This window comes from Lampetra planeri, chromosome 3 (genome assembly GCF_965212315.1).
Source record: "Lampetra planeri chromosome 3, kcLamPlan1.2.h2, whole genome shotgun sequence".
Taxonomy (NCBI): Eukaryota; Metazoa; Chordata; class Hyperoartia; order Petromyzontiformes; family Petromyzontidae; genus Lampetra; species Lampetra planeri.
The window spans coordinates 27971833-28245995 of NC_136109.1; the positions used below are offsets into that span (position 1 = coordinate 27971833).

At 51.6% G+C, this 274163-nt stretch overlaps 4 protein-coding genes, 1 long non-coding RNA gene, 1 other non-coding gene and 1 pseudogene across 8 annotated transcripts; 4 read left to right on the top strand and 3 right to left on the bottom strand.

The window, feature by feature from the left end:
• Positions 1–3987: 3987 nt before the first annotated feature.
• Positions 3988–103660, top strand: LOC144734827 (transmembrane protein 266-like). Its single transcript, XM_078617224.1, has 6 exons — positions 3988–4163; positions 9845–10024; positions 32423–32496; positions 38914–38970; positions 91775–91913; positions 103602–103660. Exons 2-6 carry the CDS (start codon positions 9907–9909, stop codon positions 103658–103660), a joined length of 447 nt encoding a protein of 148 aa, XP_078473350.1. The 5' UTR covers positions 3988–4163; positions 9845–9906.
• On the bottom strand, positions 67603–67709 carry LOC144717380 (U6 spliceosomal RNA). Its single transcript, XR_013585100.1, has one exon. It is a non-coding gene; the product is annotated as a U6 spliceosomal RNA (small nuclear RNA).
• Positions 103661–115240: 11580 nt separating the features above from the next.
• Positions 115241–125787, bottom strand: LOC144717369 (uncharacterized). The gene is made up of 3 exons (XR_013585089.1): positions 125663–125787; positions 124210–124378; positions 115241–116539 (listed from the first exon to the last, which is right to left on the bottom strand). It is a non-coding gene; the product is annotated as an uncharacterized LOC144717369 (long non-coding RNA).
• Positions 125788–127844: 2057 nt separating this feature from the next.
• Positions 127845–185332, top strand: LOC144734833 (uncharacterized). The gene is made up of 5 exons (XM_078617237.1): positions 127845–127914; positions 128084–128199; positions 178299–178491; positions 180128–180193; positions 183763–185332. The coding sequence occupies exons 1-5, from the start codon at positions 127845–127847 to the stop codon at positions 185154–185156; spliced, it is 1839 nt and encodes a 612-aa protein (XP_078473363.1). The 3' UTR covers positions 185157–185332.
• A 6653-nt stretch (positions 185333–191985) lies between these two features.
• Positions 191986–212522, bottom strand: LOC144717198 (DNA (cytosine-5)-methyltransferase 3B-like). Of its 3 annotated transcripts, XM_078592559.1 has the most exons (15): positions 212466–212522; positions 208501–208536; positions 206429–206795; positions 206148–206305; positions 204314–204446; positions 203410–203520; positions 202148–202227; positions 201510–201619; positions 200453–200636; positions 198149–198233; positions 197404–197546; positions 196143–196209; positions 195477–195640; positions 193758–193834; positions 191986–192567 (listed from the first exon to the last, which is right to left on the bottom strand). In XM_078592559.1, exons 3-15 carry the CDS (start codon positions 206562–206564, stop codon positions 192429–192431), a joined length of 1587 nt encoding a protein of 528 aa, XP_078448685.1. In that variant the 5' UTR covers positions 206565–206795; positions 208501–208536; positions 212466–212522; the 3' UTR covers positions 191986–192428. The 3 variants fall into 3 exon arrangements, with proteins under 3 accessions (XP_078448685.1, XP_078448686.1, XP_078448683.1); XM_078592560.1 differs by lacking the exon at positions 206429–206795 and having other exon boundaries at positions 212379–212496; XM_078592557.1 differs by lacking the exons at positions 208501–208536; positions 212466–212522 and having other exon boundaries at positions 206423–206683.
• Positions 212523–250687: 38165 nt separating this feature from the next.
• LOC144734838 (insulin gene enhancer protein ISL-2-like) lies at positions 250688–260239 on the top strand. The gene is made up of 6 exons (XM_078617250.1): positions 250688–250777; positions 251085–251407; positions 252037–252560; positions 253520–253758; positions 254293–254514; positions 256274–260239. Exons 1-6 carry the CDS (start codon positions 250688–250690, stop codon positions 256394–256396), a joined length of 1521 nt encoding a protein of 506 aa, XP_078473376.1. The 3' UTR covers positions 256397–260239.
• Positions 260240–261207: 968 nt separating this feature from the next.
• Positions 261208–265762, top strand: LOC144734847 (uncharacterized; annotated as a pseudogene).
• Positions 265763–274163: the final 8401 nt, after the last annotated feature.

A 274163-nucleotide genomic window follows, 5' to 3' on the forward strand; every position in this document is an offset into this window, starting at 1 on the left:
ATTTCCTTTCTCGCGGAACATCTGAAACAATCCGTCATCCCCGCAATCAACATCCCCGCGCGGAGAGTGACTCTTCACATTCCATTCCGCGTGCAGGGGCCGTGCTGTAAGGGGGGGGAGCAGAGGCTCGTGGGGGGGGGGGGGGCAGGAACGGGAGGGGGGCTGGCACGTGGGGGGGGGGGTAGTCGCGTCCCCAATGAATAAAAAACAACGCGCGGTGTCGATCTGCAGCGAAAATAAATACATAATAGTAATTAAAAAAAGAACCCTCCACGCACAGGACGAGGTGCAGATGAGTGTGTTTTGCAAAGCACGCCATCTGCTCCCTCCAAAGCCAATTACGAGTTATTACGTGGTGATGGTGGAGCAGTGACGCAGTGATTAGCGCAATGCGCGATGGACTGTACTCGGTTTTATTCGGGGCCACAGCTAACGTGAGTGACGAGTGGTTAACCATCTAAGCCAGATGTGTGCCTCCCCTCTACGAAGTCTGGTGAAGTATGGTTAAACAGCAACCCATGACTTGCACGGCGCGGGGGAAGTCTTCATCCAAGCAGCGCATGGACTAAAGGCTGTACTCAGTTCAATCAATCAACTCAGAGAAGACAGGGCAGCAGCAGCAGCAGCATCAGCAGCAGAGGAACCAGGAGAGACGGACATTGAGTGACCAAACACCAAATCAAATGCCCCTAATTGCCCCCGTTCCCCCCGTCCAGCAGTGGATAGATCAATCCACGAATAATTACATCGCGTTGACTGGCGGGTGATCGGAATGTGCCATGATTTTTAGGGGCCCGGACTTTTCTCATTTTCAGTGCCATTTCAAACTCCCCAGATACGCGTGCAGCGTGCGGACGGATACAGCAGACGGTGTAATAACGATCGCGCCACGGGACTCATTTGGTGACAGGGGCCCTAAAGGTTGTCAGGGGACTTCGTTGGTTGCTACCCTGGCTGACCTGGTTGTCCCGAGGGCTCGTTGTTGCGGTCGTTGTTGTTGTTGTTGGTGGTGGTGGTGCTGGGCTCCAGTTGCCGTGGTGTGTCCGCCGTGTGACTCTTTCTCTCTACTCTCTAGCGCGTCTCCCTGGCCTGACGCACACCCGAATGTAATTTTTTTACATTTCATTTACGATTGCTTTAAACTACTTTATGAATTTAAATTTGTATTCTTGTTTGTATTTATTGGCCGTACCTCCGAAAGCGTAAACTTGAGACTCAAGAATATTTTACAGAGCGGACACCTGAAAATGTGGACGTTTGGCCAATTCCATTAACGAGTGGCAGGAAACACGGAATGCCTGGAGAAAGACACGCACACTCGGGGACAACGCTCAGTGCTCTGCACAGATGGATCCAATAATCCATAGATAGACAGGGATTTCCTGGCCACGTCACGCGCTCGGGGACAACACTCAATGCTCTGCACAGACGGATCCAATAATCCATAGCTACACAGGCATTTTCTGGCCACGTCAAATCCCAAGCTTACACAACCTGGCATTCTCAAGCAGCCTCCAATCCAAGTACCATAAAGCACTCGCCCAGGCTCCATCCTGCTTTGCTTCTTAAAATCTGGCAATATCGGCCACATCCATGTCGATCCGGCCACAGAGACATGGATCTCAAAAAACTTGGCGGCCAAGTCAAGGGTGGCAAATGAGCAGGAGGGATGGAGGGGAGGGGTGGAGGGATGGAGGGGAGGGGTGGAGGGATGGAGGGGAGGGGTGGAGGGATGGAGGGGAGGGGTGGAGGGGAGGGGAGGGGCGGAGGGGAGGGGTGGAGGGATGGAGGGGAGGGGTGGAGGGATGGAGGGGAGGGGTGGAGGGATGGAGGGGAGGGGTGGAGGGATGGAGGGGAGGGGTGGAGGGGTGAAGGGGAGGGGTGGAGGGGAGGCTCAAACCCCATGCTTTGATTTCCGATGTTGTGGCATGAAGTCAGCCGCTCATGACAATCTCGCGTTCTCCTGGACTAAAGCGAGCGGCGCTTGAAAAGTTAAATTCACTCTGCCTACATGGGCATTGGAGGCGATATTCGTCGGAAGGTGCCCGATGTGGCTATTTATGACGGCGGCATTTGGCAAAGGCGTCGGAGCCAGACGAAACGGCGGACGCAGCTTAGTGGCCAGACGACGAACCTGGCGTCACGTTCAGTGCGCTCCACGTTGCCCACTGCATCTGCAGACGCTGCCCGATGCGCGGCGAGAGAGTCGCCCCCCCCCCGCGACCACTTTCCGAGGCTCGGAGCGAATCGTCTAACCCCGAGTGCGCCGGATATCGCCTCTCGGAAGCTGAGCAGGATTTTTGTTGAGCCTGGTGAGTCCTTTGGATAGTTGTACAAGTTTGGAGCTGTTCTTGCGTTACACGGCAGTGTGGTTCAGGAGCTAAGTGCCAATGTCGAGGTCTGCTAGCCACAACGAGAGGGCTTCAGGAGAGAATTCGTGTCGTTTTGCTGTACCTCCTCACCCGTTGAAGGAGCAGAGACTACAGTGTTTTGCTGTTATGGTCCGTAGTTTTGATTGTATGGCCACAATCGCACTGTGCCTTGTCTTTAATGCATCTCTATGGGTCTCTCTATGTGTCTCTGAGTCTCCGTGCTGTCTCTATGGGATTACTACGTGGTCTATAGTTTGAGTTGCATGGCCGCAATTGTGGGCTGGGGCTCCGAGGTGACCAGTAGATGGCAGCATGGCACGTGGGGTTGATATACTGATGATTCAGAACCAGATTATTTATACTGGAGGAATCCGATGAACTACAAAGCATTTTTCGACGGACAATTCATTGGATTGAATCTGTGTATTAAATGTATCCGTGTGCAGCTCCGAGTACTGCGCTCTTCCTTGTGTGCGTGGATTTATCCGGGGCCCCAGCTGTCCTGCCACGTGCTCAATCGCTCATGAATATAACTAACCAGACGTGCAAATGCAAGACCCTTCTTGAAAAAAAAAACAGTCTTGTGACTCAGTGAAGCTTTCCGTGGACACCTTAAAGGGTATTATTATTAGATATTCTGTTCTCCTGGGATAAAAACGGATGTCAAAGCAGCGTGTGTCTCATGCCTGTATTCCATGTGAATTTCCATTTAAACGAGTGCCATGTGGCTCCTCTGTCTTTTATTTTTTAATTGTGCCACCTAGGAACGCTCTAAAGGAAGGTTAAACACTGCCGTGTAATGGTTTTAAAAGCAAAATGTCTTAATGAGGGCTATTTTGTAAAAAAATTATACACTGAGTGTTCAAAATTGAGTTGGGTTCTGTGAATAAAAATTCCGAAATTAAATTACGTAAAATAAATGTATTAAATGGGTGATGGAGGTCATATAAACTGGGTCCACAAACCTCTGCACAGCAGCTCCAGTCATCCACTGTTAGCGATCATACCTCATCTGTTGCTGATGTCCCCGTGTAATTCCTCGACTTTAGAGCCCACCATTCCAGCAGTCTCTCTTTTTCTCGTATCCATGTACGTACGTTGAACTTCTTTTGCACCGTACGCTAATCGGAGGTGCGGGGGAAGGACAACAATCTAAATACAAAAAGCTGTTGGAAAGAAATGAGTTTTCATTCTCAGATGTCATCTGCCTCTGTTACCTTCCACCAACATTGGCATCACGTTTTCCTGGATTCCTGTTTGGCAGCATTCTTCTGACATGACCACACCACAGAGAGAAGCTCTGTATTTACGTTGAACTTTTTTCGCACCGTACGTAACCCACCGTGATAACCGGAGGTGCGGGAGAAGGACATTAAACTAAACACAACTAACGCTCTGCGATGCATTATTCAGCGACGGATTATTCAATCTGTCCGTTGCGTGGCTTTGAATGTCGTCTCCTCGATATGCGTGAGTTGTGTTCAGGCACACTGACTCTCTCCCAGGTGCCACCGCCGAACTACAGACACCACCTTGACAGTGACGTCGCTGTGCGGTGCGTGCGTGCGTGTGTCCACCCTCCCGTCCTTCCGTCCGTCCGTGTGCGCAGGCAAGCGAGTGAGCGAGGGGGCGAGCTCGGCTCACGTGGATGTGCGCGCCCACGAGCGCCGTCGCCGTGTCCATCACCGCCGATTCCGCGTAGCCCCCGGGACCAGCTCAAACTGAGCTAAGATTCAGGGTGGAGGGCACTTGGCACCTCATCTCTCCGCTCGCCGGAATGACCAGCCCATTGTGAGTGCCGCGCCGAGTCTACGAGCGCGAATCGCGAGAGTCCGAGAATCGCGAATCGGGCATTGGCGCCCCTTTGTGGGCCCTGTGATTTGGACCGAGGCATTTTCGGCTCGTGCGGACAAAGCGCCCGCAGCGAATGAGTTAATTTTATGGGTTTGAAGCTTGGAGAGGGGGGGGGGGGTGTTAGTGGCGGCTCGGGGAGGAAATGTTTAATCACTCGGTCAATTGCAGTGGCTATTTCTGGAGCCGTCGACGCTGTGAAATACAAGCCCAATGCATTTTCTACAAACGGGCAGGGAGGGGGGGGGGGCACTTGGACCGCAACATTTACGGCAAAACTCGGCGTGGCCGCGTGATGTAGCCGTAGATGGCAGGCGCGTGCCCCCTCCCCGTGCCATCGGTAAGGAGTTGCGACAGTCGCTCCCGTTACGACGCTATCCGGTCGAGAGTGCTGCAATGCGTTGCAATCTTTTTTGAAATATATTTACACGCTTTTGGAATTTTAGTTTTTTTAATGTCCTTGCCATGGTGAGTGCCGCGGGAGCAGTGCTCGTGTGCCAGGCCATCGGCCTCGTCTCCCCCCGCTGTTTAACGCCGCCGCTCAGCCCCCCCCCCATCTCCCGTTCGGGTAACAAATCCGGAGCGAGCCATCTGCGGCGTGCCTTTTCAGCCGAGCTGATCGGGCACCACCGCCGCCATAGAGACCCGCGCGCGCGCCTGCACGCACGCGCGCGTCCGCGCTCCAATTCCACCTGATTCAATTTCGGCCACGAGAAACACTATTTCTCCTTTGCTTGATACAATCCCACAGTCTGGCCAGATTATTTTCAACCGGACAGTCTATCTCTCTGGCCCCGGCCTTTCACATCACCCCACCCTGAGTCAGCGCTGCCGAGGGCTCCCGGCCACCAAGATTGCCGCTTATTGTCACCGCCTCTTTAAATATCGAAATATCAACGGCCTTTCTGCACGAACGTCTAGAAATTCCCGCAATCTTGTCGTGGGCTCCTTTCCCCAATCCCCCGCCCCCCCCCCTCCACAAAAGCTCACACTCGCCTCTTAATTTATAAATACCGCGCATAGCTCATTTATAATGTGTGTGTGTTTTTCTCATAAGGGTTACTTGCTGTGACGACACAGATTGGTTGTAAAACGTAATATATTCCGGACGTCCTCTTGTATCGGTCCTTGGTGGGATGTTATGGGTCTTTTCACAGCCAGAGTGGCCATAATGCAATTAGTTTAATGCAGGAAGCCGCATTTTCTTCGTCGTGCACTGAGCACGGTAATGGAGTCAAATTGTGGTGATTTACAGTCGTAAAGCGGCGGCGCTTCAGAAGGGTAATTTTTGCAAATATCTGACCGCACAAATGGCGCCGGTTTGCGGTAAACAATCGGAACGAAAGGGGCAGTGCGCAATGTGCTGCCACGTGCTGATGCTGAATGAGGAACGGCGCGCAAAGTCAGGCTCGTCAAATCATCATCATCATCATCGTCGTCGGCGTGTGCTCGAGGTGCGTCTCGTCGCTGACACGCTTCAAGTTTGCACGTGTATGTTACTGTCGGCGTTATTTATACGTGCGTAGTGAATGATTGCGGTAATGGTAATGTGTGCATGCACGGCGCTTTGTCAATCCGCTGCTGGATGAGCGTTTCCCACATGCCGTGTGGGGTCGCGGGTTGTGATTTGACCACACTTCACCGCGGCGGTCGGTGCGAGCTGGTGAAGGCGAGGAGCGGAGACGACGCGGGAACGTAGTAGTAGAGTACAACAATGCATCATCTTTGTTGCACTGCGCTCTGCCGTACACCGCTGTGCTCCACCTTCCTCTCCGATGCGTACCATTCCTTGTCTGCCGTTCCTCGCTGACTCAGACAAAAATAATAATTCCGTTTAACACGTAGGCTTTCGCGACCATTATCATGTGTCGTTAAACCCGCCACCACCCGACACAGCCAATTAGTAAGCTTTGTCACGTACACGTCAGGTTACTAATTGGCTGTGGCAGGTGGTGCCGGGTTTAACGACACATTCATATATTTACGTGATCTGACCCAAAAAAACTCTGTATTGTGAATAATAATCCCATTGATTTTAGCGCTTTTCATCAAGGATCTCAAAGCGCTGTACGGGACACGGAAGCAGTAGCATCAGACACTCAGCATAACACATAATTACATTATAATCCATTCCCTGAATTAACTAAAAGTTTAATAAGCGGAAGCGTATAAATTGGTTTTAAGACGCATTTCTTTTTATTAGTGTCCACAGGCTCGGATAGATCCCTGATATCTTGTGGAAGAGCGTTCCGTGGGCCAGGGGGCTACACGGGGACAAATCATTTGCTGCTGCTGCTGCTGCGTTGGCAGTGGCGTGCAGCAACACACAGTCTGAACGCAACTCGTCAGATAACACCGCCTGGCCTTAAAATGGGAAAAAATATATACATATAATCGGTGACTTGTCCGGGAAATGGCGCTTCTTCATCGCACATCGCTCACTAGCTGCGAAGAAGAAGGGCCATGAAACATGGGCATTGCCCGAAACGTCGTCGTTGTAACTTTCCAACCCCGTGCCCTTTGCTCTTTGAAAAAGAGCATCGTGGCTCATCGGATTTCTCCAGGATGAATAACGTTTCTGATTCTGTCACCGACTATATAAATATATTTCTTTCTTTTACGACGAATGTGTTGAGTTTGCGTACATATATATATTATGTATATGTTACGTATGTGTGCACGTGTATCTACGCACACTGCACGGGGATTTAATCAATGTCCCCGCGCACAAACCCCCAAGCGTTTTGGGTTTTTTTTTATCCTCGGGGAGAGGGGCCCAGCGCAACCTTAATCACGTAATGGGGCGGCAGTCTAGCTCGGAAAAAATTGGAGGTGCCGCGCGCGCGTCCAGGGGTCAATTGCGAGGCCATATGGCCCGGGTAATGGGGCCTTGCAGTGGTGCGGCTGTGCGGGGTGATCGGCACACACACAAAACGGTGACGGGCAGCCGCGCGAAACTGTTGGTGGGGCGACAGCGGGAGGGGGCTGAGCGGAGAGGAATTTCAAATGTTCGGTTGTTTTGGTTGTCGTCGTCGTTGTTGTTGCTGTCGTTGTTGTTGTGGTTGTCGTCGTTGTTGTGGTTGTTGTTATTGTTGTTGTGGTTGTTATTATCGTTGTTATTGTTGTTGTTGTTGTCGTCGTTGTTGTTGCTGTCGTTGTTGTTGCTGTGGTGGTTGTTGTCGTCGTTGCTATCGTTGTTGTCCTGTTTGCTCGTGGCTACAGCGGTTGATGTTGGGCGGTAGGGGCCCGGTGTGCATGCCGGCGAGGGCGAAATGGCACGATGGGATGCGCCGGTTCAAATTAAAACGGCGCGCTGGCACGCGTGGTGGGTGCGTGGGTGGGTGCGTGAGTGCGTGAGTGCGTGCGTGGGTGGGTGCGTGGGTGGGTGCGTGGGTACGTGGGTGGGTGTGTGGGTGAGCGCGTGGGTGGGTGCGTGGGTGGGTGCGTGCGTGGGTGGGTGGGTGCGTGGGTGGGTGCGTGGGTTCGTGGGTGGGTGCGTGGGTGGGTGCATGGGTATGTGGGTGGGCGGTTCGGTGCGTGGGTGGGTGGGTGCGTGGGTGGGTGGGTTCGTGGATGGGTGCGTGGGTGGGTGCGTGGGTACGTGGTTGGGTGGTTAAATGCGTGGGTGGGTGCGTGGGTTCGTGGGTGGGCGGTTCGGTGCGTGGGTGGGTGCGTTGGGTACGTGGGTGGGTGGTTGGGTGCGTGGGTGGGTGCGTGGGTGGGTGCGTGAGTGCATGCGCTAAAAGGTGGTAGACAAAATCTCAACAAGTTGAGGTGTGACGCCGGAAAATCGGTTGTGTCGATGAGTGTCACAGCGATTAACGTACAGTCCGTTGAAAACGCAGTTTTGTAAATATGTATGAGAAGCATGCGAAATGCGGCGGAAAATAATTTCGTAGTTGATGATGTATTTCAAATGCACGGGCATACCGTAACGTGGTGCATCATGTATATTAAAGCCGCTAATTTCGTTATGCAGTGTATAATGTACATCAAACGCACCACAACTCCGTGACGTAGTGTACAACGCACGTGAACACGCGCCCTAACTCGGTGACAAAGTGTATCACGCAGACGAGGCGCGGTGGCTCTCGGGCCGCCCCCACGTGGGCCCCCCACGTGCGCGTGTCACGAAGCCCGGGGAACAAAGACAAACGGGCTGCGTTTGGATTTGGCTTTGCTGGGTTAACACGATTGGCTCATTCCGGGGGGGGGGGGGGGCGGTGGTGACGTTGAGGGGGGGGGGGGGTTACCTGTTCTTTAATCTCTCTCTCCGGGAGCCTTTGTCTCGGTCGCCAGACCACGGCCCCCTATTCCCGCATTCCCTAGGCGGGAGGCGTTATTGATTCCACAACCCCCCCCCTCTTGCCTAAAAACCGGAGGTGAGGAGCGGAGCGAGCCGGGGAAGCGGTGTGCGGCGCTGGTGGATCAGCGTTTCGGTAGTGGACAAAGCGCCGTGGGTGTTAAGCTGGAAATGTTGAGGATGAGATATCTATACGCGGCGGCGGTGGCGAGTGCACACGACAGCTGCTGAGGCATGGGCCGGGGGGTCACCAAGAGATCCATTTAACTCGCCACGTGTGACTTCTCCCGGATAGCTTTGTTCACTGGGCTGTTCAGTGAAAGGCTTAGGGAGTGCGGCGCTCCGCCATTAAGGAACGGGGCGCAATATTCCCCCCTCCGTTGATGGTCGTGTGTTAATTTATGTACGTGTTATTAGTTGGTTTGGGGGGGGTAGAGGGGGTGGGTGGTGGGGGGAAAGAAATATCCATTCTGTTAATTTTTTGGGATGCTGTCGGGTTTTTGAGTACACGAAATTAATTTCACGCACCATGCTCGTGCGCCGTTGCGGTTATTATTATTACTAATTATTATCATCATACAGTACTAATTACGCACTGTCTCGTTCGCATTGATTAATACGTTCAGTTAACGGGAGGGTAAATTAAATCAATGTTTGACTGCGGCGAGAAAAATTCAGGTATTAAATGCAAAAAAAATAACGCGCCTAATTGAATCAGCGGCGAGAGCGACGCGCATCTTCTTGGAAATTGCTGCAAAAACGTAACGAGAGCACGGGGGGCGATCGGGGGTGCCAACGACGTCTCTCCGCGGTTCCCACGCCACCGTCCCGTTGTCGTCGTTCAGTGTGCACAGCTGATGCAGCGAGTGTACAAGCGGTGCAACTGCACCTGGGGCCCTGTCGCTGGCTATGAAGGGTGGTGGGGGGGGGGGGAGTGAGATTGGGGGGGGGGCAGGAATTGGACTGGCCTCCCCAATTGAATTTCTTGCACCGGGGCCCACGCCAACTTGGCCGCGTCACCCCTTGCACACGTGTGTGCGCTGAATTTATTTTCCACTGTACATAGCGAACCGTGCTAATCGGAAGTGCGTGAGAAGAGAAACAAACTAACGCACCAAAAGCAGTGCTAAAAAAATGCGTTTTCAATCTAAGATAATTTAAAAGTGCCATTGTTCCAGTGGCTTCCTTTATCGAAAGGAAGAAGCTTCCAGACGGCCGCAGAAGCGCATCCGAAAGCGCGCGCGGCAGTGATCGTCTTTACCCTTGACCATTCCCTCGTCCGGACAATCCTGCCTCCTCTGTTGCCCTTTGACCCCAGGTTGCCCAGCGGGCTGACCAACGCAGTCATGGAGCTGGACACCATCTCCCGGCTGGTGGAGGATGACGGCGAGAGGAAGGGCAACGATGCTCGCGTCGCCACGGAGATTCCTCTGCTGGACCTGGCTCCCGCGAGTCCCGGCCGCCCCCCCAGCGAGGATGGGGAGGTGTTTGATGACAGGTGCCCTCCCGCACTCCTGCCACAACCCCCACGTCAACCAATCAATCAACCAGCTAGCCACTCAAACATGACTTTGATTAATCACCAACCTACCAACTGACCACCTGCCCAACAACCACCTAACCACCCACCAACTGATCAATCCTCCACTGCATCAACAAGTCAATCAGTCAACCATACAGCTAGGCAACCATCAACTCACACACCCACCAACAAGCACACAACCAACGACCCACCAATGCACCCACCCACTCACCATTCATCCACACAATGCTTACTAACCAAACCCACCGACCCACATGCCCACCCACCAACCACCCGCGAACCAACCACGCAACCACACAACCTGCAATCGACAACCACCAAACAACCACCCACCAGCGTGTCTGGTTCGCCATTTTTTGACGAGTGCACGTGGTGGCCTCCGGCAGGGCAGAGGTGGGGGTTTGGGGCGCCTCCTCGCCGCGCAATGACGGGCCGTGTTCGTCAGTAGCCCGTGAGTCCGAGAGTTCGTCAGTAGCCCGTGAGTCCCAGTGAGGAGGAGCGAGCTGTCAGGGGCCCAGCGAAACCTTTTCACGTGAGGAGGGGGCGATGAGATGTTCCCCTCCTCGTTATTTTATTATTACCGTCGCCATCATATCTTGTTTTTATTTAAAAGTGTTCCGAGCCATTTTGTTGGCTTATATATATATTTTTGTTTTTGTTAAGCGATGGCTGCAATTTTCTAGGATGCGTTGTTCTTGGGCGGGGGGGGGGGGATTTAGCAGAGTTCAAAGGTCACCCGTCGAACGCCTATCGTTGGTTCTTGCCGCCGACCCCATAACCACCCCATCGGAGGAATTCGCGAACCGTGGACGTTCGAAGAAGCGTGCGTGCTGAGAGGCGAGCGGTTGAGGAGCGGTGGTTGCGGTGTCGTTGCGTGGATTGCCGCCCCCCCCCCCCCGGGCTGTCCAATGTCTCGCCAGCGTGGCTCTGACACATGGCGCCGAGTTCAGCTCGGTCAGAGTCCTTGGTGAGGAGCAACAATTTAATGGCTGGGTAGAACACAGCCATGGAAACAATGAAATTGAGATCGAAAATACGATAAATAAAACACGAGGTAAATATGGGAAGAAGGAGTTGCTTTTGGGGAAAAAAACCGAATTTGGTCATGAAACGCAGCTTATCGATTTGCCTGCAACATAAAGTTTTCAATCGGTGCACATTAACTGCTCTGACAGATAGATCACAGACACAAACGCCGGATTGCAAGTCGAGCGTGCTCACCGTCAAACATCACGGCGGTGTTGTCAAATTTACATATCTACGTAAAAACAGAAATTTTTCTCCGCTGCTTCGAGAGGAGAGATGTGCCAAATTTAGTCAGCCCCTCGGGCCGTGACTCACCGCTTGTTTCCCCAGCTTCTCGAACGTTAACTGAGTCATGCACGGCTTTTCTGACGGCTTCTTCGGCAAGCCACGGGCTGCTGACGGCGGCGTCTCTTCCGTCCATTTGCACCATCGCGCCGCGCAATTAAAATCCAAAGGCTCCTCGTAGCCCTGTGGACCAGGCCCGAGGCAGCTGCGCTAAGGCATCATTTGCAAGCATGCTGCTGCGCTAACACGTGTGCGCACGCACGCTCGGATCCGTTTTTTGTAGCCACTTGTATTTAGCACCCCGTGCAATGGTCGTTAACGACCACGCAATATTAATGGCACAGTGACGATGGCTGGGGGAGGTATTTATCAAGCAGTGGATTGATCATGGCTGCTGATGATTATGGGCCGCCGCAGTGGCTAGGAGATGTTAACTCCCTCGCCTGGAATGCTGGAGGTCGTGGTTTCAATCCTAACCCTGACGCCTGTATACAGTATATGGAGTTTGCGTGTCTCTCTCCCTGTTTTCACGTGGATTTTTCTCTGGATCCTCGGGTTTTTTCCCTCCGCATTTAGAATCAACATGCGTTTAGAGTATTTCACTGCTATACATTTCCACGTGATAAGCCACTTCGTTAAGCTATCATTAGTGACCAGGTCGCTTCTGAAAAAGAGCTATATAGCTCAGTGGGGTTTACCTTGTAAAATATAAATAGTTTTTATATATTTTTTAGAAATAATTAGTAGTTTTATTACGACTACATGCTATGAATGGTAGAGTCAGGACATACATTTGTCAATGAAAGCCTTCATGAGTCTCATAACTCTTTTCCAGGAGGGTCCTGGATTGGGAACGTTTGGCTCATCCCATTAATTAGCGATTGGAAATTTTGGAAGAGAGCGAACGTATCCACGCATGTGATAAAGTAACGCTCCAAGTTCCGCACAGATGGATTTAATAATCCATTTCTGTAGCGTCGTTGTCTTGCCACCTTGTCGTCCAAGCCGATGAGACCTGCTATTCCCATGTAGCCTTCCTTTCCAGCACTAGCAAAGCCCAAACTCCCTGCTTGGCTTCTGAGGTCTCGTGAGATCGGGCAACATTGAAGGTGACGCAGTCATAGGCGGACACGCGGAGCGCCTGGAGAAAACCCACACGTCCGAGGGAAGAGCTGTCAAACATCTCGCAGATTCGACTGCGAGGATTAATGCGTAACGGATTAACACCTTCGATGGCGCAAAAAGCAAAAGAGCTCAAATCAAACGTCCACACATTTTTACGGACGAAAAATACAACTTACACAGCATGGCAGAGGTGGCATTAACCAATTTATTTCCAAAAGGACACGATTTAATGGCGGACGCAAAGTATGGATCCTTTCAAGGTCAGAGGACCTCATGGGGAAATTTGACCAAAGCTGATTGACCCGGCGTGTGAGCAGTCATGCGGGCGCCAGAACCCGGCGCGCATTGTTTCATCCACCATTTATGTGCATTGCACGCTTTGTGAAACGCCGCTAATGAATACGGATGTTGCTAATGGAGCTCATTGTGTGTGCTGAAGATATTCATTAATCGGCATTATTCATTGAATTCCACAATTATGGGCCCATTTTGGTAACGAGATTTGACAATTGACACGTAAATATTCCTCAGGGCGGAGCAGAAACAGATGTTCATTATGAAGGGGGTGTTAAAGAAAAAAAAAACATCGGGATTTTCCCTCTGCCTCATCCCAAGCCCCTCCACGCCATTTGGGTTGGCTCGGTTGAGCAGGGGGCGCCTCGCTAATTAACTCGTCGCAGCTGGAGCCGAGCCGGCTGGGGCAACGCTTGCTGCGTCGCTCACCGCCGGAGACTCGTTGGCCACGGCCGCACGCTGCCCCACACGCTGCCCCGCACGCTGCCCTGCATGCTGCCCAGCACGTTGCCCCGTACGCTGCCCTGCACGCTGCCCTGCACGTTGCCCCGCACGCTGCCCTGCACGCTGGGCCCGACCTCGTCACAGATGCGCGACGCTGGTCGCGGACCAACCGCAAGACGCGCCGACGCTCATCACAGATTTACAGCGCACATCATCGCAGTGGCAACGATGCCCGTGGCTGGGGCGTAACGCCATCGCTACGCACGCGAAACACTTGTCATGCTCGTGATGGATCTGAGCAATGCTCCATCGCGTGCAGTGGCGGAGCTTTGTTTGGAATGGGCCCTCGTGCAAGCGATGGGACCGGGCCATCCTGGGGCCACTTCCTCCCACCGCCTCCTCGTTACCCGGCGTCCCTAGGCCGTGGGGAGAGGGGGGAGGGGGAAGTTTACGGACGGTGCAGTCGCACTGCCTGCACACTCGAGAGCCACGCCACCTGACCGCATGCTCCAAGTATTTTGTCACAAGGCTGGGGGCGCTCGGTCGTGATCGCCATCACTGCCCGGCGCTGTCCATTCAGCACCGCCACCACGATTGCGCAATCCCGCGTGCGACGGATTCAGACGCCTTGTCAGTGTCCAGCACCCTCGTGAGTCGGTGCTGGAAATTCCACATTCCTAAGGTGTCGACCAGTCTTTTTGCAGGATGGCCAATGTTGGCCTTCCTGCTCAAAGTAGTGTGGCTTCTGTCTAACTGGTGCTCACTTTACTGACCCCAGATAGACCTCGATGATGGGATTAGCCAACCAAGACTCGGTTTTGAACTCAGAATGTCACAGTTGAGAGGCCCACTACTCCGCCAATGAAGCTGCATCCCAGACTGTGAATATTTAGAATTAAACAAATTGTTGAAAACGTAACCTTCAGACCCTTCCCTATTCACGTATTGAGGACGGCAAGCACCATGCTGCGTTGGGCATGTGTTGTTTAGGCTACCCTTCACCGCACTGGTCAGTGTGAGTTGGTGAAAGGAGGGCTTGGACCTGTCCAGATAGCACTCGCCACAGATGTTAGCCATGTCTGGGAATCAAACGTAGGCCAGCAGGTTCATGACGCAGCACGCGAGCCTCTGCAGAAACAACCCCGAGGATGACCGGAATTCACGTGATGGTTTATGCTCCTTGACGAGATCAGCGAGGTATCGCGGTTCATTTGTGGCGAGCACTTTGTGTGCAATGAGTGCGACCTCACCACGTATTCGTTCGGCAACCGGAAGCCAATGCAGCTCAATGCGGTTTGATGAAGGAGGGGGCCGTGGCCAGGACTTATTTAGCCATCACTTGCCACCGCTGTCAGCCATGCCTGCGAATCAAGCTCGGGTCAACAGGTTCATAGCGCGTTGCCCTAACCACTGCCCCACCGCTCCCCCCTTGTGAATATTTAATGGCAGAAAACATCACGTGACGTTAATGCGCCTATGAAACATTAATGCGTGCATACATACAGACATGGGTTTATGTTTATAAATACATGCGTGTGCACGCGTACGTCACAGCGCTCACTGCATCGAGCAAAGCCCTCTCTGAAGTTCCATGCAGCGATGCGCCATGTACGTAGCAAGCTCAATGGATTAAAAAAAAATAAAAAATTCATAACCCCCCTCTCTGTGGCACTGAGGAACCTAAATGGATTATACGTCATCGCGGACGCGCGCTAACACGTTTTTAATTGGCTCTCCTTTACGAAGTAAATAAATAAATATAACGGTGCACGCGGACAGACAGAGGAGGAGACGCAAGCGAGGTTGACAATCACAGCCTCGGAGGCGCCTTTGAACCACAATTTGCCGAATGCAATCGTTCGGTCTCGGCGAGGGAGGCGGGCGTCCCCGGCAGAATATAGAGAAGCCCCCCCCCAGCCTCCCCCCCAGCCCCCGCCCCTCCCCACCCCACCCTCCCCCCAGCACCACCACCACCACCTCCCCACCATTCCCTGACTGGCGGGGGATTTAGGAGTGCAGTCACGTCGCCGCCACCTTCAGAGAATCCATTGACTCCATGTGCCGAAATGAATATTAAGATGAACAAAATGTTACGGGGCAATTTGGTTCAGAGCGACTCCGTTATTAAAGCTGCCATTGCACGTTAGGCTCCTGGGCAGGCGTCGGCAATCCGCACAGAGGGTCCGCGCGTCGTTACTCGAGGAGGGAGATGGTGGCGGGGGTGGCGGACGGATGGGTGGTGTTCTCGTGAGAGGCTTACGTTGGGTGGGTGGTTGAGTGGGTGGCGAGGTATGGAGATCTGGTTGCGATGGCGGTGATGGCAGAATCCCCGTAGCATCGCACAAGGGGGCATTGCAAAAGCCCGGCCAATGTTAAACGTGGCTGGCTGCTCAACGGAGTTGAGCGATGTCGTCTCTCACGCATTCTCACTCCCGATGCATACCAAGAAAGGCTGTGACGCCCATTGCCTAATTGGACTCATTTGTGTATCAACAATTTGACTTGACTGTTAGAATTTAGCAGGGAGGAGGGGGGCTTAGCTCACTCCAACCCCCCCACCCCCCCATGCTATGGGGCTGGGAGGTGGCGGCGTCGGTGGGTGGCAAGGGTTGCGGGCGGGGGTGTGGGCGGAGAATTGAACAGACGCAATTGGCATTCTGAAGCCATCCTTCCTCGCTGCACTCCGCTGCCACTCAACGCCACCGCACCCGCTCCCCCATCTCCCCGCCCCCACCCATCCTCCCCCTCCCACCACCCCCCAACCACAACCCCCTTGTTTGCCACGCGTTCTTCCTGCTGGTCTAATTCCTCAAACAACAAGACAACACGGTAAATATTGATCCCTCCGTTTTGGCTTCATTTAGTCGCTGATGGAGGCAACATACACTAGTTTATCCTTTCGCTTTTTCTTCAAGGTTGTATACATAATAGGAATCGAGCCGATGCCTTATTGCCACAGTCATTATGCCACATTTTGCCGCGTTTGGCAAAATCCCGAACACTGTGGCCGCTAGCCTCGGAGCCATCGAGCGCGTCACTGGATGGACCGCATCCATCCAGTGACGCGCTGAGCTGCATTCGGTTCCGGTTGCCGAACGAATACATGATGAGGTCGTGCTCATTACACACAAAGTGATTGCCACAAATGAACCACGATACCTTGCTGATCTCGTCAAGGAGCATAAACCATCCCACGAACTCGGGTCATCCTCGCAGCAGCAGCTTTTGGCTGGCCATTGAATATAGATGGTCACTGTCTCTTCCGATATTAGCAAGCCGCTGGAACCATACACTTTTAAATCTAGATTGAAAACTAATTTATTTTAGAACTGCTTTTTGTGTTTAGTTTGTTGTCCTTCTCCGATTAGCGTGGTTGCCAGTATAATAACCCCACGTGTCCTGCCTGTTGGGCCACCGTGCACACCACCCACACTGGCATGGAACGGCGCCAGTTGGAGCTCGCCGAAGAATATGGAACAAAACTCCGAAGAGTGTGCAAAGGTAACACAGAGAGATACGTTCATCGGCGACGTCGAGTATCGCCTCCGAGTCTCCACCTAGTGGGAGGGGGGGGATAGAGATAAAGACAACACGTGGGAATTTACGCTGAGAAGCGTGAAGACGAACACGCGGACTACAGAGGATGCGCGCGAGTTGGGCGACGACATCGTCTCGGCCGTCGTGAACGCTGCGCCGGGCTCAGGCCAGGCGAGTTGCCGGGAAGGGGGTGGACGGCTGGCGGTCGGAAAATAACGACGGACCGACATGGGTCGGAGGGGGGGGGGGGGGGTTCGCTAAGGAGATGGAACGGCGAAATCGGCTCGCGTGCAGGATTCTAGATGAGGTTTTTGCGCATCGTGAGAGATGAAGTCGGCTTAGTGAGGCTTTCATCCATCCATCTCTGGATAGATCATGGCTCATGCTGCTGCCGCTGATGGCAGTGCTCGGAAACAATCGGACAAAAAAGTGTCGGCGGACAAGGTAGTTTCATCCCCCACTGTTGGGTGTGAAATACATCCCGCATATACGTCGACCGCACACGCGCACACATGGGCACGCGCACCAAAGACGCACACTAACACACGTGCACGCGCGCGCGCACAGACGTGGTTACTCAATTCTTTTCGCGCTCTAAGCGAGGGATTAATTGCAAGGCAAAAATTGTGCTTACACTCGGAAACCCAGGAGCGTTCTTAAAAAGGGGGGGGGGGTGGTGGGGGGTCCCCACTAATGGGGGAGCCCCCTAAGGCACCAGACGCGTGCGTGCGCGTCGTAATTTCTTGCCGATTCAGCAAATCTGACGGAGAATCGTCGTTCGGTTAATCCCCTCCTGTGCGTCACTCGGGGAGCCCCCCACTTAGAAACGCCCCCCCAGCCCACCCCGGGTGACCATGTTTTTTTTGTTGCTGAGATGGGAAGAGGCTTGGCCCCGCTTACACCACGGAGATGCAGATCCCTCCACCCGCACCACGGAGATGCAGATCCCTCCACCCGCACGACGGAGATGCAGATCCCTCCACCCACACCACGGAGATGCAGATCCCTCCACCCGCACCACGGAGATGCAGATCCCTCCACCCGCACCACGGAGATGCAGATCCCTCCACCCGCACCGCGGAGATGCAGATCCCTCCACCCGCACCACGGAGATGCAGATCCCTCCACCCGCACCACGGAGATGCAGATCCCTCCACCCGCACGACGGAGATGCAGATCCCTCCACCCACACCACGGAGATGCAGATCCCTCCACCCGCACCACGGAGATGCAGATCCCTCCACCCGCACCACGGAGATGCAGATCCCTCCACCCGCACGACGGAGATGCAGATCCCTCCACCCACACCACGGAGATGCAGATCCCTCCACCCGCACCACGGAGATGCAGATCCCTCCACCCGCACCACGGAGATGCAGATCCCTCCACCCGCACCGCGGAGATGCAGATCCCTCCACCCGCACCACGGAGATGCAGATCCCTCCACCCGCACCACGGAGATGCAGATCCCTCCACCTGCACCACGGAGATGCAGATCCCTCCACCCGCACGACGGAGATGCAGATCCCTCCACCCGCACCACGGAGATGCAGATCCCTCCACCCGCACCGCGGAGATGCAGATCCCTCCACCCGCACGACGGAGATGCAGATCCCTCCACCCGCACCACGGAGATGCAGATCCCTCTACCCGCACCACGGAGATGCAGATCCCTCCACCCGCACGACAGAGATGCAGATCCCTCTACCCGCACCACGGAGATGAAGATCCCTCCACCCGCACGACGGAGATGCAGATCCCTCTACCCGCACCACGGAGATGCAGATCCTTCCACCCGCACGACGGAGATGCAGATCCCTCCACCCGCACCACGGAGATGCAGATCCCTCCACCCGCACCGCGGAGATGCAGATCCCTCCACCCGCACCGCGGAGATGCAGATCCCTCCACCCGCACCACGGAGATGCAGATCCCTCCACCCGCACCACGGAGATGCAGATCCCTCCACCCGCACCACGGAGATGCAGATCCCTCTACCCGCACCACGGAGATGCAGATCCCTCCACCCGCACGACGGAGATGCAGATCCCTCCACCCGCACCACGGAGATGCAGATCCTTCCACCCGCACGACGGAAATGCAGATCCCTCCACCCGCACCACGGAGATGCAGATCCCTCCACCCGCACGACGGAGATGCAGATCCCTCCACCCGCACCACGGAGATGCAGATCCCTCCACCCGCACGACGGAGATGCAGATCCCTCCACCCGCACCGCGGAGATGCAGATCCCTTCACCCGCACCGCGGAGATGCAGATCCCTTCACCCGCACCGCGGAGATGCAGATCCCTCCACCCGCACCACGGAGATGCAGATCCCTCCACCCGCACCGCGGAGATGCAGATCCCTCCACCCGCACCACGGAGATGCAGATCCCTCCACCCGCACCACGGAGATGCAGACCCCTCCACCCGCACCACGGAGATGCAGATCCCTCCACCCGCACCACGGAGATGCAGATCCCTCCACCCGCACCACGGAGATGCAGATCCCTCCACCCGCACGACGGAGATGCAGATCCCTCCACCCGCACCACGGAGATGCAGATCCCTCCACCCGCACGACGGAGATGCAGATCCCTCCACCCGCACCACGGAGATGCAGATCCCTCCACCCGCACCGCGGAGATGCAGATCCCTCCACCCGCACGACGGAGATGCAGATCCCTCCACCCGCACGACGGAGATGCAGATCCCTCCACCCGCACCGCGGAGATGCAGATCCCTCCACCCGCACCGCGGAGATGCAGATCCCTCCACCCGCACGACGGAGATGCAGATCCCTCCACCCGCACCGCGGAGATGCAGATCCCTCCACCCGCACGATGGAGATGCAGATCCCTCTACCCGCACCGCGGAGATGCAGATCCTTCCACCCGCACCACGGAGATGCAGATCCCTCTACCCGCACCGCGGAGATGCAGATCCCTCCACCCGCACCGCAGAGATGCAGATCCCTCCACCCGCACCGCGGAGATGCAGATCCCTCCACCCGCACCACGGAGATGCAGATCCCTCCACCCGCACCACGGAGATGCAGATCCCTCTACCCGCACCGCGGAGATGCAGATCCCTCTACCCGCATCGCGGAGATGCAGATCCCTCCACCCGCACTGCGGAGATGCAGATCCCTCTACCCGCACCACGGAGATGCAGATCCCTCCACCCGCACCACGGAGATGCAGATCCCTCCACTCGCACCGCGGAGATGCAGATCCCTCCACCCGCACGACGGAGATGCAGATCCCTCCACCCGCACCACGGAGATGCAGATCCCTCCACCCGCACCACGGAGATGCAGATCCCTCCACCCGCACCACGGAGATGCAGATCCCTCCACCCGCACCACGGAGATGCAGATCCCTCTACCCGCACCGCGGAGATGCAGATCCCTCTACCCGCACCGCGGAGATGCAGATCCCTCCACCCGCACCACGGAGATGCAGATCCCTCCACCCGCACCGCGGAGATGCAGATCCCTCCACCCGCACCGCGGAGATGCAGATCCCTCCACCCGCACCACGGAGATGCAGATCCCTCCACCCGCACCACGGAGATGCAGATCCCTCCACTCGCACCGCGGAGATGCAGATCCCTCTACCCGCACCGCGGAGATGCAGATCCCTCCACCCGCACCACGGAGATGCAGATCCCTCTACCCGCACCGCGGAGATGCAGATCCCTCCACCCGCACCGCGGAGATGCAGATCCCTCTACCCGCACCACGGAGATGCAGATCCCTCCACCCGCACCACGGAGATGCAGATCCCTCCACCCGCACCACGGAGATGCAGATCCCTCCGCCCGCACCACGGAGATGCAGATCCCTCCACCCGCACCACGGAGATGCAGATCCCTCCACCCGCACCACGGAGATGCAGATCCCTCCGCCCGCACCACGGAGATGCAGATCCCTCCACCCGCACCACGGAGATGCAGATCCCTCCGCCCGCACCACGGAGATGCAGATCCCTCCACCCGCACCACGGAGATGCAGATCCCTCTACCCGCACCACGGAGATGCAGATCCCTCCGCCCGCACCACGAAGATGCAGATCCCTCCACCCGCACCGCGGAGATGCAGATCCCTCCACCCGCACCGCGGAGATGCAGATCCCTCCACCCGCACCACGGAGATGCAGATCCCTCCACCCGCACCGCGGAGATGCAGATCCCTCCACCCGCACCACGGAGATGCAGATCCCTCCACCCGCACCACGGAGATGCAGATCCCTCCACCAGCACCATGGTCGCCAAGACGTCGCTCCAATCGTGCTCGCGTCGCTCGAACCATCGCAAATTACAGCGTCTTTCAAGGAGGAGGGGGGTTAGTGCCAGGCTGTGGGGGGCCCACTTATGTCCGCGTAGACGTTTTAAACATTGATGAAAAAAAATGAGGCGATCGTTAGGAATCGAATAGTGAGCAAAGCCGAAAGTAAAAATGAGAGACTTCTTTTCATTTTCAATAACAAAAACAAACAACAACCGGTAGAGAGACACGAAGAACAAGGGTTCCCGGAGTTCCAGGTGACGGGTGCAACAAGATGCAGCAGTCGAGTGGTCCACAGCTATGAATGACGCGACACGGAGAAGCGTGAAGATGGAGAGAGAGAGAGAAGGGACGGAATGGGAGGAGGTAGACACGGAGACACCTGTCAGGAATTATATTGCAAGCGACGCAACGCAATCGTATTGCTGCAGTTGCCATCAACATCACTGACAATCTTCAAGTTGTCATGAACATCACTGACAATATTTTAGTTGTCATCAACATCACTGACAATCTTCAAGTTGTCATCAACATCAATGACAATCTTCAAGTTGTCATAAACATCAATGACAATCTTCTAACTGTCATCAACATCAATGACAATCTTCAAGTTGTTATCAACATCACTGACAATCTTCAAGTTGTCATCAACATCAATGCCAATCTTCAAGTTGTCATCAACATCAGTGACAATCTTCAAGTTGTCATCAACATCAATGACAGTCTTCTAACTGTCATCAACATCAATGACAATCTTCTAACTGTCATAAACATCAATGACAATCTTCTAACTGTCATCAACATCAATGACAATCTTCAAGTTGTCATCAACATCAATGACAATCTTCAAGTTGTCATCAACATAAATGACAATCTTCAAGTTGTCATCAACATCAATGACAATCTTCAAGTTGTCATCAACATCAATGACAATCTTCTAACTGTCATCAACATCACTGACAATCTTCTAACTGTCATCAACATCAATGACAATCTTCTAACTGTCATCAACATCAATGACAATCTTCAAGTTGTCATCAACATCAATGACAATCTTCTAACTGTCATCAACATCAATGACAATCTTCAAGTTGTCATCAACATCAATGACAATCTTCTAACTGTCATCAACATCAATGACAGTCTTCAAGTTGTCATCAACATCAATGACAATCTTCTAACTGTCATCAACATCACTGACAATCTTCTAGTTGTCATCAACATCAATGACAATCTTCTAGTTGTCATCAACATCACTGACAATCTTCAAGTTGTCATCAACATCAATGACAATCTTGTAACTGTCATCAACATCAATGACAATCTTCTAGTTGTCATCAGCATCACTGACAATCTTCTAACTGTCATCAACATCAATGACAATCTTGTAACTGTCATCAACATCAATGACAATCTTCAAGTTGTCATCAACATCAATGACAATCTTCTAACGGTCATCAACATCAATGACAATCTTCTAACTGTCATCAACATCAATGACAATCTTCAAGTTGTCATCAACATCACTGACAATCTTCTAACTGTCATCAACATCAATGACAATCTTCAAGTTGTCATCAACATCAATGACAATTTTCTAACGGTCATCAACATCAATGACAATCTTCAAGTTGTCATCAACATCAATGACAATCTTCTAACGGTCATCAACATCAATGACAATCTTCAAGTTGTCATCAACATCACTGACAATCTTCTAACTGTCATCAACATTAATGACAATCTTCTAACTGTCATCAACATCAATGACAATCTTCAAGTTGTCATCAACATCATTGACAATCTTCTAACTGTCATCAACATCAATGACAATCTTCAAGTTGTCATCAACATCAATGACAATCTTCTATCTGTCATCAACATCATTGACAATCTTCTAGTTGTCATCGACATCAATGACAATTTTCTAGTTGTCATCAACATCAATGACAATCTTCTAACTGTCATCAACATGAATAACAATCTTCTAACTGTCATAAACATCAATGACAATCTTCAAGTTGTCATCAACATCAATGACAATCTTCTAACTGTCATCAACATCAATGACAATCTTCAAGTTGTCATCAACATCATTGACAATCTTCAAGTTGTCATCAACATCAATGACAATCTTTAAGTTGTCATCAACATCAATGACAATCTTATAACTGTCATCAACATCAATGACAATCTTCAAGTTGTCATCAACATCAATGACAATCTTCTATCTGTCATCAACATCATTGACAATCTTCTAGTTGTCATCGACATCAATGACAATTTTCTAGTTGTCATCAACATCAATGACAATCTTCTAACTGTCATCAACATCAATGACAATCTTCTAACTGTCATAAACATCAATGACAATCTTCAAGTTGTCATCAACATCAATGACAATCTTCGGGCAGTCATCTTCTCGTTGTCATCGTGCGGCAGTCAGTGAAGTGCTGATCACCGATGTCGTGCGTTCAATACTTTTCTTATTTGCATTTTTGTTTCATAAACAACAGCAACATTAGCATGTAGTACCGTGTCGTGGTTTATTTTTGTATCGCCTCAGCATCCTGTTTATTGGCGGCACGCGCCAGAGAGGTCTCAAATGAATAGTCCTCCGTACTCAATTTTAGTTTTTTTATTCCTGACCTTTTTGGCAAACAATGTCCTTTTTAATGTTCTAAAAAATTGGCATAGATCCCATCCGTGGCCGTTCGGCAGTGAAGTGATTTGTCGGAGGCCGCTGGAACGACAGCGTCGCCGCTGTCGGTGTGCGCGGCGAGGTTGGTGGGTGGTTAGTGGAGGGGCACGGGGGAGGGGGCAGTAGATATTTGCAAGATTGGATGATTTGCAGTGTCGCGCTCTGCTCCACTTGCTCGGCGCTGCCCTCAGGTTCGGTTTAATTCTCCGCATCCTCGTTTCCCGCCACGGCTGTCGACGATCGCTCCGATTAACCCCCCCGCTCGCCCGCACGCCCGCACGCATGCCCGCCCGCTGCTCACTCCCGATCGACGAGCGCCCTTCTTAACAAACGCAAACACGCCTTAAAAAAGGGGAGAATTACAGCCGAGAGGAGCCCGCCGAGCCCTCTCGGCCGCGCGATCATTTCCCTCAGGGTTCAAAGTTCACCGCCCTCTATTTCATAGCTGCAGGGATAGAGAGCGGCCTGATCTGCTTTGGGGAGGGCTCGAGCACACCGCCACCACTACCACCGCTGCGCTCTCGTAATTAAGTGTCATCCCTCCGTCGGCCAGTGCCGCTGACGATGCCGGCGTCGTGCGGCGGTGGGGACGCGGTGCGTTTGGCCGAGAGACGGCGACGACGCGGCCGCCATGTCGCTCGCTTCGTCGTTAAACTTCAGCCGCAACCGCCCCCCCCCCCCAGCCAATTTTTTTGTCGCGCACCTTTGGCAGAGGCACCTCCCCCCCCCCTCCGCTCCCTCCCCCCCTCGCCCCTCCGGCCACCCGGCCACGACCAACGCCACTGATGGATCAGCGATGTGCCCACGCCAAGTGAAGATTGATCGTGTTTTCACGACTAACGGCCCGCAAGCCAGGCCCACGCGTGCTCTTTCGGCGTATTTGTATTTACGTCATTCTGATTAAATCTTCCGCCGTCCGAGCACCGCTGCAAACCATTTTCCCTCTGATACGATAAACATTTTTATACGTGGCATATTTTCAGGGCGATTGCCTAATAAGCTTTGCTGTCAAGATCGCAACATAACTAAACCATAAATCACTTTGCATTCACAGGGCCGCCATCACACAATTTCTATTCTTGTAAGGGGGCTTAATTTTTTTTTTATTCACGGCAAACACGAGGGGGATTAAAATAAACACGAACCGAGCGGTTTAAATAAGGCGTACGCGAGTGAAGGGAAGTGCCCATTACCGCCGCGATGAATGCAATCATTTCTCCCCCCCCCCGCCCCCCCAGTCTCGGCAATCGTAACAACACGGATTGTTGGCAAAATTAATCGAGCACCCGATTAGATTGACCATCGCGTCGGCGGGTGTGTTGGGGGCAGATCAAAGGGTGGACGCTTTGACCCGCGGCTCGCGGGATCAGAGCTACTCCGCTGGTTGGTCGGCTGGTAGGGCCCACGCGTGGGTGATTCGCACACCCTTAACGTTGACACCAAATACAAAGATCCCCCGTATAACCTGAACAGACAGTTGGGGCAAGTGCTGTTAGCGAGCATCTATGAATGCCGGCACGGCATTGTGGTTGGCCAACGCCACGCCCGGCCGCCTTTGTCTCCCGCGTGGCTATGTTTACACATCACACCAGGTACTCATTTGAAGCTGAGTCGACCTAGGGGAGGCCCAGGACCGGTTCAGATAATCGTCACTGGTGTTGGCTGTGAACCCGGTCCGCTGGATTTGTAGCTAAATGCTACATTACCGTTCCCCACTTACACCTTCCACACACACACAAACAAACAAAAAACTGAAAAAAGCACAAGGAAAACATATATTTTTTATTTTATAGACGGGATCATGACCACGTATTTGGCTTTGTGATACTTTGATTCCTCGTTGGCAATATATCTTTTTTTTCTGCATATGCTGTAAATTGGCCTTTTGTGCTCATGGCCAGCCTCCAACATTCCCTGGTGGCATCATTTGGCAGAGTTATAATTGCTGACTGTGGCTTAAATGCTGTTGGGGCTTCTTTTTTTTGTCCTCTTCTATTTTAATGCAAGAGTAAAATGCATTAAAATACAATTACAACTCGGATTTATGTAGCGCCTGAACGCACGAGCTTCCTGTGGACGGGCATTACACGGAAATGAATCTATTCATTGTTCCTTAATAAATTTCTCCCTCTTGCATTGCGATTCAATGAGATTCGCCACTTTTTCACAATCCCCAGCCGCCCGAGGGGGGGGGGGGTGGTCACAAGGTAACACCTTGAAGAGTGCCGTCGTACTCCCGACGAGTTCTGGCAATCAAAGCAAATGAATGAACCACGGAGTGGCTCTCGTCGTCACTGCTGGCCTGAGCCAGTGGTGGAAATTACACATTTCTGCGACGAGCACCGTATTGTCCTGTTCTGTGCGGCAACCGCTTTTGACAGGTCATCATTTTATCGACCCCCAGCGAGATGAGCCGCTGTTATTATTAGCACGACAAAGACGTTATAGGCAGGCATCGCGGAGGACACACATGGATCAGGGAACCTAGGGGAAGACCTCGGCACAAAGGTGCGATGCACTTTAAGCGACGAGCCTACGGGTCAAGCGTCAACTGGGCGGCGGTTTCTGAATCTCGCCGAAGGAAGCAAGTCACGTCGAGGAGTTGGCGGCGGTGGCAGCGTTGTTCGTATAACCTCGCGACCTTGGCCGTGACATTGAATGTTGCTCTCTTGACAGCGGTGAGGGCTGATGCAGGTTTGTCGGGAGGAGGAATCAGTCAGTCTTTGTGCTTTGTGTCACGACCAAGGTCAAACAGGTCACCGCAGTCAATGCCATCGATGACGCCACACCTGTCCATCCATCACCTCCAAGGTCTGCTCGTACACTTGCCCCATCACCGCCGCCGCCACCGCCACGTGGCCGTGAGTTGCTGTGCCGGGTATTTCTGAGTGATGCCTAGGGGAGGGGGAGGAGGGGGGGGGGGAGTTCGGCGGCGGTGGTGTCCTGGGATTTTATCTGCTGGATCGCGGAGATTCATGCTTCCTCTCCGCGCACTCACATTGACCACTGAATCAACCGCTGCACCCGGGGCCTGTCCCCCACACGCTGCTGCTGTAGGGGGGGGGGGGCATGGTGAGGGGCGCGGGTGGAGGGAGATATTTCTTATTTCTGGTTTTGTAACTTCCTGGTGACTTTGTGCAGCTGCTGAAGAATTGCACTCGCGTTGACAACTTTGATGTCAGCATTGATTTGACTCCCTGTTTCTTTCCCCTCTGTGTTTTTCTTTAAATTTTTCTTCCTTTTCTCTCCATTCCTCTCTCTCTCTCTGTATTAACCCTTCCATAAAACATTCATGGTGTTTTCGCATTTGCTCTGAAATGGTTTGCTCGATGCCCGCGAATGAAAACATCGCATCCTCTTGTGTTTTGAAACAATCGCGCATGCTCGCCCGTGGTGTCAATTGTCATAAATATCCGGACTCTTTTCGGAGAGCTTCTGATATGTGTATTTCACCCACCTACCATATGATACAATGTTTCTTTGTGACCAATAATACTCATTAAAAATCATCATAATTTTAATGATTGCTATTATTCTGATGTTCCCATTGTACTACCTTGTTCACCCTATTGTTATTGTTCCAATATTACAATTGTTCTACCTTGTGCATCCCATTGTTATGTTATTGTTCCAATATTCCCATTGTTCTACCTTGTGCATCCCATTGTTATTGTTCTGATATTCCCATTGCACTACGTTGTGCACCCCATTCTGCTCGTGACACCGATCACTCGACGCATTCCATCCTTCGATGGTCTTCATTAATTTTTTTTAAAACAACTTCGCATTTCCTTCAACCGTGGGGGGGGGGTCTCCCATCTCCTCTTGGTCTCCCGCGGCATCCGTGGCCACCCGATCGATCGCATGACCCATGACATTTGCCACGACCCCCGCTACATGACCACCCCACCCCAACCAACCTCCATCCCCCAACCCCTTACATGACCACCACCACCACCACCACCACCACCAACCGTCCAAACGTGACCCCCGTGACCCCCGTGACCCCTTCCACTCGAAGCCCCACGTGGCCCCGGCCCTGCTGTGGCCGACGAGGAGCCCAGCTCTGGCACATGATGCTCCTCAGCTACCGCCTCAACTGCTTCCTCGTGGCAGCGGTGGTTCTGGTAATTCTGCTGCTCACCTTCGAGCTCCTGATCGACGTTCGAATCCTGCAGTGTGAGTAACTCCCCCCCCCCTTCTCCTACTGCCACTACCGCGACTGCCGCAACCACTTCCGCAACCTCCAGCGCACGTGCCACGGTGGATGTGGCCAACCGCTCACTTGGCAATGTTTGCAGAGTTACGATCCGGCGTAACGGGCGAGAGCGACGATCCAGAGTGACCGTGTAAAGTTAGGATCCAGGGTAACGGGCTAGAGGGGAGATCCAGAGTGACCGTGTAGAGTTAGTATCCAGAGTAACGGGCTAGAGAGGAGATCCAGAGTGACCGTGCAGAATTACGATCCAGAGTAACGGGCTAGAGCAGAGATTCGGAGTGACCATGTAGAGTTAGGATCCAGAGTAATTGGCGAGAGCGGTGATCCAGAGTGACCGTGCAGAATTACGATCCAGAGTCATGGACAGGCGTTCTTCCGCTGTGCCGCTCTGCAGAGATCGCTACGAGCGGACCGGGGTGGGTCGGGGGGTAAAGAGGAGATGGTTCCTGGCACGCGATTCCTTGAGGAACCCCTAGACCCCGGATCCCGAATCATCAGCATTGTTAGCCGGAACCTCTCTCTGCCAATAGCCGCACCCCTGATATCTGCATCCCTCTCATCACTGCAATGGCGTCTTTTCTTCGAAACGCCCAATAGATAGTAGTAGCTGACCAGATTAATGTCACACCACCCTGCTCCCCCCCCCCCGGAGGCACACAGTGTAGGAGGGCCGTTCATTTCGATATTCCTGCCCGTTTGAATTCGTCTCCGACATAAAATTCAGTGAGCTTTTGCCTTTGCGATGTGCGTCGTCAAATGGTTTTCCATTTCGAGATTACATTCAGTTTGATCTCTCGCTCTCCGATGTGTGTGTGTGTGTCCCTACGTGCGTGGTGTGTGTGTGTGGCTGTGTATTTTTATGATGCAATGTTTTGTTGTTGTTATTATATACATTGTACGTGGCGCAGACCGGTCTCTTGACTTTCATCTTGGCTTTTCATCTTTTTCCCTCTGCGCCTCGACAGAAAGCGAAGGGGGGGGGGGGGGTGCGAGTGTTTGATTAGTCGCAGGCGAGGAACGGAGACCATTGTGAACGAACCGGCAGTGTGGAGAGAACCCTCCTGACTGACATACTAAGCAGCGGCACGCCGACGCAAACCACCTCCGTTAAAGGCTGCAGACTGACAGCGCGCATACGACGGAGTATTGGTGACCCAACGCGTAATGCAGTAGCAGCAGCAGCAGGAGTAGCTGCACGAGTGGCATCAGAAGAAGTAGCAGCAACAGCAACAGACAGCAGCAACAGTAGCCAACAGTAGCAGCAATAACAGGGACGTTAGCGGCAGCAGCGGCTGCAGTATCAGCGGCAGCAGTATTAGCTGCAGTGGCAGAAGTAGCATCAGAAACAGTCGCAGCAGCAGTAGTAGCAGCAGCAAAGTAACGGCAACTGCAGATTAAGCTGAACCCACAGCAGCATCAGCAGTAGCATCAGCAGCAGCATCAGCAGCAGCAGCTCGTCCCCACGCTGTTGATGTTCACCAGGGGCAGTGGTCTATATCCAGCTCCCCAGATTTTTTTTGTTTCGCCTTCTCCCCCCTCCCCTAACCCCCGCAAGCCACGACAACAAAATAAAAATAGACGTTTTTTTTTGTACAAAAATGCACAGCGCTAAATTACTTTTCCAGTGACAGGTATAAAAATGGCCTGGCCCAAAACACATCTCATGGCTTCATAGGGAAGGGGCCATAAAACATATCCATTCGTTCGGAAGTTCAATAGGAATGCTTCTCCAGCTCAGCCACACCAGTAAAAAATATATCTTCTAATCTTTGCCACCATCACTCGGTGACACGTAATCATTGCTTTTGTGATTTAAAAAATCCAAGCGCCTTTTTTCATCTTCGTTAAATTGCTGATTAAATCGATGGTTGTCTCCAAAGAATGATAGTGACAGTGTAAACATAATAATAATACGTTTAATAATTATTCATTTTTTTTTATTTACAGCCCTTTGTTAATCCACTGCTGGACGAGAGGTTTCCCCATGCCGTGTCAGTCAAGGGGATTGTTTGAGCAGGCCTGGAATCAGCTCAAGATGTTACTCAGCCTTGGCCGAGAATTGAACCCAGGCGGGCGGGTTCACAGCGCAGTGCGCGAGCCACCTTGCCAGGGACATGAATGATTGACTTCTTAAGCTACGAACTATGCTATTTTATGGCCTGGGCCAAAACAGATCTCATGGCTACTATACATTTCCACGTGACGAGCCACTTCGTTGAGCTAACATTTGTGACAGCTAGGTAGCTTCCAAAAAGAGCTATATTGCTCCAGTGGGCCTTACCTTGTAAAGTAAAAATAGATTTCGTTTTAATGTAACATTTAGCAAAAGGACGACAGCTATGGAGAGGCGTGGAGTGGCATCAACGGAATTGGCCATGATGAGCCCTCGACCTTAAATAAGTTGAATAATTGACCAGAGACGTAAGATCTTCTCTCACAGCTTCTGGTTGTGGTGGCAAAGAGTCGTTATTGGTACAACAGCAGCAGCAGCAAAAGGATACTCACGTTTACTGTTTGCACCAATTGGGGTCCATTTATATGGAGCGGTCTTGCCAATAACGTGTGGCAATCCATTGTCATTTGTTTAACAAGCTTGACTCTGCTGATGAGACCCAGAAGGTTGAAACCAGTTCAGAATTCGCTTGCTTAAACACATGCTTCTTGATAGTATTGATAATGTTGGTCTGGAAAGCCAATAGGCTGTTTGACTAAACGGATTCTTAGATTGACACGCGGAGATGCAGAATGCTGTTTGTGCAATGGAGCTGCAAAGGTCACTTCGTCAACTCGGCCACATGTTGACGAGCCAAGAAGCCACATGGATTTCCTCCTCAAATGCGCATTTAGGCATCGGTGCTCCATTCCCCCGTTCAAAGCTCTGGCTGAGCCTGTGCTGGAAATTCCTCATTCCGATGACAGGGGCGAATATAATTATCGATCAATCACTGTTGACTTCCCTGACAAAGCGGTACCCATTTTATCAACACCACAGGCATGATGGGACGGGTCAACCCTCCGATCGCGAGCCGCTCACTCCGCCGCTGACTGACCTGGCGGGATTTTTCTTTTGACGAGCGAAATTTCAATGGTTTTTCTTTTACTTTCGGTGCACATTCTTCGTAATGGATTTGGTCATTGCCACGTAAGCACCCGTGTGCACGTCACGTCCATCAAAGCTGCGTGTGCTCTTCTTCAATGCGGTAATGTACTCTCGCGCATTCTGCGCAAGAAGAGGCTAATTTGTGTCTCCATTCGTTAGCCTCATTACAACGCTTCTGTTGCATTTTTATGGATATTTTTTTCTGGCTTAAAGACACGTCTGGGTCATAATCATGTATTGCTGTGTATTATTTTTGTTGTTGTTGTATGTTAGCCTCTTTATAACAATAATAATGCGTTGTACAGATTCGCTCCTTACATAAGCTGCTGCTCGTGGCTCTGAATAATGCACGCATCACTCTGAAAGATATTTTAATGCACATTATTAAACTATTAAAGGAATGTGACCGCGGCATTGAGGCTACGATAAGTGCATTGTATATACAGTATATATATAACATTCTGTCTGCATATCGGGCTCAAATCGGGTCACCTGCCCACGCTTAAACAAGATTCTCAGGTGTAGCGAGTCTCCAGTATCAGCTCAGTCACCAATGGGCAAGCAAAAATAAAAATCCCCACATCTTAAAAGGTAACAAAAAATTACGTCGTCAGCATATCTATCATTTTGCGATGGCAATGTTTCTACGCGTACACATGCAATGTACATGCGAAGAAATTACTTGTCCACGTGGTTTTACGGTGAAGCCAGACAGCGCGACAACTTTATTATTTTCTAAGGCTGGCTGAATCGTCCGAGCGGTTTGTGATCAGGATGATGGGGATACAATGGACTTGTTTATGTGCATGAATTAATCATTCATTAGAAATCTGGCTCCAATCACAGACGGAAGAACAATACACTTTGATGACAAGTACTCAGGGTATAATAAACAAGTGCCTACGTAGCGTTTTTTGGAAGAGATACATTTATTGAAGTGACCATCACATTTTGGTTCGTGATGTCAACTTCTGTGGGGCAGAGGGGGAGCCCTCCTCGTCCTCCTCCTTCCACGACTTCGACAAACGATCTCACTCTGCTCACCCGGGAGAATTCCCAAAGAACGTTTGCCACAGCTCACGACCAAAAGTCTGACCGCACAAAACCCTTGCGTGTGTTGAACTTCTTTCGCACCGTACGTCGAGCACAACCGCGACAATCGTGGGGTGCGGGGGAAAGACGACAAAATAAACAAACAAAGCGGATCTAAATAAGAATTTTGAAAAAGTCGGGTTGTACCACGTGTCGTTCGGCATCTGTTCTCTTCCAAGACCTCCTGCGCCCCCACCCCCCATCTCACCTTACTCCTCTCTCCTCTTCCCTCCCCGCAGTCAGGAATGCCGTCGACACCGCGGCAGTGATGCACTGGATCAGCTTTCTCATCCTCACCGTCTTCTTCGTGGAGGTAAACGCGCAAAATGACGAATGCCACCGTCCCTTCCTCCATCCCCCCCTCCACTGCCCCCCCCCTCACCCCACCACCACCGTCCCCTCGTCGACAACGGCGACCCCCCGCACGAGCGAACCTCCGGCTCCCCCTCTATCTTCCGCGCCGCCGATAACCATCGGGAGACGGACATGGGAACAGGTGTCTGATGGGGGGGGGGGGGGGGGAGAGCCCGATTCGGCGTCGCGTTGGACCGCGCGGCACAGACTGATATCCCCTGCGCTAGGTATCTCGCTCCGGGCGAGATAGCGTCGCTGCGCGTCTGCCACCTCAGCCGACAGTCACCGTCCCCCAACCCCACCGCTCTCTCTCTCTCTCTCTGTCTCTTTATTTTTGCGACAACGTTGCACTTTATCTCGCGCAGAGCAGCCGCGCCGTTTGACGGAGTGGGGCAAGTTTTTTTTTTTGGGGGGGGGGGGGGTTCTTTCCCTGCAGTTTTGCTCAGCCAGCAGTGATCTCGTTAGACCTCGGACGCATCGCGACGCCTTTCGTCGGTAGATCACTTTCAAGCCTTTTACACGAGCTATTGAATATCCCTTCGAAGGAGTCATTATAAATATATGTTTTTTTTTAATTAAGGGCTGTGTGAGTTTTAAAGCGGCACGTGTTAAAAACGACTTGGCCCTGCCCGTGAAGCTGGTGATAATGATGGAGCTGCTGAAGGTTTGTGTAAGAGGGGGGAGGGGGGGGGAGGGATTTTTGTTCGTCTTTAATGGTAATTAAAATGAAGGGCTTGCTTGGGTGCTGCACTCCTCGGCATGGTAAGCGCGGTTGGGAAACCTCCCATTGCAGAGTTGCAAGAGAGGTGCCATCCACGACAGGGCGCGCTCCAAAAGATCTCGCCCCGGGCTCTCGGTGTTGTTCGCAACGTAGCGCGGGATAATGAACGCAGACCTTTGTCGATCCCGTGGCGGAATTGCGGCCCTCCCCAGAGCCATGTTGATCATAGGATGGTGTTTGACCGTACTTCGTCACTCTGCGGAGTGCAGTGCTGGCGAAGACCCATGCGGATGGCGCTCGCCTCTTAATGTTAGCCGTGGCAGGGGAATCCAACTCTGGCTACTGGGTCCGTAGAGCGGCGTGCTAACCGCCGTGCCATCGCCTCCCCAGCTGCCGTCCGTCTGCCTGCAGCTCTGGTTGCGCGTGCGACGATCCGTGTCATCGTTCACGTCGCTAAAGAGCGCCGCTGATGTCAATGTGCGTAATTACCATCACATTTTTAACGATGCGAAGAACGTTTATGAATCTGTGCGCATTTCACCTGCCATAGTGAATTGATGAACGCGGACTCTCTGACTTAAGGGTCATGGAATGAGAGCCGACATTGCGCGCAAGGAAGCGTGGAGAGGTGCAATCTGTAAATGACAGTGAGACGGGACGAGGAGAGGCACGAATCAGAGGACCCTGACAAGTTGGAGACATCATATGGACTGGTAACAAAGAGTCGGAGGGCTTGGGTCATGACCTATTGCTGGCGAGGACGACGACCCGTGCGCTAATCTGGCGGTGACGGCACGGCAGTCAAAAATGAGGGGAACACATCCTAGAGAACGGCGGGCCCCCGTGGAGATGGAGCGATGAGATCAGATTGTGTGAGACAGCGAGGTGGGTTGAGGCAGCGTAGGACCGGGGGATGGTTAAGGCGCTGGGAGGCTTTCACCCCGGAGTGGGTGGGACGTGGGGGAAAGTTGGACGTGCGAAACTAATCGCTTGGTCGGTGTACATCAAGAGACGCAAGGGTTGAAGGAAAACGTCAAACAGTAAAGTTATGCGAATACATGACTAGCTAATTAACTAAAACAAATACTTTTTTTTTTATAGAAGCATCCTGACCACAAATAATAGCTCAACTAAGTGGTTTATCACGTGAACATTTATAGCAGCCAAACACTCTAAACGCGCATTGATTCTAAATGTTGAGAGAGCCGTGAGAAAAATCCACGCGACCACGGGGATAGAGACACGCGAACTCCAAATGTACAGCAGGCGTCAGGATCTGGGTGAAACTCACAACCTCCTGCATACCAGGCGAGGTAGCTAACATCTCGCCATCGTGGCGCCTCTGGGTATCACTGCCTGCCACTTCCTGCTCCCTTGTGGCTGCACGTTGATGACATCACACCACGTATTAAAGGCCCAGGACTGGAGGACATCTTCACAATTCTGGCAACTGCCTGATGATGCTGGTTGTATAAGCGAAATGTCGCACTGCATTGTTAAATGTTGTGAGCTCACTCTCGAACGTAACAGCGCTTGTGCTGCTGATGCAGTAATACATTGGCCATGTTTATTCATCACGTGGCAGCTTTATTAGTTAGCCGTGTCGGGTGGAGAAGGGTTTACAACGCAGTTTACTCACCCAATCTGACCCCCCAAAAAGTATATTATGAATCATAAATGATCTTCATGTATGTATGTATTTTGAACTTCTTTCGCACCGCACATAGCCAAACGTGCTCATCGGAGGTGCAGGTTATTTATAGTTAGAAGTTGAGATCCCATTGCGACGAAGTGTCTCTTTTTCAAGGTAGACCTGTGTAAAAGAAAATAGTAAGGCTCGCATTTTAATAGTAAATCATTCTAACGTACGTGTTTCACCCGGCGCAGTGGTTAGCGCACTGTGCGATGAACCCAGCAAGTTTTATGTTCGGCCGATCCTGGGCGCACACCTTTACCAACCCACAATGCCCAGCGTGGCGAGGCATGGTAGAACAATAATCATAATAATAATAATTAACATTTTGTAAGGCGCATTTCTTCCGTAGATCCCAATGCGCCAAATTATTTTTTATTATCTAGAAAAGTTGCAGCGAGCATCAAGGCGTTTTTACCACAGGGGTTCTGCACTAAAATGTTCAACCGATGCATCATCGAGTGTATTGGGTGTGGGAGGAGACCCAGATAAAAATACCCTCGCGTATGAAGAGATACCACTCACAAAATCCATACAAATAGGTCGGCACCTCATGTCCCATTCTGCCAGCTGCCAGTGACTTCGTAGCCCAGCAGGAGGGGATGATCATCACGCACGTGACGATCTCAGCATGATCCACCAACCCTGCCTCAAAAGCCCACTCCTTGAAAAAAGATAATGCACGTGACACTACGTGCGATTAATGTGCTGCATTTTAATTTCCATGCCGACTTCGGTACAGCTTAGGATTCGAGAACGCACATCGCAGCAAATTAAACAGCGTTCGTCATCGTCCTCCTGAGTCGTGATCTATCCACTACGGGACGAAGCCGCGAGCCGTCACCGTCTCTCACGTTTATCCGCGAAGAGACGACGCACCTCGCTCCTCCCGCAGCCCCCAAGTCGATCTCATCGCCGTTGGGCGCGTTTCACCCCCTTCGGCCGCCACACCTCGGCCACCGTCGATCTACGGGAAACCGATCAAGCATTCCGCGGGATCGCCGATAGAGCATCTCTAAGAAAAGCTGTCTCGGGTGTGGACCAATCAACTTCAAGGACAGTGCATATCATTATCATCATCATCAGAGTTGTTTCTTTTTGTTTGCATTTTGACTGTTTGTGTTGTGGTCATTGCAAACATGATGCCTTGTATAAAGGTGTCAGTTTTTGTACCAGTTGAAAGGGTAAAAACCTATTACTATAGAGCATCTCGTGTTTTGCTCTGGGATCGCGAGCGTCCCTCGGTCGATCCCGCCCGCTGTAGCGCCCTGGGGTTTTTTGCGCACCGTCCCCTCCAAAATGTTGGCGTGCCGCGGCTTCGGCTTTGCAAGGAAAGACACGCGGTGCCTCCAAGTGCGACGCGGCTTGAATGACAAATGATTTTTTTTTGCTCCTCCCACTCCTCCTCCCCTTCCTCCTCCTCCACCGCTTGAAATGTTACGGCTGGGATCTCGTGGGTGGGGGTAGACGGCAGGGGAGGTCACAAGCCGTGACTCCTGGCAACTGCGCTGGCAGTGTTTTAGCATTGCTCCTTCGCTCGCTCCGATTCTCATGGTTGGGCTGCCTGCCTACCAGTAAAATAGCCCTCCCCGTGGCAAGCGAGATTGCAATCGTGGGGGCTCACGTCTCTCAAAGGCCGCCGCCGCCGCCGCTCACGGGGGGCCTTCGAACGTCCGCCGCTGTGTCGTTAATAATCGAGCGGTGCAAATAAAACAGGGGTCATCATAATAATAATCACGACGACAAGCGGATTTTTATTTATTTATTTAAGACTATCGTGCTGATTAGACGTATTATAGCAGGGGATTTTTTAAAAATGCATTCGTAAAAATTACGTGAGTTTATGATAGTTATAATGCGTTGATTGATGAATGCATAGGAAAAGAAGAATATTATTAAAGCATATATTTTTTTAAATAAATACATCCAGCCTAGTAGTGCAATAGTGGAGTAATTGACCCACAATCTCAGTTGGGGGTCGACTCAGCCCATCATCCCTCCGGGGTTGATACAATAAGTACCAATGTGTGGGGATGCCAGCAGTAGCTGTCTTATGGATAGACTTGCCTCCGACCATAGGAATGTGGAATTTTCACCACAGGCTCAGGAGATGAGTGCTGTTCCATGCGCATTTGAGCAGGCAACTACTTTGCATTGTTTATGAACGCTTTACAAGGGCCGTTATGTCTCTCTCTGTCTCCCTGCAACATGGCGACATGATCACTCGAATAAACACTGCTACAACATTAATTAATTTTCCATTTAAAGCTTTCGTGACTGCAGGGATTCATATTCTTGGTTCTTTCGGTAAAGTCACGTAGAAGGGAAGTAATAAAATAATAAAAATAAAACATAATAAAATAATTCTCACGACGTTTCGGCCACAACGCAAGCAGCCGTCCTCAGGTGTCTCCCCGACAGACCTGGTCTCCACCTGAGGACGGCTGCTTGCGTTGCGGCCGAAACGTCGTGAGAATTATTTTATTATCTTTTATTTTTCTTATTTTATTACTTCCCTTCTACGTGACTTTACCGAAAGAAACAAGAAGAACATTAATTAAACTTTAGCGTAAAGTTGCGTTGCCGAAGACAAAACGAGCGCCAAAAAGTAGTATCCTCTGCAAATGATTTCAGGATACAAACGCACGTGGGAAAGTGCTGCATAAGCCACGGGCGCGCGCGTTTTTTTTTTATTAATCTTGTTGTTGTTGTCGTAACTACACTGACATCCATGTGCAAATCACGGCGGTTCCATCCGCAAGCAGAAGCGCGTTGCTAATGTAAGTACGACGAACCCACCCGCTCCAAGCGGCAGACACCGACGTGAACGCGCCACGGCCTGCGGGCCGGTGAGATTAAAGCGAAGCGAGACACCTCCGCACCGGAGGTGCATCCTGCACGCGCAGGTGCGATTGTGCGCATGCGCACGCGCGCGCGTTAAAATCGGTCGTCCGCTAATGAAGGCTTTGTTTTTGAAGCTGTTGCCGTGGTGCAATAATTATAACAATGAATAAATGAATGCGAATAAATTGAAATCGAGGGGGATAACTAAACTATTCACCCTACCCACCACCTTCCACAGCGTCTTTTAAAAAATGTCAGCATAGGGAATCGGTTTTACGAATTCGATGTTATTGTTTTTAACACACGTGGTGATGTAGCAGCAACTTACGGCTGCAAATGTCAAAATACACATGTTGTATGCAATGTACATACGAATCGCATTCCGTCGATTTTTACACAAGCGACCCTAATCGATGTTAATCGATGGACCCATACATCATAACACCTCGAATAATATTTCCACGATGCCAATTCAGTCTATGACTCCTCAGGGGTTATTGTATGAGTACCAATTTGTATGTAGCAAACAGCGGTTATCATGTAGAAATACCGGCTCCTGTCATGGCAATGTGGAATTGCCACCCACAGGCTCACGGCTGCCACTGGAGATGACCACTGTCCCATTACTCAATTGAGCTGGAAGATTCGTTGCCGCTTGATTCTGAATGCCGATGGTCGTGTCAGCTCGTGATGATGACACAGGTGATGATACATGTGTACGATGTTGACGTATCTTGTACGTGTGTTGCTGAACTTTCGCGCCGTACGTAGCCAACCGTGCAGATCGGACGTGCGGGCTGATGAAGACTCGATGTTTGTCGCGATCATGCCAATGACTAAAATGCATCTGAATGCACCCACACAGGCTTCATTTCTCATTGAACATTGTATGGAGCCCTCCCCCCCAAACACCCCTGGACTGCACATCCGGGCAATTATTTTCCAGGACTTAGCCCCGGACATTAACCACTGCCTTTTCACCCCCCCCCCCCCAATCACCACCCCCACCCCCACAACACCCACCCCCACCACCCCACCCCTCCCAAACTCTCGTCCACTGCTCGCGTTGCGGACCCTCTCGCTAACTCCCATCCCTCCTCCCGTCTCTGCCTTTGCAGAGTATCTGCAGAATCATCGTCATCGGCCTGGGGGACTACATCGAGAACAAGCTGGAGGTAACGCGCCCCCAGCCCCCTCGCCGCTTCCCCGACCCCTCCGTGTTGTCTCCGCCGTCACCGCCGTCACGCCCGTGCGTTCATGAGCAGCACCGCGGTTGTGAACGCCGATCAGCCGGTCGCGTGCGCAGCCGCTGTCCATTGCGTCGTCGCAGTCGTAACTTTGACGTCGTTATTGGCTCCGACTTATGGATGCGTTCCTGCCGAGAGGGTTTTGGGGGGGGGGGGGTGTTTGTTCCGTTCCGGTTTTTTTTTTCGACGCGCGGAAAAATGGAATCTCGCGATAATTAGGCGCGTGCTTCGTATTTTTTGTCTTCCTGTAACAGCTTTGCGTGCCGTGTTTTTGCCCGAGACTCGCGCCGCGATATTTTATTTTACGGCCTCGTCCGAATTTACGACATCATTACTTCCTTGCTCAGCGGCCGATCGCGAATAATGATTTGGACAGATGCATTTTTCTGTTTGTTTCCCCTTTGCCGCTGTGCTGTATTTTGTGAGCGCTTACAATGAAACGGGCACTCGAATTTCAATTAAATTTTTTATTTCATAGTCTGCATTTCTCGAACTAGAGATGGCCATCATGCAGCAGCGGATTGAACATAGCTGTTGCCGCTGCTAATTATGATGATACATTTTCAAACGTCGAGCGAGTTTGCCCCGCTGAATAAGGCGACGCTCTCCTGTAAGATGACATTTTAAAGTTGTTGATTTTTTTTTCAAATTAAAGGCAAAGGCGCAGCGCTGCAAACTGCTCGCTCGCGTCACTGCTGACAGATAGAGGCGCCTCCACCAGAGGGAGCCCTGGAAACCTTCTCTAGAGTTTATTTTGGGGTGTGGGGGGAGGACCCGGACATCTTGGACGAGGTGGGAGCAACCCACACCCATGCGCCCACCACGCACCGAGCGCCCGACCAATCGACGCACAACGCCTCGGGGCTTTCGTAATGTTGCCCCCTGGTGGTGTTTCAGCTGCCGCGCCGGGGGAGATCGAACCCTCCCCCGCCCACTCCCCTCCCCGCGGCGACGCGACGAACGCCACGGTGCGTGAATGTCGAAAAGCAAAGAAAAGGGGAGCGCGTGACGCGAACGCGTCTCTCTCCTCGTGCGGGTGAGCGGCGCGCTTGGATTTTGCGCGACAGAAACTCGATCGGACAGAAAATAGGCGGTGGCGAATTGTTGAGGCTTGGTGGGGGCGGGGGGAGTGGAGGGGGGTGGGTGGGGGCGGGGGGAGTGGAGGGTGGAGGGGGGTGGGTTGAGGGGTGGAGGGGATGGGGTGGAGGGGAGTGGGTTGGGGGTGGAGGGAGGTTGGTTGGGGGGGTAGGTTGGGGGATGCAGGGAGGTGGGTGGGGGGGTGGAGGGGGGTGGGTTGGGGGGGTAGTTTGGGGGGTGGAGGGGTGGAGGGGTGGAGGGGGGTGGGTTGGGGGGGTAGTTTGGGGGGTGGAGGGAGGTGGGTGGGGGGGTGGAGGGGAGTGGGTTGGGGGGGTGGGTGGGGGGGGTAGGTTTGGGGATGGTGGGGGGTGGAGGGAGGTGGGTGGGGGGGTGAAGGGGGGTGGGTTGGGGGATGTGGAGGGGAGTGGGTTGGGGGGGTGGGTGGGGGGGTAGAGGGGGATGGAGGGGGGGGCCCTCTGGTGCCCCCTCACGCGCCGGGCCGCCTGCGTGAGCGGAATACTCCGCTCGTCGCCATGGAAACCGCGTACTTTTTTTTCTTCTTCTTCCTCCTCCTCCACCTCTCCTTCCCATCCTTCCTTCCTTCCTTCACCCCCCCCCTCTTCGCCCTCCCCGCTCCCCCGCGGCCCCTTCCGCCCAACAATCGCCGCGTCGAGGAGCCGCAAGCAATCAGGCGGGGAAATGACGCAAATAAATTGGCATTTCTCACCGCACGTTGGGATTCTTTCATTCGCGGAGCGACGCTCCTGCCCCGCATCCCCTCGCCGCCGCGCGTCTCCAAGAACCGGACGATGTGAAGCGCCGCCCGACGAGACGAAAACGAGGGGGGCTGGGGGGATGGGGTGGGGGCTGGCCGTGGTGGTGGGGGGGGGTGTGGACGTCTTTTCTTTCTTTTCGTTCGCCCGGTGTGTCCGCGCCGCGTTATAGCAGGCGGACATCTCCCCCCACCTCTCCCCACCTCCCCCCACCTCCTCGTGGCAGTCGCTGCCCTCCGCCGCCTCTGCCGTGTGCAAGGCAGTCGCTCTGCGTGGCGGTGGAAGCGCCGCCAATGCGTCGCAATGTATCACCATCATCATCACCATCATCATCACCATCACCATCATCACCATCATCATCACCATCATCATCACCATCATCATCATCACCATCATCATCATCACCATCATCACCATCATCATCACCATCATCATCACCATCATCACCATCATCACCATCACTATCATCACCATCATCATTACCATCATCATCACCATCATCATCACCATCATCATCACCATCATCATCACCATCATCATCACCATCATCACCATCATCATCATCATTATCATCATCACCATCATCATCACCATCATCATCACCATCATTATCATCATCACCACCATCACCATCATCACCATCATCGGATCACCATCATCATCATTACCATCATCACCACCACCATCATCACCACCATCATCACCATCATCATCACCATCATCATTACCATCATCATCACCATCATCATCACCATCATCATCATCACCATCATCATCACCATCATCACCACCATCACCATCATCACCATCATCACCATAATCGGATCACCATCATCATCATCATCATTACCATCATCACCACCACTATCATCACCACCATCATCACCATCATCATCACCACCATCATCACTATCATCACCATCATCACCACCACCACCACCATCATTACAATCATCATCACCACCATCATCACCATCATGATCACCACCATCATTACCATCATCACCACAACCACCATTATCACCACCACCATCATCACCGTCATCATCATCATCTTCGTCGTCGTCCGTTCGCTTTCCCAAAACTGTCGCCGAGGCGTGCCGCGAGGTCCAACCACGGCCTGTGTCGTAATCCGTTGCCGTGATTGATTCATCGATCCGAGAGTTCCTTTACCAATGACCTGACCTAGGCGAGGGCCCCTCTCTCGTCGTTGCACGGATTGTGGGAGATTGGCAGCAGCCTTTCGTAGGGTGGGGGGGGTCTTTATCCAGCAGTGGATGGACCATGGCTGATGATAATGATGATGAGGGCCTACTGATACTGAACATTGAAGAACATTGAAACGGCAAGTCTCTTTTTTTTTAAAGAGAGATCTGGGTAACTTATGATGGGGGGGGGGGGGGGGTGAGGAAGGGGGATTAGGGGGGTGGGGTGCGCGTAAAACAAAATCAGCGGTGCAAGATTTGACAAAGGAATAAATTTGTGCAACTCAAAAGCGGTGACATGAATCACGAAAAAGAAAAAAGAAATCAGATTTAGTGCGCGGAGGAGCGGAGAAAAATGCGGTGACGGCGTTGAGTTTTACTGCGGCAGCAGAGACGAGGTGCATCAGCAGCAGCAGCTGCAGCAGCAGCAGAAGCAGCAGAGACGAGCATCAGCAAGCTGCAGCAGCAGAGACGAGCATCAGCAAGCTGTAGCAGCAGCTGCAGCAGCAGCTGCAGCAGCAGCAGCTGCAGCAGCAGCAGAGAAGATGTGCAGCAGCAGCAGCTGCAGCAGCAGCAGAGACGAGCAGCAGCAAGCAGCTCCCTCCCGTCGCGGGCTGCGGGTCGGGCTCGTAAACTTAAACGTTACACGGATCAGAGACAACACAATGAGCAATTTAATCATAATTATATAAAAAAAGAACACATAACCTATTGCAATAACTTACAGGAAAGTAAGAACGAGATGATTGATATTTGTCCATGGAGGAGGCAAGGTGGTGGAATGAGCTGTGATCGTGGATATCCGATTTACATTCCCGGTCACGGCTCACACAGGTGGTGAACGATCGTTCCTGGCCCCTTCATCAACATGCACTGAGCAGCGCAGTGAAGTATCGTCAAAGAATGCCCTTGATCAACACGATGCTGAGAGGCCGACATTCAGCGGTGAATCTACAAGGGGCTGAGCGTGATTTTAATACGGCCAGGAAAGCCATACAGAGTGTTGAGACTAAATTTCAGGATGGATTTGGCAATTTCTGCATTCATATGTTTAACCAATTCTCATTAATGAGTGTTACGTAGAGATGTATTTTGAACTTCGTTCGCACCGTATGTAGCCAATTGTGCTAATCGGAGGTGCCAGAGCACCTGGGGAAAGTCCACTTAAAACTTTGCACTGAATGAATGATGAATGATAATGATTGAATGATGAAACCATACATTTGCTGTACAGCCATCTCCTGGACACCTCTCAGCTTGAGCACAAATCTGCAGGATCCACCAATCCTTGCCTCCGTAGCACCGGACCGCCGGCGGTCACCCGGACGTTCATCTGGGTGACCGATTTTGGTTCTTAAACTCGTAGCCCAAGGAGGCGCGGCACAAACCGTGAGATTCGGAGCGAGCGGAGGAGCAATAAAAAAACAAAACCACAGTTGACTCGGTGGAAATAGTTGCATTCATCCGAGTTGTCACAAGATAGGGCCTGCCTAATTAAACATATATTTAGCAAATTTCTCTCTCACAAAAATGGAACAGCCACACTTGAGAAAATAACAAACACATTTTAAAATGGAGTCAGATACGGTGACATGGCGACACGCTTTCGATAAAACTATTACCGGCGATAGCAGAAGATGTTATCACCGCATCACCGATTTGCATGGTCGGCTACGTAAATCGGGAAAGAAGCTCAACATACGCACATGGTGGTCTGAAAATTGCACGAGAGTACTCAAGGCGTCAACATAAATGGACAAAATATTCACCGTCTCATATTTGCTGATGCCATAGAAATTGAATAAGTCATGTCTAGCAAATTTCGCTCAACAATTGGAGATAACCGTGGGAGAGACGCAACAGGAATCACAGGGAAGGTGGACCTGGAGGGGGAAAAAAAGACGAGAAATAAAGAGCGAGTCTGAAAAATGTAACTTGGTAATACAAACTGATAAACCGGTGTGAACATTTACACAGAGTGCACATAAACTTTAATTTTGTTTAACCGGTTGAGAACCCAAGAGACCAGCATAGTCTCGCTCGCAAGAGTGACCGTCTGACCTGCGGTGACACGCATCGGAGCCATGGACGTTGGCTAGAGTAAACTGGAACAAATGCTGGAAGAGTACGGAAATAAGCGTGGGGTGTTTCACGTCTGGAATTGCACTAAGTTATAAAATAGGAACACAGTAGACCAGGGAACAAAAGCCAGTCTCATAGACATCACATTGACTGTAAAGAAATGTAAGCGGGTCTGTTGCCCTTCACCGGCACCTCCAATTAGCACGGTTGGCTACGTACGGTGTGAAAGAAGTTCAACATGCGTAGCATACATAGGCGTCACTGCAAGGGACGATGGTACCCGGTGGCAGCCAAAGGAGGGATTTGCTTCCAAGGGAACATCCACCGCGGAGCTGGAGATCAGCCGATGTGCAGGAACTGGACGGATTGGTACATCGCAGGAGAATCAGAGATGCCGGCGACGGCTTAAGGAGGCCTTCACCTAGCAAGTGATGTCATCGTGCCGATGAAGACGATTGACGATGATGATTTTCTTGGAGACACCAGTCGACGCAGAAGGCGGCAATACAGCAGCAACCTTGCGGAGCCATGTGGGCCCCGGTGATGTTCGCATGATGAGTGAATTGCCTTGAGGAATAGACTAATTTCATTAAGAAATGTCAGCACATTTTTTTTCCTCTGCTCACAGTTTTTCCCAAGTTGACGGCAAACCTGTTTACGTAAAGCTGCACGCCGATCGTCAGTGTGTGTTTTTTTAAAAATCTTCCTTCATTTTTTTTTCGCATCGAGAGATTCATTCGATGCCCCGGAGTTAGTACGAGTGACGGCGGCTCAGGCGAGCACGCACGCGATGACACACGTGCGTTTCGGGGACGACCGCGAACGCCGCCTCTCGGCTCAGAACCGATGGGCCTCGCGTCTCGCTGTCGGGGCCGCCGCAGAAAAAAAAACCCGGCCGGGTTTTCGCTCCGCGATCGCCCGCCCCTTCGGAGAGCCGTGGCGCTAATAGACTTTAACGAAACAATAATGACGGCCGAGCTACCGGCCGGCACCTGTGGGACGCGAGAGCGAGCCGTCCCGTTCTCTGGGACGAGCGTTTTAATCCGTTTTTTTGGGGGGGGGCGGGGGGGGGCGCTCGCTGATTAAACCCAGCGCGGACCGTTCGCTACGCAGCCAGTGTTTCCCCATGCCCCTACCCCCGTGTCCCGAGCAGGAGATGAAATATGACCTTCGCTCGGCTATTTGTTATTGTGCATTTCAAAAATGAAGACAAGGGTAAATAATTTGCCGGTTTTGTGCTGTCTCCTCCTCACCACTCTGTGATTTATGATTCTGGGGATTTGCATTCCCACAGCTAGTTACGGCGCTGTGGCACCGTGCCAAAGCCTACCTCTTGCTTTGCCCGGTTACTTATTTATCACCTCCGACATGGCCCAGCTTAAAGGGCCGTCTGCCCCGTTCGCCTGCATTTTCTGCACGGCCAATGTCTGCCGTGCGTGCACGCTCACGTTTTTTTCCGCTACGGAAAGCCGCCAATTCCATGGTCACCCGTTTCTAGGCCGCGTCTGATGTTCTCTAATTTGACGGTTTGTTTTCGCTCGGTTCGCTTGGCGCGTCGCCGTGGCGAGATATTTACTCCCTCGCCTTGTATGCAGGAGGTCGTGGGTTCGATCCCGACCCTGACGCCTGTATATTTGGAGTTTGCATGTTCCCCCCGTGGTCGCATAGATTTTCTTCTTGGTCCTCCGGTTTTTACCTCCACATTTAGAAACATGCGTTTTTGGCTGAAATTGCCACGTGATAAGCCACTTCGTTGAGCTACCATTTGAGGCCAGGTCACTTCTGAAAAAGAGCTACATAGCTCGGTGGGCCTTACCTGGGAAAATACAATTTTTTAGCTTTTGACTGACGAGGTGGGCAGCAGATGGCATTGCAGTGAATGCCATCGTTGTGCTGTACTTGAAAGATACAATGTCTGGGCTCCCCACCTTCATCAATGCGTACTCACTAGCATGGCGAAGTCTTGCCATAACAATAGAGAAGCCCCATGATCTGCACAGCGCATGGAGGCCCTCATCCAGCAGTGCGTTGACAAACATAAAATAAGTACAATTGTCATTATTGCTATACTGTAGCGCACTTATTTCAGTAGACTGCCTGCAGGCTATTGAATTACAGAAAATCTTAGCACATCATCCGACTGAGGTTGATAAAATGAGCACCGCTTTTTGTGAAGTTAGCAGTGGCTGTCGTACGCAGTGTAGTCCTCGTCAAAGAAATGTGGAATTTACACCACGAGCACAGGCCCTCCAATGGAGATGATGCCAGGCCCTTGCTTGTTACTCTCGATCTAGATCATTCATCAAAAAAGTGATTGCTCTTTTCTGCACAATTCACAAATTGTCACAAAGTACCAAATACAAATTTCAATTTAGGTCAGAAATGCAGAACAGTCAGTGCGTGTGATTGCCATACTAAATATTTGCATTCCTTGACAAATACTTCCCGGCAGAGTCTGGTCCTGGGGTTTCCTTCCGCCTGTGTCTTAACTAGACTCGCCGCGCGATATGACGATGCCACGATATACGGTTAATCGTGTCATCCGTTTTGCAACTCACCATTACATGACACGGTTATCAATGCTCATTCAATTTTTCCGAAATATTTTATTATTTGACGGAATATTCATTAAAATAACAAACTTTGGCGTTTGAAACAACGTTAGAAACAATTAGAATGTTACCGATAAAAATGCTTTGCACATCATTTTTTCCCCAAAATAATACTGTGGCACGGTAATTATATGATATCACCATCGTGCCCGTCTTAATCAAGACCTCCGATTAGCACGGTTGGCTACGTACGGTGTGAAAGAAGTTGAACATACAAACAAGACATGGGGATTATCCCAGTGTGCCCCATCTCCTCGCCGATACTATCCAAGTTGTGGAACTTCGCCCCGTCTCACCGTGGGATCTCGCCTAATCTCACCGTGGGATCTCAACCCATCTCACCGTGAGATCTCTACCTATCTCACCATGGGATCTCACCCCGTCCCACCGTGAGATCTCGCCCCGTCCCATGGTGAGATCTCACCCCATCTCACCGTGGGATCTCACCCCATCTCACCGTGGGATCTCACCTCATCTCACCGTGGGATCTCACCCCATCTCACCGTGGGATCTCACTCCGTCTCACCGTGGGATCTCACTCCATCTCACCGTGGGATCTCACTCCATCTCACCGTGGGATCTCACTCCATCTCACCGTGGGATCTCACTCCGTCTCCACCGTGGGTTCTCACCTCATCTCACCGTGGGATCTCGCCCAGTCCCATCGTGAGATCTCACCCCGTTTCACCGTGGGATCTCACTCCGTCTCACTGCGCTCCACTCGCAGAAGCAGAGCATCCATGCTGCTTGTGGTGGCGCATTGTCACTCTGCCCTCGTCGTCATTTGCTCTCGCGGTGGTAACGAACAATGCGTAAGGGACCCCTCATAAAATATTCAAACGACGGTGTTATCATAATAACAATCGGAATCTTTATTTATCCTGGAGGAATCTGGTGAGCTATGAAGCTTTTTTCACAGCTGTTCAGTAGGGGCAGGTCAGAAAGTTACAACAACTAAAAATACAAACAACAATCGGAGTGAAAAGTATAAGAAAGGAAAGCAAATCACGAAAAAAAGAATAGATAAAATAGACAAGTTCAAATTGCATAAGGCAGTAAAACAACGGCAAGAGCAGTCCCAGACGAGAGCAAGACAACACACAGTCCCTCAATAAAATGGCACATTAAAATTGAACTATCGATACACGGGTATGTATGAAAGTTCACAAACCACATGTGCAAACCCAAGTTGTATCCACACTCGCAAGGTTCCAGGGCGAGCGTGAAATCGCTCGGCGCTAAATAGGGTTACGGTCACCGCCGCACGATGTCATTCGGAGCCCACTCAACTCGGGCAGGCCTCTTCCCAATGCCCCATCTCACGGTGCTGCCAGTGCCGTAACTTTTTGCCGGCGTTGTCCCCTTGCCGGAGATAATTCGGATAGCGTGGTTGCCGGGGACCCAGCCCCAGTGGGTGGCACGGCTTTTTTTTTTGCCCCGGCGATTTCCCCGGGTGGATGTTCCTCCGGGGTCCGTTGCCGTTCCTTCGCTCCGTGCCTCATTAGGCTTCGGCAGGACTGTCCAGATGTAATTAAGGTGGCGGTGGTGGCAACTGTGGTGGCGGTGGTGGCGGTGGTCGTGGTGGTGGCGGTGGTGGCAGGTTTTCTCGGGAAGTATCGCGAGTTCAACTGCACTGAACGAGCAGGGCCTCTAATGAGATGATCCACGTGACCGGACGCATCCCCAAGATGGCACCGCTTAAGTCAGTCAAACTCCTTGTGTCAGCTCTTGCTAAGCCTCGAAGTGCTTCAATAATTGTAAAGGAAGGTCAACGTTCGCTTGATTGTTGGAATTTTTTGTTTGTTTAAATCACGCTCATATCTTGTTGCGCGTTCACCTTCCAATATCGCGATGGCAGAAAGAAAATTCCATCCCGTCGACGAAAATGCGCGCTGATCTACGCCTTTTTAGATTTTTGACAGCGTGAGGCTTTTTCTTTTTGAGATGCCACGTTTGTTGAGGCTGTGGGAGAGAGAGAAGGGGAAGGGGGGGCACGAGCAGCCGAGGTCACACAGGCCTCGGCGCGCGAGCAGCGCTTGTCGCCAGCCAGCGCCGATGAGCCTAAAAATAATCTTCCACCGTCGTTAACAAATGGCACTTTGTTACCGAAGAGTGTAAAATAACGTCATGTATTGGACAGTTGGTTTTCTTCATAGCGGAGGAGAAAGGCTGACGATTTGGATTCAGTCAGGGGACGATTTCAATAATGCGATGCCCTGCAGACGATGCAAACAATACAATTACCATTCGCATAACGTCCGAGTGTAAATTATTATAATAATTACGTCTCTGGATCGTGAGAGGTGGCGCCTTGGGGAGTTGGGCATTCATTCAGCAGCGGATCGACCATGGACGATCGTGACGATGAATTAGAAATAATGCCGGGGTTTTGTTACTCTTGTCGCTGAGACGAAAGAAAGCCATCGATGTTTTGGCGATCGGCGTTTCTTCAGAAGATCGCCCTTTTGAGAAGAATTCTGAAATGTGAAGGGCGTCTTCCAAGAATAGCCGGTCGCCCTAAAGAAAGCCAATTGACAGCAGCAGCAGCGACAGCAGCGAGATCTATATTTTCCTCTCAATGGCAGGGGGGGGAAAAAGGGATTTTATTTTTAATCGACCTATGATGAATTGTTTGAGCTCACTGAAGCGGCTACGCCGCATAATGATGATGATGATAACAATACTAGCCGTGCGTTTGTGCACTTGGACAATGAAGAGGGCGTTTTACATCTCCAACCGGAGCCGATGAAACGTGGACGCGCGTCGTCACCCAGCGCAGCGTGCGGACGTTTGAGCGTGGAGAGTAAAACCAAAGGGTGAAGGCGCAGCCCTGCAATTGCTTGCACCCGCCACCGCTGGCGGAAGGGGCCTCCACTAGAGGGAGCTCGAGAGAATACTCTCCTTGAAGAGCGCACCTCCGATTGGCATGGTTGGGCTACGTACGGCGCGAAAGAAGTTCAACCTACGTACGTACCGGGCCTTCTCTTTACACGCTGAGGAGGCACATTCCTTGAAGACGTTTATGCTGCCAGGTGAACAGAGGTGGCGGGGTGGGATTTAAGATACTGAAACAAAAGTCGGGCTAAAAGTGAAGTGACGCTTGCAATGGGTTTGCCCATTATTTGAACCTTCCAATGGCCCTGATAATGCTGCTACTTGCTGCTTCGCATAAGTCACATGACCTACAACATTTGACGAAACAACATGGAAGCGTCTGTTTCGACGGGCGCACTCCGAGCCACCCTTAATGTTGAAATTCCACTCTGGGTGAAATTTCAACATTACCAGGGTCAAAGGCCATCCCTCCACCACAGTGGTTCTAATGTTATCCACCTCACAGCAACTCGAAATTTTGCTGGAGCCTGATCTCACGACCTGGCACGCGATGGGGTTCAAGCACTCACTCTGATAGAGCTGGTCCACCACTCGGCCGGGCAGTACGCAGAGAAACGCCACCAGCGGGTCGCGTAACCTTCGCCAGCAAAGGCTCCGCGACCTGCACCACTGCGTAGGGTTCTCGCGGTCACGCTGCACAACTCTCCCGATCTGTTTCCGTTTCGTACCGCGTGTTGTCTGTCAGATGCGATGTCCGACGTTCCGGTCCACGTGCTTTGGCGGCGTTTTTTTCCCTTTCTTTCTATTCATCTTCTTCGGTTCTTTTCTCCACTTCTTAATATCAGCCTGAAGGCGCGGGCCGCAAACGCGGCGGGGAGCGCGGAACGGCAGCCTCTGAGTGTCCACTCTCGTTTATTCCTGCGACGTCCACGATTTTACGGCTCGCGGAATTGAAGCGTCTCTTTAATCATTCGTCTCTTTAATTCCGCACACGGACGCTTGCTTAGACCGGGGATTTTTTTTTTAGGCCGGCCAATAGCAGGTGAACATCACCACCTCCCCATCAAATCCTCCCTCCCTTCCCAAGCCATTTCACTCTTCTCTCTCTCTAACACCAGCCCCTCCACCCCCCCCCCCCCCCCACAAAGAGTGACTCCCGCCCGCCCCACGCGCACCGCTGGGGAGCGGCGGATGTTGCGAGGGGTGGCGGCGGCTATAGCTGTGCCGTTTATAAATTGCTGCCGGGTTTCTCGGCTGTGCGCGGGCTCAGCCCCGTTTGTGCTTGGGCATCAATGCGGCCCTAATGCCGCCGAGGTGACTGGCACGAGAAGAGGAGAGCGAGCGAGCGTGCGTGCGTGTGTGGCGTGACACTAAGGCTTACTGACAGCGGTGGGAAGCATCCGTTTTGAGGCTCGCCGAGCGCTCGCTCTAAAAAGGCAGCCAAGCCTGACACATCGCGCATTTACGACTCACCAGCCCGTGTTCACGCACGCGCGCGTGCATTTGTGCGCTTATTAATATATATATTTATTTTGTCCCCAGCCAGCGGTTTTATTTATTTACTTGCATTCTTCGCCATTTTGTTTTCAACAATTGCTGGGGCCATTTATAGGCAATCCACTTTAGTATTCACAGGGAGGGGAGGGGAGGGAGCGTGGTGGATGGGGGGCGGGGCGGGGGGTGAGAGAGAGCACGAGCGGGAACAAGTGGGAGAGCGTGGAGGAGCGCGCGCGCGCGCGTGCGTGCGTGTGCATGCGCGCGCCTCGTTTGCACTTTTGCGCGCGTGCCGCCGCCGCGGCCGCTCGTCGCCGCTGTCACGCGCGATGCCGTCGCGCAGCCCTCTTCCTCTCCGGCTCCCCGCGCACGGCGCCACGCGTGGGCCGCATGCTTTATTGCAACAATTGGACCTCGTGAACCAATTATCCGCGCTGCGCCTGGCGCGGCCCCTCCCTCGCTCCCTCCCTGTTTGTTTTCCCAGCGTCCATCCCCTCCCACCGCCACCTCCTCTCTCTCCACACGAAACTGCACCCCCCCCCCCCACATCAAACACGCCAAAGTGATGCTTAAATAAACCGTGCATATGAAGGGAGGGCCGTTGATGGTTATTTGCGTCCTTGCAGCGGCGCTCGCCGGGCGCCGTTGAGAAAGCTTTCGGTGTGAACCTGCACGCGGGCGCACGGGGAAATGGGCTTGAAGAGGGCGGCAGTGGTTGCCAGTGGCGGTTGTGGTGATGTAGAACGAGGGGCGATATTGGCAGCTTTGGAGTGGGCGGTGGGGCGGGCACGGTGGGTGGGTGGGGCCCTAGCACCATGGAGAGCGGCGTCCGCTTGCCGCGAATGTTAACGACACCGAACAAATGTAGAATATTAAAGCGAGAGGGCCTTGAGTTTTTAAAATCCTTTCATTATTGCCTCTGCCGCTCTGGTTTTGCACGCTTCCTTCAAGCACCGCGGTGGCAGATTTGTTCCAGTGTTGAGCAAATAGCAAAGGCGCTCTTCACGGGGAGTGGCGGTAATGACGGAGCCTCACCGGGCCCTGGAACCCTGCACTCAAAGCCCCGGTCGTTGTGCACAAAAGTGTTATTATGTTTTTGGGTTAAAGTGGAAACAAATCAAGTGAAACCTCGCAGCCTAAAGTAATTCTGTTTGTGTTTTGGTAACGATTGAAACACGTCAACCATAGCCTGAGTTTTGCATTTTGTGGGAATTGCATTTTTTCTTCCATTTTTTTACCTCCTCTTCCTCGGCTTCGCCCTTTAATCCACGGAGAGTGAGAAACGAAATACGGAACGGTGAATTTTTGATTTCTTAGGTTCGTGTGAGCAATGCCAAACGGCATTACTGCGCGAGCAAAATGTATCGCTTTGCTGCCAAGATAGACACATATCTGTTCGTCATTTAAACGTGAGCGACAATTTTTCCGGACATAATTTCCTGTAAACGATATTGTAAAATAAATCAATAATATGTTAATTGATGTGCTATTGTCACATTTTAACAAATGATTTAGTGAAGCTGCTGCATTGGCAGTGGTGCACAAGCACAATGACCAAAACAACTCAACGCATTCGTCAATAGCACTACCTTGTGACTCATGTGCAATGAAAAGGGCCGTTGCCCGAAACGTTGGCAATCATATATTCTTTTTACATTTAAGGCCACAGTGTCGAATGTAGTTGTGAGCAGAAAAGTTGTTTAAAAAACATTTTTTTGTCTTGCTTTAGCTAATTATTTTAACAATACAAATGAACGCAAGGGAGTTTGTTTAATCGCTTAGAGAAAAATAACATCGTATCCATCAGCCTACGATCCTAGAAGCCTTCTTGCAGGTGAATTAGTGTTAACAGTTAAGGTGATTGAACAATGCAACCATTGTACCCGGTTCAACTTCATTCAGTCTCATCAGCAAAGTGTGGCCAGTTACACTAGTGCTATTAGGCGTCTTAATGATGTATAGGCTGGAGCCTACAACTAACATTGCACTGAAGCTCAACAGGCTTTGAGCCTGCTTAGGAATTGGATGGAACACTCTCTGGTGTGGTCGGCTTGGGCTGTGAGGTGGCTAGTAGGTGGCAGTACAACACTGGATTCTTGAATCTATTTCTGCAGAACTTTACGTATCACGCTACTCGTATGCATCGGGTTTCTCTGGATATTCCGGATTCCTCCACACTCGAAGCCAAACACTCAGTAATGTAATGAGCCATACATCTGAATGTGAGTGGGACAACCTTCAAACCAGGGTCCTGAGACTTGAGCAAAAATCTTCGCTGCATAAATGTTATGATCCATGCATGAACAGCAAGATCAGTGGAGAGCAAGGTGGTGCTAGCGGTCACGTGACAGCGGAGAGAGACACGTGGCTTCTGGGAGCCGCGATCGCGTTCCCGTCCACACGTTGAGCACATGGTGGGCTCTTCCATACGATCCTCCACTTTTGGGCGATTGGGTTTGTTTTGTTAAATGCGATCGGATCAGGGCAGTCAGTTGCGGGTGCGGCGGTCGTGCAAAGGGAATGTTTGTTGCCTGCATCCGAACCTCCGATTAGCACGGTTGGGTACGTGCCGTGCGAAAGAAGTTCAACGTACAATGCGTACGTGCATCTTCCCGCGCACAAACCCAACCGGGGGGCAAATGCACGGGGACAATTTGTTTTCTAATACTCCCCGTTATGGGCCGCGTTTAATTTACTTACGTGTTATTTTGTTTTTGCTTACTTACTTAATCGTCGCACACCTTGCACTGTACGTTTTGTCTTGAACCTTTGATGACACGCGTATATATATTGACCAAACTCGGCTGCCAGCATGCCGATGGGCGTTTGCCGTGGCCCAAAGTCTGTAAAGTGATACCCCGCTTAATGACTGGCTGCCGGGTTCGTTAGAGAATGCATCGCAAGCAAAGTGGCTACTGCCAACCGAAGTCGTTACATCGACGCAAGGACCCGAGCGGGCGCGGGGGCCGCTTGCGTCCGACTCTCGCCCCCCCACCCTCTCCCCCACACACGCACACACACGCCGCTTTCCGTTGCGGGAAGAGGTCACGCGATACGGTGAGCGCGGTTGGCTCGAGTTACGATCCCCCTCCGTCCGGTCTCGCCGGCCAGGTCGATAAGACACGGGCGCGGTGTGTCTCGTTGGGGAGATTTACGTCGGGACAGAGGGCGCGTGTGAGAGGTGTGGACGCAGAGGTGTGGGGGCAGGGATTTTTGGGACCGGGTTTTTGTGGGTTTCACTTTAGACGACCACATTGGGAATCATCAAAAGCTGAAACAAACCTGCACTGTTCACTGGTATTGACCGTAAATACCGATGCTGAAACGTTACCTGGAAAACTACTCTCCGTTGAGATTATACGTAGCAAACATCGCCCCCTGACTATGACAGGCTTGGCAGGAGCCTCTTGAAAAAGAGTCTTGAGGCTCAGTGAGGCTTCCCTGAGTAAACAGGTTAAATGAGAATCAAAATAATGCTAATACTAATCAAATGTACCTCACACTGTATCTGTACATATTACCAAATGAATGAATTACTGACCAGCGCGATGAATTCTGATTACACTGATCAACACACTTTTTCTGGCATAAGGTATTCCAACGGTTTTAAAGTAATATTTGGGTGCTGATTCCAAATCTGGCATCAGTTTTTGTCTATCATATCAGGTTTTTGAGATATCAAATATTGCATTTTCAATAAAAACTGCAGAAGAAAAATATTAAATAAATGTGGATATCTACATAAAATGATATTATAAACACACTATCCTAAAAATACAGCACCATATTTTAACACTAAAGCAGTCACTGACTCGCAACAACTTGCAATCATAAGTGACAGAGTTAATTTCGGGTAAAATCAATGAAAATGGGGTATGCCGATAGCATAAAAATTAGATGTGATAGAGCAAATCTGAGATCAGATTTGGAATCAGCACCCTGAAATTAGTCTAAAACAGCTGCAAAAGTCCAGGCCAGAAAAAAAATGTGTTATAGACCCCCATGAATGACGTGGCTTGGCTTGGGGGAGGCCTTCATCCAGCGGTGCATTGACAGGGCTGTAAATCTCTTTAATATTTATTCAACTTTCATTGGGTGCTACGTAGCCGGACAGTGCTGGCTACGCTGCTGCACGTGTCAGCCTCGAACCCATCACTGTGGAGGCAGCAGCCAGGGTTGGTGGATCAGCGCACAGATGTGAGACTCCCATCCCTTGGGCGTCGAGGTGCCCGCCTTACCCTGACTCACCAGGAGAAGGCAGCACAGCAAGTGGACTAATCGCCACCTCTCTCCATCTGTACGGCGATAGCGTGTTTCCCCCTTTGCACGTGCGTGGGTTTTCTCCAGGTGGTCCGGTTTCCTCCCACTTTTAGAATAATAATAACCAACAATAAAACGTCTTTCAAATAAAACAAAACTCAACGTAGCAGCAGCAGGACCATCTTGAGAATGGGTCATTCGACTCAGTGTGGCTCTCCTGGATAAAGAAGCAATGTATTAACATTATTATAATTATAATTTTATAACGTGTCGTTAATTTCAAAGGCTGCATCTGACCCTGCAACACCGTCCAGGAGAAGCTGCACGCGGGAGGCAGCATGGAAGCGGACTCGTTGGCCCGTACGAGTGAATTGAATGCACTCCGGTAATGGCATTGTCTCGGTGTAGTTAAGAACATGTTATTTGATGTCAAATAAATATACATAATTTAACGTTTCTTGAAATTGTGTCCCCGTAGTAGTTAAAAGAGTGGTTTCTTTAAAAATTCATACTTTGATCAATATGGTTAAATTTTTAATACCGTTACTGCTTGCATAGGGCCTCGGCTCTTAGGTATTGTGCACTTACGATTGTAATTTGTTATCTTTGTTTGAAAGTGGGGAAAAAAAGGATCACATCGCGGGCCCCATTTGATATATCAGCAAAGCGAATATAATTATTTTTTCACGAAGCCTTCATGTTTTAACGCTCAAAGGCAAAAGCACGTGCGCTTGAACCTACACGCACACATTGTGTTTAATTTACCACGTGGCGCTGCAAAAGTAGAAAAACCCGAGTTAGATTTCTACCCGTGGCCAATATCATTGGCGAATATATGGGTACCTGGTGCAGTGTTTAAACATCACCACTGGCGAGAAAAGGCGGCCGGTTCTGGTGTTCGCCACGACACCACCACCACCAGGTGTGCTGCGTTGGCCTTTGTCGGTGCTCGCTAACAGCACTTGCCCCTACAGTCTGTCAAGGCTGTACGGGGAAACGTTGTCTCTGCTAAGTTCACGAATCGGATGATCCAGACAGATGGTTCAGCTGTAATAGCGAGCAGCAGCCAATCAGAAGGTCGCGAGTTCAAATCCTGGTCGGTGCTTGACTCAGCCCATCATGCTCTCGGGTGAGGGTCGATAAAATAGTACCACTTTGGGGAAAAGTCAACGCCGGTTGTTCTAAGGAGAGACTCACCCCTGGCCGCAGCAATAGGGTATTCCCGCCACTGGCTCAGGTCTCTATACGGGAGAGGGGCGTCAACTCAATACTCATTTGAGCGGGAAATCACTCTGACTGTGAACGTCTGTTGGCCATAGGCCAGGTCGCTGTGTCCGTTGCCCTCGTGGTAGTGCGGCGGTCACGGCTCGCTGCGCGCTCCCCCCGTGCGGCGTGGAGATTTTCCCCTCCACCGGAAAGCCGTGTTGGCTTCGGCAGGCAGCCGTACCAAGAGGCCCGTCAAAATTTGTTTTAAAAAATTGGAAAGGGCACAGCTGTCGTCGGGGAGACGCGGGGGGGGGGGGTGGGGTGGGGTGGGGGGGCTGCCCCCCATCGCCGGTTGCCCCCTCGCCATCACAAACGGCTCCCCCCCCCCCCCCCGAGGAGAGAAGCCCTGCGGCCGTCACGACGGCTTCTTATTAAATGTGGCCGGGGAGAGTCGTAAAGAAGCGTCAAATATACGGCGCGAGCCTCTTGCGCTGCTGCAAACCGGCCACGGTCGGGGGGGGGGCGGGGTGCGGGGGGGGGGGCTTTGGGGGGGGGGGGTGGTGTGGTTGGGGGTTGGACGCGATGCTTCTCAATGGATCGACAGGCACCGCGCATCGTGAGAGGTGGACGTGGCGCTCCTCTGCTGTGCGCCGTACATATTCCTCCGGGTGCGCTAAGGAATGCTAATGTGGTGCCGTTGAAGGATGGCACGGCCTGCTCACAGGGCCGTGCGGCGCGAGCCCTCTAAAATTGGAAATGCGATGAAATTGGCGTTGGCTTTTTTTTGGGGGGGGGGGGGGAGTAATTGTGATGAAGCGTTGAGGATAAGGCCCTCTGGGTTCACGTGGGTGGCTGTGTGGGGTTCATGTGGGTGGCTGTGTGTGGGGTACATGTGGGTTGCTGTGTGTGGGGTTCACGTGAGTGGCTGTGTGTGGTGTTCATGTGGGTGGCTGTGTGTGTGGGGTTCATGTGGGTGTCTGTGTGTGTGGGGTACATGTGGGTGGCTGTGTGTGGGGTACATGTGGGTGGCTGTGTGTGGGGTTCACGTGGGTGGCTGTGTGTGTGGGGTACATGTGAGTGGCTGTGTGTGGTATTCATGTGGGTGGCTATGTGTGTGGGGTACATGTGAGTGGCTGTGTGTGGGGTACATGTGGGTGGCTGTGTGTGGTATTCATGTGGGTGGCTATGTGTGTGGGGTACATGTGAGTGGCTGTGTGTGGGGTTCACGTGAGTGGCTATGTGTGGGGTTCACGTGAGTGGCTGTGTGTGGTGTTCATGTGGGTGGCTGTGTGTGCGGGGTTCATGTGGGTGGCTGTGTGTCGAGTTCATGTGGGTGGCTGTGTGTGGGGTTCATGTGGGTGGCTGTGTGTGGGGTTCATGTGGGTGGCTGTGTGTGTGGGGTTCATGTGAGTGGCTGTGTGTGGGGTTCATGTGGGTGGCTGTGTGTGGGGTTCATGTGGGTGGCTGTGTGTGGGGTTCATGTGGGTGGCTGTGTGTGGGGTTCATGTGGGTGGCTGTGTGTGTGGTTCATGTGGGTGGCTGTGTGTGTGGGGTTCATGTGGGTGGCTGTGTGTGTGGTTCATGTGGGTGGCTGTGTGTGTAGTTCATTTGGGTGGCTGTGTGTGGGGTTCATGTGGGTGGCTGTGTGTGGGGTTCATGTGGGTGGCTGTGTGTGTGGTTCATGTGGGTGGCTGTGTGTGTGGTTCATGTGGGTGGCTGTGTGTGTGGGGTTCACGTGGGTGGCTGTGTGTGGGGTTCATGTGGGTGGCTGTGTGTGGGGTTCATGTGAGTGGCTGTGTGTGTGGTTCATGTGGGTGGCTGTGTGTGTGGGGTTCATGTGGGTGGCTGTGTGTGGGGTTCATGTGGGTGGCTGTGTGTGTGGGGTTCACGTGGGTGGCTGTGTGTGGGGTTCATGTGGGTGGCTGTGTGTGTGGTGTTCATGTGGGTGGCTGTGTGTGGTGTTCATGTGGGTGGCTGTGTGTGGGGTTCATATGGGTGGCTGTGTGTGGGGACTGTGGGTTCATGTGGGTGGCTGTGTGTGTGGCCTGTGGGTTCACGTGGGTGGCTGTGTGTGTGGGGTTCACGTGGGTGGCTGTGTGTGTGTGGGGTGTGTGTGGCCTGTGGGTTCATGTGGGTGGCTGTGTGTGTGTGAGGTTCATGTGGGTGGCTGTGTGTGTGGGGTTCATGTGGGTGGCTGTCTGTGTGTGGGGTTCATGTGGGTGGCTGTGTGTGTGGGCTGCGAGATTACGTGGGAAGCTGTGTGTGTGGGCTGTAGGTTCCAGTGGGTGGCTATATGTGAAACGGCTGCAGCTGCAAGTATTAGGCACCTATTATGGACTGCTCTGTCAGCGTTATTGGAACAGGAGAAGCAGCTGGAGCAAGAGGGTGGAGTCCCCGGCCAGTTGAACACCTTAATCATCCGTCATCACTGCGAATCGCTCTCCGCTGTGTGATCCGCGTCATCGAGCAGTCGGAGGGTTGCCACCTCTGAGGTGCAACAAAACGGGACGTATCACGGGAAGAAGAATATCTCACAATACCAGAAGAGGGGAGAACTGCACGTGAATGCCATTGCCTCGGGTCGTGCTTTATTCTGATGCGTAAATGAAAAAGGACTTATAATGTCCTGGAAAACAATAGCAAGATATTCAAAGGATGGCTATCCGAAAGAAAAAAAACCGGACAGGTGGCAACTCTCCGGATAGTTCTCCTGGACCCCTTTGTCTGCTTGTCGCAGCTGGCTGAGAGTGAGGCTGTTTCACCTTCGGTGGCTGCTGCTGTGTCGCTGTGTAGCGTCCACAGAGCCGTGTCAGTAGGTGAGATCATCACTTCATTCCTTTACCATTGCCATGAACACGGCGCTCGGGCAAAGTTGGGTTTGCCGGATAGATGGGCGTAGAGTTGTGTGTGCCGAGGAAAAAATTGCGTCTGTTGAGGGAATGCTTGCTCACTCAATTACTCACGCACCCATCTCACTTACTCACGAACCCAGCCATCATCTTACTTGCTCGCTCCTTCACCCACCAACCCACCCTCCAACTCATGCACCCACCTATTCCTTGAGTACTCACTCGCTCACTTATTTGCTCACCTACTTACTCGCTCACATATCACGTCACCCACACACCACTCATGTGTTTGTTTACTCACTCGCTCACTTAACAAGACGTCTATTCTCTAATTCATTTCCTACTCTCTCACCACGCACTCTCAGTAACTCACGCGTGAGTTCATTCCCTTTGAGTACTCGCTCACTCCACTCACCTGCCACCAATTCACCCACCCACCCACCCACCCGTTCATCCACCCGCCCACCCACTCACTCACACACTCGACCACTCACTTATTTGCTCACTCACGGACGCACCGCCCAACTCGCTCGCTCGCTCACCGCGCCACCGCGGACCAATGTCACGCGCGTGGCTGCATTACGGGGCTCGCAGCTGACTCAGAGGTTTCGTCTCGCGAGTGGTCGCCTCTCTATTAATTAGAGCACCTGCTCCGAATGGGGGGCCTCCAGCCTTGACCCCCGCTTGGCGAATGCATCTGGGGGCCTTCACATTTCCCCTTGGCTGTGAAATAATATCGGCCCGACGGTAAATGGAAGTCCCAGTTAATTGAGGACATTTCGCTGAGTCATACCTTGCCGCATTGAAACGGAGAAGCTGGAAACGGGAAGGTGCGGGGTTGGTGAAACTGCGGGGGCGTCTGCCCACGCACGCACACACACAGTCTGATTCATGTTCTGGCTTGGGGGTTGCCACCCGTCCTGGATTTACCAGGATTGTCCGTCCTCGTGTTTGAGGCAGCTGCTGCTCTGGTAAATCTGTAACTCTTCCCGGCACGTGAAAGTCCCGGTTTTCGTCAGTTTCCACAGTCATCACAAGAACACTACAACAGTACGAACGGCAATGTATTCCGGGTACTGTGAGAAATTCTTATTGCCTCGATACGTCCTGTTATTACTTTGCATTATACCTCAGAGGATGTTAAACCCTTATTGTGGTAGATGTTCCTCCCCGTCTTGATGGCTCGTCAAACCGCGGCGACGTCTTCACATCACGAGCGACGGGGGGCGAGTCGGCAACTCCGTCATGTAAACATTCGAATCTGGGCTCCCCCCCCCCCGCCCCTCCACCCCACTCCCCCCCCCCGCCTCCCCTCCCCCCACACTCCCCCCCCCCCGCCTCCCCTCCCCCCACACTCCCCCCCGCCTCCCCTCCCCCCACACTCCCCCCCCGCCTCCCCTCCCCCCACACTCCCCCCCCCCCGCCTCCCCTCCCCCCACACTCCCCCCCCGCCTCCCCTCCCCCCACACTCCCCCCCGCCTCCCCTCCCCCCACACTCCCCCCCGCCTCCCCTCCCCCCACACTCCCCCCCCCCGCCTCCCCTCCCCCCACACTCCCCCCCGCCTCCCCTCCCCCCACACTCCCCCCCCGCCTCCCCTCCCCCCACACTCCCCCCCGCCTCCCCTCCCCCGCCCCTCCCCCCCTTGGCGCAGAAGCAGAGATGCTCGCTGTCCGTATTTGGTGCTCCCTCTCATTACTCCGCGCATCGCGATCTTGGTGGCGCTCTTGAGTGGCGCGCGCGTGCGGGCAGTGCGCGCGCGTGGGCACGCTGGGGGGGGGGGGGATCTCGGGCTTGCGATCATTTCATCGTCGCCCACCCGCAGCGTTCAGCGGGTTTTACCAAAAGTAATTCTTCAGAAGATCAAATGGGCATCTGTTAACCATTTAGCGCGAGCGAGTGTGCACCCGAGCGCCTTGAGCGGCGGACCGCGACGCTCTCGCACTGGCCGTAGTAATTAAATTAAAAACACACACACACACAATACAACGCTATTATTCAATTAAACTTGGGGACTGCAACGCATTGGCGCGGATCCGCTGAAGGACGCGCCGATTCCTCCCCCTCGGCCTATCCGCGCTTGCCACAATTCATCCGGAGCTCGCGGCTTAAACCACGATGGGGTTGGGGGGGGGGTGAGGCTTGCCCTCGCCGCTGTCGGGACATGTTGTCATGCACATTTAAATCTGCCTTTAATTAAGACAAAGCGGGCCGTAATTAATTGGGCGTGCGTGTGTGTGTGTCGCGGTGGAAGCCGGTCGGCGGATGGCTGGCTCGCAAGTGGGGTTGACGGCTGGCACAGAGACGGAGCTATGAGTTGCATGGTGCAACCAACGTACGAATTGACGTGCCTGCAGATGGAGTTCCTCCTGTATTGTTGCAGTACAGCAAGTCGGCTTGACGGCTGGCACAGAGATGGAGCTTTGAGTTGCCTATAAATAGAGTTCCTACATTATGCAGTACAGCTCGTAGGTTTTGGGTTTTGGGTTTGTCTTTTCAGCATTTGCATAATATGTCCTCGCTGCTGAGTGTTCTCCTGCCTCTTGGATTTCCTCCCACACAGAGCAGAAATACTCAACACTATTGTCTTAATATTTTAAGCCAGACTTCATAAACAGAACATTTTATCGATACCCGCGAACGCAGCTGACGCATTTTTACAAAGGGTTTTTTTTTATTTCCAAGAATATGTGAATGTTTTTAAGTAAAAAAAATGAAAATAATTCTTCGCCCTTGTTAATTCGGGTCAAATTCGTTAAAATGGCTCACAAGGGTTGGGTATAATGATGATTTTGATCATGATCCAATGCGACTATTGTAAGTAATTTCAGTATATTTCAGGGATATACTTTCCACCTGCTCTGTCCTGGCTGGCGACCCAGAAAATGATTTCTCTCCCGGCACACCACATCGTCCACAACGCCTCTCGCTATGTCAGTGCCTACTGCCAAGTCACCTTGCCACCCGCTCTAGTCTGCCAGAGACCCGGAAAATACTCGGAGATAAATTAAGCCCCCCCTATTATTATTATTATTTACCTTGCTTTGGCTTTCATTTGCTGCCTTATTTTATTGTACCTTCTGGGAGCTCCCCCATCACTGAGCACTGAGCTCCGTTATTAGGCGAGAGGCAGCCGCCGCGGAGTTTCGACTTCGACACGCTCCCGCGACCCAGATGCTTCCGCGAAGACGGTGTTTTATGGGTCCCCCCAGGCAGCGCTTAATTCCTCACTCAATGTGTTCCGGGCCACCGGTGAGCGACTGGTGCAAGCGGCACGTGACGAGGAGTGGCCACAGCCGTTGCGAGAGGTAAACCAACTAACTTACTATTTTAAATTTTACCAGGTAAGGCCCACTGAGCTGTACAGCGATTTTTTTTTGTCAGAAGCGACCTGGCCATCACAAATGATGGCCCAACGAAGTGGCTTATCGTCACGTGGAAAGTTGCCGCGGCCAAGTACTCTAAAAGCACGTTGATGATAAATGTAAAAAAGACGGAGGACGTGCAAACTCCAAATATACAGCAGGCGTCAGGGCCGGGCTTGAACCCGCGACCTCCTGTATACGAGACGAAGCAGTTAACATCTTGCCACCGTAAACATCTCGCCAACACATGATGGATGTGGTGTGCCCGAGTGTGGTTTACGGCCAGAACAGTCCGGGCTAAAGTTAAGGTCCCCCAACCCAACAACCCCTGACATAATCATGAACGCGTCCAGACCCCAGGCAACTAAAGCCAACCATAGACTTGGACAAGCCACCGCATCGTATATTGAGGAGGCCTTCATCCAGCAGTAGATGGATCATGGCTGATGATGGTCACCCCTGTCAACCCACGTGGGTTCAGAGTGGAGTGGTGCTGTCGCTTCGCCCCGTATTGTAAATACAGGGGCATGGAAGCAACATCATTGTATTAACATTACAGCACGTTTTTTTTCTTCCCAAAGATAAAATAAAGCAATACAATATGAAACAAATTAAAGCAAGCAACAAGAGAAAGATACAACGGATCCAACCTTGGACCCAATGCAGTAAAGCACGTGCCATTATTTTCCCAGGAAGGCCGACTCAGCACTCGTTGGCCAAGTTAATTAGGAGGAACTCTTTCTTTAATCCCCGCCTGTGGATCACTCTTTGCACCTTGGCAGCAGCATTAGGTGGCTGCCCTGTGCATCTGGGTCAACCCTCTGCCTGGCATAGCCGGCACGAGCACCAGCTGTTGCTGCTGTGCGCCGTGGGGAGTGGTGGTGCAGTGGTTTGCACACAGACCCCGAAGCAGCTTAGTACCCCGAAGAAGAAGAAGACACTCAAGGGGCTCAAATATCGTAGAATCTTTACGGGTGGACCAAATATCCGCTGTAATTCAAATTCCCAATCAACATTAAAACGTGAATATCGCATCTCTCCCTCCCGATCTTGTAACTCTCTTCTCCCGCCTCGACGCATATTTTGTCGACATCTCTCTCAGCAGTGCTGCAGCACTGCCTCTTGTCCACGTCGCTTCTGTCGGCCCACGAGGAGTTTATGAATCGGAAGAGGGGTTCATGCGCCACCACTGGTGTTCGCGAACTGCCCCCTCCCCTTGTACCCGGCTGCTCGGGGTCAACCCCCCGGTCATGACTAACGTCAGTGGCGAGCGGAATCAGAAAACAGGGTCCCGGGCCTCTCTTAGGTCGACTCAGCCGTAATCGAGTGCATGGTGCAGTGAGTGAAAAAGCAGTGACGTTGGGGAGACAAAGGTTTGCCAGGCACGCTGATGGTCACATCCTCCCTTCTTGTGCGCCATTCTGCCCTTAATGTGCGCTCGCTAACAGCACCGACATCCATAGTCTCTTGAGGCCGCATGCCATGTGTTTGTCAGATCACTTTTAGTTATTGCAGACCGGTCTATTACTTTTTATAATTACTTCCATTCGCGAAAATAATAATTCTAAACGATTCCAATAATCAAACAAAATAATTAGGGGCGAGGGGGGGTTAGTGTCCGTGACTTGGGCAAATGTGAGAACAGCAGCAGCAGCAGGAGCAGCCAGTGTACAGCGATTATAGAATCGGAATCAGAATATTGTATTTATCCTGGAGGAATCCGATGAGCTGTAAAGCTCTTATTCACTATTCACAGATATCCGGACAGTCGGGGCACGGGGGTCAGATCGTTACTACCGCAACAACGACACGGTACAAAAAAACACGACCGTGGTGCAACGTACATGAAAAGGTAAACAAATCAACCAAACACAAACAAACGCAACAAAACCATCCCCATCCTCACAGCGACGAGACCACGTTTCATGGCAGGAGCACACCGTGGGGGGGGGGGGGGGCGCGCGTCCACGCCGCGCCCCCCGTGAACCTCCTCGCAATCAGCGACCGGACGCCGATTTGCGAAGTCGCCCATCGCGAATCCCCGCGTGCCCCCCCCTTGCCCCCACCCCTCCTCTCCCCCACCCCCCCCCACCACACCCTCCCCCCCCCCACCGCCGCGTTTGCGGTTGCTGCGCTGGTGCCAGCCCGAGGAGGAGGAGGGGACGGTGGGGGGGTGGGGGGGGCAAAATGAGAGCACCAACAAGAACAACGACGACACCTCAAGCGTTCCCAGGGTCACGGCGGATACCGGGGATTGTCCGTGACCTTTGAGGTGGTGGCAGGGGGGAAGGGGGGGCACGGGGGGGGGCAGCCGAGGGCAGATTGAAGTCGGCCGGCGCTGGGAGCCGAGAAACCGGCGCCGCGCTGCCACGACCACCACGACCACCGCGACGGAAGTTCCCGTCGGGCTCCCTGCTGCCACGTTTGTTCGTGCGACTCGTTACATATTCATTGTTTGAAAGCGACGGAGGCTGTAACCTCCCTCCCCCACCACCCATCACCACCCTTCGCCTCGCCTCGCCTCGCTCGATTCGCGGTGATTAATTTCGTTTTTCTGATTGCGCAGATCGAGAGCTCGCAGCAGCAGCAGGTTTAATCCCTGCGAGGGTTGACCCCGGCGAGTCCGTCCTGTCGCATATCCAATCGCCTCCGCCGGGATTTTTTTTCCCTCCCCCTTCTTCTTCTTCTTCCCGTGACCTTTAACACCCGGTGTGTGCTTCCAATCAATTGGAAAAGCAGCTCTGATAGGTTTACACTAATCTATGCCACGTGCGCGGGGTGGATATAAGAAGGAAAAATAAGACGGGCGCGCTGTTAAATAAAAGATGCCACGGTGGGCCGCGGTGATTTCGCCACGGTCGGGGGTTGTTCTTTTTTTTTCTCCCCTCCTTCCCGTGTGGAGACTCGCGTTGTGCGCGCTCTGCCGAGCGTAGCGGGAGCGATGGTCGTTGTCACGATTGTGGCTACGATGATCGTAATTTATATGAACCAAACATGGTTTTCGTTTTATTAGGCTTTGGATAACAATTGAGATTGTTCAACAAGCTGTATCCAATTTTCTCTCGCATGTAACTTTTGTGTAGTTTAGAACAACGTTTTTTTTCTTTTTCTAAATGCCTTCATTTAAAGAATAGATACAACTCCTGGTGATTTTGGTAAAAGAGTGGAGGAACATTTATAACTTTAACTCTCCAGGAATCCATCCATTGATTCACCATTCTCTACCGCACCCCGATTGTCACACTCGACTACGCTCCACGCACTCTCCTACCTCTCCCATTTCATCTCTCTCAACTCTCCTCCACACACTCTCCTACCTCTCATCTCACTACACTCCCCTCCACGCACTCTCCTACCTCTCCCCTCTCATCTAACCCCACTCACCTTCACGCACTCTCCTACCTCTCCCCTCTCATCACACTCTACTCCCCTCCATGCACTCTCCTACCTCTCCCATTTCATCTCTCTAAACTCTCCTCCACACACTCTCCTACCTCTCATCTCACTACACTCCCCTCCACGCACTCTCCTGCCTCTCCCCTCTTATCTCACTCCCCTCCCCTCCACGCACTCTCCTACCTCTCCCCTCTCATCTCACTCTACCCCCCTCCACGCACTCTCCTGCCTCTCCCCTCTTATCTCACTCCCCTCCCCTCCACGCTCTCTCCTGCCTCTCCCCTCTTATCTCACTCCCCTCCCCTCCACGCACTCTCCTGCCTCTCCCCTCTCATCTAACCCCACTCACCTCCACGCACTCTCCTACCTCTCCCCTCTCATCTCACTCTACTCCCCTCCACGCACTCTCCTACCTCTCCCATTTCATCTCTCTAAACTCTCCTCCACACACTCTCCTACCTCTCATCTCACTACACTCCCCTCCACGCACTCTCCTGCCTCTCCCCTCTTATCTCACTCCCCTCCCCTCCACGCTCTCTCCTGCCTCTCCCCTCTCATCTCACTCTACTCCCCTCCACGCACTCTCCTACCTCTCCCCTCTTATCTAACTCTACCCCCCTCCACGCACTCTCCTGCCTCTCCCCTCTCATCTCACTCCACTCCCCTCCACGCACTCTCCTACCTCTCCCCTCTCATCTCACTCAACTCCCCACCACGCACTCTCCTACCTCTCCCCTCTCATCACACTCTACTCCCCTCCACGCACTCTCCTGCCTCTCCCCTCTCATCTCACTCAACTCCACACCACGCACTCTCGTACCTCTCCCCTCTCATCACACTCTACTCCCCTCCACGCACTCTCCTACCTCTCCCCTCTCATCTCACTCAACTCCCCACCACGCACTCTCCTACCTCTCCCCTCTCATCACACTCTACTCCCCTCCACGCACTCTCCTGCCTCTCCCCTCTCATCTGACCCCACTCCCCTCCACGCACTCTCCGACCTCTCCCCTTTCATCTCACTCTACTCCCCACCACGCACTCTCCTACCTCTCCCCTCTCATCACACTCTACTCCCCTCCACGCACTCTCCTGCCTCTCCCCTCTCATCTGACCCCACTCCCCTCCACGCACTCTCCGACCTCTCCCCTTTCATCTCACTCTACTCCCCACCACGCACTCTCCTACCTCTCCCCTCTCATCACACTCTACTCCCCTCCACGCACTCTCCTGCCTCTCCCCTCTCATCTGACTCCACTCACCTCCACGCACTCTCCTGCCTCTCCCCTCTTATCTCTCTCAACTGCCCTCCACACTCTCTCCTGTCTCTCATCTCACTCCACTCCCCTCCACGCACTCTCCTGCCTCTCCCCTCTAATCTCACTCCACTCCCCTCCACGCACTCTTCTACCTCTCCCCTCTCATCTCGAATTTGCGTGTCGTCCTTGCGCAGGGGCCATGCTAATCTTCTCTGTATCGTTCCAATTTTAGTATATGTACTGCCGGAGCAAGTACTCTACTCCCCTCCACGCACTCTCCCACCTCTCCCCTCTCATGTCACTCAACTTCCCTCCACACACTAGGCGCGTCAGCAACCGATGCTTTCTGTCAAATCTTCTAATAAACCTTCGCTGCGTGGGAAGTCGCTCATGCCCCACTCTGCTGCCCCCACAGTCCTGAACTCCCTTACCCCAGCGATCCGTGCTGTCGATGCCCTGACCAAATACAAGTCCCTCTTCTCTGCCCATGATTGCCTCTCTCTCTCTCTATCAATAACGATGCCCACTGCGTCTGAGCAGCACCTTGAGACGTGGTCACCCGCGGACTGCTACGTAAATCCACATTGCATCGCACGTCGCATTGACGATGCTGACGACAGTGATGGTGATGATCATGATGATGTGAACGTGGAAGAGGAAGCCCATCGCAGGAGGCCCTGGGCCGCCGCCCTGTGGGGTGGCGTTTTCTTTGTGACCTCCCTGGTGAGGATGCGACCTTTGTGCGGGGGGGGGGGGGGGTCCATCCAGGGTGGGGTGAAGGGGCACTAATAATCTGCCGGCACTCATCTGTCACGCAGCCACTGGGGTTGGTTGGGGGGGGGGGCAAGCCGACAACGACCTTCGCCTGGCGAACGCAGACAACAGACAAAGATCACCCATGTAGCCTCTTAACAGGCTGTCGAGGCAAGTGCTGTTAGCGATTAGCGCCAATGAAGGTCGGCAAAGGCAGACGAGGGGGGAGGTGGCCGACTCCACTCTCCGCCTCCCCGGTGACGATGTTTTACACATCGCACCACGTGCCGATTTCAGGATGAGTCGACATAGAGGAGGCTCGGGTCCGCTTCTAATATCCGTAATCGATGTTGGCCGTGAGCGGGAATTTAACTCGGGTCAGCGGATTTGTAGCGCAGTGTGCTAATCACTGCAACACCGCTCCCCCCACACACAGACATGCACACTCACGCGACACGTGTTTGCCTTTTGCCTAACATAACAATAATCTAACAACAAAGTTACATTTTTAAAATGTTAATACGTTGCCTTATGCACGTCAACCCATGAAAGCATGCCATCACCTCGCGTGCAGGCGCAAGAATGCGAGATGGACTGTTGTATCATTGCGAGTCCGTGAGAGATTCAGTTTCATTTTCATGTATTAGGTATAACCCCGTGAGCCATGCGGCTCTTGCCTCGGGTGCAACCGCAACAAAACAAAAACATGAACAAGAAACATCTTCAAGTGACGACACGCAACAGCAACAACATCCTGGATGACGACAGCGTGGGAAGCTATCACCCAGCAGTGGATAGACCACGGCAGTGGATGATCGTAATGATTAGAGAAGCTTCGGCATTGTTCAAATAATGATTCGAGTGTCTAAATAAACCGCGCCGCGTTTAAGTGGTGGGGTTAACGGCCACCTAATTCCATCGTGAAATGCATGAGAGTTTGTCTCCTTATGGGAAGGGGGTGAAAGGATGTGCAATGCATGGGGGGGGGGGGGTCATATTTTGTAATCCTTCGCTCGCGAGCTAGAGGCATTCAGTCGGTTAGCTGCGGAATTGTTTTCGCGGAGGCCATTGACTTGGTTGAACTTTTGGAAATTAGTTTAGCGGCAAGGAAGGCTGGGAGGGAATTGCTTTATGTCCGTCCGCTTTAAAACCGTCTTAACGGCCGGACTTCTTCCTAAATTGAGTTTAAGCCGAAGAAGCTGTCGGACAGAGAAGTGCATTTCATGATGTGATTTAGGACCATCTAATCACGTTAGCGAGTACGGCTCTGGCCTCGAGATGCCCGCTTCGTTACGGCGGAATGTCCCAGTGACATTTGTTTAGGAGCCGCCCAGCTGTGGACCCATTCTTCTATCCAGGCGCGCGCTGCTCGGCCTGAATGGCCAGCGGTAGCCGGAGGGAACTCAGCGATGAGACGTCAGGTTTGGTTGTTCGGGGGCTACTGTTATGCCAACAGGGCAGTGAGGACGGGAGAATCTCCTGGTCACCCGCGAGACCTGGCAAGCTTTGAATCATCTGCGTTGGTTGCAAATGGCATGTGTAAAATACAACTGCAGGCAGATGAGTTGTAAACAATTGATATATTTTTTTCTAACGTGAATGCTGTGAGTATAAGCGTGTGGCTCACCAAACATGAAAGCTTGGCTTACTCGCAAGACGACTGCGCGTTGGAAGTCCCGGACAAGGTCCAAACAAGGCCCACTCCCCTCGCCCCCCCCCCCCCGTTCCCCGATATTACCATCATCATCATCTAACTCATCGTTATCATGGTCGTAATGATGATGCTTCAATTTGTTTGAGTTTTTAGTGGGTGGTAACCCGAGAGAGTCCACCACACTTAAGAGAGACTGGCGTGGTGAAGTGTAGTCAAGTAAACCCCCCATGACTGACTCGGCATGGGCAAGCCAGCATCCATAGTTGAACAAGGGGCTCTACATTCATTGTGTAGTTAAAAAAAGCAACGCCTGCTTCGCATACTTGTCTTTCCGCATGAAAAAAAAAGTTTTCTTTTATAAATCCTATCAGCCACACGGCCTTCTGGGAGTTCATAATTTCAGCAGAATTGGCTCAACACAAGTACACTTTGGACTGACTTCGACAATCACCGTCTCGTCAGCGGAGTCAGGCTTGCTTGAACGGACCGATGCTGACAATCTGCCAAAATGTGTGTGGGCGAGGACCTCCCTTAGGTACGGGTTCCGAGTTCTCTCTCTTAGGGACGGGTTCTGAGTCCGATGCAAAACCCCAAAGCGGCAACAACACCAAAACAAGTCCCCCTTTGCATTTGGAGCTGTCCATGGTACGCGTGTTGAACTTCTTTCACATCGTACGTAGCCAATCATGCTAGTCGGAGTGTGCGTCGTGGGGGGGGGGGGGGGGGGGCATGATAACAGACTAGACATAATAACCAGTTGTAAAGATGTGAGCTCGTTCCCTACATCGGGAAACAAGGCGCCCCCCCCCCCCCCCCCGTGACTGCCCAATAGGCCGCAGCGACGCCTCTCCGATTTACACCTTGGACGTATTTTTGGAACTCGCCTGCACGCAATTGCGCACTGGCGGCTATGCCCCCCACCCCCCCCCCCCCCCTGGCTACTCTGGAAGAGTTCCACGCCTTACGCACAGCTACGATGTTAAAGATGATTGCACATTTGGGCTCTCGATTACAAGAGACGCCGCAAATATTTCGAGTTCCACGCTCCCCCCCCCACCTCCTTCCTCCTGCTCCCGGAAAAAATCCGGCCGCTTCAAATGTTTTTGGCCATTCCGTGGAGTTTCGCATCTCCCGCGTTTGCGTTTTGCAGCGGGAAGTTGCCGAGACGGCGTGCGTCCGCCTAACGCCGCGCATCGCGCCGTTCGTCACTCGGTTCCGTTTGTCGCCCGCGGTGTTGTTTGCGAAGCGTTGCCTGTGTTGAGGTGCGCACCTGCGGCCGTCTGGAACGCTCTTCCTTCTGGTGTTATTAAGCTACTGGAGCAATGCACTTTAAGAGCACTTTAAATAATCTAGATTGACAACTCATCTATTTAGAACTGCTTTTTGTGTTTAGATTTTTGTCCTTCCACCCCCCCACCCCGCCCACGTCAATTCTGTTGTGCGTTGCTAAGTACATTTGTGTTCATGTGTACGTGTGTTTGCTCGTTAACAGCAGTTTCCCCACCTGTTAAGGCTATACGGGGGGTCTTTGCCTTTGTGTGTGTGTGTGCAATTGCTTAGAACCAGGCTAATTGACTACCAGAGGCTCAAAACTCTAATGTTGGAATTTGTGCTTTCGAGTTTAAACTCGGAGAAGGATGCCATGACCTTTCAAAGCTCTGCTCCAAAATGAGAAAAGATCGGATACTTATTCAGAGCACTCATGGTCCTGTGACTCCATGTTGGATTATAATAATGACAACAACACCCTCAATTTGCCCAGCAAAGCCACAGCGCGTCTCAAGACTCTTTTTCAGTGGGGGGTCCTGCATTGGAATATTATGCCAATTAAATTCACGAGCCTCTGGCTTTGTGCGAGAGAAAACTTGAGTACGTGGAAACTCCCCCCTCCCCCCCCTCCCCCCCCCACCCCCGGTTGACACCCAGCACTGTCATATCCTGGCCACCTCACAGCGCCACACCAACAACAACGGGGTGGTCACTCATCCAAATACTTAACCGGGTTCGCACAAATCCTACACTTAGCTTCAGCGATCTGACGAGACCGAGGTAGACGGCGCCCGGGGTGTTCGGGTCACAGCTCTCAACCCCCTGCACGTGTCGCGGGGCCGAGGTGTTCTGCCGCACTCGCCCGGAGAGAGACCGGCAGAGAGACCGGGAGAGAGTCTGGGAGAGAGACTGGGAGAGAGACTTGGGAGAGAGACTGGGAGACAGACTTGGGAGAGAGACTGGGAGACAGACTTGGGAGAGAGACTTGGGAGAGAGACTTGGGAGAGAGACTGGGAGACAGACTTGGGAGAGAGACTGGGAGAGAGACTGGGAGAGAGACTTGGGAGAGAGACTGGGAGACAGACTTGGGAGAGAGACTGGGAGACAGACTTGGGAGAGAGACTTGGGAGAGAGACTTGGGAGAGAGACTGGGAGAGAGACTGGGAGAGAGACTTGGGAGAGAGACTGGGAGACAGACTTGGGAGAGAGACTGGGAGACAGACTTGGGAGAGAGACTGGGAGAGAGACTGGGAGAGAGACTGGGAGAGAGACTGGGAGACAGACTTGGGAGAGAGACTGGGAGAGAGACTGGGAGAGAGACTTGGGAGAGAGACTGGGAGACAGACTTGGGAGAGAGACTGGGAGAGAGACTGGGAGAGAGACTTGGGAGAGAGACTGGGAGAGAGACTGGGAGAGAGACTGGGAGAGAGACTGGGAGACAGACTTGGGAGAGAGACTTGGGAGAGAGACTGGGAGAGAGACTTGGGAGAGAGACTGGGAGAGAGACTGGGAGAGAGACTGGGAGAGAGACTGGGAGACAGACTTGGGAGAGAGACTGGGAGAGAGACTGGGAGAGAGACTTGGGAGAGAGACTGGGAGACAGACTTGGGAGAGAGACTTGGGAGAGAGACTGGGAGACAGACTTGGGAGAGAGACTGGGAGAGAGACTGGGAGAGAGACTGGGAGAGAGACTGGGAGAGAGACTGGGAGACAGACTTGGGAGAGAGACTGGGAGAGAGACTGGGAGAGAGACTGGGAGAGAGACTGGGAGAGAGACTGGGAGAGAGACTGGGAGAGAGACTGGGGGAGAGACTGGGAGAGAGACTTGGGAGAGAGTCTTGGGAGAGAGACTTGGGAGAGAGACTTGGGAGAGAGACTTGGGAGAGAGTCTTGGGAGAGAGACTTGGGAGAGAGACTGGGAGAGAGACTGGGAGAGAGACTTGGGAGAGAGACTTGGGAGAGAGACTGGGAGAGAGACTGGGAGAGAGACTTGGGAGAGAGTCTTGGGAGAGAGACTTGGGAGAGAGACTTGGGAGAGAGACTTGGGAGAGAGTCTTGGGAGAGAGACTTGGGAGAGAGACTGAGAGAGAGACTGGGAGAGAGACTTGGGAGAGAGACTTGGGAGAGAGACTGGGAGAGAGACTGGGAGAGAGACTGGGAGAGAGACTGGGAGAGAGACTGGGAGAGAGACTGGGAGAGAGACTGGGGGAGAGACTGGGAGAGAGACTTGGGAGAGAGTCTTGGGAGAGAGACTTGGGAGAGAGACTTGGGAGAGAGACTTGGGAGAGAGTCTTGGGAGAGAGACTTGGGAGAGAGACTGGGAGAGAGACTGGGAGAGAGACTTGGGAGAGAGACTTGGGAGAGAGACTGGGAGAGAGACTGGGAGAGAGACTTGGGAGAGAGTCTTGGGAGAGAGACTTGGGAGAGAGACTTGGGAGAGAGACTTGGGAGAGAGTCTTGGGAGAGAGACTTGGGAGAGAGACTGAGAGAGAGACTGGGAGAGAGACTTGGGAGAGAGACTTGGGAGAGAGACTGGGAGAGAGACTGGGAGAGAGACTTGGGAGAGAGACTTGGGAGAGAGACTGGGAGAGAGACTGGGAGAGAGTCTTGGGAGACAGACTTGGGAGAGAGACTGGGAGAGAGACTTGGGAGAGAGACTTGGGAGAGAGACTGGGGGACAGACTTGGGAGAGAGACTTGGGAGAGAGACTTGGGAGAGAGACTTGGGAGAGAGTCTTGGGAGAGAGACTTGGGAGAGAGACTTGGGAGAGAGACTTGGGAGAGAGACTTGGGAGAGAGACTTGGGAGAGAGACTTGGGAGAGAGACTGGGGCAGAGTCTGGGAGAGAGACTGGAATAGAGACTTGGGAGAGAGACTTGGGAGAGAGACTTGGGAGAGACACTTGGGAGAGAGACTTGGGAGAGAGACTTGGGAGAGAGACTGGGGGAGAGACTGGGAGAGAGACTGGAATAGAGACTTGGGAGAGAGACTTGGGAGAGAGACTTGGCAGAGAGACCGGGAGAAAGACTGGGAGAGAGACTGGAATAGAGACTTGGGAGGGAGACTTGGGAGACAGACTTGGGAGGGAGACTGGGAGAGAAACTTGGGAGAGAGACTGGGAGAGAGACTTGGGAGAGAGACTTGGGAGAGAGACTTGGGAGAGAGACTTGGGAGAGAGACTGGGAGAGAGACTTGGGAGAGAGACTTGGGAGAGAGACTTGGGAGAGAGACCGGGAGAGAGTCTGGGAGAGAGACTTGGGAGAGAGACTTGGGAGAGAGACTTGGGAGAGAGACTGGTAGAGAGATTTGGGAGAGAGACTTGGGAGAGAGACTTGGGAGAGAGACTGGTAGAGAGATTTGGGAGAGAGACTTGGGAGAGAGACTTGGGAGAGAGACTTGGGAGAGAGACTTGGGAGAGAGTCTTGGGAGAGAGACTTGGGAGAGAGACTTGGGAGAGAGTCTTGGGAGAGAGACTTGGGAGAGAGACTTGGGAGAGAAACTTGGGAGAGAGACTTGGGAGAGAGACTGGTAGAGAGACTTGGGAGAGAGACTTGGGAGAGAGACTTGGGAGAGAGACTTGGGAGAGAGACTGGGGCAGAGTCTGGGAGAGAGACTGGAATAGAGACTTGGGAGAGAGACTTGGGAGAGAGACTTGGGAGAGAGACTTGGGAGAGACACTTGGGAGAGAGACTTGGGAGAGAGACTTGGGAGAGAGACTGGGGGAGAGACTGGGAGAGAGACTGGAATAGAGACTTGGGAGAGAGACTTGGGAGAGAGACTTGGCAGAGAGACCGGGAGAAAGACTGGGAGAGAGACTGGAATAGAGACTTGGGAGGGAGACTTGGGAGACAGACTTGGGAGGGAGACTGGGAGAGAAACTTGGGAGAGAGACTGGGAGAGAGACTTGGGAGAGAGACTTGGGAGAGAGACTTGGGAGAGAGACTTGGGAGAGAGACTGGGAGAGAGACTTGGGAGAGAGACTTGGGAGAGAGACTTGGGAGAGAGACCGGGAGAGAGTCTGGGAGAGAGACTTGGGAGAGAGACTTGGGAGAGAGACTTGGGAGAGAGACTTGGGAGAGAGACTTGGGAGAGAGACTGGTAGAGAGATTTGGGAGAGAGACTTGGGAGAGAGACTTGGGAGAGAGACTGGTAGAGAGATTTGGGAGAGAGACTTGGGAGAGAGACTTGGGAGAGAGACTTGGGAGAGAGACTTGGGAGAGAGTCTTGGGAGAGAGACTTGGGAGAGAGACTTGGGAGAGAGTCTTGGGAGAGAGACTTGGGAGAGAGACTTGGGAGAGAGACTTGGGAGAGAGACTTGGGAGAGAGACTGGTAGAGAGATTTGGGAGAGAGACTTGGGAGAGAGACTTGGAGAGAGTCTGAGAGAGAGACTTGGGAGAGAGACCGGGAGAGAGCGGTCCTTGAGCTGCGATGCACCACGGTCAACGAAACGCCTCGGGCCGCCCCCTGTCCACCGTACGTGCGGTGGCTGTTCCCCTTGTTGCCGCCGGAGTATTATCGCGGCAAGTGGGTCTTTTTTCTTCAATTTTAGAAACGTTAATTAGAATATTCGTTATTTATGGCGTGGAGCGGCGTTAAACCGTGGCACGAGCAGGTAATCGTGACGGTAATGCGCTCCGTTATGATTTAGTGGTGAAAAAACGTGAGGTCTTTACGGGTTTCCACGTGTTAAACAAAAACATTTCCACGGAAATCAATAATCTGTTCAATGATATGGTGATGTTTATAACCGCGCCATTATTTTTAAATTGAACGCGCAGACGAAGGGGGTGGTGGTTGGTGGTGGTTGGTGGTGCGGGGGGGGGTGTGTAAAAGATGCGCGATTAATCATCGTTCGGCGGAAAATAGCCGAGGTATTGCGACGACGGATCGGCCGCGCTGCTCGTCGTTGTCACGGGAGAGCGAGCGGCGTTTGGCGGGCACGGCGTGCCGCTCGCGAGCTTTCCCCGCGAAGCGCTCCCGGTCTGACGCGAGCTGAGAGCTATTCCACGAGAATTGGATCGTTTTCGTGCGAGACACACGGAGAGAAAAATTCGAAAAGAGAGAAAAAAAACCCGGAGCTTACGCTCGACCGTGTCGGAGAGAATGTGGACCCTGTGGCTCCGGTGGCAGAGGGAGCGGCTCGCCACCGATAGGTTACGCGCATGAGTTCAGCTCCTCTTGTGGGGTTCACTCGACCCATCGCTCTTCCGGGTGGGGGGCGCAGTGGTGAGGGCACTACATTATAAACCCGATGATCTGTGGCGTAATATACAAACTGGTCTTACCCTTCCCCGCCCCACCTCCCCCCGCCTACACTTTCACTCACCCACACTGATCACTGCGGTGAAGTATGGTCAAACAATCTCCATGACCGACGCAGCTTAGGGAGGAGTTCTTCATCCAAAGGGGTCAAACAGCATGATGGTCAAGGAGCATCATCACGCGAACCCTGGTCATCCTCGCAGTCGCTTTTGGTTGGCCATCAAACAAAGACGGTCAGCTGCGGCCGTCTGGAACGCTCTTCCTTCCGACATTCGGAAGCCACTGGAGCTATGCACTTGTAAATCGAGATTGACAAACTCATTTCTTCGGAACATATTTTTGTGTTTAGCTCGTTGTCCTCCCTCCCGCACCTCCGACTAGCGCGGTCGGCTACGTACGGCGCTATTAGAAGTGCATCATGCGTACGCGCCTCAGCATGACGCGTACGTCGAAAAAAAAAGTTCCGCCAACGAAATCGACTTTCCTTAATGGGCGACTCGCGAGCGCAATCCGCGGGCGCGAGCCCCGGGCCCGGAGGCGCAGCCGTTCGCTTCCCCCCCCCCCTGCACCGTCGCTGGGGAGGAGAGAGCCTCTTGAAAGCCCCGGCTTCCTCAACCTTTTGTCGACTTGAGGACTCCCTCGCAGGTGCTATCAAAATGTCGCGGACCTTTGACACCGCCACAAAATGAAAAATTTAACATTTCAAGGTGGGGGGAGGGGTGGGTCCTGCTTCATTCATGTGGCCCCCAAGCCCCCGTTTAACTCCCCCCCCCCCCGCGGCCCCCCGCCGCCCCCTCCCCAGGAAGGAATCCCCCACGCCCCCTCTTTGCCTCGGTGGTCATGCTGGCTAAGCCGCCCGCTTGTCACACGAAGGCAAATTTGGCAGTGCAATTTCTCGAGCGGCAGCGAGTTGCTGTATTTCTCCTCGGGAAAGTCCGTCCCTTTGATGCCCGAGGCCCGACATCGCAAACGGAAGCGAATGGGTAATTACCGCACAGAGTTTGGCTGAAGAAAGGGAGATGAGGAGAGAGGGAGGGAGCGAGGGGATGGGGTGGGAGTGGAGCCACGGGGGGGGGGGGGGGTTTGGGGGCGTGGGGAGGAGGGGGTGCTGCAGAATGATCGCTTTGGGGTGAGGGATGCTTTTTGTGTGTCCGTGCATCTTATAACCGACAAAGTATAGATCCGATGCTTCAGCCAAATTGGCATGCTTGTGCGCGGCCCCACCCTGGCTGGCTGGCTGGGCCGGGCCGGGCTCGTATCCAGGCGGACGCCGTGCAGGCCTCTTCGGACGGCGTTCCCTGCCGCTCTGCGTCCGCTCACCGCCTCGATGACCGAGGCTCTGGGATGCGGCGCTCGCACGGACACGCTTAGGGTAGTTGTCTCACTCGGCTCGCCGTGGTGGGTCCGTGCGCTAACCGCGGCCTCGGCTGTGAACAATAAGAATGCCTTGGATAAAATCAAAACAAAGCCGACTAAATTTCGATTTAAAGCTTCTTTCGTGACTGCAGGGATTCATCTTCTTGGTTCTTTCGGTAAATTCACGTAGAATGGAAATAATAAAATAATAAAAATTAAACATAATAAAATAATTCTCACGACGTTTCGGCCACAACGCAAGCAGCAGTCCTCAGGTGGACTCTGTCTTCTCGACAGACCTGTTCTCCACCTGAGGACGGCTGCTTGCGTTGTGGCCGAAACGTCGTGAGAATTATTTTATAATGTTTTATTTTTATTATTTTATTATTTCCATTCTACGTGACTTTACTGAAAGAACCAAGAAGACAAAGCCGACTACTCACACGGTATATTTAAGCTGACTACTCACACTACTCACACGGTCAACAGCATCGCGCGTATTCTGTGTGTTTTGTAGTAATAATAATAATGATTATTATAATAATAATAATGATTATTATAATAATAATAATGATTATTATTATTATTTGTAGTTATCGCCGTCAAGTCCGGCGACTTTATTCAAAGCTCGGCTGATATCCGACCGAGACTGAAAAGGTGTCTCTGTCAAGGGAGACCCGGACCACAGAGAAAAATGCATGGGGTACATAAATCACGCTCATCGTTGTTGATCTCACATCAAGTCGCGCTTGATCCACGTCTCTAAAACAAGCGTGCGCGTGTATTGATACACGTGAAAGCATCGACAGCGAAATGATGTCATTTGCATCGATGGGGATAGGTGACTGCCGCTGGTAGCAGCAGAGCAAGTTGCCTTTTTTGTTGTTGTTAACAACCGAACATTTTTAAACCATTTACGTGAGATCCTCCGCGAGGTGGTGAGTCAGCAACACATTCGTCAACGTGAGGAACTGGACGGCTGCATTGATTCCCAATCCATTCATCCCCCGGTGCTCGCCTCCCACGCCACGGGCCCGGACACGACGAGGGCATTTCCTCCTCGGCAAAAATTGCGGCGGATGAATTTTTTTTTTTAAACTGAGGCCCTCAATATTCCCGGCTCCAGCCCAGTGGTTTTAGAATTGGAAATGGTAAGTGGTGGTAAAATTGAATCCAGCTGCCCGTACGCCAAGAGCGGTCTAAGTTCCACCCACCCCCTACTCCTCACCCACCGCCCCCCTCTATGTCTCTTTCTCCCAGACTATTTCCGTGAGAATCGCCTTTCTGCATTTTCTTTTGTCCCCCCTCCGCGTAGGACGGCCGTTGTCGATTGTATTTTATTTTTTTAGTCTCTTTCGCGCGGCGAAGTTGTGTAGGCCCGTTGAACTTCGCGAGCACGTGGTTATCCCCGGTGTGCCGACGTTCAGCGGCATCATGTGGGCCGGCTAGAGCCTGTGAGGCGAGCCACCTGGGCTAAATCAGTGGCCCCCTGCCAACGAGTTCGGCTTAGCCCTAGCGGGCGAGTGTGGCCTCCGTCGGGCGGTGCGATGATCGGTCGACGATTTAACTATTTAACGTTAACTATTTTTTTTTTACCACGTAAGCCCAATAGATATTACTCTTTGGTTCTTTCGGTAAAGTCACGTAGATGAAAAATAAAATAATAAAATGTAAATAACTAAATCATTTTATTATTTTTATTTTTATTATTTTTATTTTTCATCTACGTGACTTTACCGAAAGAACCAAAGAGTATGGATCCTTGCAGCCACGAAAACTTCAAATCTAGAACTACTAGATATTTTCAGAAGCGACCTGGCTATCACAAATGATAGCTGAAGGAAGTGACTGATCATGATGTGGAACTTTATTGCAGCTAAATACTCTACGCGCATGATTCTAAATGTGGAGGGAAAAAGCGGAGGACTCGGAGAAAAATCCACGTGACCACGGGGAAAGAGAGACACGCAAACTCCAAATATACATGCATCAGGGTCCGGATCGTACCCATGACCTCCTGTATGCGAGGCGAGGTAGTTAACATCTCGCCACCACGATGATTGGTCACGATACCGCTCTCTGCTTGACTCAGCTGTGGTGACAGTAAGATGGCCCGACTGGCTGCCAGGAGTTTTGGTGTTCGGCGTAACGGAAAGAGAGGGGCGCATGCATGAACTTGAACGATAAAGCCCCAGGTGTACACGTTCAACAAACTTGACTCAAATCAATGTACGTCTATTAGGATATAAAAAAAACAACGAAGTTTGTTGCAGACTGACTTGGTCAGCATTGTTCATTTTTTTGCATAAAAGAGAAACGTTGATTTTTGGGCGTATGTGTGATTATCTGAAGCGAAAGAGTTGTGTGGCTCGTCACGATGCGTGGTTGCTGCTCAGCGTCAGAGCAACAGAACATCTCCCCGCTCTGGCTCTGAGGGCGTCTGTGCGCCTACAGACTATGCACACATTACTCCAGTTTCTTCCCAGATGGCAAAACAACTCCTAAATGGCAGTGGCCAACATCCCAATGTAGCAGGGCCCTCCCGAAAAACAGCCTTGAGGACTGGAACTGAAACCCGTCAGTTTTTTTTTCTTCTTCCAAAAAGTATTTTTGTCATATTTTTTGTTCACCTATTTCATCCTGATCGTGCCGTCGGCGTTTGCTTCTCAGCGAGACAAAGAACCCTCTCGGATCTCTCACACGGCAGCGCGAGCCTTCATGTTGGAGAACAGCCCACAGAAGTGGACTTCACGGAGCTACCTCTGAGATCCCTTCAAGTGGCCTGTCAGGTTTTTGACCCCCCCCCCAGGCCCCCGTCTAAGGCCGGGTGCTTACATTAATTCTCCTTGAATGCTCGCGAAGCGAACATTAACGGTAAACAAAAAGTAATTGAGCAAAACATTTCGCGTTGATTTCGTATATATATTTTTTAGCCGGAGCACGTGCTCCCTTAATCCATGCCCCATTATTCAGGAGGCTTTCGGGCAATTTCTGAGTGCGCGGGACAAAGCGCTAGGGGCTGCAGAAACCTGCGTAGGCAACAAGGTTTCACGATACAACAAAAAACCTCCGCCGCTCAGCAGGACTTTCATGCACGCGTGGCGGTGCTCTGGGCTATTGCACCTCGTTGAATGTGCCCCTCCCCCTCGCTTAAAATACAGCCGGCGGGAGCCGCTCAATAAAAACATAAAAAGTTGAAAGCGTTACGTTATTAGCGAGAGCTTGGGCTACTTGTTGTACAACTAGCCTCGAGATACGTCCACCCTTTAGATTTAATGAGTGTTTTTTTTTTACTTGTGGATACTCGTCTTAAAGTATTGAAATCAATGTCGGATAATACGGCTTAGCGGGGAGCATTGTTTTATTTTAAAACGAATTATTTCCATGCAAGATGCATGGCATTCTGGCACGTAAGCGTTACATTGGCATATTGAATATCATTCGAGTATATCTATGTAGTGTCGACGCAATATGAGACGCACCACCAATGTGGATTTATTTTCTCCTTAAGATCTAAAAGCACACATGCGTTGACCAGCTGTTGAATATTAATCGCAAAAGTATAGTCCAGCAAATACGTCGATTCGACGATTAATATACATTCTCAAGCTCATGATACGTATGTAGTAAGTATTTAGTTACCCATCCGTGCCCATACATTTCCACAATTACACCTCTACACGTACATGGAGTCGTATGTGTGTGAGACCTTGTTTTTTTTTTAAGAACGTAATCATGGATTCACATGACCTCTCAAGCTACTATTGGCCACTAGATTAACGATAACGTAAAAACGACACTTCTCGGATCAAACGATGACCCTGAAACGTGACGATTCGTCGACTCGTCGGGTGATTGGGGGAGAGCTGTCAATCGCTGTACCTCTAGGAGATGGGGTATCAATACAGCAGGTGAGATGGGGTATCGATACAGCGGGTGAGATGGGGTATCGATACTGCAGGTGCGATGGGGTAACAATACAGCAGGTAAGATGGGGTATCGATACTGCAGGTGAGATGGGGTATCGATACTGCAGGTGAGATGGGGTATCAATATAGCAGGTGAGATGGGGTATCGATACAGCAGGTGAGATGGGGTATCGATACTTCAGGTGAGATGGGGTATCGATACTGCAGGTGAGATGGGGTATCGATACTGCAGGTGAGATGGGGGAAGGAATTTGCAACCGCAGTAACTGTTGTCCACTGTGAAGAGTCTTGGGTTTCGATGTAAAGGGAAGGAAGCAACGTGCTATCCACTCAGCGGTGGGAGGAAGCTCCAGACGATGGGAACATCAGAGGAGAAGGAGCAACCCCCTCCGCCATCACCCCCTCCCCACTGCACCGCTGAGCCAGGGTCACGTGGTTGCGCGTCGAGAGGAGACGCCGCTCGCCGGAGCGGTGAGCGTGAGGATGGAGAGAGGCGCGGGGGGGGGGGTGGGGAGACGAGTACTCGCGGGATGCACATAGCCGTGATAATTACGGTATCTGCGTATCAATAGATAATTACGGTATATGCGTATCAATAGATAATTACGGTATATGCGTATCAATAGATAATTACGGTATATGCGTATCAATAGATAATTACGGTATATGCGTATCAATAGAACGTAGGTTGCGCCTAAGTGGCCGTCTTGCCCCACTGCTATCTGCTGCCGGTGGCGGCCGCGCGTGCGAGCGGATGGAGGAGGGAGCGAGCGAGCGAGACGCTCCGTCGCCCTCATCTACCGCCGGGGGATAATTCGCGCCGCCCTCTCCGTGCCGTGGGTCTCCGACTCAAGGCTGCCTGGCAGCGCCACAATGAGGGCCCTGTCTCCCCTGAAAGCCCAGCCAAAACCCCACCGCGACGCCCTTTATTTACGCTTTATATATTGCTTTTTTAATATCGCAATTCCCTGCCCTCTAATTGAAATGTAAATCAATTTGCAATTAAAGAATTCCTTTTAGAAGTTTCCACGCGCTTTTTTGCGGGACATGTGCCGAGACGCAGACGTTTGCTGTCCGAGAGCTTCTTGGACTGCCGATGAAAGCTGTTGGCTGCCGGGCCTCGCCCAGAGCCTCCTTCATCACTTTTGGGCATGGGGTCATCAAGTCCGAAATAGAGCAAACAAAACTAGAAACTAAAACGAGTTTTTATTTTACCACGCAATGCCCGCTGAGCTATACAGCTCTTTCTTCAGAAGTGACCTGGCCACACATGATAGCTTAACGAAGTGGCTTATGATCACGTGGGAATTTATAGCGGCCAAATACTCAAAAAACGTGATGTTGATTCTAAATGTGGAGGGGAAAACCGGAGGACCCGGAGAAAAACGGGGGAGGACGTGCAAACTCCAAGCGTCAGCTCGGGATCGAACCCACGACCTCCTGTATGCCAGGCGAGGTAGTTAACATCTCAAGAAGATAAAAAAAAATTCGAATTCGGTAAAAAAAAAACACCCGCTATATTTCAAGGAGCCGCAATGCACGCGAATACGAGACGGTGGTCCCTTGATCAACAACGTCACGAAGCGAGTCCTTCGAGAGCCAGCATGCCTCTACGGAGACGGAGGTTGCCGACTCCTGCTCTGGGGGGCGGGGGGGACGATGTTGACCTGGGGACAACGCAGCACCTGCCGAAGGCCTTCTCCCGCTGTGTACCATTCTCGCCAGACTCTTTGAAGCGGCGTTTAATAACATCGCGCTCGATTCTCATGGCACGCGCACGGGATTGTGCATCCAGCGATCAACTCGCTTGGGATTGTTTTACGCTCTGCTAATTGTACGCCAGTGCGAGTGAGCGAGGGGCGGTTGTTGCATTGCGACCTGAACCCGGCGAGCTGAGTTTGATTCCTGGCCAGGGCTAACATCGATGACGAGTGACCATCCGAACCGCCGCATTTCTTTTTTACAACCGACACAGAACGGCACGGTGAAGCATGATGACAAGGATGCCTTCATTCAGAAATTGACAAAGCGCTGTAATAAATGATTATAATTGTCATAAACGTGATGAATAGAAATAAATGCATTGTTACGTGCCTATTCAGTTGCTTTGTTAGAATGGGGAGGATTGTCCGTTGTTTGTTTGATTTGGTCGTACTCTTAGGTTTTTTGGGTAAAGTCACGTAGGTAAAAAATTTAATTAAAATTAATAGAAATAATAATAAAATAATAATAAATCACGACGTTTCGGAGGCAACACAAGTCTCCGTCATCAGGTGGGACCGTCACAGCTAAATTTACTGCATCAAGTGACGGTCCCACCTGATGACGGAGACTTGTGTTGCCTCCGAAACGTCATGATTAATTATTTTATTTATATTATTATTATTTCTATTAATTTTAATTTAATTTTTTACCTACGTGACTTTACCGAAAAAACCTAAGAGTATGAATCCTTGCCGTCACGAAAGCTTCAAATCTAGAATTGATTTGGTCGGGTTCATGGTTGGTTAGTCAGACCAAGAGGGTTGATGGATTGATAATCGTCCAGTCCTTGACATTGCCGGATTGGATCGGTTTTCTCCTTCAGTGTAAATGCGTGGACGATTCTGTGACTCTGTTGGGCTGGCCGGCTGGGCTAGCCAGTTGGGCGAGTTGGTTGGGCTAGTCAGTCAGTTTGGCTGATTGGCTTGGTAGGTCCGTTTGGTTCGGTCGGATCGTTCGAGTCGGTCTACCAATTGGGCTCACCGGGCATTGGGTCGTGCAGAGCAGCGCACATCGTTAGGACGGTCAGTGAGTTCACTGCTCCGTGTTCCCACGATGCAACTGGCCTCAACTGCTCCGTGTTCCCACGATGCAACTGGCTTCACACAGGCCCAGCTGTGCCTGGCACAGGCCCAGCTGGGCCTGGCTACCCGCACGGCGGCATTCGCATTCGCCGTCCGGGCACCAAACATTTTTGGTCTTCGCCACCAGCTCGCGCCGCCTGCTCGCGAGACCATCGCCGATTCCACGCTCCCGCCCCCCGTCCCCCGCTCCCTCCCCTCCGCCGTCCCCTGTGAACTTCCCCGTTGAGCGATGCTCTGTCTCCCATTGCACATTCCCTCCACGGGCAACGGCGAGAGGAGCCGTCCGCGCCGGAGCGGATCGGACGCGTCGCGCGCAAACCGAAACAGCTCGTCGCAAAATCGCGCAACTCGCAGGTCGCGCGCGGCTGCCTTGCGCGCGCACGCGAACGAGGAGTCGTTTGTCTTGGCACAGGGTGGTTCGCCGCTCGCTGCAGATTTCCGAATTTGAAGCTGGCCACATTTCACGCCGTGATGCCGCGAGAGGGCGCGAGTGTGAATATAAAATGGGTTGGTTAAAAGAAGGGGGGACCGGTGAATATTTGGAGGATAACAAAAAAAAGGATGAAACAAAATTGTGAGCGCTTTTGCGCGGTAATGTCCGTGATGCGCATCCGAAACAAGACGTGAGCGTGAGGCCGGGGTCTGATGGAACGATTGGTTTACGCGACACGGTTTGAGATTTTGACATTTCATTAAACGGTGCCTCGTGGTGGCAGCAGAAGGGCAGAAGGATGCAAGCACTCGTGTCCTTCTCCTCCGTCTCCTCCTTCCTTCTCCATCTCCTTCATCTCCTTCTTTTCCTTCCCCATCTCCTTCCCCATCTCCTCCTCCTCCTCCTCCCATCTGATTCACGAGAGACGCGTGCTTTCAGCTAACACCCAGAATCATTTACTGTCTCCTCTCATAAATAAATATAAATCCACCCGCCACCTCCCACCCACCACCACCACCACCCCGCACCCCACTGCCTCCTGGACAATTGTGAAAACGAGCTTTATAGCTCATCGGATTCCCCCAGTATAACAAAATGTTCAGATTTTGATTCTGCCTCTGTCCACCGAGCAGTGTGATTGGGTGCGTCACCGTGAGCCAATCGGCAGGTAGCATGTGGTGGGGTCAAACCTGGGTTCACCCACCGCTACCGAGGAATAATAGGCCAAGCACGAGGGTTTCCTCGTGCCCTACAGGTCTCAGGGGGGTTATTTTGCAATGCTTCACCATGCTCGTCACTGCGGGTTGGTGAAGGTGGCGGCGAAGCATAGAAGTACGGTACGATATCAATTGCGCGCTGCGCTGCCCTCTGCCGAGCCACCACGTAGCACCGCCCCACGGCCAACTACGACGACACGGCGCGTCGTGGTCAATGCCCTCCATCCGATCGCTATGCGGGCTCAAACCTGCTTCGCTTTCCGAGATCTGACGAGACCGGGCCGCGTTCCGGGCGGCCTGGCCACCGTCCTACTGCACACGTTGCCAAGGTGTGCGGGAAAGTAATCTTCGCCCCTGGGGCGCGAAAAACAAACAGCGCAGCAGACGTGCGAACAAATGGTGAAAACAGCGGCATGTGGAGGAAAAGGCGGTGCTCGTTTGGGGCGGGCGAGCTTCTGCGAGGCCAAGGGACAGCGTGGAAGAGAGAAATTGGGAGAGACAGAGGAGAGGTGGGATGAAGGAGAGAGGTGTGCGTGGTGGTGGGGGGGGTGAGAGAGAGGGGCCGTCCCTTGAACATTGACCCGTCAGGTTCATCTGTCTTCGTGTGGCTGATCGATGCCAAGACGCGGCATTCCTCAATCCATCACGCCTTGTGCGCGCCTCCAAGTGCCACTGCGCGCTGCAAACTCTGCCTTTTCAATCGCCCGTGACAAGTAAAGAAAGACCGACGGCCGTGTGTTGTGTGTGCGGTGGTGGTGGTGGTGGGGGGGTGTAGGGGGGACGGAGAGAGCGGGTGTGGTGGTGGTGGGGGGTGGTGACACGAAGAGGCGCAATCGATTGCAAATACACTTTGGCTCACATCAAATGGAAATTAAAGATATTGAGAGTCCGTGGCGACTGCTGTTCGGTTTTCATCAGACAGGAGTCATCGCTATCGCGGGTCCTCGGTCAAATTTGGTTCACGTCTTCGCCGAATCCAAGGTGAATGAATGGCGAACGTTGCGAGAGGCGGGGGGGAGGAGCCTGTGAAGTTGCCCTGTGGAGTATGAGCAGGCAGCTCCGTGCTGTTGGCAGAATGAAAAGGTTGGCATGGCAGCCTGCCGTTTCTCAAAAGTCTGCCGCTACCCATTTCAATTTCCTCGCCGCTGAAATATACATTTTCTCACCGGTTGTGCGGAAACCTGAAACTGTGGTTTTTTTCTTCTTGGTTCTTTCGGTAAAGTCACGTAGAAGGGAAATAATAAAATAATAAAAATTAAACATAATTCAATATAATTCTCACGACGTTTCGGCCACAACGCAAGCAACCGTCCTCAGGTGAAGAACAGGTCATAACGCAAGCAGCCGTTCTCAGGTGACCTGTTCTTCACCTGAGGACGGCTGCTTGCGTTGTGGCCGAAACGTTGTGAGAATTGTATTTTATTATGTTTTATTTTATTATTTCCCTTCTACGTGACTTTACGGAAAGAACCAAGAAGATGAATCTCTGCAGTCACGAAAGCTTTAAATCGAAACTGTGTTTTTTGTTGTTGTTGTTGTAACAACAATAATAATAATAATCATCATTAGCCACGGTTAATCCACTGCTGAATGAAACGCCAAACCAACGCCGTGTCTACATCTCGTGATCCCGTGACGGGCTAATCCGTCTCGCACCTGCACGCGAGATGATTTCACCGCTCCATCTCCTAGGCCGCCGGGACCTCTGGTATGCATTCCACTATAACCGAAATGTAGGGAGATTATTTATCGGGGCTCTCCCCGTGGGCGTATGTTTACGTGCAAATGGTAAACGGCGGTTATTGTTGAAATATGTTTAATACGCACCCTCTAAGGTCAAGCGCCAGTCTCCGTGTGCAACGATATTTTGTACCGTGTGAAAAAAGAATATAACAAGTTTGCTTTTTTGCCATAAAAAAATACGCAAAATAAATTAATATTTGCGGCACAGGTACGATTGCGACGGCGAATGTCCCCGCATGTTAATCGGCGCGTGGAATATTCCCATTGCGACATTTCAATCCTGTAGCCATGCCCTTACAATCTGCATAATTGAATTTTTTCCCCCCCGCTCTTTCCCCGGTTCAGTTGAGCATCGACCATAAAATTCCATTCCGTAGGTATTTCTACGTTCACGCACGGGTGGCGTGACCGCGCATTCATTAATTTATTCGCTCGCTCATTCGCTCATTCGCCCGCCCGCCCGTTCATTTGAGCCGTTGTAACATTTGAAATGAGAATGGGGCCGACTTGTGGGTGCGCGCGGGGGGGCGGGGGGGGGGGTATTGGCGAGGCTTCATAAATTCAGCCCCGGTTCTGTCCGGGTCGACAGCCCGGAAAATATTCCCACACTCAGCACACCACGTCCAGTGTACCACTCACCAATTTGGCTCTGATACACGTGCCTCCTGCAGCCTGCCAGCGAGATGGAAACATCTCCACACCCGGTACGGCACACCCAGTATACCCAGGTCAATGGTCCCTGCACACCAGCCCGCCAGCAAATATTTGGGGCGAGAGGTGAGGCCCTGGTGGCACCACTGTGCCCCGGCCCTACGTTGGCTCGTCTCAGGGAGCTACCGTCAACGTTTCTACTGAACACAGATAATCGCACCCGGCTTCCCAGCGCAGTTGCACAGGCCTGCACACTCGATCGTCACGTCGTTAATTTCAACTGGATCTGTCCGGGTCAGTGACCCGGTTGCTCTCTACACCCCTGGGGGACCACCACTTCCAGTGGAGCTCTCGCCGCTATGGCCGTGACAACTAAAGTCGTCACGTGCCATCCAGTTTTGACGCGTCCGGGTAAAATTTGTTTTATTGCGCACAGTTGGTGTGGAGAGAGAGAGAGCCATCGGTTTTACGTTGCCGTCCCCCTTGCAGTCGACGGGCTACTCCGGAAAATGTCTCCCGCGAGCAGCTGGGCCACCCAGATGCGGCGGCTGAGAGGGACGGTCGCTGCGTGCCACGTGGGGCCGTGGCGGTGACGCGCAGGTCGAGGGAGCACGCCGGGGACAGCGCCGATTCGGGGGGGGGGGGGGGGGGACGTCGATTGCACCGCGGGCCTCGCCGTCTCTCCAAATGCGCTCCGAATCCGGCCACGCCGAGTACGATTCCCGCTCACGGGCCACCGACACCGATGAGAATTATCTGAACCGGTCCCGGGCCTCCCCTAGGTCGACTCAGCCTCACAATGAGTACCTGCCGCTAATGTGTAAATATCGCCGCTGGGGAAACAAAAGCGGCCGGGCGTAGTGTTGGCCACCCCCTTCCCCCTCGTGTGCCGTGCCTGCCTTCATGGGTGCTACTAGCTAACAGCACTTGCCCCAACAGTCTGTTAAGGCTACACGGGGGATCTTTGTCTTTGGGGTTCGGCATGTGGATTGTGCAGTACAGTACTTTGCCAGAGTGGGGGAGGGGGCATCAAAGTGTCCAGCTACACGTGCCTGGGTCTGGAGGCTTTGTCCCACCCCCCCTGTCCTCCCCCAGACATGGCGAGTGCGGTTTGCACGCACGCAGAAGAAGGAGCCGTGTGACCCTTGCTTGCTGGGTTGTGCGAGAGAGACTTTAGCTCACGCGAGCACGCGCCGGGGGGGGGGGATAAATAAATAATACCGCGCTCTCTGCCAATTTCATATCCAGCGGGGGCACTTTCACCGATAAGACATCACCAGTGTGAGGGCCGCCACACGCTTCTTGTTTTTGTGCCGATTTCTCTTTGCTCCATTGCTGTGCTTTGCTTTTATGCGATTTGTTTTTGCCACTGCGGGTGGCGCAGGTCAACTCTTGCTGGTCTCTTTGAGTTCCTGCTGGTGCCACGGAATAAACTGCAACTCATGTTCGTACTCTCTTGGGGCGAGGCTCAACATGTTGCCAAGGACAGGACAAAGTGGAAGGAACTCATTTGCGGCCTTATGTCCCATAGGGGATGAAGAAGATTAACTGACTAACTAACTGATTGATATTCTTGGTTCTTTCGGTAAAGTCACGTAGAACCAAGAATATGAATCCCTGCAGTCACGAAAGCTTTAAATCTACATTTAACTGATTGATGTTCGTGATAAGACCGAGTTCCCAAGGGGTAGCGAGTTGATGGATTAAGCCTCACCAATGATGGACGAATGCATGCACACCAAATGTCAAGTTGAAATAGTTTCTTCACTTGATTACCGAATGTGTGTGGGGTTTTGTTTGTTTGTTTGATCGCTGTGCAGCCATAGTGGGGCAGTGAGAAGCCGCGCCATCTGGTGAGGGTAACGAGGCAATTAACGGGGACTTGAGAAATAGTTCTGAGTTGTCATCTGCCAGAAGTTGTTGTCTAATCTGTTGTTGTTGTTGTTGCTGCACTGTTTTGCACAAGTGTACTGAATGGAAGTGGTATTGGTTTCTTGACATGGGGCCAACATTATTGGGAGAAAGGGACAGATGATTAAACAAAGAAGAAGAAGGAATGCCAGAAAAGTAAACACGTTATTTGTCAAACTCCACACTCGAAAGAAATCCCACAACCCTCTGCAGCGAAATCTTCACTGAACCAACGCAATTAAAATGTCGGCTTCAAATAGCGACTGCAGGTGACCGCATCTCGAAGGCTCTGCCGCAGCAACAGGAATTCAGTCGCAGGCGGAGGGAGAAAGGAAAGTGTTTGGCCCTGTGCTTTAACCGGCCTACAGGGGCAAGGAGGTCGACAGCTAGGATGACTGTGGTAGGGGGAAGGAGTTTAAGACTGTGGGGGGCACGGGTTATGACGGTACCAAGATGTTAACTACCTCGCCTGATATGCAGGACGTCATGTGTTCGATCCCGACCCTGACGCCAGCTGTATATTTGGAGCGTGTCGCTCTCTCACTGTGGTCGCGTGGATTTTTCTCCAGGTCCTCCGGTATTTCCTTCCGCATTTAACATCAACGTGCGCTTATAGTATTTAGCTGCTATAAATTTCCACATGATGATAAGCCACTTCGTTGAGCAATCATTTGTAATCGCCAAAGAGCTATATAGCTATAGAACTCAGTGGGGCCTTACCTGATAAAATAAAAATAAAAACTCGTTTATAGTTTGTATAGTTTTTTTTTTATGAGCGGCACGGGTTTATGAGAAGGAGTTGCAGTTTCAGACCACGGGGCCGTTGGTGGCATCGTTTATTGTCATCGTAGCTGAGGCTTTTGGACTGAGTCCTCCTCGTGTGGCCAGACCACTCCTGTCACGCTGGCTCGCAGCACGAACGGCATCACGATCAGTGGCCGACCCGTGCGTGGAATTGGTGGGGGGGGGGGGAAGAGCGGATGCGGGGGGCTGGAGGGTGAGTGGAGGGCGGGGGGGGGAGGTAGTGGAGCGTGCGGGTGACGGAAAGCAGGCGACTGTTCAACTGACACAGCCGGCGGACAGGCAGGCATTGGCAGACGTAGCGTGGACCGAAGCACGTTTGCCTGATGTCAAAATCAAAATTGAAGAGTGAATGGTTTACAAAAAAAGATAAATTATTCGGACTCCTTCCTATATTAGTCTACGAACACGTGCAGCGCTTTGTCAATCCGCCGCTGGGTGAGGGCTGCGCACCGCACTGTGCGGGTAGCGCGAGCTCCCTGACCACACTTCACCGCACTGCACGGGTTACGTGACCATACTTCACCGCGCTGGTCGGTGCAGGCCGTTGAGAGCGGAGAGCAAAATCAAAGCCAACGGTTGAGGACGTTGTATGGACAGCAGTGGAAACTTGTCCCATCAAATAAATAGCCAGCCAACAGCACACTCTCAAAAATGAGACGTCCAATTTCAAGGGATGACCCGGTAAACATGCAGTATTGGGCCGACGTTCGCATTGTGGTTGGAACTGTTAGGCCCAACGGTGGACGGACGTTGGCCCAACGTTCAATATGGACCGAAAGAACCAAAGAGAATGGATTCCTGCAGTCACGAAAACTTCAGGTCTAGATTGGGTACCTAGGCTTCAAATTCAAACAGCAATAATTAAAATCAACACCCGAAATAAAACATTGTCTGTATTGCGAGCGTGGCAGCAAACGAGTTGCAATGGTCGCTCTCCACGTTGCTCTGCGCTGCATCACAGCTCCTGTGGTTGTTTGTCGCTTTGCCGCTCTAGGTGTTCGACGGAGCCGTCATCATCCTGTCCTTCGCCCCCATGGTGGCCTCCACGGTGGCGAACGGTCCACACAGCCCCTGGGACGGCCTCAGCCTCATCATATCGCTGCGAGTGTGGAGGTTCAAGCAGATCATTGACGGTGAGAGACGCGCCACGCGGGGCCCACGTTCCGTGCATCCGCGAGGCCACTGGTGTCCACTCACTGCTGGATGAAGGCCATCGTCGTGCCGTGAGGGGCTGGGGGAGGGGTCATTGGGGGGGGGGACTTGGGGGTTATTTAACCACCAAACTTGCCAGTGTGGGTTGGAGTTTGCAGCACTTCCCTTGGCAATACAATCAACACTGCCCAGCACCTCCAATCAGCATGGTTGGCTTCGTAAGGTGCGCAAGAAGTGAGGTGAAGTGTAGAGGGCACCACCAGGGCCAGTTTAGACGTCGCTCGCCACCGATGCTAGCCGAGGCCGGAAATGACCTCGGGTTACTGGGTTTATAGCGCAGTGTGCTATCCACTGTGTGACCGCGAACCCGAACTCGCGGACAATCGCTACATCATTAAATCCTTGTTTTATAACTGAACGTCGTGAAAAACAGATCTGCTCTCCACTGGATTTTGCTCGGAGGCTTACCGAATCTAATCCATGCTACTGGATTATGTTTCAGTCCACGATGAACTCCAGGGCTTGGGAGTGGCAACTGCTCATCAGCAACGTTTATTTTTGTATTTCATCATCAGCTATTATGTATCCACTGCTGGATAAAGGCCTCCCCATATTATCGCCGTCCTAGACAATCCCTTGATGAGATGATTTTATCACCTCTGTCTCCACAGTGATTAGCCTTCTTTGGCTGCCATTCTGTCACTTGTCTTGTTCATCAGTCATCATTCCTTCTCATGATGCGTACTGCCCAAGTGCACTTCACTTTATAGCCAGGGAAGTATTCATGGAAAGACTCGCCTCTACCCTAAGGAGGACGTAAGGACAATCACACATTGACTTCCCACAAAGTGTCACCCGTTAAACCGACCCTGGAATGTTTAATTGGTTGAGTCGAAACCCCAACCGGGGATTCGAACCTGTCAACTTCCAATTGCGAGCTGTGTGCCGTAAACCTTAGCTTCTGAATTCTAACGAGATCCACCACCACCACCACCATTGCCGGTTCGAGTGGTCATCAGCTGGTAAAGTTGTTTGTACGCGACGTGCAGCACTGACGAGCTACATTACACAGAATATAAGAATATGTTTTCACCCTTTCTGGCAATAAAACAGTTGTGTGAAGATGTTAAAACACCAAACTGAAACCTTTCGCAAGGAATCATGTCTGCATCAACCACAACTACTTGTGATGAACATGCAAACAAAAAACATCCTCTGATATTATATGCATTGTCTTTGAAACTGATCAGTCCACACCAGAGACAGCTTTCTTTTATTGCCAGAAAGGGTAACACCTATTCTTATATTTTGATGCTGCAAAGGGAGGTCACATGATACATGACACAGAGGTATTCTGACCGACCTCGCGCTAAAGCTAGAGCACGTGGCGCTGGCGGGAGCGCCGACCTGGGGCCGGCTCGGCGAGCTCCGTCTCCCTTGTCCCCTTTGACCCCTGGCTGGGTGGCGAGGCCGCGTGGAGGTCGCGAGGCGGCCACTCCCGGCACGATTCTCCACCGTCACGTGAAGCGGGTGCCCGCCGCGTTTTGTTCGAATCGCGACGATCGCAACGGATCGGCCGCCGCCCCGTTTTGCGAGTGCTCGAGCGACGCGTGGTGTGACGCATGGGGTTGGCGTGGCGTGCTGGCAGAGCGAGTGCACTCCGTTGGGAGGGTCTGCAGAAAGAAGGCCGCTGGTGGACCAGAAAATGTGACACACAGCCCAGGGCCTCGGTGCCTTGCTCCTGTATAGTGGAACAAATTGAGTTGCTTGTTTGTAAGGCGTTTTCCCAATCTGTGTCTTCATGCATGTGTTCATCTGTTTGTTTGTGTGTGTGTGCGCATACACGTGATTTAAAAGTGCATTGCTCCAGTGGAGCGGTAGTGTAGAGGTTAGCGCTACGCTGCGCTACGCTGCGCTACGAACCCGGCGACCCGAGTTCCATTCTCCCTCAGGACCAACACCGGTGACGATTGTCTGAACCGGTCCTGGGCTTCCCCTGGGTCGACTCAGCCTCAAATGAGTACCTGGTGCAGTGTGTAAACATCACCACTGGGGAGACAATGGCCTCTGGGCGTGGTGCTGGCCACCCACCCCCTTGTGTGCCGTTCATAGGTGCTCGCTAACAGCACTTGCCCCAACAGTTTGCGAAGGCTATACGGGTGTTGGGAATAGTGTCAGAGTGGTTGGTTCACTCTGCTTTGACACCAGGTGACCTAAGTCTGATGCCAGGTCACGGCTCACGTCAATGGTGGCGTGACATCCAAATTGGGCCCGGGCCTTCCCTACGTCGACTTAGCCTGACAATAGAAACCTGCTGTCGGGGTCCATACACATTGGCACTGGGGAGAGATAAGGGCAGCCCTGCGTGGCGCTCGCCACACCATTCCCCGTGTGCGATGTTGGCCTTAATAGGTGCTCGCTAACAGCACCTGCTCAAACAGCCCATATGACAGAATAGGGTGATTCTTTGTATTTGTATATATATACACACACACAGGGTGCTTCATAAAAATGTTAATACTTCCGCGAATTTTTTAAGCTATTAACATAAATGTGTTGTCATGTTACAGTGTGTTATCCATTCTGTTTCAATTAAAAACGATAGTCCCATATAAGTGTTAAAAAAACATTTTAAGCACCCTGTATTGACACGTGTGGCTTTTAATAGTTGCTTGATAGCATCACTAGGCCCGACAGATTATCGGCGGAACCTGGGATGTTTGTCTTGCAGCACTAAGCCCTTCGTTTGAATCTGAGAGCGGCCACCAACTGAGCACCGCACGCGCGCGGGGCCTTGGTGCCGTGTTCGGGGCGGGGCACGGTGATCTGTATACATCGGAGCCGAGACAATTCGTCGATTGCTGTGGCTGTTGGTTTGAAGCGCACCGGGGAAGAATTCGTCGAGTTTTGCTGCTGTCGTCAGAATCACTCGGTTGGGATTACGCACGGCAATCATTGCCCCAGCCCCCACTCTCCTGATTGATTTTTTGTCCTTCCCCTTGCACCACCGATGAGCACGTTTGGCTACATACGGTGTGAAAGAAGGTTTAATGTACTGTGCGAACATGCGAAATCGAGTCAGTAAGGCTTTCTTGAACAATCGAGCATCGTAATAAATTTAATAGGTTAAATGTGAAAATGGCATATACTACTTATGGCGGTATAGATTAATCGATTATCGTTGATACTTAAACTCACTGCGCGTGCGTAGAGTCGCAGAAACAGTATTTATTTTTCGATGATGCGTTTCCAACGGCTTCACGTTACCCCCGCTGCCACTAGAGGTGCTACCGTCGGTTTGACCTTCAATACGAAGAAATTGACCCCGGGGTCTTGAGTCCAATGGCAATGCTGCACTGCACCGCAGCACTTCGTCGATTGGCGGCAGCGGTACTCGTAGCGACCGGAGCGGCCGTTAATGCGCGCGGAAAACGGTCTGCCCAACGATCTCTAACCTCAGCGAGGGTTGCCTTCGATTTGGCCCACGGAGTTCTGACCTTTGCCTCGCCAATTGAAATTCACAGCGGGGAGCAGCGTCGCGGCGGTCAGAGTGTGCGCTGCGTTGCCGACCGGCCGATCCGAGATTGATTTCTGACCCACGGTCAGCAAAGCGTGGGCGCCGAGTGGAGGCTGCAACCGAGCCGTCGTCGACAAGCCCCGTCATTCATCCTGGCAATGACCAGCGTGGCGAAGTATGGTCAAATAACCGCCTCGACCCACGACAGCGTGAGGATGCCCCAGTATGACACACGCATGGGGGCAGGGGGGGGGGCGGTGTTACAAACCCTGACACGGCGTATGTTAAATATCGCGCAAGCGGACAGTATGCAGGTTTGCACTGTTAGCAAGCAATCTATTTAGTATCGATTCCATCTGAGCTTTAGTCAATTATGCAATTAGTCGTTAGTGGCAGCTTTAATATTTATAAATGTCTCGTTCGGACGTCATCTGTGCGCGCAAGTGCATGCGTGCGCACGCACGCGTGCACTTGCGCGTGCACCCTTTTGTCTATAAGGTGACGGAATGAATATTTTCTTCCCCGCCCCTCCCCTCGCCACCCCCCAGAGGTCATAAAAGTTGGCCGTTTTGGCGTTCGTATCGCGACGCACTGTGGCGACCATTAGGCCCCCGTTCCGCACGCGCGTTGCCTCGTAAAACGTGCAGTAAGTTGCCTTTTTCCTTTTCTTGCGCTAATTGGATCGAGTGACGTGGGATATCGCGTGCGAATGGGCAGCGGTCGTGCACGCCCGAGAAGCGGGGCCATGCCTAACGAGGTATTGATGAATAATTCTTCCTTTTTTTGGGGTGTTTCCACCACCCTCCCATGAAAGTCATTATCCCCCTCCTTAGCGTGGCCGGTGCACTCGCCGGTGACATTCTAGATGGCCCTCGGGGAGAGCCCCCCCCGCTCACTGGTGCCAGCGTTGCGCTTGCAGCGCCTGTATCTGTGGGCAACCTCGCGCGCTATGAGGAGGTCGCTATGAGGAGGGGGCTATGAGGAAGTCGCTATGAGGAGGGGGCTATGAGGAGGGCGATATGAGGAGGTCGCTATGAGGAGGGCGCTATGAGGAGGGCGCTATGAGGAGGGCGCTATGAGGAGGGCGCTATGAGGAGGTCGCTGTGAGGAGGATTCTATGAGGAGGGCGCTATGAGGAGGGGGCTATGAGGAGGGCGCAATGAGGAGGGTGCTATGAGGAGGCTGCTATGAGGAGGGCGCTATGAGGAGGTCGCTATGAGGAGGGCGCTATGAGGAGGACGCTGTGAAGAGGATTCTATGAGGAGGGCGCTATGAGGAGGGGGCTATGAGGAGGTCGCTATGAGGAGGGCGCTATGAGGAGGGCGCTATGAGGAGGGGGCTATGAGGAGGGCGCAATGAGGAGGGTGCTATGAGGAGGGTGCTATGAGGAGGGCGCTATGAGGGGGTCGCTATGAGGAGGGCGCGATGAGGAGGTCGCTATGAGGAGGGCGCTATGAGGAGGGAGCTATGAGGAGGGAGCTATGAGGAGGGGGCTATGAGGAGGGGGCTATGAGGAGGGCGCGATGAGGAGGACGCTATGAGGAGGGCGCTATGAGGAGGGCGCTATGAGGAGGGCGCTATGAGGAGGGCGCTATGAGGAGGGGGCTATGAGGAGGGCGCGATGAGGAGGACGCTATGAGGAGGGCGCTATGAGGAGGGCGCTATGAGGAGGGGGCTATGAGAAGGTCGCTATGAGGAGGGCGCTATGAGGAGGGCGCTATGAGAGGGGGCGCTATGAGGAGGGCGCTATGAGGAGGGGGCTATGAGAAGGTCGCTATGAGGAGGGGGCTATGAGGAGGTCGCTATGAGGAGGTCGCTATGAGGAGGGCGCTATGAGGAGGGCGCTATGAGAGGGGTCGCTATGAGGAGGGCGCTATGAGGGGGTCGCTATGAGGAGGGCGCTATGAGGAGGGGGCTATGAGGAGGCTGCTATGAGGAGGGCGCGATGAGGAGGTCGCTATGAGGAGGGCGCTATGAGGAGGGAGCTTTGAGGAGGGGGCTATGAGGAGGGGGCTATGAGGAGGGCGCGATGAGGAGGGCGCTATGAGGAGGACGCTATGAGGAGGACGCTATGAGGAGAGCGCTATGAGGAGGTCGCTATGAGGAGGTCGCTATGAGGAGGGCGCTATGAGGAGGGGGCTATGAGGAGGGCGCGATGAGGAGGGCGCTATGAGGAGGTCGCTATGAGGAGGTCGCTATGAGGAGGTCGCTATGAGGAGGTCGCTATGAGGAGGTCGCTATGAGGAGGTCGTTATGAGGAGGTCCCTATGAGGAAGTCGCTATGAGGAGGGCGCTATGAGGAGGGCGCGATGAGGAGGACGCTATGAGGAGAGCGCTATGAGGAGGGCGCTATGAGGAGGCTGCTATGAGGAGGGCGCTATGAGGAGGTCGCTATGAGGAGGGCGCGATGAGGAGGACGCTATGAGGAGGGCGCTATGAGGAGGGCGCTATGAGGAGGGCGCTTTGAGGAGGGCGCTATGAGGTGGGCGCGATGAGGAGGGCGCTATGAGGAGGGCGCTATCAGGAGGGCGCTATGAGGAGGGCGCGATGAGGAGGTCTCTATGAGGAGGGCGCTATGAGGAGGGCGCTATGAGGAGGGCACTATGAGGAGGGCGCGATGAGGAGGCTGCTATGAGGAGGGCGCTATGAGGAGGGCGCGATGAGGAGGCTGCTATGAGGAGGGCGCTATGAGGAGGGGGCTATGAGGAGGAGGCTATGAGGAGGGCGCTATGAGGAGGGTGCTATGAGGAGGGCGCTATGAGGAGGGGGCTATGAGGAGGGCGCTATGAGGAAGGCGCTATGAGGAGGGCGCTATGAGGAGGGCGCTATAAGGAGGGCGCTATGAGGAGGGCGCTATGAGGAGGGTGCTATGAGGAGGACGCTATGAGGAGGCTGCTATGAGGAGGTCTCTATGAGGAGGGTGCTATGAGGAGGTCGCTATGAGGAGGACGCTATGAGGAGGTCGCTATGAGGAGGTCGCTATGAGGAGGGCGCTATGAGGAGGTCGCTATGAGGAGGCTGCTATGAGGAGGGCGCTATGAGGAGGAGGTCGCTATGAGGAGGGGGCTATGAGGAGTGGGCTATGAGGAGTGGGCTATGAGGAGGGGGCTATGAGGAGGGGGCTATGAGGAGGTCGCTATGAGGAGGGGGCTATGAGGAGGGGGCTATGAGGAGGGCGCTATGAGGAGGGCGCTATGAGGAGGGTGCTATGAGGAGGACGCTATGAGGAGGGGGCTATGAGGAGGATGCTATGAGGAGGGGGCTATGAGGAGGACGCTATGAGGAGGGGGCTATGAGGAGGTCGCTATGAGGAGGTCGCTATGAGGAGGGCGCTATGAGGAGGTCGCTATGAGGAGGCTGCTATGAGGAGGGCGCTATGAGGAGGAGGTCGCTATGAGGAGGGGGCTATGAGGAGTGGGCTATGAGGAGTGGGCTATGAGGAGGGGGCTATGAGGAGGGGGCTATGAGGAGGTCGCTATGAGGAGGGGGCTATGAGGAGGGGGCTATGAGGAGGACGCTATGAGGAGGGGGCTATGAGGAGGTCGCTATGAGGAGGTCGCTATGAGGAGGGCGCTATGAGGAGGGCGCTATGAGAGGGGTCGCTATGAGGAGGGCGCTATGAGGGGGTCGCTATGAGGAGGGCGCTATGAGGAGGGGGCTATGAGGAGGCTGCTATGAGGAGGGCGCGATGAGGAGGTCGCTATGAGGAGGGCGCTATGAGGAGGGAGCTTTGAGGAGGGGGCTATGAGGAGGGGGCTATGAGGAGGGCGCAATGAGAAGGGCGCTATGAGGAGGACGCTATGAGGAGGACGCTATGAGGAGAGCGCTATGAGGAGGTCGCTATGAGGAGGTCGCTATGAGGAGGGCGCTATGAGGAGGGGGCTATGAGGAGGGCGCGATGAGGAGGGCCCTATGAGGAGGTCGCTATGAGGAGGTCGCTATGAGAAGGTCGCTATGAGGAGGTCGCTATGAGGAGGTCGCTATGAGGAGGTCGTTATGAGGAGGTCCCTATGAGGAAGTCGCTATGAGGAGGACGCTATGAGGAGGTCGCTATGAGGAGGGCGCTATGAGGAGGCTGCTATGAGGAGGGCGCTATGAGGAGGCTGCTATGAGGAGGGCGCGATGAGGAGGACGCTATGAGGAGGTCGCTATGAGGAGGGCGCTATGAGGAGGGCGCTATGAGGAGGTCGCTATGAGGAGGGCGCTATGAGGAGGGCGCGATGAGGAGGACGCTATGAGGAGAGCGCTATGAGGAGGGCGCTATGAGGAGGCTGCTATGAGGAGGGCGCTATGAGGAGGTCGCTATGAGGAGGGCGCGATGAGGAGGACGCTATGAGGAGGGCGCTATGAGGAGGGCGCTATGAGGAGGGCGCTTTGAGGAGGGCGCTATGAGGTGGGCGCGATGAGGAGGGCGCTATGAGGAGGGCGCTATCAGGAGGGCGCTATGAGGAGGGCGCGATGAGGAGGTCTCTATGAGGAGGGCGCTATGAGGAGGGCGCTATGAGGAGGGCGCTATGAGGAGGGCGCGATGAGGAGACTGCTATGAGGAGGGCGCTATGAGGAGGGGGCTATGAGGAGGAGGCTATGAGGAGGGCGCTATGAGGAGGGTGCTATGAGGAGGGCGCTATGAGGAGGGCGCTATGAGGAGGGCGCTATGAGGAGGTCTCTATGAGGAGGGCGCTATGAGGAGGGCGCTATGAGGAGGGCGCTATGAGGAGGGCGCGATGAGGAGGCTGCTATGAGGAGGGCGCTATGAGGAGGGGGCTATGAGGAGGAGGCTATGAGGAGGGCGCTATGAGGAGGGTGCTATGAGGAGGGCGCTATGAGGAGGGGGCTATGAGGAGGGCGCTATGAGGAAGGCGCTATGAGGAGGGCGCTATGAGGAGGGCGCTATAAGGAGGGCGCTATGAGGAGGGCGCTATGAGGAGGGTGCTATGAGGAGGACGCTATGAGGAGGCTGCTATGAGGAGGTCTCTATGAGGAGGGTGCTATGAGGAGGTCGCTATGAGGAGGACGCTATGAGGAGGTCGCTATGAGGAGGTCGCTATGAGGAGGGCGCTATGAGGAGGTCGCTATGAGGAGGCTGCTATGAGGAGGGGGCTATGAGGAGGACGCTATGAGGAGGGGGCTATGAGGAGGATGCTATGAGGAGGGGGCTATGAGGAGGACGCTATGAGGAGGGGGCTATGAGGAGGTCGCTATGAGGAGGTCGCTATGAGGAGGGCGCTATGAGGAGGTCGCTATGAGGAGGCTGCTATGAGGAGGGCGCTATGAGGAGGAGGTCGCTATGAGGAGGGGGCTATGAGGAGTGGGCTATGAGGAGTGGGCTATGAGGAGGGGGCTATGAGGAGGGGGCTATGAGGAGGTCGCTATGAGGAGGGGGCTATGAGGAGGGGGCTATGAGGAGGACGCTATGAGGAGGACGCTATGAGGAGGATGCTATGAGGAGGGCGCTGTGAGAAGGTCTTGGGGTTTCAGCTTCACAGCGCGGTGCTGCTATCCAACGCGCCACCGCTCCGCTCAGGGTTAGTTTCCATCCCCATCACCACCATTGGCCATTGTCTATCCACTGCTGGACGACAGCCATCCCACGCCTGCGCCATCCCTCACAGTCCGGTGACGCTGCCGTCCATCTGGCTCCCGAGCGCGTGAAGCGATCTCATCGCTCCACTTCCGCGGCGGTCGTCCCCTTAGCGGACGCGTTCCCTCCTTTGGCTGCTGTTCCATCGCCAGCCTCGTCCGTCGCGTTATTTTATATTTGTGTTGCGCTACGAGCAGTGCGATGCGATGATTCGGTGTTGTGGAGGTCCCTTGAATGCAAATGCAGTGTCGCGCATCTTGGGGGGGGTGGAAACGTCGGCGAAAGTGAGCGAGTGGCCTAGCCTCCAATGGATCTCGGTGACCAAACACAGCAGGCGATTTAAGCGGGGGCCGTGTTACCGTAAGTAAGTAAGAAAATAAACCTCAGCTTTAAATCGCGTCATTCATGCAAGGCATCGCAACGCTTCACAACACAATCCCAGTGCAAAAAAACCCCTTAACATTGAAACTAAGAGGAAAACAACCCCCACGCGGACGGATACGCAAGAAAATATAAATGTATTTTCAGACGAGCCCTAAAAACCTCGACTGACGGAGCGTCCCTAACGGACCGGGGAAAGGCGTTTCACACACGAGGCGCCTGACGACTGAAAGCTCTATCAACCAACGAACACAGATTTGTCCTTGGTACGCTCAGGGTGCCGGGATTTTTGGTGGATCGAAGTTGCCGGACAGATCTCCCGAGATATAATGGAGCTAACCCTTTCAGGGCCTAGAGAGGCCAACACAACAACTTGAAATTCGATCCTGCATTTTTACTGGATAACCAATGCAGGGAACGAGGAATCGGTGTGATTTTGTTTTTTTCGGGCAGTGTAGGCTGCTTGTGCCACCTCGTTTGAAAGTAAAACAATCCGTTGACGAGGAGAGGGTATCTGCGGAAAATAAAAAGCTTCGAAATTCATCGAATTCCTCCAGGACAAAATAAAGATTCCGATTCTGATTCTGGATGCAGCGGCGCACCCTTTGCATTCGCCCCAACTGTGTGTGAAGGTCGGCGTTTACCAGAGCCAGGTTTGTTGAGACTATCGTACCTCTGACGTGTATGCAGTCCCCTTGATGTGAGGCCCCCTCGTCCCCAAGCTGCCGCCATCTCTCACGCTCCTATCGCTCCGTCTCCCGTGGCAGACGTTCCCTTCGGTCGAATTCTCCCTCATTTTGGCTGCCACTCCGTCGTCCGTCCTCACGCCCCAGCGCCCAAGCAAAGCAACGTGTTCATTCTTTTTTTGAGCAATCAATATCGGACGGGTCTCGAATTTCGCATGTTCGCTAAATCCGAGCGTTGAGAAAAGTATCCGCATGCAGGAATGTTATTTTTTTAATTGGCAACCGGCATTGCGAGCCGTGCAGACCCAGCCGCAGGGACCCTGTATGCTCACCTGAGCAAGTAAACAAGCTGAATAAGCAAACGGAGCGGCTAACGAGCGAATGCCAAACAGGCGGCTGACCAGGCAGAGTGGCTGGCGAGGTCGCCAGTGGGCCAATTTGGTAAGGGGACGATGGTTTAATTCCTGTTACAGTCACCGGGTGTTTTCTGCATGACATTATCCAAGCGAGTTAGCTGTGTTCCGCCGGAATGTTCACTTTAATGAGGGAGCGTGTTTTTGTCCTCCAGTAGGAATTTGGGGCAGTGTTCCTTTTCTGCTCCGTGGAGGTGGAAATTCCACATTCCCGTGGTGGCGGCCGGTTTATTCGTGGGACATCCACTGTTGCTTTTTATGATCTCGTTATATATCGTCAGTCGCAAGGGTACGTTTCTTTGTGCTGTAAACACCACGTGCTGTGAACACCACGTGCGGGAAGATTGGTCGCCCACCCCCACTGCTGAATTGTCGCTGTTGAATTCAAATGTATCTCTCGTTTTTTTGTTATTAAAGATGTGAATAGTAGCGCCTCTAGCGGCTGCAGGGGTAACACAAACTCAGTACAAAAACACATGAATCTGAATATAATCTTACACGCTCGATTAAGAGAAGCATCTATCTTGACCATAACAATCGATATTAATCGATTAATGGATGCTCATTAATCCAATCTTTACTAGGGGAGGGGGGGGGGGGTGTAGCGATATGGCATAGAGAGGCCATCATCTAGCAGCAGTTTTGCAAAGAGCTGTAATGTATTCAATACAACGGCGGATAAATGAGTCGGAGGGACTAGCGGTTGCGTGCCTTCGCTGCCCGCACCGGGGATTAAAAATAGCTGCGTCTGCACGCGCGCGCGCGCTCGACAGCGGATCACCACCAGACGTGGGGGGGGGGAGGGGTTGTGACGATGATGAATTAACGTTCAGCCGTCCACGTTGGCGGCCGTATCAGAAATTAATTTGTCGCCCTCGTTAGAGAGAGCCGTCGGGCCTCGCCGAGTGGCAGTTGGATCCGAGTGGTCGCCGTGTCTCGGCCTACCCAATCGCTCGTCAAAGAGGGTGGGGGGTGGGGGATGTGCGGGGGAACGCGTTCACCAATTTGCCGAGCACCTCCCTCCCTCCCTCCGACCGCCCACCCCACCCCGTCTCGGAGATACGGGCCCGGTGTGCCTCGCGACGCCAAAGAGGACGACTCGTGCGAGATGGGGCTGTCACCGCGGGCCGGGCCGAACGCGTCTGCCTGAATGGGGCTTTAATCATCGAGCTCCCTGATTAGTGGGGACAAATTAAATTGGCTCGGGCCAGGTGCGCTCCGAGGATAGCGTCAGACGGCTCCGACTCCCGAGGAGGGGGCGAGGGGAGGGGGGGGGTTGCCACACACGTGCGGGGGGGGGGAGCTGCTGCCCAGGGGCGGATATTTGGGCCACCTTTCTTTTTCGTGCAGGACGTGCGACGAGCGGGTGAGACGGGACGGCTGTCCCGGAACAATTAGGGAGGCAGAAAGAAAGTAAATGATTGCCCTCCCGCTGTTGCTACTGTGGCATTTATTCCCTTTGTTCTTTGTACATCTGCAGGAGATATTGGTTTAAGCCGATGTATCTCCCCCCCCTCCCCACTCCTAAGCTTGTTAGGATCACAGCTCTGTGGGATTAACTTGTAGTTGTTCGGAAAATCGAGACACCGCCGCAACAAAATTTGATTTTGATAGAATCAGTCGCGCATCAAACAGAATGTTAACGAAGTCAGGGTACATCCTCAGTGTGTGTCGCACGCCACCACACGTGTACATGTGAAAAATGAAAAGAAACCAGCGCCGACGCGTTGATATCGGTTTTATTTGTAAATTGAGATAGTGACGTTTTTTCTGATAAGTGTATGATGTGGTGGGGGGCGGGGGGTGGGGGTTGGGTGGCAGTAGTCGCGAGTGACGTTGGAGCCCGCGTGATCGGAGCTGTCCGTCGGAGCGGTGGTGCTGAATCAATAGAAGCATCATTGCGCGGACAACGGGGGCCACCTTTGGACATCATTGTCAAAAAATATAAATCGAAAAAAAAATAGGTGAAGTCAAATTCCCCACTGGCCTCCAAAATAAATGACTGTGAGCCCAGAAGCTACAATTTTAATGAAAAATGATTCCGTAGCCTATCGCCCATGCAGCTTTGGTTCGAGGCTGTAATCTGTTTGATGTGGAGCATGAGAAATGATACAATTGCAATTGTAAATTACGTTTAAATATTTAAAACTTCACTGTCTGCGAGGGGGGAGGTGGGAGGGGTGGGTGGAGAATGCAAAATGTCAAGAGTGTGCTCGAGTGGGATTGCGCGAGCAACCCGCGCCGATCGGCACATCGCCGCGGAACGACCGCCATTGGTCCGCCTGCCGCACCTTCCCGGCATCATCCGAGGCTGCTTACAAGCACCCCCCCCCCACACCGCTTCTGTCTGTTGGAGGCGCGTCGCCTCTCGGCGCGGCTGCGCCACGTGTCACCTCCCAGTGGCCGACGCGGCCCAGCCCACGTCTCCGGGCGGCTCTCGTCACAAAGGCGGTGGATTTGTCGGAGCTCATCGGAGCCGGCGTGTTTTTTATTTTTTTTTGGTCGGTACGGAAATCGTCGCCCGTTAGCCGACGCGAGAACAACATCGCCCCCCCTCCCTCCACCGCCTGCTGTGTGAACAATACCGCGTCATTTTTGCCAGCGATCCTTTTTAAACTATTAAAACAATTTATTTTTATTTTCCCAGGTAAGGCCCACTGAGCTATTATGTAGCTCTTTTTCAGAAACGACCTCGCCACAAATGATAGCCCCATGAAGTGGCGTACCACGTGGAAATTTATAGCAGCCAAATGCTCTAAACGCGTGAAGTTGATTCTAAATGTGGAGGGGGTAAAAAGAGGGCGCGGAGAGAAATCCACGTGACCACAGGGACAGAGACATGCAAACTCCAAATATACAGCAGCAGGCGTCAGGGTCGGGATCGAACCCACGACCTCCTGTATACCAGGCGAGGTAGTTAACATCTCCTAGCCACCGTAATGATGATGAGAGGGAGAGAGACACGCAAACTCCAAATATACAGCAGCAGGCGTTAGGGTCGAGATCGAACCCACGACCTCCTGTATACCAGGCGAGGTAGTTAACATCTCGCCAGCGCACGCTTGGCTCTCGGATGCCACCGGCTCTATTTGTATTCCTACGACGGGCCTTGACCTTGAAGGAAAACGTGCAGCGGTGAGTTAAGTGCCGACCACGAGATAGCGCGCGGAGCAGGGAGATGGAGGAGAAGCGAGGGGTTGGAGAAGGGTGACCACAAGCAGTGCCGGGAGAGTGACTCCATTCAAAGTAATAATCATCTGAGAACTGACTACTTGGAGTTCAAAAGGTGATAAAATGTAATCCAATTCATAATCAGTGTCTTTTGGGTTAGATATTTGTGTAGGTATGCCATTTTTTAAGTATAACCCTCCACGTCATGGCCAAATATACACATTGATTTGATTTATTAGTGAAACCGGAGGAGGAGGAATGTTGAAAATCAGTCAAAATAAACGAATCATGAACGTAACATTGGTCGTCGAAAAATCTTCCACGTACAATGCAAAATGTAATCCATTTCTTGGTGTTTTAATGTAACGTGGCACGATTTCTTCGTAACATTTACACTTATTTTTCTAATTAAATTAAAACATGGGGTCGAGGCGACTGCAAGGCGAGCGGCTCTATGCCCCCGCGCACGGCACCCGCGCGCATTCCCGAGACCAAGTCGGTGTTTGTACGCAGGCACGTTGAACTTCTTTCGCACCGTACGTAGCCATCCGTGCTAATCGGAGATGGGGGGAAGGACAAGAAACTATGGGTCTCTGTGTGAGTCTATGTGTGTATGTATATTGAACTTATTTCGCACCGTATGTATCTAGCTGATTATTTACAAGTGCATATCTCCCAGTGGCTTTCTAATATCGGAAGGAAGAGCGTTCCAGACGGCCGCAGAAGCGCATCAGAAAGCGTCGCGCGATCGGGCGACCGTCTGTGTTCGCCATAGCAGGCACACGTGACCGGAACGGCCTCCTGTCACAGGCGCTCACGGGCCACCCAGACACTGCTACCGTTCACGAGTCACCGTTCATGAGCCACCGAGACGCTGCTGTCGATAGGGAAGCTCACTCCAAAGATTCACCCCGAACCCCGACCCCCACCCCCGTTCACGAACCTCGAGTGACGCTGCTCCGCCACATTCTCACGGCAGCGGACCAACAACCGTCGTCTGACGTTTCAGTCGTTTGCACGGGGCCCTCGTGAAACGGCTTGCCACGCGACTGCGCTAGAGAAGATGCCAATTGTTGTTGTTCGCTGGTATTATGATGTTATGATTGAGCATTGCGGGGTCATTCATATTCGTAGGCAACCGCTGTTCTCCATTGAACTGCAGCTGCTGGTCTCATCTTTTCCTCCTTTGAATAGTTTTGAAATCGTTTTCAAATTAAAGTGAATAACAGCCATGTGGTTATTGGGGGTGGAGCGGTGGCGCAGTTCAGCACGCCCTGCATCGTGGAGCCGGCCACTTGAGTTTGATTCACGGCCACGGCTAAGGGTCAGTGGCGAGCGACATCTGAGCAAGTCCCGAGCTGTAAAACACCCGTCACCAACCCGCACTCACTAGTTTGGTGAAGTATGGTGAAACAGCACCCGTGACCAACATGATATAGGGAGGAGACACTTTCTCCAGCGGTGGATTAGCAAAGGGGACACAATTTCACATTATTATTATGCCTAACGGCTGTCTCGTATAATTCTAGATTTGAAGCTTTCGTGACTGCAAGGATTTCATACTCTTAGGTTTTTTCGGTAAAGTCACGTAGGTAAAAATTGTTTTTACAATTAATTTGACTTTTATTAATTTTAATTTTATTTTTTACCTACGTGACTTTACCGAAAAAACCTAAGAGTATGTCTCGTATAATTTAATGAAAAATTGTCTGCATCCTCGGTCCCCCTCGAAGAAGAGACTTGTAATCTTACAAGGTCGCAAACAAAGATTTGACTCACTTGACAGCGCGGAGAGTTGCCCACTCGCGCCATCGGCGATCTGGCCACGGCCAAGCGCGACTTCTACCTCGCGTGGGCCGCACGGTGGCTGGGAGTTGGGGGGGGGGGAGGTTGGGGTCCCACTGGCGAATGACTCCTGGTGGCTTCTTGGGTAGATCGCAGACGCGATGGTCAAAGTGTCGGCCGTCATTTCATCACGAGCAAGAGTGAGTTCCACTGCACACTGCAACTCCTCGCTATTATTCTGTCGGGGATTCCTCTTTCAGCTTTCGTGGATTTGGGACTCTGCCCTGGTTCAGGTCATGACTTAAGATCCGTTTGTTTCCACGTTGAGTTTCGGATTTCTCTCCCTCTCTCTCTTTCTTGCTGCGATGTAAAATAAAAGTTGCACTGCGTTGTGTGTTACGCATATTGTTTGGTGACACCGCATTGGCAGTGGTGCACAAGCACAAATATAAAAGAAAACAACTAAACGCATTCATCAATAGCACTGTGGCTTTCAGAGAGAAAAATTATATAATGGGTCACATTTTGGGCAATGGTCCTTCAAATGGGCCTTCTTCATAGCAAAATCATGTACTTCACAGCAAACTCATGTGCTATGAAGATGGGACATTAACCAAAACATCACCTATTATATACTTTGACTTTGTAGGCCTCACTTCTATTGACGAATGTTGAGGCTTTTAAAAAAAATATCTAACTACATTAAATATACGCAACTACCTGCTACATTACAGTACAACCGAGCCCACTGTGGTGTATTCACACGCTTCGTCAACAGCCTGAGCAGCATTGACGTCGACTTATCGGTGGAGAACTCGGACTCGACAACGTCACCGTGCCACCTCACCGCTCGTCATCGCTCGTCACTGCCCTCCAGGAGGAGACACTTTGCGAGGATTCTCGGGCTGCGCGAAACTCGAGGGGGAGGGGAGGCAGAGTCGTGGGGAGGGGAGGGGGGTACGGGGGGCAACGCAGCGGATTTTTTTGGGGGTGCGGTGGGTGGGGGGTTGGGGGGGGGCTGTCGGCAGCAGGCGACATGAGTGCCCACTCTGTCCATGCTGCGACAGCCTGACATTCTCTGTAAATGTCAAAGGCACGAACAGGCTTGGCTCTATTAATAGTTTATGCTCCCAAAGACCTACGCTTGAATTAAACAGCCCTTAACCCTGTGATGTGCCCCGTTTTCATTTGCATTTTTAATCTTACTTTTTTTGTACAAACTACCTTGAGCATCTTATTGAATATTAATCAATACTGCGGTTGGGGGGGGGGGCAAAAAATAAACATCAGAATTGTCTGGAACACCCGAGGATAAGTCGAGAGATATCTCGACTCGTGTTCGACGTGTCGTGACGAGGTTGCCCGAGGCAGATAAGCGTTGCCGTGCCACTTGTCCGCGGGTGTCATTTATTTTTGCGGCCCAGTTTGCAGAAGCGGCTGCCACGGTAAACTTCGCGCGAGGAGAACCCATCGCGTGTCCCTCCGTTGGAGCCCAAAAAAACCCGTGCTGACGATTATCATTCTCGCAGATAGACACATTTCGAACGGGGTTTGCGAAAATATCATCTGCTTGTTTTTTGTTGTTGCTGTCACGAATGATGTATATGCTGCCCTCGCTGTGGAATAACAATAATAATAGGCTGCCACGGGAGAATGTTGGATGTCTTGATTTTAAACATTTCATTTACAGCTGGGTTTTGGGAACGGCTGGGTGTGTGTTGTTGTTGCGCACGTGCGTACGCACACACAGAACCCCTATTTTCAATTCACTGCTGGATGAGGGCCTAGTCGAGCTATGTGGGTGTTGGGGGTTGGTTGACCATACTTCACCATGCTGGTCCAGTGCTGGTTAGTGAAGATGGGCAGCAAAGCCGTTGGAGCATAGTACCGTATAACATTGCAATTGCATGCACTGGCCTCTGCTGATAACGTAGCACCCCCCCCCCCAGAAGGATACAACACCTGATTTAAGTATGGTTTTGGTTTCCCATCTATGCACAATCCAGGCTCAACCCCGCTTAGCTTCCATTCTCTGCTGGGATCGAGCGGGAATCGAACTCGGCTCACCGGGTTCGTAGCACAGCGCGCTAACCACAACACCGCCGCTCCCCAAAGATCCCCTGTGTAGCCTTCACAGAGGGTAGGAGCAAGTGCGGTTAGCGATGAGCATCTATGAAGGCTGTGAACGGCACACGAGAGGGTGGGTGGGTGGCCAGCACCACACCCCGGCCACCTTTGTCTCCCTAGTGGCGATGTTTACACGCCGCACCAGTCGCTCATTTGAGGCCGAGTCGACCTACGCACACACCGGAAAAGGTGGTGCAGCGTCATCCGGGATCAACGGCATTTGTCGATTTTTTGTTTTGTTTGCACGGATAAAAGTCACGCAAAAGTAACGGTGGGTCTGACGAACTACTTGCCGTGCTCCCCTAAACAATTCGAGACGGGCACAGAAGTGGTGAAGTATCTAAACGTGACATGACGCCACGTGAGAAAGAGAGAGACGCAACACGGATTCGCGGCTCTGGGGGCAACGGTGGTGTGTGGCGCGTGGGGGGGGGTGAGCGGTGGAATGTCCACGCCAGTAGCCTGCAGAGCCTCGTAAATAAATTAGCAGCGGAGGTTATGGGCCGCGTCTACTTTCACGCGCGCGACGCAAGGGGAGGACAAAAAAAAATAAAACGAAAGAACGTTGCCGGCGCCTGAAATGAAGTGCTGGCTGTGATGAAGACGAAGCAGTGCGGTTGCGAGCTGACATCCCTTCCGCTCTTTCCATCTCAGTGCGCAATTTCCTTGCCCCCCCCCCGCCCCTCCTATTTTCCGCGAAGAGGAGGATGCTTTGAATGTAATGGAGACAAACTATGTAATAATATGTCCGAATGTTAAATATATAGGCTGCAAAGCGTCACTGTGAAGAATCCAGAAAATATCAACAAGCCGCACTGTAATCCCTTTAAAGACAGCGGGGATAGGGAGTGGGAGTTAGCATCCACCTACGTGGCAACAGAGGGCGTGCAAAGCATTGTGGGAGTTTCTTTCCCATCACACGTATGTGTGTGTATGTATGTTGAACTTCTTTGGCACCGCACATAGCCATCTGTGCTGATTGGTGGAATTTGCACGGGTGAAGGCATCCCACCGCTGTGCCCATCATAGGAGCTGTTTGACCATCCTTCACCCTCACTCGTTAGCGCTGGTTGGTAAGAGGCCGCGTGTCCAGCACCGGTTCAGATGGCACTCGCCATTTGTTAGCCGTGGCCAGGGATCGAACTTAGGTTGCCAGTTTCATAGCATTGTGCATAAACTACTGCGTCGCCAGTTCCAGCTAATTTGAAGAAATATTTTACTGCTTGTGAAAGAACAATCCTATTTGTGTATGTGTTTACGTTGAACTTATTTCTAAGCGTACGCAGCCAACCGTTCTAATCGGAGGTGGGGGAGAAATACAGCAAACTAAACACAGCGCAGAAAAAAACGATGCTAATCTGGTGGTGCGTAACGTTTAAAAGTATAAAATCGCGAGACAGAAATACAAAGTGAGGAGGCAGGTCTTCCTTGCGGGATGATAGCAACACATTTAAAAAAAAAATGTTTCACGAAACGCATCGCGTGGCGGTGTACACGTCCCAGCGTGAGCGCGTTCACCCTTTGTGGCAGAGGTTCCCCCCGGTGCGAACCGTGCAGGCCGCCCTGGTCATTGCTGCGGGCGGCATATTAAAACGGAGAATACGAGCTGCCTGCTTGGCAGTTGTGACGCTGACGACCCCGTGCCGTCGTTCGGCGAAACTCCACGCCAGGAGTGTGTCCGTGGGACACGGCAGCGCCTTCCGTCGTAGCGATCGTAGCTCCTGCGATGTAAGAACACCGCGACAAATGCCACGCGAGCTAAATTGCACGTCCGTGATGACCGATATCGCACGTCCCGTCGCCCTCGTTGCGACTGCGGCTTTTGTTGTGGACAATAAGTGGCACCAAACAACTCGCTCCTCTCGAGAAATTGTCCACGACCTTGAAAGTGTCGTCCTTGACATGGTTGCTTTTTTAAGCTTCTTCTTGAAACTGTATAATTTGCAGACATTAAACATTTCAGGGTCAAACACACTTCAGCATCGTCATTGACAAACATCGGTTCATAACCGAACATGCATACTTCACGGCTCATGTATTTGGCAGTGGCTATTTCGTGAAAATCATTCATCCCACATAAACACGGGTCATAATGAAACGAAGATTCAGCCCAATAATCCATAAGCATTTGGGGACAGGGTAATCATTTCTCCTCTCAATTTATAGCAGTGGTAAAATAACGTGGCAACGACAACAATCATAATGATGAAAGGATAATAGAAAATAACAATTTACAGCCTCTTGCCCGTCCACGTCTGACTGAAAGCTTCTCCTTGCCCTGTGGCGTTCATGGCCGTTGATTCGCCATACTTCACCGTGCTGGTCAATGCCGGTTGGTGAAGAGGCGGTGGCCCAGGAACCGGTTCGGGGTTATGACTCGACCCAATCTCGGCTCGCTGGGGTTCATCGCGTATTGCGCTAACCACTGCGCCACCGCTCCACCGCCAGCAATCTTGGTGCAGACAATTATAAAATAAAGAACAAGGCCGCACGCGTGAGTGCGTGCCCCCCCCCCCCCCCCGCCAAATCACACGTAACACAAAATATAATCTCAACAAAAGCGTATCGTTAAATACGTTTCGTGCAGCTGCGGGGCACGAAGAACGACATCTCTGCGCTGCTCGAGTGTTTCTTTTTCACGTAAAACTGTTCGGGTGGTGGGGGGAGGGGCGTTTGGAGAGAGGGGAAGCAATAAACGCGCCCCCCCCCCCCGCGTCCGCCCGTCTCCCCCGCGGTTGGCACGCCCGCGAATGGTCGCGGCCGCGAGCCCATTGAGGAGCGCGGACCGTGCGGGCCGCGTGCGGGCCGCGTGCTTCTTGGGGGTGTCCCCCCACAGTCGCTGGAGCGTAATCCGTGTTCGGGATCAGAGATGGTGGGGCGGGCGGAGCGGGAGGAGGAGCGGGGTGCCTCGCTCGCCTGCACCCTAATCCCGGCACCAATCCCCTGTAATCCCAGCCGTGCAATTTGTGCTGTTACGGTTACCGATGTCTCCTCCCCCCCCCTCGTCCCCTTCCTCCACCACCACACCTCTGCACCTCTTTACCCCCCCGTCTTCACCACCACCACACCCCCCATCCACCCATGCCGACTCCCCGCCCCGCTAACGCTCCCCTCCTAGCCCCTCTCCACCTCCTCTACCCTCACTCTCTGTCTCTCCGCGCGCTCCATACCCCCCCACCACACCCAGCCAGCACAAGCCACCCTCCACCCCCAGCATCAGACAAACACGGAGAGCCATCTCGTGCATCTGAGCCGAGCCGTTGCCCCCTCCACCCCACCCCTCCTCGTCTCTCTCCCCGCCCGCGTGTAATGGAGGGTCCTGTCGCTGTGGTCGCGTGGTGCATTTTAATCGGACGTGGCGCTCGCTCGCTCGCCCGCCCGCTCGCTCGCCAGCTCGTGCACACGCGTACAGGACGATTAGACGATACGGGGCCAATCTCATCTTCTCTCGCTACCCCCTTCACCCACCCACCCAACTCACCACCGTCACCCCAGTCCAGCTTCGTTAGCATGGGCTAGCACAATGCGACTTGTTCCTCTACGTAATACAAACCCCAATGTGCATATAGACCATACGTCGGCCGCACGATGCAGCCCGCTCACACATCACCCCGTGCGCGTGTGCCCGGTCTCGCTGCGGCGTGCCTCGTGCTGCGACGGCAGAATGCATTGCAGCCCTCAGGGCTTGTGGGCCTTGGCTATGACGTATCCGTGGCAGGTGCCCATTGAGGTGGCACGCGTGCGCCCGTGTGAATGTCTGAAAGACGTTTGTCTTTTGTACGTAACAATAAACAGCAGACTAATGTTCATATATATATCCCTTTTGCTATCCACTGTCGACTGGAGACCTCCCCACCCCGTGGCAGTCACAAAGGTTGCTGGGCCGTGCTTCACCGCGCCAGAGAAAGAGAGATGGTAGTCGCGGGACCAATTTCAGATTTCACTCGCCAGCGCGAAACACTGCGGCTGATGCCACGTTTGCATCGTGTATGGAGGCTACGGCATTGTGTCGTGGGCCTGCTCGGGCCTGCCCACTGAATCACCCAGTATTCTCCGTGAGCAACCTGCTCGTTATTACGAACCATGCTGTCACCTTCTTAGTTTTTTTTATCTGGTCCACTTTTAGCTCCGTGCAAGCTCCGGGCTTCCGCGCCGAATCGCACGAACGCTGCGAGCAACATAACTAATGTAGGGGACTTCTAATTCCATCATACATTTAGTTCCCTTCCTATTGGCTATTACTTTGGTATTTAATAATCACATACATGATTAATGGCTCGTTTTGCTACTGACAGAGCGTGTAGTTCGACGGCGCATTGTACGTTGCGTAATTGCGTTCGCTCGTGATGCAGTGCCGTGCAAACCGAACAAAAAAACATTGCAGATGTAATATCCTCGCAAAATCGTGATCATTCTGAAACCTAATCATTATTTTAATTTCATTGCACTCGAGAGAGAAATGTGAAGGAATAAACCAGCGCCCGTAAATCATGGCTCCGAGGGCAGCCTCTCTCTCCGCTGAAAGGGGCCTTCAAGGTTTTCCCCGTAATATCACGGCGGCCGGCGAAATGTGAACACACACAAAAAAAATATTTTTTTTAGTTAAGAGCGTTTACATCGCGGGCTCGCCCTTTTGTCTCGAATTTCCTGGAGAGCACTTTTGGCAGAACGGCGACAGTCTCTCTCCCTCGGCGATCTGGCCGCCAGCGCGGGTCGCGTGCGCGCGCTGTTGCTGATTCTGCGGTGGGCCCAGGCACCAGCCAAGAACCCCCCACCTCTACCCTGCGCCTCCACCCCCACCTCCTCCACCGCCCACCCCCACAACTCCTCGCCGCACGATCGCCCGCGCGTGCGGTTATTAATAAGCCTCGCCACCTGCTGAACGCGACGCGGTTCAGGTGACCGAGCTGAGGGTTTTGCGGGAATTTTACGCCCCTCCCCGCCCCCCCCGGTCACCTCGAACCCCTCCCCCACCGTCCCTGGATTCGGAGGGAAGCGGTACCGCGCGCGGCCGCAATACGAGTTGGCGACAGCAGACGCTGCGGGCGACAATAGAAGACCGTTAAAAAAGAAAAGCCAAGTACAAAGCCAACCTCTAATTAAATTAATTTCCAGGGAGGATTGCGGATGACTTTGATTTGAAAATAAATAAATGAGGACTCCCACGTCGGGGCGAGAAGCTGTCGTGGCCGTTGTGCGGGGAGCCGGCGAGCGGTGGGACAACGCGGAGGAGAAGGAGGCAGTGGGCTCTGCGCGTGTGGCACCCAGGAGTTGCCACCTGTCCTGGTTTTCCCAGAATTATGAGTTGGTCGTCCTGGTTTAATGCGTAAGTCTTAACCGGGCATTAATAGAGCTGGTTTTTGTCGGGTGCGTAATGATCATGATGATGATAATAATAATAATACGACTTCGCCACGCGAGACGATGTATCTGCAACCTGTTCTCACCTCTTCCGATAAGAGAGAGATTCCTCTTCCCATGGCATGCCGTGGTTTTCTTTTTTAAACGATGAATTCGAAAAAAACGATGAACTATTTCTATTTTTACCAGGAAAGGCCCACTGAGCTACGTAGCTCTTTTCAGAAACTATTTGGCCACAAATGTCAGCGCAATGAAGTGGCTTATCACGTGGAAATGTGCAGTCGCCAAATACTCTAAACGCGCGTTGATTGTCAAATCTGGGTGGAAAGCCGGAGGGCCCGGAGAAGAATCCACGTGAACACGGCGAGAACACGCAAACCCAAAATATACAGGCCTCAGGGTCGGGATCGAAACCACGACACCCTGTATACCAAGTGAGGTAGTTAACATCTCTCCACCGTGGTGGCAACCCGAAGTGGCAAGTCGTGGCACGGTCTCAAGGCTCGGGTTGTTTACTGCGAGCGCTTCGGGGGAACCATGGCCACAAATGTATTTGTTTGTGGCCATGCATAGCAGCGTATACCGTCTACGTTCTTATCTGGTTTTGTAATAATTGCATAGATTGAAATATAACCGCAGGGCAAAACATCCCTCAGCAGATGAGGCCTTTGTACTTGACAGTAATGGGTGTAAGGGTTAACCACTTTCTAGCGGCGTGGGTTCTCCAACAATGGACATTAATTTTTCGTTACTAACACGCAGTGGCGTAGCGTGGATGGCATGGGCCCTGGTGTGCAAATTCCACCCTTGACGCTCTTCATACCCTGGCACCTGGGCCCTTCCGACGCACGGGGCTCGGTGCAGTTACACCGCCTGCACACTCGACAGATAGGCCACCGCGAACACACCTTCATTATTATATAACTCTCTTTTTTTCGATTTCCGCATATCCAGATTTTGTATACTTTTCATGCCGGTTGGCCGATACTGCGTATTGCGTCGTGTTGTATTTCGGGGATGACAATCGGTGCTTGATAACGCGAGGTGGGCTTTGTTCTCACAATCGAGTCTGCTAAGAGTCTCTGGTATTGCAGGCGGTACCGTGGTTCATTTTGCCCTGGCCGTGTGCAATCCAGACTCTGCCTTTTGAGTCACATTGCTCGGTATTTCATTCATTTTCACGGTCTCCGTGTTCACACTTTGAATATTTCCAAGCCACTAATCGTTTCTCCGGCTCGCAACTCAGTGAACAACTCGGTTTGTACATAAATTAACGCACAACAACAACCGCCACTCGCCCCTAAGTGGCGCTGACGTCACTAAGGCGCGTGTGCCAGGCTAAGTGCACTTTAAGGCCACGTGCAGTGTCGAACACGGGCAGGAGGTCACGAGACAGACCGAAGTGCCATGGGTTGAATGACCGAGATGACTGGCCGATGCACCGCCTGTGCCCCCCCCCTACTGTATCAACGTGCTGTGTTTCAGCCACCCGGCACTCCGCTCGTTGTTGTGAGCGTCGCTCCTCCGCCCTCCGTTGTTGCTGGAGTGCGTCTGCCTCCAACTGCCCAGTAGCGTCCTTCATGTCCTTAACGCACACACACAAAATACCGTAAATAACTTTTGCACCTAAAGTCTTTTTTTGTCACGTGAACCGTCTTGTACGGAGAAGAAGAAAAAAAAACGGCGACTTTCCGTTAACCTTCTCAAAGAAGAACAAACGTGGACATAAAAGGGAGCGGAAACTGCACGTTCAGCAATCTTTTGAGAAACAAACAAATAAAAAAACCCCATCAAGATGTCAGCAAGCGCGAGTGGACGCGCACACACAAACACAAAAAGAACACGATAAAAGGCAGCCCCCCTTTTACCGGGTCCACAAGGGGAGGACATGAAGGCCGCGTCGCAGAGCAGAGCGCTGATCCCACGTGACTTCCATCGCCGCCTGCGGAGAGGAGAGTGACGCGGGCCCCCCTTCTGCTGCTACGGGCATTCTTGATGCCTGGCCGCGAATATAAATTCTGTTCGCTTTTAAGCGGCGAAACGTGAGTGGCGACGCCGTCTCTCTCTGCGAAGGAGACCGGACGATGCGGCCCTCCGGTTCACTGCAGCTCCCCCCCACCCCCGCGCACCCCCCCCAACCCTTGCCACGCCGAACAGCCCCCACTCACCGCGTCGTGCCCACGGAGCGAGGTTAACCACAATTACCACCCCGGGTGTATTAGCGCCGCCGCGCTGTCAACGGCTCCGTGCGTTTATCACCTGCAGCCCCCCTCGGTATTAAACCCAGAAGATTGGGAAAAAAGTGTACGCTGTTTTCCCCGGCTCAGCTGAGCCTGGGGTGGGGGGGGGGGTCAGCCCTCGGCTCCCTGTCCACAGCCTCGAGCCAGCAGTGGAAAGTTCCACATTGCTATGCCAAGGGGCGAGCTTTTTCCATCGGACAGTGATCGACCTTCGCCAGTTGATCGTCGACTGGGATTTGACCTCGCGACTGTCTGATGACGAGCGCGGCTCGCCTTCTGCTGCCGTGCCACCGACGTGGGTCGACTCAAGCGCCGGCGGCTGGAGCCTCGCCCGCTGCTGAGGTCTCACAGCATTTACGATGGCGATGCTTTCTTGATCTCGTCAGCTTCACGCCACGCGCCAGAATGTCTGTGCGCCGCTCCCGTCTTGGAGGACGGCCTGTCGAGGCAGGTACCGTCGAACTACTTCTGACATCTCTACAAGTGATCGTTTTAAACAACGCAGCACGGGCGGGGGATTTGCACTTTCTCAGTCGCCGTGCTACAGAAAAGTGTTCAGTCAAACTTACAATTGTAAATCTCAGAGAAGGATTTTTTTTGCCAAATACCTCATATAACATGGCGTATCATATCATAATTGTTTTTTAACAGTTACAATTCCACCAAAACCAACCAAAACCTGTTCTGTTGGCGAGCGAGCGAGCGCGCACCCGAGTGTGCGCTTTGTTTGGTGACGAGCACACAGCGAGAGACGCGTTTACGGAGTGGCATCGAGGGATTGAGGGTGCAGAGGGAGGCGGCGTGCGGCTGCTGCTGCTGCGGCTGCGGCGGCGGCGGCGGCGTCGTCTCGAGACCTCTCCACGGCAGCGTTTGGTCTCGGCGGGCGACCTCGGAGGTCGCGACCTAATCACATCCCCGTGGTCGCGGGGCCACGCGCTCTGATCCCTCAAATTGCGGCCCGATGCGGGGGCGTCCATCGCCGCACGCACCCCCCTTCCTCTGGGCATGGACGGAAGCCCTCATCGCAGGCTCTCCCTCTGATCAATATTCATGGCAACCGCGTTCGCTGGGTAAACGCCGGAGGGAGAGGCGGGGCGGTGGCGACGGCGGTGCCGGCGGTGGAAAACGAGAGGAACACGGCGTAGCTAATGAGGCCCGGGTGGTTCCGGATGAAAGGGGGGGGGGGGGGTTGCTGTGGCCGTTAGCGCGGCTGTTATCCGTGGCCAATGCCTCTGACAGAAGAACATGCGTCCTGCCAGCGCGATTGTATCCGCTCGCTCGCTCCCCCGGGGAGCCTGCCTGATATTTTCCGGGCTCTCCTGCTTCGCCCTCCCACCTAACACCAATCCCAACAACAATTCCTCAGCGCCCCGCCGCTGAGCTTCAAATAGAAGGCTGACGGCAGATGTCTGGTCCCATTGATCGTGCGCTGTGCTTGGCGTCTCTTCTGCCCGGATCCCTCCCTCGCTTGCGCCCCTTCTCGGCCGCCGCTCACCGTGCCCTCTCCCACCGGGTCTGCCTTAAACGGCGCGCGGGAAGGGGCGAGCAGGGGGGGTGGTGGCGAGCGCCTCCCGACCGCCTCGGCGTCGTCGTCATCGTCGTCGGAGCGGATTAAACCGTCGCTCGGACCGCGCCCCGTTCAACGAGGGTCGCGTCGCTCGCGCCGCGACCCTCCCCTCTGCTGACTCGCCCACAATCCAGTACCGGATCAGCCGCGGGATCGCACTCGCTCTCTGGCCTCGCGCCTCTCATCTCTCTCTCCACTTGGCTCCGCGCACTCTGCTACCTCTCACCTGGCGCTTGCTCCAGCCCCCCACGCGCTCTCTCACACTCGAGCGACCAGTGCCTTCTGGCGAAACTCGCAAACAATACTCGGAGCTAAGGGATGGTGGCTCCTTTCCAGCTGTTGCCCCCAAGGTCTGGAATTCTCCTCCTCACCCCTCCGCCCCTCTATCACGAACATGCCTTTTTTTTTTACTTCCAAACCGCTCGGTTCCTGATAATAGGGTTTTCCTCTTTTTTTCTGGCAAGGTGTTAAGATGTTAAAACACCAAACTGAAACCTTTTACAAGGAATCATGTCTGCATTAACAACAATACTTGTGGTCAGAATGCAAAAAAAAACATCCTGATAATATATGCATTGTCTTTGAAACTGATTGGTCCACACCAGAGACAGCTTTCTTTTGAGCCTCGTCTCAAACGGTGTCAGACCAGAGGACGCCAAAAGGCGTACTAAAAGAAAGCTGTCTCTGGTGTGGACCAATCAGTCTCAAAGACAATGCATATATTATCAGAGTATGTTTGTTGTTTGCATTCTGACCACAAGTATTGTGGTTAATGCAGACATGATTCCTTGTAAAAGGTTTCAGTTTGGTGTTTTAACATCTTAACACCTGTTTTGTTTCCAGAAAAAAAGGGGAAAACCCTATTATCATATTTTGATACTGGCAAAGGAGGTCCCATGATGTAGATCCTCTGTTCCTGTTCAAGTCCAGGTTCAGCACATTCATTTTCTTCTATGCCGATAATCCTCTCCTGGTTATGAATTGTGGTCAATGGCAACTCGATTAAAGGAAACACATGAACAGCTCCCTTCCGTGCCCGTTGTGCGCAGTGTCCCTCCCCACTGTTCGTGCGGCGTGTCGATCCACGGAAACCCACGTGATCAATCAATCCGTTTTTATTTCAGCGCACATCACAACGGAACGGGAACGGTACAGGGGCACGTGCGATTGTAATATCTGCCACAGTAAGGTTAAATAATGATCGCCATATCCAGCACAATCACGTTCAAGGCTCGGCTCGTGAGGCAATGCGACCGGATCAAGAGAGAAACACATAAACAATGTATTCTTATCCAACGTATGGTTTTAAAACGGGGGCTCCCATCTTGCTGAGATATTATAAATGATAGAGTGGGTAAGCAGCACCGGGTCTGAGACGCTGGTACTATCCGCTAAGAGATGCCTTGTGTAACCTCCATACCATAAGTATTCAAATCACACTTCATTTTTTGTTCATTTTGGTGAAGTGGTCTAGGATGGGTCCTCCAGACATACCGACCTCCAGATTTGCCACGCCCAGGCAATGTCCTGCCCAAATGAACATTGAGGCATTGGTGCGCCCATCCAGTTTACAACCCTGAGCTTGGAGTGGGAATTCCACATTCCTATGGGCAGGGAGGGGGGAAACCTCTCCACGGGACAAAACTCTATACGGGACAACCATTGGTGACTTCCCCGCAAAGTGGTGCTGCACTTTATAGACCCCAGAGAGATGATGGGCTGAGACAAACTCCACTCAGGAGTTGAACTCATGCCCTTCCTATTGCGAGCCGCTCACTCGGCCGCAGACCCACCTGGCATGATGAAAATAGAAGCACTTAGCATCTTTATTAATAGTGGTCGTTTTTATTTTTATTTTTATGACCAACTACTCGTCACTATACAATTACGTATTGTCCAATTGGTTATAATACACCCATTACATTTGGCTATTTCGAAAAGGCATTTACGTGTGCATTTTTTAAAAATATATGTGCGTCGATTTTTTTTCCCCAATAAAATGTCAGCAGATGTTTTGGTTGCCTTGGGGAAATAAAAACCTGGATTACTGCCTTTGTTTTATAAATTCCACAAGCGATAATTAAACGCACAACGCTTCATCTGTCGGTGCCGAGGCGATCAAAATGTGCGTTCATCACAGCCTCGCGTGCGATTCCCCGACAACAACACAGACAAAGAACCCCCGTGTATCCTTAACAGACTGTTGGGGCAAGTGCCGTTAGCGAGCACCTATGAAGGCCGGCACGGCACACGAGGGGGTGTGTGGCCAGCACCACGCCCGGCTGCCTTTGTTTCCCCAGTTGCAATGTTCGCACACCGCATCAGGTACTCATTTGAGGCTGAGTCGACCTAGGGGAGGCCCAGGACCGGTACGGTTAATCGTCACTGGCGTTGGCCGTGAGCGGGAATCGCATTCAGGCCGCCGGGTTCATAGCGCAGCGGCGCTAACCGCAACACCACCGCTCCCTACAACAACCTCACCCCCCCCCCCTCCAAACACACAACCCCGTTCAGCAGACAACGACAATTCCCACAAACACACATCGCGTTCAGCGGACTCCGACGGTGTTTCCCCTGCTCGAAGCAACCCAGTAAAACTTGCCGACGTTGAGCCGACGTCGGCTTGCGCTTGGAACCGTCGGTCCCGACGTGTCGGGCCTAACGTCACGGGAAGAAACTGGAGCACGCGGAGAAAACCCCGCGAGCGCGCGACGGGGCCGACGCTCTATGCCCCCGTACAGACTGAAAGTGGTGGCGATTGGTCCACTTGCTGTACTGCTTTCTCCTGCGGGCACCTCGACGCCTACGCGAAGGGAGTTTCACAACATCTGCGCGGTGATCCACCAACCCTGGCTGCTGCCTCCACAGGGCCTGGGTTACAGGCGGCCACGTGCAGCAGCGTAGACGCCACCGCCCGCGGCTCTATCCTATCCTCGGGTTGCAATGCAGTCTGTGTGGCACTTTAATCTGCAGGCTGATCATCAATAAATAACCCTGCTGTCTTGTGTAGTCTACACGCTGGTATCGATGCAAACATCGCACGGCTCCTTAGTCTAAAATTCCCGAGTCCTTGCAGAACCACGGCGTCTCTGTGGTCCGTGCGCGGGTGTCACGCTGACACCAGCAGCACGGACGATTGCTGCTCCTTCTCGCTGCCGGCCGCATTACTCATGCCGAAGATGACGCGGCCCTGCTTGGTCGGTCATTAACAATGCACGGCACATTCATTTTCATTACCCACCCCAGATTTGAGTGGGGAGTGGGGGTGGCAGTGCCTGGGATAAATAAAAGGTATTGGTGTGGGCCGGGGACGTCGGGGGCAATGGGTGGGGTTGGGGGGGGGGCACCTGCCCAGGATAAAGTATCGGTTCCCGTGGCGCGCGCTCCCCACAGCCTTCCGAAAGGTTCCCGTTTGCTCGCAACCTCTTTGACCTCGTCTGACAAAACGCTCTCTCTTTCTCTCTCCTGGTTGTCACCTTGACCCGCTGGGACAACCCCACAGCGGGTCGGGCAGTGAGGCTCGCGGGCTCACTGGCTGTGAACGACGCACAACACGTGCCCAAACTACTACTACTACTATTTTTCTTTGTACCAAGTAAGGCCCATTGAGTTGTGTGGTTCTTTTTCAGAAGCGACCTAGCCATCACAAATGATAGCCCAACCAAGTGAGCTCATCATCATGACGTGGAACTTTATATCAGTCAAATTCTCAATTTTTTATAAAAATCTTGATTCTTTAATGCGGAGGATCCGGATTAAACAAAAATCCACGCGACCTGGGGAAGAGAGACACACGAACTCCAAATATGACAGCAGGCATCGGGGTCGGGGTCGAACCCACGACCTTCTTGCATGCGCGCGTGGAGCGACGCGGTTGTATTTTGATTAAATGATCGGTAGGGGTGTGGGAGAGGAGGGGGAGAGGGGGCTCGGGGTTGCCACGAATCCGCCGGTTCTTTTGGCGCTGATTAATTTGACGCGCGGGGCCTGACGAACGGCGGTGGTGGCAGCGCCGCGCGCTGTTTACGTAGCGGAACGGAGCCCGGGGGGGTGGGTGGGTGCAGACGTCGTCACTCCGCCGCTAGTCGTGAGTTCGGCTCGGTGGGGATTATCGTTCTGCCGCGGCGATTGCGACGTTCGCGCGATGTTCGCCTCCCTCCCACCCACCCCCACTTCCTAATCCCGCCGCCGAGCGAGCGCGGACCGAAGTCGTTGCGATTTTACACCCAATTAGGCCCCTAATCTGACGCCTTTCAAGCGAAGTATTCCTCTGTCAGTCACTCGCCGTTAATGGCACAGGAGTGAAACGAGTCGGCATTACCGCGCCATTAGCAGGATCGTGCTTTATTAGCTGCTGGGGGTTTTTTTTTTGTTCAAGGAGGCGATTACTGGGATGTAGTCTGGAGCAACAATGGGCCTCTTTAGGGTCATTACCGTTTAACAACAACAACAAAAAAGCCGTGTTTTTTTATATCGATGCTACGAATGGCCCCTCTGGTATCGCGCAGCTGTGAGCGTTACGTGGCGAGGGCATCGGTTGGTACGAACGGCGCAATGGGAAGAGGTGGTGGAGTGGACATATTCACGTGGGTTGGGTTTTAAAACCGGACAGATGTTGTGTCCCGAGCTCACGACGTTGAGGCGCACGAGGAGTTCGAATCCTTGCCACTGTGTCACCTCATTGCCTGCATCAGCATCATCAGCATCAACACCACTATCATCGTCGCGGTCGTCACGGTCGCTACGAACGTTCGGGAGGCTTGCGGTGCTTGATGGGAAGTTGGTGTTGTTTGTCCCGTTGAAGGAATGGGCCTTTGCAGCGGAATTTCACTCACTTGCTCAATACCGCCGGTGGTGGGATGACGAATGGATTTCCTTTCCAAGTGTGCAGCACAAAGTAAAACTTAACAAAATGTGCGGATGACTCTACGGACAACCGAGCTCAAGTCACACGTGGTGTGCAGTTCGCAGGGGTTCGTCGGGTTCCTCGCAAAGCAAGCGGTGAAACTGAGCCACGCGCGATAAACTAATGCCCATTGAAACAAAACGCTTTAATCAAATCGCAATCGTCGGTGCGATGGTCGTTCCCAATGCCTCCGAAGAATCGGCGCCGTCCGAGTGGACGCACGGCGGCGTTTTGCCGCACCCGCACCGCCCGTCCCGTCTCCCCCCCTCACCCTCCCCCTCCCCCCGTCGGCTAGCGACGAGGACGACGACGAGGATGATGAAGAGTCAAACGAAGCTAAAACTTCCGACAGGAGAAGCCGCCGTGGCTGGTCCCGGTACCGTTGGGCAAAAAGCTATTTTGGTTGCGATCCCAACGTCGCCCGCGCAACGTGTGTCAGTGTGAATTAGGGTCGAGTGGCACACCCACACGCGCGCGCACATACAGAGCCCCCCTTTCCCCCAGGAGTGTCCAAAGCCTTCGCGTTGCACCCGCGCCTTTACCTTTAGCTGCGGCTCAGAAGGTGACGCGATCGAGCGTCTCCTGCCCATCCCAGAGGCGCCGAGGTCAGCCCGTGGCAAATCTCGGCGTGGTGACTTCATTGGGAGGCCTTCGTCCAGCAGCGGATTGATCATGGCTGATGGTGGGGACGAAGGCGACGACGACCTCGGTCTGCGGAGAATGAAACAAATATAATTGTGACGATGCTGCTGCTACTGCTGCATTAGCAGTGACGCGCAAGCACAATTACCGCGATCTCAACACATCTGTCCAATACAATGCCGCTCAAAAAATGGAAACATGCTTCCATCACACAATGGAAACAAATAGGTGGCATTTCGGACAATGATGGCCCTTCTTCATAGCAGAGACATCCACGAGAGAGAGAGAAGAGGGAGGGAAGAAGAGGGAGGGAAGAGGATAGGGGAGAGGTTGAGGTGTGGGGAGGAATTGATGGAAAGGGGTCTGCGCGGAGCGGTATGGAGACGTGGGGGGAGTGGGGGGGGGATGAGGAACATGGATGGAACGGCAATAGGGAGGAGGCGCGGCAGACACAATCGATGCCCCGGGTCTCTCTCTCTCTGCCACGTCTACGGGAGGCTGGGCAACAGTGACCTGACATCTCGTTTTGGGGGCAGCGCATGAAGTCGTGCGTGTCATGGCTCCAGCGGGAGCACCTGAAGCGGCCGATCGTTGCGTGTGTGTGTGTGTGCGTGCGTGCGCATGCGTGTGTGTGTGTGCGCACGCGCGTGCGTGTGTGCGTGCGCGTGTCCGCAGCGCCGCTGGAGGAATGGGCGACAGAAAAAATGCAGCCGTCGCCTGCTGAGAGCGGGGTCAGGTGCAGCAACGTGACTGAAGCCACATTTGCGTCTGTCCCATGTGTCCTTGCATTGAAGTGGCAACAATGGCAACTGCATCGTCAGGAAACGTACAATGCCTTTGTTAAACCGGCTGACGGACAAACCCAATGGCGACGAGCCAGTCGCGATCGTTATTTGACCAAAGGCTTCGCGAGTGCTGGTCAGCATGAGCTGGTGAAGTCGGAACTTTGCGGGTTATCGCTCGCCACTAGACGTCAGCAGCCGTGGCTGAGACTCGAATTCGGATGGCTGGGTGCAGTGTGGGCACCGCCTCCACCCATAACGGTCACACCGATTTCATTCTTCGTCCTAGAAGCCCTCACCTCAATTTTCAGGAGGGCCCCTGCCTACTGTATTGGCCAATTTCTATTCAAATATACATTTTTAATTGGGTTAGGAAAGCAGAGTGCCTGGAGAATGGCCACGTGTCGAATAAGGGGAGATAATCCAAACTTTTAGCTCGTGTAAATAAATATTATGGTAATTGCTATAACCATTTGGCCATCAAGTTGCATAATCATCATCATCATCCGCCATGATGAGGGCCTCCCCAAGTGGCCTCCACCTCTCACGATACCACGGCGCACCAACCCACCGTGCTAGGAGCTCACACGGAGTTGCAAGGCGAGATAGTTGTTTGCTCCGACTGCTGCCGTAGTACGGAGGAAGTGCTGAATAGTTCCAGCATTGGCAATGAGGGTGGGAAAAGAAACGGCACGTGCAGCAATATTCCACTAACAATGCCCCCAGACCAGAGCAGCCACGCACCCTCTCTCTCTCTCTTTCCACGCACGCATGGGGGAAGTCATTCCCATAACGGATTTTTTTTTTCTTTCGGGCTTACCACTTTAAATATTTACGTCGGAATTTCCATTCGCCTCGTGCTAATGAGCGACTTTTTTTTTCTTTCACCCGTGCAATTTCGGTCGATTGATTGATGTCCTCTTACTTAATTAGTATCTCGCGCCTGCGTGTTTGGGTAAGGTCGTCTGATTGGCAGCGTTACTTTAATTACCATCGCCGCGCGCTCCTATTCCGACACCTGAGTTGTCACCTGGCACCTATTCCCCCCCATCCCTCTTAACCCCCGTCCCCCCCACCCTCCTCCCATCGGGGGCCCGTCGAGTTACGGAACGAATCGGCTTCTCCGCTCCCGAAAATTCCAAACGCTCGCGTCTTTTTCTAGCGAACACGTTCGTCCCTGCCGGTAGAGATGAGTGTGAATTACACCACCGGCACCTGTACGAGGCTAACAACAACAACAATGTATATATATACGCAGCCCCTTAACATATTGTCTTGGTTTTAACGAAATGCTTTTTTTTATTATTATTATGGAGGAAGAAAAAAAACCCGGACAGAATTCCACGCCGAACAAATGTGCGCGGGCTGTTTGCAAGAAGCCAAGATATAAACGTGACTGCCAGCCAATACCCCAGCTAGCGAGCCACCGGGGAGCTCATCACGGCTGCTGAAATGGGGGGGGGGGGGTGTGGGGAGCACCGCCTTCCACCACCCCCGCCGCCCCCTGCTTCAGGGAAACCCAGGCTGTATAATTCAGCACGCATTATTATTTGAAGGAGAGTGGATGCCGCTGCAAAGGAAATGAGGCTGCACGTCAGTCCAAGAAGCGTTTTAAAAAGGTCTGTCCCCGAGTGGATACTGCCGGCTGTGCGCGCGCACACACGCGTGTGCACGTGTGTGCACGCGCGTGTGTGTGTGCGCACGCGTGTGTGTGTGTGCGCGCACGCGTGTGTGTGCGTGTGTGTGCACGTGTGTGTGCACGTGTGTGTGCACGTGTGTGTGCACGTGTGTGTGCACGTGTGTGTGCACGTGTGTGTGCACGTGTGTGTGCACGTGTGTGTGCACGTGTGTGTGCACGTGTGTGTGCACGTGTGTGTGCACGTGTGTGTGCACGTGTGTGTGCACGTGTGTGTGCACGTGTGTGTGCACGTGTGTGTGCACGTGTGTGTGCACGTGTAGCGGTTAGCGTGCTGCGCTACGAACTCGGCGGCCCGATTTACATTCCTGCTCACGGCCAACGCCAGTGACGATTATCTGAACCGGTCCTGGGCCTCCCCTAGGTCGACACAGCCTCAAATGAGTACCTTGTGCGGTGTGTAAACATCGCCACTGGGTGAGACAAAGGCGGCCGGGCGTGGTGCTGGCCACCCACCCCCTCGTTTGCCGTACCGGCCTTCATTTCTGCTTGCTTCGCTAATAGCACTTGCCGCAGCAATCTATTAAGGCTAGACGGGGGATCTTTGTTTTTGTGTGCGAATGTGGTGGTGGAGCGTTGACGCTGCGGTTAGCGCGCTGCAGCTGCGATAGAAGGCGGTTCGAGTTCCATTCCTGGCCAAGGCATCGATCGATCGGTGGCGAGCGATATCAGAACTGGTCCCGCACCTCCCCTAGGCACGGTGGTATCACGATCAGCACTGGGGAGACAAAGGCAGCCAAGTGTGATTCTGCCCCCCCCCCACTCCTGTGTGTGCCTTCATGATCATTAGAGTGTTCTCTCACAGGATTTGCCACAACACTTGATGTCGGATGCACGGGGGGTCGTCGTGGTGATGAAGCAGTTGGCGCATCAGATTGTCGTAACATCCTGAGTTCAATCGCTGTCCACAGCGATTCATGTAATCACCGTGGACAGCGATTGGTTTAAAATACGCCCGGCCCTAAGATATCAATCCACTGCTGGAGGAGGACCCTTCCGGGTCGTGGGTTGTGGACTGTGCCCCACCACCACCACCACGAGCAGCACCACGGTGGAAATGTTTTCCGCGCTGCCCCCTCGGCTGCTGTATCTGCTGCCCACAACGTTGCCCGCGCTGCCCCACGACGGTCGGTGGTGCGTGGTGGTCCCTCGTCAATCCGAGCACCGTCCGGAGGTTGAGCCTCGCGACTCGATCGAGTGGGGAGGGGGGAGGGGGGCTGGGGGTGGCGCGCTCCGGCTCGTTCGGTCTGCGCGCTCGCTAACGATCCGGGCGTGTCTGTGGTGCGCCCCGCGCAGCGTACGTGCTGCCCATCAAGGAGGAGAACGAGCTCATCCTGCAGCACTGCGAGCGCGTCAAGCAGCAGGCCGAAGAGGAGGTGGAGAGGCTGACGCACATCTGCCAGGAGCAGGCGGTGAGTCGACCCAGCGCAACGCACACGCACGCAAGTTCACGCTCCATCGTGCCGCGCTCACTTGCGCACAGGTGGACAGAAACTGGCCCTGACTCCCGGACACGCAGCTTTACCTGGGCCCGCCTACCATCAAGGTCGTTAATAATTGAAAGCACAAATAGTAAAGCGGAGCTCTGGCCTATTAATGGTAACGTAGACCTTGACCAGGACCTACATCAACAATGCAGAGATGTAGGTCCTGCTGAAATTCCATACACCTCTGCTGCAGCGGGCGGACAGAGAATATGGCATCTGTTGTAGGACTGCCCTGGTCTGAAATGATTAGGATATGTGTACACAAGGAAAAATATCCCCCGTATAGCCTTTACAGACTGTCGGGGCAAGTGCTGTTCGCGAACATCAATGAAGGTCGGTACGGCACACGAGGGAGTGGGTGGCCAGCACCACGCCCGGCCGCCGAGTGGAGATGTTTACACACCGTCCCAGGTACTCATTTGAGGCTGAGTCGACCTAGGGGAGGCCCAGGAGCGCGTTGAATATTATCCATTGTTATCTCATACTCGTCCACGCGTCATCGCTCGCTCACACGCGCACACAAATGCGCTCACTCACGCTCGCACGCCTTGAGAACGCATGTGTTTTTTTTGTTGACGGCAAGGAGCAGAGATGGCTGCGCGCTGAGTAAGTTGTGGTCGCGTCGTCCGTACCGTTCCGTTTTGGCCAACATCTTCAACACCGGTTTCAAGAGGTGCATTTTTATTTTATTTTATTTCAAAACGTCCGTGGGGGGGGGGACATCGATTGCATCCTTCATGGCTCCGTGTTCTGCCGCTGGTCACAGCTTCCAGATTTATGCCCTCGCCGCGCCGTAATTTGGGACCACGCTCACAGGAGTCAGGTGAAGAACGTCGATATGCGCTCTTGCACACACACACTCACACACACACTCACACACACTCACACACACACCCACTCACACACACACACACACCCACTCATACGCACACACACACACACCCATACGCACGCACACACCCATACGCACACACACACCTGTGCACACAAGGACAGCATTGATGTCACTACAGCGCTTGTACCATGATATGTAACACTTTGAGGCCATGTGTCGTGTCGAAGGCTCGCTGCTGGCAGTGGGTCATGGCACAGACCGATGTATTTGGGTTTACCAACTAGGACAACTTTTGCTGCATTGTATTTATCTTGATTTGCAGCTTTCGTGACTGCAGGAATCCATACTCTTTGGTTCTTTCGGTAAAGTCACGTAGGTATAAAATAAAATAAATCACGACGTTTCGATCGCAACACAAGCGGTCGTCTTCAGGCGGAAAAAAATATAATGTAGCAGTGGAACTGCTGAACGGGATCATATTTTGTTCCGCCTGAGGACGACCGCTTGTGTCGCGATCGAAACGTCGTGATTAATTTTATTTCATTCCATACCTACGTGACTTTACCGAAAGAACCAAAGAGTATGCATTGTATTTGTCCGGCACTCTGTTCGTTGTTGTGAGCGTCGCTCCTCTGCCCTCCGCTATTGCTGGAGGGCGGCTACCTCGAACCGTCCAGTCGGGTCCTTGAACGAGCCTCCTCCTCCACAGCGCACAACTCAACTGAATTCCCTGACGTACACAGAAGGAGAACCTTGGCCGTGTAGACAGCCAGAGGAAAGGATGAGGGAGCTCTCAGCCATGGTGGGAAGAGCAAGGGAGAAGGAGCCACCCTGACACCGAGTGGGAGTGAAACTTTGCTGATGTCGGCTGTCTGATGGCCACCTGCTCGAGACGTGTGGCCTCGCCTCGAGGCCATCGTGGCCCTCGCTGATGCCCAGAGGGACATTCCGTCGTCCCACATCCACGGGGGGCGAACGTCAGACCGCTCGCTTGCGTCGTGAGCGCGCTGCGTGGCTACTTGCGCACCGCCTGTAACCCAGGTCTTGCATGGCCGTATGTAGCCAACCGTGCTGATCGGAGGTGCGGGGAAAGGACAACAAACTAAACACAAAAAGCAGTTTAAAAGAAATGAGATTTCAATGCAGATTTATAAAGCGTTCAGCTCCAGTCGCCTCCTGATATCGGAAGGAAGAGCGTTCCAGACGGCCGCAGAAGCGCATCCGAAAGCGCGCGATCCTGTGACCGCCTTTGTTGGATGGGCAGCCAAAATCCGCTGCTGCTGCGAGGAGGCTGATCGGAGTTCACGTGATGATAGTTTATGCTCCTTGACGCGATCAGCAGCGAGGTGTTGTGGTTCAACCGCGGCAAGCGCTTTGTGTCTAATGAGAGCCCGGCGGCTGTGGCTGCGGTGGTCGTGGGGCCAGTTTGCCGGCCGACGCGCGTGAGATTCGAGAGGACGCGAAAATCGCGGCTGTCCCAAAACGTACTGGCGGCCGGCCGCCGCGTCGCGCGTGTCCCTGCGGTTTTTTTTAAAGCGCTCTCTTATTTACGTCGTCCCCTGCTAAGGTGATGAACATTTAGACTGACAGCGTTTTAGCCGTCGCGGCCACAAGCTTTGCGATGCGTCGCTGCCGTCGTGGTTTAAAATAATGGAGACGTTTCTGAGAAATGAACAAACATATATACAGAGTGGGCGGTAGTGCTGGTGGTGGCTTGGCATTACTTATTGTTGTTGTGTTATTGCTCCATCGTGGAAGTCGCTTGCTCAGTGCTGCCTCCGCGGTTCTGACACTTGCGGCTGAGGGCGGGCGAGCCGATTTGGAGGTGGCGACAGGGGGGACGGGCTGCTGGGCCCTGCTACTGTTCGCCGGGCAAACACACACTGAACGGTCCTTCCCGTGGCATTTATTGACGTTAAAATCGGAGTAATAACAACGACGCAAGGTGGGGCCGCAGGAGACAGGACAGCAAATCCATCGATAATGTGATTTGTACTTGCGTTATTGCCACGTCTATGCTCTCCACCTTCATCAACCCGTCACCGACCAGCTTGTTGAAGTACGCTCATATAAATACTCTTAGGTTTTTTCGGTAAAGTCACATAGGTAAAAATGAAATTAAAAATTACTAAAAGTAATGAATGAAATAAAATTAAATATAAATCACGACGTTTCGGAGGCAACACAAGTCTCCGTCATCAGGTGGGACCGTCACAGCTAGATTTGCTGTATCAAGTGAGGCAAAGATTCCAGGATACAAGTTCTTAAATACAAGTTAAGGGGGGAGGAGGTAGGGAGGGGCTTATCTGAATGTGGTAGCCAATGAATGGAACGTATGGGGTGGGGGGGCGGGGCTAAAAGGGAGTGCATGTGGAACTGTTGGTGCGCCTGTTGGTGCACATGCTAGAAGAGAACGAAAATGCCCACGGTCATATGAACCCCAATAAACCCCACGACCTGCAACGGGCTTGGGGGGAGGCCCTCATCCAGCAGTGGATCGATAAAAGGGGATATACGCGTACAATAATGATCTTCGAGCGAACCCTCCTCAAGCCGTGTAGGTCACGGGGCGTTTTTTTCTACCTTGGCTGATTGGTGCAGATTGATGATGGCTAGCGGGGATGAACCTGGACCATTTCAATTACCGTTCACCACTGATGATAGCCGTGACCGGGAATTCCGGCTCATATTTCCAGGTTCACAGCACGGCGCACCAACCACTGCAACACCGCTATACGTCTGTTAATTAGTCATTGTACCCAGTGAAATGTAGCTGAAATTTAACTTTTTATTGATTTCTTTTTATTGAAACAGGTAAGGCCCACAGCTGTATAGCTCTTGATCAGAAGCGACCTAGCCAGAAATTATAGCTCAACCAAGTGGCTTATATGGACATCTATAGCATCCAAATACTCTAAATGCCTGCTTCTAAATGTGGAAGCGGAGGACCCGGAGAAAAATCCACGTGACCATGCGGAGAGAGAGAGACACGCGAACTCCAAATATACAGCAGCAGGCGTCAGGGTCGGGCTCGAACCCACGACCCCCTGTATACCAGACGAGGTAGTTAACGTCTCCTAGCCACCGTGGCGCCACATTGTGTGCGAGTATTAACGAGCTGTTGTGCAATGCCACAATTGCAGCAACGCAGAGGGAGACGAGGAAAGAACTTGAGTCTGCACTTGAACAGTGGCAGAGTCGACAGCTCGGATGGCTGGGGAAGGGACATTCAGACCACCGAGTGGGGGGGGGGGGGCAGAAGAGAACGAGCGACCTCCAGCTGAGCGAAGGTTGATGTTCGAGAGTTGGCACAGATAGGCCAGAAACCTACTTGCAGTGCTGCATTCTACTGGATTTCTCACATCACCACTACAAGGCGGAAACGCATTAGAGGAGGAGGGAGAGGGAGAGAGAGAGACGGCGTGTGTGTGCGCGTCTTTCCCTTGATGTATATATTCACCATATGCAGGAGTAAATCAGTGGGGACCCTCCGCCCACTGATTTAATGCGAAGACTTTTAAAAACCAATATTTAACTCGCGTTTGGTCTCTGCAGTACTGCGGCAAGTGCGGTGCATTCATTGTGGAGGTGGCTGCAAGCCAAGGGCTCTCACTGGGTGTCCCAGAACGCCACAGTCCCCTGCTGTATCTGCACGCACATCCCAGCTAAGAGTTTTGCCAGTTTATGCATATATGTGTGTGTGTGTTTACGTATGTATGTTGAACTTCTTTCGCGCCGTACACAGCCAACCGTGCTAATCGGAGGTGCCGTTTTGAGAAGGAAATGTGTAGCTTGAATAGTCAATTAATAATCTTTATCCCCTATGGGACATGAGGACACGTGCCCCTTGAATATTAGCAGAAAATGAATGGCATTTGGGCAGGACACGTCGCCGGATCGGGCTGATGGCCGGTGGTCGAGACCTTAACGGCGGAATGGCACCCAGATGAGGGATCGTGCCGAAGTGGACTGCCTCCCACAAGAGATTGTGATTGCATAGCGAGGCGCTCATCCAGAAGCAGATAGATCATGGCCACCGACGACGATGACGGGTTTGATCGTTGTGTGAGCACGACAACGAAGCCTCGAATGTGCCTGATCTTCTCGGGCACGTGAGAGCCCAAAGCAGGATTGAGCCTGGTTCGTACTTGCCGAAAATCCCCTGGTTTTGTAGATTTTGGGCTGAGAGGTGGCCTCGAGATGGCAGCACAGCAGTAGGTTATTGAAGCCACCTGTGCAAAGCCTTGAGTGTTCTCCCCCCATGTATGTGTCTATCTGTGTGTTTTCTCCGGGTAGGGGAGCGGTAATGTAGCAGTTAGCGCACTGCGCTATGAACCCGGCGACCCGAGTTCGATTCCCACTCACGGCCAACACCAGTGACGATTATCTGAACCGGTTCTGGGCCTCCCCTGGGTCGACTCAGCCTCAAATGAGTACCCGGTGCAGTGTGTAAACATCGCCACTGGGGAGACAAAGGTGGTCGGATGTGGTGCTGGCCACCCACCCCCTCGTGTACCATTTCGGCCTTCATAGGTGCTCGCTAACAGCACTTGCCCCTACAGTCTGTTAAGGCTATACGGGGGATCTTTGTCTTTTTTGTTTTCTCCGTGTACTCGTAATTATGCACCTCTCACGGACCACATCACCCAGAACGAGCCTGGATATTGCTTACACTGGACTGGGCATCTGTGACAAAGAGCTTCCTAGTTCATCGGATTCCTCCGCCAGTCTAAATAAATAGTCTGAGTCTGCTTGGATGGGCGTCCCCTACTGCACGTTAGACAGGCGCTGCAGGCCGCTACGGGGCGACGTTGCCAGCAGCAGAGGGCAGTGCATCCACAATCCATCGTTGTACCGTACTATGCTCCAACATCTATGCTTCCAGCGCTCTCCATCTCACACTGACCGGCGCGGTGGCGACGTTCGGTCAAATAGCCCCCACCCCCTCCACCGTGACCCGCACAGAATGTTATATAGCGCTGCTCATCCAGCAGTGGATTTGACAGAGAGGGTCTCTGCTGCGTGCGGGCGTGCGCGCGTTCACGCCAAATCCACGCGGTCTCGCTCGAGCGGCGCACAAATCCGCGCGTGCCGCTGCACGGCGCGAGCGGTGAAAGCCTCTCGCGAGCGCCGCTCTCCGCCGATTGATGCGGCGTGCGTGGAAGGGGCTTGCACTGCAACAACGCGTGCTCGACGCGAGACCTTCCCGATGGTTAACGAAGCAGCCCCACGAACGCAACGGTGAGCGTCGCCATTCGCGTTCCTTTACCTCCGAACGCGTCTAAGCGTTTTTTTTTAAGGCCGTTAATATTTAAAAGCCACTTCTTTGGCTCTCGGCAAAGCTTGATCCGGACTCTCTGGCGCACCCTAACGAAGTAATTATTGCGCTCGCGGTACGGCACGGACCGACGGAGTAGCACAATAAACCGCTGCAAATTTGCAGATTCGGCCGCCTACCCTAGCCTCCTCCCCCTCCCGAAATATCTGCGGCGTCGTGGGAGGAGCGCGGACGAGCTGCGGGCTGGGGGGGGTAGCGACGAGCGGCGCGCGGGGGCGGCATTCGCCGCGTGCGTGAGTGAGTGCGGTGGGGAGCGGTGGCGTTCAATGTTTGCGGGGAGGTGGGGGGGTGGTCGGGCGTCACTTGAGGGGTCGGACATCGTCACGTGACTGGATCGGGATCGTGGCGGAGGTCTGTGTGCGTGTGTGCGTGCGTGCGTGTGCCGGTTATCTGAACCCATCCTGAGCGCCGAGGTCAGCTCAGTCTTAAATAAGTGCCTGGTGCAGTTTACAGACATCGCCCCTGGGGAGACGAGAGGCGGGCCGGTCATGGTGCTAGCCACACCACCACCACGTGGTGTGCCACGTTGGCCGTTCATGGTTGCTCTATCGGTGCACTCACCCTAACAGTCTGTTGGGAAATCCAGAGGGAGAGTTTTATATTTACTATCACTAGTCCTACCATTGGCCCTAACCAGCTAGCCCAGCAGCTACTATCACTAGTACTACCCCTAACGCTAAGCCCACGTCTGGCACATTGCCAGGGTCCCTCATCACTTTTCAGTTTTGTTGTGGCGGTCACCATGCATCCTGAGATGGCAGACCTCGGGAGTTGGCCACGTGGCATCATCATCATCGTGAACGCCACCACTGACAGATTCCGCAAATGCCTTCAACCGAGACCAAGGACGCACGCGTGGTAGCCACTTTGTCTCCTCTGAGAACACATTTTGGCGGAGTTGGGATCCGTGCCGGCGACGTTGCTGCTCGGCCAGTCGGGTGGTCGCAGCGGTCCTGGCAATGATTGAGATTTTCGCGTGTCCGATAGCTGCCACCGTTTACGTATGTATGTGCGTATGTTGAACTTCTTTTGCACTGTACATAAGGGCCGTCCGTAAATGACGTCACGCACCTGGGGGGGGGGGGGGTCAGACATTTGTGACGATGTGTGACGAGGAGGGGGGGGGCTTGAGAAATGTGGCGTCACATCAAAATGCGCAACTTTATATAAATATAGACAACACGTACTACTGAATTAAATAGACTTTTTAATAAATGTTTTCTCCTACAACATCAGAGTGCAGCGCCACATTAAATACGCACTGCAATGACAATAGTTTCAAGCGATTTGAAGCATGTTTTATTTTTTTTGGGGGGGGGAGGGCAGAGCTTTTTGACGTCATATTTAAGGGGGGGGTCTAACACCGTGTGACGGGGGAGGGGGGTCAAAAATAAAATAAAAATCACGACGTTTCGGAGGCAACACAAGCTTCCGTCTTCAGGTGGAACCGTCACAGCACGATAGCTGAATCAGCTATCAGCTATCGTGCTGTGACGGTTCCACCTGAAGACGGAAGCTTGTGTTGCCTCCGAAACGTCGTGATTTTTATTTTACTTTTATTAATTTTAATTTTTTACCTACGTGACTTTACCGAAAAAACCTAAGAATATGAATCCTTGCAGTCACGAAAGCTTCAAATCTGGAATCTCATCATTCAGTCCACGTTGCCAGGGCTCGTCGAGCCAAACGACTTAGACACAACGACTTAGACACGGCACAAACAAAACTTCCGATTAATTTGTCGCGCGCCTGCCACAGACTCGTCGACAGACGGCGACAGTGTCCCTGGCGACGGCTGGAACACTCACGTGTGGGGGGAAACAAAGAGCTTCATAGCTTATTGGATTTCCTCGAGGATAAATCGATATTCTGGTTCTGACTGTCCAGGGTCCTTCTCCTCCGCGTCGCCGCGGCTGCCTCGACGCCATTAGCACACGTGGTAATAATGGGGCCTTTCGCGATGGATTAGCCTTAACGTATACCGACGGTTATCGTGACAGCGTGTGTATCATCCTCATTTCGATCGTGAGTGCCGGGTAGATTGTCTTTTAATGTCCTCGCTCGGTACGGCTCTGCCATTTGAGAGATATTCATTTTGTGGTTTTGCAGATTTTTTAATGAGATGATGGCTCCCCCCCCTTCCACCTCTTGACTCAAGAGGTGTTGGCCAATTTCTTGCAAGAGTTTTGAGTTTGCTGGATTTTGCACGTCGGTATGTACAGCATGTGGAAGCAACTATAGCAGTTCTGAAGAAATGCGTTTGCAATCTGAATAAAGAAGTTTTCAAATTCTAGATTTGAAGTTTTCGTGACTGCAAGGATTCATACTCTTTGTTTTTTTCGGTAAAGTCACGTAGGTAAAAATTTTAGATAAATTAAATCACAATGATTTAATTTATTTTGAGTTTTCAAATGATTTGAGTTTTAAAATCAAGTGCATCAATGGTATTCCTCAATGGTGTACCAACTCTCACCGATGTGCCTGATTCATCAGAAAATATCAGTGACGTCTCTTCTCGTGACATCACGTGCTACCAAAAGTGACGTCACGTGCCATGCGGGGACATCCACTTTGTGAGCACAAAATCACGTAAAATTGTCGCATCATGTAAGTGATCCTAAACATCTAAAATATATATATCTGAAATTGCCCTCAATAGTCTAAAATCCGTCATGTTAAAATTCTAAACTCATCTCCTGTATATATATATCTTCATATGTCTTTAGTCTTGTCCATGTGATTAAGCTTTTATTATAGTGTTATCTTGGCAACGATGGGATGTAAACGGTGTCTAAAATTGTCCCTGTTGAGTTAATCCATTAGACTAACATAACGCGCATGCATTATTAATACAGAAGCCTGGTCTATGCATGTGTAGTTCGTGTGTTTGAGGTCGCAAATCTGTCTGTAAAGCTCATTTTTTAAATGTAGATAAAATTACGATCAGTTTTTGATAAAAAAAAGAACTAGTAGCTAACACACTGCGCTACATACCTGGTGACCTGCTTCCGATTTCGGGGCACAGCTCGCATCAGTGACGAGTGACATCTGCATGTGCGTACCGTACGTTGAATTTCTTTCACACCATACGTAGCCAACCGTGCCAACCGGAGGTGTGGCAGAAAGACAACAAACTAAAGACAGCAAAGACAAAAGCAATGCTCTTCTAGTGGTACGTAATTTTAATGTTATTAAGCAGAAATACAAAGTGAGGAGGTCTACCGTACGTTGAACTTCTTTCACGCCATACGTAGCCAACCGTGCCAACCGGAGGTGTAGCAGAAAGACAACAAACTAAAGACAGCAAAGACAAAAGCAATGCTCTTCTAGTGGTACGTAATTTTAATGTTATTAAGCAGCAATACAAAGTGAGGAGGTCTACCGTACGTTGAACTTCTTTCACGCCATACGTAGCCAACCGTGCCAACCGGAGGTGTGGCAGAAAGACAATAAACTAAAGACAGCAAAGACAAAAACAATGCTCTTCTAGTGGTACGTAATTTTAATGTTATTAAGCAGAAATACAAAGTGAGGAGGTCTTCCTTGCGGGATGATAGCAGCAATTTGTTTCATTACGAGACGCAGCGCGCGGCGGTGACACGGCCCAGCGCTCGAGCGTTCACCCTTTTTGGCAGAGGTTGCCCCTGTTCGAATCGTGCAGGCCACCCTGGTCATTGCTGCGGGCGGCATATTAAACGTAAAATAGAAGCTGTCTGCTTGACAGTGTGACGTTGTAGATCCCCGCAGGTGCAGGAGAAGGACATCAAAGTGCTGTTAGCGAGCAGCACCTATAAAGGTCAGCACGGCACACGAGGGGGTGGGTGTACAGCGACACGCCTGGCCGCCTTTGTTTCCCGAGTGGCGATGTTTACACATCACACCAGGTACTCATTTGAGGCCGAGTCGACCTAGGGGGAGGCCCAGGACCAGTTTATATCTTCGTCAATGGTGTTGGTGGCCGTGAGCGAGAATCGAACCCGGGTCGCCCAGCTTCGTAGCGCTCACGGCTACACTGCCGTTCCCCACACGCACACGTGCGCACGTGCGTACGTGCACACGTGTGCGTGTGCACGTGCACACGTGCGCGCGTGCGCACGCACAGATCACAGACTTACGGGGACGTGCCAGCTGGGCGGTCTGTTGCACGGACACCGCGACCATCGTTCCACTTGTGCGACCTTTGACCCCGCGAGTCACGCGCATCTGTCGCGCGTCGCGAGCCCTCCTCTCCACCGAGTTGCAGAACACTCGGAAGCACACGGCGTTTCGGATGCACGCGGGGTAATATTAAGATCTGACATTTTTAAATAATTCACTGCGACTCTTAAACATTAATGTCGAGTCTTTTTTTCTCGTCCTGGTCGGAGTTTTTTCCATTACCTCTCATGTCGGCAGTGTTTCATGCATGCTCAAGCCTTGGGATGTATGTGAACAGAATGTTTCATTTGCAGGCCTTCTAGGCTTCAGCCGTTCGTCGTCTAAATATATAGTTTAGTTTTTTTTTGTCGTACTTTATGCACTTCCATTTTTCAGCAGTGTGCAGAGAAGTCGTAAAACTCCGCTTTTGAGAGGATGCTTTTTGGGTGATTGGATAGGAACACGCCGCTCATCGCTGGAGGTTGGGCGATGCGGATCAACATCTGATGCACGGTTGACGACGATCGCAAGACGATCCACGCTGCAGCTTTGCGGTGAACTTTACACCATGTATTGTTGTGTTTAGTTTGTTGTCCTTCCCCCACACGTTTGGCTACGTACGACTGCAAAAATAAGTTCAACATACACAGCACGGAACGCGTCCGGAACAGTCGCCCCTTGATATCCACTTCCTCGTAGCGGGATGACAAAGTTCATTCCACATCCGATGATGTTCTCAATCGGCATATATACAAACTCGATCTAAGTATACCCTTTGCAAATGCTGCTATTAACCATACGATAGGGGGGCATTGCTGGAGGTTAAATGTGGCCCAGCAACATGCAAGGGAGATGTTTCACTTGCCAAGGGATGCCATCCGTTGCAATTACTCAGAATTTGAATATGTTATTATACTGGAGGAATTCTTTTTCACGGATATCTAGTAACGGAAGCACTCATGGGTTCCCATTGCGAGCGGCCACATTTTACACGACATAGTCTCCTAATCCGAAACTTGCCACGGGAAATTCAAACTTCTCGCACGCCAAAAAAAGAAACCCAACTCTCGGCCCACGCCGGTGTTTCCACAGCGCTCGTTCTCATTGAGACGAGGCGTGAGGGCCTTCTCCGTGCTCAATAGAGAGCGCGGTCGGGGGGGGGGGGCGGGGGGCCCGAGCCATGCCACCGTTCTGTGGCAGGGCACGGTGCATTTGTAGCAACAAAGCCCAGTTAATGTCAACCCTGCGACAATCCGGCACTTGTTTGTATGTGTGTGTGTGAATCAACCCCAGAGGGACGATGGGGTTGATTTCACCTCCGGACGGGGTAAAAATAAAATATTTTGCGAACGCGAGCACGCCACGCCGATTTGGCGAGCCCAAAAAACCCTCGGCTACTGCAACGTAAAATCGGAATTGGCGTTTTCATATACGTGTGTGTGTGTTCACCGTCCCGAATGCACATTGGGTTCCGGTACCGCGTGCGCACGCACACTCACGTTTTGTCCGGCTCCTAATTGACTCTGTGATGCTGCTGATTAAGAGACGCACTGGCTCGGACGTTCACCGCTGTTTCGATCGACCCCAGCACTGTTTGCGAAGTTTTTCTGCCCCCCCCCTCTCTCTCTGTCTCCCCTCCGCCTGGGAGTTGCTGATTAATCACCGCTTCATCATTTTCGACTTCACTAAGTCGACTGCAACAGGCTTAGGGTGAAATGGCACTCCCTCCCTCCCGTCGTCGTGAAGAGAATACGAAATAGGGCGCAGGCTTTACCTCCTCCGTGCCACCTATTAAACGAGGGACGGAGGAGATTTGAGGTGAGCTTTACCTGGCGGCTCCCAAATAACAACAACGACGACGACGACGACTAAAAAAGAGGCAACGGAGAGGAGGAGGAGGAAACACATATTAACACGGGAGGAAAATATATTTCGCTGCCCGACAATTTCACTGCGGTTGTAAGGATTTGTTACGTTGCACGCCTTTTAAATGAGCTAATCCATAGGAATTGACTTGGGCAATAAACACAGATGAGTGATACAAATGCGGCAATAAAAGACTTGGGGGGGGGGGCGGTGGGGCGGTAAAAGAACGCCGCCTGATTTGCGTCACGTGGGATGATAATTCGTCAGGCAATTTCGCCTGCCTGGCCACGAGACGGGAGCGGGCGGGCGGGCGGGCAGGCAGGCAGGCATGCGGGCAGGTGGGCAGGCGGGCAGGCGGGTGGGCGGGCGGGCAGGCAGCCGCCGGCTTGTGTAATTTTAGCGGCATATTTAGCACACACACACACAGAAATTGGAGGGGGGAGGGGGGGGGGGGCTCTTTCGCTCCGTCTCTCTCGCTCTGTCTCTCTTTCTCGCTATTCCTTCCGTTTATATAAAAATAAATCAACCGGCCCCCGTTGCGCGCTTGCGTAATTGAAAATAGGAACCTCGTGCAGAATTCATCGCGCAGATGTGTGGGATGGTGGAGGGGGCTACTGGATCATTGATTGAGGGGGGACGGGGATATTGATCGGAGCCCGTAGCCCGGGATTTGTGTTTATGGCGTGCTGATTCGGCCGTGTTTAGCATGTTCTGTTTCAGCTCTTTGCTGGCTCCCTTGGGGGGAGGGGGGGGTGGGGTGGATGTGGGGGTACCGGTAGCAGCCCCCCTACCGAGCTTTGCTTGCCACATCGCCCGTTGTGCTGTGTAATAAACACGCTCTGGGGAATTCATGCTGGGGGGGGGGGGGTGTAATCATTACGGAGCGTGCAAGGAGCTGCGCTCCTAATTGGAGGCCGTGCCACGCGGCACGCGTGGGACGTCGATGCATGGCGCTGCGCCGTGAAAAAGAGCTTCATAGCTCATCGGATTCTTCCAATATGAAACATATTCTGATTGCACAGGGTCGTTCAGATGTCTCTGAAACGGATTTTTGTTGTTGTATACTAATGAGGTGGGTAATGCAATGTAAGCAATACAAGTGTATTAAATATCATCATGAACATTACATCTTTCAGAACAATCTTTTCGAACATCTTTCATCGAATGTTTCTAGTTTGTCATCTTTTATGAGCCCATACTCTCACTACAAGCCGTTCTTCTAGAGCACGTGACCTCGTATCAGCCGTTTGAAATACATAAGTAATGGGTTATTTAAAACATAAATAAATAAGCAAAGGAAAAACAATGTTAGGAGTCAATCAATTGAGGGGTCACAAGACATATAGGCCACCCTGTACAACGGTGCCGAACTTCAGGATGGATGGTGGAACAGTTACAATCACACCCCGAACGCGTTCTCGATTTTAAAGTAGCTTCTAGAAAATGAGCGTGGAACGTTGGTCCAGCGGGTTCAACGACACGCCAACGTTGACCCAACGTTGCATTATTTTCTGCGTGACTGTTAACATGTTCCTCGTGTAAAAAAAAAACACGCACGCACCTGGAAAACCGCGTACTCATTGAATTTACGTAATGATTGACGTAATGATTGAATTAACACAATGCAAACGGTTCCGTGGCCCAGCTCTTGGCGATCGCTCACGGCTCCGTCATGTCCACGTGTGTTCATTAACACGCGTGTTCATCAACACGCGTGTTCATCAACACGCGTGTTCATCAACACGCGCTCAGGAACTGTGGGTGCACCGACCCCTGCACAGAGCACGTGTGCTCACCCCCCCCCCCCCACCCTGTGTTTTCATTTTATTCTTAACACTGTGTAAGGCACACACGGCGATGTACAACTATTTAGCGTCTTCCTTCTTCAACATGATTTGCACGGTCGGCTATGTACGGCGCGAAAGAAGTTCAACACACGTACATTAGCGGCTTGCTTTGTCTCCTCTCACGTAAACGAGCAAACGATGTGGCCGCTAACTGTCGCTGGCTAACCACCGCGTGGAACGTTGGTCTATCACAACAACCATCCACCACCACCACCACGATCATCATCACCAACCACCATCATCATTTTATTTTCTTTCATTTTTGAAGGTTTACCGGGGGGGGGGGGGGTGGTTTGCAACGACTGGAATCCGTGAAAAGGGCACGCTAAGCTGTGTGGGCGTTGGGATGCGTTGCTAGGCGATGCCTTGACGTCAGCACGAAGAAGCGAGATTCGTGGCGAGCTCCACCACCGTCGTTGTGTGCGCGCGTCGGGATGGCAACTTCCTCCTGCTGCTGCTGCCTGGAGTATTGGGCACGAGGCCCTCCCTCCTCCAGACAGGCACCACCATCCTTTAGATTGCATAAGAACGCAGCCCCAGGTACAAATTGCGTAATACGTCAATTAACGGCCTACTGAGCCAGCGTTACGGTGCTTTATTTTTTAGCAGCGGCGTTTACAGTCGATGCTGCTGCTGCTGCTGATGATGATGATGATTATTATGGGTACCGTTAAAAACAACAACACGTGATCTTAAGTGTTCAACGCACTCCGAATGGGCACCGTGCATTGCTCATCTCTGCCGGGGGGTTCCTGAGTCGGTGGAGGAATTTCTATGCATTCTAGATTTGAAGCTTTCGTGACTGCAATGATTCATATTCTTAGGTTTTTTCGGTAAAGTCACGTAGGTAAAACATTAAAATTAATGAAAGTAAAATAAAACAAAACAAAAAAATAAAATTCACGACGTTTCGGAGGCAACACAAGTCTCCGTCATCAGGTGGGACCGTCACAGCCGAATTAGCTGCATCAAGTGAAGCAATGATTCAAGATGTAATCCCTTATAAGCACCTCCCTTCAACTTGATTATAAGGGATTACATCTTGAATCATTGCCTCACTTGATGCAGCTAATTCGGCTGTGACGGTCCCACCTGATGACGGAGACTTGTGTTGCCTCCGAAACGTCGTGAATTTTATTTTTTTGTTTTGTTTTATTTTACTTTCATTAATTTTAATGTTTTACCTACGTGACTTTACCGAAAAAACCTAAGAATATGAATTTCTATGCAACCGTAGAATAAAAAAAGAGCGTTAATTGCAACAAAAACAATATATGTGTTATGAACAATAATGACACACGCTGCTAATGGTTCCACAATATTATTTTTTCGCGTGCATTTTCTTGAGATTAAATAATTTCGTTCCCTGTCGCGTATCGTAGCAGCAGCAGCAGCAGCTGTGGTGGGTTGTGGCACAAGGTAGAATCCGTTGACCGAGGGACGGTGGCATCAGCAGCTTTGGACCACAATGACAATGCGATCTTGGTTGATTGCGTGAAGATTATTTCGCCCGTCTATATTAAAAAAAAAAGTGAAAAATTCATTTTCACAGAAGCCTCTAACAACATAACAACGTTTTCATTACAGCCGTCAGGTTACATCGCCGGCCGCTCATTACGCACACGTCAAAAGCTGCGAGAGAGAGAGACAAAGGGGGAGGAGGAGGGGTGTGTGGAAGACGCAACATCTGTGAGCAGAGAGAGTCTCATTTTCTCTCTGCCAAAGTATTAACTCTCAGTCGACTTGCTCGCACTCGCTCGACAGCAGCAGCAGCAGCAGGATGAGAGAGGCTGGGGGGGGGGGGTGTGGGTAGTACGGTCGAGGGTAGCTGGGCTATCCAGGCTATTTTTATACCCCCCCCCCGCTAGCTCGCGAGCCCCCCACTGCAGCGGCTGCGGTGTCCGACTCTGACGGCGGCCGCGTTCGCCACCGCGCCATCTGCTTCTTCAGTGGCTCACAACGGGAAAGGGTTGAAAAGGGGGGGGGGAGGGGCGTTCAAGTCGGCACCGTGGGGAGACGCGGCTTCATAAACACCGGTTACATTATCCACGGCTGCGTAAAATACACCGAGCGAGCCGTGCGCGCGATGCGAGGACCTCGTGCTGTGTTTCCGCGTCCACGGACTAATGCCGGGAGATGGCTCGCACGCATTTGGATGCAGGAGAATGTCGGTATCACCTTGTGCCGGTTAGAACATTTTTGGCGAGTCCTGAACGCGCGCTGATGAATATGCGATGATAATTAAATAATTCGCTGTCGTTTGCCAAATCCACTGCTGCTGGACCCGTGGCCTTTGCAAGGCCGTGTTTGCGACGGGGGTTGTTGTTGTTTGGCCATACTTCACCGTGCTGATCGGCGTTGGCTGGTAATGGCAGTGGGGGCGTCAGAACAGATTCAGATTTCACTCTCCGTGCGAAGTTTGTCGCGCTCGGGAATTGAACACAGATCGCCGGGTTCATGGCGCGGTGCGGGAGCCACTGCTGCACCGCTCCGATCGAAAATGCACTTATTTTATTAGAAATTAAGGACGTAACGGAAACGTATATACTGGTCTAGCAGTGGGTTTTATTTTAAGTTTGATTTGGTTGCGGTTGTACGTCTCATCGGTTTTCCAATTGTTGATATTCGAGTTGAAAAGTAAATTGGAAATCCAGTGATAACCTTTAGCCTGAACGTGTGTATGCATTGTATGGTTTTCATTACAAAAGAAGTTTTAAAAATATATATATTACTAGGTTTGTTTCATACGCTCATACAACATTATAAACAACAAGATTCGACTGGCTTGGCTTGTTGGCGCGTGGGCATTCATTGCACGCGGTAGTGACGTCAGCGCGCGTACCTCTGTGATGACGTCACACTGCATCCCACGGTGTTGAGGCGCGCTCATGCGTCGCGCTGACGTCACGCCTCTGCCAATCCCCCTCCCCCACCCTCAATTCAGGCCGTGGATCCCACGCAAAACACGCGGGCGGTGCTCCAGATATCATGAAAATAATTTTCACTCAGCCGAGGCACTGAAAGTGGGAAATCATTGTAAACAAAAATTGTTTGTATTTCTACACGGGTGCGTTACGTATTCATTTGCTTCTGCGACCGCATTGGAAACGCGTGGTTAAATATCAGAACGATTTCACAAAAATGGTGAAACGCTACGAAACATTGAATGCTAAGCGTACGTGTCTGTAGCTCGGAAACGGGGTTGTATAATCTCACGAAACGGACGTTCAAAGCAGCTTGCCGGGCGTCACGAGTGAGAAAAATATAACAAAACACATTTGAGGGCAGGTGGACGGGACCGTAGTTATTGAACGTAGGTGGTTTGTCAGCCAGATATCGGCGCACCTTCCCTTTGACTTCAAATCAATTTGGCTCGGAAGAATATAAATAAATAAAGCGCCCACACAAGCGCGTCGTGTCCTCGTCTGAACCGCTCCAGAAGTCGAAAAATTGGCTCCCGAACATGCAAAAAAAGTCGGATGGGTGTGCAGTAACGCAAAATTCCATTGGTGGCCTTAAGTAATCGGTGATGAATTCCACGTTCCCATGGTGGGGGCTGGGGGGGAGGTGCCGGATTATCCGAGTAGCAAAAGTAGCATATGCTACGAGCCCCGCGCTAAATGCTTTCAAGCTTTCAATTCGGGTTCAGTGATTCTGCTATTGCCCTATTAATATAGTACTCTACTGCCTTCAACTTTCATGAACTACTTGGTGTTTAAGGTTAACGATTTGTATTATCTGGCTTTATTTGCAAAATGCAACAATACAATTACTTTACTATGCAAGTAAAAAAATGTGTGTTTTAATATTTAAGTTTTTATTTATTTGTGGCCCCTTTATAACATATGCTACAGGACCCGCACTAGCTTCATCCGGCACTAGGGGGGGGGGGGGGTCAATCTCTCCAGAAGACAACCACCGTTGGTGTCGTGCAAGGTGGGGGGGGGGGGTCACTCGCCCCGGGAGCAGTGGTGGTGCTGAATCGTGCTCGGAGCGGCAATTGAGCGAGCGGAACAACGTGTGCTCAAGTCAAATGCTTTGAACACTATTAGTCTTCCGGCAAAGCGATAATCATTTAAGCAAAACTATGAACACATTTTTTTTTATTATACCAGGTAAGGCCCACTGAGATATATAGTGCTTTTTCAGAAGCGACCTGGCTATCACAAATGATAGCTCAACGAAGTGGGCTTATTATCATTTGGACATTTATAGCAGCCACATACTCTATAAGAATGTTGATTCTCAATGTGGAGGGGAAAACCGGAGGACCCGGAGAAAAATCCAGGTGACCATGGTGGAGAACATGCAAACTCCAAAAATACAGGTGGCAGGGTCGGCATCGAACCTACCTCGTCCTGTATACCAGGCGAGATCGTTAACATCTGACCACCATGGCGCCATATAAGCAACCCCGGAGGAATGATGGGTTCGAATCGTCCCTGAAATTGTATTTGAACTCCGTCACTCACGACCTTTCACGCTTGTTGGTCGAGACCTTTGACCCGCCAAAGTTCCGACCATGCCAGGCAGAGAGGCGGTGGGACACGGTTGTTGGTGCTGCTGCTCCGAGCCATGGGCATGGTCGTGAGCCGTACGCCTTTTGGCGTCCTCTGGTCTAACACCGTTTGAGATGAGGCTCAAAAGAAAGCTGTCTCTGGTGTGGACCAATCAGTTTCAAAGACAATGCATATATTATCAGGATGTTTTTTTTTTGCATTCTGACCACAAGTTTTGTTGTTAATGCAGACATGATTCCTTGTAAAAGGTTTCAATTTGGTGTTTGAACATCTTAACACCTGTTTTGTTGCCAGAAAAAATGGGGAAACCCTATTTTCATTCTCTGATTAAGGATGCTTGGTACATACCTGGGAATCACTGCTACATCCGCAGAATGTCCTCGTCCCAGAATGTCGCTACGTTTGTCATTGGTCGCACGTGAATGTTTTTGTTTTGCCTCCAAAGGAAACCCAAATAATATCTCGGGATCAAAATTCCGTGAGGCAGCAGCAATGCCAGAGACCATCGCTCGATCCGAGTTCTGTCTTCCACCAACATCAGCCACTCGCCACCCTGGGTGGGGAGTGGTGGGGGGGGGGAGATCAGTGGCGGAAGGGAGACCTGCGGGGGGGGGGGTGAGATCTTGGGCAGGGGTGGCTTGTCCATATAGGTGAACTAGGCAGGTGCCAAATTTAAGGAAAAAAATGGAAATATAAAAAATACAAATAAAATAACGAAGATGTCATTATTAATTTTCCGTGGTTGAATTATAATTCATTTCTGAAAATTACAGATAATTTATTGGTTGGACAGACGGATGGACAAACCGAATAATTATGCCTCTGTTTAAAAAAAAATGCGCTTAAAATACATTAAACAAAAATTCGGTGCAAAATGTTCCCCAGTTTACCAAAAACGTCCGCCGAGATCTGCCCTTGGGGTTTGGGGGTGGGGGCGCCGATTGCGTGGTTCGCCTTCGGGCGCCAGTTGTTGGCAAGTAGTCTCGGGCAGGCCCTGATCTTGAAGCCCCCCACCCCGCTCCAACCACCACCTCCTGTGGTGACCGTGCACCCGACCTGCCCACTCGATTAAGTGTGCTGGGGGCCCCCTCTCGGCTCTGCCCGCGACGTTCCCAGGCACCGCCGGTGGTGAATGGGGGGGGGGAGAGACTTCAAAAGATTGGATTTTTGACCTGAGGAATTGGTAATGAGTTTTATAATGAGGTTGCACTGATATAAAATATCTTTGTGATAGAGATGTAATAAACATCAAAGGCGGGGGGGGGCTGTTTGGTTGATTTTGTTGCGCGCGTGTTTGTGTCTGCAGCCGTGTTCGCGATTTATTTATTTATTTTCTCTTCTCCTTTTTCTTCCAGAGTTTAATAAGATTCCAGTAGAATGGGCCACGGATATTGACTTTCGGTGCAAATATAATTAAAAACTGTCCCTGGGAAGACAGTGCGTTTTTTCTTCTCTCTCTCTCTCTGGTCGTAATTTACACAAAAATGATGGCCTTCTTGGATGGTTAGGATGCTTGGGCTGTTACTAAAACCTCCGATAGCCTGCTTAATTAAAGTGAGGCAGTATAGCACGTGCAACATTAGACACAATGAGGATAATTCATAGCCCCCTCTGGATGAAGGCCTCCCCACGGCCGCGTCAGTCGTGGCGGGTTGTTTGGCCATACTTCTCCGCGGCTGGTCGGTGTGGGCTGATGAAGTGGGAAGCCCAGAACCAGTTCGGATATCGCCCGCTGCTGAATGTTAGTCGTGGACTGGAATCGGATTCAGGAAAACTGGCTTCGTAGTGCGGCGTGCCAAGCACGCTGCTACCGGTACACATTGAATGCAGCAACAGCGTTTGCGCCAAGCAAAACCATTACATGTGATCGTTTAAATCGGTTACTCGCAAGTATAGCCACCAATTATAATGTAGCAACAACGACAACATAATGTTGCTTCAACTATGTTGAACGGAAGTAAACATTGGGTAGACGCAAATAAATATTCTTCGTCAATACCATTATCGTCGTGATCATGATGATGGTCACCACCAGCACCATCTTCATCATCACTTTGTAATGCACAATCCTCAACGCAATCCATCGGGCACCTGAAAACGGGCTGAATCATCGCTCCCATCTGCGCAGTGGACACGTTCTCTCAATGAACGATTTCTGCAAACACATTCACAGACGTGTTATTAGCACGGTCGTCTCTTAAGGTCACAGGTCACAGTGTATCCTTGCTGGAACGAGATTGGGGCGGCATTAGCGGTGCCATAGCCAGCGGTGGATATTCCAATCTCCCCCTGGCGGGAGCCAGTCGCACACCATTGGGCAACCGCTGTTGACACCCAACAAAGTGGTACATATTTTATCGACCCAGGAGGGTTGATGGGTTGAGTCAACTTGCTAAACGCATGCAAACACGCGACCTGCCGTGTGCGTGTCGCACGGTTTGATCGCTTTGCCCACAGCCCAGTCGATTCGTGGGCAATACGTAATCGTGGCGCATTGTGTCGCTTAGTAAATTGAGTACAACTTGAGCGTTTATGACCATCTTCTTAGGTTTTTTTCGGTAAAGTCACGTAGAAAGTAAAATAAAATAAAAAACAAAAATCACGACGTTTCGGAGGCAACACAAGTCTCCGTCATCAGGTGGGACCGTCACAGCCAGATTAGCTGTATCAAGTGTTACAGTTAATCTGGCTGTGACGGTCCCACCTGATGATGGAGACGTGTGTTGCCTCCGAAACGTCGTGATTTTTGTTTTTTATTTTATTTTACTTTCTACGTGACTTTACCGAAAAAACCTAAGAAGATGATTCCTTGCAGTCACGAAAGCTTCAAATCTAGAATCCGTTTATGACCAGTTGAGAGCTCATTATCAGCATCAGCTATGATCTATCCCGAATGGGTGCAGGCCTCCCGTCTCCATCTCTCACAGTTTCGCGAACGAACAAACACACCATGGAGCTCCTGCACATGCTCCAATGTCATTGCTCCATCTCTGCGTGTTTGAAGGCAGCCAGTCGTAATCCAGCATGGAATCTTCATTTCCACGCACAGCCAATGCCGCCGCTCCACGCGCGTTCACATTTCAATGCAAATTTGTATTTATTTGGCGTCCAAATGCGACGGCGTCTCCAGACGCTGTGCAGAAAAATGGGACATGTGCATCACTGGGTGGAAAATGGAGGGTTTTGCATTTATATATATATTTTTTAAGTAAGGTGCGATTGAAAACACTTTATAGACGGGAAACAGCCACATGTCGTGGAGGAGAAGAGAAAGGCCTTTGGCCTGGCTATAGGAGAGACGTGCACCATCGAGAGGCTTATATTAGGCAGGATTACCCCTGGCCAAATCACACTGCATGCACCGCTCAAACTCCTCAGAGCTCAGAAGCTAAGGAGGGCTAAGCCTGGTTAATTCTTGGATGGCTCACCACCGGTGTATGCCAGATGTTGTCGGTAGCCATAATAAGGATAATATCTCACAAAACTGGTTGAGCTGAGAGTGCCACGTAAATTAATCAACTTAATCGGCGTCATTATTATTATTATTCAACTGACAAAAACAAGGGAATTTTAATGTCCCGGTCAGACTTAAAGATGTCTCGGTGCAACAGCCACTGCCTCAAAAAGAGGACTGATTCTGGAAAAAACGAGGACGGGTGGCAACTGTACTGCATTTGTGCATTCGTACAAAAACTGTTGTGTCCCCAGCGGCGGATTCGTCGCGTGGCTCTGCTTCTCGTGGGTGCGAGAAACTCGCCCAAGCAATTCTTTCCGAAAGTGCCCGGAGGCTTTAAAAGGTAACACCGTTGGACTGCACTCCTCCGCGGATGGGAATCTTTGTTTTTGTTTTTAAAAGCCACCGCCACTTTTTGTTGTGAAAACGTAAACACATTTTTTTTGCAAAAAAATGTGCAGCCTTCAGGTTCTCATAGCCAGTCATTGAAAAGACAAATAAGACAAACTCCTTCCTAGCGGCTATCCTAGGAAAGAGGAGAGCCCGTTTTTTGCAGTCGGATAGAATCTTGCAAGTAAATTTCTCTGAAACTCTAAAGTTTTAGTTAGTCAAGTCAGTTTCCTACGTCGCCCCCCACCTCACCACCCTGTCCCACCCCCGGTACGCCATTTCAATGGGAAAAATAACTACTGTTAACTCACGAATGGCAAATCTGGACCTGGGATGAGAAACGGCTCTACATCCCTTTGCGGTTGATTTTAAAATCAGGAAGCCAACATTAGCTGACCCCTGCCACAGTAGCGTGGAATTTTCGGCCGCGAATGAAGATGATGAGCGCTGCAGCGTCGCATGTTCGTTTTAGCGTGGACCACGTTTTGGGACCAGTTCACTCGAAGATAGGAACGTTAATCGATGCGAACGGATTAATCAACTAGCGATCAGATATCCCGTCTCTACGATCACGTGCAAGTGGAGAATATTTACTCCTCTTCCGAAAACTCAGGCACAAGCGCGGCGACAGGGCCTAGCAATCGAGACTCTCACTGCTTGTTGTCGAGTTTCGTGGTTAGAATCCGGCAGGTCGCCCTGGTTATTACTGCGCTTTTGCAATAACCGTAAAATATGCGCCACCTGCTTTCACAGTGGAAGTGGTCCAATTTTGTGAAATTTCACGTAACAACATCGCTCCCCCCCCCCCTTCTGTTTAACAAATGCAGACTGCGGTCTATCAATCATAGCACCTTCCTTCGCGACTGCATCGCAATGCTGTAAAATCTAAACCGGCACAACCACCGAATGTACTGAATTGTTAAGATCATAATAGTTATTATGACGTTCTTCAACCGGTTCTAGATTTGAAGCTTTCGTGACTGCAAGGAATCATATTCTTAGGTTTTTTCGGTAAAGTCACGTAGGTAAAACATCTAAATTAATGAAAATAAAATAAAATAAAAACAAAAATCACGACGTTTCGGAGGCAACACAAGTCTCCGTCATCAGGTGGGACCGTCACAGCCGAATTAGCTGCATCAAGTGAGGCAATGATTCAAGAAGTAATCCCTTATAAGCAAGTTGAAGGGGGAGGAGAGGGGGGGAGCTCATCAGAATGTGGTAGCCAATGAATGGAACGCATCGGGAGGGAGGGGGGCGGGGCTCAAAGACAGCACGGAGCGCTAAGCACAACGCATCGGGAGGGGGGGGGGGGCGGGGCCAAAACAATGGACGACGGCTTGGACGCGGCTGCCGCTGCACACGCCAACACAATGGACAGAGAGGGGGGAGGGGAGGTCTGATACACATGATAGACAAAAGAACGAAAATGCCCATGTTTATCCAATGCTGGCTGAACAATGAAGAGAGCACTGCCAAAAAATAACTGGGGATGTTAACACTCGGAATGAGGGTACCCCTATGGGCTCCCCTTTGTCACCAGTTATAGCCAACATGTTCATGGAAAAGTTTGAATCAGACGCCATCCAGACATCTACCCTGCGTCCTTCCCTGTGGAAGAGGTATGTGGATGACACTTTCGTCATCTGGCCACATGGCCTCCCAGCATTGAACCACTTCTTGGACCACATCAATTCTAGACACCCATCCATCAGATTCACCATGGAAGTGGAGAAAGACGGTAAACTACCATTCTTGGATATTCTGTTTGAGAGGAGGCCTGACGGATCCTTGGGACATTCTGTCTACAGGAAAGCCACCCACACAGATTCCTACTTGAAACCGGATTCCCACCACCACCCATCTCAAAAGAATTCTCTCATCAAAACGCTATACCACAGAGCCCATGGCATTTCTGACAAACACCACCTGACCGGTGAATTAAGACATGTACATCGGGCCCTCAGGATGAACGGATACTCTGACCGTACTATCCGCCAAGCTGTCTCTCCCACCACACAGAAACAGCCACTTGAAACTCCGACCAAAACCATCACGTTACCATACATAGCAGGCGTGACCAAAAAGATCTCCAAAATTCTAAACAAACATAAGATCCAAGTCCGATTCAGTACAGTGCATAAAATCCGTGATCTGATTCCATCTGTGAAGGATGTCGTTCCTGACTTGCAGTATCCTGGAGTCTATAAATTGAGTTGCATTTGTGGTGATTGCTACATTGGAGAAACGAAACGTCATGTTTCTGATCGTGTCCGCGAACACAAGTCAGATCTGAAACACGGCAGAACTGATTCTTCTGCCGTTGCCGATCATTGCTACAACTCGGTGGGCTCTCATGAAATTGTCTTTTCCGAGACCAAGGTTCTCTCCAAACCTCCCGGCTACCATCAAAGGTTTGTACACGAAGCCATACAAATATACAAACACAGACATAATTTCAACCGTGATGATGGGTACAAACTTAGTAATCATTGGAAAGATGTTATCAACCACGCAAAAAAGACTTAATTACACTTTTTTGGACCATCTTATCTGACAGGCACTATTTTACTTAACTTTACCGAGTGTTAACATCCCCAGTTATTTTTTGGCAGTGCTCTCTTCATTGTTCAGCCAGCATTGGTATAAACATGGGCATTTTCGTTCTTTTGTCTATCATGTGTATCAGACCTCCCCTCCCCCCTCTCTGTCCATTGTGTTGGCGTGTGCAGCGGCAGCCGCGTCCAAGCCGTCGTCCATTGTTTTGCCCCCCTCCCCCTCCCGATGCGTTGTACTTAGCGCTCCGTGCTGTCTTTGAGCCCCGCCCCCCTCCCTCCCGATGCGTTCCATGCATTGGCTACCACATTCTGATGAGTTCCCCCCCCCTCTCCTCCCCCCTTCAACTTGCTTATAAGGGATTACTTCTTGAATCATTGCCTCACTTGATGCAGCTAATTCGGCTGTGACGGTCCCATCTGATGACGGAGACTTGTGTTGCCTCCGAAACGTCGTGATTTTTGTTTTTATTTTATTTTATTTTCATTAATTTTGATGTTTTACCTACGTGACTTTACCGAAAAAACCTAAGAATATGTTCTTCAACCGCTTTCTGGCAGAATGTTAAAATCCTTCCCGTCGGCTACAGCAGCAGACCCAGAGGTAGAGACAAAAATCAACGCCCCGGTTCGGGTTCTCTTCCGCCACTGAGCGAACCGCTGCTCTGATGGAGGCCGTGGGGGCTGTGCGTGGGCGTGCAGAGGGCGGGGCGGGGGGGTCCTGGGCTGGAGAGGGAGGGAGGGGGTGATGGTTGGGGGTGGGGGGAGACGCTTTGATCTCTCTCCTTGTGGGTTTCTTTTTTACATCGCAGCCGGGGTCCTGCTCAGACTCGGGGAGGGTGGGGGGCGGGGGAGTAAGGGGAGGGGGTGGGGTGTGGGGTGGGGGTAGGTGGAGGGAGTGACAACAGACAAAGGGTGGAGTGTGACACTGAGATGACAGGTACATGTGCAGCTGAGAACAGCAGCTGGGAGTGATGTCATACTATTTTTAGGAGCTTTCAAGTATCACACGCTTCATCATCATCATCACTATTATAGTCATCATCATCATCAATGTCATGACCATCATTAACAACCTTGTCATCATCATTGCCATAATCGACATCAAGCATCACCTTTATCATGACAATTATACTTTTTCAATGCATGACCAGGTGAGAGCCCACCGAGACTAGAAGTCTGTTGTACGAGGAAGACGTGGGTAAATATATCAAAAGCGTGAAGCTTAAAACGATTGGCACGAAGACAAATCCCTACGCATCGCTCAGCATGTGACAATTCACCGGCCCAGCACATCGCTGATGTCCGGTGGATCTTATCAGCGCTATTTGGACTCTCGTAAAATATCCCACGCAATTTGACCCCATTGTCCCAGCAACATAAATGCATTGCAAGCGCGAGGGTGGGTCCGCCACATCGCGAGGCCTTCATCCAGCAGTGGATTGACCATGACTGACAATGATGACGATGATGACGATGACTCTGAAGTGCCTGAAAATTTCGTTGGCGATCTCTCGATGTCCACGTTGTGTTAAGTTCACCGGCGGCGAACCGTGGACTCGATTGCATTCGCCGTGAGAGTAACGTGGGTGCCGTGGTGACGAGATGTCAACTCCCTCGCCTGGTATACAGGAGGCCGTGGGTTCGATCGCGACACCGATGTCTGTATTTTTGGAGTTTGCGTGTCTCTCTCCGCGTGGTCGTGGATTTTTTTCCGGGTCTTCAGTTTTTCCCCTCCACATTTAGAATCAACGTGCGTTTCGAGTGTTTGTCTGCTGTATATTTCCACATGATGAGCCACTTCGTTGAGCTATCATTTGTGACGGCCAGGTCGCTTCTGACAAAGGAGCTACATCGCTCAGTGGGCCGTACCTGGTTAAAAAAAATCGTTCATTTCATAGTTTTAACGATCGGCTTTAGTCGACGACGAAGTGATGGCTCCGTCACAGGCTGCCCACGGGAGAGTCGATTCAGTAAAGAGGTGCCACTGTCGCCGCCACCGCAGAGGAGGAGGTTGATAGAGATGAGACCGGAGCGAGTGACTGAAGCACTTACAAAGATGTGCCCGTTTGACATATGTGTGCGTGCGACGGGGCTAACGATGCGTTTGTCTGCATCACGTTGAGTGCTGCTGCTGCTGCATGACAGGCTGCAGGCTTAAGGCCTTCGGAACATCCGGCGACGGTTGATTCTCGACTCGTGCTGCACTCTCGCGTACGCGCTGCCTCTGCTGCGCTTGGCTTCATCCCATAACTTGACACTGGGGCTACGTAGGGAGTTTTGCGGTTGTGCCGTTGCACATCTTGCACGTGTATTCGGGCCGTGGTGCGGACAACACGAAGGCACATCACAATCGGAACATTAACTTCCACTGGAGAGGAATCCGATGGGCTATAAAGCTCTTCATCGCAGATGTCCAGCCGGGGCACGGGGTCAGAACGTCGCAGCAACAAGCAATACAAACACACGATAAGAGTGCAAAGAATCGGAGGGTTAATGGCAGAGTGAATAATGATGTTTGTAATCCTTTTAAGTTGCTGTATCTACCCAGCGAGTCTCTTAAAATTAAATGAGTTGCTTGGGCAGGCCATTGAGAATGTAATTTATTTTTAACGGGGCCCTATTCCACAGCTGAACATTTATATACATATTTTTTCAAATGCATCCTGAATTTACTGTTACATTTATGATTTTTGGGGCGTGGTGGGCGCTAAAGGCCAGTGCGGCAACATTCGTTGTTGTACTCTACTTCTGAGCTCCAACATCTGTGCCTTCCTGCGTAATGCTCTGTGAAACAGAGCTTCATAGCTCCGTCGGGTTCCTCCGGCTTAAATGAAATACCTCTGTCGATGCCCCCCCCCCGCCTTCACCAACCCACACTGACCAGCGTGGTGAAGTATGGTCAAACAACCCCCGCGACTCGCAACGGCACGGGGAAGCATTCGTCCAGCGGCGGGTTGCCAAAGCGCTGTTATTGGACTTGTAAGTGCCATTTTAATCGTCGTCGTTTAATCTTTCTCTGGATACTACGTTGGTTATTTTCATCGCCCGTTTGCTCTACTGCTTCACGACCAAAGTTGTGTCCGAAAAAAGGAAATGTTGGCCACCCATAAATATCGGATCGATCAATCAATCTTTATTTTACGTGCCAATATCTCTCTTAATGAAGTAGGCATCGGTGCACATTATAACGGAACGGGAACAGTACAGGGGACAAAATAAACCCATCACGCCCTCAGCGGCTGTGTGTTTGCAGGTACAATGTAAAGAGATTAGAAGTTTAGAATCCAGGCCATTTTTGCAATACAACACATGGTGGATTTATATCGAATTTAAATGCGACCCCATCTCAAGGTGCTGCACAGACGCAGTAGACATCGTTGTTTTATAGATCGAGCGAGAGAGAGAGAGATAGGGGCAGAGGGAGAAGATGGAAATATTGATCATGGACTAGAACAGGGTGCCAACAGCACGGATGGCTGGAGGAAAATATTTCTATACCGCGGGGGCAACAGAGGAGAATGAGCGACCTCCCACGGAACGAAGGTTGGATGGGGGGATTTGACAACAAGCATTGGTTGCTGGAATGGAGAGCGTGAAGAGGGGAGTTCAGTGAGATGGGAGGGGGGGGGAAGAGGTAGGAGACCGCATGGAGGGGAGTAGAGAGAGATGGGACGGGAGATGAGAGGAGACGTAGGGGAGTGCGTGGAGGGGAGTAGAGAGAGATGGGAGGGCAGAGGTCGGAGAGGAGTGCGTGGAGGGGAGTAGAGAGAAATGAGAGAGGATAGTTCGACAGGGGTAGGTCCATGTAGGATGTTGAAGTTGGTAATGTATAGGGCTGGGTAATTTATCAAATGCGTCCTGCTGCATTTGATTCGCTGCTGCGTAGCAAGCAAAACGCACTTCTGGATTCAAATGCTGCCGAATCTTCTGTGACCTGTGGTCAGCGCGGCCTATTAAGCGTGCGTTCGCTTTACGATTTGACATGATACGAAGACTCGAATTAATCCCTCGGGTCTCGTTCGTACCGTCTCATTTGTACTGTCTGTCTCGGACAACGCCTCGTTTGTTCCTGATTCATTCCGGGAGCCTAAAAGTGACGTGGGTACAATTCGTAATCACGCGTAATCCTTTCTGTCGAAGCCCCCTCCCACGTATCAACCTTTTTCGGTGGTGCAAGCGTTGTAAAAGCGCGCGGGCCGATTTGAAACGGATGAATCGAGGCGTCGCGACTCAGCTGCCTCGTGGCGTAGCTCGCCTTCGAGTGGGGCTCATTCTCTTCCCCCGACTCTTTTCGTCCGCCGCTCGTTTCCGGAAACACCCCAACACCGCTGTCCCACAACTGTTCACTTAACAGAGCACACACATAAAAAACAAGCAAAAAGCCGAAAGGAATAAGTAAGCAAGTAAAAAAAAATGGCGTGCGCGTCGTAGCCGTTTGGAGAAAAATAGAATCTTGGCTGTCAGCGGTGCGGAGACTTGTAAAGTAGAAAAAAAACCGCAGCGCGCAGCGATGTCGAGCACTTCATCGGCGGTGCCAGAAACACGACAGCCAGAGTCGGGGAACACAGCGCTTGCATCTCTCTGCGTGTCTCTCCTGTGACACTTCTGTTGCATTCAATTACTTTTAAATACATGCCCTTGACAGGGCCTCGCCTCAAAAAAGCGCAACTCGCATATTTTTTATTTATTTCTTTACTTGTTAGTAGTATTGCTGTTGTTGTTGCCACGATGATCGCGGTGTTCATCGCAGGACCGCGAATTAACATTTTCGCCGTCCGCGGCTGCACGGACTTTTGTCCGAGTGAGTTCGGCACCGTCGCAGGGACGTGACGATGATGACGGTGATGATCGTCGTCGTCGTCATCCTCGTCACGGTCAATCCAGTTCTGCGATGAAAAATAGTTCGGCACCATCGATGTTTTTTTGATCGTTTGTGCATCGTTTTCACATCACAAAAAACGGAATGGAACGCACCCGAGAAGTTGTTAATAACCCACCCCAGAACGTGCACAGGTCCTGGGGTTGGTTATTACATCGCAGAATCGCGACAGATGGCAACGGCTTGGGGAGGCCTTCATCCAGCAGTGGATTGATCACGGCTGATGATGGCAAAACTATTTAAAAGCAGGGGGGGGGGGGGCGGGCTGCATTGTGCAGTTTGGTCCATCAGCTGTCATATCCCTTCTGGTCAGTTATTTGCTCAAGCGCATTGCCTCTTCTTTTGTATCGTAACCACGGGAGCTTCTTGATTGAATAGGACATCTGAATAGATGGACATGGTCGGTCACAGACGGAGGAGGAGGAGAAGAGAAAACCCTCTTAAGTGTCTCAGCAGACGCCTCGAGCCTGCAATGCAACTTGGCAACGGACTGTCGGGTGCAGGCAGCCCAATGCAGCGACGGTATCGCACACGACCTCGGTATCGCCGGTCCAATCTCCGCCCAAGTCGCCCCTTCGCTGCGTTTCCCATCCTCGGGCTTCGTCCCCTTGCGGTCAAATGGTCTGGGCAAGTCCGCTTGGGTTTCTTTCCAATGGCGCCGTCTCGTTCCTGACGTCTCGTTCTTGTCGTCTCGTTCTTGTCGTCTCGTTCCTGACGTCTCGTTCCTATCGTCTCGTTCTTGTCGTCTCGTTCCTGTCGTCTCGTTCCTGCCATGTCGTTCTTGTCTCGTTCTTGTCGTCTCGTTCTTGTCGTCTTGTTCCTGTTCCTGTCGTCTCGTTCCTGTCGTCTCGTTCTTGTCGTCTTGTTCCTGATTTTGTCGTCTCGTTTCTGACGTCTCGTTCTTGTCGTCTCGTTCCTGTCGTCTCGTTCCTGTCGTCTCTTTTCTGACGTCTCGTTCCTGTCGTCTCGTTCCTGTCGTCTCGTTCCTGTCGTCTCGTTCCTGTCGTCTCGTTCCTGTCGTCTCGTTCCTGTCGTCTCGTTCCTGTCGTCTCGTTCCTGTCGTCTCGTTCTTGTCGTCTCGTTCCTGTCGTCTCGTTCCTGTCGTCTCGTTCCTGTCGTCTCGTTCCTGTCGTCTCGTTCCTGTCCTCTCGTTCCTGTCCTCTCTTTCCTGACGTCTCGTTCCTGTCGTCTCGTTCTTGTCGTCTCGTTCCTGTCGTCTCGTTCTTGTCGTCACGTTCCTGTCGTCTCGTTCCTGTCGTCTCGTTCCTGTCGTCTCGTTCCTGTCGTCTCGTTCCTGTCGTCTCGTTCCTGTCGTCTCGTTCTTGTCGTCTCGTTCCTGTCGTCTCGTTCCTGTCGTCTCGTTCCTGTCGTCTCGTTCCTGTCGTCTCGTTCCTGTCCTCTCGTTCCTGTCCTCTCTTTCCTGACGTCTCGTTCCTGTCGTCTCGTTCTTGTTGTCTCGTTCCTGTCGTCTCGTTCTTGTCGTCACGTTCCTGTCGTCTCGTTCCTGTCGTCTCGTTCCTGTCGTCTCGTTCTTGACGTCTCGTTCCTGTCGTCTCGTTCCTGTCGTCTCGTTCCTGTCGTCTCGTTCTTGTCGTCTCGTTCTTGTCGTCTCGTTCCTGTCGTCTCGTTCCTGCCATGTCGTTCTTGTCTCGTTCTTGTCGTCTTGTTCCTGTTCCTGTCGTCTCGTTCCTGTCGTCTCGTTCTTGTCGTCTTGTTCCTGATCTTGTCGTCTCGTTCCTGACGTCTCGTTCTTGTCGTCTCGTTCCTGTCGTCTCGTTCCTGACGTCTCGTTCTTGTCGTCTCGTTCCTCTCGTCTCGTTCTTGTCGTCTCGTTCTTGTCGTCTCGTTCCTCTCACCTCGTTTCTGTCGTTTCGTTCTTCTTGTCGTCTCGTTCTTGGGCTCTCGGTGAGTTATTCAAAGCTCACTTCTTGCGGTGCTTTTTCGTGAAATGTTCAGCTTTTCTAACATTTTCATTGTGAGTCACTGCCATTTTGATCCACACTTCATGGCTGGAAGGGCGAATTTATTGAACACGAACCTCTTCAGACAGAATACTTTTTAAAATGTTCTCTCTCTTTCTCTCCTTGACTGCATTTATTTGTTCTAGAAGTATATCATTCTGCCGTGACTCTACTTGTTATGTGATCAGTGTAATTGTTGTCGAGCCAAAGCAATTGTGCCGTGTTCACATAAGCAGCCGAAGGAGGGTTGTATAAGCTAAGTTGGTCCGCGTGGAGCAGTGACAGGAGGAAAGGGATTGGAAGGGGTCCACGGGGGATGAGGGGGGTGAGGGGGGTCGGTGGGGTGGATGGGGGGAGTACTTCACTGCACGAGTGCACGGATTGAATCATCCAAATCCCTGGGACTATCGGTCTCTGCGTAGCGGAGCAAGGAGGGTTGCTGACGTGCCCGCAAGTCATGAGCGTCAGCCGCTCCTACGCACGGCGTTGTCATCAAGCGTTCTGGTTTCCTCGCACGCAACGAAATATTTTTTTTCTATTTCTGCAGACGAGCAATCTCGCCGAAACATCCTTTGCGCGGAATCTTCCCCCTTGGAGCATCATCGCTCCGTGCGTGCGAGATTCACGTAGAGATACGTAGCGCCGTCATCATCATCATCATCATCTTCGTCAGCCAGCATAGGGATGGGCCTCCTCCATCCAGCAGTGGATTAAAGACCTCCCTGCCCCCCCCCCTCAATTCCCCAAACCGCCGTCGTCACCGCCTTCTCGCGAACGAGCGAGACCATTATTCGACTCGCAAGGGGAGAAGCAGAAGAAGAGAAATGAAAGAAAGAACCGTCGGACAGGAAGGCGCACTCGGTGCGAGGGCTGGGGGGGGAATGGGCGGGCAGGGGGGGGGCTTCACAGGAGAGGGCGGCTCGTCCCACGGGGACGTCGATTGGAGGATGGGGGGGGGCGCTCTTCGGAGATCGTTGGAGTGGTCGTGCGCACGGACCGCTCTCGCACAATTACTGCGGCATTAGGCTCCGTTATTGCTGCGAGCCTCCTCGCTCCCCATTAGCGACATCGCACCTTGGAAAAATATGCGCGGCCGCAGAGGCTCTGCTTGATGCATCCGCCTGATGTAATTAGTCCCCCGCCCTACCCCCCACCCCCCCCCCCCAGAAAAAAGGATCAACAGTGATTTCTTGCTCAAGTGAGCATCCAGGTTCAAGCTCCCGCGAACATCCCTGAACAAGTGGCAGTGGTGGAGATTCCTCATTCCCATGGCGAGGGGTGACTCTCTCCATCGGACAAGCACTGTTGACCTCCGCACAAAGCCGATACTCATTTTAGCGACTCTCGGCACGCATGATGGGCTGAGTCAACCACCAACTAGGATTTGCAAAACTCGCAATATTTGTTTTTCCCCTCCAAATCGCGAGCCGCTCGCTCTGCCGAGTGCGATTGAATTGTGCGTGTGTGCATGTGTGCGTGCGTGCACGTGCGTGGGTGCACGTGCGTGTGTGCGCGTGTGCGTGTGTGCGTGCACGTGCGTGTGCGCGTGCGTGTGTGCGTGTGTGTGTGCACGTGCGTGCGTGTGTGCGTGTGTGTGTGCGTGCGTGGGTGCACGTGCGCGTGTGCGTGCACATGCGTGCACGTGCGTGCGTGTGTGCTTGCACGTGCGTGCGTGTGTGCGTGCACGTGTGTGCGTGTGTGTGTGCGTGCACGTGCGTGTGTGCGTGCACGTGCGTGCGTGTGTGCGTGCACGTGCGTGCGTGCGTGTGTGCGTGCACGTGTGTGCGTGTGTGCGTGCACGCGCGTGCGTGCTGTCTTCAGCCCCCTCTGCCCGTTGTTAGCTTTAACGACTGTCGGCGGGAAGTTGCGCGTTGATACTTTAACGGTTCCCTCGTTTTAATTTGCTTCAGCAGTTGAGCTCGGTAAACAAGGGAGACTGTTCCATCAGCGGAGTGTCTGCTCTACTTATTCCACCCCCCCTCTCCCTCCCTCTCTCTCTCTCTGCGGCTGTGACGTCATTTTAGTTCTTGCATAAGCCGGGACGCCCACGCAGGCACACGCGTGGCTCCCGCAAGAACATCAAACTTGCAAATCTGACGATCTGCACACGCTCGCATGCGCACGCGCGCGCACATGCGTGCGCGCGCGTGCGTGTCTGCGCGCAGCCACATACGCATGCTCTCTCACTCTCTCTCGCTCGCTCGCACCCCCGCACACAGGCAGAATTAAGTTCCGTTCCTCCATTTAGCCTCGTAAAGCCATTGCGGCAAGTGCTGTTTGTGAGCACCTATTCAGGTCAGTGCCGCTCGGAGTGCAGACACAGGCTCGCACACAGCTATATAGATATAGACATATACAACAATATCCCCCTATGGCGTTAACAGACTTTGTGGGGCAAGTGCTGTTAGGGAGCACCTTTGAAGGCCGACTCGGGCACACGAGAGGAGGGGGTGGTTGGCCAGCACCACGCCTGGCGACCTTTGTCTGCCCAGTGGCGATGTTTACGCATCGCACCAGGTACTCGCACAGGGGATGAGAGAGCGACGGCGCAGTGGTGTTGGCATGCTGTGCCACAAGAACCGGGTAACCCGGGTTCGATTCCCAGCCATCGTTAACACATTCCTGCGGAGGGAGCTGGTAGGAACGTTGGGTTGCTCGGTCAATGGCCAGGGTCAACGGCGGCGTGGTGTATTCCGCAAATATGCCCGACCTGTGAGGGCGGGCACAAGCCGGCGTGAGTAGGTTAAACGTTGAGTTTTATAAGGGCACCACGGGGTGACCAGCCCCTCCCCACCCAGCCCCACCCCCCACCAAGGGTGGGGAGGGGCTGGGTGGGGGGGTGGGGCTGGGTGGGGGTGGGAGGGGTGGTGCTGGGTGGGGAGGGGCTGGTCACCCCGTGGTGCCCTTATAAAACTCAACGTTTAACCTACTCACGCCGGCTTGTGCCCGCCCTCACAGTCGGACATCTTTGCGGAATACACCACGCCGCGTTGACCCTGGCCATTGACCGAGCAACCCAACGTTCCTACCAGCTCCCTCCGCAGGAATGTGTTTATAGACCACTGGTGCAAGCGTGTTTATTTGCGAGCGCCTATCAAGGCCAGGGCAGCAGGTAATGTTGGATCGTCTGGGCCAGCACCAAGCCAGGTTACCTGACTCATTTCTAGCCGAGTCAACCTAGGGGAGGGCCAGAGCAGCTTCAGTCTGACGTTAGCCCTGGCCGAGAATTGAACTCGGGCCGCCGGGTTCGGGACTCATTCGCCGAGTCTGCGGCTCGCGCTATCGCACCACGCACAGCCACACGCGCGCGGCGCGCACGCGTGTGGAGATAAGTGCTAAACACGGTATTAATCTTAGGGACAGGTGTAATGCAGCCTATTTGGCCTTTGTGTCATTGAAAATAGAAATTTTAATAGAGGAAATTACAACGCAGATGTGTTCAAGAGAGACACTGAATAATTTAATAAGCGGCATTGGCATCTAAGGCAGCACCTTAATCTCAATCTGCATTTTCACGTCGTTTTCGTCATTAATTGATTTCAATACCTTTTTATGCATGAATCTCAATGTCTATAACTGTCCACGACGACATTTTACTTCGGTTAACATCCACGGTGATTGAACAGTTTTCCTGCAATGCCAATGATTTTGGCGAAAACGATCTCCTCGGTCCGACTGTGGTCTTGAGGGCTGTTCCTCGTCGAGTCTTCATCTTAAGCTTCTTCCAACGCACCACTGGCGCTACCTTAATGAATCTTTGACCTGTCAACTCCCGCAAGTCATCATCAACTTCCTTCGAGTTCGTCAGTTTGTCTTGCCGGCTCTCGGCTCGTCAACACCTGAAGACGCCCGCAGGTGCTGCGTGGGCGAAAGATGGAAAGAAGGAATGCTCAGCACGTGGCCCCAAACCCGGAAGGTTGATCGCAAGTGGCTGTTTTATTCTTCTTATTCTTCTTTCGTATGACATTTTTTTGGTATTGCAACAGATTACAAATTTACGTAGAGGTTTAATATCCGTTCGACTGCTCTAGGAGTAGCCGCGCGGGTTTGGTTCGGATCGCCGTTGAATGATCCGATTGGGCAGTCATTCACGATGGGTTGCACGATTTGAGATGTCGTAACGCAGTCACAAACTCGACTTGCAAGTGGCTCTAAGAAACCCACATGCTGCGCGAATTTACCAATCGGAGGGTCCGACAGACGGGAGTCTTTCTGACGCAGCTACCCGCGGACGCAGCAGTCACAGCGAATCCTATAATGCACCTTGTCAGGGCAGCATCTGAGAGCTTCTCCGCTTCTCGGCTTCTTCTTCGTTTCTTCTCGGGGTGCAGCTCGATAGGCACACGTCCGCAACTCCGGCATTACAAACGGCTCGGAGATGCAGTCGGCTGCGTCTCCGCTGCGAAATGTTAACTTCCTCGCCCGGCATGCAGGAGGTCGTGGGTTCGAGCCGACCCTGACACCTGTTGTATATTTGGAGTTTGCGTGTTCTGTCTCCTCGTCGTCTACGTGCGTTCAGAGTATTTGGCTGCTGTACATTTTCCACACGATGATAGGCCAATTCGTCGTGCCATCATTTGTGATAGCCAGGCCGCTCCTGAAATAAGAAGATAGACACAGCTCAGTGCGGGGGCCTTGCCCAGAAAAATACAAACTAGTTTTGAAATAACAGCAACGGATGTGCGTGCGACGAGTCGATCCGCGTCCGTTCCAGCGATCGAAATGCCTCCCGCACCTGGCGGAGACCGAAGCGGTCAGGGCGAGAGAACTTGACCCCTAGCCCGGAGCCGAACGTCGCCCGGACGGACGCCTCGTTCGCGCTCGACCCCGGCGCACCCGCCGTGCCTTCGTTAGTGGAACAGAAATTGGAACACCTCCAGGCGTGGCCGCAAATTCCTCTCGTCAATCGCAGCCGGCCGAGTGTTCTAGGGGGGGGATGGGGGGGGGTGTCCTCGGGTACGCTTCTGGCGATGAGAGAGAAAAGATAGTATTAGAAAAAAAAAACCTCGCTTGATCTCATCGCACGCACGCGGTGGCCTTCATTTAACGGGGTTAATGGAACAAGGCAGCAGTGGACATTTGCTAAAACGTTGCTGATGTACGACTGCATGTGGCGTCGTTCTTAAAGGAATCCAATTATCTTATTTCCCAACGGGGACGTTTACGTGCGGATGGGATTATCGTTCCAAATTTAAACCCCCCCTCCCCCCCCATCTCGTGCAAAGCGTGGGTTTGCTCTCGAGATCGCACGTCTCTCTCCGTCTCTCTCGGCTTCTTGAACGGCGAACGACCCACTTCCGTCGGGGGTCAGTAAGTGGAGGAAACCGTTTTCATCGTCATCCCAGGCGGGAACGGGAGATGCCTCCGTGGTCCCGTCGGCGAGCTTGCCTCGGCAGCCACGCTGCGTCTCGCTGGGGATCCCTCCCCCGCCTCCTGCCCCTGCAGAGGAAGCGGAATTCCTCGAGGGAGTCGCCCCCCCCCCTCCACCACCTCCACCTCTCTGGGAATCCTGGATCTCGGTGGCTTGATTACCGCACAGCCAGCTGTCACGTGGGCTTATTTGGCAATGCCCCCCTCCTCCTGCTTCTGCTTCTCACCCCCTCCTGCTCCTCCTGCTCCTCCCGCTCCTCATCCTCCTCCTGCTTCTCCTCCTACTAGGACCTCATCCTGCTTCTCCTCCTCACCCCCTGCTCCTCCTCATCCCCCTGCTTCTCCTCATCCTCCTACTCCTCCTCATCCTCCTGCTTCTCCTTGACCCCCACCCCTTCCTTCCTTACCCCCCCCCCCCCGCCATACCTGCGGTCGTTTGTTGGAACAGCGCAGAGTAATCGGGCGACGGCCGCGCCGGATACCACGTGACTGCTGCCCGGGCCGGCCACCAGCAGGAGGTTAATTGATGACACGCGGCTGCGTTGGCGGCGGCGGCGGCAGGGATGTTGGTAATTAGGCGTTGATCGCGCGTTGTTTACCGGGGATTAATATGGATCGCCGGCCTCTCGGGACACCGCAGCCGTGATCTGCGGGGAGGGGAGTTTGCCCGGTTCAATCGATGGCTTCGTCTTCTCCGAGACCCCCCCCCCCTACTCCATCCCCCCCCCACCCCCGGTTCGCTCCCCACCCTGCACCACTGAGCACGGACGCAAACGAGAGGCCGCTCCGCTCGCTCACCACTGACAGGCACCGCTCACTTACCACCGCCACTATTGGCATTTATTTCCAATATCGTGATTTAGATTTCAATCTCGAGTAATTAAATTGTACATTAAAGGAGATATAACGGGAACCGTCACGCTCCATAACAAATATTGCTTCCAAGAATGCGGTGGGGAGTAGGGGCGGTGGGGGGTAGGGGCGGGGGGGTAGGGGCGGGGGGAGGCGGTGGATAGGGGAGATGGGTAGGGGCGGTGGGTGGGTAGGGGCGGTGGGTAGGGGAGATGGGTTGGGGCGTTGGTGGGTAGGGGCGGTGGGTTGGGGCGTTGGTGGGTAGGGGCGGTGGGTTGGGGCGGTGGTGGGTAGGGGCGGTTGGGGGTAGGGGCAATGGGGGGGTCATCCGAGCCGGAGTTGAGGATTAGGATTTGCATTTCTAGGCCACTTGCGGCACTGGCCCGGCCTCGCTAAGCACCTCGCATCACACATCTCATCCCAACTGTCACAATGCCCAGCTGTCGTTTCTTTTCTTTCTTTTTAAGCCTGGGGTTGTGGGGGCGGACCCCTTTGATGGCAGCTGTCCCTGTGTGGCACGAGGTGCATGTGGTAACGGCCTGCAGGTGCGTTGAGTCTGTCTGTCAGGGGGGGGGGGACGTTGCTCGTGGGGTTTGTTTTCAGTTCGTTGTGGACGGCCGCTGGTGGTCGGTGCCGGCTCCTCGACCACGGAGGCGCAGGACGATGTGTGCGCGTGTGTGCGTGTGTGTGTGTGCGTGTGTGTGCATGTGTGTGTGTGAGTGTGTGCGTGTGTGCGTGCGTGCGTGCGTGCGTATGTGTGTGTGTGCGTGTGTGTGTGCGTGTGTGTGCGTGTGTGTGCGTGTTTGTGCGTGCAGGGAGCAGTAGCGTAGCGGTTAGCGCTTATCTGAACCGGTCCTGGGCCTCCCCAAGGTCGACTCAGCCTCAAATGGGTACCTGGTGCCGTGTGTAAACGTCGCCACTAGGGAGACAAAGGCGGCCGGGCGTGGCGCTAGCCACCCACCCCATCGAGTGGCGTTTCGGCTTTCATAGGTGCTCGCTAACAGCACTTGCCCCAACAGTCTGTTCAGGCTATACGGGGGATTTTTTGTCTTTGCGTGCGTCAGCCAACGAGCTGTTGGTGCTGCTGCTGCTGCTGCTGCAAACTCCAAAAGTGAAAAGGTCTTATTCAGCAACGGGGCAGAGGGGGAGGTGATCAAGTAGAAAGTGCTGCACCGGGGATTCCCAAACTGTGATCCGCGCACCACCGGCAGTTTTGTTGTTGTTGTTGCTGCTGCGTGTTTAGTTTGTTGTCCTTCCCCCTCGCCTCCGATAATCACGGTTGGCTGCCTACGTTGTGCGGAAGAAGTTTGAGTTACGTGTACATGCGTACAAGTGTTTCGTGGAGGAGCTGTTGGCAGATCCCGCGTAAAACACCAGATTCCATACCGCGCCCCTTGGCTCAGCTCGTTAGGCTGTGGTGATGGCTCGTCACCACAGCGGCCCGTTGACTAAAGTCTGCTCACGGCTGGCATTGGTAGCCGACGCAAAAACACCTCGGAGGGTTGACAGTCATCCCTGCGTCCAAGAAAGGTTGGGATCTACGGCACTAGAGTTTCAGTTTTCAGTTTCATTTATTTGGTATAGCCCTGTGAGCCATTCGGCTCTTGAATCGGGTGCAACCGCAACAAACAAAAAACAAAACATGAACAAGAAAACATCTTAAAGTGACTATGCGCAAACAGAAAAAGTCCAGGAAGAAACTGCAAAGTCTTCCAGAAAAAAAAACCCACCGTCCACCAACACTGTGGAAAAATCCCACGACGTACTGGCGGCCACCCGTACACCCACCAGCCGTACAGCCTTGCAGTTCAAACCCGGACGAACCAGTCAACCCACCAGACCAGTGTTCTTCACTCGTTTTCACAGGGGTGGGCGGGGGGAGACACTTTCGCCGATAAGACATCATTAGTGTGTGAGGGCCGCCACACCATTTGAAACCATTGTGGTTTGACAGCAGTCTAATGATGATAGGGGGTCTTTTCACGTTAATGTATTGTCGGGGGCCGCCCTAGAGGCCCCCAGGGGTCGCCAGTGGCCTGCAGGCCTTGCAATGAAGAGCGCTGCACCAGCCACTTCTTCTTCTTGGTTCTTTCGGTAAAGTCACGTAGAAGGGAAATAATAAAATAATTAAATAAAACATAATAAAATTATTCTCACGACGATCGGCCACAACGCAAGCAGCCGTCCTCAGGTGAAGAACAGGTCTGTCGGAAAGACAGCGTCTGACCTGTTCTTCACCTGACGCTGCTTGCGTTGTGGCCGACACGTCGTGAGAATTATTTCTTATGTTTTATTTTTATTATTTTATAATTTCCCTTCTACGTGACTTTACCGAAAGAACCAAGAATATGAATCCCTGCAGTCACGAAAGCTTTAAATCGAAATTCAGCCACTTCTTCTTATTGCGCACGGCATCATTATTATTATTCGCGATTTGGAGTTCGATCGCCGAGTCAAACCGGCCACTTGCAGTTGCCAGCGGCCCTCAGCCTTGACCCCAACCTCACATCTGACGCTTCTACCCAGACCTTTGTCATGCCCCATTGTCGCGTCGTTCGCTTCCTCGCCCCTCCCACCCCCGGCGCTCCTTCCAGACCCCCCCCCCCCCCGCTTCATCCAATTGGTGCCGGCCCCGGCTAGCCAAACCTTCAGAGCACAGATTGAGACCCGAAAGAAACAGATATATATGTATACGTTAAGCAACTAGGAACATAGGCGTTTGTTTTTGCGGGATAATTAAGGCTGCGAGTCACGCCGCTTGCGAGGGGGCGCGTGCGCGTGCCCACATTTTGCGCCTCGAATTAAATTTCCACCGCTCTCCGGCATTTCCATGCCTCTCGGAGGGTCGATAGCCATCGTCGTCCTCCCCGTCATCGTCGTCGTCGTCCTCCTGCTGCTGCTCGTCGTCGTGTGTGCCGAGCCGAGAGTGCTGGAGCCTCCGGTGAAAGCCTCGGCTCAGGAGAATGGTGGTGGTGGGTGGGTGGGGAGACTATTTTTTTGCCAAATGGAGCTCTTAAAATAGCTCGCACTGCAGTGAAAAGATGCATTATTTATGAAGGCCACGTTCGCTGCCTGGCATTGTGTGTGTGCGTGGACTCAACTTGCGCACGCAGTGGCGAGAGCTTTTCTGCGGGAAAATCGTCCTCCCAGGCAACCAGGGATGTGTGCCGTAATTGCGCAATTAATTCCCCCTAATTCCGCGAGAGGCTCTCCGTCTGCCCCTGTGAGCTTTATGATTGCTTGTAAATAAGCTCTCCCAATTGCTGCTTTTTTTCTTATTCCTGACCCCTTTAATACCAAAAAGTGGTCTCGCGGTCGGCGTGAGGAGCGAGCAAAACGTCCACCAAGAATCCCTCTCCCGTGACTCTCCGCACGAGACTTTTGTTCCCGAGGTGGCGTGCATATCTCTGGACAAATATATAAGTTTTTTTTTTCTTTCAAAATAACGTTTTCAGAAAAGTGTTTCGTTTTTTTTTGCGTGACCAGAGTTTGCGTCGTGTCGTGTAGATTGCCCGGCAGGATTTGGAGCGGTGAGAAATTCGTGAAAAAAAAGACATTTATTTATTTCTACCGTCATAGGAGATCTGCGCAAAACTCCGCAATGCAAAGCCCGCGTCTCTTTTCTATAAGTTTCCCCCTTCTTGCACCGAACCCTATTGAGCAATCAAGCCTGCATCATCATCATCATAATCACCATTATTATTATATAACACGCGTCGTCCGCCCGTCGTGTGCCTGACGAACGACCCCGGCTGATTGGTCACCTAATCAAGGCCTCGTCCGCCACCGTAACCGGCGTCGCGGACTCCTTCCACCCTCGACCATCCGGACAGATTTAACATTCCGCTCAGCGCCGATTCCTCCATCCGATCCCTGCTCGCTGCCGCCCACACTCCCCCGCTTCCCCCCCCCCCCCCCACAATCCACCTCCCCACCCTCACCGCTCTGAAAGCCGTCTGTCCCCGACGCTGTGCGGCGTGCGTTTCACGTCGTGCAAACGGCACCGCCACGCGCCGGCCGGCCGTAAATAGCTGACACGAGGCGCTGTGCTCGCACTGCTGGACTACCGTCAACCATGGCTGCCATTCCACGCGGCTACGATTCGACTTTGCAACCATTCCGCTGGGCTACCACTCCACCATTCCACGGGGCTGATTTCCACCCGGACGTGGAGGCGATGCTCGTTGCAGACGTGTGCACGTGCGCGGTGGCGCTGCGCCGCTCCCTGCGATCGACTCTCCCGTGCAGGAGCGCACCGCAGGTCGCGCCCCGGCCGACCGGGGCGGTTGACGAATGTTCCGCTCGGTGTCGATGTGACCGTATCGGCGCGGATTCGGTGCCCGTGTCCGCAATGCGAGGGGGCGTCCCGTGGCGGCGGCGTCTTCTCCTCTGGCCAGCAATGACACGGAGCACCCCCCCCCCCCGCCGTACTACCTAGGCGGCGGGAATGTTCGCTGGCGGTGTTTTGTGAAACAACAACAAAAGAGTGTGAGAGAGAGAGAGAGTTCCGGTGGTGATAATGGTGGCTTAATGGGGATCAGCCAGGAATGGGAAAAGCGGTCAGAGCAGTGGCTTTTTTGTAATGCAGCAGCGCCGGGTTGTGATGGCGATTAATAAGGAATTACGGAGCTGAGCGTCATAATTCTGTTCTATTTTGGATAAAACTTCGCTTTCTAACCGGTTTCCTATTTTTTTTATGAAAGGTTTTTCTTTCTTTTTTATCACATTTTCCATGGGCATGGTGAGCAAATAATGAATACATTTCGTAAGCCGAATTTGCCCTTTTGTCAGTTGCCTGGCCACGGCAGGTGCCATCACCTACTCCACGAATGGAAAGTCACAGAATCGGCCAAACGCGATTGTGTATGCAGCGCCACAAACGGTGCAACACATTCCGAGTGGTCGATGGGTCGCTGTGTGAGTTTTTGGGTCTCCATGCGAGTCTGCGGAACTCAATGTGAGTCTTTGGAGGTCTGTGTGAGTCTCTGGCTCTTGGCAGTGTTATCCATGGCAGACACTCGTCCCCTAAAGCCAGAAAGCAGCTGGACATCCAACGTGGACACCGGTTTGGTGCCCGCTGCTCGATTCACATCAACACGCAAGAGAGAGAGAGAGAAAGCGGGACTTGCATCGCCTGTGCGCAAAGGATGGCTGTTTACTCTGTAATATTTATATAAATATACCGGAGATGTTAAGTGATAGGCATGAGGTCATATTGAAGTCGGATTATGCATTATGTATAGAGTGAAGATGAACCGACTTTGTGCGGACCTGTGTGATGCAGCGGCGTTCAAATACGTTGGGGGAGTTGACGGTGGGGGGGGGGGGACAGAGAGAGAGGAGAATAAAGGGAAGGAAAAGAGGAACGAGGCGAAATTTTCAAGTGGACTCTGAATGTGCAGATATAAACATCAGGAGAGATGTGCTGGGATGCCGAGGGCTACGCGATTTCTCAAATCAGCCCAACTAGCCGGGCCGCGCTGGGCCGGGCCGGGCCGGGCCGGGCTCTGTTGACGTCAAACGTAAAAGATGTGCCCCACGGGAACGTTGAGTTCACAGTCAATCGCCACACCGCTCACCACCGCTCACCCAATCGACTCCACAGCCCCGATCACCGCTCGGGGCTGTGGGTTGCCAGCATCAAGCCCGGCCATGGTCGTCTTCCACAGTGCACCAACACGCACGGTACGGTCCTCGTTCAATGCTGGGTCAACCCGAGGACCGGTGCTGATATCACTCGCCACTGACGGTGGCCGTGGTCGAGACGTCTTTGCCCAGGCCTCGGTGAACTCATCACGACACCACCATTCACACGCACGGACGACAAAGATCCCCCGTATAGCCTTAACAGACTGTTGGGGCAAGTGCTGTTAGTGAGCAGCTGTAAAGGGGCTAGCACCACCACGCACGCGGGGATGGGTGGCGAACACCATGCCTGGCCGTGAGCACCTATGAAGGCCGGCACGGATAACATGTGTACAGACACACGTGTGTGTGTGTGCGTGCGGTGTGTTAACATCGTCACTGGGGAGACAAAGGCGGCCGGGCGTAACGCTGGCCACCCACCCTCTCGTGTGCTATGCCGGCCTTCATAGGTGCTACTCGCTAACAGCACTTGCCCCAAACAGTCTATTAAAGCTATACTGGAGGCATTTGTCTTTGTTTTTTTGCATCACGCACTCCCGTCCCACTCCTAACCCTCAACACCTCCCGCGCCCCCTCCCCCGTACGCTGGAGCTCGGCTGAGTCTGCCGCCGCCACCACCACCACCACTGCCGCCGCTCGCGGGGTTTTCTGGCTTGGCACCGCCCGTACCGGGGGCTACTGGGCTTAGCTACGGGGAATCTATTTAAACGATTTTTGTTTTACTATTTTCTTATTTTTATTTAGCAGGTAAGGCCCCACTGAGCTGTGTATGTCTGTTTTTCAGAATCGACCTGGCCACTGCTAATGATAGGTCAACGAAGCGGCTTATCGCGTGGAAATTTATAGCAGCCAAATACCCGAAACGCAAGTTGTGGATTCTAAATGTGGAGGGGGAAAATCGGAGGACCCGGCGAAAAATCCACGCGACCACGGGGAGAGAGAGACATCGCAAACTCCAAATATATAGCAGCAGGCGTCAGGGTCGGGATCGAACCCACGACCTCCTGTATACCAGGCGAGGTAGTTAACATCTCGCCACCACGGCGCCAAGCACTTGGGATCACGTGGCGCGCTGCCTCGCCAACCGGGAACACTCCGCACATGGGGAGAAGGGGGAAAGGGGAGCTGGGGGGGGGTGTGAGGTTGGCACGAATGCTTTTCTCGAGTGCGCCAAGGGAACCCCCCCTCACCCCCACCGCCCTTGGGCTTACGGAGGAGCCTGAGTGAAGGAGACTTTCACCTTCAAACGGGAAGGGGGCCTGCGCAGACTCGGTAGAGTGTGGGTATTTTTTTTGTTTTATCAGTAGCAGCAGCCATTGCTCTATCCACTGCTGCATGAAGGTGTCTCCACGTCGTTGTGATCTATCGGGGAAGACTGAGTTACACGGGCATCTCAAGGTGCCATTGCATTTAGACTTGATTGTTTTTTTTTGTTACCCACGAAATTCGACGCATATATCCTGAGCTGAAGAATCCATGTTAACGGACGGGGGGGAGTGGGGAAAGTAGTGCCGCAGCCCCATTACTGCGTGGATCATCGTTCACGTGAATGGATTTCGAAGGTGGTTAATGCGATATCCGTTTCCCTGCGCCCTTCTCGAGCACAAAGGGTTGCTGCACTCCCCTGCGAGAGGTGCTGATGGTTGCGTCTTCCCGTGATGACGCAGCGACGCCCACAGAAGAGTAGGGAAAGGAGAGAAACGGCGCGTGGAAATTGCACGCGGTTCACCTCGACGGCTGTGTGAGTGAGTGTGTGTGGGGAGCGGTGGTGTAGCGGTTAGCGCGCTGCGCTATGAACCTGGCGACCCGGATTCGATTCCCGCTCACGGCCAACAGCAGTGACGATTATCTGAACCAGTCCTAGGCCTTCCCTAGGTCGACTCAACCTCAAATGAGTACCTGGTGAGGTGTGTAAACATCGCCACTGGGGAGACAAAGGCGGTCGGGCGTGGTGCTGGCCACCCACCCCCTCGTGTGCCGTTTCGGCCTTCATAGGTGCTCGCTAATAGCACTTGCCCCTACAGTCTGTTAAGGCTACACGGGGGATCTTTGTATCTTTGTTTTTGTTTTGTGTGAGTGAGTGTGTGTGAGTGTGTGCGGCGGTAGCAACGGCGGGGTGGGGGGGCTGGATCCAGTGAGGTCTAAAGATCCGCACTGGAGTGAGATCGATGATATGGAAATTGAACGGAGAGCGCCCTCGTTTCATTCCTTGCACCAGGCGGCCATGCCAACGACGCGCCGCCTCACCGTCCCCTGAGTCGTATTCGTGGTGCCCGCTTTACGATATGTTTACCTGCTTTAGAAGTTCAATGGACTTGGTGGAAAGCCGCACTTGTAAAAGAAGATTTCTTTTTACGGCATTACACTTTTTAAAAAGTTTGTAAAGTGTATAATTCTATTTTAATGGGGCTAGGCAATAACATTTACGAGGTATATATATATAACATTTATTTATACAAAAGTGATGAAGCTATATAATGCATTTATACAAAAGTGATGAAGCCGTCGTATGTACGCTCGGAGTGGTCGGCCTTCAATGATTGTTGATTGTAGATTCTCCACGTGAGCTCTATCTCCCGGCCACGTCTCCCTGAGCTTAGCGGTGAAGATTGCACATTCCGACGGTGTTGGCGAGAAGTTCCATCGCACAACCGCTGTTGACTTCCGCACGAGGTGGTACCCATTTTATCCACCTTGGAGATATGATAGGCTGACTTGACCCCTCTCTCCACCCTGACGTTTGTGCGTGTCTCTTTGTCACATCTAGGCACGCTGTGAGTGTCTCTTCGTCACATCTAGACACGCTGTGGGTGTCTCTTAGTCACATCTGGACACGCTGTGGGTGTCTCTTAGTCACATCTAGACACGCTGTGGGTGTCTCTTAGTCACATCTAGACACGCTGTGGGTGTCTCTTAGTCACATCTAGACACTCTGTGGGTGTCTCTTAGTCACATCTGGACACGCTGTGGGTGTCTCTTAGTCACATCTAGACACACTGTGGGTGTCTCTTAGTCACATCTAGACACGCTGTGGGTGTCTCTTAGTCACATCTGGACACGCTGTGGGTGTCTCTTAGTCACATCTAGACACACTGTGGGTGTCTCTTAGTCACATCTAGACATTCTGTGGGTGTCTCTTAGTCACATCTAGACACGATGTGGGTGTCTCTTAGCCACATCTAGACAAGCTGTGGGTGTCTCTTAGCCACATCTAGACACATTGTGGGTGTCTCTTAGCCACATCTAGACACGCTGTGGGTGTCTCTTAGTCACATCTAGACACTCTGTGGGTGTCTCTTAGTCACATCTAGACACACTGTGGGTGTCTCTTAGTCACATATAGACACGCTGTGGGTGTCTCTTAGTCACATCTAGACACGCTGTGGGTGTCTCTTAGTCACATCTAGACACTCTGTGGGTGTCTCTTAGTCACATCTAGACACTATGTGGGTGTCTCTTAGTCACATCTAGACACGCTGTGGGTGTCTCTTAGTCACATCTAGACACACTGTGGGTGTCTCTTAGTCACATCTAGACACGCTGTGGGTGTCTCTTAGTCACATCTAGACACTCTGTGGGTGTCTCTTAGTCACATCTAGACACTCTGTGGGTGTCTCTTAGTCACATCTAGACACGCTGTGGGTGTCTCTTAGTCACATCTAGACACGCTGTGGGTGTCTCTTAGTCACATCTAGACACACTGTGGGTGTCTCTTAGTCACATCTAGACACTCTGTGGGTGTCTCTTAGTCACATCTAGACACTCTGTGGGTGTCTCTTAGTCACATCTAGACACTCTGTGGGTGTCTCTTAGTCACATCTAGACACGCTGTGGGTGTCTCTTAGTCACATCTAGACACGCTGTGGGTGTCTCTTAGTCACATCTAGACACGCTGTGGGTGTCTCTTAGTCACATCTAGACACACTGTGGGTGTCTCTTAGTCACATATAGACACGCTGTGGGTGTCTCTTAGTCACATCTAGACACGCTGTGGGTGTCTCTTAGTCACATCTAGACACTCTGTGGGTGTCTCTTAGTCACATCTAGACACTATGTGGGTGTCTCTTAGTCACATCTAGACACTCTGTGGGTGTCTCTTAGTCACATCTAGACACTCTGTGGGTGTCTCTTAGTCACATCTAGGCACGCTGTGGGTGTCTCTTAGTCACATCTAGACACGCTGTGGGTGTCTCTTAGTCACATCTAGACACTCTGTGGGTGTCTCTTAGTCACATCTAGACACTCTGTGGGTGTCTCTTAGTCACATCTAGACACGCTGTGGGTGTCTCTTAGTCACATCTAGACACGCTGTGGGTGTCTCTTAGTCACATCTAGACACGCTGTGGGTGTCTCTTAGTCACATCTAGACACTCTGTGGGTGTCTCTTAGTCACATTTAGACACTCTGTGGGTGTCTCTTAGTCACATCTAGGCACTCTGTGGGTGTCTCTTAGTCACATCTAGACACGCTGTGGGTGTCTCTTAGTCACATCTAGGCACGCTGTGGGTGTCTCTTAGTCACATCTAGACACGCTGTGGGTGTCTCTTAGTCACATCTAGACACGCTGTGGGTGTCTCTTAGTCACATCTAGACACGCTGTGGGTGTCTCTTAGTCACATCTAGACACGCTGTGGGTGTCTCTTAGTCACATCTAGACACGCTGTGGGTGTCTCTTAGTCACATCTAGACACTCTGTGGGTGTCTCTTAGTCACATCTAGACACTCTGTGGGTGTCTCTTAGTCACATCTAGACACGCTGTGGGTGTCTCTTAGTCACATCTAGACACGCTGTGGGTGTCTCTTAGTCACATCTAGACACGCTGTGGGTGTCTCTTAGTCACATCTAGACACTCTGTGGGTGTCTCTTAGTCACATTTAGACACTCTGTGGGTGTCTCTTAGTCACATCTAGGCACTCTGTGGGTGTCTCTTAGTCACATCTAGACACGCTGTGGGTGTCTCTTAGTCACATCTAGGCACGCTGTGGGTGTCTCTTAGTCACATCTAGACACGCTGTGGGTGTCTCTTAGTCACATCTAGACACGCTGTGGGTGTCTCTTAGTCACATCTAGACACGCTGTGGGTGTCTCTTAGTCACATCTAGACACGCTGTGGGTGTCTCTTAGTCACATCTAGACACTCTGTGGGTGTCTCTTAGTCACATCTAGACTTGCGTGCGAGTGTCCGACACCCCGAGCAGCTGTGCCCGCTGCCCCACGACCACCCAACGGGGAACGAAATCAGGACGGGACGCGCGCGTTGAGATGCTCAAGACGGGACGCGCGCGACATTCAATCGCTGTAACGCGTGGCTGTTACAGATGCCTGTAAAGAGGCGCGCGATATGAAATTATTAAAAACAAAACTTGGGTTTACCCTCACCCCACCCCACCCCTTTGCCTTACTGGCCGTGCGTGGTGCATCGCAGTTTACCAATTCAATAATAATAATAATAACGACGCATTAGGGTCATTGAATAGCAATTGAATAGCACCAAACAGCAGCGTCACACTTTGCTGAGTGACGTTTGCCCTGGTTTGGTCTCACCTGTACATTGTTGTTGTTGTGATTGTGTCTGTGGAGCGGTTAGCGCGCTGCCCAACGAACCCGGTGAGCCAAGTTGGACTCCCGGCCATAGCCAACACCAGTGACGATTATCAAATGAGTACCTGGTGCGATTATGCAAGATATCAAAACTTGGGAGACAAAGGCGGCCGGGCGCGGTGCTGGCCACCCACTCCTTCCCCCCCCCCCCCCCGTGTGCCGTGCCGGCCTTCATAGGTGCTCGCTAACAGCGTTTGACCGAGCAGTCTGTTACAGGCTATACGGGGGATCTTTGTCTTTGTGTATTCGTTTGCATGTGAGTGCAGGTAGGTGTGTGCACGTGTCTTGGTACGAGTGTGCGCGTGTGTGTGCACGTGTATTGCTTCAAGTGGAGTAAGACAAGTTCGATTCCTACACCAGCACAGCATCCATTAGCTATTCAATTCCGAACATGGCCTGAAACGCCCAAACACATTGCCACCTATAAAATATATAATTTTTATTTTACCAGGCAAGTCCCACTGAGTTATGTAGCTCTTTTTCAGAAGCGACCTGGCCACAAATGATATCTCAACCAAGTGGCTCGTCACGTGGACATTTGCAACAGCAAAACGCTCCGAACGCACCTCTCTAAATGCGGAGCGAAAACCCGAAAGTTCCCGGAGAAAAATCCATGCGGCCACGCGGAGAAGACGCCAAACTTCCAAATATACAGGCGTCGTCAGGGTCGGGATGGAACCCACGATCTCCTGCATACCCGGACCGGTAGTTAACAACTCGCAACCGTGGTGCCCACCTGACCCCTCCCCCCTCCCCACCACCACCACAGTTTGAGATCCGGCAGCTGCGCGCACACCTGGCGCGGCAGGAGAGCCTGGCGGGCGCCGAGTCGGGGGAGGGCAAGTCCACACCCACTCACCTGGCCGACGCCGTCACCATGGCGCCCGGCTCCGAGGCGGACGACGAGGACGAGGATGAGGGCATCCTCGACATGCGGCGTCAGCGCTCGCTCCGCCGCAAAGGTCGGTGGAGGTGGTGTCGTGTGTGGGTGCGTGGGTGCGTGCATGTGTGTGAGTTGGTGGGTGTGTGGGTGCGTGCATGTGTGTGAGTTGGTGCATGTGTTGGTGCGTGCGGGCGCGCATTTGTGTGTGGGGGCTGTGGCATGGCCGTTCTGGTGAAGAATCCACGGCAGCTCAGACGGAGGAAGTTGAAATCCTCCTGCCTGTAGTCGTCTCCAAGCGGGGAGGGGTCGCGAGCGGCTCGTGGAAACGGGGCAACAGAAGCTCACAGGCCCCGTGGGACAGCGCCGGCGATGGCGGTCCCACCTTGATAGTTGGCGATGGTCAGACGGGTGACGGCTTCCGTGTGCGGGGCTGGTGGCGTGAGGAGGAGGGGGGGCGTGGGGAGAGGTTGGGCCCAAGCGTGGTCCGGGGGGGGGGGGGGGGAACCCGGACGTTCTTGCAAGCGAGCATCATTATCTTATCGTATAGTTTGCATTTACTTTTATTTTGTTCGCCAGACGGAGCCCGCTCCCTCGCTCGCTCACGAGCCCCCCGTCACCTGCCCCGCTGAGTAAACCATGGCTACCTTGACCTACGCGCACGTGTGCAGCCCTTTTGTAAAGTAAATCCTCCGCTGGACGAGGGCTTCCCCGGGGGTGGGGTCATTCGGCGAATTCTCCCCCCGCGCCAATCGCTGCCGCCGGTCGGTGTCGGCGGCAGCGCTTGAGACGTTGCAGCGTAGAAGTACAAGCGCACTCGCCTCCACTCCGCTGACCCCACGTAGTTCCCTAGCCGCCTGCTGTTTTTTTTTACTTTTTTTTACTTTTACATTACTTTACGCGCTGTCCAGGCTCTGGTGCCTGCTTAGCTTCCAAGACGTGATGGGCGACGCGGGGCAAGGGCGGTGAGGGGCGTCACGTCAGCGAGACCGGTCGCCGTTCGTCGTTCCAAAACCCGCTTCGTCGATGCCCTAAATTACGGCATAATTTCAACAAAAGACAAATGGGGGTGCGTGGGAGGTGGCGTTGGTAGTGGAGGGGAGGGGGTGATGCTAAATTGCAAGTTGTAGTGGCCACCACACGCGCACGCAGGCATGGCATGCGCATGCGCGCGTGATCATTCCGGCTTCGTATCGGTGTCCAAAGCGATTGGCGAAGACGCGCCCGCCTGGAGCACGACGAGGAGGACGACGAGGAGGACGAGGAGGACGACAAACGGTGGCTGCGCGCGCCGTTGTCCGGGCAACGCATTTCGACTGCCTCGCTCTGCGACCACCCAGTATTCTCATTACAAAAAAAGATGCATTCCACGCCGCGAGAGTGCCGAAATTAGAAACTTGCTCGGAGGCGTCTCTCAACATTGCAAAACGATGAGTACAATTTAAATCAAATAATAATAATAATTGCCTGGTTTTTTTGGCACCTTGTTTTTTAATTACTTCACCCTTATCTCGAATCGGCGAGCGGAGGGGGCGGGGCGGGCGTGAGGTTGGGGGGGCTCCAGCACTTTCTCTCTCTCTGCGCTCGCCACCGACTGCCGCCCCAACTTCACTCGCAAACAGAAAGGTGCTCTCCGGTAATGATGAAAGCGCCTGTTTACCGCCAGTCCCCATCCCGTCACGTGACTCGCGCTCTCTCCTCCGTTTGAATCCGCTCAGGAGTGTCGACGGTGGACGACATGAATAACTACGTGAACCAGTACTACACTCACCACGACGACGGAAGTAAGTGGTGTCGCTCGGTCTCGTGCGCCCGCCCAGACGGCTCCCCGACACATTCCATTGTTTCCACTGGCACATCCGAGCCGAGCCGAGCCGATGCAGCGCGGAGCCCTCACGGTGTAGACGCTGTTTTTATTTTCCTCCAGCTATCTTCCTTGCCGGGTTGGAGCGCGATACGCCCGCTGCCTTACAAGGCGTCTGTATCCGGCTAGGGGCAGAGCAGGCCCAGGCGCGTTGTTAATCACCGTGGGCGCCACATGGCCTGATAAACTGGAGGTCGTGGGTTCGTTCCCGGCCCTGACGCCTGCTGTGTATTTAGAGTTTGCATGTCTTTCTTCGCGTGGTCACGTGGATTTTTCTCCGGGTCCTCAGATTTTTCCCTCCACATTTAGAATCCACGTGCGTATCGGGTACGTGTGGCTGCGATAGATTCCCACGTGATGATAAGCTCACTTCGTTGAGCTATCGTTTGTGATAACCAGGTCGCTTCTGAAAATGAACTATTTCGCTCAGTGGACCTTACCTGGTGAAGTAAAAATGAAAATAGTAAACATAAATAGTAACATAACGTCCGCGTGTCACTTGTGTGAGATGCAGACGTCAAACGCTCGTTGTAGCGGGCTGGCACGGCTCGGCATGACCCCAGCACGGTTCAGTTGTGCGGTGGAACACAGGCGTTTGTTGTTCAGCGATCGTTGCACCTGCTGGTCCTCTGAGTTTTGGAGAGAATCCAGTCCACACTTTCCACCAACAAATGTTCGAGTCTTTCTGTCACCTCCACTACTTTCAATCGCATTTTGGCAGAGTCCACACGCATACCCACGCACCAGCCTTGCTAATGATCTTTTCCCTGCGCGTGTGCGTGTGCTCCCGTGCACTTGGCACCAAGTCTTGTCAAATAAAGCTCCTTGGAAAACCAATAAAACTTATGACACCATAAACTATGACGAATTGCTGTCACAAATAGGATCATTGCTGTATTTTTTGGAATTTGAAGTTTACGAACAATTAAAAAATCGCTCGCGAGGGTTTCCCACCCCCACCACCACCCCCATGGCATCAGGAGTAAAATAAAACGCTCGCCAGATTTATTCGGGGAAATTAAAAAGCTCAAACGAGATTTCAACACCATTAAGAACAATTCCCGCGGTCTTTGGAATCCGCACTCCACTCGCAAAAAAAAAAACCCGCACGACCGCCACCTCCCTCCCTCTGCTCCCTCCCTCCGTCTCCACCTTGCTCCAGCACGAACCATCGCAAATAAAGACAAAGATCCCCCGTATAGCTTTAACAGACTATTGGAGCAAGTGCTGTTAGCGAGCACCTATGAGCGGGTGGGTGGCCAGCACCACACCTGACCACCTTTGTATCCCCAGTAGCGATGTATACACACCACAGCCAGGTACTAATTTGAGGCTGAGTCGACCTCGGGAAGGCCCGGTTCAGATAAATCCTTACTGGCATTGGCCGTGAGCGAGAATCGAACTCGGGTGACCGGGGTTCGTAGCCGTTGCACAACCGCACGAAAGCACGTGTACGCACACCCCACCTCCATTACCCGTGTATGCTAACAGCGTGCCTTGCAGAGACAGCTGGGGCGAGGGGCTACGAGCCCCCCCCCCCCGTACCCCGCTAGGCGGCAGTGGTCGGGGGGGGGCGCGCTTGCCCTCGCTTCAATCCCGCCGCCAACTTCACCGCAGCGTAAATCTTGTCTCCGGCACATGCCCGGCGGCAATATTCCTGCGAGATGGCTGAAACAAATTTAATAATGTCTTAAGCCCCACAGCCCGACTGGGGCAATGCCCAGGCGTGAGATTACGCGGTCGTGGAATAAGTCAGCCGTTTCGCTCCCCTCCTCCTGCTCCTCCTGGTTTTTTTCACCGGCAACGTTGGCCGTTATTACTTACAGCGAGCGCAGGTGCCGTAAAATCACATTGCTCTTTGTTAAACTGTTGCGAACCGTAAAAAAAATATATATATACTGTGTTGTTTATTTTATTTTACAACAAAGGTGTGCGCAATCGACTGCAGTGAAATTGGACGAGGAGCAGGTGTTTTGGCCGACAGCGGTGGAGCACGTGGTCCGGTTATCGGGATTAATGATGGATGTCATTATTGCCATGCTTGCAGATTTCACCTCTCGACGTCCGTACATAAAATCCCCTCGACAGGTACACGAGTGGGTACGCGTGGGGCGTGGTGGAGCGGTGGTTGGCGTGCTGCACTCAAAGAGCCCAACCACCTGAGTTCGATTCCCAGCCACGGGTAATGCCAAGGGCAAGAGGAATATTAACCTGCCCTGCGTCTCCCCTGGAACAGCCCAGCCTTAACCGAGTACCTGCTTGCAATGGTGGCCGGCCATTGGTGCTCGCCGCACCACAGCATTAAATGCCGTGCTGGCGTCAATAGGTGCTCGCTAACAACGTTTGCCCCCAGACAGTCTACAGGACTCGGTGGAAGTGTATTTCACCGAGTGATTATTTCCCGCACCTCCGATTAGGACGGTTGGCTCCGTACGGTGCAGAAGGAGTTCAACATACGTACGTAGATGTAATGATTCGCGCACTTCCATTATGAGCCACCGTTGAATCGTATTCATCCTCTGGGCTATGCGTATCGGTGAAACGCGCGATCTGTGTCTTTACCGAACCTCTCCAATGTTAAGACAAGCAGCCTCCTGCAAGCACGCAGGCAGGAAATGGCATCTACTCTCTCACCCTCTCAAGCGGGGATGGTTTGGCTGTTACACGACGAACGTTACTCGTGGCGCCAGGGCAGGTGGGAGAACCTCCATTGTTCGTGGGGGACCAGAGGTCATTTGAAGGGATCTCAGAGGTAGCTCTGTGATACCCGCTTCCACGGGCCATTCTCTGCGAAAAAAATAGCTTCACAGCTCATCGGATTTCTCCAGGAATAAATAAAGATTCCGATTCTCAAGGGTCACTCTGCTCTGCGAAAAGATTACTCGTCTCTTGACGCGCGGCTGATTGCGCAAACAACACATACGACCGCGTATGTGTGTGTGTATATACAGGGTGCTTCAAAAACATGTTAACTATTACATGGCAAAAGAATGGATAATAATATAGTGTAACATGATAAGAAATGATTGTTAATAGCTTCAAAAAAGTCAAGGCGTGCCTGGAATCTTCTCCAGGAGGTCTCCAGAGCCCGAAGGCAGCACATTTCTCGTGGTGTTGTTGCAAATTCTCGGAAGTGTTCACATTTTTTTAAGCACCCTGTATATTGCACGTCCTCTGAGTCAAGGGATATTTTTTGTTTCTAATAATTTGGGGCGAGAAAGTTGTATTCAGCCTGTGCTTTCACACGACTGCCAACATAGCCTCTGGCATCGCTGCTGAGTGTGTTGGCAGTGAAACCCACATGGCACAATGAGCATAGATTTGCGTAAAATTATTTTATATGTATGTTGAACTTCTTTCGTACCGCACATAGCCATCCGTACTAACCCGGACGTGCGAAAATATACTTATGAAACATATATTTGAAAGTAAAAATTCTAACCAGGTGCTGGCATGGGGAACGTCCGTGCTGCACGTTGTTCTGTCCAGACGGAGGTCACCGCGACATCCAGCAGGGAGTGTCGGGGCCCTCGGCGGCCACCATCGACATCGACGTCCACCAGCCCATGGGGCCGCGCACCACCACCTCGAGCTACGTGCAGGTGGACGTGCTGCACTACGGCTTCGACGGCCAGGACTCGGCGGCCGAGGGCGCCGACCAGGGCCAGCCGCCGGGCCACGGGCAGCAGGGTCGCTCGCAGATGCCCAACAACAGCGGTGGCCAGGGCCAGGGCCAGTTCCAGTCGCAGTTCATGGGCCACGTGCCGACGGAGCAGATGGGCGGCCAGAACATGGGCCAGCTGCCCTTCCAGATCACCGGGCAGATCCCCAGCCGCATGTCGGACCCGAGCGCCGGGTCGAGGATGGGCGACCCCATGGTGGACAGGATGGGCGACCGCATGGGCGAGGACGACCCGAGCCAGATGGCCTTCCACATCACGGGCCAGGTGCACAACCGCATCACGGAGCCGTACCTGAGCCAGGATCAGACGCACGCCTCCTACCCGATAATGGGCCAGTTCCCCAACAGGATTTCCGAGCAGATGCCGGAGCAGGACGTGGGCCACGGCCTGCGGCAGGCGCCGTACCAGATAACGGGCCAGGCCCCGAACAGGCTTTCGGATCCACTGCTGGACCAAGACTCGAGGCAGGCTCCGGGTCAGCCCCAGTACCAGATCATGGGCCAGATCCCGAACCGCATGGGTGGCGCCGACATTCTGGGCCAGAGCTCGTGCAGCGCTTCGCCGCCGTCCGCCCAGCACGAGAAGCTGAACGCGGGCCGGTCGGTGCCCATCTCCACGGGCAACGGCTCGTCGGGCCCGCAGGGCGGCGGCGGCGGCAAGGAGGCCGAGGCGACGGCCGGCTCGTCGGGCACGGCCACCACGACGTACCGCGAGACCTACAAGGTGATCTCGCTGGAGCACCGCAACCTGATCTTCAGCTCGGAGGACACGGCATCCGTGACGGCAGAGCCCAACCCGCACGCCCACCAGCACGCGGGCCACCAGCACTCCGGGCACCAGCACGCGGCGTCGCAGGGGGCGTCGCGCGGCACGCCGGCGGGCGGCTCGCCGCTGCACGGGGAGCGGGCGTACCGCGGGTCGCGCGCCTCCTCCGTGTACCGCTCGGAGCGCTTCGGCGGCTCGGGCAGCGTGCTCGACTCGGCGTCGGAGATCGGCTCGGACGCCCCGTCGGCGGCGGCGGCGCTGCTCAGCTCGGCGCTGGAGGGGAGGCCCATCCTGGAGCAGGAGGTGTGCATCGTGAAGATGCGGACGTACCAGGCGCCGCTGCCGCTGCCCGGCGAGAACCCGGCCATCAGCCTGGCCAGCCTCTACAAGGCCATGGAGGAGAGCGGGGACTTCTCGAGCCTCAACCACTCGTAACCCCCCGCCCCGCGACCGCTGGCAGCTACGTTAAAACAAGCGCAAACGCGTGCCCCCGACGGTACGACCCGAAAATCCGGAGCATCAGGGAACTATTTTTCGGCGGAGACGCGAGCTCCACGCTTTGCCGCCCCCCCCCCCCCGCGCGCGCGTGGTTTTTGATCGCTCGCCGCGGTGACTCGGTGGGGGGGGGGGCGAGGTGGGGGGAGGCCGGCGCCGTTGCCCCCCCCCCTCCACCACGGCGTGCGCGCCGCTACCAGCGCCACGGCACGAGCGGTGCCCTCGCGTTTCCACGGCAACCCTTGCATTGAGTGCTCTATTTTTGGACTCGACAGTGACACTACTCTGCACTTCTGCCTTGTTACACGAAATGCAAGGAGATTACTGGTGTCTCTTGATCAAAGCGACAATCAAGTTCCAAAATATTTTTTCACAACTTTTACAACTACTAATTAATCGCTGGTGAAGAAGCTTGACGCGAGGTTAGGAAGAGTTTGACGACATTAATGAAGCCAGCCCTACTCCAAAAGCGATTTGAAAATGTACCGTTGATTTAATTTGTTTACTTTGAATTAGCGAAGCTGCTAATGGGGTTATGAGGCCAACGAGGATTGTACGATTCTAAAAGGTAAACGCAGCCAGCCACGTAAATAACCCCCCCCCCCCCCCCAAACTCCGCTCCCCCCTTCCCCCTCATCTCATCCCATCCGACCCAAACCCCTGTCCCTCCCTCGAGCTGTCCACCCCTGCAGCTCGCTCCACGCCCAACAAGGGGTGGGTGTCGAACGGTCGATAGCGAGACATCACAAGAAGGCAGCTTCACCTGTGTAACGACAGGTTTAATCAGACACCAGGAGCTATCTCTCTCTCTCTCCTCTTTGGCTTTTTAAAGAGGACATTTTGTGACCGCTTTTTACCATGCAATGCACACAAACGCCGGTTTATATCGCAAAAAGCAAGTTTCGTTTTCAAATCTCCGAGTTTGGAGCAAGAGTTTTTTCTCACTAATAAAAACACGGACGAGCTTTATATATATCTCAAAAAAGTCAAATGACACACACACACACGACACACACACACGCGACTTGGCGCTGTTTCCGTGTAACAGTCGCATGTATACGAAAGAGCTGCAAAGCCATTCAGGCGAGGGATCTTGGACGTGCGGCTATTTTGTCGGTCTCTCCGAGCCAAACTCGGTCCGCTGCCAGAACAGTGACGGGGCACACGCACGCGTGGTCCAGGAGAAGGGGACCCCCCCTCCGCCTCCCCACCCCCCACCAACGCTCCGACACCCAACTCATCAGCCGGTCCCACCGACCACTCGGTTGGACCGGGTGATGGAGAGGGTTGCCGAGGGCCGGGACGGATGGCGAGGTGGGGGCTTCATCGCTCGACGTTGCTGTGGCACGCGAAGTAGGCATCGGATGTGAAGCCATTGCCGTCGTCACAAGGTTGCGTTTTTAGTCCCGCTCTCTTGCAAAGCTCCTCCTCTGCATCCCCCGTCTCCACCCTCGCCCCCCCCCGTTGGATTCTCAACAAAGTCGCGGCTGCTGAGGAAGTTCAATTGTTGCGTCTGCAGCCACGGTGGGATCACGTTGTGGGGGGGGGGGGCAGCAAGGCCTTGCATTTTCATTTCATTTGTGTTTCTTCGCCAAACGGCCAACCTGCACCTAACATGCGTGTCTTGCCCCCCCCAACCCCCTGTGACCTCCTAACAATGGTATCGTTTTTTGGTTTGCCCAGGAGAGTCTCGCCGAGTCTCAAGACTCGATTTTCCATGAGACTTGCTTTCGGATGTTTGGCCAATTATTCTTTCTCTGAATAATTATATATATATTTTTGGGAAGTGAGAGGAAACCGGACTGCCCCGGAGGAAACCCACCACACGGATGAGGGCATGACACTCAAGCTCCACACAGATGGGTCAGAAACCTGCTTGCTGTACTGCCTCTTAGAGGCACCACCATTATAGCTCTGCACACGGGTGTATCGTGCAGTTTCCAATTCCGTTCCGCTTTTATATCAAGGATCGTGACTCATTAGTTTGTGTCTGTTTCACCTCATTTATTTCCGTTGTCTCCTCTTCCCACACACGGCACGACCCCACCAGCCCCAACGCCATCCAAATCAGTCCTCTCCTCTTTCACCCCCCCTCCCCCAACCAACATCTTCATCTTCTGTAAATATTCGTCGGTCCTTCTGTGCGGAAGAGACGGACAGCCGTGCGCGCGTGCGGGCGGGCGGGCGTGCGGGCGGGCGGAAGCAGGTGACGTATCCCGGGTGTCACGGGATGGCGTCTCCGTCTGCCCGTCGCGGTTGTCGTCGTGAAACAGGGTTAGCCGGGACATATCCCCCGGCACGGTGCCGCCCGCCGCACCACCGGCTGCGTAGCAGGAGGGCGCGATCGCAAAGGTGCATGTGATGATGATGATGACGACGCCGAAGGGCATGCCATCCCATTGAGCAGAGCCTCACCCTGGCCATCCCCACCCACCCCGGCTGGTTTAAAATGCTTACACCGTCTGCGCTTTACTTTTAACGAACTCTTTAAGTAACGAGTAAGAGCTTGTTCCTTTCCAAACGACGAATCCCGTCCCCCTCCACACACAGTTGCACTTGCTTTAATTTACTTAGCTTATTGGAATTTAATTTTTTCTAAGCATTGTACCATTATCGGAGTATAAGAGTATACGTGTTAAACGACAGCACAGTAAATATACGTAATAAAAAAAAAACATTACTATAATTTGAAAAAAAGATTAAAATATATATTTAAAAAAATAAACAAAAATATATTATTATAATTTTTTTATTTACGAGATGGGTAACGTGTGACATTCTGAAATGGGGCCCCGGGCCCTGGAGGGTGCACGGTGGTTTACATTACGACTTTAACTTTTAAAACTTGCGCAAATCGTTCGGCCCGATTGCTTGCTCGCCCAATTGCACGCTCGCCCGATCGCTCGCTCGCCCGATCACTCGCTCAGTTGCTCGCTTGATCGATCGCTCCCCCGATACGCTCGCTCGCCCGATCGCGACGGTGAACGCGATGCGCTGGGCGCAATTGGCACGGGGAGGTGAGTTGGCGTGCAACGTACGCCTGTTGGCTTTCAGACGCTCGCGTTTAAAAAATAAATTCACACTTAAATGGAAGACGGCCAGAGAGAACGATGAAAATGACTGGAAAAGAGGCGGGGGAGGGGTTGGGGTGGGGGGGTTGCCCCCCGGCCCGGTTCCTGTGCGAGGTCACGGTGGTCAGAATTGTGGCCGGCACGGGAGGTGGCACAAGCCAGACAACTCCGGCTGCCGCGGACGAACACGTTTTATCGGACGTTTCAAGCCAACGCTATCGTTCTTTTTAGTTTGTTTCTAAAGCACTAACTCTTACACTCTCATGTACAGTATTTTGAATTAGAGAAGACATTATTATACCCTGATCACGAGCAAGACATTGTATAAATTTTGTGCACCTAAAATTAAGCCATCTCCCTCCTATGCGTTTGACATTGTACCAAGGTATTATGGCATATGTTAACATTTGTGTATGACATTAAAAGTAGGTGTATCCAATTTTTAGGTATGTTGTCTTTAGCATTTAGACATGTCTCTTAAACTGAACGATATTTTCTGAATAATTTATTTGATGTACCATGAAGGAATGAAAGTATTTAAAAAAAATAAAAATTATAAAAAACCAAAAAACTACAAAAAACGAACTAAAGGAAAAAAAAAGAGATAAAGTTACCATATAGTTTCCTACTATACATTCCTTACACTATTGTATTATTTATATAAAAAAATTAATAAATCATTATTATACAATAGGTTACAGTTGTGCCAAAAACATTTCTGCACATCACCCCATATGCCAATATTTTCAAGCTCTTGTGTGAACCATGCATGAGTCATCTTGTTAAACCACCCTTTCTAAATAAATCGGTTCAGAAAAAGGCCTCTTGCATACTCGCACAAACGTGTCTTTATGTTTAAATCATTGCTCTCGCCAGCCTCGCGATGCAGACTGCATACACCACGGGTCCCCCCATCCACGTCTTGGTGAAAATGATAATTTTTGCTCATCCTGATGCCTCCCTCCATCGTCACCGGCGACGAGGGCTTATTGTCCATTTCGTCGATCTGGCCTCTTGTACGTTAACAAGATCGTGACACTTGTAATAATCTGGACTCAAATTAATCACGCCCATTTCGCCTAGATGACAATATTAGTTGTGTTTAAAGTAACATAAAAAAAAATCGTAACGGGTGGAGCTACCGTGACAGGGCTACAGTCTCCCACGCATCTTCATTGGAATTAAGGACAAGCCAGAATCAGATTCTTGATTTAGACTGGAGGAATCCGATAAGCTACGAAGCTCTTTTTCACAGAAGTCCAGGAGCCACAGGGAGTGTGCGATTGTGGTCATGCAACCTAAACTGTGGTCCCCACAGTAAACCACTAGTCTGTGCTCCTTCAGCGGAGGAACAGAAAAACGACATAAAATATCTCCCGAAGCCCCCTCGTCTAGCAGACATCGACATTTAGCTCATGAACATAATGCCATGCACAAGAATATGACTCAATTATTTTGTATATCCCAGTACACATGCAACATTGGGTCAATGTTGTTGGCATGTGCTTGGAGCAGCTGGACGACGAATGTTCCAGCAATGTTCCATCTTTACAGGGGATAGCATCGTTATATATATTCAGTGCATTTTTTTCCCGTGCGAATTGTAATCAACTGCAAGAATGTTGGAACCACGTCAAGGTTGGGTTGATACCATCGGTGGGGAACCTTTTTCTTACCGAGGGCCGATTAGGACTTAAAAAAAACTTTTGCTTGCGAACCAAACCTTGCCCCACTCATTTCCTTCATTTTCCCGCACCTTCGGTTAGCACAGTTGGCTACGTACGGTGCAAAAGAAGTTCAACATACAGTACATGCACTTCTGTCACCGTGCGATGACGAGAACAAAAGGGAGAGCAATTGTGTATAAAATATATAATAAACTTTAACACAAATAATTATTCTGAATAAACAAAAATGTAAAGGGACAATAAAAAAAAATGAAAAGTACCAAATGTTTCGAGTTTTTAAATTTGCTAATATAATAAATTATCACATTCTATTAAAGTAGATGGTGAAAATGCAGTAAAATTTGGCAACTGTCAAAAATTCACCAAAAAGAACAAACCAATTACCTGCGTCTCGACAAATAATGATTCACTGTTTACTTTTCATACTACTTAGCAATGTATTAAACATTTATTAACTTCAATATTTCCTGAATTAATTCCAATCAAGCATTTAACAATCTAGCAATTCAGCACCTGTCCTGCAAACGGGCATTAGTCTGGCAGTAGGGGGTGATGATTGCTATGTATAATCCCAATTGAGTAATTTGCGGTGCAATTTTACGCATTTTCCAAATTCTGGATGATGGAAAGTTTCGTATTGACCATCAAGTCATCTCTAAACCTGGGCTATTGTGAAATACCGCTCGTGCATCTTGCAACCAATCTTACTTGCCCGCTACCGCGCTGTCAAGAGAGCCGTTTTAAAAAGTTCCGGAAAAAAATAATTTACATAATTGGTCCTTGGGCGACGGGACGTCGACCAAGCGAGTGAGCGTATGGCCTGCGTCGTGTAAATTTACTTAAACAAATGTAATTGATATGCTGCACGTGCTTGTGTATATATGCAGTATTATGCATTTGCATTTCAAAGAGAAGACATACTACTTGTTTGAAAGAGCCCTCCTCAGCCCAGGCTTCCCATCCTGCATCACAAGGCTGAAAGAGAATGGCTGCCAAGTCTGTTTATTTGCTGTTCAAAGCTGCACCTCTGCTTTCTGTCAACAAAGGAACGAGGCCTCCATTGGGAACTGAATTCAAGCCAAGTGCTGTTATTATTTAATGGGTGTTTTTCAAACATCTACTCCAGGGTGGTGGAAATAAGACCGGACACCATGGCCTTTGGTGCAAAGTACATAATATATAGTGCTTAGACCCAGGAAAACTACTCCCCCCGCCCCCCCGAGAAGTTTAAGTGAGTAAATTATACAAATCAACACGTTTCAATGAATGTGAACAAATAATAATGACGTTTGAGAGTCGATCCCCCGTGTATGCGTGGTGGGTGTTCTCTGGGATACGCCAGTGTCCTCTCACACATTGGAAGCCAAAAAACACTCATGAATCAAAAATTGTCCAAACATCCCAATGTAGGAGGCAGCCTCCTGCAAATAAAGTCTCGAGGTTGTCTCGGTGAGCGTGCGAGCACGGGGAGGGGGGCAGACAATGACGTCATATTTTCGAGCAAGGAGGAATTGCAAATGTAATGGCGTCACATCTGCAGGTACGACACTCGCGTTTGCTCCGCAAACACTGCAACTGCTGCCAGGTAGCGGCCCGGTTTTATTTTTTTCCCAGCGACATGAAAAAGCGCCATACGAAGGTGGCTGAGCACTCCCCCCCACCCCAAAACCCTCCTTTTCATAATCAAGTTATTGACTGTCGTTCTCCCCCCCGGCTCCCCTCCCCCACTAGGTTTTTCTATGCCGTCGCCGTCTTTAAACAAGGTCATGTTACAGGGTAGATATGAAGTTCTGCCGAGCATCCATTTTGTATGACTGCAATAGCTTAGTGCTCTCATGTTCCGATCCTACTGCATACTGCATAGCCTGCTGTTGTAGTTCTTAGTTCCTTTGTTAGAGATTGTTTTTTTTTCTCTACCCATCTTTTCTGATCACAACACTCCTCGTTCCTCTTCCAATTCACACCATGCTTTTTGTACGGTGTCGTGTCAAGACGATTTAGAATTGTGAATTTCAAGTTCAAGTATCAGTTTATTGTTTAAAGGTGAGAACTCCAGATGCCAGGATCATTTCATTTGCAAGGGTGACCTGGGTCACCAATACCATACAAAATACAGTTGAAGCAAATAGAAATTAAACTAAAAACAACTGTACCACATGAGCAATCAAAAACATTGCACAAACATATCAATGTTAAATCAAAGGTAGATGTAAAATTCCCTGCAACACAAGGTGGCTGGGGCAGATTCTTTTCATACTGATCATGGTAAAAATAACAAACATTCAGATACAAAAACGTGCAATATTCAACAGAAACATGGTGACGATGTAAACAGACGAGGATTTTCTCCAACTGAGACCACACTGTAATTTTAATTTCTTGGCGCACCGATGCGCAAGCATTCTTTTCTCCTGGCTGCAGAATGTCCGCTCGCCGCTTCACGCAAATGCCGGCTACTCAAAGCGAAAATAATCACGGAGGGGGGCAAGCGCCCGGCGCAAGGGTTCGTATGCCAGGTGCCAGCTGGTTTGCAGATCCTCCTGCCAGGATTCTTGTGGCTCCAGCTCCAGGTCTCCGTAGAAGTTACAAATCCTGGCGCAGCAGCAGGAACAGCAATTTTTTATTTCCTATATCAGAGTGGGCAGTGGTGGATCTGGGTGGAGGGCTATTGCCCCCCCCCCCATCTCCTCCCGCGCCGCTGTCCGAATGATATTTTACTGATATTTACCAGAACAAATACTTTCAATGTTTATTATTATTAATGTAGGGTCCTATTTTCTTTAAATGAACATTCTTTTGGATCTCTCCCCCCCCCCCCCCCCCTGGGATGTATCTAGATCCACCGCAGTGTAATAATGTTGAAACATTAAGATTTTTTCATCCAAATTCCAAGCTAAACATTCAAATTGTTCATCAAAATTTTCATCATTCACCATGGGACAATCGACTGTTGGGAAAAAAGGCCCCCTCCCCCAAACCGGCAGCACATCTCACGACATGCGATGTCAAAAAACCAACCCAGCACAACTCGAGTTGATTTCATCATTATTCTTGTTCATTATATCACAGGAGCGTGAGAAATGGTGGCAGCTTGTGGAGGCCTTCAAACAACAGTTGATTGACCGTGGCTCGTGACGATGTAACGCACAGGGAATTTGTGGTCAAAATGGTTGAAATTGCGAAAATAGATTCAGAAATATTAATGCAAAAAACAAGTGAAAAACACATCGTATTGCACTGTGCTTCAAAGAGAAATTCACTCAAAAATCAAGCAGCAGAGCCGCCTTGGAAAATTGTCTGGATCCCTCATTGAGGAATTTCTGAGTGAATATTTCTCATCTGGTGAATTACTTGCTGCGGCATAATCACTTGCACGCTGGACTGTCGGCTACCATCTCCTAACAAGTAATCGGTGCACCGCAGCCGATCGGCAAGTCACATGTGGTGGGGTAAAGTGTGGGTACTCCAACCTCTTCCAAGTTGTCTGGCCAACGTGCAAGAGTAAGACAAAATATCCTTGGGAGAGCAGTTGTTCCAAACTTGTGGTCTGCCGACCACTAGTGATAAAGCTTTCAAGTGGTCTGCGAAATTGTTGCAGATAGTTTGAAGAGAGTACCATATTTATCACTTTTTGACAGTTGATAGTGGGGTCCGGTGGGTCCATAAAGGTTTGGAACCACTGCTCTAGAGTCCTCTCTAGTGGAGGCCCTTCTGCCAACAATGGCATGAGCAAGATAATTCAGGCATGCATCTTTAGCTTTACCTTTCATTATTTATCTCACCTGTCCAGGCAGGGCAAGTTTCCCCACATGTAGCAGGTCACCTGCCTGTGCGAGGAGAAAATCTCCACGGGTGGCATCTGAAGGAAAGACAACAGGTGCAGCTCACGAGGATGACAATGGTGATGCCGTATGAAGGAAAAACGACATTTTACCAGAATGCTAATTTTTGTTATCCAGTCAAGAGCTTCGGGCGATGCGGAGTGAATTTCGGAGATGAGTCCAGGGAATGAGTGACAGTGGAGCGTTGTTCACCACTAGTTCCATTGTTGGAATTGTTCACCACACAGTTGCTCGACACAGCAGGTGGGGGTGCAGGTAATGCAGGGAGGTGTGAGGATGGGAACAGTGGCGTATTCCAAAACTTAAAAAGAACATTCCCACAAATGATAATGACATATGGGAAGCAGGGTAGGGTAGTGGTAACACTTGTGCCTCACAGAAATAAGGGCCTGGGTTCAATTCCCGGCCCGGGCGCCTTTCTGTTTGGAGTTTGTTTATTCTCCTCCTATCCTGCGTGAGTTTCCTCTGGGTTCTCTGGTTTCCTCCCAGAGCAAAAAAAAAGTAACTGGTATTGGCCAAACATCCCAATGAAAATTACTGAAATGGGATTACAAATAGCAGCAAAATAATCTCCTATTGCAAACAAAAAACTTGGCAGGACCCTCTGAAAAAAAGTCCCAGTGAGGCTTCCTGGGTGAAGAAGTTATAATAGTAATGAAAAAAAAATAATGTATGAGTGCGGCACGGTAGAGGAGGATTATTATTTGGTTCTTTCGGTTAAGTCACGTCTAAAGATAAAATAATAAATTAAATTAAATAATAGAATACGACGTTTCGATTGCAACACAAGCAATCATCATCAGGTATAATGAAATAGCGACATAAAATCTAACCAGAAAACTATAGACAGACATATTAGCAGACAGATATCACCAAGATACATAGCGAGAGCAACACAGGTAACAGAGAGGGGTGATCGTCTCTGTGGGGTAGCCTTAAATAGACAGAGGGGGGGGGCGGAGGCAGAGAGAGGGAGGGGGGTTAGAGAAAAAATTAGCATATCAATGAGTGGTCAACAGACGTGATGCTGCAAGTACGATGACACGGCAAGCAAGCCTGAAAATCAGGAGAAAGACACACTAAAATTAAATAACCTAGTAAAATATCGAAATGTAATGTAATACAACACAGAGGGTCGGTCAACACACAATTAACGCATAGCCTGGTTGATTACGTATTTCAAAGATTGCTAAGTTAGAATTTAAGTGTGAACATTCTAAAGAGGACACAGGCAGAGAAAACAAGTCGCCAGAGAGAGAGAAAAAAGATAAGCTTAAAACTTCCCCGTAGAAGTGGTTCAATCTTAATTTTATAACTTTCGTGACTGCAGGAATTATTATTTGGTTCTTTCGGTTAAGTCACGTCTAAAGATAAAATAATAAATTAAATTAAATAATAGAATACGACGTTTCGATTGCAACACAAGCAATCATCATCAGGTATAATGAAATAGCGACATAAAATCTAACCAGAAAACTATAGACAGACATATTAGCAGACAGATATCACCAAGATACATAGCGAGAGCAACACAGGTAACAGAGAGGGGTGATCGTCTCTGTGGGGTGGCCTTAAATAGACAGAGGGGGGGGGCGGAGGCAGAGAGAGGGAGGGGGGTTAGAGATTAAGATTGGTAGAGGAGGACTTGCTAGGCCTTACTGCCAGGAAGCGTGAGATCTCTTGGTTATTCATGGGGCCACAGAAGCATTCCGCCTCCAGGACCGTGAGCAGCCAGAAGAAGGGCCTGGCACGCGCCTCGTGCTCCCCCGGCCGAGTCATCCGCACCAGGTGGAAGAACTCGTAGAAGAAACGATTCAATGTCTCTGTGGGAAATATTTGAAGAGCGCGGGTGGGGGACGACGTAAGGCTCCGGCTTCATTTCTCACCGAATGTTTTCTGGGTTGCTCGTAAAAGACTGGAGTAAGATGGCATGTGTCCAATAGCCACAGGCATAGTGAGAGGTTTTTGGTTTTTCATATTACGGTTGCTGACCACAGGCCCAAAGGCCCAACATGCCAAGCTGGTAGCAACAAACAGCACAATTGAAGGTGTGATAGATGAGTTAATGCGTTTCTTGAACCGAGCAAGGTTATAAGAATTTATGAAAAAGACGATGCGAGGAGGGAATTCCAAAGTGGAGCAGTGCGAGGAAATGAACAGAAAGTACAACGAGGGTTGGACACAGTCTGGTAGCCCATGTCCTCAACATGGGTGAAGGAATCAATCAGTGAAGTTCACAGAAACAGCAAGCGTGGTAGTAGTGATAGAAGAGTGAAAGAGAGGTGACTGACAGCCATGAAATGAGTGCTATCCGTGGGGTCGTACCGCCAGTGTCGTCTTCAAGAAGGCAGTGTCCTCCAAGCAACAGCGTGAATGGTCCCCACTGTTGGACCTGCACAGAGCACACAAAACTTTTCACAAACAGCGGCACTCCCCTCTGTCGCACTGTAATTGATAATTTCTGTTATTCATAATAATGGGCGGCTGCCCTGGTTTAATGGTTAGCACACTGGGCTATACTGCTGCTCTATATAAGACCGGGAGCCAGAGCAGAGCCTCACCATTCTGGCGAATTGCCCGATGATGCTGGATGCAATTACCAGCGAAACGTCGTACTCAAAAATTGTAAATGTTGTGGTTTCACGCTTCAACACACCGGTGGGCTAAAGCAGTGAACTATTTGTCTTTTGTCAACGTGACACTTTTTTACTGATTGGCCGTGTCGGGTGGTGGAGGGTTACGACACATTTATAAATAACGCGATCTAAACCCAAAAACGTTGATTATGAATAATATTGGTCGCGAAAGCCTACGTGTTAAACTATACATAGGTAACTCGCAGTCAGTTGATCGGCAGATCGCGTGTGCAATGGGGTAAAGTGTGAGTACTCCCATATCTTCCAGTATCTCTATCCACCGTGGAAGAATAAAGCAGATACCCTCTAGAGCAGGGGTCCCCAACCCCCAGGCCGCGGACCGGTACCGGTCCGTGGCCTGTTAGGAACCGGGCTGCACAGCAGGAGGAGGTGAGAGCGGTGAGTCCGCACGTGGCCCGCCCATCGTTTTATTATTTACCACTTCCGTCCACGCCTCTTTCCCGCAATGCGCACTTGTCTCAGTCACAGTTTTGGTAAGCCCACAAGCTAACCCTAGCCAAAATGAGTAAAAAAAAACAAACGTCGCTGGAGAGCTTCTTTGAAAAGGGGGAAAGACCCAATGATGAACCCCCCCGGTCCATGAAAAAATTGTCTTCCACGAAACCAGTTCCTGGTGCCAAGAAGGTTGGGGACCGTTGCTCTAGAGGAAGGTCTCTTGAGCTCCCGAGAGCTGTCAAGCTCTCCAGAGCTCCCTCTAGTGGAGGCCCTTCTGACAACAGTGGCACAAAGTAATTGCAGGGCTGCAACTTTTCTTTATTTAATCAGTTACCCCACGTGCCCTGGATTCATCTTTTTTCTTCCGACGTAAAGTTGACAGGTTGGCCAAGATCGCACTTGGAAAATTACCGAGCAAAGAAAAAAAACGAGGGTTCCCCCCAAAGGGACTGCCATTCCACTACTGCTGCCCATTGCTGTTGCCCACTACTCACGTGCTTCCCGGTGATGGTGCTCACGTCCGTGTGAATAACTTGGCCGCGGTCTATCGTGGGCATCGCCTTCATGCGGTTGTTGCTCAGGCGGCACTGGACATGGCGGGCGATCAAGCCATCGAAGTCTCTCAGAGCGTTGCAGGCTGCGCGGCAACGACAATCGCACGGACCCCAGATTGCCGTACGCGATGCCGAGGAAGAAGAAATAACAATTTAAACAGACGAACATTCAATTACCAAACCCTGACAATAACCATGTCCAGGTTATTTTTCAGTTTTTTTCCAATTTCTCCTGTATCCCAGTTATTCTTGCTGTGATTTCCACTTAGTCGTTTATTTCACACATTTCTAGTATAAATAGCTTAATTCCTGTACTTTATATTATCTTATGCTTTTGCCATTCTTATGACTCGGGTCACTCATGTAAATGAGACTATCCTGGTCTTTTGAGTTCTCACCTGGTTACACAAAATTAACATGAATTTAATCATTGTTATTCATACTGTATTCAATCACCACACTACAGGTCACAACACTTCTCTTCCTGCTTCACTCCTTGTACTGCTCCACTTCGGAACTCCATCTCATCATCTCTTCCCCCCCTCCCCTAGTCCTTATAATAAACCTGCTCAATTCAACAAATGTGTAGACTCTGTTATCTATTACAGAAACCTCCGTGCAGATGCATCTGTCAAAAGGTGCAACCGTGGTGAAATCACAAAGGTTACGTAAGACGAGTACTCACCTGCGCTGTTATCATCGAAGAGCGTCACCACTCTGACCGCCGCCTTCTTCGCCGGTACCAGCGGTGGGAGGAGTGGGCGAGATTCCTGCCAGAACACACGGACTGGCTAATACGACACACACACACACACCTTGCAAGTGCCACGACACTAATGACTCAATTAAAATGCAGGTTGTACGTTTTGTATGTACACCATTCTTATGTACGTATGTTAAACTTCCTTCCCACCATACGCAGCCAACCATGTTAATCGGAGGTGAGCATGGTGGGAGATTGCAACTTTCACATGGCCCACCTGTCAAGTGTTTTCCAAACACGAACTAATGTCATAAACCTCGGCAGAACCGTAACTGAAAGGCTAAGGGCCTTCTCAGGGCCATTTCAGCAGAGCATAAAACCAAATTTACGCATCTGCCATTGTACATATGATCATTATGGCAGTATCCCGGGGTACCAAATAATACAAAATAGCCGAGGCAATTAAATATATTATTTCTGGGACACTATTTTTTCCAGGGGTGTACTTAACTCCGCGACTGGGGTACCAATCAATCCGTAATCAGTGCTACTCCGCGATGTCGAAACGCAGCGAGGATGATTGTGCTGAAACCCTGAAGGCTCACGGTATGCACCATAGAGCATCGTGTACAGCTCGTCGAGATGATTAGATTGCCGCATCGCCGACCATCAACAGACTAAAAATTACTGCATCACGGACATTATGCGAGAGCCGGGATACGATGGTACCCCGGGGTACCGCCATAAGGTTCATATGTAGGCTATCACGTAAGCGCTATGTATCACAGACAGGTATAGTTTGCCAGTAGGGAATGATGCCACTGTGATTGTATCCATTCGTGTTAAGTCATTTGACCACAATTGGTCATGTGCTTGGAGAGAAACATCGGAAATCGTGCCGAACAACGCGCAGTACAACCCGAAAAACCGTCGGTGAGCTGTACAGCGGAACACGAAAAGCGACGCAGATGCACGATGCAACATATGTTACGACCTACTCTACAATCCGGTGGTTTTGCCGATTTTATTCTCCACATTTTCGCAGAGACGCGAGGCTCAGGCGCAGCGCAGTACAAACTTCGAACAATATTTACCGGCGGTCAATTAAAGTCACAGGGACTAATTTATTTTGCTTCGGCGCATATTTCTCTTTCGTGCCCTCCTCGACTCGGACCATGAAGGCGCCATTAACCTAATGAGCACGCTATAATTACCTATTCTGTGTAATATTTCCTATGCCATGTGACAAAATGTCTATATGGGCACTTTATATCAACCCTGGAGAAGTGATTACAAAGGGACTACAGTTCCATTAACCTCACATCTTGGTTCCAAATTGCCAATACAAAGAAACGTCATTACCATTCATCTTTTCGTGCGCACGTGCATTCCATATGTCAACAAGCTTACGTTACCCCCGCTTAACTTTTGTTTAACGTTCTTTCGATGAGATACATGAAGAAATAAAATCAGTGAAAATTTGAGAAAAGACGAGGGGACCTCGTAATGACAGCTTGCCTCTGTGTGGCACAACGGGTGACTCAACACCAGCTTGTCTGCCAAAAGGGAGGCGATGATTGCTATGGTGAGTAAGTTGCAGGTGATCTTTTGAATTTGGGAAATTTGGATCACGACAATGCTGCGGATGCCGCCAAAACCTCACTGCAGCTTCCTTCTGTTGTATAATTATAAATAATCAAAATAATTAGGGGCCAGGGGTGTGGAAACTTTCCTTAATTAGGCCTGAATAGGACCTTTAAATACCTTTGTCACACCACACATTAACACACACCTTAACATAATCCAATAATAACATAAAAAAAATAAGAATTCACCTTTGCAGGTGATAAAAATGAAGTGTTGTTGCAAGATCGAAAATATTCCTCAAATACTGCACTAATGGGTAGGTTACGCAACTTGTAAGTTAGGAATAGAACACAGCAAAAAGAGTTGTAAGTATAATTATGATAATCAGGAAACGGAGGCTCCTTTGTGGGCTTATTATGTAGTAAGGGAGAGACCTAAAGCCAGAGGCCGGTATACAAGAAGATCAGACCATGGAGGTCAGATCTCGACTTCGCAACAACTACGATGTTCGAGCAGAAGGAAGCAAATGGAAGTGAATGCTACTACGTCGACAGCATTAGCCGCGATGACCCCTCGACCTCAACACTCCAACCCCTGCCTCGTTAGGAGGACTCCCACGTGCTCGTTAACCGCCGGTTGAGGTGGGGGCGGCCTCCGCCCCGGCACGGCTCCAGAAAGACAAAGTGGCGCAGATCGCACCTCTCCGACGGCCCCTTCGTCGGTGATGAGGTCTCGGAGGCGGAGGGCCCAATCATGGCGGAGGCTCAGCGGACTGCCGTCCTCTAGCGGCCGGCACAGGTAGCACTGCCACAGATGCAAGGCCTTGGCCCTGCGTGCCGTCCCGAGGCCCAGGAGCCGGTCCATGCAGCACGTGCAGAACACCCTAGGTGGGGGGTGCGTAGCATAGAAATACACACACACACACGTACACACAGGGATTCAATTTACCCGGGTCTATTCCGGCCGGCGACACAGAAAATGGTGATGTACGAGTGTAGCCCCAACTCACCTTTCTTGTGAGCTCTCTATCCTTGGTTACACTCACAGAACGCTACGACAGACCAGGGAACTATTGTAAATTCTGTCCGTCAAAACGTCCTGTGAGTGCAACCAGGGTTGGAGAGCTCACAAGTGAGTGGGCTACACTCGTACATTACACCTCCACAAGATTATCGTGTCATCCAGCAGACTTCCAAAAACACTAATTTACCTGACAGAAAATGTGTGCATTATCGGCGATGGTGGAGCAAGAGGGGTGGGAACCTACGGACTGCAGCCCGCGGCCCAGATACCACACGCAAAGTTAATTTCACATGACCCAATGGCCACTCAAGATCTACCAGTGACTTAAATGCAGCCGGATCTGTCCGTGTTCGGCAACGTGTAAAATATTTCCGTACCCAAAACACAACATCTGGAATACCTCTCGCTATGGCTGCGGCTATTTGTGATGTGCCTACTCCAGTCTACTACCAGCAACCGGGAAAAAATCATCATAAGTGAGAAAAATTAAGCCCTCCGTACACGTCCAGGATGGCAGCCGACGATCGAGCCTGGCAACACAACGACAGCCAGCGGAGGTGGAAAACAGGGAGATGAAGCGATGAGACGTGTCCACGCACAGGAGCGAGATAGATGTTCCATCACAGGACCGTGTGGAATGGCGCAGCGTGTGGACTCCTTTATCCAGCAGTGAATAAATAGCTGGATAGATAATTGCTGCATTTCCGACACCAATGCCGTTGGTTTTGCTCACCTCCAGCAGTTGGCGCTCTCACACAGCAGGATCTCCACCCCTCGGCCACAGATGGCGCAGTACGAGTGATATCCATCGTCAAACAGGTACACGGAGAGGACGTAATTTACCTAAACGTGGAGGAGACACACACATGTTACCCAGTGGCGAAATAAAGTGGGGCCACGGGGGTGATGGCACCCCCCACTTGAGACCACGAACATTTGTATTTTATTCATGTTCATTTCATGTTTTTTTTTGATCGATATTGTTTTTAACGCAACTGAAAATTTTCCATGAATAAATAATAAATTATGCTTATTAAATCATATTACTAAATAAAATTAATTGATTTGTTATAATTAGTGTTATTAGAAATGCTGGGCCCTACATAAAAAGCTTGATATTTTAGGATCTCTCCACCCCCTTGGGAATTGTCTAGATCTGTCTGTGATGTCACTGCACGTCCATCCGTCCGTCCATCTGTGCGGTCTCTGCAACTCACACAGCCACACCTGACCAAGTCGACTGAAGTATGGTTAAAAAAATATCCCCATCCATGGAGAAGAGGATTGACAAAGGGCTGCACACTTACACACGCGTATGTAAGAATGCTCAATGTTCACCGTGTGCTGCGGACTGGTAACGGGTGCATTCACCTTGCAGCTGAGACACAGGCTGCCAGGGAAGAGCGGGTGCTGAGTGACCACCTTGTCACTGGCGCAGGCCAAGCACAGCTCTGACCCAGACAACAGAGATCATCGTCAAACAAGACACTCGACAGATTCCAGAAATCACAAATACTCGCATTCATCAATAACACTGCCCTAAAGAGGAAAAAAACCAGCTAATATTCTGCAGGCAATACCCTCTTCTCTAATTAAGCATCACAAAAATGTGCATGTGAAAAAAGCCAAGCAACTTGTACACATGCAGTTCGGAATATTAGGCAGTCTAATGGTGAATGTGAAAATCATCCTTATAATATAAATGAGGTACTTATTTATAGGTTCATGAAGCATGTTTTTTTCCCTACATGAAAGAGATTTGACACACACACACCCTCAAAACTGAGTGCACCATTACCATCCTAGCATGGATGAAAAAGTCAGTTTGTCCAAGTCCGACACCGTGGTATTTATGAATTATTTAGTATTGATGGATGTATTGAGTGCTTTTGGTATTTGAGCATTTCTCCCTTATTGAGTTGGACAAATTATTTCTATCCAAGAGTCCTCATTGATTGACATATTACACCCAAGTAATATAATTACACAAATTATTACCCACATCTTTTATTCATCTAATTTACATTTGCAACAACACAAACGTAGAAAAATAGAACCGGAAATCAAGGCATCGCCACGCACGGTACAGACAAATTAACTTAAAGAAAACAAATTTTGATTTAAAGCTTTCATCACTGCAGGGATTCATATTCTTGGTTCTTTCGGTAAAGTCACGTAGAACGGAAACAATAAAATAATAAGAAAACAGTTGTGATCATAGGCAGGAAAGAAAACGAGAGGGGAAAAAAAGGAGATTAAGAAAGGTTTTTTTTATTTTACCAGCAATGCCCCACGGAACTATGTAGCTCTTTTTGAGAAGTGACCTGGTCACAAATGATAGCTCAATAAAGTGGGTATCATGTGGAAATGTATAGCAGCCAAATACTCAACGTATGTTGATTCTAAATGTGGAGGGAAAAATAGGAAGGACCCGAAGAAAAATCCACACGACCACATGAAGAACAATCAAACTCTAAATATACAGGTGTCAGGGTTGAGATCAAACCCACAACCTCCTGTATACCAGGAAAGGTAGTTAACATCTCACCACCGAGGGGAGTACACAACGGGACTCCCCACATTTAATGTGTCATGTACATCTACACGTATGTACAGATGCTGGAACTGCTCACTTGTGTTTATATTTAGTGAAGGGACGCAGAGCAAGCGCTGCTGTTTGAAGGAGCAAGCTGTGTTCCCCAGGTCGTCACTTCCATTCACTGGCAGCAGTACGGTCGCTCCACCTGTCGGCACGCAGGAGAGCACACAGGACGGCACACGGGACGGCACAGAGGTTCCCTCTGCTGGACCAGTAGACAAAATCCAGGGTGCATATGGCGTAGAAGTGTAACGGTTCATCGATTCACCGATCAACATCTTTAAGCTCACTATACGTGCATCCGGGTGGAGCGGTGGTGCAGTGGTTCATGCACTACGCTTCTGAGTTTCATTCCTGACCATTGCTAACATCAGTGACGAGTGAAATATGAATGGCACCGTCTACCCTGCTGTCCCGTCTGTCACCAGCCCGTGCTCATTAGCGTGGTGATGTGTGGTAAAACAATCTCCATGACCAACACGATGTAGTAGCAAGGGCTTTATTCGGCAAAAAGCTCTAAATTCAAAGTTGTATTTTTTACGTGAAAATAAACCCACAAAATGGTCACATTATAAAGAGAAAATTAATTTTAACCTCTAGACTGTAGTTACTCAACTTTAAAACAACCAAGGTAACGGGGCGAGAGGTGGCCTTGGAAAAAGACAGATAATTAAAAACACGTACGTTATTATTGTTAATTATTTACCGAAGTAGAATTCACCACCTGTTTTAATTGTTTTGTAAAGTTATCGTCACTGAGTCACGAGTGAGGAACAGCAGCTAATAATAGAACCAGTGCGGGTTAGAAGGCGCTCATGACATTGGAGACCAATATTTCTCATTATTTTTTTATAAACAAACACAATTAATCCGTAACCCTGATGATCAACACTCGGATAATGGAGAGGTCGCAGTATCCGAGAGGTTGGCGCCTTCACCTGCTGATGGGCACGGTCGTCCTGCCAACAACGACACGCCTTTCTCTTCCACTCCGTTCACGGGCGGTCGGGAAAGGGTCGCAGTTTGGAGAGGATTCCCACGACCGCACGACGCATCGCCAACTACCGGTGCCTAACGCATCAACAAAAAAATACATACCACCGATATCACACGGGACCTCACAATTAAGGTATTTAAACACTTAGGCTTACATGGAGCAGTACTGCTGATTGTCCTTGGTCAAGTGACAGTGAATGGTAAACATCTGCAACAGTTTCATCACACGTATATTATGGGAGACACATTGGCCTTCCTGGAGCCGTGAGATTGTGAATGAGGCACTTAAAATGAAGCCAATGAGATGCCCTAACTCCAAGCCAAACCCTAACTCCAAACCAAACTCTACCTCTATTTCTGAGAAGCATAAACCCTACTTTAAACATTGTTTATTGTGATACGTTGCAGTTAAAAGACAAATGGGGTACCAGTTTGGATGTTTCATGGTACAGCTTAATAAGTCTTTTTTTTACTGCTGAATACAGCTCACACAGTCTTCACAGAGAGAAATAAACAGAGCGATCTCGTTCATTCACTCCCTACCCAATCACCCGCAATGCGCCCATCTTGAAACCTAAGCAAGGTTAAGCCTGGATAGTGCTTGGATGGGCAGCCACCATGCACAAAACAAATGTTGCAGGCTGCTGCCAGGCTACTTTGTGGGTAGTAGACAGTGCAACAAAATGCATTGTTGTACTCCACTTTGCTCCTGTGTCTATGCTCCCCACCTTTACCAATCCATACTAATTAGTGTGGTGAGGTTTGGTCTTTCTGGTGATAAGAAACAAAATGTGGCTTTATGGGTGAGTGACCAGGACGGCTGCCAAGGACTCAAAGCTGTGAGTGCCACTGAAAATGTACAAGTACATATAAATCTAGATTTGAAGTACACATCACGTTATAGTTTTTACACAATTACAACAGATGCATCAAAGCATGTAAATTGAGAAATTATGAACCATCTCGTGAAAAAGAAATTGACTCGATAACCAGAGTAAAAAAAAATACTTAAACATGTGTTGACACTTTCCTGGGCAAAGATGTAAAAAAATAACCCCATGCTCTCTTTTGGCTGCAGAGGGAGCTGCCTGCTCACAATAACCAAACACGGACACTCCAGGGCGGTATTTCTCAACTCCAGCCACAACCATTGCGAGAGGATTCCTGGATGTGGTGTGTCAGTTGTTTAAATATTTTCCAGGTCACCAACCCAGACAGACTTGGCTTAATTTCATCCCTAGTTTGCACACATTAAGCATAGTAGAGTACAATTATGGATTTTGAGCTTAAGAATCAAGTTTATTTCCTGAATCATCACGTGCTTAACAGACAGCCACTGGCGGAATCCAGAGCCAGTGCTCTCAGTGCATGAATATCCACCCCAATGTCGCCACACAGCCAGAACGGAGAGCCAATCCATTCTGGATTGTGGTTCATGACCCCATTTCCCCTCAAACATCTGCCAGAACCCTGTGTTCTTGATCCCCTTTAAGTGGCAATGGGTCAGAGGCTATCAAAGCTGACAAAACTCCCGTGTGAAAAATCAGAAGGTCCCAGCAGGTGGCTGTGTTTTCACCGCAGTGTGAACAGTGTGTGTGTGGTGGTGGTGGTAGCGCATGGCTGTGATCCAGCGCTTTAAAAACAATTAGACAATAGGCTCAGGCCAAATAATTTACTTATTGGCACCACAAAATAACAGCACGACTTAAACATTATACAAAAGATAAATGGTCCTTATTAATTTAGTTGTCAAATCATAGTCAAGTGGGAACATGCCTGAATTCGATCCTGCATCAGGGCCTTGGGGTCTTCAGAATCGCATGACTTTGGGGCGTCTCGCTGCTTGGCTATAGAAGACCGAGGCTCCACATGCCTTTCTCCGAACCAGCGTTGAGATGCAATCTGTGCAGCATTACCCTGCTCACCCATTGCATCTGATTGGGAAACAAGAAATAATCAAGCACACGTATGGATTGTATAACACTGTCCATACACGCGTTTGTCTTTGTTAGTGTTTCGTTGCTAATGATAATAATAATGGTCGCGCTCACACCAACCACGCAGGAAGCAGTACGTCCGTGGACCACGATGAGACACGGGGCTCGGATAGCAGCTCTGCCGGGGTGGGCGCGCCTCAGCCAGCAGGGCCGGAACGGTGAGGTGAAACCTTTGGGCAGTGGTTTGTGTCTGCATGTTTTGGGAAACCCTTTTTGATAAATTTGACCGTTTTTAGAAAGGGTAAGTCCCTAGCAGCAACATAAAGCTATATTAAAGTTTGGTTCACATTGGATCACCTTTACGGATCATCGTGCCCCCCCTCACTTTACCAGAAGGTTGAGTTTAACAGAGTTAATGCAAAACATGCCATGAATTTGTTAAGGTTTCGTTGGCTTACAGGAGCCACTCAATGAAGATGAAAAGTCCCTTGCAGGGAGAAAGATTTTAGCATAATTGTATTCCAAATGTTCGTGTGTCGGGAGAAAGAAAACAAGGGAGAAAATTAAAGATAAGGTGACAGATGGCAGGCCATCGTTACGCGGTAATTTACAGGAATTGAACCGCCTCAAGCAACTCGCATCGGCCGAGGCAGGTGAATGTACACACGTTTACACAGTACGCTAATGGTGGCTTCAGCCCAGGTCTCAAATCTGAAATCATTGTATATAAAGTTGATCATCGGTTGTCCGGCACTGGATTGTCCAGCTTTCAACATTATCCGGCGGTCCCGGGCCGATCGGGCGAAAACAGACAAAACAACTCCAAAGGCTGTACCAGTCTAGGGATCGACAGTGTGTGTGAACAAAAAAAGTGGCCAAGCTTGATTTCAGTGTCAAATATTATATACACTACATACAACTTAAACAATGAAAATACTGCGTGTTTATACATTTTTCATGACTAATAACTAAAATAAAATAGAAAAAAATACGGTGCCATCCAGCGAAAAGTACGTGTAATTCGGCGTACCGGTCTGAAGGCTGCATCATTCCGGCGATCGTCAAACACACGTTGTTGAAACAAGAGCGCAGTACATTACATCACGCCATTCAGTCGAGATTGGAGTGGCAAGTACAGTACAGTAGCTTTTTACAGAAATATATTTATTCGTCTATTTATGTTCATGCCAATTTTATATAGTAACCAAATTTAAAACTCTAAAAAACATATACACACCTAAAACATCTTATACAAGAATGTGCAAAAATAAGCTATTTAAAATAATGATGCGATTATACGGCGTTGAAAAATCAATGATCTACTGTTGTGCTTTTTTGGTTATTTTTACACATTGCATGAAACATTTGAGAATTTTGTTTAGTAGACCTGGTGCAGCTAAATCCAAAATCCGCTAGCTGGGATTTTACTGTACGAATGAAATGAAATTCAAGGCGAGAGCGCTGGTTGGCGCAGGGGAAGATGTGAAGCGCTATATTTGTGGTTTTGCAGAAGTGACGCAGATGTGGTTATCACTGTTGTTGTTTCTGCAAATATGCATTTACAGGTGTGTAAAAGTGCACGTACGTTGTTAATGCATGGCATGGGACCTGTTTATTGAAATTAAGGCCTGCCTTTTGCTATCAAGGGTTATTTTTCTTGGGTTCAATTCAAGGTTAGACAAAGTCACTGATAATCCCTTGATCAATCTCTTTGGCAGGTGCCCCTAGGCTGAGATCGTCACTCCACATTCCCCTCATTCCTTCCCCTATCAAGTGTTTAGGAAGGGATGCAAGACTCCCTACTTCCTCATTGCTTTCCCTTAAGTGCATTTGTCATTCCGCAATGTAACTAATTTTACCTTTAAAAAATGTTGTACGATGTTTTGTAACCCCCTTGAATGGGGTGATATTACATATCAAATAAAACCTTTAAACAACCCCTTAGTAGCTCTGCCAAGGTCACAGTTGCAATGAGACCATGAGGCACGGCAGATGCCTGGGGAAGCATTTGTCCATCAGTGGATAGATCACAGTTGATGGTGGTAATGAAAAGAAATAACAGGGTTGTTCACACAGCCATCAGGCGACTTCTCAGTATGCGAGGAAATGCGATGTCCACATGTCCTCTGTCGACACTTCACGTAATTTCAATAAAACTACCAAAACCTCTGAAATCAAGATGCGGAACTTACCACACGGCTCACCAGAAATTGCCCCAGTGCCCAGATCTGTTGTTTTTGGACAAGATTGGCAATAAAAAACTGTTAGAAAAGAAACATGTTTTATAAGACAAAGAAATTATCATCCACAAAAGGGTGATGTCATATTCCACTGCAAAACGTAACAGGACTCCGTTACGCTGCCATCAGCTGGTTAGCGTGTGCCAGGGTGAGTTGGGAGATGATCGCATCCTAAATATTCACGTGATCTGGGGGGTTTGGGGGATGATTCGGGCCAAGGGCTGCCAGAGGGAGGGATGGCATGAGGGAAGATGACGCACCCTTAGGGATGCACGCTTAGGGAATGGTGGAGGGCACACGGAAGTGGGCAGTTGGAAGTACTGTGGAGTAAAACTATCATGAAGCACTCCAACTCATTGCCTGTTTCCATTGCGATTGAAACAGAAACATTCGTAATTCACATGTTGCTACAATGAATCACCGAAATACACACGACTTTTTAGAAAACTCACGCAATTAATCTTTCTGTGCATACTTTTATCTAAAACAAGTTTGGTGAATAAAACTCAACCACGTATGGTTTATCGAAAAAAAGTTGATCATAACAGTTTCACATGTAGGCTTTCGCGACCAATATTATTCATAATATAGGTTTTTGGGTTAGATCGCATTATTTATAAATGTGTCGCAACCCTCCACCACCCTACACGGCCAATCAATAAAAAATGTGTCACGTTGACAAAAGACAAATAGTTCACTACTATTCTGGCAAATTGCCCAATGCTGGATGTAATTACCAGCGTCGTACTCAAAAATTGTAAATGTTGTGGATTCACTCAACACACCGGTGAGCTCAAGTAGTGAACTTTTTGTCAACGTGACACATTTTTTACCGATTGGCCGTGTTGGGTGGAGGGCTGCGACACATTTAAAAATAACGCGATCTAACCCAAAAACATTCTAATTTTGATCATAACAGTTAATTAAATTAGATGTGTAGGTTTTATCGGTTGGGCAGCATCACTCTCGGATGTGTTTTTGTGCGATACAGCGTGTTGTTCGGCCTGACGCTTTGCTCCGCATGCTGAAAGCTTGTCCAAGAACTTAAGTTAGCTCACCACCATGGAATATATAGCATTGCCAGCTGCAGCTGGTGTCTGATGTAAGTCAGCCAATCAAGGAGATAATTCACCGAGATATATCATGGGGAAACACGACGATCTTTAGATATTAAGTTGTTAAAATTATGTACACATATTTTATCTATGATCATGATAAACTATTTGGACAAACCTATGTCATTTACAAGGGTAACTTGGTAGGTAATAGAGTACAGCAATTACAGAAAAAAACATCAACTATTAAACATGTTAACAAAAAGCATGCACACGCATGGAATATGTAATGCTTTTCAATGCGCGTGTCTTCCCAAGTATTTAATTAGTAGTATGAAAGTTAACGGGTAGCTGTCAGGATGAATGCATTAATATACTTCACAAGTCTTTTTTGCTCTGGTTTGGGTCTCCAAGTAAAAATAAAATTTGATCAATGTGGAAAGTTTTCAATAGAATAAGTCCCTAAATTCAAACTTTATCCATTAAGTTTTGTTAATATTCATCTTTTGGAACCATAGTGCACCTTCCCCCGTTACTGACGGAAATAGCTAATGTGCAAACAATTTGAAGCATAGCTGGAAAGTGTTTAAAACACATTTTTAAAATTTAGCAAAATAGAATAATCGATAAAAAAGAGGGAATTGATGAAAAGATTATCGTTGCTCATTTGCCACGAAAGCCTAAAACCCCCTTGCCTGCTGCAGAAACTGGGAAACTCAACAGATGTTGAATCAGGGCATCAGCTGGTGAGATAGATGATTGGCACGTTGGGGCCACATGCACGCGCGAATGAGTCAATGTTGACTTAACTGGTCCTGCGAAACAGTCGCCATTAAGTAAAAAAACTATTCGCTGCCTGATGTCAAAGGGGGCCCATTGCTGCTTGTGCAAACTCACTGCCAAACCGCAAATCAATTGATTCCGTAGAATTTTAGCCCACAGGTTTTAAAGTCTGGAGGCACACTTTGTGTGATATACATGTACAAGCACCGATTCATTAGACTATTTTGAGTTTAACGTTAATTTTAACTATAACCCTCCACCACCCGACAGAGCCAATCAAATAAATTTGTTTCAAAAGCAAAGGGCAATGTTTTTTTCTTTCAGAAAACCTAAATAAAAAGCAAGCACATTTTTTTAGTTTCTTTTACGTTTCGCTGGAGATTACATTATCAGATGTTAACACAAGCTCAACTCTTGCGTAAAAGAAGTGTTCCCGATCCAGGTTCGTAAGTAGGTGCCATCACATGAGGACAGCCACGCAGGAAAACCAGTTGAATGTTGGTTGACTGGTTGTGATTGCATGTTAGATTAATGTAAGGTGAATCTATTTACTGTTTGGTTAATTATAAAGATGGACGTTTAATGCTATTGTGACTCTAGTTAATAATTAATTGGTTAATTACATGTTTTTGGTGATTAACATTCAGAAATCACAGTGATACATGTTAAAGATTGTCAGCATTGTTATAATAAATTATCAATTGGTTTAATCTAAACAGCTACTTGTTTAATGTACTTATGAAATTAGTTAAGTGTTCAGCTGGCACGACGGCGTTAGTACAATGATTTTAGTAATGAAGGGGCTATTGAAGCGATTATGAATGTAGTTAAATATTATATATTGCCAAAGAAATTGGCATCATGAGTCTCATTGTTTATTCATGTTTCCATTTAACCGTCAGGTAGTGGAGGGTTCGACTTAAAAATCGAAATACTTACACGACCTAACCCAAAAGAAACGACGAATCACATTATATTCTTGGTTCTTTCGGTAAAGTCACGTAGAAGGGAAATAATAAAATGATAGAAATATAAAACAATAAAAATTCTCACGTTTCGACTGCAACATAAGCAATCGTCATCAGGTGTGAAATCCACAGCAAGACTTTTTTCAAATTTTCTTACCGAAAGAACCAAGAATATGAATCCCTGCAGTCACGAAAGCTTCAAATCAAGATGAATCACATTGTTCGTGAAAGCCTACATATATGTTTACAAATATAAGAGCACTGCCTGCGCATCAGCGTGGGATATAACGCGATATGGATTGTTTACAAATTACACTTTCTGGCCCACTTTCCATCTACATTGCTATGGTGAGGATGAAGTCTATCCATTGCAAGACGCCTGAACGTGAACATGAATAAAGATGATATGACTATTTGACATGTTAACACTACCAACATGAATGGCAAACCAATATCAACAATATATCAAAATCAACAATATTAATATCAATACATGTATACATGCTACCAAGACAGCTGTACAACTATTTTACAACCACAAATGAAGCCACAATTAAAACCATAGCCACAACTACCCGACTGTAACCATATAATCACCATAACAAGTTTTTACACATTATAATCACCACATAACCACACAGCCAGAATCTCAGATATAACGACAAAACATAACCACAAAAACATTCCAAGCACACCACATAACTACAACAATAATATAACCACATAACAACCACATTCGAACCACCATAACCACATTGTAACCACAACCATAACATTATAACCACATCCCCAATGTAACCACAACTACCATATTAGCCAGTACCATACCCACATTACCTCATTAAACCCATAATCAATACTACTTTGATACACACCATAAACGCATTACACCCAAGCACATGAGTCAGAATTTAACCACAATAGCGGCAAAGTAACCACAACTGTAACCACATTATAGTTTGAACCACAACTGTAACCACATTATAGTTTGAACCACAGCATTATAATCACAACCACAACTAACCCCGTTATAACCACAACCTAAGACATCCGCAATTATAACCACAACCAGAGCAGCCACTACCGCAGTTAAAATGACAATAACCACAACCACGGCGCGCCAGATGGAAGATGGCGCGGAGGAGAGTTTCCCGCCAAACGTGGACTGTACCAACTCGACCTGACCGCGTTGCGCTAGGAGGGGTGTCCCACGTGGGCAGAGTGATTTTTTAACACTTTTATTTTGCCCGTTTCAGCAAGTTCGTTTCAAATATTAAAACAAATGCTTTTACATGTTTGTTATTTTAATATTTTCACACCTTTATATTTCTTGTCCTCGGCGAGAGATATATTACATAAGTTTTGTTTTAATGAGTTTGCTCCTTAGACGTACACACTTGGTAGCTCCCAGAGCGTCACAGATGAACTGACCAATCAGAAATGTATTCTGTCGATATATAGAATTCAATTATATTCTAGAATCTAGATAATACTTAAACAGAATTGTCTCATTAAACACGAACGTTTTTGCAGTTGCTTGTAATCCAAGTGATTATGTGCGAGAATATTAGTTACATTTAGTAAGCTCCTGAACATGCCCCGACTTAACCACTCCTGGATGATGCATTTTCTCACACTGGTTAAGAATGCGCGTGATGTTTCCTTTGTCGTTGTACTTCAATTAAACATTTGCCTTTGTATTCCACGGTTCATTTACAACTCTACAGGCTCTGTGTTAACCTCGCCTCACACGCCTGGTGGGGTTTCTCTGGGAAGAGTAGGCCAATGGTGTCCGTCTGGGCCCCCCCCCCCCCCAGAAAAAAAATGTAATTTGAAAACTAATTTCCTGCCTAAAATATTACAAAATTCACTAACACATCGGATGGACTTTTTTTTTAAACAATAATGTCTAATAGTCTATTGTATTACATTGCTCTGTTTTTTTCTTTTTTACCTTTTCTTATTTCATTGTATGTAATGGCAGCGATTAGGGATTAATAAAGTACAAACATAACCACAATCGCATAAACATGAATCTAGTTTATAGCAATATTTTGAGCATATTTGAATATTGGGGGGGGGGGGGGATGTGTGCCCTCCAATATTTATTATAATTATGGACTTGAGAAGAGGTCTAGCATAGAATAGCCACTTCTCTTCCGTCCTTTAAACACTCCGCAAAACGCATTGAACAAATATTACGGGGCAGGACCCTCCTGAAAATAAATGTCTTGACACCCACGAATGTGGTATATTTTTTTCTGGCTAATAAGTTGTAATAAATAATAGATGCCGTAAGTAAATACAAATCGATAGACAGTATTATTGATATTCTTGGTTCCTTCTACGTGACTTTACCGAAAGAACCAAGAATATGAATCCCTGCAGTCACGAAAGCTTTAAATCGATAGACAGTATTATTGTTGTTTACATTGAACTCAATTGGATGTACATCCTCTTGTGCATCAACCGCTTGCCTGAAGACCTTTTTTTCGTGCCCTGTTTTGGTCGTGCGGTTTGTTTTGACCATACTTCACCACGCTGGTGCAGGTTGGTGAATCAATCGGATGGGCGGGGAGGGGTTTGAAGTAGGGTCACATATCACTCGACACTAATCCTTGCTCTGGCCCTGAATCCGTAGAGCACTGCGCGCGCTACTAAACCACTGTGCCCATCGCTCCACCACGTACAAGTAAATAAACAGCACACCATGACTCCTGTTATCATCGTGACTGCGGCATTTACGGATGGAATTCCCTCGCGTTAGCCATCCACAACTGGTCTAAGCCTCCCAAGGTTTCAGAATTGTGTCCACATCCAAACAACCCACGGGCGTTATCACTGCACGAGCAAAGACGTCGCACTAACCCCCCTCTCTCCTTCCCCTTCCACCACCACCCCCCAACTCACCCTCCTCTCCTTTGCACAAAAAAGCCCTCCGACTGTGTCATTCATTCTCAGAAATGTGCCGGCGTGTGCAGTGCGTCTGTTCACTGGACAATGATTTACTTTGTGCTGAGCTGCAATTTAAGACTCCTCCAATAAGCCAATGAGAACTGCCAGTTTTCCGGGTTGGAGGAGAGAAGGGCTGCTACATTGAACGTCGACTTCACTGGCCGCGTTTAAAGTCTCTTGCACTGTGCGCTAAACCCATGTTCGTGATTGCCGGCCACGGTTTAATATCGGTGCCGAGTGATATCTGAAGCCCTCCTGAGCCTCTCCGACTTCACCCAAACCGCACTTACCGGCATGGTGAAGTTATGGCCAAACAACCAAAATATAACCCCCATGGCCAACGCGGTATGGGGGGCAGCCTACACGCAACAGTGCATTGGCAATTCGCTGCTAATTTATGGATATATTATCTTGCAATTAATTAAGCTTTGCTATAATTAAAAGGGGAACCTAACATGTGCGTTTTCCGCCGACTAATCCGCTTGTGAGAGCTTCGGGGACTCCCACAATGATTGCCCTAACGAACCAATGCCCTCCCCGCGCTCAAAGTGTATCTCGCTGTTATAATCGATTCGTCGACACGCAGCGGAGAGAGCAGAGCAAGGCGGCACCCCGCGGACACGAGTCTGAAGTTGGGAAGACCGGCCCCAAAATGATGCCGGACCTCGAAGCCAAGAGACGGATAAGGAAGCGACCCCCTCCCTCCCACCGGCGCGGTGGCTGATGCGTACATAAATAACACCAATGATAAATTTGGAATAAATAATAAATATTTGCGCTCACCGCGAATAACCGGCGCTGTGTGTGCGTAAATGAAAGTGAGATGGACCGAAAAGTCGTGGGTTTGGGGCGGGGGGCGTTGCATGTGGCCTCACGCACCGGCTTGTGTGTATGTGTGTGTATGTGTTCCATCGATCATATCGATGTGGCGGTGTCAAAGGGTGTTGTGCGGCGAGACTACGTGGGTGTTGATGATGGGGGGTGATGGAGGACGGGGGAGGACGGGGTGTTTCGGGGAGGAGCGGGCAGAGTTTGGGGGGGGGGGGGTGCGGAGAGGGATGTTTGACCCCAGGGGAGGCCGCCTCAAATGTCTGCCCCTACTCCGCTCCGTCTCCCTGCGGCCGCCCGTATATTTCAATTAGGGAAGAGGTGCCGAGCTGCCAACATAAATTACTGGCCATAAAAGTCGCGGGGAATATTTATTACTCTTAAATAATTGATATAGTTTCTGGGGCAGTATATTTTTGCTCTCTCTCTCTCGCTCTCTCTCTCCACTCACAACTGACTCCTCTGTCTCCTGCCGGAGGCTCCGGCACCCAGCAAGTCCCATCATCCACTTCCCCACCCGCCTCCTCCTGCCCCCGTGCGTGTTCTTGTCTGGGTGACATATGCGTGTGTTTGTGCTCTACTGCAGGTGGCCATGCACTTAGCTGGGGGGGTGGCGTGGGGGGTGTAGGGGGGGCAGGCGTTGGGTGTGAGAGTGTGTGCAACGCCCACAACAAACAAAGGAAGTCACACACGTGAATCGATGTAGTGTCTTTATTTGTCTTGTGGCGGTAATGTTATGTAATTGCACCGCGCTTTTAATCTTAACCTGTCATGTAAAAAAAAACCCGCCGCTGAATGACCTGTTTGTTTCGGTAACAAACTGTGCCACTTTGTTTAAATGTACCGCCGGCAATATTTGCCCGGATAAAGTGTGAAAGTGTCCGCAATATAACTATATAACTCCTTATCATCACCACCACCACCAGCCATCATCAGCCCACTGCTGAATGAATGCGGCGGATTTAAAGGGACGACATAACGTATTATCTTTATTTAACAATTCATCTATTTAAAGTGATTCTAGATTTGAAGCTTTCGTGACTGCAAGGAATCATATTCTTTTGATCACTTGATGCAGCTAATTCGGCTGTGACGGTCCCACCTGATGACGGAGACTTGTGTTGCCTCCGAAACGTCGTGATTTTTGTTTTATTTTATTTTCATTAATTTTGATGTTTTACCTACGTGACTTTACCGAAAAAACCTAAGAATACTATTTAAAGTGATTACGCACATCACGGCTGGTTCCTTACGAGACGGAATTGCTGCTCTGGGATAGAGAAAGATAAGCCCATTAAATAGCGCTTTTTGAGACATCTAGGGATGTCTCTAAGTCTCGATGATGAAAGTATGAAGGTTTGGTATTGATTGGACCGGAACCTAAAGTGGTCATGTCTTTAACTCTGATATCCCTGTGCATCCGCTAACTCCTAACACTTCCGTTTCCAGAGCATTCACAGACATCGATGATCAATTACCAATCTGAGATACATATACTATATATAAACGATTGGAAACTAGAAAGTACAAATCACCCACTGTGACTCGTGGGTCATAAAAATGGACACTGACAAAGAAAACGTACTGAAGGCTGACAAATACGCTAAATAAGCATTGAGAGGATTCTTTTTTGGAAATATTCCGAAAACCAGGAAGAGGAACCCACGGATAAGATCGCATACATTTATCGACATCATATCGAATGTTGATAACGTCATTGGGCTTGTGTAGGACGCATCGCTGATTTCCAATGAACGAGACTGGTGACAGAATGGCAGCCAAACGAGAGAACGGACCCTCGTGGAGGACCGCCATGGAGATGGGGCAATAAGATCAGTTCCTGTGCAGGAGTGAGGTGGATTTTGGCACCGCAGCACCATGAGTGATAACGGCGGCCTTGGGGAGGCCTTCATCCAGCAGTGCATAGATCACGGCTGATGATGGTGATACATTGGTGGGTCACTTCTCTGTGAACCCGTCGTGACTTACACGAGCGCACTCATCACCCGACGGGACGTACGAAATGTCAGCCCTCGGGCAAACCTGGTGGTCTGGTTGTGACGCGGCTCACTCACAAACATGACCCCCCCCCCCCCCCCCCCCAAATGCTCCCTCGCTCACTCACTCTCCAGCCACACTCGCAGATGGGCTCGTGTGTGAATTGACTTATGACCAGGACGAAAACTGTCTTCCTCCCCTCCACAATATCCTCCCTCCTCCACTCACCCCCCTCTCTCTTATTCCGTTTCCGACCAAACCAAACACCCTAGAACGCCTCCCCTCTCCTCCACAAGTCTCTTCCACGTTCCCCTCTCTCCAGCTTCTCCCACCAAACCACCACCACCGGCTATCCGACACCTATCCTCCACAATTCCTCTCCGCCTCCCTCCTGGAAACCGTCCTACAACCTCCTTCTCCTCCACAATTCTTCCCCTCCCCCCACACGCTCCGGCACTCACCTCCCCCTCTAAATCCACCTCCCCACACCAACCCACCACCACCAGCCATCCTATTTCTTCCCACCTCCCCCCCCCGGCCCACCGCGCAACCTATTCGCCCACCCCCGCGCCACTACTAAATGTTTGCCCAATTTTTACAATGTGTGATGACAGCTTAATATTGAGCTGTAAAACACCTGCCTCGGAGCCTGCGAACTGAAGGGAAACGCGCAGAGCAGAGCAGGTCACCGCTCGCAAGGTTACTTAGCGGCAGCAGCGGGAGCGTCCGCTGCAGCTGCTTGCAATTGAAAGGAGTTTTGGTGTTGTATATTTTGTTCTCTCTCTCTCCATATTCTCTCATCATCTGAACTTTACCGGCGCTTGGCCGCACTTGATCTTGAACGAGTGGCGTACGTGAGTCAGAAAGGATGAGGAGAGGGACAAAAACCGCCCCCCTCCTCCTCCCAAAACCCACAATTACCCCCCCGATTGAAGAGAGACGTAATTAAAGGAGGTGCTGACAGGCGGGTGTATTTGTGTAAATGTTTCGCCCGTGCGGTAGCGGTAGCTGGCTCGCTGTCTCGGAGATGCCCCCTTATTGTCCCTGCCCCGTGCGTGGTCACAATGACCAAACATGGGGCTTTCTGCTCGAAGATCAATATTTGCTTCATATGCCACTTTATGTCTCCCCCCTCCCCCCCCCCATGTGTTTTTGGGTCGTACTACGTTCTTGTTCCGCACGATGTCCGAAGTTTTGCTCCACGTGCTGGGAGCTTCTTCAAGAAATGAATACAGTATGTTTTTTTGTAATTTCGTTGTTGTTGTTGCCAACCCACCAACGCACCTATAATATAAAGAATGCAATAATAGACAAGCATCCGAAGCAGGTTTGGGCGCGAGCCTGCTGAAAATCTGGACACATCTCTGATTGTATTTGTCTGCAGCTCCACGAGACACGCATGAGCCCATAAGTGTGGATGATTGTGTCGTTTGACGGGCACTAAAAAGCGTTGTGAAACAGCCAAGGAACGACGCAGCGAACACAAGACTTATCCGAGCTTTATCGGAATTAAGAACCGCCCGTGCGATGAGGCTCTCAATCATACACCCACAGTGGTGTTCACGAAATACCATGTGCGCGCGTCTGCACGTGTGTGTGTGTTAGTGGGGAGCCGGAGTGTAGCGGTAAGCGCCCTGCGCTACGAACCCAGCGAACCGAGTTCGATTCCCGCTCACGGCCAACACCAGTTACGATTATCTGAACCGGTCCTGGGCCTCCTCTAGGTCGACTCAGCCTCAAATGAGTACCTGGTACGGTGTGTAAACATTGCCAATAGGGAGACAAAGGCGGCCGGGTGTGGTTCTGGCCAGCCACCCCCTCGTGTGCCCTGCCGGCCTTTACAGGTGCTCGCTAACAGCACTTGCCCCAACAGTCTGTTTAGGCTATACGGGGGATCTTTGTATTGTGTTGGCAGAGTGGGGAGCGGTAGCGTGGGAGTTGGCGCACTGTGGTATGAACATCAGCAATGGAGGGACAACGGCGGTCAGGCGTGGTGTTCGCCACCCACCCCCTCATGTGCCGTGCTGGCATTTATAGCTGCTCGCTAAGGACACTTGCCCCAACAGTTTGTGAAGGCTACACTGGGTATGTTTGGATTTTGTGGTATCAGTGGCTGCGCTACAAACCCACCGCCTTGGATTCGATTCCCAGTCACAACTAACACGTGTGGCGACTGATATGTGAAGGAGCCTTGGACAACTCCCGAGGCCGACTCAGCCTTAAATGAGTAGCTGAAACACTGCCAGCCGTGGTGATGGCCAGACCATTCCCTCGTGTGCCGTGCCGATCACAATAGGCGCTCGCTAACGGCAATTTTCCCCGGCTGCTTTGTCAAGGGCTTTACAGGGAGAATATGTGTGCTATATGGTGGGGCTTAGAGAAGTCAAGTGAAATTGCACATCAGTGAAGATTACGTGTCAGCCAGAGCTTACAGGTTCCACGGGCTCAGTGGTTGAGCATAGTTTCCGCCGTGCAGTCACTGCGGGTGAGTTTTCTCCTGCCCTCTGCCGGAAATATCGGACGTGAGGTTTAGTTCGCTCTCTGGAGTGTGTTCTTCACAAACTGAACACAGTTCCTGAAGAAGTTCCCTATGAATGGGAGCGAAACGTCGGACTTGATGCGAAAGCAGCGCGCGGCACAACTCGAAAACGCATCGAAGAGCTGCACAGCACAGCCCTGAACACCGATTGTCGGCAGCAGTAGGACGCGAGTCGATTCTTCAGGAATGGGGGACGGTCGATGTGTTCCTGACAAATTAGCGGAGAGAAGGATTTACGATTTGTTAAAAAAAAGGGACCTGTCCACAGACGTTCTACTCGGGGTGGGGTTTCAGTAAAATGCAAACATCGCTGCCTTTTGACGTTCAAGCTCGTTGACATGACGGACATAACGATGACAAAATGAGAATAATTTTATTTATGTACCTGGGAAAGGCTGGCCGAGTCTTGAGAGGTTAAAACGACCAAACCCAAACGAATTCCCTCCTCTCCCATCGTCCACTTTCCCAAGTTCTCAGAACCTCTGCTCAGCTCAATAAACGTATTGTACACTCGTGTCTATTAGAGATTGTACATCATCTTCGGCTTTCGCGACAAATGCCATCCATAATAAAGGTTTTTGTTGGGTTAGATCGCATAAATATAAATGTGTCGTTAAACCCGACACCACCCGACACAGCCAATTAGTCCGGTTTGTCATGTAAACAGAATATGCCAATTCGATACTAGTACAGCACACCGGTGTGTTGGAGAGCAAATCCACAACATTTACTATCTGAGTACAACGTTTCGCCTGTAATTACAACAAGCATCATCAGGCGGACAGCCAGATTTGTGAAGAAATCCTCTTGTTTAGTTCTTTAAATAGAGGATAGATGTGACGACGTCACTTGTGAGCCCTTCACGTGCGAGAGGGGGGTGGGTGGGGGATTAATGAATGCATCTAAATGACAATGGGTGTCCGTTGCCGGTTTGGGTTATTCATATGGTAATCAACGAACATTATGCCTGTACATTATACTTGCCCATTGTTCCTGTACCTTCTGCATTTGCGTGCAATTAGATAGCACTACCTGTGATTGTGAGCATCCAGGTAATCCCCATTGACGAATGGTGATCAGTATAGGCACGCATTTAAGCAATGTATTGATTTATGATTCGCTTCCTTGCAGCAATAAGCCTGGAGCTATCCGAACGGTTAAAGTGATTAGTTTGTTGTCTTTCTCCCGTACCTCCGATTAACACGGTTTGCTGCGTACGGTGAGAAAGAAGTTCAACATACATACATTATCTGTTACGAATTGTGTACAGCGCCGTTCGTTGTTGGCCGTGCGGCGTTTTGGTCCTTTGAACCTGTACTCAGCAACCAGGATAAAATAAAAATAGACACAAAATGTGAGTGTTAATGCAAGTACAATTCATCATATATACTGCAATGTACTTTTATACACGGTGCACTTCGCGCAGAGCATCCGAGGGCACTTTAAAATAAATGAAAACAAAAGTTCGCATTCTGTTTGCATGCACGTGTACACTGGCACGTGCACATTGTACATTGACACGTGTACATCGTACATTGACACGTGTACATTGGTCCAAGCAAGCAATCAAGGGTCGCGGGCCCTCAAACTATAGGGAGACTTTTTGATTTAAAGCTTTCGTGACTGCAGGGATTCATATTCTTGGTTCTTTCGGTAAAGTCACGTAGAAGGGAAATAATAAAATTATAAAAATATAACATGTTTTTGCTGTGGATTTCACACCTGATGATGATTGCTTGTGTTGCAGTCGAAACGTCGTGAGAATTTAATTGTTTTATATTTTTATTATTTCCCTTCTTACGCGACTTTACCGAAAGAACCAAAAATATGCGGGAGACGACAGCGACTATGCAGCGGGTCCCCCCTAATTTTAACCCCCCCCCCCCCCCAAATAAAATAAACTGACACTGACCGTGCGTGCCGTTACGTTCTTCTTGTTTGTCGTACGGGAGGTTGGAGCTCCCATCCGAGTAAATATGGGAGGGGGGATAGGGGGGATGATGAGGCTGGCGGCAGAGAAATATTTTGAAGCATTAAAGGCTTAAAGACATTTTGCCTGTTCACTGCCTTGCATTGCAGCAAGACAGAATCGGTGGGTGTGACGACGATTGTGTTGAATGCATCGAATAAATCATCGTCTTCGACGTCGTAATCATCATCACCATCAGCAGCCATTATCTATCCATTGCTGCCCAGAGACGATGTTATGGTAAAGTCCGCATTGTGTTCTGCTCCCACTCTGCCACCCCCTTGTTTGAGATCGTAGAATCCTACAGAGAATGCTCAGGAATGGATGAATGAATGATGTTGAAGTTTATTCAAGCTTGTGAAATTAAAGTAGTCTCGGTTGGTTCCCTGACACCACGTAACTGAGCCTCTCCGTTTAAATCTACTTGTTGATCTCCATTATACATTCCAGCTTATAAACCATTAAACCAACCAGGTGTACATATTAATCAGGTTTTTGCGATTCAATTCTAGCGACGTGTGACATCACGGGTCAGCCCCCCCCCCACTCAACCCCCCCTCAACCACCCCCCCCCTTACCCACCCCCTCCGCCCCCCCCCCCTCCCTCAACCTCCCCTCCCCCCACCTCCGCCCCTCACTCTACCGGTCGCACGAGGCCACTCGTGACCTCGCCCTGCTCGGGGGCCTTGACCCCTCGACGCCCGTAAGGTTCGCGAGCAACGCGGCCACAACAACGCGCGGCCACAACAGCGCGCGGCCACAACAGCGCGCGGCCACAACAGCGCGCGGCCACAACAGCGCGCGGCCACAACAGCGCGCGGCCACAACAGCGCGCGGCCACAACAGCGCGCGGCCACAACAGCGCGCGGCCACAACAGCGCGCGGCCACAACAGCGCGCGGCCACAACAGCGCGCGGCCACAACAACGCGCGGCCACAACAACGCGCGGCCACAACAACGCGCGGCCACAACAACGCGATCACCGCCCAGGGACCACCTCCGGGCTAAACCCCGCGGAGCCGGCGTCGGCGCCCCTAACGGAGCCGGAGGTGCGTTTCGTGCGTCTTTGACCGGGCGAGCGAGCCTCGTCCGTAGCGGGCTGTGTCGGGCGACGTGTTTTCGGACGGACTTTTGGGCGAGGAGAAAAGCTAAGAGACGAGGTTCACACGGAGGCAATTGGTTTGAGCAGCGCCGCGAGCGAGGGAGAGAGCGAGAGTCAGAAAGAGTCGTCCATGGCTCTTGTGGAGGATGGCACTTTGCGAGACTTCGCCGGTTATGCTACAACATTTTTGAAAATGCAAAATTGTCACCGGGCGCTCGCCGCTTGACGATGGTATTTCTCTGGAGTGACCCGGGTAGGGTGACGGGGGGGGGCTGAGCGTTTTCTATCAAGATGTGAGATAAGTCATTTATTATTATCATGAACTAAATTAATATGCTTCTTTTTTTTTACCAGGTAAGCCCCACTGAGCTATATAGCTCTTTTTTAGAAGCGACCAGGCCACAAATGATAGCTCAACGAAGTGGCTTATTGCAGTGGAAATTTATAGCAGCCAAATATTCGGAACGCACGTTGATTTCAAATGTGTAGGAGAAAAATGCTACGCGACAATGGGGAGAACATACATACAACCTCCAAATATGCAGCAGGCGTCAGGGTCGGGATTGAACCCACGACCCCCTGTATACCAGGCAAGGTAGTTACCATCTTGCCAACGCGGCGTCCATCACCCTCCTCGTCATCATGATCACGGTTGTATTTTGTTGAGCGCCTTCAACTTGAAGGGAATATTTCCGACAAACTGCAGGTGTTGTGCAACGCTTGTGCATGCGAGAAGGTGGCCAGAGGATGTTCCAGTACAACATTCGATGCTTGAATCTATCCGTGCGAAGCTTTGAATCTTAACCCCGTCTTGTGTGTGTACGTTCTACAGGTACTCCGCCTACTCAAATTCCCTCCTACGCACTATTTACTCGTGTTGTTGGGGTTCACATAATATCCCGATGCAGGACTCTCCAAACAAAAACAAGAGTCTGTATGAATAATCGACACTGCTCTGTGCGCATCGTCGTCACTCGATTACTATCTGCGTAGCGTCTTTGCCGTAAATTAAACATTACGAATTCACAATGCAACACGCACTATGTTCGTTTGTCAAAGCGATGTAGACAAAGATAACGTTTTCAAATACGTATGTATAATTAATCAGGTAAAAGCCCATTGCGAGTGGGGGTGGAGTGGTAGTGCCGTGGTTAGCGCACTAAGCCCCAAAGCCAGCTATTTGAGTTGTGTTCCTGGCCACGGCTAATATCAGTGGTGAGTGATAACTGAACAGGTCCTGAGCGCCCCCCCCCCTCCGACTGATCAACAGGGTGAAGTATGGTCAAATAACCCCAATTATCGACAAAAGGTGGGGAAGTCAGCAGTGTCTTTACTCACCGAGTCCACCAAATATTTTTCAGAAGCTTCCCGCATTGGGCTGACAGACCATTTCCACGAACGTTGTATGTACGTTGAACTTCTTTCGCGCCGCACGTAGCCAACCGTGCTAATCCGAGGTGCAGGGAGGGCGAAGGACAAACCGGAGAACCCGGAGAAAACCCCACCGCGCGTTTCGCGTGGAGCGAAACTCCGTACTGCCATCTCGTGGCACCACCTCGCAGCCCCCCCCCCCACGCCCAACAACACCTGGCAAGCCTCGGCGATCACCCATCCAAGTTCTCGTCACATGGCAATGATGTGAATTATGTCACAGGGTCTTTGGCACGTGGGATAAAAACTAGTGAATCCAGGAAACCCACCACGCATATGATTATTAAGAGCTCATTGAGATTAATGGTCTCCTGTTCACGGAAACCCCTGGGTTGTTTAACGTTTACAAATAGAGCCGTGGACACATCGCCCTTGGGTGGGAGCGAGGTAGCAATCTTCATTCACATCTCCCAACCCTTCCACCCTCCAATTGCTCCCAACAACACCCACCCACACCGTCTCCACCCCCCCGCACCACGCCAACGCTCACCCTACACTGACCACACTAGCACCACCACCACCCACCGCTCGACACTCTTAACCCCTGATCTGCACCGCAGGCTGGAACGCGCGGCATGTCGGCGGAGGGGCGAGGACCCCTAGCCTTGCCGACGCCAGCCCGGAACAGACAGGTGAGTGTCGGGTTACGCGCGCGACGCTCCAGTGGGGGCTTAGAGAGCACCATGCTTTCCAGCGGGATTTCGCTGTTGGGCTTAGCTGGAATGCGTGTGGCGTTACAGCACGTGAGCCTCTTTGCTGGGTGCTGCGCTGGCGTGGACCGAACCTCTCCGCGAGACCGATTCCTGTGGAACGCTTTGCTCGGGGGGCAAAGACGAACGCAGGTGGATAGGAGATGATCGCCGCCCAATGGCACCGCGCGTGGCAATTGTTTAATTGGTATTCAATATTAATGCACTCCCCTTCGCAGGTGAAAGGGCTCACGTGTAATGTCATCACATCTATTCCTCTATTTAAGGAACGAAACAGGAGGATTTCTCCACAATTTTGGCTGTCCGCCTGTTGATTCCTGTTGTAATTACTGGCGAATCGTTGTAGTCGGATAGTAAATGTTGTGGATTTGCTCTCCCACACACCGGTGTGCTGTACTAGTAACGAATTGGCATGTTCTGTTTACGTGACAAACCTTACTTAACTGGTCGTGTAGGGTGGTGGCGGGTTTAGCGATAGATCTATATTTACGCGATCTAACCCAACAAAACCTGTACTATGAATTATTAAACTGTTTAAAATTGCGCGTTATCGTATTTCAAATGCCGCATTACCGCCGTGAAAAGTAAAAGCGAGCATGTCTCGACGATGGAAATGCGCGCCGGACGACAGGTTTGGCAGGGCCCTTTTTTCTACTTGATCCAATATTTTTCGTGTGCTTTGATTTCGATTCAAATCAGCACTGGGCCATGGTCATGTTCACTGGCGTTCCTTAGCCACTGGTGGAATTTCCATGATCCGATGACCGAAACCAATTAAGCCACGTGACAACTGCTGTTGACGTCATCGCACTTATTTGTGCACGTGGTGTTTGATCATTTTATAGCCACCCCACAGGGATGATGATTGACCTTTGACCCTGACCAGGATTTGAACTTATATATATCCCAGCCCTTACCTTCAGAACAAAGAAAAACAAATGTCAACCCACTGCCGAATGAGGGCCTCCTCACGCCTTGCGGGTCGTGTGGGTTTTTATCTAAATATATTTTTCCATACTTCACCCACCACGCTATTACATGCTCTATACAACTCCACACCGTATTGCAATTGCTCCCTGTACGCATTCGATTTGATGACCGAGCTGACATCGCGCCCAATGTCATCCTTAGGGTCCCACCTTCGGACAGACCTGGCACCACAACCCCCACAAGCAGACAGCTCTTGCGTGCCCGACTGCCCAACCACGACCGCCCCCCCGCCTCCTGCTCCGTCGGCTGCCCCCCACAAACCGTGAAAATCCCCCACCGATCTCCATTGTTCTCTCTACGCCTCCCCCCCGAACCACCCCCTTCCTGTTTTCTTCTTTCCGCTCCTTTCTTTCACAACTTTGTCATTTTTCCCAGGTGTTTATTTATAGGCGGAACCCAAATAACAAAACAAAGCCCCCTCTCCCGCACCCCCCCCTCTCCCCAACCCCACGCTTCGCTTCTCTTCCAGTTTTCTTAGCGCCATTCGCCCGGGCTCGGCGTGTTGATTTTGGCGACGGCCGTGAGGCTCTGGCGAACGCTAATCCCCCCCCCCTCCTCCCCCCCACCGACGCGCCCACTTCTCCCCACACCCTCGTTGGCTCCTTGGGCAAAAAAAACCCAACAGGAATCCCCTCGTAAGTTGGGAGCTTTTAGCCGACCGCCTAGCCTAGCATCGCGGGTCTTAGGATGCAACTCAGCAACTCACGCCCTTATCACTCGGGATCGGATCGCCTGGCTGTGCGGTGGAGGCGAAGCTGGCGGCAATCAGGCGCGGTCACCAGTGCTGCTGATGAGCGGCGGTAAGGGGACGCCACGGTGGCTAGGAGATGTTAACTCCCTCGCCTGGTATGCAGGAGGTCGTGAATTCGATTCCAACCCCGATGATGCTTGCTGTATATTTGAAGTGTGCATGTCTCTCTCTCTCCGTGGTCGAATGGATTTTTCTCCAGGCCCTCCGGGTTTTCTCTCCACATTTAGAATCATCGTCACGCGTTTCGAGTATCTGGCTGTTTTACATTGCCATTTGATAAGCCACTCCGTTCAGCTATCATTTGCGGCCAGGACGCTTCTGCAAAAGAGCTGCATAGCTCTGTGGGCCTTACCTGCTAAAATAAAGCTAGTTTACATAGTTTTACTTCCTTCACAGGTTTACAGGGCTGTTGCCGTTAGGATCTGTCCGGGTTGTACACCGCGCATCGTTCCGGCACAATGTCTGACGTTTTTACGTCCACATGTTTCGCTGCCGTGACCTTTCGCTCCTCGTTCCGGCAACTTCATTGAGGGAAGCGTGGAAGTGAATGGAAGCTCCCCCGGGGGACAGGGGAGCGGAAATTCGGGCGAGGTGTCCAACAGGGCGTAGCATGACCCCCACGACAAGGCAGAACACAGCGGAGGGCGAGGGGTGAAAAGATGAAGAAGCATATTCATTTATCCTGGAGGAATCCGATGAGTTATAAAGCTTTTTTTTACCACAGAAGTACAGTAGTTTCACAGATGTCCAGTAACAGAAGGTGACGGCAGCGTCGTCCCCGCTTTGCCGCCAACGCCACAGAGACGGTGGCGGTGGTGGTGGCGGTGGTGGTGGTGGCAGTAGTGGTGGTGGCACAAAATAATTATTTCTTGCCGGTCGATTGGACGACAAAGTGCGCGGCTGCAAAGCCGATGACAAACGATGTCTGCCGACTGCGAACGGCACTCGCGACTTGATGGCCAAGTGACTCTTGAGAATGTCCTTTTTTGCGTGGTAATTTAAAACCTTTCGTTTTGGGTTTTTTTTTGTTCGGATGACATTAGGAAGCAAACAAAAAATGGTGTACAGCACATGCTGGGTGAAATAAACACGAGGTCATCATCGTCGTCGTCGTGAACACCACGACTGGGGTTTTTTTTCAATGGGGAAATCTGTACAATAGGCCGACGTTTTTGGCAACGGCCCTACTCGTTCAACAAAATTGGCCCCTTCGCCCTCGGCGACGTTGCCCAGAACGTAAGCCTACATTTTCAACAACAAATAAAAAAAATATCCATGGTATAACGTAAGACGTACTTAAACATGATAACAATGTTACAAGTAATTGACAGCGCTTTGGCGATCCAGTGCTTGATGATTCAAGGAAACTTGACTCTGCTGCTGCTGCTCTGTCTCTAGCGTATGGCGAGTATGTGGAAATCACGCGTCCAAGTTGAAGTCTGTGAGTCGATTGACGGCTTCGGGAGTTGCCGCGACGAACACGGCTCAGTCCGCCTGAGAGAGCGGCGTAGGATGTAGCTGTTCACGATGCGGTGGCTCCATTGTCTGGGCCGGGTGGCCGCAGTCGTGCCGTGGGTCGTCTTTGATTCTCCACTTGTGGAGGAGGTTTGTGGACGCCGCAGCGACCAGTTGCTGTTCTCAAGCGGTTTGTGGAGCACCGTAGTTTTCTTGGCAGATGAAATACATGTGGGGCAACGGTGAGACACTAAATGTTGAAATCAGTCCAGAGTTTGTTTCCACCAAACCAATTGCTGTTCAACAGTAGGACGCCACGGTGGCGAAATGTTTACTACCTCGCCTAGCAGGCAGGAGGTCGTGGGTTTGATCCCTTCCCTGACGCCTGTTGTATATTTTGAGTTTGTATGGTCTTCCCGTGGTCGCATGGATTTTTCTCCGTGTCCTCCGGTTTTTCCCTCCACATTTATAATCAACAACACGCGTTTAAGAGTATTAAGCCATTTCGTTGAGCTATCATTTGTGATCGCCAGGTCGCTTCTGAAAAAGAGCTGTATAGCTCAGTGGGCCCTTACCTGGTAAAATAAAAAAAATAGTTTAGTTTTAATAGAATGTGAAGGTGAGCCAGGTGAGACGACTGGGGGTGGAGGGGGGGGGGGCTTGAGTGGCACTGCAGACCTCGTGTCTCCGGAGTCTTCGGGCCGGCTGCTGCTGATGAACAATAGCCCGTGAATTCTAAAGCAATAAATACACGCGCAGTATTTACTTAGTGGCGGGGACTTTTTTTTGTGGGTGACCAAATGACGCATTGTCCAAGAACTCTTTTAAACGGGGCAGGTTTTAGGGAGGGGGTGGGTGGAAGGTTCCTCAGGGGTAGGGGGAGGGGGCAGTATCCTGGGCAGCAAAAGGGTTCTACGGTGGCCATGAGATGTCAGTAGAACAACGGATTATTAATTCCATCCGTGCGGAGCTTTGAGTGTCACCTGCTTTGTACGCACGGTGGGTTTCACCCAGGTACCGTGGTTTCCTCTGGCGCTTCGGAGATGGGGCAATGAATTCAACTCGCGTGCAGGAACGCGACATGCGGCGACGGCTTGAGGAGGCCTTCATCCTGCAGTGGGTTGATCATGGCCCTTGATGTCGATACATGTGTCTCGAATGGGCACCTGAGGTTGTAGCGATGCGTTCCACGAAGGGGAAATGCCCACCGCATTTGTCACGAAAAAAAAAGAAAAAAGAACGGGGAAAAATACAAATTTTTTTCCACGTGGAGACAAATGCTCGTTCATAGGACTCGGCTGAATTTCCGAATTTTGGCAGGGCCCTCCTGAAAAGTAGTCCTGATATTCAGTTAGGCTTTTGGGAGCAAATAATACTTTTTTTATTATTTGAGAGTGTGGGGGTACCTTGGACGAGCTGAAATCCACGCTCCACTGCTGGTGTGCGCTTTGTAGTCGGAAGCGGTGACCCAGTGGTTCGCGCACTGCGCTACGAACCCGGCGCCCCGAGTTCCATTCCCGCTCATGACCAATAACTGTGGAAAATAATTGAATCAGTCCTGGGCAACCCCTAGGTCGACGGTGTTGGCCACTCGCTTCCCCGTGAGCCGTGCCGGCCTTCACAGGTGCTCGCTGACAGAACTTGCTCCAACAGTCTGTTCAAGCCCACACGGGGGATCTTCGTCTTATTTGTGCACAGTATTGTACAGCGTGTGTGGTGTTGGATTGTTGCTGCCTCAGTAATCTTGGACAATGAAAAGCTGGTCAACTACAATTAAGAACGGGATTTATTTATGTTTTTGCTGTTACCGAGAAGAAAATGAGATCTCGTCTGGCTGCTATTTGTCAACACTACCGTGCTTTTCAACTTGAATGTGCGTGAACTGACACTGAAAGGCACGTTTCATCGACACGCCAGTGACTCAGTCTGTCTGTCACGGCGCTTGCTTGAGTCATTCTTGTCGGGCACAGAGTCCAGGGAAAACTCACTCTACAAGAGAGAACCAGGGGTGCTGTGGTTGTGGTGATGATGATGATGATTATGATGCACCATGCATGTTTTTTTTTTACTTTAAGACCGAAAACAGGAAGGCTTCTTCACAATTCTGACAAATCGCCCGACGAGCTGGTTGTTGTAATCGCCAGCGAAACGTCACGGTACTCAAGATTGTAAACGTTGTGGGGTTTACTCTCCAACACGCAGCCGGTGTGCTGAGGTAGTAACGAATTGTCACGTTTTGTTTTCGTGACAAACCTTACCGATTGGCTGTGTCGGGTGGTGGTGGGTTAACGACTAATTTATATTTACGCGACCTAACCCAATTTAACCTTTATTACGAATAATAATAAAGCCGACGACGTGTTATACTTCTTTTTTACCTTTGACCTTTTGAACTAAACGGTGACTTGAAAATGTTCACCAGAATAATCTCGCGTGATTTTAGAAGATGGAAAACAAAATCGAAACTCTCTTTTCCACCCATTCCACATTTAGTTCCCTTAGTCGAGAGGTGGGAGTAGTTTTCGTCACATGAATAAAAACAAATACAATCTGAGTAAACAAACGGGAGCGTTGGGGGTGGTGAACATTCACAGATATGTTCTCGTGCTACGATCGTGTGAACTCATCATCTTATCATCGCTTAAACAGTTCCGAGCAGATTTACATTGGTGGGAATTACTACATTCATCCCAGCGAGCGGTGGATGATGCCAACACTTGTGGATTTTTTTCCATCTGTAATCTACTCTGAGTAATTTTAATTTACCATCGCTCAGAATTATTTTTTAAATAAATGTACTAAGTTTAACCTCGTTTTATGCAAGTTCTTCAATTGAACTTGTTTTGTGTTTCTGTACCTGTTTTCACCCAGGTCTTCCTTGAAATTAGAGGATTTTTGGTTCTCAATGTGCACCCATCATTGTCGTTTTCAGCCATGATATATCCACTGCTGGATGAAAGCGTCCCTCCTGCCGCCTCCATTTCACCTCCTATAAGCACGGCCGGCTACGTACGGTGCGAAAGAAGTTCAACGTAGATACATTCGCATGAGCCGATCCGAGCGCTCCATCTCCACAATAGACGTCGTCTCAGGCGTGTTCTTCACACCTTTGACTGTCACTCCATCGCTAGCCTCAACCACCGGTCGTCATACAGTCTAAGCAACGCGTCCTGCTCAAGTTCACTGAACGCTCCTTAACAGTCAATGTGATGTCCCTTGATTATGCATATCAGAATCAGAATATGTATTTGTACTGGAGGAATCCGATGACCTAAAAAGCTCTTTTTCACAGATGTCTCTCGTGAAAATTACTACCGTAGAGCAAGGAGACATCCCCCCCCCCACGTGACGCAGCAGTGCTGCTCGTGGGCATCGTTCCTCTGGTCGAACGACAGCCTCCATCCAATCTCGATCTGAAGTGTTCGTGACTGCAGGGATCCATACTCTTTGGTTCTTTGGGTAAAGTCAGGTAGGTGAAAAATGTATTGAAATAAATCACGACGTTTCGGGCGCAACACAAGCGTCCGTCATCAGGTGGGACAACCACAGCAATAAACAATTGCTGAAGTGGGCACAAGGGCTGTGCCCGAAACGTCGTGATTTAATGTATTTTATTTTTCACCGACGTGACTTTACCGAAAGAACCAAAGAGTCAGTAAGCCTCCATACAACCTGACGGCCCCTCGGCAAGTCACGCGTTAAAGGCGCGGCCCTGCAATTCCGCGCTCACGTCACTTGCTGGCAGAAGGGGCCTCCACTCGAGGGAGCGGTTCAAGAGAGCGAGGGTATTTGGCCTACTCTTCCACGCTGGCCCCACACCGTGGTGGAGGTGGGGAGTGGCCACACACTCTGGGGAGCTCCAAGCGGGTAACGATCCGACCCGCCCGGTCGCCCTCAATGGTGGTCGCGGCGTTTCAGAGTCGCGTCCGCTCAGCGTCTCACCCTGCCGGCGCTGCGGCGTCTCAAGATAAGGCGCAGCACACGTCATCGCTTTTCAGCTGCCCCCACGAAGTTCCCACCCAACCCCTCCTCCCCCCCTCCACCACCTCCGCGACCCCCATCGCCTCCCGTGCCCGGTAATCCTTCGAATACCACTTGGCGCCAAAAGACAAACAGGCGGCCTCCTTCCTGCTGCCCGTGACTGACTGTTTTATTTTTTTGGTTCTCAATTCCCATAGCCGCTAATAACAGAGAGGAACGGCGCGCGAAGGTGCCACGGGTCTATTCTCTCACACCGCCACCACCACCGCCACTACCACGCAGAGTTGTCGCCGTGCAAATTACAGTCGTGACTTAGTAGGGGGGGGGAGGGTGGTGGTGGTGTTTTTTTTCGTCTTCTTCTTGTTCCACGTTCGTTTTCTTTGTGTCGTGACGAAGGCGCCTCAAGCGCACGGCGTTTGCCCTCCGTGACCGCGGAGCGCGTGCCTGCCACGCAGGCCACCCATCAACGCCGCCGCCGGTGGTGGTGGTGGTAGTAGTCAACACTGGCCATCCTCTATCCACTGCTGGATGAACGGCCTCCCTAAGCCGTCGATGGTCACCCGCAGTCCGCCGAGTACCTTGGTCGCCTTCTTCTAATTCTTTTTCTTGGTTCTTTCGGTAAAGTCACGTAGAAGGGAAATAATAAAAATAATAAAACATAATAAAATAATTCTCACGACGTATCGGCCACAACGCAAGCAGCCGTCCTCAGGTGAAGACCAGGTCTGTCGGGGAGACAGCGTCTGAATGGTCTTCACCTGAGGACGGCTGCTTGCGTTGTGGCCGATACGTCGTGAGAATTATTTTATTATGTTTTATTATTTTTATTATTTCCCTTCTACGTGACTTTACCGAAAGAACCAAGAAGAAGAATTAGAAGAAGGCGACCAAGGTATTTTATTATGTTTTTATTCTTTTATGTTTTATTCTTTTATTATTTCCCTTCTACCTTGGTCGCATTGCTCCGTTTCCGCGGGCGGGCGTCTCTTCGCTCCTTCGGCTGCCATTCCATCGTTAGTCTCGGCCACCGGAGCCGCCGCGTCCTATCCCAAGCGCGTCGTTCACGAATCTCGACAGTCCACACGATGCCGCCTACTTTGCGTGTCGCAAACACGCGCGGGAGACTGTGTGCGGGCCAGCACCACGCTCATTCGGCCGTCTATTTGTTGTCGTTGTCTCCGCAGAACTGATGTTCGCCCCATGCACGGAGGTCAATCATCTCAGGCTTAAGGTCATCTCGGTGGGACGCGTAACAGGGCCAGGTAACCCACGCCTCTCGCGTTGTACGTGACCGGGAGTCGAACCCGGGCCACCAGCGTTTCAGTGCGATGCGTGAACGATTTACTCCGCTGTACACACACAGCAGCCGCCACGCAGACGCAAACACACTTAGCGATGCGGGGTGAGCCAGACGACACGGAACTCCGGCTATGGGTGAGAGGCACCCGGGTGGCTCACGGATCACAGAGCTGAGCCGGCACCGCTGAGGCCCTGGGTTCGAATCCGGGTTTCAGCCACCCGTGATTAAACCGGGTTCTCAAGTGTAGCGAGTTGATGTTCTCAGCCCGGTCAACAATAACTGCACACAAACTGTCCCATCGTGTCCGTTCACATGTTAGGCCCATAGACTTACATAGAGACCGATAGACGTACACAAAGCCCCATAGATTCACATAGAGACCCATAGACTCACATAGCGACACACAGACTTACCTGGACTGAGTTGTGATTAAACTGGCTTCTCAAGTGCAGTGAGTTGATGGTTTTAACCCAACCCAGTCAACAATGACTCCACACAAATACATGGTCTTAAATTTGGTATTTAATTATATTTATTTACGTGACTACCATGCGACAAACGTCTCCATTGTGGGACCGAGTGTGGAAAACGATGTCGCTTGAAGAAATCTCAGAAGTAGCTCTGTAATATCTTCTTCTGCGGGACATTCTCCAACACTTCATGTCGTGACACGAGCCCCATAGCACTATTGGAATACATTTGAGACAAAACGGATTCAAAGTACTGTAGTGAGATGGTAACTCCATCGCTTGGTATACAGAAGGTTATGGGTTTAATCCCAAGCCCTGATGCCTGCTGTATATTTGGACTTTGCGTGTTCTCCCCATAGTCGCGTGGATTTGTCTCCGGGTCCTCCGGTTATTCCCTCCACGTTCAGAATGAACACACGCTCAGAGTATTTGGCTGATATACATTTACACGCGATGAGCCACTTCGTTGGGCTATGTTTGTAAGATCTTCTGGGTAAGAGAACCCTGGCTCCCACCGGGACTTATCGGATCTCAGGGGGTGGGCCACAAGACTGACAGCATTAGTCTCGACGGGCTGCCGGAGGATCGGTGTTGGTTTCCTCCGGGCCTAAGCCCCGTTATCGGGGAGAGTCAATTAAAAAAGGACCCCGGTCCCTCTTTCACGGGCTGCTGTCAGTCAACTCCGCAGAATGAGCCAATAGGAATTCCAACGGGCGCCGCTGATGGGAGCTAACGCTGCTAAGCTCACCTCCCACTGCCCAGTGAGGGGCAGGTGGGGGGGGGGGGGGTGCAGCCGACGGAGACGTGAGAGCACGAAAGGCCGGGCGGTCTGGTGGGGCAGTGTCCTCGACGCGAAGTCCAGACGAAGGTTCGATTCCAATCGCAGGTTCTCGCGACCCTCTTGATTCGTGCTAAATGCGTATTGGGATGTATGAATGTTCTTCTGCAGAATTGGGCCTCCAGAGACACCGTGACATAATTCGCATCAATGGCAATGGCACGAGATCACTCTCAACGTGCCCGATCTCAGCGGACCTTGACAACTAAGCGGGCTGGGGGCCTGGAGTGCCCCCCTCCCCCAATAGGCAAACTTCCACTAAAATCCAAAAACATCTCCACGTAGCCAGACACTCCTGAAAGAGGAGCAGCTCGGCGACGTTTCCATTGGGTAGTAACGATGATACATTTATCAATATAATAACGCACTGCCCATTGTAAATGCAAAGGTAGATAAAGGTCTCCGGATGCCGGCCCAATCGATGGGGTTGTTTGACCATATTTCACCAGGCTGATTGGTGTGAGTCGGTGAAGCGGTAGATGGGGTGGCGAGGATGAGCGGGTTCACATTTCGCTCATAGCGCGCTAACCACGCAAGATGTTATTTCCATCGCCTGGTATGCAGGAGGTTGTGGGTTGTTTGGAGTTTGCGTTGTCTCTCTCTCCCCGTGGTCGTGTAGATTTTTCTCCGGGTCCTCCGGTTTTTCCCTCCACATTTAGAATCAACATCACGCGTTTAGATTATATGGCTGCTATACATTTCCGCACAATAAAGCCACGACGTTGAGCTATCATTTGTGTGTGCCAGGTCGCTTCTGAAAATGAGCTGTATAGCTCAGTGGACCTTACCTGGTAAATTAAAATAAATCGTACTGCACAACCGCTCCACCCAATAGGTACGTAACCGTATTTTGCCACAATTTTTTTCGTCTCCTCCGGATAGCGACAGAGAGTTTTCGTTATTATTCATTTTCATCTTCACACTATCTGTCCGCCCGTCCGTGCGTCCGTCTGCGCTTGTGGCTGTGCCCCTCGGGCCACGCATATCTACGCGCGCGCGGGCGCGTGTTTTTTGTGTGTGTGTGTTGTGTTCTGGCCACTTGAAAACGGGTTGACAAATCACCCGCTGACAAGGCGACTCGGCCCCCCGTGCGTGTGGCGGACAAAGGGGGTGGCGGGGGGCGCGCGCGAAGCCACAGACCCCGGAGAGGGCATCGCGACGACCTTTATTATTTGACAAAAAGAGAAACCAAAAAAATAACAAAGACATATTGTCCCCCGTGTGGCCTGTAACAGACTGTTGGGCCACGTGCTGTTAGCGAGCCCTATGGAGGCCAGCACGGCACACGAGGGGGTGGGTGGCATTCAGCACACCGACCGCCTTTGTCTCCCCAGTGGCAATGTTTACACACCGCACCAGGTACCAATGTTTAGGCTGAGTCGACCTAGGGGAGGGTTAGGACCGGTTTAGATAATCGTCACTGGTGTTGGCTGTGAGCGGGAATCGAACGCGGGTCGCCGGGTTCGGAGCGCAGCGCGCTAACCGCTGGTAGTGTAGCGGTGTGTGTGAAACACAAAGACACACACACGCACCCCACTACCACTACTGCCACACAATGCAAAATACGAGCGAGCAATGAATGGAGTGGTCAGTGGACATGTATTTTGCGTGTACGTGCTTGTGTACCTGTGTGCGCCCACGCGTAACTGGTAATTGTAGCCAGGACCGCCCAGAGAGGTGGGGTGTGCGTGGAGGAGGAGGAGGAGGGGGGGGCAAAGGGGGGCAATTTAACCGGACCTCACACAAAAGAGGGCTCCCATAACGGGGTGTGTGGGAGGGGCTGTGTTTGTTCGGTCGCTAATGGATGAGGCGGTCCCACGTGGCATTCTGCCGCTCCCGGAGTCTCCACGAACCTCGTGGCCTGAGCCCCCCCCCCACCCCCTATTTTTTTGTTGCCGTACGGCTGCTGATGTTGATGCAGAGCAACAACTGCAATTGCCACAAATCAGGTGGCCAGGCCAGACAACCGCCGTCAGGAGGAGCGGAGTGGTGTATCATCGTTGCGATGTCTCCCTTCGATATTTGTGCATCGGTGCATCGCGTCGTTTTCCGTTGCACGGTGCGTTCTGGATGAGCACAGTCGCACCGCTTCTACTGGAGAGTTGTTTAAAATGTTCAATTTGTGCATCAGGTATCCGCATCTGCCATGGTTCGTGCAGTGGTTGCGGTTTAGGATTGACCATGAACTTCGTGGATGATCAAACCCAGGGGATCTCATGCGTTACAGCAGTCAGGCCAGGCACTGAACTAGCTGACGCGTGCACCAAGTGGGACACGCGGCCGAGAAGAATTCCGTCACGATTAGATGAGCTCGTGTGCAGGCGCTTGACAATAATAATAACAATAACATAATCTTCATGGTTCTTTCGGTAAAGTCACGTAGAATGGAAATAATAAAATAATAAACATAAAACATAATAAAATACAATTCTCACATTGTATTTGAGAATAATAAAATATTAAACATAAGGGAAATAATAAAATTATAAGCATTAAACATAATCAAATACAATTCTCACATTGTATTTGAGAATTGTATTTTATTATGTTTTATGTTTATTATTGTATTATTTCCCTTCTACGTGACTTTACCGAAAGAACCAAGAAGATGAATCCCTGCAGTCACGAAAGCTTTAAATCGAAAAATAACATAAACCTCAAATCCGATGGCGTTCGTACTCAAAGCGGCGTCATTTGCGCAAGTGCATCATCACACGCCGTTGCGTAATCCCCAACACACGACGGCGCACACGGATTGAGAACATGTCGTTGAGCCGATTCATGAGCACCCGAAGAAGACCCGCGCGTGCGAGGGAACAACACTCTATCCCATGCAGCAGGAAACTAGATGGCATGAAGTCCGTACTTTGCTGGACCACATGTCGGTGATGTGCACGTCTTCTTGGAACGCTGGGGAGCCGGAAAAGCCCTCTGTACCAGCGTGGACGGCACCCTCGTGTTCACCTTCTGAAGCGCTCGCTCGTCACCGTGGCGTGCGCGATGACCACCACCACCACGTGACTTTTCCTTCGTGTTGTGCGCGGTGCTCTTAGCGCCACAGCGCGTGGATTTGTAGCGGTTATTTTCATTTCTTTGCTGGTGACTGTGTATTTCATATCGAAATCGCCTCCAGTGCTGTTGCTGCTGGCGGCAATAAAAGTTGTTTAAAAGTCAAAAGTCTCCTGGCGAGCCCAGGGAAGGGCACCTCCTCAACGCTCACGGGATGGAAGTTTCGCAACTTTTGTGTGAGCCACCACACCACCGCCGCTGTCTCCACGGCACTGAGTCACAGGCAGCCACGTGCAGAGCCACCAGCGCTCGGCTACGATTGATGGATTGCTGCTTCGCGGCAACGGCTTGGGGAGGCTTTCAGCCAGCAGTGGATAAACCATGGCTAACGACCTACCTCCCGTTTGATCTCTAACGACAGTTTGACCTTCCTACCTCGACCCCATACCTACCTGTTCATCTCCCCCTCCACCTACCGACGTCAGCATAACTCAAGTATCATGTTTCAGATAAATAAGTGTGTGAATAATATACAGTACTGCAATCCCCTGGAGACAATCGTTGAACCGTAGCGTCTCTGATCTGCTCCTGTAGGTGGTGCAGTGGAGGAGGTCTCAGGACCGGTTCCTGTAACAGAATCAGATTATTTATCGTGGATACATCCGATCAGCTGTGACGCTCTTTCCCACACAGGTCCAGCAGGGGCGGGTGCAGAAAGTTCCAACAACAACAAGAAGAAGCAGTGTAAGAAACGGCCAGAGTGCAAAGTATAGGAAAGGAAAGAAAATAACAAAAAACATACAAACATACATACATAGGATCAAGTAAGATCAAGTATATAAGGCAAGGCCGTAGCTATGGAGTCAACATTGGGTGGGACCAAATCTTCCAGGGGGTCTGGGTGTCCCCCCCCCCCAGAAAAAAAAATCTAAATTTGAAAACGAATTTCCTTTCTAAAATATAAAAAAAAATTCACGAACACATGGGAAGGACTTTTATTTTATTTTTTACAATAATGTCTAATAGTTTATTGCATTACATTGCTCTGTTTTTTTCTTTTTCTTGTTTCATTGTATGTAATGGCAGAGATTAGGAATTAATAAAGTACAACCATAACCACAGTCATATAAACATAAATATATTTTATAGCAATATATTGCGGGGAGACATTTTGAGCATATTTGAATATTGGGGGGAGGGAGGATGTGTCCCCCTCCCCCCAATATATATTATAATTATAATTACGGCCTTGATATAAGGTGGCATTCTCCACGTGCACGGTTGGGTTATACAGTTCAGGTACCACAATAGCAGTGTACAGCGTGGACTTGCATAGCGATGTCTAAATGCGACCGTATCTCAGGACGCTGTACAGACACAGTGGGGATACGTTATTAATACTGTGTAGTTAAATATAGAGGGAGAGATAGGGAAAGTGTTTTAATGTGCGATTGTATTGAGGGCGCTGTGTGTAGTCTTGGTGTGCTCTGGTGGGACTGCTTTTGCGGTTGCTTTGCTGCCTTGCCCATACTTGGGAATTGGTGGACCTATGCAATATCGCACTTCTATACTTTATTTTATTTACTTATTGTTTGTGATCGTTTTACGTTTCCGAAATTTTGCACTCCTATCGTGTTTTTGTATCGTTTGCTGTTGTGACTTTCTTACCCGCCCCGGATGGACAATCTGTGGAAAAGGAGCTTTGTAGTCCATCGTATTTCTCCAGGATGAATACAGATTCTGATTAAAGAGTGACAGTCAGTCATAGGCAGACGAGAAGAGTGAGGTCTTGAACCTGGATTTAAACAGCGACAGGGTTTCGACAACACAGATGGCTGCGGGAAGGCAGTTCCAGGCTGTGGCTGCAGCAGGGGAGAATGAGTCACTTCCCGTTCATGTGATTAATTATACCTGGCCGCGTGAGCAATATAATAATTTGATGTTTACACATCGCACCAGGTACTCGTTTGAGGCTGAGTCGACTTAAGGAAGGCCCAGGACCGTTTCAGAATACTCGTCACTGATGTTGGCCGTGAGTTGGAATCGAACTCGGGTGTTCTGAGACCCAAGACAAAGATCCCCCGTATAGCCTTCACAGACTTTTGGGGCAAGTGCTGTCAGCGAGCACATATGAAGGCACACGAGAGGGGGTGGGTGGTCGGCACCACGCCCGGCCAACAACAAAGACAAAGATCCCGCGTGTAGCCGCAACAGGCCGTTGGGGCAAGTGCTGTTCGCGAGTAGCACCTATGAAGGCCGGAACGACGCACAACGCAGCTTGCACCACACAACACACGCGCCGCTCATCCGCACGCGCGCACGTGAACCTTATGTCATCGTTAGGGAGGTGTTCGGGGGGAGGGTTAGGGGCGAGTCACTTCATGCGCCCCCCCCACCCCTAATCGAATTAATATTTACGTGCTAGCCGACCAATGTGAGTGCGCGCTTGGGTCGGGGCTGGATTTTCCTCGCGTCGTCTGCCTCCACGCCCCGCCCCGGAGTGAGCGAGGCGGTGGAGGAGGAAGAGGGAGGGGGCCGGGGAAGACTCGCGTCTGGGTCGTGCCCGCGCACTCACGCTCACTCAACACACGCGACCCACGCTCGCAGCGGTGGCGTCCGCGTCTCTTGGAAAGAAGTAGTTCGTGGGTGGGTGGGTGCGTGGGGAGGTGGCGATTGTCAGGTTGGGTCAGGGAGGGCTGCATCGCGCCAAGACCTGCTAGGAGTTTGGAACTAACTCCACACGTAGCGCTCGCTGTGGGCGAACGCTCTCCCGGCTGCTACCTGGATTTCCGAGCTGCTATGTCCGACACGGGGCTGGTGGCTGCGATACGTGAGTCCTCGCTTATTCGTTTGATTGCATCATTATCATTCGTCATCATTCGTTATCATCAATCGTGAACGATTAATTTCTCACGCGATATTTTCCGGAACGCTGCGATAGTACGCACTAGCGGCGTAAGGCACTGCCACTCGATCGCAAGGTACGCCTATCCAAAGTAATCCTGTGTTATTGTACGCTCTATTTCTATGAACGGGTTGAATCTTTTAAAAATTTGCAGATGCTAAGGAGAAAATAATGCGAGTTGAATGTGTCGTTCCAAAATCATTCCTGCAAGAGCGTTTCCTGACTATTCTGGCCGAAATGAATCACTGTCAACCATCATGATGGCGATTAAGATAATTTTTCATGTAGATGTCCACTTCTAGAGGCTGTGTACAAGGAAGAGCATCAACCATCAGAGACACCTGTCAAAGTTGCGGATGACACTCAACAGCAACACGTTCACTGAATATGGTGACACAAACCCCTCGTCCATATTTCTGTTTAGGCCGTTGCCCTTTCACCCCCCGCACGTGCGGTTGGCTACGTACGGTGCGAAAGAAGTTCAACATACGTACACTGTACTTACGCATTCACCGTGAGCCGTGATCGATCCACTGCTGGATGAAGGCCTACCCCAGCCGTCGCCCTCTCTCGCGGTCCGACGCGTGACGATGCTGCAATCTTAACGAGCGCGTGTCAATGAAGTGCTTGAGTCAGATGTTAATTGATTAATTAATATTAACAGGGGGAGTGGCGCGCTCATCAATGCGCCTGTAGGGTTCTGAGCGCGACAGCCAAGGGAACGATTCAGTTTTGCGACCCTCCACTCGTGGTGTTGAATACGCGTGCTGAAGTAACAGAAAAACAGGGTATGGATAACAAAAAAACACATCAATGCTCTTCAAGTAGTTAATTGTAATTTGTGTATGCTATTTTAATTGACTAAACTTATCCACTGTTTTGACCACGGCCAAGGGGTTGTTTGTAAGAACCCACGGCGCGGTGTGAGAATCAGTCCACAAGACTCAAACGCTGATCAGTGGCATCGATTTATAACACCGCGTCTATATTACTATCATCATCATCATCCACCATCAGTCACCAAACATCATCAGTCACCATCACCATTATAATCATGCCCTTTATTTACAACGAGGTCTGTAAGGGATTAGATATATGTCCGCTGTGAAAGATAGATTTACAGCAGCATGCAATCTTATTTTTATATTGAACCGAAAACACGAACTATTGAAAACCGCGGAATTGCAAGCGCGTGTTGCTATCGTCGTCACGAGTCTGCCCTGAATAAGGACCACTGCCCGAAACGTTGGCTTATACTGCGTGATTTACACGGCCGATTCTCACGGCAACGGAATAACACGGCGGGGAGATGTTCACTACCTCGCCTGGTATACAGGAGGTCGTGGGTTCGATCCCGACCCTAAAACGCCAGCTCTATGTTTGGAGTTTGCGTGTCTCTCTCTCTCCATGTGGTCGCGTGGATTTTTCTCCGGGTCCTACTCCGGCTTTTCCCTCCACATTTAAAATCAACATCACGTGTCCAGAGTATTTGGCTGCTACCATACAACTCCACGTGGTGATGATGATGATGACGAGCCGCTTCTTTGGGCTGTCATTTGTGACAGCCGAGTCGCTTCTGTAAAATAGCGATGTAGCTCAGTGGGCCTGACCTGGCAAAATTTAAAATAAAGCAGTTTCTAGTTTTACAGGTGACCACACGGGGTTCACTCCGACTCGCAGTGGCACAACACGCGGGGTTGAGAGTCTAATAATGTAATCGGTGGGAGTCTAATCATCGATCTGAGTGTAATAATCGGTGCTCAGGCGGTAGTCCTGTAAAGGAAGCGATCGTATCTATCCGTGCCAGCTTTGGAAGTCCCCTCAAACGTGCAATTGACCAGTTCGCATGCTAACCCAAGTTATTGTTAATTATGGCGGTATCGTGGTGGTGGTGAATTATTTTGGTGAAGGGGGGAGGGGTGGGAACGGGCGGGGGGGGTCTAACATAATTACAGGCAGCACTTTGTACCGAAGGAGACGCATCGAGACCATGAATTGCCTTTTGCAAGGGAGACCTGGGTTGGAGCAAAACATTCTAAAAGGAAAATATGAGAGAAAAGCGAAAGACTGGCAAAAAAATACAATTTGACATAGCTGTATGCGCACACACTAAAAGTCGCGCTGAGTTTGTTTTCCAGCCGATGTCAATCGTACTGTCGCGTTGTTTTCCGATTAGACGAGATGCAGAAGGCAGTGCAGCAAGCAGGTTGTTACAGCAAGCGTGATTTCAGCGTTCTCCTCTCTTGTGCGTGGCTTTTCTCCCGGTTCTCGGGATTTCCTCGCCTCCCGCAACGATATTCAAGAGTTGGAGTGTTTCATACATCGCTCTCGGAACATTGTGCACGAATCCCAGTCATATTCTCATCTACCGTATGTGTACTGTACGTGCGTGCGCAGATACAAAACTCGCTCGTTCCCCACACAACACGTGCGCGCTGCCGTATTTATTAACATCGTAAAATAGCATTTCTTTGCAAGGAGGTATTATTGCAATGAAATCATGTTCACTGGGTAATCACGCGCTTAGTATCGCGATGAATGGGTGATTCGTATTAGGTGTGACCTGGTATTTTCTAGTGGTTAGCGCATCAGGCTGTAGACCTGGCAACACTGATTCCCTAACTAGGATAACATCAGCGGCGATTGATAGATACCTGAACCGATCCCGGACGCATCACTCCACTGACCTGCGTGGTGAAGTATGGCCAAACAGCCCCGGAATTGTGAAACTATTATCCAGCAGTGGATTGACAAAGGGCTGTCACGTTCGTTGCTGTTGTGATTGTGTCGCTTGCGACTGTCTGGATTGGGTGGGGAGCGGTTAGGGCGCTGCGCTACGATCTCGGCGATTCCCGCTCACGGCCAACACCGGTGACAATTATCTGAACCCGTACTGGGCCTCCCCTAGGTCGACTCAGCCTCAAATGAGTACCTGATGTGGTGTGTAGTAAACATCGCCACTAGGGAGAGAAAGGCGGCCGGGCGTGGTCCTGGCCACCCACCCCCTCGCGTGCCGTGCCGGCCTTCATAGGTGCTCGCTAACAGCGTTTGACTGAGCAGTCTGTTACAGGTTATACGGGGGGTCATTGTATTGGGGGGGGGGGGGAGAGCCTTTTCATCCAGCAGTGGATAGACAACAGTTACCGATGGAAGTGATGATGATAATGATACTTGTTATGAAAGTATTGCGCTCTCTGTAATCGCCCACTCGTGTTGATCCCCTGGACACCTGTGGAAGGACGAGATGTACATAGCTCATCGGATTCCTCCTGTACAAATAAATATCCTGATTCTGATCCGAGATCTATCTGAATAGATGAAGAATCCTATGGCTGCGTCGCCAAAGTGGTGCACGAGCAAGGCGCAACACAAACTCTGGCATCTCTGTCTCGGTGCTGCGTAGAAGGAGCATCCCCCGAAACGTCGAATCTGATATCCGTTTTCTCTTCAGACGGTGTTGTTGACCATTTTGACTTCCCCTCATATAGGCACGCTGTCTTCCATTAGCTCTCGCCTCTTTGTGAATAATTTATTTCGTTTGTTATTATTTTGGGGTAAATACATGCTCATGCCTGCCGTGTAGCAATTAGCCAACGTCGAGATGAATCAAACATTACGGGTGGATTAGTCGTAATACATTTTGTTGATAGTGATGTCCTTAATTGGAGACCGGGCGAGACCAATAACATTTGTCGCTATTGTATTTTACGAGTAAATTAATCTTCCTTTGCGCCTACTTATAACCTACACACGATGGTTTACGCATTCATGAAAACGATAATTAAAGAGTGTCGTTTGCAATCCGGGGGATTGTTTAGCTAATTATTGTAATTGTTGTTTAAAATAAATAATCCGCGGAATTTTCTTCTGAACGTAAACGTGTTAAAATCTAAAGTAATTAATCTTGATTTGAAAGTAATTAATTACGAGCTATACAATATTAACATCTCTATACAAAATAACAACATTGTCATTTATAACTCAGGCTGATGTAGCCTCTTCTCGTATATATGTATATGCGACATCAACATGATAATACCATTATTAATATTACGGAATAATTGCAATTATTTTTACAAGAACTATTTTCGAAAATCCGCAATATATTTGTTAATGTTATGTATTGTTATGCTACAGCCACGTATGTATCAAAATCAAACAGCCCGAATATGCTATGAGTGTCGGTCCTGCACACACATATATATAAATGCCGTGTACACAAACATTGCATTGTGTCATTTAAATGTATATCTGTTTACATCTCTATATACAACTGAACATAAATCCATGAACATTGACATATTGGGCATACAATCCGCATCGTGCATTTTCTGTGTTTAAAGTACATGTACAGCATTTTTAACGTGTATATATATGTGTGTATGTATATATGTGTGGGGGATCGGTGGCGCTGTGGTTAGCGCACTGCGCTCCAAATCCGGCGACCCGACTTCGATTCCCGCTCACGACCAGCAATAACACCGACAGCGAATATTCTATCTGGTCTTGGGGCCTCCGCTAGGTCCACTCAGCCTTAAGAGGGTACCTGACGCGATGTGTAAACATCAGAACCGAGGAGACAAAGGCGGCCCGGGCGTGGTGTTGGCAGCCGGCCGTGATCGCTGCTCGCTTACAAATGACAGCACTTGCCCCAACAGTCTTTAAGAGGCTATACCGGGAGGGGGTCTTTGCCTTTGGTTGAAACACGCATCACCGCCTTGGCAATCTGCCCTGTCGCCCGTAAGAGACACCACCGCTATGTGCCCCCCGCCTCCCCCCCCACATAAAAAATAATCGGACGAAATGCCACATTCGCTCAGGACAGCAGCACTTGAACATTACGATTCAGGAGCTCGTAACGCGACGATGCCGATGGTGGTGATGGTGAGATGATGGTGATGTTGGTGCTGATGATGATGACGATGTTGGCGATGGGATGGTGATGATGAATGAGAATGATGATGCAGTGGGCTCACACGCTCGCTGACTCGTCCGCTTCAAAACCCAGAGCCTGAGACGGCAATCAACAACACCTGAGATCGTGCGAGCGATTGGTAACGCTGCGCGGCGCCTTATCTCAGCGTGTGCCTTCTGATAACAAGTCATGCGTTCGTCAACATATGTGTATGTGTGTGCACATATGTGTGTGTGTGCGCGCGTGCACATTGTGTGTGTCAAAGTGGGGAACGGTATCGCCGTGGTTTGCGCACTGCCCCAACAGTCTGTTGAGGCTACACGGGGATCTTTGCCTGTGCGTCTAAATGCCTTCATGCAGCAGCCGATTGACAAACAGCTGTATATGATGGTTGTTATGATCACAATGACATCCCGACGCCTTTATAATCTGTCACACGAATACCACACACACACACAACTCAGACCTTCCTTTTGTGTGTTTATATTTCCAAGGTATGCTTTGAATTAATGCTGCATCACGACGTGATTGTTATAAATTCATGTGTCCGTGTGTGTATGGGGAGCGGTGGTGTAGCGGTTAGCGCTACGCTGCGCTACGAACATGGCGACCCCAGTTCCATTCCCGCTCGCGGCCAACACCCAGTGACGATTTTCTGAACCGGTCCTGGGCCTCCACTAGGTCGACTCAGTCTCAAATGAGTACCTGGTGACCTGTGTAAACATCGCCACTCGGGAGACAAAGGCGGCCGGGCGTGGTGCTGGTCACCCACCCCCTCGCGTGCCGTGCCGGCCTTCATAGGTGCTCCCAAACAGCACTTGCCCCTACAGTCAGGCGAGGCTATACGGGGGGATCGTTCTGTCTGTGTCGTGATGGGGAGTGGTCGTGTTGCCGCGCGTGGTATCAGCACATGTACTGTGCCGCCTCTATATCCACTCAGCCTTAAATGATTACCGTTACTATGTGCAGCGGCCGGGCGGGATACTTGACATACACCGACCTTAATAGTTGCTCGCAAACATCGCTTGCCCCCGATAGTCGAAGCAGGCTACACGGGAAATGCATCATCTTTGTGATACATTCCGTGTTTGTTTCTGTTCATTGTGTTTGTTTGTCTTGGTGGGGGGTTGTTGTTGTTATTGTTGTTGTTTACCTGTGCTGACCCCATCATCGAGACGCCGCCAGGTGTGTGGATGGCCACAGGTGGCAGGCGGTGTCCGTGTCGCGGCAGCAACGCCCTCGACTCGCGCGCACAGACGACTCGCGCGAGTCTCTTCTCGTGGTGCGTGGTGACAGCGGCAGCAGCAGCAGCAGCAGCGGCGGCGGTGGTGTGTCTCAGGGGCTAAATGCCAACAACGAGTACGTGTGTGTACGTTGAGCTTCTTTCGCACCGCACGTAGCCAACCGTGCTGCTAGCCACGACGACGAGAGGGCTTCGGCAGAGAGAGTTCGTGGAGTGTTTCTGTTCCGACTCCGTTGAAGAAGCTCAGACCACCGTGGGGTTACCGCGCGGTCCGTAGCTTGGGTTGCTCGGCCGCAGTATCGCTGCCTTGGCTGGTCTTTAATGCATCTCTTTGTGGCTCTATGAATCTCTATCCGTCTCCTCCATGTGTCGCTATGTGTGTCTCTGTGTATATCAGTGGGTATATATGTGGCTCTATGAGTCTTGTATGTATCTGAGGGTTTACTATGTGGTCCATAGCTTAAGGTTGCATGGCCACGAGTCGCGTTATACTGCGGCTGCGTCTTTAATTCGCTGTTCACGAAGGAGGAGTCCGCGCATCGGCCTGCTGATGTTGTGATGTGGTTGATGGTTGCACCGCCGGTGTCTCCGACGGGGGAGGAGGAAAGTGAAAGCCAGGAGGAGGTCCCGTGATGTCTGGAGCTCGAATGAGGAGGCGCTTATTGTGGACGTCCGCGTTGGTCCACTCTCGAATTAAATCCAGATTGGAAACGAATTTCTTTCGAACTGCTTTTAGTGTTTAGTTTGTTGTAAAAGAAGTTCAACATGCACACCCACACTCTGTGGGTGAGTGTCTACGATGGTGACGGCAGCAAGACCCCCCGAAGAGAGATTGAGGCTTGAGTCGGTTAGCGCCGAGGTGACATTGTCGAGGTCCACGTTGCTACGCGGAGTGTCATCGGCAAGCCACACGTGTTCACGATTAGTCGAGTAACCGACGAGACGTCGAGTCGGAGGCGACGAAGTGCTCCAGTGGCCCACGGAGAGACTCACGACCAGCACCTGTGGGCATTGGGATGAAGCGTTGCGCTCTCTCGCGATTCGTCTGGTTGGGTGCCGCTGCACGATCGTGGGATGTGTGCCGATGTCTCCTCGGTCACATCGAGGCACCTTGATGACACGGGGGTTCTGTATGGGATGGGACGAGGGTTCTGTATGGGACGAGAGTTTTGTATGGGATGGGACGAGGGATCTGTATGGGATGACACGGGGATTCTGTATGGGATGAGATGAGGGTTCTTTATGGGATGAGACGAGGGTTCTGTATGGGATGGGACGAGGGTTCTGTATGGAACGAGGCTTCTGTATGGGATGAGACGAGGGTTCTGTATGGGAGGGGACGAAGGTTCTGTATCGGATGAGTCGAGGGTTTCTTATATGATGTCGTCATTCGCAACAATCGCTACTTATAATGGAATAGCTGTGGACTTTTCCAAGTTATTATTTTATTATTAACGTTTCGGACAAGGCCAGGGGCTCTTTTTCAGAGTGGAGAAAGCAGATATCATTCTAGATTTGAAGCTTTCGTGACTGCAAGGCATCATATTCTTAGTTTTTTTCGGTAAAGTCACGTAGGTAAAACATCTCCGTCATCAGGTACCTGATGACGGAGACTTGTGTTGCCTCCGAAACGTCGTGATTTTTGTTTTTATTTTATTTCATTTTCATTAATTTTGATGTTTTACCTGATGACGGAGACTTGTGTTGCCTCCGAAACGTCGTGATTTTTGTTTTTATTTTATTTTATTTTCATTAATTTTGATGTTTTACCTACGTGACTTTACCGAAAAAACCTAAGAATATAAAGCAGATATCGTCAACAACGCCACATTAGGGCGCTACGGTGGCTAGCAGATGTTAACTCCCTCGCCTGGTGTACAGAAGGGTGTGGGTTCGATACCGACCCTGGCGATGCCTGCTGCTGTATATTTGGAGTTTGCGTGTCTCTCTTCCCGTGGTCGCGAGGTTTTCCGGGTTTTCCCTCCACATTTAGAATCAACATCACGCGTTTAGAATAATTGGCTGCTATAAATTCCCACGATGATAGGCCACTTCGTTGAGCTATCATTTGTGGCCAGGTCGCTTCTGAAAAAAGAGCGATATAGCTCAGCGAGCCTTACCTGGTAAAGTGTATAGTTTTAAATTTCGATTTAAAGCTTTCGTGACTGCAGGGATTCATCTTCTTGGTTCTTTCGGTAAAGTCACGTAGAAGGGAAGTAATAAAATAATAAAAATAAAACATAATAAAATGATTGTGGCCGAAACGTCGTGAGAATAATTTTATTATGTTTTATTTCTATTATTTTATTACTTCCCTTCTACGTGACTTTACCGAAAGAACCAAGAAGATGTATAGTTTTAGTTGAGTTTCAATCTGAGTTTGAGGCCCGGTAGCACAGTGGTCAGCCCGTGCAACTTGCAATCAGAAGGCGGACAAGTTCGCATGAGTCGATTCAGTCCTTCGTTTTTTTAAGAGCTCATAAAATAAATACCAACTTTGTGAGCACTCAGAAGGAGCTGCCCTGCAGTCCGCCATAGGAATGTGGAATTGTCACTCCTGAGATGAGCGTCGCTTTAAAGTTTAAAGGTCCGGGTTCCAAAATCAGACGTCCTTACGTAAACACACACACGTAGAGCCTTTAATCGATTGTTGGGGCAAGTGCTGTTAGCGAGCAGCACCGATTAAAGCCGGCACTGCACACAAAGGAGTAGGTGGCCAGCACCACGCCCGACCGCCTTTGTATCCCCAGTTGGCGATGTTTACACGCCGTCGCACCGGGTACTCATTTGAGGCTGAGTCGACCTCTGACAGTACACACACGTAGCCACACAAGGACACTGCTTCGCACACGGACACGAACGCAACGTTCACGAGTTCTGCTGGGTTGAACGAGTGGTTTGTGCACGCTACCACGGAACCGAGCACCTGAGTTTATTTGCACAACAAACTTGAGTCCGCTACCTCGAGGGGTGTTCACGAGGTATCTAGTGCGTGCGTGCACGTGTGTGTGTGTGTCTTTGTGCGGTGCTCGCTAACAGCAATTGCCCCAAAAGTCTGTTGAGGCTATATGGGGTTCTTTTTATTTTTGTGTGTGTATGAGCAATGTGGTGCTACCGTGTGGAGCGGTGGCGCAGTGGTTAGGGCAATGCGCTACAAACCCCGAGAAATCGGTGACGAATATCTAAACGAGTCCGGGGCTTCCCCCTTGGTCAACTCACGTTTACATGAGTATCTGGTACTGTTTATAAAAAAAAACACGAGCCACTAGAGAGACAAAGACGGCCGGGCGTGGTTTTGCATATACACGCCGCTCGTGTGCCGTGCCGGTCTTAGTGAAGTTCTCATGAACAGCGCTTGTCCGAACAGTGTGTTAGTGGCTGTGTAGGAGGGGGGTGGTCTTTGTGAGCTACAGTGGGGGAGTAGTGGCGCAGTGGTTGACGCACTGCGCTATACAAACCCGGCGAAGCGAGTTCCATTCGCCGACCACAACTAACATCGGTGCCGAGTGATATCCAAACCGGCCCTGGTTCAGATGTCAGCGGCGCGCCGACTGTGTTTTTTTGTTCCGCTGTAGAGGATGCAATCTGGAATCTGGCCAATGTTGAACTTTTTCTTTCGAGTCGTGTGGCGCGGTGACGTGGCTGAGCGGGAGCTCGCTCACCTTTCATTGCAAGAAGTTCACGGTTCGAAATCTCCCTCGGCCGCCCTGGTGAACACTCCGCGGTCGCATTGCCCCACGGACACTGCGTGTCGCCCGCTTCACAGCGTACGGCTCAAGGTCCCCGTGATGTCGTTTGCGAAATAGGGGAGGCCACGTGTGCCGTAAATTACCTAATGGGGGGAAAACACCCAGCATCCATCGCCACCTGCCGCGAAGCACGGCGCCTTGGCGTCACGGCCTGGCGCTGTGAGAACGGCCGCACGTGGTCGGACGTCGCGCCGGATGGCGAAGGGCCGGTTGGTCAGCGGCGGCATTGGAGTGGTCTCCATGAGTCTTGCGACCAAGAGGGAAGAGAAGACCTCGAAGCAGACGGTGGGATATTGTGAGGGCAGATCTGTAGGGTCTCTGTGTGAATCTATAGGTCTCTGTGTGAGTTTGAGAAATGATTGTGGGACACATCATGCGAGGGCAGATCTGTAGGGTCTCTGTGTGACTCTATAGGTCTCTGTGTGAGTTTGAGAGTTGATTGTGGGACAGATCATGCGAGGCCAGATCTGTATGGTATCTGTGTGACTCTATGGGTCTCTGTGTGAGTTTGAGAGTCGATAGGGGATATTGATTTGTTTACGCAGAGTGGCAGACGCGCGTGGGAGACGTTAATGCTCGCCTCGTTGATTAGACTTTAGACGCTCGGCATTGGATTCCCGCCTGCCCAACAGAGGCGGACGAGTGCGGCGGCGTCGGCGGCGTCGGCGGCGACGATGGGAACCGACGAGGAGGAGGAGGAGGCGGCGGCGGTGGTGCCGACGGCGCCGAGGGCGTCTCCGCGGGCTGCGCGGGGTGCGGGAGGCCCATCCGGGACGCGTTCCTGCTGCGCGTGTGGCCCGACCTGCGGTTCCACGCCGCCTGCCTGCGCTGCGCCGAGTGCCGCGCGCAACTGCACGAGGCCCGCTCCTGCTTCGTGCGCGCAGGCCGCACCTTCTGCCAGCGGGACTACAACCGGTATGGGCCCCCCCCCCTCTCACGGCCCCGCACGTGCGCGTGTGTGTATGTGGGGAGCAGTAGCGTAGCGGTGAGTGCGTTGCACTACGAACCCGGCGACCCGGGTTTGATTGCCGCTCGCGGCCAACACCAGTGAGGATTATTTTAACCAGTTCTGGGGCCTCCCATAGGTGGACCGGTGCAGTATGTAAAGAAAAAACGTCGGCACTGGGGAGACAAAGGCAGCCGGGCGTGTCCTGTAAATCTTGCATCATTTTGCAAATCAACCAGCAATGGGTCGACAAATGCTGTGCACGTGTCGGAGTTACTACTGAGTGGTGGCCGTGCTGCTGCTGCTGTCTTGCCCCTCGCCTCATGTCGTCACCCCTCTGATCCTTTCCTCTCAATGTCCCTTCTCTCTCCTCTCTCCCTCCACTATCCTCCCTCTCTCTCTCTCTCGTCTTACTTTCTCCCCTCTCTGCTCCCTATTCCCTCTCCTTTCTCAAAACCATCTCTGGTCTCACCGCATCTCTCTCCTCCGTCGTCCTACCTATCTCTCTCCCGTCTCTCTCTACTCTACCTCCTCCCTTTCATTCCTCCTTCTCTCTGCTCCCTATTCCCTCCCCCCTACCCCCGCTGCCCCTACACAGTCTGTTCGGGGTCAAGTGCTCGCGCTGCTCGCTGGGTCTGAGCCGCACCGAGCTCGTGATGCGAGTGCGCGGCCGCGTCTACCACCTCGCGTGCTTCCGCTGCTGGGCGTGCGCCCGGCGCCTGCTGCCGGGAGACGAGGTCTCCCTGCGCCCCGCCGGAGAGCTCCTGTGCAGGGCGCACAGCCTCCCGCCCCCACCGCACCATCACCACCACCACCACCATCATCACAATCATCATCACAGTCATCAACAACAGCAGCAGCAGCAACAGCAGCAACTCAACGATGCGCATCTCGAGAATAATCACCATCACCCGCATCACAACCATCACCACCACCATCATCATCCTCACGTCCATAACCAGGGCCACAACCATCACAACCATCACAACCATCACCACCACCACCATCACCAGGAGCGCCCCGTTGGCGTGCCGTCGCTGAGGCCTGACAGGGCTCACAGGGGCCCCGGGGAGAAGAGGGGACCAGTGCCACGAGCCTCGTGCGGGGACCTGCACATGTCCGGTACGTCGTCATGTGACATGCACATGTCCGGTACGTCGTCATGTGTGATGTGCAGGACTGTGAGGTGTCAGGGCGGTTGGTGCTCGAAGCGTGGTCCCCTGTACCTACTGCCGGTTGGTCCGCAGGTCGATCTGGACAATAACGACAGCGTTTATATACCTTTTGTTTCGGACATCAATTAATATTTAAAATTCACTTTCTGTAAACTGCCCTGATTGAACTATCCTAACCTCCCTAAAAAAACGAAATCTTATAGCTGCGTACATTTTTTTGTTATGTTCCGGTAATGTGAATAATTTAGTACGAGTGGTATTTAAAGAGAGAAACTTGTGCATTTTGTCACGAGGGGTGGGGGTCTGGGCGGTCTGCGGAAATGTTTGCATCGGTTCAGTGGTTCGAGGGCCAAAAAAAGTTTGAGAAACAGTGCACTAGAGGAGCCGAGGGTGGATGGGGGGGTAGGATTCTGTGTGGGGGTGGGGGACACGAGACCCAAGTCCCGTGATGCAGTTCTCCAATGACGTGAATGAATTTCTACTGTTAATCTAATTCGGTTTGTGGTGAAATTTATTAATCACGAGCAGGTTGGGATCTCATTGAAAATGCTGAAAAGTGCCCAAAGGAGTGTGGGGAGGTGCCAGTGTAGAATTGCCCCGAGAGACGGATGTGGTGTACGATAGTAAAGCGGCTACTAGAGCAGCGTTCTTCATTGCAAGGCCCCGCGGGCCATTGGTGGCCCCTGGTAGCCTTTCGTGCGGCTCCAGAAAATACACAAACAGTGAAACACCCCACGGTGCTGTAAAACCCCAATGGTGTCAAATGTGTGGCGGTCCCCACACCGACGTCTTATCGGCGAAAGCGGCCCCCCCCCCTCTGAGGGGCACTGCACTAAAAAGAGCCCCGCATTTCATCGAGCCCTGCCTACCCCGCCCATGCCCCGTGGCCTTTGTGGCCTGTGCCAGGCTCGGGCAAGGCGAGCCGGGTCCGCACCGTCCTGACGGAGCGACAGCTGCAGACGCTGCGCACGTGCTACGCGGCCAACCCGCGGCCCGACGCCCTACTGAAGGAGCAGCTCGTGGAGATGACGGGCCTGAGCCCCCGCGTCATCCGCGTCTGGTTCCAGAACAAGCGCTGCAAGGACAAGAAGCGCACCCTGGCGGGGCGGCACGACGGAGAGCCGCCGTCGCCGGACGCCAAGACCGTGAGTCCCGTCCCTTCCACGTGACCTCCGCAGCGCACGCCCAGGGCCCCTCATTTCCCACGCCAGTCTTTTTTTTCTTGGGGGGGGGGGTGGGACTCCCTGCTCCCTGTGCTCGCCTCGAGGCGGCATTTTTCGCTTAATGCCAAACTTTTCAGGAAGGTGCCTGCTTGCTCACTCTATCATCACGACCCATGGGCCGATACCCCATAGCGGGTGTCCACCGCACATTCCGCCATTTGTTTCCACTTTCCTCTGTCTTGTGCCAAAACGCTCGAATCTACTACTTACTACAAGCGCGTTAGACGAGGACTCGCCGCGCTTGACTTGGTGGGGCGGTGGACCCTACTGAGAAGTTCCTCTATGTTGAACTCTTTATATATGTTATTCACCATATTTCGCACCATACGTAGCCAACCGTGCTAATCGGGGGTGTGGGAAAACGACAACAAACTCAGCACAGAAGGCAGTTCTAAAGAAACGAGTTCTCGATCTCCATTTAAAAGTGACTGCCGTGCGCTTCCGCTGCACTCGCAGTGCCTGCAGGGCCTGGAGGGCAAGGCCCTGGTGGCGCGGAGCCCCGTGACGCAGGACAGCGAGGCGGAGGCCGAAGCTGCCGGAGCCGGCGGTGGGTACGGCGGCGGCGGCGGCGGTGGCGCCGTGGCGGTGCGCGCCTCCCCGCAGCCCCCCTCGTGGCGAGCACTCGCCGCCTTCGCCCTGCGTGCCCAGCTGCAGCCCCTGCCCTCCACCAGACAGGCGGTACGTGCGTGCGTGCGTGTGCGATGTGTGCATGTGTACGGGTGTGCATCGCGGGATGCGGTGGGGGTGTGGGAGGCAAAGCGGTGGCTGCTGTGTGGAGACAGGCGCACGGGACCACCAGGGTCCAGGTGTACCCCGGGACGGGGGAGTAAGTGGAGGTAGGCGTGCGATCGAGACAGATGTATATGGATTGTAAGGTAAGGTAACCTGGAGAAAAGTTGCATATGCCTGGAGGGAGAGGTGCTGTCCGAGGTGGCTGTGCTGGCATACAGGGGTATCTCTATACAGGTGTTTACCGAATTGAGGTATACGTAAAGCTACCAAACCCGACGCCGCTTCAGAGTTCCAAAGCTTTTGTGAAAAAGCGCGATTTTGTCCCCGGCTAAGATTTTCCGGCTTCGTTGTTTGACTCACGATTCGGGGACATTAACTTTTTATTTTGGCAGGTAAGGACACACTGAGCTACGTAGCCCTTTTTCAGAAGCGGCCTGACTATCACAACTGACATTTCATCGCAGTGGCCTATCACGTGGAAATTTACAGCAGCAGCTAAAATTCTCTAAAAGGGCAGTTACCTGAACAGCAGGCGGGGCTGAATGAACAACGGGCGGGGTCACCTGAACAGTGGGCGGGGCTACCTGAACAGTGGACGGGGCTACCTGAACAGTGGGCGGGGCTACCTGAACAGTGGGCGGGGATACCTGAACAGCGGGCGGGGCTACCTGAACAGCGGGCGGGGGGACCTGAACAGTGGGCTGGGCTTCCTGAACAGTGGGCGGGGTTTCCTGAACAGTGGGCGGGGCTACCTGAACAGTGGGCGGGGCTACCCGGGGATATTTGAGTGGGTGGGGCTACGTGAAAGTGGGCGGGGCTCAATGGTTGCTTCCGGCTCACCTTTGCGTCCTGGTGGAGCCTCACGGACTCGTGCGTGCGTCTAGGGGGTGAGGGTGTACACGGCGGCCCGCTGCCAGGCCGCCAAAGCGGAGTCCGATCCCTGGCCCGTGTTTTCCGGCGCCGGCGCTGTGCCGCTTTGCTGCTTCGCTGCATTCGCCCCGTAAATATTCGTCACGCGCACTCTCCAACATTTGCCTCGCGGCTTTCGCGCACCGATGCGATCGCAAAATAACTGCGGCATTGCCTATCGCACGGAGGGGCTTAGGCGGAGTGTTTCTTCAAAATCTGTCTCATATCGTTTGCTTTGGGTGCCCCTTAGGGTTGCGGAAATGGAATGATTTGTGTTTCACCCCTCACCCCCTCCGGGAATTTGATCAAATGTCACGACTCAGGGCTGCCGTTTTGGGTCAGTGTCGTTGCAGGCGAGTTTGTCCGGCTCGGTCTCCTGTTGGAACTCTTACATTGCCCTCATGGATGTCCCGGGGCTCTATGAGCGACCAATAGGGCGCCACGGTGTCTAGGAGATGTTGACTACCTCGCCTGGTTTACAGGAGGCCGTGGGTTCGATCCCGACCCTGACGCCTGCTGTATATTTGGAGTTTGCAGCGTCTCTCTCCCAGTGGTCGCGTGGATATTTCTAATGGGTCCGTTCACTACACGTTTAGGATCAACGTCACGCGTTCAGAATATTTGTCTGCTACACATTTCCACATGATAGGCCACTTCGTTGAGCTGTCATTTGTTGTCAGGTCGCTTCTGAAAATCAGCTGCACAGCTCAGCGGGCCTTACCTGGTAAAATTACAAAGAATCGTTGAGTTTAATCGTTTATTGTGGTTGTTGTTGTCGTGGTTGTCGTCGTTGCAGGCGAGTTTGTCCGACTCGGGCTCCTGTTCGGACTCGTCGTCGGCGAGTGACGTCACCCTGCTGCCATCCCATCTGCCCGACACCCCCACCAGCCTGGCGTCAGACCTCTGCTCCGAGTCATAACCGCACACGGTTTCACACACACCCCGGCCCTTCCAACCTACACCCCCCTCCTCCCACTGCCACACCGCCAACCCTCGCCCGCCATTCCCACTGGGCATGTAAGGATGCATTCATTTGGTCTCGTTTGTGTTGTGTTATCTGTATCGCCTGTCTGGTTTGTTCTCCGTGGTTACCTTGTCTTGTGCAGTATGTCTGCTGAGTAAGGTCTTGTTTGTTCTAGTTGTGTTCCATGTCTTCTGTCTGTTTCTGTGTTATTCTTTTGTTCTGTCTCAATTGTTCCGACTCATGTCCTCTGCCCTTGTTCTGCCTCATCTGTATAGTCTCCTTTGTTCTGTCCCGTTGTTATTTCCATTTCGCTTGCGTTGCTCATCTTGTTTGCTCCTTCTCGATCGTTCCATTAGCCTCCGTGTAACATTTGCATGAAATGTGCACGTGACGAGCTTTGTAATTGAATCGATTCTCGCACGCGCGATACGACGACGTCCGTAACAGTACCTGCGTGATAGTCGATTCCGATCGATGATGCGTCGTTACATGCCCAGCCTCTGCACCACCTGGTGGGGAACGCCACGGCCCAAGGGCCGGACGCGGTCCATTCCTTCGTTTCACACGGCCCATTCATTGTGTACAACCCGCCACGACACGAGGCCCACCACTTGTAAACCGCCCACAAACGACACCTGTCCATTACTGCGAGCGCGTTGGCCGCTCTAATCGGGTACTAGAGGGGAATATTTTAGTGTCGCGCTCAGCCATGCCTGTACATATCCAGCAGTGGTAGAAGTGACTGGGCTGTGTGTGTGTGTGTCTGTGAATGTGTGGTTGACTGCCAAAGGTATTTGAAAGTCATATTTGGTCCTGAGTAAGCAATAGGTTTCCCATCCTTGGTCTGCACCAACCACCCTGCACCCCCTCGACCTGCTCCTCCTGCTGCACTTCACAGCTCGTACACCTGCACACAGCTCCCACACCTGCACACAGCTCCCACACCTGCACACAGCTCCCACACCCCCGTTGGTGGCGTCCCTGGAAGACGACGCAAGACGCACGGACGCTCTCCCCAGCTCGGCTTGCTCTGTGACATCGCACTCGGTCGCCCGCTCGCTCGCGTAACATCGAACCTCCGGCTCCGCTCTTGAGGTGACACAGCTGGGCTGGGAAATCTTTGAGCCAGTAATCTTCTCACTGGCCCCCACCGATCCTCATTCATGGATGGGGGGGGGGGTTAAAAGGGGTGGGTGATCCAACGGTCTGCGGTTGCTGTTTGGTGTTGTGGAGTCCGAGCTGCTAGGATGACACGGGAAGTTGCGCCGGCGTGTCGCGTAAGTCACGGCAGGAACGAGTCGGTGCGACCGCGCGGCTTTTCAGCACGATGTCCGACGTTTTGCTTCCTGCAGAAGGACCCACTGCACAGAGTGAAACGTCGGACATCGCGCCAAAGAGCACGCGGTCCGTCGCAGGTGCGGTGTCGGGACAGCTGAACAAGCAGGCATACGGATCATTTGATGAAATTAAAAAATGACGATCGTGTAGATAATGTATCGGTGAATGTAAATAACATATTATATATTCCTGCTTTGATAAGGCAGCGGTCTGTTTACTCGTTCCTACCTTAGCCGGCGCGACACGTTCGCGCAATTACCCGGCGCTCACCCCAGGTTGCAATTGAATTAGCTACTTAGTCGCGTATGAAATTGCTGCTTCGGTAAATTCACACGATGGACACCAGGTTGATTAAGAACAATACTTACACGGGGTTGTTTTGTTATTTTATTACCGTCGTTGATATATCTGATATCCAACCCATTCATCATTTCCAGGATATCGTAGCCTCCCTTGCTGCAAACCTCTATTTTCCTGAAGGCCTATAGGCCGAAACGTCAACAAATGTATTTCATTGGGTTCACCTGCACTTAATGTATTTCAAACCGTCACCCAGACTGATCTACTTATGCAACAGCGGTTGTGAATTGGCCACCGATGCTTCTTTTAAATCTAGATTTTAAACTCATTTCTTCAGAGCTGCTTTTTTGTGTTCAGTTCGTTTTCCTTCACCCGCACCTCCGATTAGCGCGGTTGGCTACGTACAGTGCGGAAGAAGTTCAACGTACATCGCAGTGCCCGTGTACAAAGTCAGAACCCAAGAATTGCGCCCTCATGTCGACTGCCCTGCTATAGGAGACAACGCAGCTTTGGATCATCAATGTGATTGGCTACCTAATAGGGGCATTGGCAACCAATCAAACCGACCACAGTACAGGTGTGCTCTACGATTGGCGACTGCTGCTGCGTAAAGCAGCCCGCAGTTAAAACAACGCGTGGAGCTCAAACGACTAAAACTCAGAGGGGCTGGCAACATCGTTCCTGTTGCACCTAGAATCTAAGACTTTTGCGTGTTCCTTCTCCCGGTGACAGTGAACACACACACACACACCCCATACACCTCCCTGTTCTTATCTTAAATTCGCATTCACGCAGATGTAATGGGTTCACGCGGTTGAGGAAGGGGTTGGGGGGTTGGGTTGGGTGGGGGGAGGGACATTACCATCCCCCCCCCCCACTTCTCATCGATACCAAACGTAAACAAGCCAAGTGGTTGATACCAGGGGCTAAATGTCGCCGCTCTTTTTTTCCCGTAAACGCTGCTATAGCTAGCGGCTGGCACGGAGTACGGATCACCGGCGTAAGGCACTACCACTCGTGTACCGGGTACACCTATCAACAATAATAATAATTAAAATGTTCTTGCACCTCACTACATTCCTATGATTCTATGAACAGGCTGATCTAGAGGAGCGTTCTGGTTCTGTTTCGGCTGCAACGAAGCGCTTGGTTGAGACTCGTGGTGGGGAGCAGCGGTCGCTGCTGCTGCTGCAGAGTGGAGTCCCAGAGCACGTGGAGGGAGGGGAATGAATGACGGTGGTGGGGGGGGGGCAGAGGCCGACTTCGTTCTGGCGAAGGGAGAGGGAGTGATCGCCTGCAGGCCAGGGCTTCATTTCTCACTCAATGTGTTCCGGGTCGCTGGCTGACTGGAGTGTACGCGGCACGCGACTACCACTGCAGTAGCTGCGTCGAGAGGTAGACTCACTGGATGTGGTGTGCCGGGTGCCTGAAAGGTTTCGGGGAGGAGCCCGCTGAAATGAAGCCCTGCTTGCAAGACTTGTACGTGCGGCCGGATTCACATGTTACTGGCAAATGGTTTTCGTCCAATTTTTTTTTGCTGGGCGGGTGGAGGGGGGAGGACTGCCGCCGACGTTTCGGATCGTCGCCACTGACAGATTGTTGATTGGCAGGCCGAAGAGTTTTGGCAGATTCACCAAAAAAAAAAGTTTTTTGCTCATTTGACCCGGGGCACCCGGCGGTGTGGAGCAGCATCAGCAACGGGACGATGACGATGATGGCGACGACGATGATGGTGACGACGATGATGATGGTAACGATGATGATGACAACGATGATGATGGTGACGATGGTGACGATGCTGATGACGATGGTGACGATGATGAAAGCCGCGTCCCAGACTGCGGGGTAAGCCACGGAGAAACGACGGCCGACAGTGACGACCCCTGGGCCTTGGTGGGTATCGACGGACGTGTTGACTTTGTTGTTGTTCGTGATTTGTGTTTGCGCATCACTGCCAAAGCAGCGGCAGCAGCGGCAGCAGCATCACCAAATCGGTGGCTTGAGTAGAGAACTGCAGACGGCGGCTGTGCATCGACTCTGCGCCCTTCCCCACAACCACCGCCTTTGCCCGTTCGGTGTCGAGTATTGATATTTGTGTTCGTCCATAGCGTTCTAAGTTATTATTTATTGGCAATAAAAATGTCCCAACGTCCCGGCAAATGTTTGGAGGAATCTTCAGAGAGAGTGAGGGAGAGTGAGGGTGGCTGTGTTAATTGATTGTTGTTGTTGTTGATGTTTGCTTTGTGTGTGTCTGCGTTTATGTTCGGGTGGGGAGCGGTGGCACTGCGCTACGAACCCGGCCCACCTAAGTTCAACTCTCGCTCATTGCCACCAACACCAGTGACGATTATCTGAACCGGTCCTGGACCTCGCATAGGTCGACTCAGCCTTAAATGTGTACAGTACCTGGTGTGTTGTAGACACATCGCCACTAGGGAGACAAAGGCGGTCAGGCGTGGTACTGGACACCCACCTCCTCGTGTGCTTTGCCGGCCTTCATAGGTGCCCGCTAACAGCACTTGCTCCACCAGTCTGTTAAGGCTACACGGAGGAACTTTTTCTTGTGTGACCATATTTGTGTTACATCATTGACACCAGGCATGCGTCTTGGGTGCGTCTTACATTCCGGAGCGTCTTATAATCCGGATAATACGGGATTTACAGAGCGAGTAGGGACTATACATATTGTAGCAACATAAACACATCCAAACTTCTATAAATGACACACAGTCCACATGTTTGTCACGAGGTTATTTCTTAAAGTGTGCGTGTGTGTGTGTGTTCATATATGCACTGTAACTATAAATGTCCAGTGCTGTCTGAACCTGTCCTGGCTCTCTCCTAGGGCGACTGAGCCTCAAATTGTTTCGTGGCACGATGCGTGAACGTCAGCGCTTGGAAGACGGATGCGCATGCTGATGGACACACCACCCGTGACCGTCTCTACATTTATGGCGGGGGGGGGGGGGCAGTGGGGGCTGGATAGGGTGGGAGGTAAGAAGGAGAGGGTGAGGGCGGGGTGGTGAGGATTGGGGTTAGGGGAGAGGCCGTGGGTTCACTCAGAGAGCCATCGCCAGCGGGGCCCGTCGCTAGCTCAAGTTTCATTCCATTTGTGTCTAGGGGGTAAGATGGGGTGAGGGGTGAGATGGGGGGGGGGTGCCCCCACGTGCCGCGCGTGATATTATATTGCACATTTCCTGAAACACAGACACCGCTGGCTCTGGGAAATGCATTTGTAATTAGCGGTAATCCCGCGGCTGCTACCGAGTTGTACAGAAACAGCGGCGCGCGTCGATCGCCGGTCTGCGGCGGCGACCTCCGTTTCACCACCGGGCGGTCGAGCGCGGGACGCGCCTGGCTCGGCACCGCGCGTCCCTCCGTCGGCTGCCACTCCGTCGGTAGTCTCGACCGCCGGGGGTCATGTCCCGTGGTGCCTCTGTCGCAAGCGCGCCGTCACAAGGGCGCGCCTGCTCGGCAGTCGGTCGCTAAATTGGGGCCGGTGATTTCGGCGTCGTCATTCGACGCGGTGACGAGTCGATCCGTTGAATCGCTTCGGCTCTGCCGAGACATTTGAATTTGTTGGCCCGGGAGTCGTCGAGTCTACTACCGACGGGGGAGTGGCGGCCGAACGAGGGGCGGGGGGAGGGGGACAAACAAACACCTGAGAGGGACGCCAACCGGAATCAAAATATTGATACTGCAGGAGGAATCTGGTGAGCTATTAAGCTCTTTTTCACAGATGTCCAGTCGGGGCACGGGGTAAGAACGTGACAACGATGGGGAGTGATCAATAAGCGTGGCTCGTGCGCAGACGCTGTATGCAATAATCCATCCAGCAAGTGATCGATAATGACTGATGATGATAATTGTTAACGTCGCTAATGTTCTTCTGACAGCTGCATGCTCTGCCCTGGAGAGCAAGTGAAGCCACGGGGAATTCGTGCTCAAATGAGCATTGAGACATCGGTGCGAATCTCCTGTTTATTATAGCCTTGCAGAACCGGAGGTGGAAATTCCACATTACTTTGGCGGGAACGAGTCTGTCCATTCCACGACCGCTGTTGACTTACTAGAAAAATTTGGTACCAATTTTTATCGAACTCCCGTGGGATGATGGGACCGAATCAACCCGTATTGGTCCTGAAAATTGTGTTAAAGCGGTGGGCTCACACGAAATTGAATTCTCCAAGACGAAGGTACTCTGCAAACCCATTGGCTATCAACAAAGATTCGTTCATGAATCCATCCAGATATATAGACACAGACACAATTTCAACCGAGAAGATGAGTACAAACTGAGAAATAATTGGAAGGACGTTATTAACCAGTTTAAGTCCTAACTGGCTGTGATGTTTCCATCCTACCTTCCGATGTTAGCTGTTATTTTCGACTCTCTGATTTTAAATTAACAGGTTCACACTAACACAGCCTCTGTTTACATTGACATGCTAATCTCTTACATTGACATGCTCCGCTCACTTCGTTTATGACCCTTGGGCTACACCCATTTCAAACCTTTAAAAGAGCCTCTTAGGTTTTTTCGGTAAAGTCATGTAGGTAAAAAATACAAATAATAGAAATAATAATAGAAATAAAATAATTTATGATTTTATTATGATGCGATTTATTATTTTATTTCTATTATTATTTCTATTATTTGCATGTTTATTATTTATTTATTTTTTACCTACGTGACTTTACCGAAAAAACATAAGAGCGTGAATCCTTGCAGTCGCGAAAGCTTCAAATATAGAATTTAAAACAGCCGTCGAGTAGTAGGTGGGGAAATAACAAGAAAACATGGTGGGGGCTCATTTAATCGATCCATCTCCGTGGCGGACGTCCCACGCCGAATTGTAGCTTCCTCTACTTTGGCTGCGACTCCGTCGTTTGTCTCGATCGCTCGAGTACGATCGCCACTCGGGGGGGAGGGGGGATCGTCTCGGCCTAATCGCCACGGGAGCAATACGACGACTTTCGTGACAACAATTAAACGATGATGACGACGAGCGGTTTATTTTTAATTTGTTCGAACAACTAATAATTATAACGATTCAACGACGACGTGATCGTTTAATTGTTCCAACGACAATTCATAATGACAATTAGACGGCGACATTGAAAAATATCGCACTCGAGTGTGTGGACTTCACCTCCGTTTTATTTAAGTATAAAATGTCCCCGAGGGAGGAGGAGGGGGGTGGTGAGGCCTCGGTTCAGTAGCAATAATGACGGGGCAGAGGCTTTTTTTGTTTTTAACAAAATATCGCGCTTAGAGCATCGTGCACTTTCCACTGAAGGAAAGACGGAATGAGAGAATGAGAATTACAACAACAACAACAAAACCACAGAGCCACAACCAAACACGACATCACCGTGCCCAGGCCACCTCCCTTCCCTGAAACGGAACCTGCTCGTCTGCCGGTGTCGCGCGCCTTTGTCGGAGGGGCGCTGAGTGACGGCCCGACATCGGACATGCAACAAAAAAAAATCCACATTCCCTGAATTATTAACAACATTCGGCTTTAAGGCATCAAACAAAACACACGGAAGGAGAAAGCCGCTATCGCTGGCGCCACGTTCCCGCCGAGGCCGTCGCTAACAGCGCCACGCAATCCGTCCGCTTCGCTGGAAGTTCACCATCTCGGCAGCGGAACGTGGAGCACCATCACGCCAACTCCGGTGGTCATCCTCACAGCGGCAGCGGCTTTTTGGCTCAGCCATCAAACGAAGACGATGGCCACCGCATCTGCGGCCGTCTGGAACGCTCTCTCCTTCCGATATTAGTAAGCCACTGGAGCTTTGCGCTTTTAAATGATCCAGATTGACGAACTCGTTTCTTTAGAACTGCTTTGCGCGTTTAGTTTGGTGTCTTTGCACCGCACCTCCGATGAGCACGGTTGGCTACGTACGGAGTGAAAGAAATTCAACTTACCGCACGTAAATTAACCTCGACCGACGGATCGCAGGAGGATATCGGCAATGAAATTTGCCACGCCGTGCCGTGCGACTCTCACCAAATGTCCCAATGTGAACCCCTTGTTTGTACACCACGAAACTCGCCCCCGGGGCCACGGTTCACCAGAAACCCATACAACTGGCAATGATGAACATTACACTAAAATATTTATATATACACACACACAGAGTATACGTCAACGTGAAGGTGGCAAAGGCGCAGCCCTGCAATTGCTCGCTCGCGCCACTGCTGTGGGAAGGGCGCCTCCACTCGCGGGAGCTCGAGAGCGATCCCCTTTAGAAGGGGTAATTCTGCCTACTCTTCCACGTTCACGCTCATCAACAACCATCGGGCGCGTGTAGCTTGTAACTGATTAATTTGCATTTTAACGGAAGTGAACACAGGCACAAAATTAGCGCCAGGCGACCCGCAACAAACAGCACAGACGGAGTTCGGCGAGAGTTGTTAAACGCTTGCACAACGTTACAATTGAAGCTTTTGATTGACTGTGTCTGTCGGGAGGTCGCGGGATTAACGACACACATTGGGCCGGGGATCGTTACGCAGCCATAATCCCAACAAACGAGCCAATTACGAGTATTGTGCCATTGCCCAAGTTGACAGATGCAAACACGACGGAGAACATCGCAGCGACGATGCAACGACTCCGCTCCTCCTGACGCAGTCATCTGCGCTTGACCACCTGAGAGTGGCGGTCGCAGTTGATGCTCTGCATCTACATCAGCAGCCGTACGGAAGAAGAAGAAGAAGAAGGCAGTAGAGAACCCCCATACCCCCCCCCTCCTCCCCCCACATTGCGTTTGAGATTCGGAGGTGTCGCGCCCGTCGCGTCGGACACCGCGGCCTCCCAGGGCGCGGGGACAGGCGGCGGGACGGGCAGGTCGGCTGCTGGCACGCGCCAGAGACAGAGGGAGCGAGACGGATTTGCTCTCGTCCTCCCCACCCGCAACATACGGTTCGTGCCAGCATTTGTGCTGGGTTTGGGGGGTCAATCATGGGTGCAGAGGGGGTCCTTGCACCCACAGGGCACGACCCCTGCCCCCCCCCCTGCACCCCCCGGGGAAAAGGGGTGGGGGGGGGGTGCAGACGTGTCGCGTCTACCAACACAGAGATTCACCAGAGGTGTGGGTGGCGCTGTGTGCTTACACCATCCCAGAGGAGTAGCTGCTTCGTGATTGAGCGAAGCAATTGGTGACACTGGCTGACCCTGTGCGGGGTCCTGTACTGTCTGGACTGCTGGCATCGGAGCTGCTGGCTGCACCACTCGGTAGGACCCTGAGCTCTGCCCCCCTGGAAGGACCTCTTGGCATGATTTTTTTTTATTAATTTTAATTTCATTTTTTTACCTACGTGACTTTACCGAAAGATCCTGAGAGTATGGCCCTTCCTCCCTCCCCCCATGCATTTAACTGGGCTGGCTGCTGCAGGTTGTAGTGGTGAGCGAGGCGGTGTTGATGGCAGTGCCAGTCGCCCTCTATCTCCTCTACTCGGAGGCCCTTGCCCCCGACCTCCCCAGCGCCCGTGCCTTCCTGCCGGTCCTGAGTCTCCCACCTCTCACAGGCCTCACTCCGCAGCTGCAGACGTTGATGAAGCCACCGGCCTTACCCAGCAACATCTATACATAGACATATAGCCTCACAGAGACCTATAGACTGACAGAGACCAGACTCGCATTGAGACCTATAGACTAATGTAGAAGACCCATAGACTTACTTAGAAAACCATAGACTTGCATAAAGATCCATTGAATCGCAGAGACCCATAGACTTTTATAGGGACCCATAAACTTGCACTTGAGACCCCAAAGACTCACAGAGATGCGTATATTTACATAGAGACTCATTGACTCACACAGAAACCCATAGACTTACACGAAGACCCATAGGCTCACATAGACCCATAGACTCACTTCATAAGCTTTAGGTTTCTATATGAGTATGTCACCTTGTGCAGTTAAGAGGAATTTGTCAGTTACCGAATTAAACATTTTACAGTGCGGTGTGTTTTTCTTCTGGCGACTGAGCGTTTTGGGAATTTGTTCCTGTGCTCAACTGTCATTAAACATAAAGTAACGCCAATCACACAACAAAAAGAGAGGGAGAGTGAGCGAGAGAGTGAGCGAGAGGTGGGGGTTTACATAAAGCAAAGTAAAAAAAAATACGAAATGATGAACGAAGCAAAGTGTCGACTACACCGAGCATCTTCTTGTTTCCACTGATCGCAAAAAAAAAGAGAGAGGGTGCTAAAGAGGTTGTCAAAGAAGCACGTTTCCAGGGCTTACGGAGGCTACATGTGTGCCAAGTGCGTCCGTGACAGAATCACGCGCGCGCCTTCCTGATTGAGGAACAGAAGATCGTTGTCAAGGTGCTGAAGGCCCAGACCCAGAAGCCCACGTGAAATGCAGACCGGTTAACGTGATGTTTTGAAACAATAAACTCCCTTGGACTTAAAAAAAGAGAGAGGGGAGGAGAGAGAGAGAGAGGGAGAATGAGAGAGGATTTTTTTATACATAGAAAACAGGGGGAACATAAACATAAAGTAGGGAGAGAGGGGGGGGGTAGAGAGAGGGGGGGGGGGAGAGAGCTGCTGAACAGCAGTCACCGCGCCTCGTCCACATCAGCCTCCTAATGGCCATCTCCTTTGCCTCCCCCCGCCCCCCCGGGGAAGCATGCGGCTTAACGCCGTGTGGAGTGTGTGGACAATGGGAGGGACACGCCAATGTTGCACGGTGACGGCTCTTAGACACACGGAGCCGGGCCCCCCCTGCCCCCCATCAGGGAGGAGGTGCTCACGGGGCAAATGTGCGATGGCGCTCGTTGTTATTTAACGTAGTTAGGAGGGACGGGGGGGCAAAAAGAGTTTTATGGCTCATCGGATTCCTCCACTATAAATGAATATTCTTCTTCATCGAGACGCCGCGTCGGGCTGTCAACGGCACGGTTGCAATGCCGTTACTTTATTTTGTCGTATTATTGTCTATGTCTATTTGTTTGTGTGGGTGTCTTTTTGGCCCGGGGTTTACTCCGATGTGTGCGCTGCCTGCAAGCGGTCGTCGTGACAATGAACGTGCCCGTGCGGGATTGTCTTGCGGAGCAGAGAATGAATGGCCCGTGGAAGCGGATATCGCAGATCTACTTCTGAGGCCCCTTCAAGTGGACCGTGGACCCACACACAAAAGGATGCTGCACCTTCTGACACGTTCTGCTGGTCACGTGGCAGTAAAAACGGATAACTTTACAAACGTTTTGTTCGTCTTGGCTGGAATTGATCAAGTTTGAGTGCAAGTCCACATTTTACATCATGGGGTATCTCGTGTGCATTCATTGGCAACTGAGCTCAGAATATGCCAGTCTCGAGTGTGATTTGTATGCGTTAAATATGTGGTGGGAAACCAGAGTACCCGAATGGAAACCCATAGATAGGTTCGTAAACCCACTTGCTGTACTATCATCTGCTGGCCACCCCAGATCAAATCTCTATGTGATCCACCACCGTTTGTTTCCAAAGCCCTGGATCAATCACATCACAGGCGTGCGCCGCCAAACTCAACGGTGTCATTGTCTCCTTGCTCTTTTTTGTTTCGTGACCCCGAGTCGCTGCTGGAAATTCTACATTCCCATGACAGGTGCAAGTTCATCCACGGGACAGCCACTCTTGGACTTTTCATTAAATGTGTGCACATGGGCTGAGCTGACACACGTTCTGCAAGTGTAAGTTCGTGAGTCATGCAATTGTGCTCCGCAGCTCTCTGTGTGGATTAAAAAAAACACATCAGCCGGGGGCTATCCACTGCGGGATGAACGTCTTTCTAACCCCCCCCCCCCTCTCAAAGCACGGTCCCGCAATGCAACATTGCATCCAGCTTCCCCGGCACGGGACGTAATTTCATGGCTCCGTCTCCTCCACAACAACCGGCGTGTTCGCCTCCTTTGGCTGTTGATTCCATCCTTAGTCGGACATCCTTAGGGCGACACGGTGGCTAGGAGATGTTAACTACCTCGCCTGGTATACAGGAGGTCGTGGGTTCGATCTCGACCCTGACGCCTGCTGCTGTATATTTGTAGTTTGCGTCTCTCTCTCTCTCTCATCATCACCACTGTGGCTAAGGGATGTTGACTACCTCGCCTGGTATACAGGAGGTCGTGGGTTCGATCCCGACCCTGACGCCTGCTGCTGTATATTTGGAGTTTGCGTCTCTCTCTCTCATCATCACCACTGTGGCTAAGAGATGTTAACTACATCGCCTAGTATACAGGAGGTCGTGGGTTCGATCTCGACCCTGACTCCTGCTGTATATTTGGAGTTTGCGTGTCTTTCTCCCCGTGGTTGCGTGGATTTTTCTCAGGGCCTCCGGTTTTCCCTCCACAGTTAAGAAACAACATCACCATGCGTTTAGAGTGGCTGCTCTAAATTTCCACGTGATCAGCCACTGCCAGGTAAGGCCCCACTGAGCTATATAGCTGTTTTTTTCTGATGCGACCCGGCCCAATATGATAGCTGAACGAAGTGGCTGATCACGTGGAAATTTAGAGCAGCCGAACATTCTAAACGCATTGATGCTGTTTCTTAAATGTGGAGGGGAAACCCGGAGGGCTCTGAGAAAAACCCACGCGGCCACGGGGAGAGAGACACGCAAACTCCAAATACACAGCGTCAGGGTCGGGATAAAATATAATAAATACAACGTGTGTTAGTTAGGATCAGCCGCTGGCCACGTGGCTGGATCGGCACGCTGGGTGCATTTGAACGCAACGCGTTTTGTTCCACAGCGGAGGCGGTTGGAGAAAGATCTCCGCCAGCTGTCATCTGAACTATTCAGCAGACGCCCCACGTGTTTCCTTGCCCCAAGTCAAATAGCCGCGGTGAGCACACCTAGTCGAGGTGAGTGCGGTTGGTGTGCGTCCGTGCGAGTGTGTGCGGCGTGTCAACATCGCCACTGGGGAGACAAAGGCGGCCGGGCGTGGCGTTGGCCACCCACCCCCCTCGTGTGTCGTGCTGGTCTTCATAGGTGCTCGCTAACAGCACTTGTCCCAGAAGTATATTTAGGCTATACGGGGGTCCTTTGTCTTTATATATGGAGAGCGGTGGCGCAGTGGTTAGCACGCCGCGTTACGAATCTGGCGACCCGATGTCGATTTCTAATTATGGCCAACACCAGTGACGATAATTTGAACCGGCCTTGGGGCTCCCTTAGCTCGACTCGGCCTTCAATGAGTACCTGGTGCGATGTGTGAACATCAGGACTGGGAAGACAAAGGCGTCCAGGCGTGGCGCTGACCACCCACCCCCTCGTGTACCGTAATGGCTTTCATAGGTGCTCGCTAACAGCACTTGTCCCAAAAGTCTATTTAGGTTATATGGGGAATATTTGTCTTTGTCTTGTACACGAGCGTGTTTTGGGGGGTTATGTGAAGCTATTCTGGCTCTCCCTTGGGTCGACTCCGCCTAAAATTAGTATCTGGCGTAATTGCGTTTTCGACATCGGCGCTAGATGTCCATGATAAGAGAGACCGTGAGCGTTTGATAATGACCCTCCGGGTTCATACCAGCACCGCGTAGCCAAGTTGACCTTAATAGGTGCTCGCCAACAACACTTTGCCCCAACAGTCAAGATGACGATCGAGGGTCGTCTTATTTGTTGCTGTATGTGTGTGTGTATACACACGTAAGGAGTTGTTGATTCCACTTGCCTTCTGTCCGTGTTATCATCACCACACTCCGCGCGAGGCCAACGACTTGGTGCAACCGGTGGTGGGGGATCGCATAGTTTTGATCACGTGTGCTCAGCACGTGCTGAGCACGTGCACAACTACACGACGAAAATCTTTCAATGTAGATCTTTCAACTGACCCTGCCCTATGAGTGAAACAAATCAACCTCCGGGCTGTGTAATACATAGGGGCCCAGAAATGGTCACCTTTTTTTTGTCTCCCCGATTCTACTCGTATGCATGCATCTATGTTGAACTTCTTTCGCGCCGTACGTAGGCTAGCGTGCTCACCGTGGTAGCTTAAATTGCGAGCCCTTCGACAACGCGATGAGATATTTCACATTCGTCACTCTCTCAATCGCTCGCTCAGATCACCGCTGTTGTTGGAGACGAGAATGCCACGAATATTTTTCCAAAATACATTTTCTTTTTTACAACGCCGCTTGCACATTTACAACCACATTTAGTTTGCGAAAATATGCGTGTGTGTCTTTATATGATGCACGCGTGTGTATGTGTGTGCGTATGTACGTACTGTATGTATATGAGATGTGTGGGCGCGTAGGGGGGAGCGGTAGTGTAGTGGTTAGCGCGCTGCGCTATGAACCCGTTCGATTCCCGCTCAACCAACACCAGTCAACCGGTCCTGGGCATCCCCTATGTTGACTCAGCCTCAAATGCGCGTGGTGCCGGTCACCCAACCCCCCCCCCCTCGGGTGTCGCGCAGGCCTCGCTAACAACAGCACTTGCCCCGACAGCCTGTTCAAGGCGAAACGGGGGGGGGTCGGATCGTTGTCTTTGTACACACGTCAGTGTGTGTACGTTTGATAGATGGATGTGTGTGTGCGTGCGTGCATTCGTACGTACGTGCCCGCGTGTGTGTGTGATGGATGTGTGCGTGTGTGACGCGCACGTTGTTTGGCGTGCGTGCGTTTGATGGATGTGGGAGTGCATGCGTTCGCGTGCATGTGCGCCTGCCCGCCTGTGTGTGCGCGCGTGATGAATGTGGGTGTCTGTCTGGCCCTAAAGGCTAGACACACGGCCCTGTCAGACTCCAATCTGCGGTCAGAGGAGCAGCCTTACCTGAAGACCCCCCCACCCCGACCCCGCCCCCACTTCCCCTCCCCCCGAAGTGGCGTTTCTCAAAACATCACTCCCGTGCCACTTAGAGAAAACAAAATACTGCACCGAGACACACATCTCCCCGAGATGTGTCTCTCGGAGCTTGCGCTCCGGTATCCTTTATTTAACCAGCAGCAGATGAAATATTGGTGAGCCACTCTTGCAGAGGGGGGGGGGGGGGCGACCTAGGGCTTACGGTTAAAGTCGGTCGACGTGTTTGCCCGACGTTTCGCGCCACCTCCTACGAGTGGTTGTGCGCGCGCGTAACGCGGTGGATGTGCGTGTGTGCCGTGTATGTAGGTGTGTGTGTGCCGTGTATGTAGGTGTGTGTGTGCCGTGTATGTAGGTGTGTGTGCCGTGTAAGTAGGTGTGTGTGTGCCGTGTATGTAGGTGTGTGTGTGCCGTGTATGTAGGTGTGTGTGTGTGTGCCGTGTATGTAAGTGTGTGTGTGTGCCGTGAATGTAGGTGTGTGTGTGTGTGTGCCGTGTAAGTAGGTGTGTGTGTATGTAGGTGTGTGTGTGCCGTGTATGTAGGTGTGTGTGTGCCGTGTATGTAAGTGTACGTAGATGTGTGTGTGTGTGCACGCATCAGTGTGTACGTGTGATGGGTGTGTTTGTGTGTACAATTCGTTTGTGATTGTGACCCTCTTGATGAATTGAATTCAGTTTCTGAAGAAGCTCCGTTTGGTAACCCGAGGACAAATCGGTGATGACTCCCCCCTCCCCCGCTGGTGTAAGCAACAGGAGACGGCGCGGACAGCTGAAGGCTGCTTTCGGCTGTCATTCTCTGCGAGACGAGCGCACGGCTCCACTGCAAACCCAGAACTCTGTGTTCCAGAGAGAGAGAGCGCGAGCGGCAGGAAGTTTCTTATCGGCGTCATCTGCATGGAGGGTGGAGGTGGAAGCTCGACTCTCCTCGTCGCTTCGGGGCAAGGCAGCTGAGGATATCTGATAACCATCGCCAGCACTCGGCCTGCCTGCCTGCCTCGCTCGCTCGCTCCCGTCTCCTCCCAGCCCTCCCTTCCCTTCCTTACCCCCTCACCGTACAGCTCCCTCCTCCTCCTTCTCTATCCACACCCCCCCCGCCCCGAGAAACAAAACACGTTACCTCCTCCTAGTCCTCCAACCTCCGCCTCCTACTGTTCCACTACCACCTACTCCTCCACCACCACCTACCCCTCCACCACCTCCTACTCCTCCACCACCACCTACCCCTCCACCACCACCTACCCCTCCACCACCACCTACCCCTCCACCACCTCCTACCCCTCCACCACCACCTACCCCTCCACCACCTCCTACCCCTCCACCACCACCTACCCCTCCACCACCACCTACCCCTCCACCACCACCTACCCCTCCACCACCACCTACCCCTCCACCACCACCTACCCCTCCACCACCTCCTACCCCTCCACCACCACCTACCCCTCCACCACCACCTACCCCTCCACCACCACCTACCCCTCCACCACCTCCTACCCCTCCACCACCACCTACCCCTCCACCACCTCCTACCCCTCCACCACCACCTACCCCTCCACCACCACCTACCCCTCCACCACCACCTACCCCTCCACCACCACCTACCCCTCCACCACCACCTACCCCTCCACCACCACCTACCCCTCCACCACCTCCTACCCCTCCACCACCACCTACCCCTCCACCACCACCTACCCCTCCACCACCTCCTACCCCTCCACCACCACCTACCCCTCCACCACCTCCTACCCCTCCACCACCACCTACCCCTCCACCACCTCCTACCCCTCCACCACCACCTACCCCTCCACCACCTCCTACCCCTCCACCACCACCTACCCCTCCACCACCACCTACCCCTCCACCACCACCTACCCCTCCACCACCACCTACCCCTCCACCACCTCCTACCCCTCCACCACCACCTACCCCTCCACCACCTCCTACCCCTCCACCACCACCTACCCCTCCACCACCTCCTACCCCTCCACCACCTCCTACCCCTCCACCACCACCTACCCCTCCACCACCACCTACCCCTCCACCACCTCCTACCCCTCCACCACCTCCTACCCCTCCACCACCACCTACCCCTCCACCACCACCTACCCCTCCACCACCACCTACCCCTCCACCACCTCCTACCCCTCCACCACCTCCTACCCCTCCACCACCTCCTACCCCTCCACCACCACCTACCCCTCCACCACCACCTACCCCTCCACCACCTCCTACCCCTCCACCACCACCTACCCCTCCACCACCACCTACCCCTCCACCACCTCCTACCCCTCCACCACCACCTACCCCTCCACCACCTCCTACCCCTCCACCACCACCTACCCCTCCACCACCACCTACCCCTCCACCACCTCCTACCCCTCCACCACCACCTACCCCTCCACCACCACCTACCCCTCCACCACCACCTACCCCTCCACCACCTCCTACCCCTCCACCACCACCTACCCCTCCACCACCTCCTACCCCTCCACCACCACCTACCCCTCCACCACCACCTACCCCTCCACCACCTCCTACTCCTCCTACTCTTGCGCCCCCTCCTCCACCTTCTCCTACTACACCCCTTTCTGCTCTTTCACCTCCTCCCCCTCTTTGTCCGCCTCCTCTGTTCACCCACTCAACAAATCTCATTGATTCCACCTCCTCCTTCACCTCCTCTTCCACCTCCTCTTCCACCTCCTCCTCCACCTCCTCCAACGACTCCTCCACCGACTCCTCCACCTCCTCTTCCACCTCCTCCTCCACTTCCTCCTCCACTTCTTCCTCCACCTCCTCCTCCACGTCCTCCTCCACCTCCTCCTCCAACGACTCCTCCCCCTCCTCCACCCACCTCCTCCTTCACCTCCTCCTCCACCGACTCCTCCACCTCCTCTTCCACGTCCTCCTCCACCTCCTCCTCAACCTTCTCCACCCACCTCCTACTTCACCTCCTCTTCCACGTCCTCCTCCACCTACTCCTCCAACGACTCCTCCCCCTCCTCCACCACCTCCTCCTCAACCCACCTCCTCCTCCACCGACTCCTCCACCTCCTCTTCCACGTCCTCCACCTCCTCCTCTACTTCCTCCTCCACCTTCTCCACCCACCTCCTCCTCCGCCTCCTCCTCATGCTGCTCCAAAAATCACAGCAGGCACAAACAAACCACTTCCCCTTGGGCAGCGTAAGGGGATCCACCGCCTTCCCAACGGCTGCTGCTGCTGCTGCTCGCACACTGGGGGGGGGGGCATTGCTCTCGCTTCTGTTGCTCGACCATGCTTTCTTTCA

Bases quoted from the DNA above. Each gene is read 5' to 3' on its own strand.
- LOC144734827 (XM_078617224.1), top strand. From the start codon at position 9,907: ATGACGGCGAGAGGAAGGGCAACGATGCTCGCGTCGCCACGGAGATTC. The intron at 10,025-32,422 runs GTGCCCTCCCGC...CCCTCCCCGCAG, and splicing joins GGGGAGGTGTTTGATGACAG to TCAGGAATGCCGTCGACACC. The intron at 38,971-91,774 runs GTAACGCGCCCC...TTGCCGCTCTAG, and splicing joins ACATCGAGAACAAGCTGGAG to GTGTTCGACGGAGCCGTCAT.
- LOC144734833 (XM_078617237.1), top strand. From the start codon at position 127,845: ATGTTTTCCGCGCTGCCCCCTCGGCTGCTGTATCTGCTGCCCACAACG. The intron at 127,915-128,083 runs GTCGGTGGTGCG...CGCCCCGCGCAG, and splicing joins GCCCGCGCTGCCCCACGACG to CGTACGTGCTGCCCATCAAG. The intron at 180,194-183,762 runs GTAAGTGGTGTC...TGTTCTGTCCAG, and splicing joins CACTCACCACGACGACGGAA to ACGGAGGTCACCGCGACATC.
- LOC144717198 (XM_078592557.1), bottom strand. From the start codon at position 206,564: ATGCAGACACAAACCACTGCCCAAAGGTTTCACCTCACCGTTCCGGCC. The intron at 204,447-206,147 runs GCATGTTCCCAC...TTGATGCGTTAG, and splicing joins TGATGCAGGATCGAATTCAG to GCACCGGTAGTTGGCGATGC. The intron at 193,835-195,476 runs GTAAGGCCTAGC...TCTTTCCTTCAG, and splicing joins AGATCTCACGCTTCCTGGCA to ATGCCACCCGTGGAGATTTT.
- LOC144734838 (XM_078617250.1), top strand. From the start codon at position 250,688: ATGGCGAAGGGCCGGTTGGTCAGCGGCGGCATTGGAGTGGTCTCCATG. The intron at 252,561-253,519 runs GTACGTCGTCAT...GGCCTGTGCCAG, and splicing joins CGGGGACCTGCACATGTCCG to GCTCGGGCAAGGCGAGCCGG. The intron at 254,515-256,273 runs GTACGTGCGTGC...TCGTCGTTGCAG, and splicing joins TGCCCTCCACCAGACAGGCG to GCGAGTTTGTCCGACTCGGG.